Raw genomic sequence first — 270713 nt, 5'->3', positions numbered from 1 at the left:
TGAGACAGGATCTCACCAAGTTGCTTGGGGCCTCAAAAAGTTGCTGAGCTGGCCTCAAACTTGCAATCCTCTGATCTCAGCCTCTTAAGCCACTGGGATTACAGGTATGTGCTACTGGGCCCAGCAGATTAACCACTGTCTTGAATTTGATGTTTTTAATTCCCACATTATCCATATTTAAGGTGATGGACATTATCTTAATCCATCTTCTGTTGCTGTAATTGAATAACTGAGACTGTATAATTTATAAAGGAAAGAGGTTTATTTTGCCTCATGGTTCTTGAAGCTAGGAATTGTAAGAGTATGGTGCTAGCATCTGCTTGGCTTCTGATGAGGGCCTCATGACAGAAAAAGCAGATGTGTGAGGAAAAAAGGAAAGGGGGCAGAACCCCTGAGATTGTGAACCCACTCATGAGAGAAAAGGATGAATCCATTCATGGGGGCTCTGCTCCTATGAGCAGACACTTCCTGCTGAGCCCCACCTCCCAGCACTGCTGCAGTGAGGAATTAAGATTCCAACACATGCATTTGGGGAACATGCTCAAGCCTTAACAGATATTTAGATCCTCTTTAACTTTTTAGTATATAACCAGTGTGCTCTGAACATCCTTGCATGTTTCCCTATTGTGTGTATGAGAATTTCTATGTATAGATATCTAGATGGAAGCTCATTATCAATTTTACTAGAAAATGCCCAATTGGTCTCCAAATTTATACTTTCTATAATGGGGTCCACTGTAGGTTTTGAGTATAAACCTTGCTGCTTATATAAACCTTGCTCAGGTCATTTATTCAAAACTGGCATTTTTTCCCCCTTCTTCCTCATTCCTTCTCCCTATCAATAGGGGAAATTGTCAGGACAAACATTTTCCTGTCCTAGGGTAATCTATCATGTCTTTCAATGCTCCCAAGAATAAAGAAACCAAATATGGGAACTGGAGCAAGGGCTCTCTCAAGGACACCAGCTGGACTTTAATTAATTATGTCTACTGATAATATTTGGATCTCTGCCCCCTATGTTCCTCTTTTAAAAGCCCTGTGTTCCTCTTGGCAGTTAGAATCACAGGCTTTGAGACCTGAGTCTTCCGCACTTCTCTTTCATTTTTTCTCAAAACCTTGTCCTAGTTTTCTAATCAGCACTTGGAACAAGGACCAAGCTTTTAGTATCACTCCTGCAGACTGTGTATGAGAACTCTCCTTTTTGTGTGTCCTCAGTTGGAAACTTTATTTTGCCACTCTGATGGATGTGAAATGGTTTCTTTCTCATTTCTAGTATGCAGTCCTCTTTTTGTATTTTTATTTTTAATTTTTTTTTTAGTTGACATAACACCTTTTTTTATTTATCTGTTTTTATGTGGTGCTGAGGTTTGAACCCAGTGCCTCATCTGTGAGGCAAGCACTCTACCACTCAGCCACAGTCCAGTCTTGCAGTCTTCTTCATCTGTGAATTTTCTCTATTTTTTGCCCATTTATTTATTAAATTATTTGTTTTTCTCATTGATTTATGGATGTTATTTATATATTCAGAATACTAATTCTTTTAAATTTTTGTTCACAGTTATTTTTGAGATGTGTTTTTTGTAGCTACATGTGACAATTTCCTTTCTGTTTTAAATTCTTTGTGTTTTAAGAAAACCCTCTCACCTGAGGTTATGAAGTCTTTTTCTGTATCAAAAAGTTTTAAATTTTATTTTTCATATTCATTTATTTATTAAAAATTTGTTTTAGTTGTAGAGGGACACGATACCTTTATTTAATTAATAAAGGTATCGAACCCAGGGCCTCACACATGCAAGGTGAGCACTCTATCACTAAGCCACTATTTTTCATACTTAATTCTATAGTCTACCTGAAATTTTTTTTTTTTTTTATATTATGGGAGGTAAGATTCCAGTATAATATCTCTATCAATTAGGTTTGCTGGGTAACTGACTATCCAAAACTTAGGGGCTTAAAACAACTACCATTTATATAACTTACATTCCTGTGAGGCTGGGCTCAGCTGACTCACTTCTGGGTTTGTGGGAAGTTGCCTGTAAATCGCTCTGCTACTAGGAACTGATTAACTGGGAGGTTGTCCTCCTGGGCATCTGTCATATCTGCCATGCATCCCTCATCATCCAGCTACCTGGATTTCTTCATATGATGTCAGCAGAATGCAAAAAGGAACAAGCCCCATTGTGCAAGAGTCTGTATGTCATGTGTGGTAGCATCCCATTAGCCATGGAAGGTTTCATGACTGATCTCAGACTCAGAGTTAAGGCATTAAAATTATATGAGAAGGAGCTGGGGTCGTAGCTCAGTGGTAGAGCACTTGCCTAGCACATGTGAGGTACTGGATTCGATCCTCAGCACCACATAAAAATAAATAAAATAAAATAAAGGTATTGTGTCCATCAATAACTAAAGATATATATATATATGGATAAGGAATCATGGAGACTGAGAGGGGATGAATTTTTGGCCATTTTTGTAATAGTCAGTTTATCAGTTATCCAAGCACCTTTTATAATATAGTTCATTCATTTTTTTAAGTATAGTTTATTCTTATTCCAATGAAACATAATGTTATCTAGTTTCTGTAAAAAAAATAAAGAATACATATGTATATATCTATTGATGTACTTTCCATATTTAAAACTATCCTCACCTATCTTGTTTATTTTGAAAATGTCTTGAAGTTGGAAATAGGTAGTTCCTCTGCTTTATTCTTTTGAAAACATCTTGTCTCTTGTATTAGTTTTAAGGAAATAGAAGGGATGGAAATCTATAGATTAAAAGACAAAAGAAATATTAATTTTTTAATGGGCAAGACTATAAAACAATAGTGTCTAGGGATACATATTGGGTGACAAAGATGTCCTTTGTTTTTGGTACCAGGGATTGAACTCAGGAGCACTCGACCACTGAACCACTTCCCCAGCCCTATTTTGTATTTTATTTAGAGACAGGGTCTCATTGAGTTGCGCCTCATTCATGATCCTACTGCCTCAGCCTCCTGAGTCACTGGAATTATAGCATGTGCCACTCTGCCCACGACAAAGATATTTTTTTAAAATAAGGAAGCAATGACCATAAGAGTCAGGGTTATTCTTACTTGGTCACTTCTGGGTAAGGTTGTCAGGTTTAACCGAACAAAATCAGAAAACTAGTATACCCAAATTCCCAGTTAAATTTAAATTTCAAATTAATAGTGATAATTTTTTAGTATGTTCTAACATACTTGTTTGTATGAAATTCAAATTTAATTAGGCCTCCTGTATTACATTTGGCAAAGCATAATTTTGTTCAAGATGGGGGTTTACCTGCCTCAACCCTCCCTGTAGCTAGAGGTGGTCTTGGGTCTCTGCATGGATCAAATCAATTTAAATGAAGGTCACCAGGCAGGGCTTTGTGGAAGGCTGATGGAGCTAGCAGATACCCTTCCACCCTCTGCAAGGCAGGGTAACTGGAGTTATATAGTCATCTTGCTACCACGAGGTGACCCTGAAGATGAAGACACGTGCTAAGGACAATGAGGCGGAAAGAGAGGAGGACTCAGGTCTCACCTGAAGTCCTCGAGCTCCCACCTGTCAGGTTTTGTTATCAGAATTTTATCATTTCTTCTCTTACTATATTCTGGGACACATTAAGTAGCATCAGCATTATTTGTTCCTTTGAGATTAGAAGAATTCCTGTAGAACCTATCTGTTTAGAAGGTGAAGAATGAGAAGGAATATTAGTTTGTTAAGTATTTCTTCTGTGATTCTTGGCTTGGTTTGTTTTTCTCTTTTATCTGAAGTTTTGGTAGAATAATTTTTCTAGGAAATTATGATTTTATTTTATGATATCCTGTTTTTTAAGATTTTAAAAATTTTGTAGATGTAGACGGACAGTATGCATTCGTTTCATTTATTTTTATGCAGTACTAAGGATAGAACCCAGTGCTTCATGTGCTAGGCAAGCCCTCTGCCACTAAACCACAACCAAGCCCCCTGTTTTATTTTATTTGGGAACTGAACCCAAGGTATTCCACTGCTGAGTAGATCTTTTTATTTTGTAATTTAATTTTCAATATTTATTTAAATAATTTTTTAGTTGTAGACGGACACAATATCTTTATTTTTATTTGTTTATTTTTATATGGTGCTGAGGTGTGAACCTAGGGCCTCATGTGTGTGAGCCAAGTGCTCTACCAATGAGCTACAACCTTAGCCCTAATTTTTTATTTTTTAAATTTTGAGTCAGGGTCTCATAAATTTTCTAAGGTTGATCTCAAACTTACAATCTGCTTGCCTCAGTCCCTGAGGAGCTGGGATTACAGATATGCACAATCACACTCAGCTGAATGAAGGAAGCTTGTCATATAAGGATGGATATTATATGTTTCCACATTAGCACCAACCCCCCATCTATTTAGAAATGGAAAACAGAATGGCAATGAGCAAGAACTGTTGGGGAGGGGAAAATGAGGAGTTGTTGGTTCACCGGGTATGAAGCCTTTCCCAATTGCAGATGAGAGTTCTGGAATGGGCCACACACTGTGAGGAGGCTGGGCTGCCTATGACAGACAAGTGGTTGAGTTGGGATGCAGATCTTTGGCTTGGAGGAACATTAGTCAGACCTGGCTTTTAACCAGGTTTACTTGGATAATCTCTTTTGATTAACAAAATTAACTGATTTGAGACTTTTAATTACACATGTGAAATCCCTTCACCTTTACCATACTCATTGGCTAAAAGCAAAGCAGTTTTTACCTATACTCAAGGAAAGGTTGATAGGAGGAGTCCTCACAGGTGTGGCCAGTACACATTGTTTCCTCCTTCTTGTACCGATTATCCCACTATACATACCCTGGAGGTCAGTTACCTGTCCTCTCCTATCATTCTCTCTATAATTCTATATTCACATTCTTGTTGCTCACTTTTCTAATTCCTGAACCCCTTTCATTTTATTTACAGTATAATATGATTCATGTGTGCTGCTTCCATATTTGCCTTATTTTTTTTTTTGTTATCTGAGCTCTGCCAGATGACACTTCATTTCTCCTTCCCCATCTTCTCCCCTCCGTCCCCTGCTCTTTTTCTCCCTCTTGCCATTTGTTACAGTTTGGATGTGAAGTATCCCCCAAAAGCTCACATGTGAGACAATGCAAGAAGGTTCAGAGAAGAAATGATTGGGTTACATGAATCTTAACCCAATCAGTGAAATAATCACCTGATGGGATTAATTGAGTGGTAACTTAAGGCAGGTGGGGTATGGCTGGAGGAGGTGGGCATGGGGGGCGTGACTTTGGGGTATATATTTGTATCTGGCTAGTGGAGATCTCTCTCTCTCTGCTTCCTGATCATCATGTGGGCCGCTTCCCACATTCTTCTGCTATCTTCAGCCTCACCTGGAACCCCAAGGTAAAGTGCTGGACTTCTCTGAACTGAGACCTCTGAAACCGTGAGCCCTCAAATAAACTTTTCCTCTTCTACAGTTATTCTGGTTTGTCTTTTTTTTTTAAGGTTTTTTAATATTTATTTTTTAGTTTTCAGCGGACACAACATCTTTGTTTGTATGTGGTGCTGAGGATCGAACCCTGGCCGCATGCATGCCGCTTGAGCCACATCCCCAGCCCCTCTGGTTGGTCTTTTAGTCACAACAGTGAGAAAGCTGACTGAAACAGAAATTGGTACCAGAGTGGTTCTAGAGTAACAGAACTGTAAGGATGAATTTCCTTAGTTGGTTTTGTGGTTTCTGGAGTTGGCTGTCTAAATTGGTTAGGCCTGAAGTTGCTAAAGTCTCTCCTACTGGTACTAGGGAGACCCCTGATAATCCATGGTATGAACTGTTTAAAGAGATTCATAAAGTAAATGCATTTGATGCTTCCAATTTGCCCACTTGTAAAAAGCAAGGAGTTTAGCAACTCTATAAATGATATATTTGAACAGTTCTGGAAAACTAAGAAATATGATGATGTTGGTTGGTTGCTTCTGGCCTTTACTGGACAAAGTAACAAAGGAGAATGATGAGCTCAGAAATTCAGTTTCTCAACTGCAGATGTGCATAACTGATTTGAAAGCTGCTAAGTGCTCTAAAGATGAATCTTCTTTCTTATAGTTCTAGGGCTGAGGGAGCTGAAAACCAAACATAAACCCTCATCCTGAAATTGGCTGAATTAAGATGAAAGTTTAACTCAGCCTGGAAAGGTGTCTAAGGTTAAAGTGAGGGCACTTCTTGGAGAACAGGATACTGTATATTGGGATGGCCACGAGTATGGGAAGTGCCTGAAGGGGCTGGGGACATTGGAACTCTCATATTCTTTTTTTTTAATTATTTTTTTTAGTTGTAGGTGGACACAATACCTTTATTTATATGTGGTGCTGAGGATTGAACCCAGTGCCTGACCTGTGTGAGGCGTGTGCTATATAGCTGAACCACAACCATCGCCCCAGAACTACCATATTCTGATGAGTTTATTCTGCCAGAAGTTGTCAAGTCCTCACCCTTAACCATGACTGAGGTATCCCTACTCCCACCCTCTGTGGCTTTGGCTTCTTCACCTCCCTTGGAGGGAATAAATCCTGTGTTGCCTATGGAAACAGTAACAACTTTCTGTGATTCAGTTGCTCAGCTGAAAATGTTGATACTCCTCAGGATCCAGCCTTACCACTCACTTTTGCCTCCAGGCTATAACTAGATCCAAATCTAAGCAGGCCCCTAGAGGTGAGGTACAGAGTGTGGCCCACAAGGAGGTACCCTGCTCTCTGAAGGAACTTCTTCAGTTTTCTAATTCATAAAAGCAGAGGTCTGGGGGCTGGGGTTGTGGCTCAGCAGTAGAGTGCTCACCTAGCAGGTGTGAGGCCCTGGGTTCAATCCTCTGCACCATATAAAAAATAAATAAGTAAATAAAGATATTGTGTCAACCACAACTAAAATAAATATATATAAAGCAGAGGTCTGTGGAACATGTGTGGGAATGGAATTTAAGGGTGTGGGATAATGGTGGAAGGAACATAAAATTAAGTCAGGCTGAATTTATTGATATTGGCCTATTAAGCAGAGATTCTAGATTTAATGTAATAGCTCACAGTGTTAAAAAAGTTACCAATAGTTTGTTTGATTGGCTGAAGTATGGATCCAAAGATGGCCTACTATGAATGAGCTGGAATGCCTGACATCTCTTGGTTTATTGTTGATGAAGGAGTTCAGAGGCTCAGAGAGATTGGAATGCTGGAATGAATCTGTCATGTAAGACTTTCTCCTCTATACTGGGAGCATCCAGATGATGTGCCCTTTACCAAAACTATAAGAAACACATTTGAGAGTGGAGCGCCAGCATCCTTGAAGAGCCTTTGTTGTTGCTCTTCTTTGCATGCCAGAAGTTGCTGTGGGAGCTGCAGTCAATTAATTGGGAAACTCAAATACAATGGGAATAATTGGATCTCAGGGAGGAAGGGGCCAAGTGGCAGCCCTCAATCACGAAAGACAGGGTGGCCATAGTTACCATAGTGGACAGCAAAGGGGAAGAAATCAACAAAATGTTCTGGTGTTTCTAGAAGCAAATAGATGGGAAATCCACCAAATTCTTAATTGACTTATAAGCAGAAAAATTCCAAATGTACAAAAGTCTGCCCTGGATCATACAGCAGAGAATCATGGCCCCTCAACCACTTCCCAGATTTGAGTCAACTTACAGATCCCAAACCCCTTGAATGAAGAGGAGGCCAGGTCCCCTTGAGGAAGGACCCTGGTACAGTACCAAAAATCTTTGCTGTTAATCTTTCTCCCATCCTCCCCCAAAGGGACCTAAGGCCTTTTACCAGGGTAACTGTATTGGGGAAAAGGCAATGATCAGACCTTTTGGGGACTATTAGATATAGGCTCTGAATTGACATTGATTCTGGAAGGCCTGAAACATCATTGTGGCCTTCCAGTAAAAGTAGGGACTTATGAAAGTCAGATGATCAATGGAGTTTGGGTCCAGTGGGCCCCCAAACTCATTTTGAGGTTATTTCTCCAATCCTGGAATATATAGTTGGGATAGATTTACTTAGAACTCTGGCAAAACTCCCACATTGGTTCTCTAACTTCTGGAGTGAGGGCTATTATTGTGGGAATGGCTAAATGGAAGCCTCTGGAGTTGCCTATACCTGGGAAAATAGTGAATGAAAAGCAATACCACATTTCTGGAGGGATTTGTAGAGATTAGTGCCACCATCAGGGACTTGAAGGATGCAGGGGTGGTGATTCCCACAGCATCCCTATTTAACTCTCCTATTTGGCCTGTGCAGAATACAGATGGGTCTTGGAGAATGAGGGTTGACTATTGTAAGCTTAATCAGGTGGTGACTCCAATTTGCTGCTGCTGTACCAGGTGTGGTTTCTTTGAGTAGATTAATGCATCTCCTGGTATATGGTATGCAGCTATTGATTTGGCAAATGCTTTTTTCCTCCATTCCTGTACATAAGGACCACCAGAAGCAATTTGCTTTCAGCTGGCAAGGCCAGCAGAATATCTTCACTGTCCTTCCTGAGGGGTATGTCAACTCTCCAGCACTGTGTCACAGCTTAGTTTGCAGAGATCTTGATCACCTTCCTCTTCCTCAATACATTACATTGGTGCATTATATCAATGACATTATGTTGATTGGAACAACTGAGCAAGAAGTAGCAACCACTTTGAAATTGCTAGTGGAGAATTTGTGTATCAGAGGATGGGAAATAAATCCCACTAAAATTCAAGGGCCTTCAACTTCAGTAAAGTTTCCAGGAGTCCAGTGGCATGGGGCCTGCAGAGATATCCCTTTTAAGGTAAAGGATAAGTTGTTTCATCTGGCCCCTCCTACAAATAAGAAAGAAGCACAATACCTGGTGGAACTATTTGGATTTTGGAGGCAGCACATTCCTCACATGAGTGTGTTACTTCGGCCCATCTACCGAATTACTGGAAAGGCTTCTTGTTTTGAGTGGGGTCCAGAACAGGAGAAGGCTCAGCAACAGTTCCAGGCTGCTATGCAGGCAGCTCTGCCACTTGGGCCATATGATCTGGCAGACCCAATGTTACTTGAGTTGTCAGTGGCAGATAGGGCTGCTGTCTGGAGCCTTTGGAAGGCTCCCTTAGGTGAATCACAGAGGAGGCCTTAGGGATTTTGGGAGCAAGGCCCTGCCATCATCTTCAGACATCTACTCTCCCTTTGAGAAACAGCTCTTGGCCTGCTACTGGGTCATAGTGGAAACTGAACACTTGACCATGGGCCACCATGTTACTACATGATCTGAGGTGCCCATCATGAACTAGGTGTTATTGGATGCACCATGTTATAAAGTTGAACGTAGACAGCAGCACTCTATCATCAAGTGGAAGTGGTACACACATGATTGGGTATGGCCAGACCCAAAGGCACAAGTAGGTTGCATGAAGAAGTGGCTCAATTGCCCACAGTTCCTACTCCTGCTGCAGTGCCTTATGTCCCTCAGCATAAATCTGTGGCTTCATGGGGTATACTTCAGCACTACTTCCCCTCTCTGGAACAACCCTGAAGGATGGGGGTGAAGGGAAATCTTCACAATGGGCAGAACTTTGGGTAGCGAATCTGGTTGTGCATTTTAGCTGGAAGGAAAATTGGCCAGATGTGCAACTATATACTGATTCATGGCCCCTAGACAATGGTTTGGCTGGCTAGTCAGGAACCTAGAAAGAATATAATTGGAAAATTGGTGACAAGGACACTTTGGGAAGAGGTATGTGGATTGACCTTTCTGAACAGGCAAAGGATGTGAAGATATCTGTGTCTCATGTAAATGCCCCCCAAAAGGTTTCTCAGCAGAGGAGGACTTTAATATAATCGGGTATATAGGATGACCTGATCTGTAGATAGCAGTCAACCTCTTTCCCTAGCCACCCCTGTCATTGCCAAGTGGGCTCATGAACAAAGTGGTCATGGTGGCGGAGATGGTGGTTACATCTGGGCTCAGCAGCGTGGACTTCCACTCACCAAGACTGATCTGGCTACCGCCACTGCTGAGTGCCCAATTTGCCAGCAGCAGAGAGGGACCCTATTCCCCTGATACGATATCATTCCCCTGGAAGATTTATTGCCTCCAGATTTACTTATTTTTGGTAGGGCTTAAAAATATACATCTTAAGGACTGTGCTTAGGTTATACTCTCCTGCTGAGTATTTAAGACCAAGTTGGTCAAAACTGATCTTGTTCCTATCTACTCTTAAGAGTCAGTTGAGATTCCTCAGACATAACTCTTGGGGACATATGTGAAGCTTCTTGGCTCTTTCAGCTTTCTTTTACCAGTGGTGCCATCTTCCAGGATGGGTCTGGGTCTTGCTGACCATACATAGTTTCTCTTGGAAGCATCAGGGAGGACATTTCCCTCTCCAATGATTCTCTTTGCAGAATGTGCACTGGTTGGCTTCCTGTTCTCTAGGGTCCTCTCAATCTCCCTGATTGGCAGATTGGGTGACTCACCAGAGTTTCAGGGCCCAGAGAGGGGTCCTGTCATTCTCTGGATCCTGGCCAACCTTAGAGGGTAAGGGACAAAATGTTGGCTGCTTTTTCCTTGGTCCTTTTACATCCTTGTCTTTGGTCTCCAAAGTTTTTGGTTTTAAACATCCACAGGCCAGTTTCACCAGCCTTAAAGTGGGAGTAACAGGTTATAACTTCAATATCTATAATTTACAGATTCCCCTTTGATTTAATTGGGGGTAAGTATTAGTACTGGAAGTCAACATTATATACTATCTGTCCTTTAGGTGATGGCTTATTATTTCAAATTAACTCAAGTTGTTTTATTAGAAGCAGTACCCTCTTTATGCAGGAGGTTTATATGGGAGGTGAACAAGGCCATTCTGTATCAAGGTACTTTCTCTTAGCTCTTTGAATATATCATTTTGCTTCTGTTTGTTGTTCAAATCACCTTTTTTTTTTTTTTTAAAGGTAAACTCTTTTCCCTTGAGTTGCTTCAGGGTTTTTTTTCCTTCAGGTGACCCCTGTCCTGCTCTGAATCTCCCTCAGGAGTGCTACCTTGGCATTTCTATTTCTCCTACATTGAAGACTCCAAAGATTTGACCAATAAATTGCCAAAGTTCTTCAACAGGTAGTGGGAGGGCTGGACTAGAAGCCAGGAGACCAGTCTCATTCTCACCATGAACATAGAATTTTCTCATCTGCTTTTATGGCTTTGCATGTCAGGAAGATAAACAGAAATAATGGATGTTGCTCGGCATGGCACATCTGTAATCCCAGCAGCAGCTCCGGGGGCTGAGCAGGAGGATGGTGAGCTCAAAACCAGCCTGGGCAACTTAGTGAGACCCTAAGCAACTCAAAGATATCCTATCTCTAAATTAAATACAAAAAAGGGCTGGGGATGTGGCTCAGTGGTTGAGTGCCCTGAGTTTGGAAGGAAGGAAGGATGGATGTTAATAGTTTACATGGCATGTAAATTGCAATGTAACTTTGATACAAACTTTTGTTCCTATAGATTGCTTAACTTGGCCATATTTCCCTAAGCAGTGCTATATAGGTGATCAGTATCGCTTTTTAAATCCAGTCACATTCTATGGACTGTTACAACTATAAGAAAAGAAGTTGCAATAAATTTAGAAGTTGTGAATAAAAGATGTAATCATTGTGGAATATGGTGAATAATAAAAGTTTTCATGAAACCAAATCTTGGAAAAGCACATGGTTTCTGGTTTTCTTATTGTAAAAGATAGATGAAGTGTTAGGTTTTTTTCCTCCTTTCCTTCTTTTAATTTCTATTTATTGCTTAAGAATCTCTGTGCTCTGTACTGTTGGGTATAACAAAAAGAACAACAAAAAAAATTTTTGCTCTGCTATTGTGATTCTTAAAATACCCACTTGGAATTGCAATACTCAGTTGATCCACAGGGTGGCAGTAGCAAACCTGTGAAATCTTGGCTGACACAGCTGGGGTTCTGTCTGTATAATGTGAAAAAGACCATGACTTTTATCCAATTACCATGAGCAAAAAAACCTTTGGTGAAATACCTTGGAATTTTAAGAAAATGTTTGCAATTTTTGGGATTGAACCTAGGGCCTTGCACATCTAGGCAAGTGCATCCCCAGCCCAGGAAAAATTTTATTTCCTTAAATTATGAAGATAATTTCCCACTTGAGAAGAGGGATATTTAAGTTACTATTTCAAGATCCTTTGATTGTTTATTTAGTTTAAGATAAATTATTTCTAGTTAATGCAGTAGAAATTAGCCTTAAAGGCATAGTACAAAGTTACTTCTGTACATCATTCTCCTTTTTGAAGATAAAAGCTGTATTTTTTTTTTTGTGAAAGCACAATTTATTAGTTCAACCCAGTGGCTTGGTAATTTACTTATGGTTCCTGTGTGCTCAGCCTTGGATTTTGACATCATCATCATCAGTTACCAGTCACCCAAGTCTTCACATTTGACCTTTCCAACTTTGATGTCAAAAGTCTTGCTGGTGGAGGGGTCTGAATAAAGCTGTCCAAGCTGGCCTGTTACAGACAAGCTCATGACCGGCATATTCAGATGGGAAAACCAGAAAACAAGAGGCAGTTATAAAGCTTTCTGGGAAATAAAAGGTCTCTTCTATACATTCAGATTAAGTAAATTAGGTGGTAATGGACATTATTTCCTATATAAAAGAACTTAGATGAGGAAATCACAAAATTTATAATAGTTTTTTTTGTGGGGAGGGGTACCAGGGATTGAACTTAGGGGCACTCAACCCCTGAGCCACATCCCCAGCCCTATCTTATTTAGAGACAAGGTCTCACTGAGTTGCTTAGTGCCTCACTGTTGCTGAGGCTGGCTTTGAACTCAGATCCTTCTGGCTCAGCTTCCCAAGCCTCTGGGAGCTACTGCACCCAATAAGATAGTTTTTAAAGTAAACTGTAGTGTTTTTTTTTTTTTTTTTTTTTTTTTTTTTTTTTTTTTGGCATCGTGCCAGCTACACATAGACTGTGCAGGTTTCTGATGTCTTAGCAGGTCCATCAGGGTTTTTCCAGGATTTGACCTTTCCTGTGCTACCTTTCCTCGTTTCCCTTTCCAACCATGGAACCTTTATTCTACCTGGCAAGTAAAGTGTGACAAGATCTTTTATTACAAAGATTAATAGGTCTATATATAATGTTTTAAATGTATATACCTGCCTCTGAAATTGTCTTATTAAGAATGACTTAATAATTCTTTTATTGCAAAAGGCACCATTGTAACAGTGTGGCTTGGAAGGAAACACAGCTAATTGTCAAGATGAATCATTTAGCAAGGTAGGGAAAAATGTCCCTTACATATGAAAATATCTAGTGATTGACATGTTACCAAATATCTATGAAATAGATTTTTATGTAATTTCAATTTTGATTTCTCTTTTCCTTGATCAAAAGAACCTCCCTGATCAGGATTGGTGTTGGAGAAAAACTTTTCCTTATGAACCAAGTAGCAGAGCTGTATGCTTTGCAAACATCAGTTGCTCACCTAAAGATGCCATTCCAGCATCTTCTCCAACCCTGTCAATCACTTCCATCCACTGGATACTTCCTGTTGGCATGTTGCAAGGACCTTGGCTTTTACTCTGTAGGAAAAGTGGGAGTCATTAGAAGATTATGAGGAGGTACTGTGATTGACCTAGGCTTTCTCTGGCTCTCACTGGCTTTTCTAATGAGACAATCTAGAGGAGGACAAGGGCTATGCAGGGAGGGGTTAGGAAGCCAGTGGGCTGTCCTATTATTTCTCTGTGTTCCATTTGGCATTCACTGTTCACCTAGTTTCCTTGACCCCATCTTCACTGCTGTCCTTGCAGCCTCAGGCCCTCTGCCAGAACCTCCTATTCCAGAAACCTGAATGCCTTCCATTCAGATCTTTGCTCAAACATCACCATCTCATTAAGGCCTTTCCCACTCAGTGTTTAAAATTTTCCCCTTCCATTCTCCCACCCTCCCTACTCCTTCTCTGCCTTTATTTCTGCTTTGTGCTTGTCACCATCTGACATACATATGTTTATCTCATCATGCTTGGTCTCACCCTGGGTAGACTGAGCTCTGTGAGGGAACCTGTTCACTGCTGTATCCCCTCATGCCTACACTTGGGCCTGGCTCAGAGCCAGGTATTGCAGATGTCTGAAACAAATGCCCTCCTGGCCCTGCCACTTCCTGGCAGTGGGTTTCAGGACACCTTTAGCCAAGGATTCCATCTCAGAGAGCAGAGCATGCTCACACAGGACAAGCACATCATCACCTCAATTATGTATCCATACAGGTCCCCCTGCAGTTCAGTCTCCTGTCAAATGCCTTTCAATAAAGGAGACTTTGTACTGCCTTGTCAGGCCAGGCACACCTCTGGTCGCCATTTGCTTTAGGATCCAGGTCCTAACCATCACTAAAGATCAGTCAATATGCTTGATTTCCAAAACCTCTCTGACTCCAGAGCTCCTTGTTCCATGGGAGTCAGATACCCCAGTCCACCTGTGCATACTATTGTGAGCAACCTGTGTCAAGTGTGGGGGTCTTCTCAGCCCCCTCCAATCCTGCCACTTTAAAATTGAGCAGCCCCCACTTTTGTTGCCTGCTGAGCCCTTCAAAGTCTTTGCCCCAGCTCCTTTGTTTTTTTTTTTTTCCCCCTTGGGACATATGATGCCAAATAAAGGGCAAGTCAGCATTTGCAGCTCTAGTTAAAATGTCTCCTGGTTCACGGCTCTTTGGGAAGAGCAAACTGTTGTACCTATTTTTATTGTAATTATTCATTCTCTCCTACCTTATTAAGCTTGCCATCTTTCAAGCCTAAATACCTGGTTAAAATCTGCATAACCTCTTATTATCAACCTACCTTTGTTCCCGCACAGATTGCCACTTACTGCTCTCCTACCAGGCTCCCTTTGTAAATAATATAAATTTCATTTTCTCAAAATAGAAAGAAATGTGATATCTTACTGGTTTGGTAGTTTCCTTATGTTCCTGGATTACAGATTTTTAAATTTCTTTCTTTTGTACTGGGGATTGAATCCAGGGGCACTTTACCACAAAGCTGCATCCCCAGCCCTTTTTAAAAATTTATTTTTCATTTTGAGACAGGGTCTTGCTATGTTGCTGAGTCTCACAAACTTGCTGGCCTTGAATTTATGATCTTTCTGTCTCAGTCTCCCAAGTTGCTCAGATTGCAGGCATGTACCACTGTGCCCAGCTGCTGGATTACAAATTTCTTAAATGTTTTGTGTCCCTAAATGAGTGGTTCAGAACTGTCAGTTGAGAAAGGGGGAATGTCACTCTGAGCCCCAGGAACTCTTGACCTGCCTCCACCCCAGCCTCAGTTTCCATGTCTCCTGGTGGGGCCATTGCCTTCCACTTTAAAAATACTGTCAATATAACTTTGAAGATGAAAGTTCTCTCCAGAGCCACTCCCCAGTCATCATTATGAGAGTAGAGATAGAATAGAAAATAGATTTTTGAGGCATTTTAAATTATTCCTTCCTTGTCTTTAGAGACAAAATTCAGATAACAGAGCTTATCAATTATACTTTTGTTTCTACTAAAAAACACTGCTCAAAGGCTCGTTGTTCTTATCCAAAAACATTGTTGACAGTGTCCCAGATGAATGGCATCAAATGCTGGCATTTGGTGTTTGGATGGTACATTTATTCCCTGGGGAAAGAAGTAACAGTTTGAGATGGGGCAAGGGTGGGAGGGAGAATGCTTCTCATCCTGAGAAGTATTAGATTTTGCAAGAATTCTGATGAGGATCCCTAGTCATATTCTATTGCTGAAAATAATTTGTTTCTGGAACTTTGGACAAAAAAATAAAAAAAATTATGACCTAGGAAGTTTGTTCTCAAATGCAAACACTAGAGTTAGGAGTTGAGATTTGGACAGGGCGTTATTTTTATTTTTATTTTTTAAGGGCAGCAGTATGATTCCTTGATTTGTCTTTGTTACCTTGATGTTTAATTTGGATTCTGGAACAGTTGGTCAGCCCCAGCTCATCTCCACAGGGCAGGTGGTCTGGCCATGGCACACCACCTGGTCAACCTGTGTGCGGAGGGAGGAGCTAGAGCTGGGAGGCCAGGCTGATTTTCAGGATAGAATTAAAAATGCTTAGTACCATACACTATTAGAAGTAAACATTCCTATTCTTGGAGGAGTGGGGAAACACAGAGAAGTGTCATTCACTTCTAGTCTCTTATGGTAGGAACTACAATATGGAATTTACCTCTTAGAACATTCTAGTCTATTTTCTAGAAAATTCTATTTGATCATTGCATTTTTAAAAAGGATTTTATTTCCAAGTGAGTATGTATGATAGCATTTCTTAAGTCAAGGAGGAAAACAAAGCTGTGCTTTGATTAGGAGACTGCTTTTTGCCTTTTGCCTATCCATAACAGAGAGTACAAGTGGCATTTAAGTAGAAGTCTGCTGTTTCTTGGCCTCAAATAAAGAATGTTGTGCTGATTAAAGGGAGCATTTTCCATTGTATTCATTACTAACCAAAGGGAGAATTTTAATCTTTCTGGTTTTTACAGCTAGGAAAACAGAGCTGTATTATTAGGATCATCATGACAATCATAGCAGGTATAGATATTTGACTGATAGTGTGTGTGTGTGTGTGTGTGTGTGTGTGTATACAGAGGGCAGGAGGTGGAGTATGAAATACATCAGAGTTATATCCAATAAACAGAATAATTACTATTGCTTAAAATTTAACTGCACAGCTAGGAAAGTAGTGACACATTACAGCCTTGCTGAACACTGGGTAAGAAAATCATGGCAAACATCAAATCTGTTTTGGAAATGTTCTAAAATGAGATTGTGAACACCGAGCCATTTTAAATGTAGCTTGGTACGTGTTTGGAAAGAAACACCCTCCTCAGGAACATGAAACAAACTCTTTGAGCTACAGTATCATGTGAGTGAGTTTAATTGCCGGGACTAATAAATCACAGCTGCAAACCTTAGATTCTTGGCAGGATTCCTTACTCAGCTGTTTTTCCCTTGCCCCATTACATTCCAGATTTACAGCCTGTATCTTGTCTGGAGCCAGCAGCAAACTTGCTCTTTTCTTCTTGTCTGTTATGTCAATGCCCTGGGAGTCCAGGGGCTTAATATTACATGGCAGCCCTTTATGAGCACCACTCAGTCCTGAGTCCCAACCCTCTAGCTCTCACCACCCACCAGCAGGCCTTGGAGCTCATGAACCAGAACCTTGACATCTATGAAAAGCAAGTGATGACTGCAGCCCAGAAGGCAAGAAACACTCCTGTTATTACCTGGGCTCCTGTCACAGAACAGAACAAAGTGTGCTTTGACCTTGGAGCAGTGGCTGGGTGACCCTACACTTTCTATAACCTCTGTGGAAATCATTTCACTACATAAGCCTGAGTTGATGTAGGTGGCTAGAGTCTTGCTATTTGGAGAATAGTCCGTGGTCCAGTGGCATCAGCAGCACCCAGTTAGAAATGCAGAATTTCAAGCCCCACCAAATCAGAATCTGCATTTTAGCAAGATCCTCAGGCGATGCTTTTGTCCCTCAAATTTGAGAAGCCCTGGGCTCAGTCAGATTCTCCATATGGCTGTGCACAGGAATGCCTGGGCCAGTTAACAAATGTGGGTGCCTGGGCTCCTGAGAATCTGCTATATAATTGGTCTGGATGGGGTATGATCTGGGCATTTTATTTATTTAAAAAAAATTTTCAGTACTTGGGGGATTGAACCTGGGGTGCTTTACCACTGAGCTGTATCCTCAGTCCAACCCCCTACTCCTGCCAATTTTAAAAAATTTTTTGAGACAGGATCTCACTAAGTTGTACAAGCCTTCAACTTATGATCTTTTCACCTCACGAGGAACTGGCATGTACCACCGTGGCACTGGGAAATATTTTTTTTAAGGCTCCCTGGGGATTCTCTTATGCAGAAAAATTTGAAAACTGCTGACTATAATAAACTCCCACACTATGAGGCTTTCACAGCTCACCTGAAATAGTCAAATGTCCAAAGAACTGCCACTTGATGCCTGCAGATTATCTGGGGCTCACTTCATCTCTTATGCCAGACTGAACAGTCAGAGACCTTTGCCCAGACAGAGCTCACTCCAAGACAAAGGGCCGGTCAGTGCCAGCCTTTTTAAAAGCTTCCTGCTTGGCCTCATTCCCCTCCTGCCAGGAAGCCTGAGGATGGAGTAGAGGTGCCCCGTAGGGCAGAGGGGAATGTCAGTGTCAGAAGTGAGCAATTCCCTTCTGGGAAACCCATAACCAGAGGAGATTGGGCTTTAACCCTGGACCAAGTCCTGCTGCTTCAGAAGTCCCTGCTCTGCCTCCAGGGGAAGTAAACTCCTGTGCTATAACACACACAGGATATGTATGTGTATGTACACATAGCTGATATTGGAAGGGAGCTTCTGATGGGTGACACACTGCTTTTTGTCCCAACTGACTCGTTTCTCCTTGAACACCTTCAGGGGCCCAGAACACACTGTTCGTAGGTCCACTCGTCCAGTGGTGGGAACTTCTGGATAGGCCTTCCTTTCCGTGAGTAGCACTGTAATGGCTACCACAGTTCTGTCCTGGAGCTAAGAGAAGAGCCCAAGTCCCTTACCACAGTGCCATCTTTTGAGACTAGCTGCAATGGCCCCCAGAATCTTACCCCCAGGCTGTTATTCCCAGTTCCTTGGGGGCTTCCAACTCCAGCCCTGTGCTCACAGCTGTGTGCTGCTCTCCAGTTGCTGGCTGACAGCACGGGCTGCAGGACACTCTCACCTTCCTCATTCCAGACCTTGTCCCCTGCAAACTTGGCAGTGATTTCTCTGTGGATTCACAGAGCTCTTGCTGTCAACTAAAACTCCTGTGCCCTTCTCTCACACAAGACACATGTGCTGCCATTACTTCCTGTACTTAGGAAGCTGATTGAGCACAAGAGCAAGCCTTCACACTAATGTCATTAAATTCATCATTCCAGCCTGAGGGTGATTTAGGGATCTTTACTTGACCTCCCACATATCAGTTTCCTGCACGTCATTCACACATTTGGTACATACCTCACTTATGTCTCTGCTGAAGTCAGTGTAAAAAAAAAAAAAATCCCAGCCATGCCCACAGATGACCTGCTGCCCCGATCCAGTCAAGGGCAGCATTCCTTGGGTGGAGGTGTTTGCTCCACTGCACTGAGTCTAGCACCTCAGTTTCACCCTCACTTGCTTCTCCATCCTGTTTCCAAGACCGTCCTGGGACATTGAGCAGATGCCACACTGAATCCCAGAGATTGTGAATAGGATTCCCCAGCTTTCCAGTTTTAATGGAAACCTGTGCCATGGTTTTGAGGAGACTGCACAGGCTGCAAGACACCATTGCATTATTAGTGGTCCAGGGGCGGGGATGGAGCTATCAGAGGATCCGTTTGGTGCTCACTGGTCGCTCAGCCGCCCTACATGGCTGCCTGTGTTAAAGCAGCTGCTTAGACAAACTGATGGGGAGCATGTGTCAGAGTTGTCCATCAGATTTGCTTTAAGGGCACAGGTTTCTAAACAAGCCAACTGAAGTGTTGCTCTCTTCACGGAGGCACTCGGGGAAATGGGAGTTTACAGATGATTAGCTGGTCAGGCACTTGGGTTGGTGACCTTCCTTCATTCCTTAGAGGGAATTCTTGATCTCAGCAAAGTCTATCATCAGAAAATGGCTGGTGATGTTCATCAGGAGTGCTGACAGCTTGTCACATCAGACCCAAAGTTCTGCCCAGCTCAGGCTTAGTTCCTAGCCTCATTCCTGGCTGCTGTGTACTCAGGGATTGCAATTTAATTTTTGTATTAATCTAATATGTATATATAAATCCATAAGGAACCATCCAGTGCTCTCAAAATTTTAATTTAAGGAAAATATCTGTTTACACATAAATTTTAAAAAGTTAAAGTATGACTTTTTTTTTTTGGTACAGGGGATTGAACCCAGGGGTGCTCTACCACTGAGCTAAGTTCCTCGTCCTTATTTTTATTTTGAGAAAGGATCTTACTAAGTTGCAGAGGCTGTCCTCAAATATAATCTTCCTGCCTCAGCCTCCTGAGTTGCTGAGATTACAGATGTGTGCCACCATGCCCAGCGAAAGCATGCCTGCAAATATAAATGAACAAAGTATTTATTTAACTCATTAACTAATGAAGTAACCAGTAACATGGCAAAGCTAGTTCGAAGGAGAATATGAGGAATGAAAATGTATCTATCAGCAGCCCATGGAATAGTGAAATGAATCTGCTAATAGATACAAAACTGACTAAAAGCATATAGGACAACACAATTGTAATCTTTGGGATGATCTTTTTAAAAAATATTGTTTTTTTAGTTGTTGATAGACTTTTATTATACTTCTGTATATGGGGTGCTGAGAATCAAACCCAATGCCTCACACTCAGCCAGGCAAGCGCTGTACCACTGAGCCACAGCCTTAGCTGCTGGGATCATCTTTTTTAAAAACTTTTTTTTTTTTTTAGTTGTAGATGAACACAATACCTTTGTTTTATTTATCTTTTTATGTAGTGCCGAGGATAGAACCCAGGGCCTCACACATACTAGGTAAGCACTCTACCACTGAGCCACAACCCCAGTCCCTGGGGTCATTTTTTAACTAATAGTGGTATATTCTCTAGATAAATAAGCCTTAAGTGATCCTGTTGATCAATACTCCAGTATAATTTGGAAAAGCACTCATTCTTCATCTTGCTTTACTTCTAAAATTGCAGTAATTTTTCTTTTTTTTTTAAAGAGAGAGAGAGGGAGAAAGAGGGAGAGAGAGAGAGAGAGAATTTTTTTAATATTTATTTTTTTAGTTATCGGCGGACACAACATCTTTGTTTGTATGTGGTGCTGAGGATGGAACCCGGGCCGCATGCATGCCAGGCGAGCGCGCTACCACTTGAGCCACATCCCCAGCCCGCATTAATTTTTCTTTATACAATCAACTGGTAGGGTATGGCCAGTCTCACTGTGCTGCAGGTCGTATACCTTAGTGTAACCTTTCTGGAAAGTTATTTGACAATGTGTGTTGGTAAGAACTTAAAATTGGGACTGGGGATATAGCTTAGTAGCAGAGGGCTTGCCTTGCATGTGAAAGGCCTTGGGTTTGATCTATAGCACCAAAAAGGAAAAAAAATATAATTTTTCATACTCTTTAACCCAGAAATTTAACTTATAAAACTTCATTCTAAAGAAACATTGAAGGATTTGGGCTGGGGTTGTGGCTCAATGGTAGAGTGCTCACCTCGCATGTGAGAGACCCTGGGTTCGATCCTCAGCACCACATAAAAATAAATAAGCAAAATAAAGGTATTGTGTTCAACTACAACTAAAAAATAAATGTTAAAAAATGCAAAAACTTAAAAAAAGAAACATTCAAGGATTCTAAGACTTGTGTATAAACCTCATTAAGTAAATGTTTTGAGTATGCTGTATGCAGATGGTCACCAGAGTTTTCTTTTTATCATAAAAAGTTGGAAACAATTCAAATATCCAATAACAAAGGAGGAAGTATGGTGTCCTCTTAATGTGGACATTACAAATGGATATGGAGATATGTGTGTGTACACATATACATATGTACACACACACACACACGCTTTTTGTTTAGATAGGGTCTCACTAAGTTGCCCAGGCTGTTCCTGAACTTGTCAGCCTCCTGCCTCAGCCTCCTGAGTCACTGGGATTACAAGTGTGCACCACCGCCCCTGGCTAGGGTTGTAAGTTCTTCATTTTTCTGTTTTCTGAATTCTCTACAGTTAAACTTTGAAGCTTTTATAACCAGGAAACAAAACAGTTTCCAGTGCACTTCAGAAATAAGTGTCTCAAACTTGCTTGCTATGTTAGATTTTCACACCTTCTAGAACCATCAACCTTGTCCACCTTCTGCACAGGGACTGTGTTCTAGGCTTGATGTTTTTATTTTTATTTTTTACTTATTTTTTAGTTATAGTTAGACACAATACCTTTATTTTACTTATTTATTTTTATGTGGTGCTGAGGATTGAACCCAGAGCCTCGAACGTGCTAGGTGAGTGCTCTACTGCTGAGCCCCAGCCCCAGTCCTAGGCTTGATGTTTCAATCCATGTGAATGGAGAGCAACAGCAGAATGAGGCCCTGGTGCTGAGAGCTGAGGGTTGACCCGTTTGTATTTTGTTAGGTTGCTGCAGACATCACAGGGAACTCAGGGTGCCCCCAGGTGTGGGAGAAGGCCTGTAAGGTGCCAGAATCCTAATGTGAGCCTACTAATTCCCAGTTGGGAACTGAGATTTCAAGTGAGTCCTCATTTCCATGTTGAAATCAACACACTTGACTCTTACCCATTGGTCCCAACCTTGGCTGCACATTAGAATCACCTGGGGATCCTTTAAACAAACGCTGTTGCTAGGACCCCATCCATAGTTAACTGAGTCAGACTTTTTAGGGGCAGGCCCCAGGATCACTGGTTTTTCAGAAGTTCCCCAATTGCTTGTAATCCCAGTGACTAGGGAGGCTGAGACAGGAGGATCACTAGTTCAAAGCCAGCCTCAGCAACTTAGCAAGGCCCCATAGTAACTTAGTGAGACCCTGTCTCAAAAAATAACAAGGGCTGGGATGTGGCTCAGTGGTTAAACACTCCTGCGTTTATTCCCTAATACCAAAAACAAAACGAAACAAACCCAGTTCCCTGATTTAGAACAGAATGAAGTTGAGAACTACTGGAGTAAAGAGGCACCTCATCTGTTAATGGGTCCAACGTTTGAGGCCCTTTGTAATCAGCTCCACCTCCTATTTCACCACTGAGAACTCTAGACCCCTTCTAATGGCCTGCCGAGTAAAATTCTGCTCCTTCAGCAGCTTACTCACCCTCCTTCCCTGACACACTCAGGCACAAGTGATGCATGTTCCTGGAGGGCTTTGTCTTTGTGCCTTTAGGGTTGGACTAAGCAAGCCAGCATCCCCAACACTAGGATCCCTGATGAAAGTCCAGCCACCAGCTCTCTATCTCTGGCTCTGGTACAGTTAACGCCTCGGTGGTTGCCCAGGGTGTGAGCTAATGAATGAAGTGGTGCTTCTCAATGTCTGATACCAGACTACACTGTGCTGTTCTGACTTGCAGGGCGTGCAGATCATAGTGTTTCCAGAAGATGACATCCACGGCTTCAACTTCACAAGAACGTCCATTTACCCATTTTTGGACTTCATGCCATCTCCCCCAGCTATTCAAGTGGAACCTGTGCCTGGAGCCCCACTGTTTCAATGACACAGAGGTACGTGAGGACCTTAGTCTTCCTCTTCAGCAGGCTGAGGGCATGGAGAGATGAACCAAGCTAGCACCCGAAAGCCAAGCATGCTAACTGAGATCTAAAGGAGACCCAAGGACCTGAAAAATCAAACCCAAATTCCACGAGCTATATTCAGCTAAAAGACTGTCTGGTGGTATTAGGCATTTTCCATCAATGGATCTTTCCATTTATTATCTACACAAGAAATACATGAACATAAACTTATTAAACAAGCCAAATAGAAGTAAAAAGGTAAAAGTTTTTGTAAGCATATAGAAGTTTTTCTGTAAGATAAAATTCCTAGTAATGATCACAATTGCTAGACTGTGGAATCAACCCAGATGCCCTTCAATAGATGGATAAAAAAAATGTGGCATTTATATACCATGGAGTATTATGCAGCACTAAAAAATGTCAAAATCACGGAATTTGCAGGGAAATGGATGGCACTAGAGCAGATTATGCTTAGTGAAGCTAGCTAATCCCTAAAAAACAAATACCAAATGTCTTCTTTGATATAATGAGAGCAACTAAGAGCAGAACAGTGAGGCTGAGCAGGAAGAAAAGATTAGCATTAAACAGAGACATGAGGTGGGAGGGAAAGGGAGAAAAAAAAGGGAAATCACATGGAAATGGAGGGAGACCCTCATTGTTATACAAAATTATATATAAGAGTTTACGAGGGGAATGGGAAAACAAACATGGAGGGAAATGAATTTCAATAGATGGGGTAGAGAGAGAAGATGGGAGGGAAGGGGAGGGGGGATATTAGAGGATAGTAAAGGTAGCAGAATACAACAGTCACTAATATGGCAGTATGTAAAAATGTGATGTGTAGCAGATGTGATTCTGCAATCTGTATTTGGGGTAAAAATGGGAGTTCATAACCCAATTGATTCTAATCTATGAAACATGATTTGTCATGAGCTTTGTAATGTTGTGAACATACAATAAAAAAAAAAAATAAAAAGAAAAAAATAAAGAAAAAAATTCCTAGTAATGACATTTCTTGAAGGCTGTGCAAATTTTAAATTAAAGAGTACCAAATTGGGCTAGGGCTGTGGATCAGTGGCAGAGCACTTGCCTAGCACGTGTGAGGCACTGGGTTCAATACTCAGCCACATAAAAATAAAAAAAAAGGTATTATATATAAAAAAAAGTACCAAACTTCTCCCTAAAGAGGTTTTTCACTTTCCATCCCCAATAATAGTAAGGCCTGTTTTCCCATCCTTTGGTCAGTGCAAATAGTATGACCTTTAGAATTTTTGCCAATCTAATGAAGGTGAAAAATAATATGTCATTGTTATTTTAATTTGCATTTCCCTATAACTCAAGTGGTTCAGCTTCTTTTCAGCTATTTCTTGGTCGTTTGTTTTGTTCTTCCTGAATCACCTGTTCATCTCCTTTGCATGTTTTCAGTGGTGATTGTTTTCTATTGACTTATGAGAGCTGTTATATATTATGGACCCAATGAAGAATTTTTTATTAAAAATATGAGATAAAAGGCAGAATATTTAAAATCCACATTTATGCCCTTTTCCGCCCACCCTTCCAAGGTCCTCCAGTGCCTGAGTTGCATGGCCATCAGGGGAGAGATGTTCTTAGTGGCCAACCTTGGGACAAAACAGCCATGTCACAGCAATGACCCAGGGTGCCCAAATGATGGGAGATACCAGTTTAACACAAATGTCATTTTCAGCAATAATGGAACCCTTGTTGACTGCTACCGAAAACACAACCTCTACTTCGAGGCAGCTTTTGATATCCCTCTTGACGTGGATCACATCACTTTTGATACTCCCTTTGCTGGCAGGTTTGCATCTTCACCTGCTTTGACATACTGTTCTTCAACCCTGCCATCAGACTGCTGAGAGACCCCCCGAGGTGAAGCACGTGGTGTACTCGAGAGCCTGGATGAACCAGCTCCCGCTCTTGGCGGCCATCGAGATTCAGAAAGCCTTTGCCATTTGGCCTTTGGTGTCAATGTCCTGGCAGCCAACATCCACCACCCATCTCTGGGAATGACAGGGAGTGAGTGGCATATACACCCCTCTGAAGTCCTTTTGGTACCATGACATGGAAAGCCCCAAAGGTCATCTTATCATTGCCCAGGTAGCCAAAAATCCACTGGGTCTTGCTGGTATGGAGAACGCAACAGGTAAAACAGACCCTTCCCACAGCAGGTTTTTAAAAATCGTGTCAGGTGAGACATACTGTGAAAAGGATGCTCAGAAAGTCCACTACAAAGCCGCCAGGTGGAACATGGATGATCCTCCCACCTTTCACTCTCAGATGATGTATGACAACTGTACCCTGGTCCCCGTCTGGGGAAAGGAAGGCTATCTCCAAGTCTGCTCCAACAGCCTCTGCTGCCATTTGCTATATGACAGGCCCACCCTGTCCCAAGAGATGTATGCCCTGGGGGGTCTTTGATGGCTTCCACACTGTGAATGGCACTTACTACATCCAAGTGTGCACCCTGGTCAAGTGTGGGGGTCTTGGCGTCCACACCTGTGGGCAGGAGATCACAGAGGCCATTGGGATATTGGAGTTTCACCTGTGGGGCAACTTCAGCACTTCCTATGTCTTTCCTCTGCTTCTGACTTCAGGGATGACCCTGGAAATCCCCTGACCAGCTTGGCTGGGAGAATGACCACTCTTTCCTGAAGAAGTGAGGACTGTCCTCTGGTCTGGTGACAGTGGTTCTCTATGGGCGGTTGTATGAGAATAACTAGGACAAGTGTGTGATTTGTGAGTGGGCCCTGGCTGTCACATGGCAGCCCCGCCCCTCCACAGGCCAGAGCATGTACACAGGAACACCTCCCCCTGGGGGTTGCCACCCACTTCTGGGGCACCAGATCCCACCTGGGAACTGTGGGAAGAGGTGGGAGAGGCAGGTTCCCTTCTTCCTCCTACATGTCAGTGCTTGAGATGTTTTCTGGTATTTTCTAATTTTTTTTTTTTTAGTTGTAGATGGACACAATACCTTTATTTTATTTGTTTTTCTATTTTTATGTGGTGCCAGAGACTGAACCTAGTGCCTCACACATGCTAGGCAAGTGCTCTACCACTGAGCCACAACCCCAGCCCCTGGTATTTTCTATTAACATTTCTTTTCAAGCCACGTCTTCCTCTAGCTCATCTCTCAGTACACAATTGGTTTTAAGGCCAAAACAAAAAATAAACATCAGTTGATATTTTATTTGATCAAGTGACACACAGATGTGTAAATATTTCACAAGCTTTGAATGGTCTCTAAAGTAAGAAACAAACTCTCAAGAGCAAGAGAGTGCTGCTGTGGGGACCTTTTTTGTTCTGGTCAGCTGAACTCTATCCAGGTGAAATGGCAATGCCAGAGCCATCAGCAACGTCAGAAACACAGAACTGGAAACCGCTTTTAAAAATAGAAAAGTTTTTCTCTCATCTGCTTTTCTGTCAGTAAATGAATGTGTAGGCAGAACTTGGAATAACTGGAGAGAAAGTGCAGCACTCTGGGGTGGGGAATGGAAAATGTTGAAGAGAGGCGCAGTGAGGGGGAGGAATGAGTAACAGTTTTTCTGTACAGCACACAGCGCATCTCATCCAGGGATTCCAGGGGCCTTCATAAATTGCATGTTAGCTTTGGGAAAGCTGTTTAACTGTGCAGGACACAGTGACGTTGGTATAATTCCATTTGTTTGCAGTCCCACAGAGGGTGTCTCCTTTGCAGGGAGGCAAAGCACCCCATAAATTTAAGTGTCAGGAACTGCCCTGGAGGTAAGCCCACTTTGGTCAAGCATTTAGTCATTCAGCAGGTGGTTTTGGAGTGCCCATGAAGCTGCAGAGGGGCTTCACAGGATATTAGTTCTAGATGCAAAATTATATTCAGTATGGTGAAAACATTTTTAGGCCATTGATTTCTACATGATTTGTAAGCAGTGTTTCAAAGGCATTTTTAAAGGATTTTTATTCTGTGCCTCATAACTGTTGCAGATGAAATTTTAAGTGCAGAATGGATGATTAGTCTTATTTGCCTCATAAATGTTGTAGCTATTTAGTTTTATCTCTCTTTTTGTTTGTTTATTAAAACAGTACATGGGAGCTGAGGATGTGGCTCAGTAGTAGAGCGTTTGCCTTGCACTGGGTTCGATTTTCAGCACCACATAAAAACAAAGGTGTCCTTCTACAACTAAAATAAAAAAAAAAAAAGTATATGCTAGATCTGGGTGTGGTGGCACACAGTTGCAATCCCAGCAGCTTGGGAGGTTGAGGCAGAAGGATAACAAGTTCAAAGCCAGCCTCAGCAACTTAGTAAGACCCTGTCTCAAAAAAAAAAAAAAAAAAAGGGCTGTGGATTGGCTCAATTTTTGAGAGCCCCTGGGTTCAATCCTGGTGCAACAACAAAAGAAAAACACAGACTTACATAAAATATGAATTTCTCTCCCCATTCTCTGGCTGTGTAGTCTTCCAAACCCTCATCTGGTTTTTGGATAATTAACAGCATGGATACTATCAGTCTGACAGGGTTTAAATGCATGGCCTCTCTGTTCAGTCTTCACTGGGTAGGCCTTGACAACTTACTTAAACGTCCTCTTTGCTCATGTGCGGAATGCATATGGACTATGCCAACTGGGAAAGAAGCAAAGCCGTCCCCAGCCCCTGCTAACTCACTGCTCCCTTGAAAATGCCGGGAATGAGTCACGTTTTCAGGAAATAAGCAGCATGACTCAGAATTCCTAAGGAAGCCTTGGGATCCCTGTGCCCTGGGAAGTTCCCCTGGAGCAGGAGCAGGAACAGGACCTCTCCCACAGATGACTGTCCCCCTTGCCCTCCCAGTGCAGACTCTGCCAGAAAAAGTGAGCTGGCAGGCCGGATGTGGTAGTCCAAGTCTATTCTGCTTCCCTGCCCCAGACCCTAGGGAGACCCAAATATTTTAAAAATGCATATCAATGCTTTATGTCAAGATGATTCTGTTCAGCCTGAGAAAAGCCACTCCTAAATACAGATTTGGTGGAACTACTTTACTCAATAAGAAACTTGCAAGCATTTGCTGGATCCATATTTCACCCAAAGTTCACACATCTTCTCTGAGCTTTTTTTTCCCCCTTTCTCCTCTCAGGCTCTCTATTCTGAGATGGCCTCACTAAATTGTTGGGGTTCTCACTAAGTTGCTGAGGATGCTCTTGAAATTAAGATCCTCCTGCCTCAGCATCACAAGTCACTGGGATTGCAAGGTGACTGGGTGGTCTCTAAAGTTGTTTTCTCCTGATGATTGATAATGAACTGCTCATGAAACTGAAATAAGGGGGAAATCAAATAATGGTGGTACACAGTGATTTTTATAAGTGAAAGAAGTGGCTGCCATATGGCAGAACAAAGTGCAGGACAGTGGAAAATGAATAAAGTAATTTTCATGGAAAAAATATACTGAAATAATGACTAACGGTTGTGACATGCTTTTGTGAACTGTGAGCCTAAAATTCAGGAAGCAAATGGTAATCTTGACCATAACACAGAGGCAGGAAATGAAGTGTATTTTTGGTTGATCAGACTTGGGGAAGGAGCTTAGTCCGTGTGGTTTCTGATTAGGTGCAGCTGTGCCTGGCTCTCAATTTTTCTCACAAAGGAAGTGAGAGCCACAATGAGCTGCATTATGTTGCACTTAAAATACCTACTCCCTATCAAGTAAAAACTATGTCCTCTCACAGACTGTCCAGTCCCAGCACTGGCCAGCCTCTCTAGAAGGCCAGATTGTACATAGCCCCAGCTGAGGGGAAATGCACCTGGCCATTCCTTACCTACCCTCTGGCCATGGTACCCTGGACTTGAAGCAGGCACCTGATTTCATACCAGCTAACAAGAGGGCCGGCTGGGAGCTTGTGAGGTGAGGGGCAGTGATGAGCTGTAACCCTGATGCCCAGTGAAACTCAGAACTGCTCACATTATCACAAAAGGAACACACAGTTTGTCAACAAAGTTGCTTTACAAATGGCAAGATAGATAGAAATGAAGTTAGAATAGTCTAAATTGTCGTATTGTGCAAAAAGGCCTAGAAGTGGCATGGAGGTGCTTGAGGACTGCTGTGGAGGCTGCTATTCCTGCAGAGGAGGGCCCACTCTCCTTGCTTCAGCCTTATGTCCTTGTCAAGCCTTCTGTTGTCCATTCCCACATAACAAATCACCCCAAGACAAGATGTGGTTTCTAATTTTCACATGAGTCTCAAGTCTGTCACCCTAGGGTTCTAATGTTATCTGAAGATAACCACTCTGCTAAAAGCAAAGATATCACCTTTCTTGCTTATACCCTAGATGATGTGGATGACCAGAATTTTACATTTTCTCTGAGTATGAAATTCATATAAGGGAGCTGGAAGAACTTAAAAGATTTTAAAGTGATTCCTGAAAAATTAAAAAGTGCTAAAGTATGTACAGTGTGATTTTAAGATATAACTGTAGGGGTGTTAATTCTTTGAAAATTGTTGATCCAATTACTGATATCTTTGCAAATTTCAAAAACTCATGTATATATAACTGGAGACTATCACGCTAAGTGAAATAAGCCAATCCCAAAGGCTGATTGTTCTGATATGCGGATACTGACTCACATTAGGTGGTGAGGAGGGAGGAGTAGAGGTTCATCAGATTGGACAGAGGGAAGAGAGAGGAAGAGAAAGGGGACGGGAATGGGAAAGACAGTAGAATGAGCATAACTTTACTATGTTCATATGTGAATATACCACTGGTATAACTCCACATTGTGTACAACCACAAGAATAGGAAGTTATACTTCATGTATGTATGTCAAAATGCATTCTACTGTCATGTATATAACTAAAAAGAACAAATTAAAAAATTATTTTAAACAACAAAAAACAACTCAGGTATACAGGTATGAAAATTAAGCATTAGCTCTGTGTTAAATACTGTGCTACAAATGTGGAGTGTGTATTCACACAAGAAAATACCTTTATAGAGAGCTTGTTACACAGTGTTCATATAAACACAGGGTTTAAATATACACACATATATCCAAAAAGAAATTGGTGAAAGACACTGTGGTAGATTGTATTTTCCCCAAATGTATTTCTAGTATTTCAGTATTTCCAGTCCCATTTACTTTTCTAGAACTTTGCCAGAGTCCTGATTAAGAGGAAGTCTACACTGTTTTCCTGACCCTGGGCAGGGCTTTGCAACTGCCTCACAGACCAGAATACAGCAGAAGTGATGATGTATGACTTCCAAAGCTAGGTCACAAACCATTCAAGTCTGTCCTCTAGGGCTTTTACACATAGAACCTGAACACTATGCTCTGAGGAAATGCAGGCTATGTGTGGGAGCTCCATGGTAAGAAACTATGGCCCCCAACCCTCAGCCCCAGTCAGCTCCTCACTGACAACAGAGCCAACTTGTCAGGCTTTTGTATGAATCCTTGTGAACTTGAGTCCCACAGCCTCAGATGAACTGCCCCGCCTAAGGTGAGGGTCAGGGACAAGCCTTACCCACTTTAAATTGCCCGACTTGCAGATATGTCACTAAATAAAATAAGTGATTATTGTTTTAAACCATTAAATTTTGTAATGGTTATATATCAGTCAATAGTCAGAACTGGTATCAATCAACTATACAGTTTTGGCATGTTTGAAGAACTAAAAAAATTAAAAACATCAAAGGCTAGCAAGACTCCAACTGCAGGGGAGGGAGGCGGCAGTGTCACCCAGGTCCTGCAGGCTGAGGAGGAGTTTGGGTCTATCTGGTGGAGGTGCTTATCAGGAGAATGACATGGTCATTTAAAATGACTCCTCTGGATGCTGTTGGGTTTTCATAAACCCCATCTCCAAGTCTTACCTCGTGACCAGTCAAGACCATTCAATGCACCAAGAGGGAGTGCAATGAATGGCAACTTAAGGGAAAAATAGCACTTGTTAAAATTTATAATAAATAGCAATTCAAGATTAAAAAAAAAAAAGACAGTAGTTCTTTGGAATTAGCCAATTTAAGCTTAATGTTTTTTAATATAGTCCTGTGTCAGTTTTTAAAAAGATGAATAGACACATCAAAACCAAAAGAAGAAACCCTTACATTCATAGATAACAGAAAGGCATTTGTTTTCAGTAAAAATACACATCTTCAAAGAACAGTTGCAATCCGAATCTTTCAGCAACCATCAAAAGAACAAAGAGGGTTGTGTCCTCTGAATTGAATATGCTTTTCATCTAAACTGCTATGCATGGGGAGAGGGTGAACCATGCTGGAAGTTTGACGTATGTAAGGAAAATTATTGGATTGATGAACTGTGAAGACAAAGATATGCTTAAAAGGAGAGCCAATATTTTGGCATTATAAATGAATCTTGAAAGGTGAAGAATTTCATTCCTTTGCAATTAACATACCACAGTATGACTCCTATATCATACCAGCCCCTGAAAAATTTCATTTCAGACCTACTATTCACATAAATACAGGATTTAAACATACACACATGTACCCCAAAATGAATTGGTGAAAGACAATGTGGCATATTGCATTTTCCCCAAATGTCTGAAACAATATTTCTAGTCCCACTTACTCTTCTAGAACTTTACCAGAATGCTTATCGAGAGGTAGGAATGGGTAGTTTATGTTGAACATATAAAACAGACATGGGCCACAAAATTGATTTTTCCTGCCAAGTAACTGTCAATTAACTTTTTGTCACTGTGAGAAAATATCTGAGGTAAACAACTTACAAGGAGGAAATTTTTATTTTAGCTCACGGTTTCAGAGGTTTTTCAGTTCCATGGTCGGCTGGTTCCATTGTTTATGTGTCTGTGTGAGGCAGAACTTCATGGCAGGAAGCACATGGTGGAAATATAACTACTCACCTCATGGTGTTAAGAAGCAGGAAGGGGTGGTGAGGGAGGGAGAAAGACAAAGAAACAGGGACAGAGAGAGGACAAGGTCTCGATATCCCCTTTCAAAGGCATGCACCCAGTGACCTAAATTCTTTCCACTAGGATCCACCTCCCAACAATGGCACAGGCTGGGGACATAGCTTTTGAAGGACATTCCAGATCCAAACTGTAATATTCTACCCCTGGCCCCCAGAGACTTATGTCCATCTTACAATGCAAAATGCATTCAGTCCATCTCCAAGAGTCCCCAACATCTTAACAGATTCAGCCTTGCTCAAAAGTCCAAATCTAGTCTCCTCCCAGATACTATGAGCCCCTGTGAAAACAAAACAAAATAAATTATATACTTCCAACATACAATGGGTGCACAGGATAAACAGTCCTATTTACAAAGGAAGAAAAAGGAAAATAACAAAGAGAAACCTGACCAAAGCAAGAATGAAACCCAGCAGGGCAAACTTAAATTACTGTAGTTCCATGTTTAGCATCTGGGGCACACAGTGGAGGGATGTGGGCCTTTAAGAACTTTGGTAGCTCTGCCCCTATGAACTTTCTGGGTGCAGCCCACAAGGCCACTTGCTTGGGCTGGCTTTGCTTGCTGCCTGTGGCTTCCTTTAGCAGGTGTTCTACATTCCTGGCATCTCTGATATTCTGGAGTCTCCATTGCAGCTTTGTCTTCACTCTCACAGCTTCTTATCATCCTCTCAGGTGCTGCTTGTAGGGACTGCCCCAGTCACACACTGCCTGGCTTTATAAACTTTCCTTTGAAATCTTAGTTTTAGACTCCACTACCCCAGAACTCTTGCATACTCCATGTCTGTAAAATCAGCATAGATGGATGATGCCAAGGTCTGCTGCAGGTGTGAGCACTAGCCAGGCCTACTGGGACCATGGCTGTAGCAGCCTCTGAGTGGATGGCTGAACACCAGAAACAAATTCCAGGGAAGCAGTTCCTGAGGCCTTGTGCAATCAGGGTTCCTCCATGGCTGTCTTCTCAAATGAAAGTCTTGGAGCCTAAGGTGGATGTGGTCTTTATTCCTAAAATACACCCAAGGCATCCTTCCTATTATCCCCAGTGCAGAATACTCTGTGTGTGTGTGTGTGTGTGTGTGTGTGTGTGTATGTGTGTGTACTGGGGATTGAACTCAGGGGCACTCAACCACTGAGCCACATCCCCAGCCCTATTTGTATTTTATGTAGAGACAGGGTCTCACTGAGCTGCTTAGCACCTCGCTGTTGCTGAGGCTTACTTTGAACTTGCAAACCTCCTGCCTCAGCCTACTGAGCTACTGTGATTACAGGTGTGCACCACCATGTCCAGCTTTTCTTTTTAAAAGCACTAATCTCTTCAGCAAATGCACTCTTCTTGGCCACAGTGGACTCCTTTTTTTGGCTGAACTGTGTTTTTAAAATCTTTATACTCTGTTTTTTGCTCCTAATTTTCACTATAAATTTAGCTAAAAGCAAGCTAGAAATAACTCATACCACAGCCCAAATGCTGTGTGGCCTTGAAATTTCCTCTTCCAGGTTAATTAGTCCATGACCTTTCAACTCAGGTTCTCATAAAGTCTCAGGGTCTGGACAAAATGTAGACAAGTTCTATGTCAGCATATTACATGAATGGCCTCTAGCCCAATTCCCAATAGAGCCTTCATTTCCATCTGAAATTTTATCAGTACAGTCTTTACTGTTCACATTCCTATCAGCATCCTGTCTCCTGAGCTCCAACCAGAATCCCCCACTGAGCTCTGCTTACAGAGTTCTAAGCTTTCTGTAGTCGTAGTCTGCTTCTCTGAACATCTACATATCAATTCCAAAGGTTTCTGAACCACACTGTCAGATATAATTAAAGCAGTAGCTCCACTCCTGGTATCCATTTCCTCTGTTAGTCATCTTTCCATTATTGTGCCAAATACCTGAGGTAAGTGGCTTAAAAGGAGGAAAGATTTATTTTGGCTTATGCTTTCAGAGGCTCAGTCCATGGTCAGGTGGCTCTGATGTTTTTGGCTCTGTGGTGAAGCACAGGTGGGGAGCAAGTGGCTGAGCAAAGCTGCTCAATTCAAGGTCAGGAAGCAAAGAAAAGAAAGAGCAGAGGTCCTAATGTACCCATTCAAAGGCACATCCCCAATGATCTAACTTCCCTTCAGTAGGCTCCACCTCCTAACATTTCCATGATCTATCAATAATGTTCCAGGATGGTGACGGAGTCTGACACATGAGACTCTGGGGGACACTACAAATCTAAACTAGAACATTATAAAAAAGTAAATATAGTAAAAGTCTAAAAATTTTAAGAGTGCTGGCTTGGGAGTAGAGACAGGACTTGCTTCCCCTTGAATTTCTCTGTGACCTTGGGCACATACATGCCTTTACCTACCTAGGCCTAAGGTCCTGAAAGAGGAGACTAAACTAGATTATTCCAGTTCAGAGGCCCTCTGATGTTTTCATTCTTTCCCCTTTGCATTTCTTTTTTTTTTTTCTTTCTTTTTTTTTTTTTTTTTTTTGTGAGGGTGGGTACCAGGGATTGAACTCAGGGGCACTGGCCACTGAGCCACATCCCCAGCCCATTTTGTATTTTATTTAGAGGCAGGGTCTCACTAGTTATTTAGGGCCCCACTAAATTGCTGAGGCAATCCCTCTGTCTCAGTCTCCAAAGCCGCTGGGATTATAGGCATGTGCCATTGCCCAGCTTTCTGTATTTTCTGATAGTAAATAAAGGAGGTAAATAGTATCACATTATGACAGAGAGGCTCTTATTATAGAATATTTTATGAAACAAAAACAAAGTTTCAACTTATTATATGAGTCATTTCTCTTCCAGTCTGGAGGCTACCCACTCTTTTCCAATTCATTCATCTGTTTAATATGTTTAGATTTTCATAATCAGTGTTGCGATTATCTATTAAGTGAAGTTATTCCTTTGAAACAATGGCTCTCAAAACCATTTTATTTTGCTCTTAAACTTGGGAAGGGATCAGCTGTACTGCTCATCTATTTCCAGCTGTACTGGCAGGGCTGGAGAACATGCCCAGCATAGTTTTTCCAAGTAATGGGACAGTGGGGGCGCTCCTCTGGGTCTTTCCATGTGCTCTTCCAGCATGCTGATCTCAGTGTGGTCAGACTTCTAACAGCTCATCTCAGGGTTCCCTGAAACAGTGTTACAAAAGACAGAAGAGGAAACCACCAATGCATTAAGTAAGGTTTGGGTCAGAAACAGGCACAGTGCCACTTCTGTTTTATTCTATTGGTTAAAATTGCCACAAAAGATTCCTAGATTCAAGAGGAAGAAACATAGACCCCAATTGTCAGTGGAAAGAATGTAAAAGAGTTTGTGGCTATCTTAAATCTTCCTGAAAGTTGGCTGCTATACTTATAACACATTTTATTTACTGAGAGGTTACTATTCTTGGGCAGAGTATCTCACTTAACCTTTTTAATAACTATATAGTCATTTTTTATTATCCCCATTTTACAGATGAGGAAACTGAGACAGAGAGAGGCTATATTACTGGCCCAAGACTACCCAGCTACATGTAAGCTAGGGTTTGAACTTGGGCAGACTGTACATGAGAAATCAATGAATTAACTAGGCTATTTATTTTCATAAATTCTTACAACAGTTTAGGGAAAAAAGTATTTTGTAAAACAAAAACAAAATTTTAATATATTATATGAGTCATTATTATAGAATCATCAAAGCATATTACGAGCATTATGCAAGGAGGTAGCCTTTCCATATTTTCTCAGGTGGGGATGGTCCCAGCTGCCATTTTGCCATGGTTAAGTCATGCGTCACGCCTAGAGGTTAGTAAAAGACTGCTCAAGTGCATCTGCCACCAGAATCTGTTGGCTTCTCTAGGTATAAATCTTGCAAATGATATAAAAGTCTCCAAGTAGCTGTAAAAAAAAAAAAAAAAAAGAGTACCAGGGCCTAGGATATAATTGGTATGATAAAGAAAACAACTGAAGGGAATATTTTAGAGAGAATACAAGTTACACTGGCACACTCATGGTCACTATCTCCTGTAGAGAGGTGACAGATGGCACAACTAGCAAATCCCTGGTCTGCATGGAACACTTGTGCTGGCTCCTTGGATGGCTATTACCTGGTTAATGAAAGGAGTGTCTCCTTTCAGCACCTGTTACCTGAGCAATGCCATGCTGCTCCCCAGAGATAAACAAGAGTGTGTTTGGGTGCCAAAGTGATCAGCACCAAGATGCTCTTGTCAGGCGCTCAAGTACAGCCTCCGTATACACAGCCCACTTTTTACCTTGCCCACCTGCTAGCAAGCATCACTTTTTAACACGATATTCAGATCACATTTTTTATTTCCTTTTTGTAGTACTCTGAACTGAACCCAGGGGCATAGTACCATTGAGCTACATCCCCAGACCTTTTTATTTTTATTTTGAAACAGGATTTCACCAAGTTGTCCAGGCTGGCCTAGAACTTGTGATCCTCCTACCTCAGCCTCCCAAGTCACTGGGATTACAGGTGAGACACTGTGCCCAGCTCAGATGGCATTTTATGGAAGTCAAGCCACTTTAATTCCCAGTCTCCTAACTGTCCACAGTGCTCTACACTTGTAGAAACTGAGCTCAGTCCTTCCACCTTACAAGTTACCTCGTACCTTTAGCTTTCCCTGACCCAGTTGGGAATACCAACTGCTCTGCAGTCTGTACTCAAGGCATCCTCTAGGATGGCTTATTGAGTCCTTGCTGTGTCTCACTTTTTCCTGAACACTTTTGGCTGTCAACTTATCTAGTCCTCCCTAGGACCATGGAGTACCCCCATCCACATCTGATGGCTTGATAAAGAGCTTAGAGAGGTTAGGGAATTTTCCATTAGTCTTGCCTGCTTCTACAATCCATGAATTTGGTCACACAGCTTTGCTGCCCCCAGCCCCAGCACAAAACATGTACTGTCTCCAAGTCTAGTTCCCCATCAGGCAGTTGAACCCCAACAGGGCTGGGCCTAGTGCCAGGCAAGATTCCCAACACCTAAGGTTGAGGACATCTCCAGGGCTGCATGGTCTAAGAATTCTAATGCAGAGTTAAGTCGATGTGTCTTACACAACTCCTCCTCTAGGAAGCATAACTGACCCAGGTTTCTACTGCTGTAGTTTGAAATCCATCACTGTGCTTACAATGGGACCATGCCACATAGGCTGCTTTTCATCAATGACTGAACAGCAGGGATGTGAAGACAGATTCATTCCTGGGAAAGAAGGCACTCAAGGTCAGTAGCCCCCTTGGCTCAAGAAGTCCCAGGTGCTGTGTTAAACCTTTGGGCTGGGTGTGGTGGCATTTGGTGGCACATGCCTGTAACCCCAGCAGCTCGGGAGGCTGAGGCAGGAGAATCTCAAGTTCAAAGCCAGCTTTGGCAACTTAGCGAGGCCCTAAGCAACCCAGTGAGATCCTGTCTCTAAATAAATATTTAAAAAAAGGACTGGGACCAATATCCCTGATGAACACAGATGCAAAAATTCTCAATAAAATTCTGGCAAATTATATACAAAAACATATTAAAAAGATAGTGCACCATGATCAAGTGTGACTCATCCCAGGGATGTGGGGTTGGTTCAGCATACAGAAATCAATAAATGTAATTCATCATATTAACAGACTTAAAAACAAGAATCATATGATCATCTCAATAGATGCAGAAAAATGCAGAAAAAGCATTTGACAAAACACAGCACACCTTCAACAAAAAAACCAAAACCTGGGAATCAATCTAACAAAAGAGGTGAAGACCTCTATAATGAAACTACAGAATATTAAAGAAAGAAATTGAGGAAAATCTCAGAAGATGGAAAGATATCCCATGACCCTGGATAGGCAGAATTAATATGTCAAATGGCCATACTACCAAAAATGTTATACAGATTTAATGCCACTTCTATTAAAATCCCAATAACATTCTTCATAGAAATAGAAAAAGCAATAATGAAATTTATTTGGAAAAATAAGAGACCCAGAATAGATAAAGCAATCCTTAGCAAGAAAAGTGAAGCGGGAAGCATCCCAATACCAGAACTTAAACTATACTACAGAGCTATAGTAACAAAAATGGCATGATATTGGCACCAAAATAGACTTGTAGACCAATGGTACAGAATAGAGGACACAGAGACTAACCTACATAAATACGGTTATCTCATACTAAGCAAGGGTGCCAAAAACATTCATTGGAAAAAAGCCTACTCAACAAATGGTGCTGGCAAAACTGGAAATCCATATGAAGCAAAATGAAATTAAACCTCTATCTCTCACCCTGCACAAAAATCAATTCAAAGTGAATCAAAGACTTAGGCACTAGAACAGAAATACTGCGCCTAATAGAAGAAAAAATAGGCCCAAATCTTCAATACATCAGCCTAGGATCTGACTTCCTTAAAAAGACCCCTAAAGTGCAATAAGTAAAATCAAGAATCAATAAATGGGATGGATTCAAGTTAAAAAGCTTCTTCTGAGCAAAGGAAACAAAAACGTGAGGAGAGAGCCTACATGCTGGGAGAAAATCTTTACCACTTGTACCTCCAATAAAGCATTAATCTCTAGGATATATAGGCAAGTGCTATACCACTGAGCACTCTATCACGTGTGAGACCCTTGGTTCAATCCTCAGCACCACATAAAAATTAATAAAAAATAAAGGTATTATGTCCAATTACAACTAAAAAAAATATATTTTTAAAAGAACTCAAAAAACTTAACACCACAAAAACAAATAACCCAATCAATAAATGGGCTAAGGAACAGACACTTCACAGAAGAAATACAATTGATCAACAAATATATGAAAAAGTGTTCAACATCTCTAGCAATTAGAGAAATGCAAATCAAAACTACTCTAAGATTTCTTCTCACTCCTGTCAGAATGGCAATCATCAAGAATACAGGCAACAATAAATGTTGGTGAGGATGTGAGGAAAAAGGTACACTCATACATTACTGGTGGGACTGCAAATTGGTGCAACTACTATGGAAAGCAGTATGGAGATTCCTCAGAAAATTGGGAATAGAACCACCATTTGACCCAGCTATCCCACTCCTTAGTTTATACCTAAAGGACTTAAAATCAGCATACTGTAGTGACTCAGCCACATCAATATTTATAGCAGCTCAATTCACAATAGCTAGACTATGAGACCAATGTAGGTGTCCCTCAATAGATGAATGGATAAAGAAAATGTGGTACATATACTCAAAGGAATATTACTTAGCTTTAAAGAAGAGTAAAATTATGGCATTTGCCAGTAAATGGTTGGAATTGGAGAAAATCATGCTAAGCGAAATAAGCCAATCACACAAAACCAAAGGCTGATTGTTTTCTCTAATATGTGAGTGTTAATTCACAATAAGGCGGGCGGGGGGGGGGGGGTAGAGGAGGCTCTAAGGAAGAATAGCATTACCTTAGATTAGGTAGAGGGAAGTGATGAAAGGGAAGGGGAGGGGATGTGAGGATAGGAAAGATAGTAGAATGAAACAGACATTATTACTGTATGTATATATGTGACTACATGAATTATGGGAAGGATAAAGTACAATAATGAACCAACATGATTCTGCAACATGTACACTCAGAAAAATAAGAAATTATATCCCATCTATGTATATCAAAGTGCATAAATGCATTTTACTCTCATATATAACTAATTAAAACAAATAAAAATAATTTTAAAAAAGTAAGTAATGAATGAAGAAAGAAAAAAAAGGGCTGGGGATGTGGCTCAGGGGTTAAGCACCCTGGGTTTAATTCCCAGTAACAACAACAACAACAAAAAAGATCAACCATAGGTCCCTATCACTTTGAGGTTAGACTTGCATTGTGGTTTAACAGCTTCTCAGGCATCACTGCTTCCACAATCCCTATCTCCTTTCACACAGGCATTTCCTCTGTTCAAATTCTTGCAGTTTTAATCCTATCTTGACATTTTTTTTGGAGGACCCAGATTAACGCGATAGGTATTTCAATCTTTGTGTGGTTGTCATTAATGACAGAGACTAGTTCTACTCCCTCGGAGGCCATGCAGATGAGGGAATAGAATTTCACAGCAGCAAAGCCCTTTCTGAGCTGCCCTTCAAGAATGCTTTCCATGTGCCAGGTCCTTTTTATGCAGCCTTTCTTTCATTCTCCATGACCCTGGGATGCATATACGATCACTCTCATTTAACAAATGGGGCATTTGAGGTTGGGGGGCAGTTAAATTACTTGCCCGTAGGTCATTAAGTGGCAGTCAGAAAGTGGCAGAGGTTCAGATTCTAGGCTGTTCATTATCATACTTTATTTTTCCCATAATTCAATGGATTACGTAAGAATAATTATAGCTACCTAGCAGCTCAAGAGGCTGAGACAAAGGACCACAAGTTCAAAGTCAGTCTCAGCAACAGTGAGGTGCCAAAAAACTCAGTGAGACCCTGTCTCTAAATAAAATGCAAAATAGGGCTGGGGATGTGGCTCAGGGTTTGAGTGCCCCCGAGTTCAATCCCTAGTACCAAAAAAAAAAAAAAAAAAAAATTGCTAACAGTTGCTGTGTGCATATTACATGCTGGATACCTCCAATATGTCTTTTCATTGAATTCTTAATCACAACTCGAGAGAGTATTGTAGATTACTATGGTGGAGGAGTATTGTTTCACAGCCAAGAAAACTGTGGTAGAGAGAAATCAAAAGGTTTGTCCAGGTTCACTCAGCTGGGAGGTGAAGGAGTCAGAATTCCTGCTGGGCAGTCTGGCTTCCACTCTTCATAACACTGTCAAAGTCATTTGAAAAGGTGATTGCTGTAGCTGCTGTTTATGTAATTCTGCTTTCGTATGCTGCTACTCAGGAAAGGAAGGACTTTCAACCTGGGAAACTAACCTTTCCCTGATTTCCTAGCCAGATTTGGTTCTAGTCTTGCTTTTGAACACAGGATCTTTTGATTTCCCACAATTTAAACCCATATAACAGCCTATGTATCCAGTATCTCAAAATGGAACAGCAGGAAGTTATTAAGCACCATGCTTATTTACTATTTTGTGTTTATACAAATGTATATTGTGATACTGACATGACCATAGGTATGTTCTGTGTTGACACAAAAAATTATAATAGAGCAAGTAAAAATAATGTACACCACATCCTCACCGACATTTATTATTGCCTGTATTCCTGATGATTGCCATTCTGACAGAGATGAAATCTTAGTTTTGATTTGCATTTCTCTAATTGCTAGAGAAGTTGAACACTTTTTCATATATTTGTTGATCAATTGTATTTCTTCTTCTGTGAAGTGTCTGTTCAGTTCCTTAGCCCATTTATTGATTGGGTTATTTGTTTTTGTGGTGTTAAGTTTTTTGAGCTCTTTATATATCCTAGAGATTAATGCTTTATCAGAGGTGCATGTGGTAAAGATTTTTCTCCCAATCTGTAGGCTCTCTCCTCATGTTATCGATTGTTTCCTTTGCTCAGAAGAAGCTTTTTAATTTGAATCCCATTTATTGATTCTTGCTTTTATTTCTTGTGCTTTAGGAGTCTTGTTAAGGAAGTCAGATTCTAGACCAATGTGTTGAAGATTTGGGCCTATTTTTTCTTCTATTAGGCGCACTCATACATTGCTGGTGGGACTGCAAATTGGTGCAACTACTATGGAAAGCAGTATGGAGATTCCTCAGAAAATTGGGAATGGAACCACCATTTGACCCAGCTATCCCACTCCTTGGTTTACACCCAAAGGACTTAAAATCAGCATACTATAGTGACACCAGCCACATCAATGTTTATAGCTGCTCAATTCACAATAGCCGGACTATGGAACCAACCTAGGTGTTCCTCAATAGATGAATGGATAATATCTTCTTATTTCCTCTCTCTATAATGATTCCCTTTTTATCCACAGGGGATATATTCCAATGTCCCCAATGGGTCTGAAACAGTAGATAATACTGAACCTCATTTTTTCCCCTATATTTACATACCTATAATTAAGTTATAAATCAGATGCAGTAAGAAATTTATAACTAACAAAATAGAACAATTACAACCTACTGAAATAAAAGTTATATGAATGTACTCTCTCAAAATATTGTTAGTCTTAGCATATGATTCCCCCCTTTTCTAATTCTGTTAAAAACTGACCCTTTTGCTCAGAGGAAGCCCACATCTCTTTGGAATATTTGAATTGCTAGCATCGCTGCTCTTGTGCTTTGAGGCCATTATTTAGTAAAATAAAGGTTACTTGAACACAGGTTTGCAGGAACTGATTTGATCACCATGATGGCTCTCAGGTAACAAAAGGTGGGCAGTGCACACTGCATGGAAAGGGTTGGTAAGAGATTTCACCACTACTTAATAGTACAGTTTGAAACTTATGAATTATTTCTGAGATTTTCCATTTAATACATTCGTCCCTCAGTAGAACTGCAAATAAGGAGGACTGCTGTATATCTTCTTTGGTAAAGTGTCTGTTATAGTGTTCAGTTCATTTTCTAAAATGGGTTGAGTTATTGAGTTTTAAGCATTCTTCAATATTTTGGATAACAGTTTTCTACTACGCCTTTTTTTGCAAATATTGTTTCCCAATTCATGACTTATCTTTCATTCTCTTACATTATCTTTTGTAGAGCATAATTTAAAAATCTTAATGCAGTTCAGCTTATCAATTCTTTATGGATTGTGTCTTGTCATAACCAAACCTAGTGTCTTATAGGATTTTTTTGTTATCTTCTGATTTGTAGTTTTGCATTTGCATCTGTGACATATTTTGAATCATGTTTCATGAAGTTTTTCTAGTCATTTTGTTTTGCAGGTAAGTGTTCAGTTGTTCCAGCACCATTTGTTGACATGTCTACCTTTGTTCTACTATATTAAAGAGCTTTACTTCTTTGCTCCAGATTAGTTGGCTATACTGTGGGTCTATTTATGGGTTCTTTGTCCCATTTGTCTTTTTTCCTTTCTTTTTGCTAATACCACACTCTCTGGATTTCTATAGCTTTACAGTATGTTGTGAAGCCAGATAGTGTTAGTTCTCCAACTTTGTTTTCCTTTATGATACTGGCTATTTTGATCTTTTGCCTCTATGCAAACTTTAGAATCACTTTATTAACAAAATAACTTGCTGGAATTTTTTGTTGGGTTGCACTGAATCTATAAGCAAGTTCAAAAAACTGATATCTTCACAATACTGAATATGTGAACATGGACTACTGCTCCACTTGTTTAGTTCTTTGCTTTCTTTCATTGGTTTTGTAATTTACCTCATGTGGTTCTTACACAGGTTAGATTTGTACTTTTCCTTCCCATTTATAGTAGATACAAATGTAAATGATACTGTTTTTAATTTCAGATTCTACTGTTCATTGCTGGTATATGAAATCGAATGACTTGTGGATTAACCTTGCATCCTATAACCCTACTATAAACTCCTGTTGATTCTAGAAGTTTGTCAAGCCTTTCAGATTTTCTACATAGATCAACATGTCGTCTGTAAACAAAGACAGTTTGAATTTTCCCTTCCTAATTTGCATACTTTCTCTTTTCTTTAGTGTCTTTCTTGCATTGTGTACAACTTCCAGGATAGTACTGAAAGGCAGTGTGAGATGGGATGGGACATTCTTGCTTTGTTCTTGGTCTTAGAAAGTTTTGAGGTTCTCACTATTAATAGTAGCAGTAGGAATTTTTTCGGGTGGGGGTACTGCAAATTGAACAGGTACATTGTTAGTCCTTTTGAGACAGCATCTTGCTAAATTTGCTGAGGCTAGGCTTGAACTAGTGATCCTCCTGCCTCAGCCTCCTGAATTGTTGGAATTATAGGCATATGCCACCTCATCTCAGCTAGTACAGTGGTAGGATTTTTATTTGAGTTGAAGAAATTCCCCTATTCTCAGTTAACTGATTTTTTAAAAAAATTATAAAAACAGGTGCTAGATTTTGTCAAATACTTTTCTTGCATTTATTGATACAGTCATGTGACTTTTTTTAGTCTATTAATGGGATGGATTACATCTTTGATATTTAAATATTGAACTAAACTTGCACACTTGAGATAAAATCCATTTGGTTGTGGTGTTTTAGAAAGTATTACTGACAATTTCTCTAATAGATTTGTTTAATTTTTTTTAATGGATTATACCTTTCGAGGAATTGGTTCATTTAATAATTTAGGTTATCAAATTTGTGGGATTAAAAATTGTCACAGAAATCCTTTATTAATGTCCCTGGGCTCTGAGTGGAAGCCCTTTAATTTCTGGTTTAAGTTATATCTTCTTTGTTTTCTTAGGCTGGCTAGAGGATTATTGCTTTCGTCAATCTTTTTTCAAAGTATCTGTGTTATGATTAAATATTGGTTATCCCACAAAAGCTCATTTGTAAGACAATGCAATAAAATTCAGAGAGTAAATGATTAGATAATGAGAGCCATAACCTAATCAATGTACTAATCCCCTGATAGGGAAAAACTGGGTGGTAACTGCAATAGATAGGGTGTGGCTGGAGGAGGTGGATCAGTGAGGGTGTGCCTTTGGGGTTTACATTTTGTACTCCTGAAGGGAGCTCTTTATACTTCCTTACTGTCAGGTCCGGAGCTGCTTTCCTCCTTCACACCCTTCTGCTATGATGCTCTGCCTCACCTAGGGCCCAGAGCAATGGAGCCAACCATCTATAAACTGGATCTTTTAAACTATGAGCCCCAGTAAACCTCTCCTCTTCTATTTGTTTTTGTCAGGTCTTTTGGTCATAATGGTGAAAAACCTGACTAAAACAACCAGTCTTGGGTTTCAGTAACTTTCTATAATGAAATTGTTTTTAATTTCACTTATTTCTACTTTTTTTTTTAATCTTCTGTTTACTTTGGACTTACTTTGTTCTTTTTCTAGGTTCCTAAGTAGATGCTTAGAAAACTTTTTTTTTTTTTTTTGAGAGAGAGAGGGAGGGAGGGGGAGAATTTTTTAATATTTATTTTTTAGTTTTTGGTGGACACAGAATCTTTATTTTATTTTTATGTGGTGCTGAGGATCAAACCCAGCGCCCTGCGCATGCCAGGCGAGCGTGCTACCGCTTGAGCAACATCCCCAGCCCAGGAAACTGATTTTAATCCTCCTTATTTTCTAATATATGCATTCAATGCCATGAACTTCTATTTAAGCACTGCTTTTGCGACATCCCACAAATTATGATGAGTTTTTCATTTAGTTTTTTTGTGATGCTGGGAAGTGAATTCGGAGCCTGTGCATGCTGAATAAGCACTCTACCACTGATATATACCCCCAGCACTCAATTCAATTATTTTAAAATTTAAAGATTTCTTCCTTGACACTTGTTGTATTTAGAAATGCTATTTAATCTTCAATATTTTGAGCTCTTATTCTCATTTAATTCCATCATGGTCTGAGAGCAGGTAGTATATGCTTTCTACCCTTTTAAAATTTGTTAAGGTGTGTTTTATGGCTCAGAATGTATTTTATGGGAGAATGTTACATGTGAGCTTCAGAACAACATATATTTTGCTACTGTGTTTATAGATGTCCATTAAGTACAGTTGGTGATGATGAGTTACTGATTTTTATCTCCATTACTGATAAGAGGGATATGGAAATTATAAAAGTATATTCATATATTTCTCCTTGCAGTTGTATTAGGTTTTGAATCACTTTATTTTTTTTTTAGACAAAGTCTTTAAAAAGTCTGAGGTTCAAGTGATATTCCTGCCTTAGCCTGAGTAGCTGGGATTATAGGCCCATGCTACTGGGCCCAGCACATCACACATTTTAATGCTCTGTTGTTAGATGCATTGGCCAATGAATGAGAATGAGGTACATTTGGGAATCATACTGTGAAAGAGGTCTAACTTTGTTTTGTTCTCATTAGTGGCTGCTATGCTATACCAGGAATGTGGGTTGTTGGTTTTCAAAGTTACTACAGAGCTGGAGAGTAAGAGATGTAATTAGTGCAAATTAAAATGCCACAACCATTTTTATAGATATTTAACAGTTTTTTAAAAAAATATTATTTTAGTTGTCAATGGACACTCTATTTAAATATTTCTTCATAGGAAGTGCTGAGGATTGAACCCAGTTCCTCACACATGATAGGCAAGTACTCTATCACTAAGCTATAAACCCAGTCTCTCAAGTTTTTCTTAAATGAATGCTCTTAAGGTTGCTGACAGCCATTAAGGTGCAAGACTTCTGTGAAAGTAGATTCTGAATATCTATATATTTTAGTTGTAGATGGACATAATACCTTTATTTATCTTTATGTGGTCCTGAGGGTGGAACTCAGGGCCCCACACATGTGAGACGAACACTCTACCACTGAGTCATAACCCTGGCCCAATTCTGAAAATTTTTACCAGTTTATCACTACTTTTGTGGCAAGGCAAAATTTGAGGTTCTTACTCTGTCATTTTCACTGATATCACTGGAAAAACTTCTGACTATTTATAGTATTTTAGAGTCCTGTTCCTCTTAATCACTAAACTGCAGGCAGCTGAGGTCCTTTTTCCTCCATGTCCTTAACACATACACTGGCTACTCAGGTGCAAGGAGGGACAAAGCTCTCCTCCAGAAGCATCCTCTCCTTGACTTCTTTCATTCACATTCTCTTGAATTTCAGCATTCCCCTTTGAGACTTATAACATTAGAAGCACAAGTAACTTTTCTTTCACATATGCCAAGTCCTGCTGTCTCAGTGACAGAAACTGGTGCTTAAACCAATAAACCAGTCCTCGTTTCTAGTCAAAGGACAAATGATTATGGGGTTAACTTATTATATGCACTTGGGTTAACCTCACTCAGAATCCTCAGGTTTGCTTTGGTGAATAAGCTCAGCATCTCATCTGTCCTTTCCTGCTTTTATTAGTCTGTTACTTCAAACACTCTACTTAGCAAAAAATCATTTCATCTTCCATCAGAAATGTGTTTGTGTAATCCTATAATGCATAAACACAAGCCATCGTTTTATCCTCAAGGACCTCTCCCAAACACTAGAACCCAAACAGTTCTCAGTTACTGTCATCTTTCTCTGCCTAACAATCACCTGGAATCATCTTGTCTGTATTCCTGACTGAAATGTAAGTGTCCCAAGGGTAGGGACTTTATCTGGTTCATCGTTAGGTCCCCAGGGTATCTCCAGTATATTTAAACAGTGCCTGCCACAGAGCATGTGCTTAAGAAATGTTTATTGAAGGAATAAACAGGCTTCAAAAATGAAAATTTAATTTAAAGAAAGTTTAGAGAAGGGCAAAGAGAGCCAGGTATGGTGGTGCATGCCTATAATTGTAGCAACTTGGGAGGCTGAGGCAAGAAGAAAGTAAGTCCAAGGCCAGCCTGGGGAACTTAGTAGGACCCTCAGTGAGGTAGTGAGACTCACTAATAAAAAAATAAAAAGAACTGGGGATGTAGCTCAGTGGTAGAGCACACTTGGGTTTAAATTCAGTAAGGGGAAAAAGGGTAAAGAGAGAAAGAATTACTATTTTCTCAAATTAACTTTTTCTGTATTTCAGTTCTCATTAAGATAGTAGACAAAATCAAGAGGGGATAACCACAAGGAAATGATAAATAGCACAAAAGAAGAATGAAGCAGAGGGATGGAAGAAATGATCTAGACAGAACATACAATTTTATATTATCAGCATTTTTTGTTTTGTTTGGTCTTAACAAGTAGTCACTGGCCAAACCTTACCATCTTCCTTTAGAGCAGGATCTGCTTTGGAGGGATGGCCACAGTTAAGACACCAGAGAGGGGACTGATGTTACTTTCTTCTGGAGACTGAAGTGGACAAGAGGTCGGTCCTCTACCTTAGGAAAAGAGCAGATTCAACAACTAACTGATCAGTCAGTCCTGCACTGCCAAGAATGATCTTTCCAACTCAAAATACATATTTGCTATCATGCTTTATATCTGGACCACCCACACTAGAAGAATAGCACAAAAAGGGTAGGAACAGGCACAAAGAAAGACTACCGAGCATGCCCATGAAAAAACTGAAAACAGCAACTGGTTGGCTCAGTTCAGGGGTATGTAAATTGTGGAAACTGAACCCAAACTATCCTCCCCCAAATGGTAAAGAATACTGCCCCACCCCATGGAAACTGGCTTGGCCACATGACTTGCTACGGCCAGCAAAGTCATCAGCAGAGGTGATGCACACAGAAGTACAAACCATGTTGGTGTGTGGTCAAGCTTGCCTTCCTGATTCCTACCATGATCGTGAGAGCTTCTGTATAACTTTTGTACTTCAGCCCAGGTCCAAGGATGTGCACAGATGGAGCAGACTGAAGTCTACCTTCTAACGGGTGGCAAAGCCCCACGGAAGCCCCAGCTTGAAGCAGAGTCACTCAGATAAGCCTATGTCAGCCAACCTGCAAAGGCATGAGTGAGAATGATTATTTTAGGCAATTGAGATGCAGGTGGTTAGACAGCAACTGAAACATAAGTAGGTTCTTTGAGGATGAGCTAAGACTCCTGCTCTACTACTGTATGCTTAGAGCCTTGAACAATTCCTGGTACACAGCAGGTATTCAATAAACATCTGTTGTGGTCAGATTTGTTTCTTCTAAAGATAGTAACACCTCAGAGAATAAAACAGAAAGAACTTATATAATTTAGTAGTTGATTATGTGTCCCAACTTCAAAATGACCAATTTCAACCAGAAAGCCTGTGAGAAGTCGTCAGTAGCTTAAAAACAGACTATGGAAACAACTACTTGGATTTGTCTAGTTTCACAAATTACCAGCCAGGTGATCTTGGGTACAAGTTAACTATTTCTCTTTCTTCATCTGTTATATGGTGTTATTAATAGTACCTACCTCTTAAGACACTTGTGTGGATTAAGAGATAATGTATTTCAAACATTTACAACCTTGCCTGGTACATCATAAATGCTGTATAGGCATTTTCATATTATTACTTGAACAGAGATGATTTTAAGTAATTAGAGTTCTTTTCACCTGCCCCTCCAATCACCTATTTTTATCTATGGGTTCTTACTTCTATTATCTAATCTCTATACATATTTAAAACCAGCTCTTTTGTAAGTTTCATGATTTTTTCTATGCTAAGGAATGCTAGGTACTGGTACGTACTCCCATCACAAACTGAAACTCCACCAACCATTTTAAGAATTTCTGGTTTTGGTTTCTTCACCTAGGATATTGTTTGACCTTCTCAACCTGCTAAAATCTTGTTTGATGTCCAGCCTTTGTGGCCTCTTCCATGATGCCTATTCTGTTCTTCCCTCTCAAAGTGATATTTTTTATCTTTTTATTTTCTAATCTTCCTTAGCAATTCATCTCTATCTCAATCATACTTTCATTACTTTTCTCTTTCCTTGATAAAATTGTAAGCTTCTAAAGGACACCATCACAATTTTTAGACTTTCTGTCCATTCTCACCCCTCAAGTACACAGCAGGTAAGCAACAAATTTCTTTTTAATTAATATATTTGAAAATTTCAGTTAGGTTCATCTAACGTCTTAAATAGCTTTAATGAGAAGCCATTAAATCTTAAAGGAAAAATATAACTTGTCACAGCCAGACATGGTGATGCATGCCTGTAATCCCAGCAACTTGGGAGGCTAAGGCAGGAAGATTACATGTTCAAAGCCAGATTAAGCAATTTAGTGAGGTCCTGTCTCAAAATAAAAAGGGCAGTGGTTAAGTACTTCTGGGTTCAATTCCTGGTACAAAGAACAACAAAAACAAACTTGTCCTAAATGAGCACTAATTACACAGTAAGACAGGGGAAAAGTTGCTCATATGTAAAGAAAAAAGACACTTTTTTTAATTGCATTAAAAAATTTTATTTAAAATATCCAATATAAGCCAAATTAAACCCCAAATTTACAGCTACATTTTTAGGTCTTCTGAACTAAATGGCACTGTTTTGAGTTGAATGTCCTTTTAAAGGAGGTCTTTGCTTTTACCATCATTTCCCCAAGTTGTTTCTGAGTAGAAGCTGGTATTATAATACACATCAGAGATTTCAGATGTCACCTTTCATGCAGAGGTTAAAAAAAGCAAACAGGCTTTTCCATTCTGTATGAGATAAGAAACACAACAGAACAGGGCCTGAATGCTTTTGACACATGAGGTGTAACTATAAAGAAACTTACTGTGGTTCTGTGTCTGCTCATTCAAGTAGCTCATGTCCTTATTCCAAATACTGATGCAGTTCAAATACTATCTCAAACAGTACACTGCAATCCCCCTCATCAAGAGTGTATCAGAGAAAACGGTTGCACAAGTTGGGGGACAGACTGTCACATGTGTGATTAAAAAGCAACAGAAAAGTTGTCCTAGTGGGCAGGCAATCCAAGAATTACTCAAATTTTTCAGTAATGGCATCATTTACATAGAGTGATGCATAGATCCAGTGTTCTAGTATGTGTGAATATAAATGAAAAAGACTCATTACTTTATAGCTACACCTTGGATTTCATTAGATGTGGTAAATCTAAGAGTGTGTCTGATGAGTCCTTCTGGAAATCACTTCAGCAAAGGAGTCAACCTGTGAAAGAGAAGACATGGCAGAGGGAGGGAGACTCATCCTTCCAACATTCTCTCAGAGGACAGACCTGAGCCCAAGGACAGAAGTTACCAGGAGGGAGGCGTCAACTCCATCTAAGGAAGACCTTTCTAACAGTTAGAGCTGCTCAACAACTGAATGGACTGCTTGGTGAGGTAGAGTCACTGGAAGTATTCAAGGTGGAAAGATCACCCTTGTAGAAGGGACTCCTGCATTTGTTAAGAGGTTAGACTGGATGAACCTCAGGTCTCTTTCAATTCTGAGATTCTAGAAAACTCCCTCAGGGAATTCAGAAGAGAATTCCTAAAAGGAAAGAGAAAGCACACATATGTATACTTTTAGAATCCTCTTGAGTTTTCTTATTTTTCAAAAGGTACAATAGAAAATGTAGTCTACTGTCTTTAAAATGCATATTTACCTTCCTACCACTAAAAATTAGGAAGGTTAATTATGATTTCTTTATATTATAAAGAAAAATGGATGATTATAATCTCTGTAAATATTTTAGAAAAAAGGCTTAAAATCTAGTAATCAATGCCCTAGAAACTTTATAGATTTTTTTTTTAGATAATATGCACAGATACAAATACATTATTCATTAAATACAACTCACATCTGTGTTTTATTATACTCTAAAATATACAGGAATCTTGATGTATTGAAAGAGTGCAAGTAAATACAGTATTCAAGCAGTCACTATTTCTATGTACATGCTCATTAATTTTTCAAAAAACCCACAAAATTATCAAATAGATCAAAATACTGTTCTGTGTTTTCACACTTTATATTCAGAAAACCAGCTGATAATTTACAATGTCATAAAGTTTCCAGTTTCACAATACAAAAGGATAAAATAAAATTGGGTATCATTTTGCTGCAATTTATGGACTTTACCCAGACCTCTAAGACCCCCTACATAGGTGAAATCATTTTTACTGGGAAAGTGACAGTTACAGTAAAATCAGAACCACATAAAGTATTAGTCCAAATGTCAGCCTTTTCTCTTTTTTTGTTACTTGAAAGGTAGCCTTCAATTTGGCAGGCAAGTGCTTCTCCCTCCAAAGAGTAACAAGTTACCAACATGCTACTCCATATCTGAACCTTGCCTAATACACAAATGCCTTCCAAGAGACTTGATGATGTTTAATTTATGAATAACAAGGGAATATTTCCTTTTAATTCTGTACTTTTTCAAAATTCAAAGATCAAATAAATGATAACAAAAATCCTCTAACCCATTATGGAGGTACAAAAGTAATGTAAGTGACGAATCAGTGTCATTCAAAGTAGTAAAGTTGACTTTCATTCCCCAGGACCACTTAATTGCAATAGGGTGAAATAATCTACCTTTTGATTCCATGAAGTTTTTATTCTAGGAAATTCCTTACCTTTTTAAACAAAAATAGTTCCATTTTGAACCCAAACCACTGAAATCTGTCCAACAGCCCCAACCCCAATCCATCTCATGTCTATTTCACAAGTATTTTCACCCGTACTGCACCCAGTCAGCTGGTTTTCAATTCTAATATTATAAAAATTGGAATTTTAAAATTTTTATGCAAAAGAAAAAATGCAAAAATACATCTGCTTTCTTTCATGGTTTAATACAGTATTGGAAGGCTTTCAAGATGTTTTCTTTAAAAAAAAATCAACATTTAAAACCAAATTTTGACTTCATTTTCAGAAATATTGAAGTTTGGTTTAGGTAACGTCTCATTTCACTTACTCCAGTTTCCACAAAATGGCATTCTATTAAAAAATCTTTAAGTTATTTGGTCCTTTGGCAATTTGCTGTGCACATAATGCCTACTGTACCAAACTTTTATTGCCTTTAAATTTAGTTGTACTTTTATTGATAATTTTAAATCTAGTGTCCTTATCTCTTCTTTTACAATAGTGTTGCTTGTGTAAGCAGGTTAGGGTGCACAGTGTCCCAAATTATTTCTGGCACTGCAAAGCCAAATTAAAAATTCCACAAAGCAATCTGACATCAATGTGTTTTCCTCTGGTCAAGTCTATTTCAATAATCTAGAAGTTCCTTTTGCAAAACTTGCCTTTAAAATTCTTCTTCCTAATGTCATCGCATTTCTTACATTTGCTCACTGTGCGCTCTTTCCTCTTAGGTTGAATATGAGTAACAAAGTGCTTTTTTCCTGAAAAAGCAGTTTGCAGCTTTAGTGTCAGAACTCCTTCCTTAGATCTTTTGCTTAGCCTCTCAGTAGGTCTCAGAATCAGAGTCATTGAGCTCATCGACGTCGGTGTATAAGTACTCCTGTTCCCCACCAATATTGTTGAAACTGCAGTAGGAGCTAGGTTCATTCCTCATGATAGGCAAGGCTTCAAAGCTCACTGTTTTTGAGGTGTTGGTATAACGGTTAACAGCATTGAACGTCAGGGATGATAAAGGGCTACTAGATGAGATAGGCATCATGGTGGCCAAAATGAGAGCCAGGCAATCAGCCACATCCTTATTGGGAGCACAGGCCAAAGCTGGAGTATAGCCTAGAATTAAAGATAAAATAAAAAAATTAACATTGTGAGACCTACTTCATTAAATATATGAACATGTCTAATGGTCTCCAACTTGGGATAATTTAAATTATTTGGTTTATAATAAATTGTCACCAGAATGATTTGCAACTTTCCAATAAATAGAAAGAAAAGCACCATAAAAATCTAGGGTGGGAGGAGACCTTACAGACTAACAGAAGAAGAAGCTGAGCCAGAGATACAGATTTCCTAAAGATCTCACAATATATCCATATACAACTAAATTCATAGAAAATATTGGGTTAGAATAAGGAAAACAAATAACACAAATAAACAACAACAAAACAAACAACCCCCCAAGATCAAGAAATCTTTCATTAGATGGTGAACAAAGGCATACTATTAATTCAGAGTTATATAAGTAAATCTTTATGTGCTGAGAAATCTAAATGTGTATAGATCCATGAACAAGGCACTAGGCAGGTACTAGAAAAATATATATTAAAAGAATGACACTTGGTTGTCAATTTAACTTTTCTCTTGGGAGTTTTCATCCATTGAAGAAAACAGTAGATAAACTTTAAAAACCTCTAATCCAAGACAAATGAATTTTTTATAACTTTATTTTTTTTAAAGCAGAAGACAACTGACATTAGACACAGGCCCTGTAAGTATTAATACAGCAAAGGCAGGAGGAAAGATCTAGTACCTTTGTTGGTATAAAACTCAGCCTTGAGGATGGAATAAGAGAGAAGATGTTAATAATACACTGTGTGAAGGCCAGATATGGTGGTGGATGCCTGTACTCCCAGCAGCTTGGAAGGTAGAAGCAGGAGGATTGCGAGTTCAAAGCCAGCCTCAGCAATTTAGCGAGGTGCTAAGCAACTCACTGAGACCCTGTCTCTAATAAAAAACAAAACAGGGCTAGGGATGTGGCTCAGTGGTTGAGTGCCCCTGAGTTCAATCCCTGGTACCCTCCCCACCACAAAAAAAGACTATACTATGTGATGGCCAGTTTCAATTATTCCACGTGGAAGTTTTAGTTCACATTTACTGTTTTAACTTATGTGAAGTCAATAGGCATTTAAGCTGCAAATATTTAAAAATTTTAACCTATTATGATTTGTTGCACATCTAAACATTCCCTATTACTACATTTACATTTTAGTATTCATACGCATATGTGCATATTTATTTCAAAAGCCACATTTGTTCTTTAAATAGCAGATTGATTTATCACAAAATAAACTTTTGTATAACTGTAATACAGGTCAAGAAAGAGAACATACGAACAGATGAGAAGTCCCATATACTTACTCCCTAACATTACCCCTTTTTTCTCCCACCATAGTGACCACAATCCTAGCCTTCTATGTTAATCATTTTCTGGTCATAAATACCAGTTTTGACCTTTTTCTTTTTAATGTGTTCTAATTAGTTATACATGACAGCAAAATGCATTTGACACATCATACATAAATGAAGTATAATTTCTCATTTGTCTGATTGTACATGATGTAAAGTTACAGATCAAGTTATCTTATATGCACATAAGGTAATAATGTCCGATTTCATTCTACTATCATTAGTTTTGAGCTTTAAAAAAACTGGATAATACATATTATTTCATTCATGCTATGTTAGCCATGATAAAGAAAACACAATAATATTTTTCCCTTTATGAAATCCCAATTTTTGTCAGGCTGGGGCTGCTAACCTAGCAACCCAGTGAGGCACTGGGTTCGATCCTCAGCACCACATAAAAATAAACAAAATAAAGAGGTATTGTATAAAAAAACTTTTTAAAAAAAATTCCCATTTTTGTCAAAGGAACAACTAATTACTCTGCCAAGACTGGCAGGGATAGCTGAAGGATGTACATGTTTTTAATTAATTAAACCATATTTGCTCAAATGACTAGGAGAAGGATAGTGTTTCTTTGCCCGCACTTCTTTCAAGGGCTCTTCTGAAGAGCTGAAGATGCTGGCTGCTGATGCTCTTGCTGGCAAGCAGACTCATGAGTGTTTTCTAAACAGAATTTGACTAAAAACACACTCCTCTCTTGGTGTAGTCAGCTAAACAGAAATATAAAAGCAGCACACTCTTTGAGGACATTCTGTACAAATGTAACATGTTCTTTCTCCTCCAGAAAAACCACCAAAATGTCACTATCTCCTTCTGAGAGTGAATAACAGGCACAGGATGTACTAGCCCCTTCATCTCATCTCTATTTAGACTTCAGACCCCAATTAATCATCAACTCCAGTGGTTACTTGAACAATTTATAATCACATCACTAGAAATAATTATAAAATGAGACTAGTATTTACCATAACTTGTCAACTCAGGACCACACTTACTATAAAATACTATGAAGTGTGTTACCTTCATGTTTTATTATTCTTTTAATTTCATAAAAAGATAAAATCAGATATACAAAATCTTAAAAACGGTTAACAGATCTACATATCAGCAGGCATCCATGATTGACTCAGTGTCTCATTATGTGGCCAAATATCTTATATATGTTAGCATTAGGCTCCTCATTTTATATTATTTTGGGGGGGTGGTACCAGGGATTGAACTTGGGGGCACCTGACTACTGAACCACTTCCCCAGCTCTATTTTGTATTTTATTTAGAGACAGGTTCTCACTGAGTTGCTTGGCACCTTGCTTTTTTTTTTTTTTTTTTTTTTTTTGCTGAGGCTTGCTTTAAACTTGAGATCCTCTTGCCTCAGCCTCCATAGGTGCTGGGATTATAGGCATGCACATGTGCCATGGCTTAGGCTTCTCATTTTAATCTATATAGTTAGTAGTTGTATCTCCAAAAACTTAATTCCGATAATGCAAGATTCTTTTAAAGCTAGGTGTGTTTGAAGATGACATCCCTGCCTCTATGGATTTCAAGAAGTACATATGCTATTGCCTCAAACTCTATGTCCAACCTAGATCTTGCTTCTGGACTCCAGATCCAAATATCTAATTTCCTTCTTAGGGTTTCCACTGAATTTTTCTTCATTTTCCCCAAATGAACTAAAATCTGTCATCCTATATTCTTTACTCAATTAATGATATGTTTATCCACACAAGCAACACAAGTCGGATGGCCTGTGATTTTTTCACCCTCCAAACCTCTTCTCTCCTTGATCAAGACCCATTGAGCCTATCTTAAGATCTTTTTTTTTTTTTTTTTTTTGGTGGTGGTGGGTGTACTGGGAATTGATCTAAGGGGCACTCAACCACTGAGACACATCCCCAGCCCTATTTTCTATTTTATTTAGATAGGGTCTCACTGAGTTGCTTAGCTTTTGCTGAAGTCTGGCTTTGAACTTGTGATCCTCCTGTCTCAGCCTCTTGAGCTCCTGGGATTACAGGCCTGTGCTATCACACCTGACCTATCATAAGATCATTATAAACTATTTACATCTTTTCATCCCCCATGCCTCTACCTTAATTCTGATTACCATCTACATCTGAACTTTTAACTAATTTCCCCATTCTAGTCTTGTTCCCCCTTCAGACTAACTACTATTTTTCTAATGAACAAATAGATTCCTTATTATTTGATCCAATATTTATACTCACCTCACGTTATATCTCTTACTCTCTCAGCTGAAAAACTGCCCTCCCCACTTTACATTTATGCTTTACATTCTGGCTTAGAAATCACTTTTTTTGGGAAGCCTTTTCTCTGAAGGGTTTGAAGAACCTCTGATGTATTCTCACTGAACTTTAGGTTAACTCCAATTAGAGAACTTCAAGTGCACTGTAACAACCTGTTTATACTTTTGTCATTATAGGAGTAGAATATGTCTCATTCCACACTGCATCCTTAGAACTTTAGCAGTGCTTGGCATAATCATTCATGCAACAAAATATTCACTGAGCTCCCACTATGTCCAGACATTCTTCTAAGCACTTAGTATACATTAGTGAATACAAATGACAAAGATTCCTTGATCTTGTGCAGCTTATATTCATTCTACTCAATAAAATAAATCATACACAATACGTGAGAAAGTAAGCACTAGGGAAATTAAGAGGATAGAATAGAGAAGGTTAACAAGGACCAAGAATATTGTAATAGGAGCATGCAGCAAGTTGTAGTACAAACAGGTAGTTACAAGAGGTTTAATAAAGAAGATGAAATTTGAGCTAAGATTTGAAACAAGTGAAAAATTAAGTCAAAGAATGCCTAGAGGACAGAGTGTTCCAGACAGAGGAAAGAGCCAGAATAAAGATTGTAATGAACACAGAACACTGCAATAGAATCGATGTAACGGAATGATGAGAGAGAAGGAGGAATAGGAAAGTAATGTAGTAAAGGACCACGTAGGTCACTATAAAAACTATAAGTAATTATATGGGTATGTCTCTGTGTCTTCTGTTCCAATGGTCTTCATGTCTGTTTTTATGCCAATACAATGCTGTTTTTGTTACTACAGCTCTGTAGTATAATTTCACTTTTCTCGCTAAGTATTGTTTTGGCTATTCTGGGCCTCTTATTTTTCCAAATGAATTTCATAATTGTTTTTTCTATATCCATGAAGAATGCCATTGAAATTTTAATAGAAATGAAATCTGTACATTTCTTTTGGTAGTATGGCCATTTTGAAATATTAATTCTGCCTATCCAAGCACATGGGAGATCTTTCCATTTTCTAAGGTCTTCTTTAATTTCTTTCTTTAGTGTTCTGTATCTTCATTGTAGAGGTCTTTCCCCTCTTTTGCTAGACTGATTCCCAAGTATTTTATTATTATTTTTTTTGAGGCTATTGTAAATGGGATAGTTTTCCTGATTTCTCTTTCAGTTGATTCATCATTGGTATACAGGAATGCAATTGGTTTATGGGTGTTAATCTTATATCCTACTCCTTTGCTGAATTCATTATCTCATACTAGACAAAGGCACCATAAACATATATTGGAGAAAAGACAGCTTCTTCAACAAATGCAACTGGGAAAACTGGAAATCCCTATGTAGTCGATTGAAACTGAACCTCCTATATCTTACCCTGCACAAAACTCAAAGTGGATCAAGGACCTAGGCATTAGACCAGAGACCCTGCGCCTACTAGAAAGTAGGCCCAATGCTCCTTCATGTTGACTTAGAAACTGACTTCTTCAATAAGACAGACTCCTAAAGCACAAGAAGTAAAATCCAGAATCAATAAATGGGATGGTATTAAATAAAAAAGCTTCTTTACTGCAAAGAAAACAATCAAGAATGCCAACAGAGGGCCTATAGAATGGGAGAAAATCTTTACCCCCTGCACCTCTGATAGAGCATTAATCTCTAAGACATACAAGGAACTCAAAAAACTTAACACCAAAAAAACCAAATAACCCAATGAATGGGCAATGGGATTGAAAAGACATTTCACAGAAGAAATACGAATGGTCAAAAAATGTATGAAAAAATGTTCAACATCTCTAGCAATTAAAGGATTGCAAATCAGAACTACTCTAAGATTTCACCTCGTTCCAGTCAGAATGGCAATCATCAAGAATAAAAGTAACAATAAATGTTGGCAAGGATGTGGGAAGAAAGGTACTCTCATATATTGCCAGTTGGACTGCAAATTGGTGCAACTGCTACGGAAAGCAGTATGGAGATTCCTCGGAAAACTTGGAATGGAACCTCCATTTGATCCAGTTTTCCTACTCCTTGGTCTAAACCAAAGGACTTAAAAATCAGCATACTACAGTGACATACTCACATTCATGTTTACAGCAGCTCAACTCACAATAGCCAAGCTATGGAAACAACCTATGTGTCCTTCAACAGATGATTGAATAAAGAAAATGTGGTATATATACACAATGGAATATTAATCAGCCAAAAAGAAAGATGAAATTATGGTATTTGCTGGTAAATGGATGGAACTGGAGAATATCATGCTAAGTGAAATAAGCCAGTACCAAAAAACCAAAGGCTGAACATTCTCTTTGATAAGTAGATGCTGACCCACAATAAAGGAGGGTAGGGAGGGGAAGAATATAAGTTCATTGGATTAGAAAAAGGGGAATAAAGGGAAGGGGGATGGGAATAGGAAAGACAGTAGAATGAGCCGGACATAGCTTTCCTTTGCTCACATATGAACACATGACCAGTGTAACTCCACATGATGTACAACTACAAGAATTTGATCCTAATTGGAATAGATAATACTCCACATATGTACTACATGTCAAAATACACTGTCACGTGTATCTAAAAAACAACAATAAAAGAACTATGAGTAAACTGACATCCAGAAGAAAAACATGTTATCTTATATATATATATTTTACTGTATAATTTCCCCCCCCCCAGTACTAGGGATTGATTCCAGGGGCATTTTACCACTGAGCTACATCTCTAGTCCTTTTTGTTTTCTATTTTGAGACAGTGTCTTGCTAAGGTGTCAAGGTTGGCCTTGAACTTGTGATCGTCCTGCTTCACTGCTTTAGTCTCCTAAGTTACTGGGATTACAGGTATATGTTACCACACCTGGACCTCGTGTTTTTAAAAAAGGATCCAACAGGGCTGAGGATGTAGCTCAGTGGTAGAGTATGTGTCTAGAATATGTGAGACCATGGTTTAATTCCAAGTACTGAAAAACACACCACACACACACACACACACACACACACCTCAACAACAACCCACCAATGAGGTATAGAGAAAAAAGTAGGTAAATTGTAGATACATTTTAGAGATGGACTCATTAGTACATGCTGATAAAGTGTACACTGGGTATTACAGCAATCAAGGACAACTCTTAAATTTTTGAGAGCAATATTAAGGAGAGGAATCCCCCCCCCCCCCCCCGCCAGGATGACTACCACTGTTTTCATGACCTTATTAATTAATTAATTAATTAATTACTATGTAGTATTGAGAGAAATCCCCCCCTAGGATGACTACGGTTGTTTTCATGATCTATCTATCTATCTATCTATCTATCTATCTATCTATCTATCTATCGTGCTGAGGATTGAACACAGTGCCTCATATGTGTAGGCAAGCGCTCCACCACTAAGCAAGAACCCCAGCCCAGGAGAGGAATTTTCTTCAACCTAGATTAGCATGTCTGTGGGGAAAACAGGCTTTGTGATGTGTGTGTTTGTGTGTGTGAACATTTGACAGTTCAGACCTAGACTTATTAGGTTTGAAATATTTCTTAGACCTATATGTGCTACTGTCCGTTAGGCAGCTGGGTATAGGAAAATAGAGAACATAAAAAGTCTAGGCTGGTAACATAAGTTTTGGAATTCTTAGCATTAAGAATAGTTTTTAGACTGGCTCCTAAAATCCTCCAATATTAAGAAGTTAGGGAGGCTGGGTGCTGTGGTGCATGCCTGTAATCCCAGTGACTTGGGAGGCTGAGGCCTTAAATATTTATGGAGATTTTATCTCAAAATAAAAAAGGACTGGAGATTCAGTGGTAAAAGGCTTCTGGGCTCTGGCTTCAATCCCCCATCAGAGGTAGAGGGGGAGTTAGGAAGAGGGAGAAATTTTGTAAAAGAAATTAGAAGGAGTAAACATTAAAGTAGGAGGAAAACCAAGGGAGTATCAAGCCCCCCAAAGAAAGCAAGTTTACCAAAGGTAAATAAAGAGATAATCAATTTTTTCCAAAAGCTGATCTGTTAAATGTACTGAGACCTAGGAATTGACTTAACATCATGGGGTCGATTAGTGATTTTGATGAAAACAGTTTTGCAGTGTGGTAGAGGCAAAGGCCTGACGGTAGAAAGCCAATTCTTGAGTAGTTCTGCTGCAATGGAAAACAGAAAAAGCAGCAGCTGGCAGCAACAGGATATTAAAAGATTTTTTTCAAAAGATAATAGAACGAGGGGCTGGGTTGTGGTTCAGTGGTACAGCACTTGTCTAGCATGCATGAGGCACTGGGTTTGATCCTCAGCACTGAAAAAAAAAAAAAATCAAGATACTGTGTCCACCTATAACTGAAAAATAAATATAGAACCAATTATATCTAGGAAGAGAATAAAGAATTCTTGAAGAACACAAAAGGGAAGAACTATTGAAGGTGATATTCTCTGGTAGGAAAAGGTACAAGCTCTACTTGTATGAGTTGAAAGAATGGCTTTGCATAATAAGACCCTTAAGTAGGGCCCTGATAAGTATTTCTGGAAAGAACAAAAACAATGGCTACTAAGATGAACAATGTTGGTAAGTATAAATGGTAAATACTAACAGATAATATATTTATAAGATAATATGCAAATTCAGAAGTTCATCTCTTAAACTTTTCCTGTTTCTCTTGCCCTTATTCCTTTGCTATGAAGTACAACTCAATATTAATTTCAGCTTTCTTCTTTGCCCTATTAAAAAAAATAATAGGGCTGGGGATGTGGCTCAAGCGGTAACATGCTTGCCTGGCATGCGCAGGGCGCTGGGTTCGATCCTCAGCACCACATGAAAATAAAACAAAGTTGTAGTATCCACCAAAAAAACCTGAAAAATAAATATTAAAAATAATTTCTCTCTCTTTAAAAAAAATAATAATCCAAGGTTTATTTTACTTCAAATATGTACCATCAAAAGATAAAAGCTTAGTTGGGCATGGTGGTGCACACCTGTGATCCCAGCTACCCACCTACTCAGGAGGCTGAGAGAGGAGGACGGCAAGTTTGAGGCTGGCCTGGTGCCTCAATAAGACCATGTCTCAAAATAAAAAGGGCTAGGACTGAAGCTCAGTGGTAAAACACATGTCTAGAATGTTTAGGGCCCTGGGTTCAATCCCTAGTACTGAAAAAAAAAAAAAAAAAGACGTAAAGTTTTAGCAATATATAGGTTAAAGGAAGAGAATACAGAAATACAGAGCCTACTTACCATTTTCATCTACTGCAAGGACACTTGCTCCTTTCCCCAGAAGTTCTTGAACCACCATTGTTAGCCCATTTCGGGCAGCAACATGCAGAGGTCTGGGGGAAAAATCGTACATGTACATGTATGAGCAGTGCACAAAGACACATGCCTGGTTGTAAAGAGCATTACTGCCAAGTGGTAAAGACCCAGAGATATGAACTTGAGATACCTAGTTCTAACCATAATGAAATGGGGGTGAGGACTGCAGATCTTCTGTACAATGTAGTGTCATATCCCCCCAATGAGTATAAGCTTAGCCACAGGTTTCAATCTTCATTAAACCCTTTTGTTACACTCTAAGACACAATGTTTAAAAGATTTAATCAATGAAAAGGCATTCTAAAGTTGTTCTAAAACATGAGGTTGACAAACATACATAAAAGAAACTGCAATAGCACAGACTTTGAAAACAGCTCACAGACCCTGTGACTAACTTTTGGACCCTCAAGGGATCTGACTGACCTCTGAATCTGAACCAGTGGGTTTGTTCGTATTATTAAGAACTTGATTTTTGAACATGCTTTTATAGTGATATATTTATAATTGAAGGAAAATACACTTTCTTTTTTGGTACCAGAGATTGAACCTAGGAGTGCTTAACCACTGAGCCACATCCCCAGCCCTATTTATATTTTATTTAGAAACAGGTTCCTGCTAAGTTGCTTAGCACTTCACTAAATTCCTGAGGCCGCTTTGAATTTGTGATCATCCTGCCTCAGCCTCCTGAGCTGCTGGGATTACAGGCATGCGCCACCCGACCTGGCTCAACTTGACTACTTCCAAAACCTCTTTAGATTATCATTTATTCCTAGCATTAAATAAGATTTTTACAGGGGAATTCAATAAAATACACAAAATAGTACTACTTTCCTTCAGAAAATTATGCAGGTTAAATAGATTGTGAAAATATACATTATTGCCAATGTTCTAATACAGTTTCAGTTCAATAGCTTTTCTAGTATTAGGCTTTATTTTTTATTTTTATTTTTTTTTGTACTGGGGATTGAACCCAGGGGCACCAAGCCACATCCCCAGCCATTTTTTATATTTTTTGAGAGAAGCCTTCCGAGCCACTGGGATTACAAACATATGTCACCACACCTGGTATGTAATAAGCTTTTCAATTGTGATGATTTCAGGAATAAGTTTTGTAAGTTGTAAAAACTGTTCTTCACTTTTTAACTGCTTCTATGACTTGTGAGACACATTGGCTACATACTTAAAAAATTCATTTGTCATTTTAATAATTATAAAAATAAAAATATTTACACTAGATACTGAAAGTACTCACGTTTGCAAGGCTGCATTGGTTGCGTTGATGAGGTTTCTATCTGTTATCTTTTCCAGTATTAACAAGGCACTAGTTTCATGACCCTAAAATTGTGGCAAGCAACTCTTAAAAACTTGAGTACCATTAAAAATAATTTAAACATCCAACAATTCCTAAACGTAGGTCATACTATGTGTAATACTATACATACGAATTTTCCTGGCTAATCGCTTAAATATTTGCCCAAACATTTGTTAGGAGTGGAAGTAAGGGGAGAGGACAAGAAGAATTAAGAAACTGTGTTAGGTTTGTCTTCCAAAATTTAATTTAATTTGTGTACATACACACGTATGTACACAAATACACACCCGCCTCTTTCCCTCTCCCCCATACTGGGGATTAAGTCCAGGGGTGCTTCCCAGTGAGCTACACCCCTAGCACTTTTTAATTATTTTTAGATAGTGTCTCACTAAGTTGCCTGGATTGGCTTGAAACTTGCAATCCTCCTGCTTTAGCCTCCTAAGTTGCCAGGATACTGGTAGTGTGCCACAATTCCTGGCAAAGCCAATATTTCTTTTCAAGAAATATGATATTGGCCATCATTACAGAGGTTCACTTAAGTGAAGTCGAAAAACTTCTAATGCCACTGTTGATTTATAACAATGAAAATATATCCTTAAAATCTGTACATACCTTGCCGCAAGCCAAATGGAGGGCGGTGTTTTTACTGTTATCTTGTAATGTCAGATCTGCACTAGCACTGCTAACCAGCATTTCTGGGAGGAAAAAGTGCATCAGTTCTTATGTTTATGAATATGTTTCTTAGATTATCAATAACTCACTGTAGAGAGATGAAGACAGAGCAAAAAATATCCCTCACAAAAATCTTAAGTGCAAGAAAAATATTGTAATTCATAACATACGTAAGATAATGTGATATAATTGTATGTAACAATTATATTCTTGGGTAAATCAGACCCTACCAACAGCAATTAACATTTTGAGTGCTTACTAGAATACTATTTTTAAGTGCTGTGGATTTACAGTGATTTATGTACCCCCCCAACAATCCTAAGTGGATATCATTATTTTTCTCATTTTACAGATGAAAAAACTAAGGTACAAGCTCTTTTTTAATTTTGAAATAGGACCTCGGTAAGTTGTTCAAGATGGTCCAGAATCTGATCCTCCTGCCTCAGCCTCCCAAACTGCTGGGATTATAGGCATGTACCATTGTGCCTAGCAGAGCCAGAGTTGTTCTTTTTTCTTTTCTTTTTCTTTTTTTTTTTTTTAAGTACCAGGGATTGAACCCAGGAGTGCTTATTTTGAGACAGGGTCTCAATAAGTTGCTTAGGGCCTCACTAAGTAGCTGAGATTGGCCTTGAACATGCAATCATCCTGCCTTACTCTGCCGGGTCACTGACATTCACTGTTCTTAACTGCTTTGATATGTTGCCTTGATAAACTAACTCTTTATATCAATAAGGGCAAAGTAAAACATTGTTCCCCTAAGTGAAAATGTGGACTGAAGCAGGTAAAGACTTTCATATCTCAGGAATAGTGAGATAATTAGTGGAAAACAGAGTTGGGACCTAAGTTACATAAAAGAATTTTTATATTTTAGAAAACCAGAATTCTTAAAAGGTTTCTTTACCAACTGTATTTGTTTGTCCATTTTCTGCAGCCATCATGAGAGGTGTTTTTCCAGAAGAGTCCACAGAATTGACTTGAGCATTATGGCTGAGCAATAGCTGTAAACACTCTACATGGTCTGTGAAGGCAGCTGCATGCAGAGGAGTTCTGTAACACAGAGAAATTGAAATGCATGACCAAATGTTATACACATTGGAAAAAATTATTCCTTATTCCTTACTTATAACAAGCAATTTTAAGGGTTTATATATTAGGCATTTCCTGGATACAAACAGGATCAATGGAGCTTACTAATTTCTGCCACAGAAATCTGCACTTTCAGTAATGTAAGAGGCTTAAGTAAACTAGAACTAGTCTAAAATAAGCATCAATTATAAAACTACTAAAATAAAATTACATTAGTAAAGAAAACTTCAAAAAGAAATAGATCCTGTCCCTAATACTACTACATATTCAACTGCTGGACTCTTCTTTCAGCTTTCATTGCTGTTCAGAAACTGTTAACCTTGTAAAAACATACTTCTTAAAAGAGGATGAAAATCTTTATATTTTAAAAAAATTAAAAAAGATTGACTAAAACCCAAAAATAATTATAAGAACCCTGGTAATAGTGGGGAAAAAAAGGATTTTATAATAAGTTATACTTGCAAATATGAAATTCAATTTTCAATTAATTATGGCTTTTCTGTAAATTGTTCCACACTTGGTTAGTTGTTAAAATTTTTTCCCTGTAGAGTTTTCCTAAGTGAAAACTACATAGTTGAATTCCTACCTTCCTTTTGAATCTGTGGTGTTCACAATGCTGGCACCTAATGTATCAATTAACATCTCAGCAGCACCTTCGTTGTCATTTATCCTGTGTAAGGTAACAAGGTGATCACTCTCACAGCAATGGTAAATTTTCTAAAACACTCAAAATAAATTTGATTTATTTAGGCTTCACTTACACAGCACAATGCAAAGGACTGAAAGCATTTCCTTCCATTTTCTGGAAAACTTCCTGTTCTAAAAGAAGTTCTACACATGTCTCATGGCCTAAGTAGATAAACAAGAACCAGTTATTAAAATCTAAAAAGTACTGGCAAAAATCTCAAATACAAAGAAGTGTCTAAAAGGAAAAAGTACGAATCCCCGCCTCCATCCCATCTCCCAGTTCTACTCTAGACTGTAACCACTGGTCCCTTAAGAGTTCCAGAAAATCTCTAGGCATGTATGACTACAAGTGTATACACACTTTCTTTTTTATGTAAACTGAGATTTTTTTCCCCTGCAACTTTCTTTTTACTTAATAAACTATATATGTCCTTTTTTAGTATACAGATCTTATTCTTTAAAGTTCAAAGACTTCACAGTATCACTGTGTATCAAACATGATTTGATCTGGGCTGGGGTTGTGGTTCAGTGGTAAAGTACTTGCCTAGCATGTGCGAGGTGCTGGTTTGATCCTCAGGACCACATAAAAATAAATAAATGAAATATTGTGTTCAACTATGACTTAAAAAAAAAAGATTTGATCTAACTATGGATTTTGAGGTGATTGCTAGTCTTTTTTTAAAAAAACAACACTTTGTGATATTATTAACTAGTCTGTAATGATCTATTCTGGTCCCTTTTACAAAGCCAAGGATTAGTAAAACAAATAACCTACCCACCTACTTGTAGTACAGGTTTAGTATCTCTTATCTGAAAAACTGCTTTACATTTCAGTGTTCTTAAGATTTTGGAATACTTTTATGTTTTACTGATTGAGTATCCCTAATCAGAAACTCAAAAATTCAAAATGCTCTGAAACCTGAACTGTAATGTAAGCATTTTGAATTTCAAACTTTTTAAATGAGAGATGCTCAACCTGTAATATTTGTGAAAGGAAATTTTACTTCTTGCTGGGTGTATAGGTGCATGTCTTTATTCCCAGCTACTTGGGAGGCTGAGGCAAGAGGATGACAAGTTCCAGGCCAGTATGAGCAACATAATGAGACCCTATTTTAAAATTAAAAAATGATGATAATAATAATAATGAAAAGGAGTAGAGGTATTAATGGTAGAGTGAGCCTGGGTTCAATCCCTAGTACCCCAAAACAAGACAAAACAAAACAAAAAAACCTGCTGCTTTTATCCTGTTATTCATTTGGGATCTGTTTTAGGAACAAATTTAGATTTCTACAGTCTACTTTCATGGTTTAATAGTTGGCTAGCTAAGCGATGCTGTACTTGGTTAATTACTCTTAATATTCTCAAATAATAGCTCAACTATTTAAAATTATTTTGTAACTGTTAGGAAATCTGTGATTGTGCTCCATCTTTTATCAGATCTTTTCTCTAATTCTGTGGTTTTCAAACAGCACAACTATGCCCTTCAGGAGGTATTTGGCAGTGTCTGAAGATATTTTTGCTTATCACAACTGGGGGTAGGAAGTGTTATGGGCCTTGAATGTGCAGAGGGATGCTACTATAGTATCTTGCAGTGCAGTACAGTACAGTCCCTCACAACAAAGAATTATCTCGCTCAAAATGCTTAGTTTGAGACACTGCTTTTAATTTAATCTCCTTGAATATTAACTCATTACTAAGAAATATCAATGGAAAGATGTTCAATGTTGACTGAAAAGCTTCTCATTATCTTGGCACATGGGTTCTTAAAGTGTGGCCTGGGCAAACATGGGGTGATTTTGAAAAGGTATGAAAACAGATGTAGAGCATGAAAATCCATTTACTCTCTTAAACTAGGCACTAAAGAAATTTGCCAACTCTTCCCACTAAAAAAAGTTTCAAAAACATTCTTCATGAAAATGTTTCTTATGTTAAATTTAATGTATTTATTATTTTAAAAAATAAGCACTGTTAAAACTTCTCAGTTCCAATTTCTAAAACACTATCAATAGTTCTAACTCACAATTATAGATCAAATGGTTTGAGAACTATTTTTTGAGTTAAGCGCAGACTGACAAAAGGGAACTCTGGCTCCTTCGGAAATCATTATTGGGCAATATTCAAACTGAAACAATGACAGAACTAGGCATCCTGATATTTCAGAGGGCAATTCTGAGGAAGCTTACAGCTTCATTAAGTTTTTAAAAGAATAAATGAGATAATCTAAGTACTCTAAGTTCTGTGATTAAAGGATTATATAAACTGAAATTTAGAATTCTAAGCATAGTATGTACAGCCAATTCTGTTTTAAGACTTGGCTATCATTTCATTTTTTAAAAAAATATTTTTTAGTTGTACTTGGGACACAATACCTTTATTTTATTTATTTATTATGTGTTGCTGAGGATCGAACCCAGGGCCTCGCATGTGCTAGGCGAGCACTATACCACTGAGCCACAACCCCAGCCCCATCATTTCATTTTGAGAGAAAGGTTGTTTTCTGTTCTATTGGAGTGATCCCAATTTTGTTTCCAGCCTTACAGTTACTAGTCAAAGTAAAACCATTTTACATATTTGACTTTCAGAATGTTGAATTATAAAGCAGTCTTTTGGCTATAAATATGGTATTAATTTTAGACTGTAAAGTCTTATTACATATAATCAAAACACATTTAATTTCTTCCAACTCAATTCAGAATCACCACAATTTTTCTACAATCTGAAGATCAGACACATCTGTTGATTTTTAAATGGCAACCATGCATGAAGTTTGTGCAAAATTCTATCTCTTATAAAAAAATGTACTTAGGACTTGAAGTTTAGCCATCATAGAACAGAAATAATTTTCTACATATAGACCTGAAAAGAAATATTACGAGAGAATAACTCTCTAAACGACAAAGCAGAACATTTATGACTAAATGTATTACCTGAGAAAAAATAACTTTTGGAAAAAAATCACAGATATCATCGATACATTAAAACAATAACAATAAACCCGGTGCGGTGGCGCCCACTTGTAATCCCAACAGCTTGGGAGACTGAGGCAGGAGGATTGAAAGTTCAAAGCCAGCCTCATCAAAAGCCAGGTGCTAAGCAACTCAGTGAGACCCTGTCTCTAAATAAAATACAAAATAGGGCTGGGGATGTGACTCAGTGGTTGAGTGTCCGAGTTCAATCCCCAGTACAAGAAGAAAAAAAAAGTAAACAAACCAGATTCATAACAGTCTGATCTCATTGACTTTTTTTTTCCAATTTTTAGTTGCTGATGGACCTTTATTTTATTCATTTATTTATATGTGCTGCTGAGAATTGAACCCAGTACCTCACACATGGTAGGCAAGTACTCTACCACTGAGCCACAACCCCAGCTCCTCCTTGACTTTTTACACAAACAAAATTGGTAGATGTTTTCCCACTATATTAGTTATTTTGGGTTTTCCTCATATTCATAAATGTCAAGTCATATTATAAAAACAAATTAAATTTTAATGGCAAACTACACTATCTTCTTTGAGTTAGGACTAATCTTTGGCCATTACAGTATAATCATTAAATATAAACTTCAGTGAGCTGAAAGGGAAAAAGAAAAGTCAAAGCCTATAGTTTTCAAAACTATTTTAGTTAGAGATAAAAGGTAGTAAAAAAGAAAAACAGACCAAGCTAAGTTTTTGGGATTCATAACAGATTTAATTATTTAAGTTTTTTTAATGGTTCTATTCATACTCCGAGTTGAAGGATGACCAACTATAGAATAAGCCCCATCTCCACACCAAAAAGAGAAGAATCTAAAAATTTCTGACAGTGAAAGAATGAAACTTTCAAGTCTAGCACAAGAATTGGTATAAAAATGGAATCTAGGAAATCCTATGAACATTTACTTAAACTGTAATTTTAAAGATTCAGATTTTTCCTTTTACAATAATTCAGTGGCATTGTCATAATGGCTCTCACAGTAAAAACCACAAGGCTGCAGATTACAGGCAGGGAAAACCTCAATTATTTGGTGAACATATTCAGCTGATTTCAGAACAGATGCAATACTTGAATTAGAGCTTTGTGGACATGCTGTCACAACTAACATTAATCTCAATGTTATAAGTGAAATTCCTAACAAGTTTTAAAAACTTCTCTACCTGTGAAGGCTTAAGCCCAAATTTTGATAGGACTGATGATCACACTGTATGTAATAAATCTGAATGTTTTCTAAGATGATCAAATCTATGGTCTATACAAGGAAAAAAAAAATCAATAAACTTCACAATGTAAATTATTTTAGTGAACATTTTTATAAGCTAAACTCCTTTTTGAACAATTTTTTGGTAATGGGTGTTGAACCCAGGATTACTCTGTCACTAAGCTCCATCCCCAGTTCGTTTTTTTAAATTTTGAAAACAGGATCTCCCTAAGTTGCATAGGGCCTTGCTAAATTGCTAAGGCTGACACTGAACTTGTGATCCTTCTGCCTCAGCCTCCTGAGCTGCTTGGAGTATAAGGTATATGTCACTGCACCTGGTTCCAAACTCCATATTTAACATTAATATCTCAAAAATAGCTTTCAATAAAAGAGACGACTGTGACTGAGTGTCTAGAAAGCTAGAAATATTCTGTTCTAATAATGCAGAAAAGTTAACCTATGAAAGTTTCTAACATCTTCTAGAGTTTTATTGCTTTAAAACATTGAGCATTCATGTTAGTGATTATAAGGATTTTATCTTTTGATGTGCTCAGGAAACATACATAGATTTCAATTTGGAATGTGATGCATTTCATTGTTTTCCCCACTTTCCTAATTTTTTACTAATATAAGAACATTTAGAAAGTAAAAGTACATAATAAAAATACAAACATACTATACAAAAGACACAGGAAATATATAAAACCCCTTAAAATGCAAATTATTGAAGGTCTAAGAACAATTTTTTAAAAGCTATCGTTGCTTATCTCAAAGAACTTTGACAACTGCTATCCTGGCTTTTAGTATGATAAAGGATAGGACGTAGCTATATCTGATTGTTCCCAGGCTTCCTACTAAACTTAAATTTTAAGTTTACAAATATATTAATATCAGAATGTATTATAGTTAACTGTCTCTATGCAATAAACAATAGGCACTTAATTCAATTTTTATCTATTACTTAACCATTGTAGCAAGCCCAGTGAAGTGCTGTATATCCATGATTGTCTGCTATGGCTGGATTTGCATCCATAGATGCTGCTGACTGCAAAAGGGCTCCAAGAACACCAATGTGTCCACAGGCAGCTGACAAGTGTATAGGTGTCCGACCCCTGCTATCCCGTAGTAAACACTTAGCACCATGTTGAAGTAATGCATCTACACATTCTTCATGGCCTGTAACTGCCTAAAAGAAAAACAATTTACTTGTAGTCAAATGTATTATGCTGGATGCTATATGGCAACTGTAGTTAATTTAAAAGTTTTGAAGTCCATACTCCTCATATTTTCCTGCTAACTAGGGCCACTTATTATATTCCAAATAATTCAGTATATTTTTATTAGAAGTGGTTTAAAAATTCAGGTAAAGTAGTAATTCTGTTATAAAGTACTAGTAATATGAAAAACAAGAACAGAGGAGATACCTGTAAGTCAATGAAAATAATAATTCCAAGGTGAAAAGATTAAGATAAAAGTCTAAGAAAATAGTCAAGATAATGGAAAAATGCCAAAAACATATTAATTTTATTCAAGGTTTTAGGTATTTAAAATGTTGTTACAACATTATTCTCTAGATTGTTACATATTATAAGTATTCCAAATTAGTATTTAAAAATTTAATTAAGAAACTCCAGCACTTATTGTTTGATAGAAATTTAATAAAGAAAATAAACACACTCTGGTTTAGTTCTAGGTAATATGAGGTCATAAGAGGTTTTTTTTTTTTTTTTGCAAAGAAAACAGATGGCTTACCCCTCTATGCAATGCTGTCCTTCCCCATTTATCTTTGGCATCTACATTTGCTCCTTTGTTCAGCAGTGAGTACACACAGTCTGTATGCCCGTTGAGCACAGACAGCATGAGAGGTGTCCTGAGCAACAACAGAACAGTTTTAGTGCTATCACTTAAGACTGTACTATATTTAAAAACAACAACAACAATAATAATGTGTTGGCCTGTTTTCTAAATATGCCTTGTTGGGTGTAACTATAAGTATACTTACGTTAAAAACTATTATTTGATTTACTCAGTTACATTACTATGACAGACTTACCAAGGTATGTAGAATAACAAACACCTTAAAAGTAATTTAAAAATTATTGAAACTTACTGTCCATTTCCATCTTGGATATCTACTGCATTCTGTGGTTCTGCATTTCCTATTAACAGCCGTAAGCACTCTGAATGACCATTTGTTGCTGTAAAGTGAAATTTAAAAATTTCAGTAAATACATTTAGAATGTAACTTTGGGGGTTGAGTACGTAGCTCAGTGGTAGCATGCCTGCCTAGCATGACTGGGACCCTGGGTTTGATCCCCGCTATTAAAAAAAAAAAAAAAAAGTCTATAATGTAACATTGGGATAATTTCACTGAATTCAATACATAAGAAGGAAAATTACATGTACAAAGTAGGTTTCTACTTGCTCTTGTTATTAAAGCTGAACAGATATGAATTCCTGATCAGAGAAGGCAGGCTGCCTACCAGCACCTATTCTTCAACATGTGCCCTACTAATAGAATGTTCACTGCACTTAGCTCTAAGTAAGAGAAGGTTGAACTGCCTCCAGTCAATGGCCAAAATGAAGTAAATTACATTAGACCAAGTCAATCACAAGAACCCCAATATCCTCTGATAGTGATCAGCTGCAAGATGAGTACTACTTCCCAATTTGACCACTGTGAAGTTGAGAGGTCTAGAAGACTTCTAAGAAACCCTTTTTTAACTCTGGATAATGGAAAGCTCCCTTCTTTCATGATTTAGGATGTGACCCTGTAAAGAAATAGCCAGCATCCTGCAACATAAATACAAAGACAAGAGGAGTAACAGAGAATCTGGTGGCAGTCTAACATCACTGTGGAATCAACCAATTCTGAACTGCATCTGCCTCTGGATTATTTTATGTGAGAGACGACTAAACCCCTGTCACTAGTCACTTTCAGTTGGGTATCCTGTTATTCATAGTTGAAAGAATTCCAAATGCTGTGTACATATACATGTGTGTGTGTATATAAGAAAAACGACACATCTATAAAGAATATTTTTATATATCCAAATGCATAAAACAGGCAAGTAGAAGTAGCTCAAAGAAAACATGCAGCCTTGAAACTAAGTTAAATATGCAAAATTCAAGAATTAGTGGCATTAATCTAATAATATAAAGGCAGCCTAGTTGGATTTCAGTAAAAGATTTCTTCAATTGTATTACTCTTGGCTATTTAAAATAAACACTGCCTTAGAGAGTTGTGAATTCCTTCAGAGTTGTGAATCTGCATCTTCTAATGATACATTCTGGCACCAAATTATCTGAATGACTTACAAATTTTAGCATTTTTTACATTTGAAAATAACAAAATTACAACTTAGAGTAGTTCTTGCATAAAGTAGATGCTCTATAAATTTGCTGTATAATGATAAAAATAACTAAAAATGTTTATCAACTGTTAAATGAAAGCACAAACCAATCTGAAATAGCTCCCATTAGAAGGTAAAAAAAGAAATACTGTACTGTTTTGTGATAAAATATTTCACAAGGTATATTATTACATAAATCCAATTTCTAAGGCACATATTGAGTTTTTTTAAAAAATTAGTCTTGCTGTTGGTTTTCCTCTGAAAATACAATCATTTGACCATTTTAAGTTAAAAAAAATCAAGATGTATATCAGGAATATTATATACCAGAAACTGAAAAAGAACATTGGATGAATAGCACAGAATTTGGCATACCTGCTGCATGTATAGGTGTTCGCTTCAAAATGTAATCTTTTACTAAGATTGAGGCTCCCTGATTAATGAGTACATCCACACACTCAACATGGCCCTTAAATGCTGCAAGATCTAAGGGAGTTCTTCCACTACTATTTCTCACATCAAGATCTAACAAAGACTGTACCAACACTTCCAGTGCTTGATGGTGACCATGATATGCCTAGAAATAAAAAAAAGTAAGTCAATAAAAATACATATTTAAAAAATAATAAAATTCACATATTTAGACTTTCTACATTCTTTTCTTTTTTTCTTTACTGCTTGACTGCCAATGAGCTGTAACCTCAAGACCAAACACTTTAAAAAAATGTAAAGTAAGCAAAGTTGTCTTCACATCATTATTATATTTGAGATATACAGACTTCTATACTGAGAATTCAGAAAATTAACTATACATTTTTTAAAATAATCAACACAGCACACTATAGTGTTGATTAGAAACAGGTATTCTGCAATTAACAAAAATTTAATTAATTAAAGTCTATGGTTCCAAAAAAGTATTCTTAATCAATAGTTCAGTGTTTCACATTAATTCCCTGATAGACTTTTACTAATATTAGAGGGACAGCTATAGTAATGAATTGAATCAATACTTTAGCCTTTTGATTTCTCAAATTTAATTGACCACTCCATCCCATAATGTGCCATAGTTCAAAAATAAACTTTTCTCTTAGCACAAAAATACTTAATCAAGCTCTGCTCAAACATTTGCCTTATGCCAGGCATTGTCCTAGCTATATAAGAGTTATATATGAAGACTGTCAGACTGAAGGTTCCCCACTCCCTTCTTTCCTCAATCCAGTACCAGAGGTTGAACACACTGTACCAATGAGTTACACTTTTAGCCCTTTTTCTTTTAAATTTTGATATAGGGTCTCACTAAGTTGCTGAGGTTGGCCTTGAACTTATAATCCACTTACCTCAGCTTCCAGAGTAGCTGGGCTTGCATGTGACACACTGGCTGAAGTCTCTTCTTTATATAGTATAATAGGGGGCTTTCTTAATAATTCATTTAAAAAGCCAACATGTGTACTCAACACTTACAATGGACTGGATGTTGAACAGGACATTAGACAATAATAAGCTTTAAAAGACTACAAGCTATTTCTTATACAGAATATTAGAAAGTACCAGCAAGAGATGAAGTTGCTCTGGGTCTAAGTGATCTCTTTGATGGTTCTGTGTAGGAAGTTCAATGACATAAGCTTGACTACCTCAAAGATTAAAGTGACTGTACATCACAGAACACTATTGTTCTATTATCACACCAGTTTTTTTCATCAACACCCAATCACTGAAATTACATTACTGAAAGAATGAACTTTGAGGAACACTGCTGAATGTGTAAGAAGAAAGTATAAAAAGAGAAAATAAGAGCTATGAGGCTTTGGTCATAGGGTTGTTGCCCCTCCATCACATCCTCACAAAGGACTGGGAAAAAGAATGTATATATCTGGTACCAACAAAGTTAGGAATCAAGATTAGTTTCTGTAACCTCAGGTTATTGTTTTAACTGTATCAGTAGCTCAAATGGGAGGTTAGCGTGAAAAATAATACAACTAATTTTTGAGGATGTCTTAGGGTTAGACATGAAATGCAAAGGTGGTAGTATAATCACATTTCATTGAGCCTAATTAGTAAATTATAAAACTGCTACTGTTTCAGCTTAAAACACTATCTAGCACATACATGTTCACAGCAGTACTTATTCAGATAGCCAAGAGATGGAAACAACCTAAGTGTACAGTGATATAGGAATGTATAAACAAAATGTATATACATGCAATGGGGTATTGTTTAGTCTTAAATATGTAAAAAATCCTGGCCATTGTTACAACATGAATAAATCTTTTGTTTTTCTTTCTTTTTTAGTTTAGATAGACAATACTTTTATTTTATATGTTGTGCTCAGGATGGAATCCAGTGCCTCCCATGTGTGAAGCAAGTGCTCTACCATTGAGCTACAACCCCAGATCCACAAGATGGATAAATCTTGAGGAGGATGGTATATTAAGTGAAATAAACCAGTTACAAAAAATACTGGATTCAGTATTTTTAGGATTCAACTTATATGGGTTTTCTAGATTAGATTAGTCAAAATCATAGGACAGCTAGAGGGAGGGGGAATAGGGAGCTATTGTTTAATGACTATATACAGTGTTCAGTTTTGCAAGGTAAGAAATTGAGACTGGGAGACTGGATGCATAACAACGCGAAAGTATTTAACTCTCAATGTGAAAATATTTAACACTAAAACTCTAAGACATAACATTGTGCTGGGCATAGTAGTGCATGCCTGCAATTCCAGCAACTGGGGAGGCTGAAGAAGGGAGGAGGATCCCAAGTTCAAAGCTTGCCTTAGCAACTTAGTGAGACACTGCTTCAAAATAAAAATTAAAAAGGGCTGGGGATGTATGTAGCTCAATGGTTCAGCATCCCTGGGTTCAATCCCTAGTACCAAAAAACAAAAAACCAAAAAAACCCCATAAACTTTATATTATTTTTTGTTGTCTTACCACCACAAACAAAACAAAACCCCTGATTAAAAACCAAACAACCCTCGCAAAACAAATGAAAACAATGACAACAACAACAAAAAACCATATATGCGTGCCCACCCACCCCATAAAACCAATTAATAATCAGTCACTGCATGCTTATAATCCCAGAGACTCAAGAAGCTGAAGCAGGAGAATTCCATGTTCAATGTCAGCCTAGGTAAATTAGTGGCAACCTAGAAATACCATGTCTCAAAATAATAAGGGCTTGGAACTCAGTGGTAAATTGCCCATGGGTTTAATCCCCAGTACCAAACCAAACCTAACTACCACCAAAAAACAATAAATGAGACAGGGGTGGAGGGGAGACAAAATGAGAGTGAGGCAGCACCCACTATTTAATGCAGAACATAGCGTTCACCTACAAGCACAAAAAGAGAAACTTGCCAAGTTGGTGGGGCATACAGGGAAGGGCGGAAAAGAAAAATGTGAAATTTCAAAGGAAATAACATCATTAAACTAATAAGAGAATCCTACAAATTTATAAAAGAATTGCCTTGTCATTTCTTGACACCAATGGCTACTTTCTCTACACTGGTTTTACCTTTTCAGGATTATTTATTCTTCACGTTTGGTAGAGGTGATAAGTGTTTCCAAGGACTCAAATGATAAAGAATAAAAAGCTTTAATATGCCTTCTTATTTAAACCATAACAGGAATTACTACTTCCATAATTCTATACAATTTCATATGAATATAAAAATATTTCATATGGATATGAAATATTCATAAATTTATTTCATAGTACATTGGGACAGAAAGCAGAAAATTCAGTGTGTCAGTGTTAGAACATATATAAGAACAAACATTTAGATGAAAACTAACACACATGAAAAGAAACAAATGGGTCACTGAACTTGTAGTGATCCCCATTAAGTCATATATCCTAAAAAAGCATTTTAGTACATTTAACATGAGATGTGTCACAATAGCTAGTGATAGTATCCTTGTCTCCTAATTATCAAAAAGATCCCCCCACCCAACCAACTATAATATACTTAGTTTAAAAAATAAATTCTTTTTTCCCGGGGATGTATCTGGGTGGTAAAACACTTGCCTAGCTTTTATGAGGCCCTGGGTTCAATCCCCAGCACCAGCCAAGAAAAGCAACGATAATACAAAAACCTCAAGAAAAAGCTAGATTGGGCTTTACTTAAAATTTCCTAAGGTACTGTAGCTCGCAAGTTCAAAGCCAGCATTAGCAAAAGCCAGGCGCTAAGCAACTCTGCGAGACCCTGTCTCCAAATAAAATACAAAATAGGGCTCGGAATGTGGTTCAGTGCCCGAGTTCAATACCCAGTATCCCCACCCCACCTCCCACCGGATTTTCCTAAGGAAATTCATTCCCATATTTGATTAAAAATTTTTTTGGTGAAATTCTTCCCTAACTTTCTGTTAGTGACTGATATTGAGAGGAAAATTCAGAGCAATCTTTGAAGTGGAATGGACATTATAGATCATGTTGTCAAATCCTATAGTGTGAATAACTTAAGTATCACTGAACACATAATCAGTTAGAACCCCAAGATCACAAAGTAAGCAAAAAACTGTAGAAATACCATAGAATTTTTGTTTATTTGTGTATATCATCTGCTTAGCAAGTTAGAAGTCCTTCTACCAGGACAGCATTTGAAAGTTTATGTCACAGGCATATTCTTTTTATTTTAGAGTAGTCCCTGGGGAGAAGCCTGGGAGGGGGAGGGGAGAGTGAGAGTGAGAATGAGAGGGATAGGGAGAGGGAGAAAGAAAGAAGCAAGCAGCAAATTAAAAACATTTAAGTAAAGAATTCTCTAGATTAAAAAAGTTCTTAAAGTTTTAACTGCATGAAAACTACTACATGAACCAAAAAGTTTAGGGCACTTGTTGAGTCAACATAAACAGATATTAGATATTTCAGTAAAGCAGCCATCAAATTGGCTGTGAAGGTAGTACTCACAGCCAAGTGTAAAGGGCTTATTGTTGCTCTGTTATCGGAATCACTCAGCATGTCTGTCCCTGAGGTTTCCATTAACTGAAAAAGAAGAGGTGTTTTTAATGTCAGGAATGAAACTATAGCAATTATTGCTCCCACCACCCTGTTCAAATCCACAATTCAGTAAGCTAATAGAATAGGATTATTACAAAAGTATGGTAAGGACCACATACTAAGATCTTTGAGGAAGGCTGTAAAACCAAGACTTTGGGGAAATATTATTTACCTTCCACCAGTAAATATCTCCATTCCCCCATATATATAATTTCTGCCACTATCTTTGTTCTCAGGGATATGTGAATACATCTTCAGCTTCAATTCTAATGAAGGCAAAGAAATACAATATTCAGAATGGTAGGGGAGAATCAACTAATACTTACAACATCTAAAGGAGTTTCACTCGCAATCTGAAATAAAGGTTAAAAAACAAAATATTTAGTTTATGAAATATATTTATATGAAGTCTCTATTTACACAGGGCATTTTAAACTTCTGTTCTAAAACCATATTTTCTTTGAGTCTAAAAGATTAAACCTTTTTAGTAAATAATTATAAATAGATCACAAATCTACATATGTACATCTAAGAATTTAGTCTAAAGATCCATAACCTAAAAAATATGTGGTATTTTTGTTCAGTATTCTAAATGGTTAAAGATATATTAACCTTGATTTTCTTTTATATCCTCTCTCCTTCAATTTTATTGCCTCTTGAAGGAAAGCAAAGTTTAATGTAATCTGAATTATAAGTCTATATAAAGGAACCTTTAACCTGAAGCATCTGTTACACAGGAGTACATTTTAACTTATCCCTTAGCTTTTTTTTTTTTTTTTTTTTTTTTTTTTTGGCAAAGTGGGGTGAGGTGAATGGTACATGTTCCAGGATAAACCACAGTGGAAATGAGAATTTCTTTGGCAGAGGAGAGTCTCCCTTATTAAAGAGGTATTGTGAAAGGAAACAGCCTTTCAGAATTTCCTAAGAATAAGTGGGTAGAGCGCTTTCTCTCACTGGAGCTTTTATTTCTCACATGAGACATGGTTAATGTTTTAGAAGCTTACAGAAAACATTTATAAATGATGCTTACACACATGTGGGGTAATATAAGGTAAGGATGTAAGTAGACTTTTCCAGAGATTTGCTATTTTTTTTTTCGTGTTTGAGATTGAGAATTTGGCTGTATTGACAATCAGTACAGACATTTCACTTGAAACCTAAAAAGCCCAGAGATTTGCTATTTTTGAGTTGGGGTTTTTGCTATGTTGCCCAGGCTGAATCCAAACATCTGGACTCAAGTGCTCCTTCTGCCTCATCTCCCTGAGTAGATGTGAGTATAGGTGTGTGGCACTCTGCCCAAATCCTCACCAGAGACTTAATTTTATCCTTTCACCTTGCTTTTTGAAAAGGAAGAGAATGAGTGATAACTTACTAAGAAGGCAAAGATGAATTTTAAGAGTTACATGGATTCTGAAAATTTTAAAAAACAAAAGAAAGTTTGTTTCTTGAATCATTTATTCTCATTCTCTTTTCTCTTTTCATTATGTAACTAGACCATAAGCTCATATTATTCCTTTAATAACAACTGAGAAATCTTACCAGTTGCAAACATAGACGGTGACCATAAGCAGCTGAATAATGAACTGCATTGTATCCTTGCTTGTCCCGGATCCCTGGATTTGCATCATTTCTTAATAAGTATTCCAGGCACCTATATATAGTAACAACATAATGAAAATTCTAAACCCTGCATAAAAAAAAAAAAAAATCTTTATTTATTTATTTTTATGTGGAGCTGAGGATCAAACCCAGTGCCTCACTCATATGAGGCAAGTGCTCTACCACTGAGCTACAAAAATGACAATTTTTCTAACACTTGATTAATGCAAATATCACAACCATATCTATACTATAAAAATCTGTCATTTGAATGATATTCACGGAAGTATAAAAATACCAATGAAATGTACATACAAGAGTCTCCATCCTTCAATGTGAATAACTCTAAAGTATATCAGAATGATCAGTATGCCTGAAAAATTTTAAAATAGCCACTATTTATGGCACCATTTACTCTACTCTAAACAACAGGACTAAACTCTTAGTAGTGTTAAGCATATGATGATGGCAATATTACCACTCCTCAAGAACACAGAGTAAATATAATGTCTCAGGAAGCTCAAGAAAGGATATTTAAACAAAAACAAACAAACAAAAAACCCCTGTAAGAAACAAAGATTAGAACTCAACGATCTTAAATTAGAAAACCAAGAAGGGTAGAAAGAGAGTAAAAATGGTATGGAGGAAACAAAAAAGGTCTTCATTTTTATTTATAAAAAAAATATTTTAATAGTTCAATGGTAGAGTACTTGTCTAGCATGTATGAGGCACTGGGTTTGATCTTCAGCACTGCATAAAAGAATTAAATAAAATAAAGGTACTGTGTCCACTTACAACTAAAAAAAAAAAACAAAAAAAAACCAAAAAAAAAACTGAAGCGTTCATTTCGGTGCAGTGGTACATGCTTGTAATTCCAGCTATGTAGGAAGCTGAGCAGGAGGATTCCAAATTCTAGGCAAACCCAGGAAACTCAGTGAGATCCTGTTCCAATTAAACATAACAAAAACAAAGGGTTGGGGGTGTAGCTTGGTAGTAGAGCAGCTGCTTAACATCTGTAGAGCCCTGGGTTCAACCCCTAGTTTGAAAAATAAATAATAAATTAAAAAATGACACTGAGGTTATCTAAAAACAAATGGAAAGGAACTCAAGGAGATTCAAGATGGCAGATTAAAGGAAGGCTGAATTTCCACTTGCTCTATGGCTTGGGATTCAAGCAGCAGAAGTACTGCTTCTCAGCAAGGTAGAAAGGGCAGTCAGAGTCTTTTAGAGACTCAAAAGTTTGTGTGCACCGAACAAAGAATAAGAGAGTATATTGGAGCCAAGTTAGCTGCAGGAGCAGCGACACTAATTCATCACAGAAAGGAGACATAACACAGAGATAGAAACAATGGACAAATTAAGCACGAAAAACCTGTACATCAGAAAAGTAGCATAAATTTAGCTGATCTAGAGGCTACGCAGCCAATTGGTGTCTGTGCACACATTTCTCAAGTGGTAAGAAGAGAGTTGAGGTGGGAGCCATCATGAAGTGGCCATGTATGCATGCATGCAGCTGCTGCTCAGAAGCTAGGTAATTACAGCAAACCTCTGTCTCCACAAGCATCTACATTGTGGCCTAGGGTGTACCTAGAACAAGGTGAGTGAAATAGGTATAGAGAAAACTACTCAGGAGGATTAAAGTTAGAAAAATTGGAGGGGAGTACAACTTGCCTTTGAGTCTGGTGGCTCACATGAACAGCTCAAGAAGATTGGGAAACTTAAGAGGTGGGCATGGATACATACATTCAGAGACTAAGCCTGGGAAGGCTGTGTTTATAGGTGGAAAAGTATGTGGAGTATTGGCTCTCCTGCCCTGTGAGTAAAATTCTTGGAAGACTCCTAAAATCTAGACTCCTGACAGATTGGCAACAGGTGGGATGGAGAGATATGTTAATCTAATCGTTCCATAGCAGATGCCACCCAACAAAGTTCCTAAGGTTTGATTAGACCTAAACCCCAGCCACCAGAAATTCCACCTCAGATTTTTGCACAGGTGGCCACTGTGATTGCATCAATCTGGCATATGTGGACGAACCCCCAATCTACAGTATTTCCTACGCCATTCTACTTTATACTGGTGGGAAGGGAACTCAGTTATATCAACCAGTTTCAGTTTTAGGTTACCCCAGTAGGCAACACAAAGAGAGAAAGGGGTTAACAATCCCCACCCCACAAATCCCCTGAGCACATGGCCTAAGAATAGGAAAGAAAGACAGTGGGGCATAGGCAGCTGACCAATGGAGATAATTCATTTTTCATTAAGAATCTTTTTTTTTTTTTTTTTTTTTTTTTTAGGTGGGAGGTGTTCTTGCTGTGCTAATTGGTTTGTGGACATACATACATATTTCTTTCTTTTCTTTTTATAAGTTATTTTTCCTTGCCTTTTGAGGGTTAGAATTTTTTGTTTCACTTGCTGTCTTTTCTTCATTGTTTCTGAACATTCTAAATTTTTTAACCTTCCTATTACATTATTTTCTCTTAAATGATCTATATGTTTACCATCTTTTAGAACTACGTGGTTCATAAAACTCCTGCCCCTTCCATTTATGTTGCTGCAGTTATTAATACTGTGGATGACAGGGTTGACACCTGCAGTTTGTTTCAATGCCAGGTCTAGTTCACAGCTATTTCTTGTTTTTGCTATTGGCAATTATTGACCCTCTATTGCTTTTTTTTTATGGTATTAGTGTTGCATATGTCATAGTAGGCATCAGGTATTTATTTTAATCCTATATATTGTTTTCTTAAGTTTCTGGAAATCTACAAGGACATCGCAAGTTCACTGAATAGAGATTCTGCTGCTGAATAAAACCCAGCCAAAGGATAGCACAATTTGTTTCACACACAAATTAACCATACTCAGAATTTTAATACAAAGACCAGAACAGACAAAACCCCCCAAGCCATTTCCAAGTAGAAATTCCCACTCATGGATGTCTACTCTTACAGCAAAAACAGAATACACACAAAGGCTATGGATACCTCACCTACTAGAGTTCTCAATCTAGATCTCTCTAGGAAACAGTGGCAAGAGAAGGCTGAGCCCTAAAAAAGCCCACACAAAAGAGTAAAAAAGAAATCCACGCCAACAGGTGCATAAAACCATAAAACCCAATATAGAAATACAAGAAATATGAAGAAACAGGTAACTCAACATTTCCTAAAGTTCATAATTTACCAGCAACTGACTCTAAATATATTGAAGTGGAGAGAATATAAGAGAAAGATAGTGGCCGGCCCATGAACACAAAAACAGTATTAAAGAAGAGAAGTAACCAAGATCTGAATGTACAAGAACTCTGGGACAACATTAAGAGACCAAATTTAAGAATTATTGTCATTGAAGAGGCTGTATGATACAGACTAATGGCATGGATCACCTCTTCAGGGAAAAGATAATAGTAAAATTTCTAAAATTTGAGAATGGGATGGACATCCAGAAGCACGACACATTCAGAACCCCAAAGAGACAAGATCAAAAATGAACTTCTCCATATCACATTATAATTAAAATGCCTAACATTAAAAAAGATAGAATTTTTAAAATAGAGAATACCCACTGATCTTTGATTTGACAGAATCCACATTATTGAAAGATAGATAACAAAAATTGAGCTTATAATGAATTTGACAAATGAAGTTCTTGAAGTATCTATAATATTACATAAGAAATATCAACTGAGGGGCAAATAAAATTATCACATGCTTCTGGTAAAAGGGGAACTCAATCTGTAGGTGAAGTCCAGAATATGTAGCACATTTAAAACCAACCAACCAATGACACACACCTAGATAAAACACAATTAGCTTACTTGAGTGAAATGTTTTTCCTTTTAGGAGGAGGAAGAAAGAAAAAGTGGTAAAGAGGCAAGAATTCAAAGGCATATGTAAAAATGGCTTCTCCATTTCAAAATGGTAATAAAAATATTTAAATCATGGCACCAGGGAACCTCTGAGGAAAAGAATACCTTAAACAGAGTAGGCTCATTGCATAGTTTTTAGTAATAAGTACAATTTTCAAGTTGAAGTAAATGTAAAGAATAATTTCATTTTAATAGTGGCTATATTGTTTTTCTTCTTGCCTTCTGGGGCTAGATCTGCTTCAGCATGACAGGGACACTTTTCCACATGGTTTCTAGGGAACCATCCTCTTATTCTTGGAACATCTACAAAGGAATCACCCAGAATTTTGTCTCCACATAAGCAGCATCATAACCCTCTTGTGGCTAAAATGAACTCCCCTTTTTTTTGTAGCTGTATTTGAGGGTTTTCAGTGTAAAAGATTATGATGATTTTGTTTCCTTTATTCAATGGACAGTAGGCATGACTATAATCTTCTATGACTTTATAGCAAACACTTCTGACCCTCTCATATGCTTTTTGTTTCCACTGTTCTATTATTAAACTGTAGTGGCAACAGTCTTCTCTTATTGGCCACTCCAATTCATTTTCTGGGACCCTTGACTATGTAAATACCTTTTTAAAGTTTTTCCAACTACTTTCCACATCATAGGGGAAAACAAAAGACTGCATCTAGTTGGTAATATTGAATTTGATCTTTAGCCTTTTCTTCAGTCCATGATTCAAAATGTTTTGTTTCTATTTTTTTTTTCATGTGGATAAAAACCACAATCCTAATAGCTATGGTTGTTTCTAAAGTTAATCCCAAGGCAAACAAGGTGGCAGCAAATACAACTAATTCGAAGGGAAAAACTGGAAGAGGATCTCTCTGGGCTGCATATCAATTTTTACTGTGTTCCACTCAAAGGACAGCCAATTATAAGTTGAATGTACACAGTCATAACAAAAATGAAAGCAGCATGAATAAAATACAGTGGTGCTCAAAGAAAAAAAAGTATGAACAAAGCATGATTTTGGTAACCACAACAGTTATTGATCCAAGGGTGGTGATGGTCCATTTTCATCAGACATCTGTTACATGTTCTGCAATGATATAAAGAAGGTGCCTTGTATGTTTGGCAAACAAGCTAACCTGAGTTTTCCAGTTTCCACCCCAAAGGAATAAAGCTGCGAGAGACAAACATGGAATTGAGCCAGGTGCTGTGATGCATGCCTGTAACCCCAGTGACTCAGGAGGCTGAGGCAGGAAGACTGCAAATTTGAGGCCAGCCTCAGCAATTCAGCAAGACCCTAAGCAACACAGAGAGACCCTGTCTCAAAAAATAAAAAAGGTTGGGATATAGCTCAGAGGTAAGACACCCCTGTGTTCAATCCCCAGAACTAAAAACATTGCATTGAAGCAATTATAAATTTCAACAGTCCAATTTATCAGCATAAAGAATCAGAAAGATCTCAAGTAAACAATCCAATGCATCTCAAGGCCTTTAAAAATAAGATGAAACCAATTCCAAAATGTATAAGGAAAGCAATAATCAAAATCAATGAACTTAAAAATAAAAATAAAAAAACCCCAAAGCATCAATGAAATAAACAGTTGGTTCTTTGAAAAGATATACCCTTAGCCAAACTAACCCCAAAACAGAGAAGACCCAAATTAACAACATTAGAGATGAAAAAGGAAAAATCACCACAGACATCACAGAAATCCAGAGGATCATTAGGGACTATTTCAAAAACTATACTCCAACATGGCGGCGGGCTCGGAGAGATCAAGTATCTGACCTCTCCAGCTGCGCGGGCATAGGGAGTCGTAAACTGTCTAAATGCTGTTTGCTCAGGATCACTAGGCAATGCTGAGCTGACGTGGATCTGGGGCCAACAGTTTGGGCCTCTCAGAACACACACCGAGCCCGGATCGGCTGCATTCAAGCTACGGTTCGCCTGCTTCTCGTGACTCAGCACTAACGATCCTGCTGAAATAACTAGTCGGCTCTTCTAAACCTGCAGAGGTAAAAGCCAACCGAGCCTTCATAGGCAGTGGCCACAGGATTGAAACGGGGCTTGGGAGAGACAGTCAGGACCCACGCGATTCATTGGTCACCCGGCAAAGGGAACGAACAGTCACTATTTGCATGGGATACCACCATGGCAGAGAACTGACATCACGGGTGGAGGAGATAACTTCATTGAAACCAGCGGCGACAGGTGTGTAATCCCCTAGCCATCCCTCTCCACACAGCAGGGAAACCTGAAGGGCCCCTCCCAGCTCTCCCATGAGTGCGATAGCCAGACCGAGGGAATCAGGAGTGGCGCGGGACTCGGAACTCCCGGCTATCACTCCCACCAGTGCTGACAACTGAGGTCCCTTGCACCAGCTACCGGGGGTGTGGCTACCGGAGGGCAAGCAAATTCGCTGGGGGTTCTCAGCCCCAAGCTCTACAAACTTAGGGTCTGAGGGAGGCAAACAGGGAGAGTGTGCCCAGGCGTTCATGAAAACAGGGCTCCCAGGAGCAGCACAACTGGCGTGTGTGTAGCCAGTATTGTGGTGAGCGTCACAGGTGAGCGGGGCCTGGCTTGAGGAAACACAAGAGAAGGCCCTAGACACTCAGGATTGGAGACCCGCTGAGTCTGGGAGGAAGAGCTGCTGCACAGTGATTGGTTCCCACCTATTAAGAGGAGAAGCTTGGCCCAGTGGGCACAGCTTCACCTACTGGAAGTTAATCGAACTCTATGACTGCATTTATTATTATTATTATTATTTTTAATTTGGGTTTTATTTCTTTCATTTTCATTTTTTTGTTGTTGTTCTTTAACTTTTTTAAAATGTTTTTAATTTTTTATTTTATTATTTTTTTTAAATTTTAATATTCATTTTGTTATTATCATTATTTTTTTTAAAAAAGTTTTTTCTTTATTTATTTTCTATTTTTTTTCTTTTGTCTTTTCATTTCTTTTCAATTTTCTTATTCCCCTTCCTTGAATTCTACCTGCCTACTCTCATTCTCTTTAGTGACTTCTTCCCTTCCCTTCTAATATCTTTCCTCCCAAGCATCAAATAAATTTATAAGAGTAAACAGTAACTCAGCAGTCAAACAGAACAAGAAGTAACATGAGCAGCATAAAAAAGCAAGGAAGAAAAGGAGTACAAACAATGAAGGACAGCCTAAATATTCAGGAGGACCTAGAGTCACCAGAAAAATGGTCATATAAAGAACTCAAGGAATACCTTAGACAGATGGAATGGAACCTTAAAGAGGATACGAAGACAGCAAATTCAAGCAGCGAAAGAACACATTGAAAATGAATTACATAAACAGATAAAAGAAGAAGTTAAGCATCTTTATCAGGAGATAGAGATTATAAAAAATAATCAAACAATAATTCTAGAAATGAAGGAAACGATAAACCAAATTAAAAACTCAATTGAGAGTATCACTAACAGAGTGGAGCAAGCAGAAGCCAGAACGTCAGATAATGAAGACAAAATATATCATCTTGAAAAGAGTCTAGCCAACTCAGAAAGGCTGGTAAAAAATCACGAGAAAAGCATCCAAGAGATATGGGATAACATAAAAAAACCAAACTTACGAGTCATCGGGATAGAGGAAGGTACAGAGATTCAAACCAAGGGAATGAGTAACCTGCTGAATGAAATAATTACAGAAAACTTTCCAGATATAAAAAAGGAAACGGATATACAAATTGTAGATGCATACAGGACACCGAGCACACAAAATCACAGTAGACCAATGCCAAGACACATTGTTATGAAGATAGCCAATATACAGAACAAAAAGAAAATATTAAAAGCTACAAGAGAAAGGAGGCAGATTACATTCAGGGGTAAACCAATAAGGTTAACAACGGATTTTTCATCACAGATGCTGAAAGCGAGAAGATCCTGGAACAACGTATTTCAAACACTGAAAGACAATGGATGCGATATTACCAAAAGCTCTCTATAGGTTTAATGCAATGCCAATCAAAATCCCAAAGGCATTTCTTGTAGAAACAGATAAAGCAATCATGAAATTCATATGGAAAAATAAAAGACCCAGAATAGCAAAAGCAATTCTAAGCAGGAAGTGTGAATCAGGCGGTATAGCGATACCAGATTTCAAACTATATTACAGAGCAATAGTAACAAAAACAGCATGGTACTGGTACCAAAACAGGCAGGTGGACCAATGGTACAGAATAGAGGACACAGAGACTAATCCACAAAGCTACAACTATCTTATATTTGATAAAGGAGCTAAAAGCATGCAATGGAGGAAGGATAGCATCTTCAACAAATGGTGTTGGGAAAACTGGAAATCCATATGCAACAAAATGAAACTGAATCCCCTCCTCTCGCCATGCACAAAAGTTAACTCAAAGTGGATCAAGGAGCTAGATATCAAATCAGAGACTCTGCGTCTGATAGAAGAAAAAGTTGGCTCTGATCTACATCGGGCTCCAAATTCCTTAATAGGACATCCATAGCACAAGAGTTAATATCAAGAATCAACAAATGGGACTTACTTAAACTGAAAAGTTTTTTTCTCAGCAAGAGAAACAATAAGAGAAGTAAATAGGGAGCCAACATCATGGGAACAAATTTTTACTCCTCACACTTCAGATAGAGCCCTAATATCCAGAGTATACAAAGAACTCAAAAAATTAGAGAATAAGACAACAAATAACCCAATCAACAAATGGGCCAAGGACCTGAACAGACATTTCTCAGAGGAGGATATACAATCAATCAACAAGTACATGAAAAAATGCTCACCATCTCTAGCAGTCAGAGAAATGCAAATCAAAACCACCCTAAGATACCATCTCACTCCAGTAAGATTGTCAGCCATTATGAAGTCAAACAACAACAAGTGCTGGCGAGGATGTGGGGAAAGGGGTACTCTTGTACATTGCTGGTGGGACTGCAAATTGGTGCGGCCAATTTGATAAGCATTATGGAGATTCCTGGGAAAGCTGGGAATGGAACCACCATTTGACCCAGCTATTTCCCTTCTCGGACTATTCCCTGAAGACCCTAAAAGAGCGTACTACAGGGATACTGCCACATCGATGTTCATAGCAGCACAATTCACAATTGCTAGACTGTGGAACCAACCCAGATGCCCTTCAATAGATGAATGGATAAAAAAAATGTGGCATTTATACACCATGGAGTATTACGCAGCACTAAAAAATGACAAAATCATGGAATTTGCAGGGAAATGGATGACACTAGAGCAGATTATGCTTAGTGAAGCTAGCCAATCCCTAAAAAACAAATACCAAATGTCTTCTTTGATATAATGAGAGCAACTAAGAATAGAGCAGGGAGGAAGAGCAGGAAGAAAAGATTAACATTAAACAGAGACATGAGGTGGGAGGAAAAGGGAGAGAAAAGGGAAATTGCATGGAAATGGAGGGAGACCCTCATTGTTATACAAAATTACATATAAGAGGTTGTGAGGGGAATGGGAAAATAAACAAGGAGAGAAATGAATTACAGTAGATGGGGTAGAGAGAGAAGATGGGAGGGGAGGGGAGGGAGGACAGTAGAGGATAGGAAAGGTAGCAGAATACAACAGTCACTAATATGGCATTATGTAAAAATGTGGATGTGTAACTGATGTGATTCCGCAATCTGTATTTGGGGTAAAAATGGGAGTTCATAACCCACTTGAATCTAATGTATGAAATATGATATGTCAAGAGCTTTGTAATGTTTTGAACAACCAATAAAAAAAAAGAAAAAAAAACTATACTCCAATGAGATGGAAAACCTAGAAGAAATGAATATATTCTAGACTCACGGTTTGCCAAAACTGAATCAAGGACATAGCAAACCTAAACAGATCAATAACAAGCATGAGAAGACGAAGTAATAAAAGGCCTTCCAATAAAGAAAAGCCCAAGACCAGATAGATTTTTAGCTGAATTCTACTAAAGCTTTAAAGAAGAATTAATGCCAATGCTCCTCAAGTTATTCCATGAAATTAAAATTTGACTTTATGAAGCCAGTATCACACTCATAGCAAAACCAGTTAAAGACACTTCAGGGAAAGAGAACTACAGTCTATTATCCCAGACGCAAAAATTCTTACTAAATATTACCAAATTGTATTTGGCAACATATTAAGAAAACTGCACATAACGGCCAAGTTGGTTTTATCCCAGGGATGAAAGGATAATTTAACATATGCAAATCAATAAATGTAATTTGCTACATAAACAGAATTAAAAACAAAAATCATATTCTTCTCAATAGATGCAGAGAAAGCCTTCAATAAAAGTCAGTACCCATTCATGATAAAACACTGAAGAAACTAAGAACCTGCTTCAACATCATAAAGGATATATACAACAAACCTAAAACCAACATCAGGGGAATGGGGAAAAACAGGAAGCATTTCCTTTAAAATCTAGAATGAGATGACAATGTCCACTCTCATCACTCCCATTTAACATAATAAAAATTCTAGTCAGAGCAATTAGGAAAAAGAAGAAAATAAAAAAGGTAAAAATAAAAAAGGAAGAAATAAAATTCACTGTTTATAGATGGTATGATAATAGATGACCCAAAAATCCTCACTAGAAGACTGAGTTAATAAATTCAGCAAAGTAGCAGGTTACAAAATCAATGTATAAAAAAAAAAATCAATAGCTTTCTTATACACCAATAATCAATTTATTGAGAAGGAAAAAAAATCCCAATCACAATAGCCTAAACAAAACAAAACAAAGCAAACAAAACACCTCTAGGAATAAAACTAACCAAGGAAGTAAAATATCTCTATTATCAGTTAAGAAAGAAAATGAAGAAGACATAAGATGAAAAGACCCCCCCCCCTTTCATGGATAGGCAGAATTAATATTGTTAAAATGGCCATACTACCAAAAACAATATAAAGATTCAATGCACTCCCCATCAAAATACCAATGATATCCTTTACAGAACTAGAAAAAACAGTTCTATTTTCATTTGGAAAAGATGCAGAAAACCAAAACAATTCTAAGCCAAAAAAGCAATGCTCAAGGCACAATAACTGACTTCAAATTCAAATTATACTATAATGCGGTAGTAAAAAAAAAAAACAAAAAACTAAACTTCATGGTACTGGCAATCATCTGATCCTTCATAAAGGTGCCAAAAACATACACTGGTAAAAAGATAACCTTTTTAAAAAAATGGTACAGGAAAGAATGAGACTAAATCCTGATCTCTCACCCTGAACAAAAGTCAACTCAAAATGGACCAAAGACCTAGGAATTAGACTAAAATTTAATGTACTAATAATAAAACATGGGAGGGAATGGAGTTGTGGCGCAGGGGTACAGCACTCGCCTAGCATGTATGAAGCGCTAGGTTCGATCCTCAGCACCACATAAAAATAAATGAATAAAATAAAAGTATTGTGTCCAAATACAACTAAAATATTTAAAAAATGGGAAAAAAGCAGCTCTAAAGCAATGTAAGTGATAATTCAGAAACTCTATCATATATTTGATTGTATAATTATATAAACTCTATAATATATGTGTGACATACGCACACACACTCACACACATTTACACATAAGGGTCATCCTTTCGATTCGAACCCTTATTTCTTTAATGAATTCCGTAAAACTCTTTAGAATTATTTTTGGAATTTTGATTTGATATAAAACCCTCATGTTCATCCATTAAAGTGGAATTTTGATATTTATGTACAGCTAAACTTGTTAGGAATCAAGGATGATGAATAAGGAAGACTGTTAAAATAAGTACCATTATGATTAAAAAAAAAACACACACACAAAAAAAACAGCCCAAATCTGGCTCTAAAGTAACAAGACTGTTATTTTTCAGTTTCATAAAATAGCCCTGAGGGAGTTTCAAGAACAGCAAATGTTTCAGGCCATGTGTAAGTTGTTTGTTTGTAGACAGGAATTCCTATGTGCCCAGTTCGCTCACTGAAATGTAGAAAAGGCTTGCCATTCTGTAGGTTAGTTTCATTACATCCCAGGCACAAACATTTTACCAGAAGGCATTAAAAAACAAAATAAATAAGATCTATATCTCTGTCCATATCTCTTTAATTATGTTTTCCAGATGTGAGGAAATAGTTCTCCCTTAGTGAGACCGGCACAGTCTATCAGTAGAACAAACTATTTTAAGATAACTCACTGATATATGAGTACTGAATAAAAGATTTATGTAAGGAAAGCAAAACAAGTTCTTGTTTACTTTCTAACAGCCAGGCACAGTGGCACAACCCTGTAATCCAAGAGACCTGGGAGGCTGAGGCAGGAGGATGGCAAGTTCAAGGTCAGCCTCATCAACTTAAACCCTGTCTCAAAATAAAAAATAAAGAGAGTTGGGGATGTAGCTCAGCGGCCCTGGGTTCAATTCCCAATATTCAAAACAAATCCCCCCTCCCAAAAGCCCCCCAAAACACAAAGAGGTAGGAGACTATGTTCCAATGCATTATTTACACTTTTCAAAATTTACATCACTAATGGTTTGAAATAATTATTACACATGCAGTAGTTCTTAATGAATCACATTTCTTTAATTTTTAGCATTCACATTATCACAGATGGTAAACTTTATGCTACAAAACAAGAACTAAGTTAATTAATATTAATAAAACACTTTTTACTGATAATGCCTTTAGATTTCACCAAGCAACATGCATTTTCATCACTATTTTATTAGATATGCTGGGTAAGCATTATCTTTAACACGTGAAAAAAATTACTGACATTTAGGAAAGTTAAATGACTTGTCCCAAATTTTTGCTAGAATAAAGTAAAGCAAGGAATAGATAGACCTCTGGTCTTATAATCTTCACCCAGTTTTTTCTTTATATGCTCCTATAAAACTTCAGTGCAGTGGCTAATCAGTAAAAGATAAAGCTAAACTGAGTGGTTTGTAAAATACTGAATTAAAAAGTTACTCGATACTAAAAATCTGGACTTAAATTTTAACATGAAAATGAGTGTGGGAGGTGAGTGACTGTTCTTTTTTTTCAGATTGTAAATTAACACATACTCTTATAAAGCCAACATAATTAAGATATGATGATTCTCTACATTCTTTCTTTCCCCTGAAATGAAAATAAGTATGCAAAATCTGAAAGAATATTATGGCTTAAAAAAAAACAACAACAACTATTCTTGCTGTTATAGTTTTGTTTTTCTTATTTAATATGTTAAACAAATTGAGTATTTTTATCCCAATTAAGCACATAAAATAAATAAGAATGCATTTCAGATTAAACTTCTCCTACTTTCCCCCTGACAACTCATGAACCCCCACAATTTCAAGTTTGTTCAAATTTGAACTGATTTAAAACTTCGTGTCCCATGGCTGGTCAAAGTCCACCCAGATAAAGGGACATAGCATTGTTACTCCAAGAGGACTTCCTTCCTATAATGGTGTGTAACAGTGGCTGTACTTACAAAAACAACTAAACAGTTAATTTAAAATAAAGTTATCCTTCAAAGAAAAATTATAACATCCCAGCTAATATATTAAACCCATTTAAATCTCACATGGCTTATGAGTGTGATCAGGTTATTATCTCCATTTTACAAAGTAGGCATAGAGGTTAAGTAAACTATTCAATGGTCCACACAGTAGGCAGCAGAGCCTGTATCAAACACAGTGCTTTCTTACAAACATATACAAAATGAGTACAACAAGCTTTGCTGATAGAAATCACATAAAAATCAAAAGTATATTTTCTCTATAACATTATAAAAAAAGAAATTAAAGGTTTTGGCAATAAAATTTCACATACTTAGGAATAAATCTAAGAATTATAAAATCTCTACAAGAACAATTACGTGATTCCATTTAAATAAAGTTTTAAAATAGACAAACAATGGTGTTAGACCTCCAAATGTGATTCCATTTCATAAGACTGGCTGTGGTCTGAATGTTTATATTCACCACCCCCTAATTCATATACTGAAATCTCAACCTGTCATGATTTGGGTATATGTCTCCCAAAAGCTCCTGTTAATGCAAGAATATTCAGGTGAAATTATTAGATCACAAGAGCTGTAACCTAGTCAGTCCATCCTAGTTTGATCGGGCTGACTAGATAGTAACTGTTGGCAGGTGGGGTGTGACTGGAGGAAGTGGGTCATGCCCTCCAAAGGCGCATCTTCCCTGTGACCCCTTCCCTTCTCCTTCCCTCTCTGCTTCCTGACCCTCCCAAGAGCTGAGTAGCATTCCTTTGCTAGGTCCTCCCTGGACAAGTGCTGCCTTGCCTTGGGCCCAGAGTAAAACAGTTGGGCATCTATAGACTGAGCCCTCTGAAATTGTGACCCCCAAATAAACTTTTTCTCCTTGTTGTGCATTTTGGACACAGGGATGCAAAAGCTAACTAAATCATACCCCAAAATATTAAGAGATGGGGGATGGGGCCTTTAGGAGGTGATGATGGTGCCCTCATTAATGAGATTAGTGATCTTATTAAACATCTGAGGGCCTGAAAGAGTTCTTTCACTGCCTTCCCTCATGGGAGGTTAAAGCAATATGGTGGTCAGTGAGAAAGTAGGCCCTAGTTAGACACTGAATCTACCAGCACCATGACCTTAGATTTCCCAGGCTCCAGAACTGTGAGAATAAATTTCTGTTGTATATAAGCCACCCACAATTTATGATATTCTGTTACAACATCTGAATGGACTAAGAAAACTGGTACTGAGAAGTACTATAACAAATATCTAAAAATATGGAAGGGGCCATAGAGTTGGATAACAGAAGCTAGAAAGGTAAAGGACTAGGGATATGGCTCAGTGGTTAAGTACCCTGGGTTTAATCACCATACAAAAAAAGAAAAAGCAAAGCACATGCAAGGCCTTTAACACTGATAACATGAAAACATGAAATAATCCACAACATAAATATAAATAGAAGTGTTAATGATGGTTATCTCAGAGTTGGCACAAGGAAGATTCATTCCTCATGTATGGTATAATCAAGAAAAACCATCTCAACCTTTCCCTTGTCTAATACACATTACACATAGGTATGAGGGAACCCTCACCATTCTTTTTCAAGCACAGTTTTACTTCTCTTCAACTGGCAAAGAGAATTGCATTTTTTTGGGGTGGGGGGGTGGGTGGTTACCAGGGATTGAACTTGGAAGCACTTGACCACTGAGCCACATCCCCAGCCCTATTTAGTATTTTATTTAGGGACAGGGTCTCACTTAGTGCTTTGCTGTTGTTGAGGCTGGCTTTGAATTCGCAATCCTCCTGTCAGCCTCCCTAGCTACTGGGATTATAGCATATGCCACCGTACCTGGCTGAATATTTAATGTGCTTACTATGTTTCTAAGAGGAGTCAATTTTTTTTTTTTTTTTGTTGGATTCTAATATGAAGTGGAAATAAGGCACTTCAGAGGATTTGCTAACTCACAATTTTCTACAAAGAACACAAGTATCAGGATAAGGAGGGCAACTAACAGAATAATTAGAATGGATCAGAAATGATTTCATATAGTTTCCAATACTTATTGAAAGTGAGGACAGAGGAACATAAGGTATAAGAGAAGTGTAATTACTATACGTCCCATCTAAATAGTAAAATATCAATGTCAGAGCATCAAAAATTCCAAAGAGCCTGGTGTGGTGAAACATGCCTGTAATCCAAGCAGTTCAGAAGGGTGAGACCCTAAGTAATTTAGTGAGGATCTGTCTCAAAATAAAATATATATATTTAAAAAAGGGCTGGAGATGTGGCTCACTGATTATAAGCAATCCTGGGTTCAATCCCTGATACAAACAACAACAACACTACCAAAAGAACATATAAACAACTTTGCCTGGTGTGACTTAAAGGCAAGAAGTGGGATGCTCACAGGGGATTATTAAAAAATAAGGCGTTGTGGCATATGCCTGTAATCCTAGAGGCTTGGGAAGTTGAGGCAGGAGGATCAAGAGTTCAAATCCAGACTCAGCAAAAATGAGGCACTAAGCAACTCAGTGTGACCCTGTCTCTAAAATAAAAATACAAAATAGGGTTAGGGATGTGGCCCACTGATTGAGTGCCTCTGAGTTCAATCCCTGGTACCTTCTCCCCCAAAAAACAAGGACGGGGGGAAGAAAAAAAAAGATAAAAACCTGAGTTTATACTTTCACAAAGATTCCTAATGAATACATCAATGAATCAATACATGATGACTTTAGACAGGACCTCTGGAATTCTGATACTTTAAAGACATGAATCAGATGCTCCAAGTTTCTTTTATACATACTATTTCATTTAGATTCATTTACAACTCTTAAGTGAGTTCCATTTTAATTTTGTAGAGAAAGAAACCTTTGCTTAGTAATTAATTACCTGGCTTGGGCTCAAACAGGTTCAATACGGATATCACAAGATTTGGATCTTTCCGATTCTGAAAGTTCATAATCTAAACCACAAATCCCAATACTACGCATTGAAATATGCTATTCTTCTGCCATAAGAATTCAGGTTTGCTCTCTGTGCTTCCTTGTTACCATGTCCTGGGCAGCTTTCCTCTGCCATACCCTTCTGCCACAAAGTTCCGCCTCACCTCAGGCCCAGAGCAACAGTCAGCCATCTATGAACTGAGGCCTCTGAAACTGCAGTTGGAAGACCCTTCCACAACTGCCAAAGATTTTAATAGCTAGACTTTGAATTGCTAGGTCCTCAAGATCCACCAAGTTCCCCCAGGGCCAACTTCCAGCTGCTGCCACAGTCATTTTATAATGCAGGACTCGACTTAGATAGCAAACCCTATTCTGTTACTGATGCGTAACAAAACACCTCATTATCTCTCAGAGTCCCTTGGGGTTGGGAGAGAATTCACATTTAATGCAATTGTCTAAGGGCAGGAGGAACAAAAGCACAATCTGTTGGGGGGGGTATGTTTGTCCTTCAGTAGAAATTAGATTATGCTGAGTTATATCTAATAATCAGTCTGTGGGAATGGTAAAAAAACTATAGATGGTGATAAAATCACTATAGATACAAGCTATTTTCAGAACATCTAGACAGGTATGGTAGTACACGCTTATAATCCCAGTGACTTCCAGAGGCTGAGGTTCTAAGAAATTTAGCAAGATTATCTCAAAATAAAAAATAAAAGGACTGGGGATGTGGGTCAGTGGTTAAGCACCCCTGGGGTTCAATCCCTGGTACTAAAAACAAACAAAGCAAGAAATAGCTATAATTCAAACCCTGAAATTACAAAATTAATAAACCAAAGTATTTTCTAATTTAGTCTTTATCACAGATTTTCTTTAAATAGCTATTATCAAAAAACATACTTCAAATACTCCTCCCAAAGTCTATCTCTGTCCAACTTTTCTGCATATATATCAAATAATCTAAAATGACATATTCCTGAAAATAAGAAGTACATTTTACTAATGCTGTGAAGATTAGAATTTTAGCCACAGACCCAATAACAACAAAAAGTTAACTACAGAAATGATTTGAAATTAGTTACAGAATTTATATATAAAATTAACATTTGTCAGGGTTGACTATAGCTCAGTTGATAAAGTATTTGCCTAGCATGCATGAGGTCCTGGGTTTAATCCCTAGTACCTTCAACCAACCAACCAACTAACTAAAAACAAAACACAAAAATAAACATTTATGAATTATATCACCAAATTACGCCTTTTTAAAATTATTTTTTTTAATTGTAGATGGACACAATACCTTTATCTTACTTATTTTTATGTGGTGCTGAGAATAGAACCCAGTGCCTACATGTGCTAGGCACATAATTCAAACCCTGAAATTACAAAATTAATAAACCAAAGTATTTTCTAATTTATAGTCTATCTTCTCTATCGCTGAGCCACAACCCCAGGCCCAAATTATGTTTTTTGAGGATAGAAAGTAAATATTAAAAGCCAAAGAAATAATTCTATGCTAAATGCAACTTCCAGGAAGAATGTTTATAAACATCTTTCCAAAGGAGTCATTAGTTTTCCTAGCATTATTTTTACTCTTCACTGACTTTAGATAGCATGGGGAATACCAAAGACACTGAAGAGCTTTTTTCTGTTTTCAATGAGTTTACTTCTTCCAAGAAGAAAAAAACTATACTAAGGTAATATAAAATGGTCTGATAAACTTCTATAAGCAATATTCAATTATGTATCACTCATTCTTTTGTTCTCATTCATTCTTGGCCAGCATTTACTTACTCTGTCATCTAATTTAACCTTTCAAATGGGAAAAGTATGAAAGTGATATTAAAACTATTGTTTTACTATGACTATTTACTATAAACTACTATAAACTAAAAAGTATGAAAGTGATATTAAAACTATTGTTTTACTATAACTATTTACTATAAACTATTGAGGAGGAAAAGAAGGGACCTTTATTTTTTTTGCCACATTAGTCAATAAGGCAGGTTACTGAGCTGAGTAGGTTAGTAATAACTATGATGTAGGAATAATAATAAAACCAAACTTATTTCTTAAACTAAAGACTCAGGGAAAGGTAATCAACAACAAAAACAATATAAAAAGGAAATATAAATATGCAATAAAAACAGTCTTCCACATGGAAGAAGCCAGTTTACAGAAATAATCATCTTTCACTCTTACCCCATAATACTTACTTGCCATCTGTGTCTGATGTAGCTGCATAATGTAGGGGTGTGCAGCCTCTTTCATCAAGGTCATTCACACTTGCTCCTGATCCCACAAGAGCAAACAGGCACTGGTAATTGCAGTTGGCAGCAGCATAGTGCAGTGGAGACCTGTGTGTCAAGTTAATAAAAGATAAGAGCCAGGGACATACACTAGTAAATAAGAGCATAGTTGACTTTTACTCTACATTTATAAACACTGTATTTATGATGGGCCTTTCAATGACTTGTAATATACACCAAGTCTTTTTAGAGGACATAAAACTAGGAGGAGAAAGCAAAGTGGTAGAGAATGTTTTGGTATAAAAAATATAATCAAAACAGTTATTCAATGGTTCTTAAACAGCTGTAATCCAGTCCCCTGAGTGGATTATAATCTTCTTATTCTGATCAGAAACTGGAAAGCTTTCATTTTAACAAAGCTTCTCCTACCGCTAATAAAAAAATATAGAAGCAGTAGCTTCTACTCAAGTCTCAGTAGAGAAATAAAATATAAGAGAAAAAAATAGAAGCATTATAAAGAATGCTCCATTATATCAACTGCATGATAAGCCTACATAGTAGTAGTATCAGACTTCTCATGCAATAAAGACAATTTTGAAGACTATTCACTACTCAGAAGAATTAGAGTACTGTTTTAATTTCTAAAGACTGAGTATTTGTAGTTGATTTCTTTTTTGGCATCGGGAATTGAACCAAGGGGTGTTTAACCACTGAGTAACATCCCCAGTACTTTTTGTATTTTATTTAGAAACAGGGTCTCACTGAGTTGCTTAGCGCCTTGCTAAATTGCTGAGGCTGCCTTTAAACTTACAATCCTCCTGCCTCAGCCTCCTGAGTGACTGGGATTACAGGCGTATGCCACTAGCTCCCAGCTGTAGTTTATTTCTTTGTGGTTAATAAAGTGAAAGAGAATGTTACTAAATTTATGAGTAAACTATTTTAGGATCACAAAACTGATGATTCACTACCCTCCCCCAAACCAAGAAATACGATTGTAAAGTACAGTTTAGTCTTCACAGTACAATTTTTACCTAGTAAAATATTATTCTGTCTATGGTACATTACATAGATATATATTTAAAAATGCAATTAACCCTCAATTCCTTTAAAGCTTATAAGGTCAGAATTTGCTTCAGAAGTCCCCACTGCTATTTATACTACAGAGTACTTGATATGCAATAAAATTATTTTAGACAGATTAAAGTATAATTATCAAAGCAAATTAACTATAAAATATTGTATTCCAAAGCCAAACAAAATGATTATGATTTTGTGGGTCATTAGTTCCTTCCATTAGTAGACTTATGAGATCAATCTGTTATTCAAAGCCAGTATGGAGGTCAAACAGTTTATTCTTTTCTTCTATTCATTTTTTATTTCCTACCATACATAATTATTTTTACTTTTCTTCTGAAATGTCCAATCACATGCACTGATATTTGCACATTTCCTTCTAACACACACTCTTCCCTGTCATAGACTTTGATAGGCACAGTTCTCAACTGCTGACATGTAATTTTGTTCATAATGCCACTTCTATCTTTCAAACAAATACCACCCATTAATTCTTTCCTGTAGAGTCTTAATACATTCTGTGCTTTGACAGGAATATACAATGGTAGCTTCAAATATCACTACCACAAATGCTAGTTACAGTAAAGCCTGGAGCTGAACAGTGAGAAAACTGGCTGAATGACAACAAAGAAATCTGGTCATTTCATAGCTAACTTTCTGAAGATCATTCTCAGTGGGATATGTGAATGGGTGTATGAGATTTACATACAAGAGAAAGAAAACACACACACACATATTTGAAACCTATTTCCTCTCTCTTTAATAGTGCTTTGTAACCAGAAATAGCAAGTAGGATCTCTCAACAAGGGAATGACTTCTGCCAAGAATTGTTACTGTATCCTAGGTACTATGAATTTCTTGAAGGACCATAGGTACCAAGGAATATCAAAATTTTTATTGCCTTAATTATGGGAGAAGTGGTATCAAAAAGCACTTACTTACAAGGGTAAGGCTGTGGCTAGTCTTCTAGGGCTTTGGGAGGGAACCAAGTGGAAGGAGACTGAATGAGAACTAATATTTAGAAGATATTGACTTCAGATAGGACTCTCAATGAATCATGATCACAAAGCCAAAGATATGGAATCTTTAATTCTGTCTTCTTTTTGGTTTTAACAATTCTGAGACAGGCCCTCGTTAAGTTGCTAAGGCCATCCTTGAACTTGTGATCCTCCTCCTTTAGCTTCCTGAGTCACTGGGATAGCAGGCATGTGCCACTGTGCTCATCTCTGAATTGTTAATTTTTAGAAATCAATTAGAAGGTAAAGCAAATCGTTAAGTAAATAAAATCAATCAGTTTCTACAGAGAAACTATATAACATGACCTACCTCCCAAATTTGTCCTTTTTGTTGAAATCTGCACCAGTATTCAGCAGGAGGTTTAGGCACTCCAAATTCCTATTAGGTAAAAGAAAAAACTTAATTGTCAGAGATTTCGCAGTAAAATTGGTAAGTTTAAATAAGAATTTTTATTCTTATTTATTTATTTTTTTAAGGTGGACACAATGTCTTTATTTTATTTTTATGTGGTGCTGAGAATCGAACCCAGTGCCTCACACATGCTAGGCGAGCGCGCTACCACTCGAGCCACATCCTCAGCCCTAAATAAAAATTTTTAAATGAGGGTAAATATGAAAAAAATAGCATGATTTACATTCTGTGAAGAATAAAACATTAGAATTAATCTTATCTAAAATTTAAGAAATTATGTATATAAATAGTGGTACATTCACAGGAAATAACAAATGACTCATATCATTGTTTAGAAGGAAGAGCACATTTGTAAAAGAGGGCCTAAGGAAATTTTAGGAAACCATACGCTTGTAATTAAATGGTTTAAATTTAAGTGGTTTTCAATACTAAATTTAAATAGATTAAAAAACCAAAAAACTTTAAAACATACCCAAGTCAGTTCTCCATTATCTTCTCCTATACTATTTTTTTCAAATATATATTTTTTCAGTTGTAGATGGACAAAATACCTTTATTTATTTACTTTTATGTGGTGCTGAGGATCAAACTCAGGGCCTCACACATGGTAGGCAAATGCTGTACCCCTGAGCCACAACCCCAGGTCTCTTCTCCTATACTATTAATGCTTACTTAGATGCCTCAATTAAAATAACAGGAGAAAACGTAATACTCATGGGTATTCCTGTAATTTAATTTTTATAATTTTGAACATCAATTTAGTTGAAAAGTGTAACTGCCAAATAATCAGACAAGTCTGTTGGTCCTCTCTCTGAGGGCAAGTTACATGGAAATTAGCTTTTAACCATAACATTCTCTGGAGACCACAAAAGAATAAGGGAGTCAGTCACATTCTCACAATCCACTTATGGATTGTGGTATTCTTGATTTAGAGCACACTTGACCTCTGAAGTCTCTGGAAATTTTTAAGGAATTATCATTGGAAATAAAGTTCTTGCAAAATGTCCTTCTAACAATCACAAATTAAAAGTAGCTTATCACATATCTAAAGAAGCATTAGATTAGCAACATGCTTTCAGAGACTTAAGGGTTTTAGTTGAAGTTTGTCATTCAACAGAACCAATTGCCTTGTTTCCTCATAAGCTATTTTAAAACAGTCCAAAATCTCCAATCTCAAAATTTTCTTTTCCCAGTAGTATCAAGACATAAACACGACCAACATTTTTTCCCTTAAGATATGGTTTAAAAAGTATCTGAAGAGCATTAGTATTATAGAGAACATTCTAAATGGTTTGTTGTTCTCATTTGACTTTAGAAGACATTTTTTACTTGAGGAATCACTTTATTCATTTCTTCTTTTATCCAGGAATTGTTTTCACTTAAAAAAAAAAATATATATATATATATACACACACATACACACACACACACACACACACACACACACACACACTTCCTTTTGTAGGCTTGCTCTCCTTCCCCCAGTTAAAATCTATGACTTAGGTAAGAGAGGATTGGGGGTGGGGGACGAGTGAGCGATTTCTGCTACTTTGGACTTCCTTTGTGTGTGTGTGTGTGTGTGTGTGTGTGTGTGTGTTTTACTGGGGACTGAATCTAGGTGCACTCTACCACTGTTAAATCCTCAGTCCCTTTTCTTTGAGATAGGATCTTGCTAAATTTCCTAGGCTGACCTTTAACTTGAAATCCTTCTGCCTTGGTCTCCAGAGTTGATGGGATTACATTCATGTACCACTGCACTCAGGACTCCCCCCCAAATCATTCCTTTTATGTTTTCTTATTTTTTGGTGACCCAGAAATAAGTAAGAGGAACAAAAACAAGAAAAACTGCCATGACCAGCTTTCTTTGTCATTGTCATTGTGCTGGGGATCAAACCTAGGACCTCACACATTCCAAGAAGCATGTGCTCTACTACTGAGCTATATTATATATACTTCCAGCCTCCCCTCCTATTTTTTTTTTAAAGAAATAAAAATAGTATTTACATACCCTCCAGCTGCAGCTGCATGTAGACAAGTCCTGCCAAAATCATCTGGGGTATCGATTTCAAATCCTGTAAGAATGTATGTCTTATCGATTATATAATATTATAGATGTGTTACTTTAAAGTATTATATCAAGAAATGTCAAGAATCATAACTTTTCCTCGAATCCTAAATAAAAACTATGAGTTCTGAATATGAACAAATGAATGAAAATATTTTTAATAATGTACAATATTACAAAAAAATTTACCAGTATTAGATTGGTGTTTCAAAACAAATATTAGAGTGTTCTTTTTAAAAGGCCATACCAGGCATGGTGTCATGAACTGTTAGTCTCCTAGCTATGTAGGAGACTGAGGCAGGAGGATCACTTTTCAGAAGTTTGAGGTCAGCCTTGGCCATTTAGCATCCTATCTCAAACAAACAACTCAGACTTCTAAAAAGGCCACAGGATACCATGGAATATTATTCAGCAATAAAAAGATACTGATAATGACACAAAGATGACCCTTATGAACACAGTGATTCCATTCTATGAACTATTCAAAATGGGCAAATTTAAAGACATAGAAAGTAGATTAGTGGTTACTTAGGGATAGGGGAGGGCAAAAATGGAGAATAATTGCTAATGTTCCTTTTTTATTTTTAACAAGGGATTGAAGATTTTTAAAAATGGTATATTATGATGGTTATTCAACATACTAAAATATATTGAACTATATTCTTTTTTAAATACTTATTTTTTAGTTGTAGTTGGACACAATACCTTTTATTTTATTTATTTATTTTCATGTGGTGCTGAGGATCGAACTCAGGGCCTCGCACATGCTAGGTAAATGCTCTACCACTGAGCCATAACCCTAGCCCCGAACTATATTCTTTAAAGGGGAAATCATAAGGCTTTTTCAAAGAGCAATAAGTGTTTGTTACCTGTACATTATTACTGCTAAGAGATACATAATAGTATCTAATAATTGAAAGCAGTTAATAAGAATCATAAATTGGTAGTAATAACTTAGAAATCTATCATCTTGGTTTTGTTTTTTCCTTTTTGATACAACTAAAGTTGCCCAAGCTGGCCTTGAACTTGTGATCCTCCTGCCTTAGCCTCCTGAGAAGCTGGTATTACATGTGTAAGACATAGCACCCAGCTTGATCCTGTTTTGTTTCAAACAGACTATTAGAATTTAAACTACTAATTATATACTGCATAAATAATTTCATCAGATCACAGAACATACTTGTTTCTTGAAATGGAAGTCAAGACCAATAAGACATACAAATGAAGATTTTTTGCTTCCAGTTATTAAAGGACAATCCAAGAAGACTGCCATCTAATAAACAAAAGAAATATCTAGAAATATCACATACCCCACTCCAGCTAAAAAAGAAGAGGAAACAATTATAAGAATAAAACATTTTCTCCAGCTGATGAGAAAAATCAAGTTTTAAAATTATACTATGTTTATGTATGAATATACCAAAATGAATTCTGTATATGTACACATCTATATAAAACTATAATACACTAATTGAAGTAAGAATATTAATATTGGTACTGTTACAAGTACTACTACTACTAGAAAGAAGGTCAGTAGAGCAAGAAAATGGGGCAAAGAAGAGGAGCAGCAAAAGGAAGGTACTGGGAACTTCGACTGATCAAATTATGTTATGTGCATGTATGAATATGGAACAATGAATTCCTCTATTATGTATAATTATAATGCACCAAAAAAACTGAACAGTCAAACATCTAAGAGGTATTAATGAGTAATCTATACTTGGATCTATTTATACGTAATTAAAAAAAAAAAAAAAAAGATAAAGACAGCGTCTTAACACTAGGAAGTGAGGGAAAAAAACCCACAGAAAAACAAAAGAATTGGTCTGTGAAGGCTCCATTTACCTGAAGAAAGAAGTTTCCTGCAGCAATCTGAAAAACCACTTAAGGCTGCCAAGTGAAGGGGGAACATTCCATGTATGCCACGCCTAAAGTTAACAGAATAATACATTCATTACAACACAAGAAAAATATAATCATTTAAATGAATTATATACAGACTACTTAAGTAAAAGATACCAGATGAGTCAAACCCCAGACTTTGGAGAATAATATGGTCAGAGTGTGAAAGTAGGTAGAATTTACTACACAGTTATATTTTTCCTAGAGTAGGTTTTTCAACCTCAGCACTACTGTCATTATGAACTTTATCATTGTTGGAGTATACACTTTACGTTCAGAATGTTCACCAGCATTCCTGGGTTATACTTACTAGATGTAACACCTTCCTTCTCAACCAAAAATGTCTCTGGACATTAGCTTAGGGAGCAAAACTAACTCCCATTTGCCCTACCATTTAAAACCATTCCCACAAGGCAAGATGTTCAACAATGTTCATCACACTTATTAAAAGTAAAAAGTAGGAAGCAAATTATGTTTGCAAGTAAGAAGGATAAAGTGTGAAACATTCATATAATAATTAAATCCCACAAAATCAAAGAACTAGAGCTACTGGTAGAGACATCAATCAGTTCCAAATTTATATCTACACAGTAAGTCAATGTGAATTTTTTATAAAGGTTGCAAAAAAGATGTACAGTAGATATGTACAGCATGCCATTTATAAATGTATAGAAGATATAAAATTTCTTAAGGAATAGATAAATGTATACACAGAAAAAATAAACACTAATTTAAGTACAATATTCATTTCTGCAAGGTCCATACAAAAGATCTCATCTTTCAAGTAAAATTTCACAGGAAACCTTATTATGTAAAATAAATAAAAGTGGGAAGCAGGGGACACACTGTAGTAGCAACCAAGGAATCCATGAACTCTGCATAACAATCTGAAAACAATCATCTAGATAGTATTTAGATGAAAACAAAAAGTGTGTACAATTTTGTCAGACTCCCAAGTCCCTGGGATTACAGATGTGTGCCACCACACCTGTTAAATTTTTTCCAAGTCTCTTAAATACTTCCACACCAAAAATAAAGATCTCAAAAATTAAATCTCTGATCAAAATTGCAATTAGTTATGTTTGAAAAAGAAATGTAAAATATATATAAAAAAAATGCTACCTTGACAAGAAAATTATATTTATATATTTACATACCATACTGGCAATAAAAAGGATAAGGAAAAATTCAAGTATAATACTGAGGACAAAAATCTACATTTCCATCTGTTTGTATTTCCCTGTGATAGCTCTCAACACCTCTGTAAGTACTACTTACTTTGCAGTGTCAGCACCACTTGTGATAAGAGTGTTGATCAGCAGCTCATGGCCATAACGTGCTGCTATGTGCAAAGGGGTGTTTCCATTCTTATCTTCACAGTCAATTACAGCTCCTGTAAAAAAAAAAAAAAAAAGGCACATGTCAGACCCTGGACTATATAAAGATCAAGTCCAACTTATTACGTGCAATGTAACGTAAAACACCTCTTAAGCAGAAACTAATGGATACAGCACTTCTAACTAAATTTTATTCATACCATACTTACTGGGTCAGGAAGTTGGGGTTACAGGTTTTATGGCTGAAGCAGTTTTGCAAATTGAGCATAAATTTTTAATATACTTTAAAGCCAAGCATGGTGGTACACATAACTCAGCTATCCAGCTACTTGGGAGGCCAACGCATGAAGATCACAAGTTTGAGGTCAGCCTGGGCAACTTAGTAAAAATCTTTCTCAAAAATCATAAAATAAAATAAAAATAAAATAAAGGGCTAGGTGTAGCCTAGTAGTCGTATACTTGTCTAGCATGTGCAAGATCCTGGATTCAATCTACAGTACTGCTTATTAAAAGAAAAAAAAAAGATTTTAATATACTTAAAATTGACAAAAGACTTCAAGGGTCTAGCAAAATTTAAAAACCATTATTGCTAGAACAAAATCAAGCACACTTCTTTAGAGCATAATTTTTCAGAGCTTCAATATGCACATTCTGCACCATTAAGAAGATTGAATATACTGCTCAAAAAATTATTTGATTATGAATTTGTTCCTAGTTTTTACCTACAAAACTATAGTACCAGCTGAGTGTGTGCACCTGTAATCTTATCAATTTGAGAAGCTCAGGCAGGGGGACTGCAACTTTGAGGCCAGTCTCAGCAATTTAGCCAGACTCTGAGTCAAAAAATTAAAACAAGAGCTGAGGATGTAGCTCTGTGGTAGAATGCCCCTGGGTTCAATACCCAGTACCAAAAATAAAAAAGCAGAAAAACAAACAAAAACACAAGCAAAACCTATAGTACTTATTCTATCTTGAGGACTATTAAACAGCTCCTTCAAACATGGTTTGTGAAATAATGACTTAAACATACCTAAAAGTTTTTTATTTAAAAGTTTAGCTTGCCTAATAATAAAGTCAAACACAAAATGAAAGAAGTTCATAAAAATCAACTAAAATTCTAAAAATTTAAAATATTCAAAAAGCAAAAAAAAATCATGTATGTTAATATATATAATACTTGTAGTGGAAAGGCAGTTTTCTACCAAGCAAAGTTGATTTAAAAAAAAAAATCAAAACTAACTGCTATGGAAAATTTATAAATAGAAAATTAAAATTCTGAAAGATACACATGCATAGCATTTTATACTCTATAACTTGATTTTTTAAGAGATTTGAAGTCAAATATTAAAAATTTATGGATTACAACAATTAATACCACTCATTTTGTGGATGTTTTTACTAAAATAAAGAAATAAAAAACAAACAGAAATACTTTTTACCACTCTGGATAATGGTTTGTGATCTGGAGAATCTACCGTGGAGGGCAGTCATGTGCAGAGGGGTTTTCCCATCCTTACTCTGAAATGATTGAACAAAAAACAATTTTTAAAAATTACTATTATCATATTAAAAAATACTATTAGAATATGTAATGTTTAGTATTATTATGAATATCCTCCATCTTCATCTTCTACAACCATTTCTCAAGCAATAACTTTAGTTGAAGCCTATGGAGAAAAAATAGCTGTTCTCTTCAAAATTATGAACTAATTTTTTAAGCATGAATATCATACTATACAAATGTACAAAAAACTCCATAATCACAGTTTATACAAAACTCTGTATGGTACATAAGATATGATCTTAATATTAATCTTATATTCCATAGTGAGGAAACTGAGGCACATAACCATGAATGACACAATCAAGATGTGCTTCTTAAGTTTAAGACTCAAAATTTCATACAGTTCCAATGCTTTCATTCTATGAAATCCTAAGCCCTATCATTTTTGACACACTGGGGATTGAACCAAGAGATACTCCACCACTTAACAGGCCCTTTTGTTTTTTATTTTAAGGCAAGGTCTTGCTATACTGTCAAGGCTGGCATTGAACTCATGATCCTCCTATGTCAGCCTCCCAAGTCACTAGGAAAACAGATGTGTGCCACCATGTCTAGCTTGAAGGAGGGTCTTGACCAAGGAAAAGTGAATACTGGAATTAAACTTGGATACTATAAATCATTTAAAAAACTATATATAATAATTTGTTTATAATTATTTGTAATCAACATTGTTAATCATTTTCTGAAATCACTTAATACATTAAACTGGTTGTACATTTATATACGTAGAAATTCTAAAGGCATTCTCAATATGAAGAAAAATAATCCCTGATGTAGGTGATAACTTTTCTTCAGAGTTAGGTAATTTCTTTTTTCCCCCTAAAACTTTTAGGTTGGCTGGGTGCAGTGGCATATGCCCGTAATTCTAGCTGCTTGGGAGACTGACGTAGGACAATTACTAGTTTAAAGCCAGCCTTAGCAATTTATCAAGGCACTAAGCAACTTCACAAGACCTGTCTCAAAATAAAAAATAAAGAAGGGCTGAGGATGTGGCTCAGTGGTTAAGCACCACTAGGTTCAATGCCTGGTACCAAAAAAATAAATAAATAACCAAAATCTTTTGATTAATAAAAACACACAAAGAAAAGAAACTGGGTTGTAGTTCTAACTGCTGAGCAATACCCAACATATTGATTGTGTACATACTAAAACTGAAATGTGACAAGTGCCCTAGATTTATACTAACACCATTATAATGGAGACCTCAAGAAAGCCTCATGCCATGTGGATTATTATGAAAGCACATCATAAATACATAAACCTAGGTGTTTTAGTTTATAATTAAAAAAAATTTTTTTAGTTGTTGATGGACCTTTATTTTTATTTATTTATATGTGGTGCTGAGAATCAAACCCAGTGCTTCACAACTGCTAGGCAAGCCACAACCAAGCCCAAGTCCATAATTTTATATAAAATTTTCACACACACAAGCAAGTGATCCAAGTAATCTTAAAAAAATTTTCAATCCTAGAGGAAATCTGAAAAGGGATGAGGGAGAGAGGATACATGCTTGCATTGCTATTTGCCATAAGCAAAAATTTGGACAAGTTTCCTACTTGAGACTTCATTTCCTCAACTGAAAATGAAGACAATAACTAACATCTATACATCATAGATCTGTTGTTCAGAGTAAATATGATACTTTTTGGAAAACTTCATATACCATACATACTATAAATGCTTATTTTAATATAAAATTATCATTTTTACTTCAAGCTTTTTTCTTTTACTTTCGGGTAATAGAGATTGAACCCAGAGGCCTCTACCACTGAGCTACTTCCTCCACATCCCTTTTACATTTTTTTCTTTTGAGATAGGGTGTCACTAAGTTTCCAAGGCTGGCTTTGAATTTGCAATCCTCTTGCTTCATCTGTCTGCATTGCTGGGATTATAGGCATAATCTGCTGTACCCCAATTTACTTGATGTTTTAAAGCATGTCAGTTTTTTTTAAATTTTAATTTTTAAGCTACAGATGGACACAATATCTTTATTTATTTTTATGTGGTGCTGAGCTCACCACTGAGCTCTACCATTGAGCTATAATAGCAGCCCCCCAGTTGTTATTCTTTCAGTCAGGAAAAAACAAAACAAACAAACAAAAACCCCACAACAACCAAAAAACAAAACCATTTTAATAAAATAATTCTAATTCATTATTTGAAAATGTTTCCTATGTTGCCAATTTTATCTACAGCCTTTTTATTTGGGGTGTGTGTATATATGTGAGAAAGAGAGAGAGAGAAGTACTGGGGATTAAACCTAGAGGTACTTTACCACTAAGCCACATGCCTAATCCTCTTACTTTTTATTTTGAGACAGGATCTTAGAAATTACACAGGGCCTTGCTGAGTTGCATAGGATGGTCTTGAACTTGCAATCCTATTGTCTCAGTCTCCCTAGCCACTGAGATTATAGGCATCAGATACTAGCTCTACAGCTTTGGTTCCCACAAAAAACAAAAACAACACCAAACAAAGAAAGACTTCTAATAAAAACTAGGATTCAGGGCTGGAATTGTGGCTCAGCGGTAGAGCGTATACGCCTGGTGCTTGCAAGGCCCTGGGTTCGATTCTCAGCACCACATAAAAATAAATAAATAAAAATAAAAGGATTGTATACAACTAAAAAAATAAATATTTTAAAACAAACCTAGGATTCATAAAATGATGAAATTGGGATGATTTCACTAGTTAACATTTATACACATAGTAATCAGTATATTTCAGGCCAGTTTTAAAACACTTAGATATACATATAAAATCAGTCATTTAATCCTCACAATCCTATTAGAAAGATACCATTGATCCTATTTTATAGAAAAAGTAAACTAGGCCCTGAGGTTAAAGGACTCAACCAAGTCTCTGATCTAGTAAGTGGTAGAGTCTTTATTGTAAGCCTACAGGCACCATTTGAGTAATATTTTTACTTTCTGCATATTGATCATAAAAAGTATTCTAAATATACAAAGGAAGAAGAGCTTTGGATTACCAAATAAGAAGTCTGCCTTAACATGTTAGGAAGGCATATTTATTTCTCTCTGTACTGAAGAAGCAACATGGAGTTTTACTTAACCCCTCAAAGCAAATAAACAGAAAGACCCACAAACATTTTAAGAGTTGATATTGAATATGACCAAAACTCAGTAATAACAAAAAGGCCACACATTTTACAATTTTTAAGTTTAAATATTAAAAGAAGTACTCGATGTATTCCGTTTAGCTGACTCAATTTTATTCTTAAAGAGCAGAGTGGGTGGGGAAAGGAGAGCTTGTAAGTAAAGCAATCAATGCAGAAGGGCTCATGTTAAGCAAATTTATAAAAACCAGACCTATGTTGCCTTTTAAAGTCCACCCATTTACCTCTTCCACTCTGTAGAACAACTGACTTAAAACCTTAGAAACTGAATTTTTATAAATTAAATGATTACAATTTTTAGTGATCTACAACTTAAGGAAAAAACAACAACATGGAGACTAGCGTAGGAGGGACAGAATAAATGGAAAGGCGAAAAAAGAGAACATGAATGTTAGGAAATTAAATTTTAAAATTTATATTTTAAGTTAAAAGTTTAACTTTAAAATTTTAAACTAGGTGCATATCTGTAATCTCAGAAAAGTGGGAGGCTGAGGCAGGAAGATCACATGTTTGAGGCTAGCCTGGGCAACTAAAGGAGAACTTGTCTTAAAATAAAAAAATAAAAGGACTGAGGATGTAGCCTCAGTGGAAGAGTGCTTGCCTAGCAGCCTAGCATTTGTGAGGTCCTGGGTTCAAACCCTAGTGCTTAAAAAAAAAAAACCAAACATGTGGGTATTAAGAACAAGGCCTTTTAGTCAATCAATGATTTAATAAATACTAATTTGACAAATGCAGTTAAATACAGATTTCAGAAATGAATACTTATTTTTCTGGTTGAAAATGAAGAGCTATCAACAATTTCTGTATAATTTCAGAGTCAGAGGGAAATCATCAACATGGTAAATGTGTTTCATTGGAACTTGGCAATAAAATAACTGGACAACTGCACATTAGTAGGATGTCACACATCCTTCAGAGAGATTAAAGCAACTTTTATAAAATCTGTTTCTAAATTCACATCATAGGCTGTTGCATACAGATTTACTTAAACGGTAAATCTTAACCCCTTTGCTAAAAAATTCCCTGTCATGTATGAATTTTCAAATTCATGAAGGACATAACTTCAAATAGGACCACTGTTCTGAGTATTTCATAACTTGGCCTCTTATGGCACTGACACTCAAATTTTAAATTTCAAAAGAAAATAACACTTAATGTAATCACAGATACTAAACTTAACTATGCAGACTGTAATATGAACCCAATAATTCATTATCAAATTATACTAAATATTCATTCAGTGTATAAATCAGGAAGCCTACTCTTTGTTATTTAAAGACAGCACCATGTAATTGAAAAATGTATAATAGCTGGGTATAGTGGAAAAGCCTGCAAACCCAGCAACTCAGGAGACTAAGGCAGGAGGAACACAAGTTCAAGGCTAGCCCTGGCAACTTAGCATGACCCTGTCTCAAAATTAAGGAATTTAAAAAGGCTGAGGATGTAGCTCAGTGGTAAAGCACACCTGGGTTTGATCCCCAATTTATCTTTCTCTTGCACGAACACACTTCCATGTACAAGAATAATACCTAATGATACTGGTAAGCCTTCATTATTTCCATGATACTTAATGTTCAACCTGAAAGATGATTTTAACTATAGCCATTTTAATCATAAACAGGTCCCACAGAGACCAAAAATTTGGTCGTAATCTTTATTTCTAAGGAATGTTAAGATGATGTAGATTTTAAAAAAATTTTTGATATAACCTAATTTTTATTTAAAAAAATATTATTGGATCTTTGGGGGGGAGGGGGGGAGTGTTGAGGGCCACAGCCCAGTCAGGATGATGCATGGCATTTTTGCCAAAAGGGGAGTGGTTGAGAGGTGATGCCAGCGAGCCATTGAGATGATAATGGTTAAGTTAAGCTACGTATTCGGTCATATATAGACCCCTGCTGTCCGCCTCCAGTGCCCACTACTTTGGAGTTCGAGATGGTTGGTTGGTGAAGTTCCGGAGGAGGGATTTCCAGCAGGGGTATTCCTAGAAGGGCCTCCTGGGTGTGTGGGTGGCGTTTGTAGGAGTTCAGGGAATAAAGGAGTTCCTGTTTGAACCTACAAGTGCCTTGTGGTGGCTTGGTTATTTTGTGCCCAGCCAGATTGCGGCAAAAAAGCAATTCTCCTTTTCTAAAGAGCTTAGCTATTTTTCTGGGCCTCAATTATCCAAAAAAAACCCCAAGAATTGTTCAAATTATAATAAGCTGTTCAAACTTACCAAAACATTTTAGAGTAATTAGTTAAACTATTAAAAAAGAGTCACTGATTGGTTTGTTCAAAAACTGAAAGCCTTAAATGTTTATTCCTTTTTTATTCTTTGTTGTTTTGGTATTGGGGACTGAACCTAGGGGCTCTTTATCATTGAGCTACTTTTGAATTTTTTGAGACAGGGTCTATCTAAGTTGTTAAGGCTGGCTTGAACTTGCAATCCTCATCCATCAGCCTTCAGAGTCACTGGGATCACAGCTGTTTACCAACATGCCCAGCTTAGTTTGTTTTTTTAAAAGATAGCTTTAGCTCCAAGCATAATAGAAGTTCTTACTGATACCTCATGCCTCTCCTTCCTTGGGTGTGATATGAATAAATTTTGTCCATTTGCTGGGAACAGACAATGTAAAGCAATGATCTAATTATAGGTGGGCTTGATGATGCTACAGCTGTCTGAGTGGGTCAGTGCCATCATTAAAGGCCTCAATGAAGTTAGGTAAAAAAATGGATTCCCTTCCTACCAGTAGTCTGAAAGACATTTTCCATCATATCTAGTAAAGGATCTAAAATTGCACTTATATAAAACTCCCCATAAACCACATTTTTCTTTTTTGATATAGGGTTTCAATAAACTGCCTAGGTTCGCCTCAAACTTGCAATCCTTCTGCCTCAGCCTCCTCAGTTGCTGGGATTATAGGTAAGCGCCACCACGAATGGGTTTCTGTAAACCATGTTTTAAGCTTAAATATTTTTAATAATCTTAAATGGTTCTGTGGTTTTCTTTTCTTCTTAATACAAAATATAGTTTGCAAGCAACAAGTGAGAGTACCTTAGAAAAATCTAAAACGATTATGTACCATATAATAGTGATGCTCAAAATCTTGGTCGAATGTGCTTTCTCACAGAATTAAATACAGTAAATTAAGAGTTGACTTTCTTTTTTTTTTTTTTTGGTGGTCCTGTACAATCAGAAAAATAAGAAATTATACCCCATTTGATTCAAATGTATGAATTGTCAAGATTATTGTACTGTCATGTGTAATAAAAAAATACAGTAAATTGTATTTTGGCTTTAAAATTTTGACAAATTTATAAAATCCAAATGCTTGTTATTGAATGTGATCATGACCAAAAAGTAAAATACCAACTATTCTTTGTATGTAAAACAGAGATACCGCCACCCAAGACTGTGAAAAATCTCAAAGAATTGTAGTGTAAATTCCCATATATGGACCATCTGAATTTTGCCACTAACATTTACTATGTCTTTTATCACCTTATCAATCCATCCATTTAATTCTTTGATGCTTTTTAAAGTTAATCACAGACATCATTATGTGTCACATCTACACACCTCAATATGCGTATCACTAGTCAACATTTAGGGTTTTTCTTCCTTCTGAGAAAAAATTTCCATACAACAAAAGTGTATCAAATCTTAAATTATCACCTTATGAGTTATGATAAATGCTTATCTATATAATACGAAATCCTGTCAAAATAGAAAACATTACCATTATTTCATAAAGTTTCTTCATGCCCCTTTCCCAGTTGATCCCTATACTCAGAAGCAACAACTGTTCTGATATTTTAACTACAGCTTCTGGAACCCCACAGAAATGGAATTTCCTGTGTTCTAGAACCTTACATAGATGAAAACAGTATATATATTCCTAACCTTAGGCAGCATATATTAAAAATTCATCCATGTTCTTGAGTTTATTAGTAGATAATTTTTATTGCTAAATGGTACTTGCTAGAGATAGTTTTAGTAAATGAAATACCTCAAAGATTCTGATTTTATTTCATACCTTCATATTGACATCAGCCCCATTGCCAACTAAAAGTTCTAAACACAATGCTCCATGTGTTGATGCAGCAGCAAAGTGCAAAGGAGTAAATCCTTTTTCATTCTTTTGATTTACATTAGCACCACAGTCTATAAGTTCATTCACGACAACATCTTGTCCATTATAGCAGGCCACATGAAGAGGTGTATTTCCATAGGCATTTGGTTCATTCATCTATTGGTAGAAAAAAAATGTGCAAATGTTAAAGTAGTCTTGATGACTATCATTATTGTGAACTATTTTAGGAATTTTCGTGTGGTTGTCATCAAATTATTAAAGCAAAAAAAAAAAAAAAAAGGAAAAATACAGATGAGATCTACAGTGCTAAAATTCCTTTAAAATAATGAATATAACAAGTATTTTGGTGTTAAATGGATTCTGTACATTTAGAGATAGGCAATTCACATAGGCAATGTCTATACATATACAATGTCTACATCATGACAAAACCGAATGATTCCAAAAGGAATATTTTTAGGAGAATGAAAACAAGCATAATCTATTTTTAAAAGGCTTCAAAGTTAGGGACTTGATATGAAATTAACTCCAATAATTATGAAAAAATTAACAATCTGAAGTCTGAGGTATATTCAGTTCAGTATCATGTTATTTTCAGCTTTTCATTTTGCAGTGACAAGACTAAGATTACTAACAGAGAGCAGGATTTTTAAAAATAAATGAAATTCTATTCATTTTTGTTATAGACTTGTAAATACATTCCAGTTTCACATGTTGACATTTTTATCAAAAGGCAGAAGAATGCTCAATAATGAAAAATAATCCATCCAACTCAGGTGGCTCCCACCACCAATTCATTTCAAATAAATAAAATAGGGCAATAATTTAACATTTATGTAACTTTTGTGTAGTCAAATTTTACCTTGATTGAAAAAAGATCTAGTCTATCCTTGACTTTAGGGAGATAATCTGTGACATATCCCATACCTTAGATTAGGTTGAAGAAACAGAATAGGTTTGACACTTGATACTAGGGTAGGGGCCGATCATACCAGATTTAAACCAACACTGTGATTCAGGGTGGGGGTTTTGGATCATTATGTATCAGCAAACTTGGAGACTAAAATCAACCACTTAGGCAATAAATTAATCATGCCTATGATGAGGCCCCATTCAAAAACTAGAAATTAGTGTATGCACTGGCATGCATCTGTAATCCTAGCAACTCAGGAGGCTAAGGCAGGAAGATTGCAAGTTTGAGGCCAGCCTTGGCAACTTAGTGAGACCCCATCTCAAAATTAAAGGGGCTGGGGTTGTGGTTCAGTGGTTGAGTGCATGTGTGAGGCACTGGGTTTGATTCTTAGCACCACATATAAATAAATAAAGGTCCATCAACAAATAAATAAAATATTTTTTTAAATTAAAAAGGATGGGCTCAGTGATAAAGCATTCTTTGGTTCAATCCTTAGCATCCAAAATAACCCCAAAACAACAACAAAAACACCAGTGAAAATGAAGCTCAGATGAGCATTCCTAGTTGACAAAACTTTGTGTATATCGTTATAAACCGATGCTGGGAAAGTAATGCATCCTGACTCCATGAGGAGGACAACTTAAGAACACTCCTTAGCTTTGTCCTGTGTGTCTCTCTTCCTCTGGCTATTCTTAATTTGTACTTTCCTACTATAATAAACCATGATTGTGAATGTAATAACTTTCACTGAGTTTTTTTGTGTCATCCTAGTCACTGAATGGTTTCATTTATTTATTTGTTTGTTTATTTTCTGGTACCGGGAATTGAGCCCAGGTGCACTCTACCATTGAGCCTATCCCAGTCCTTTTTATTTTTTATTTTGAGACAATTTCATTAAGTTGCCCAGGCTGGACATGAACTCATGATTTTATTGCCTCTGCCTCCCAAGTTTCAAGGATTACAGGCATGTACCACTATATTCACCTTAAACCTCAATGTTTCTAGAAGCCCCACCACCACTTGTGGTTGGTCAGAAGTGAAGGCAGACTTGTGCAGATAGAGACATCCCTCTAACCATGTAGTTGGCCCCAGTTTGTCATAATTTTGATATTTTCATTTTTGAGATGACTGGTAATAGAAACTAGAGGAATAAAAAAGTAATAAGAGTAGATTTTGCCTCTCAAAACCTTCGAAAAGGAACCAACTTTGCAGAAAGCTTGAATTAGGACTTCTATATCCCAGAATTTTTAGAGATTAGTTTCGTTCATGGTAATTTGTTACAGTATTCCTAAGAAACTAAAAAAAACCATGCAATAAGAGATCATATGTCACTAAAAGATCCCAAATTGGACCATTTATTCTAAAGAACATTCTGCCACCAGAATTTACAAATGTTCGTTTTATTGTCAATAAAATAAGCTTCTAAATTGTGCTAGGATGAATTTAAAAGTGATTAGAAACGATGTTGCCTTTATTTGTGTTAAGGGTCTTTTAAGACACTAAGTTACTCTGTTGAAACAGGGCTATTAAGAACTATTGAGCTGAAATGGAACTTCTCTACTTTGCACTCTCCAAGAGCCCACAAATATGTTTGGTTTTTAAAACCTCTTCTGAATCCCACATTTTCCATACTTACTTGTTTTTAGCAAAGTGTTTCCCTATATTCTAAATTAGCAGTCCATTCAGCTCTATTGCACTGAATGAACTCTGTAATGTCAAACCAGGATATCACTTACTTTTTGTTATTTTATTTTTTTTGTAGCTGAAAACTGCCTCCTTTTAGTAGATCCTTGCCTTCTCTTTCGCTGCTTTGAAAAACAACCATGTTTGTCTTAACCATATAAAAAATAAGAGTAAACATATTCGGACTAAAGAATATGTGTTTAAAGGATCACTTGTGAAAACTACAGGTACTATTAGTTGTCTCAGTTTAGGAATTAAATATACCCAGATATAGCAGTACCCCTTCCTCAAAAAAGAGAATTATATATTAAGCAACACTTAAACTTGGTAAGAAGTCTCTTGTCTTCCTACCTACCTCTTCCTGATATCCTATACCGTGACAGCCATTTAAAAGGGAATATCTGACTAATTAAGTGAATAAGACTAATAATAACCTAGTCACATAATCCAAGTGTGCCTGACCTGCTGGTTTATGCAAAACTGGAGGAAATGGAGCTACAGAGTTTGAAACGTGATGGAAAAGAAAACCTTCTGGAAAATCACCTTTGGAATTTACTTTACCTCAACATATTTTGACATATTACCTTGATTATAAATTAATACACTGTTTAAAGAACTATAATCATTTGGTTAAATGACAAATATTATAAGAAATCTTTTTTGGGGGGGTGGGTACTAGAGAATGAACCCAGAGCTGTTTTATCACTGAACCACATCTCCAGCTCTTTTTAATTTGGAGTCAGGGTATCACTAAATTGCTTAGGGCCTTGCTTAGTTGCTGAGGCTGGCCTTGAAGTTGCAATCCTTCTATCTCAGCTTCCAGAGTCACTGGGATTACAGCTATGAGTCATCAAGCCTGGCTTCTGAAATCCTTTTAAATCTGAAAGTGTTTGCCAGTGTAATAAAATTCATAAAATACTCCATTATTTTATATTGCTCTATATACCTACATCTACTCCAAGATCTAGAAGGTACTTGACTACACTGATCATTCCACTGGAAGATGCTGCATGAAGAGGCGTATAAGACTTCTTATCTTTGCATGTCACTTCAGCTCCATGTGCCACAAGTAATTTCACTACTTCAATATGACCTGGAAATGTGTTGAAGAAAAAATAGAGATGAGCATATATAAAATATTAAATATAATCCTGAATATATTTAAAGAAAGACAAATATGCATATTAGTCACATAATGCATGATAACCAACAATCAATCTCGTTACAATTTGAAAAAGCAGAGAATAAAAGATTTCAGAATCATTTCTATAAATATTGGTAGAGGTAAGATTAAATATGATGCATGTTATTTAATTTGTCCAGTGTCAACACTACAACTGATAAATCTTTTGCCGAGATCTTCTGATCCCCTCCTACCCTCACAGACTGACTTAATGCATTCTTAAGTTAGTTTTAATTTTTAACCTTGTTTATATTTCTCAGCCTTACTGGAATCTTGTTCTTATAAATCTGGGAGTGACTTTGGTTTGTTTCTTTCTAATTTTTCTTTTTCATGTTTGAGATGGGGCATTGCTATGTTACCAAAGCTCAAATGCATGGGCACAAGTGATCCTCCTGACTCTTCAAGGGGACTGCCATAGCACCTGGAAGGCTTGTTTCTCAAGAAATTAGGTTTTCTTTTTGATACTGGTGATTGAACCCAAGGGCGCTTTATCACTGAGCTACATCCCCACTCCTTTTTATTTTGAGACAGGGTCTTCCTAAGCTGCCTAGGCTGGCCTCCTGCCTCAGCCTCTGGAGTTGATGGGATTACAGGTGTGCACCACTGCATCCAGATAAAGCCCTATTTTAAAAGGGGGTTATATATAGGGAAGTGAACCACTAAAAACATTAAGAAAAGGGGTTTCCATAGCCAGTTTGGAGGTGATTCATTTCAAAGAAAAAAGGGGAGAAAAGTTCTAGAGTGAAATAAATTATATTACTTTGCCTGGGTGGCTGTAGCCAAAAAAAAAGTCAATTTATAGAAAGATAAGCTGAGGACCAGAATTTAATTCCCATAGGGTTCTCTACCCTTTCAGTCCCAGTATAAGGGATTGAACCCAGGGGCACTCTACTCCAGATATACACCCATGCCCTTTTTTATTTTGAGTCAGGGCCTTGCTAAATTGCAGAGGCTGACCTTGAACTTGTGATCCGCATATCTCAACTTCCAAAGTTGCTAGGATTACAGGTGTGTTCTACCATATTTGGCTTCTAGAGCTATTTTTTGAGTGGCATCCATGAGACATGTATGGTATATAGATTTCAGAAGAAAATAATAAACACCATCTTTAATTTAATTCCCTTAGGAATTAAGAACATTTTCCACATTTTAATTTTGTTCAGGAATGAACAAGAAAATTAAAACAGACTGTGTTAGAATTTATTTTCAGGGAAAGGAGGAGGAAAAAAATAGTTCATATTCATTTAAATTATGCACTGCTTCAAGAAGAAAAAAAAAAGTTAACAAGTTGCTAATCAAGTAATATTAGCTGGGCAAGATGGAGCATGCCTATAATTCCAGAGCTCAGGAGCCAGGCTGAAGCAAGAGGATCCTAAGTTCAAAGCCAGCCTCAGCAAAAATGAAGTGCTAAGCAACTCAGTGAGACCCTGTCTCAAAAAATAAAAAGGGCTGGGATGTGGCTCAGTGGTCGAGTGCTCCTGAGTTCAATCCCTGATACTCACACCTCCCAAAAAAGAAAAGAAATATTTATTCAATGTCAAAGTCCATAGTAACAGGATTTGAGGCAGAACATGCCTGGATAAGGCTAAAAGTACTGAAAACACTGAAAAGATTGAGGAAGGATGATGGCAGAAGCAAGCATAAATTGAAGAGAGAGAAATGGCAATTTATTTGGGGTCAGGGTTGGGGCTAGAGAATACTGATAGAGACTTCAGTAACAGCATAAGGAGGTGGGACCTAATGGAAAATTTAGGGAACCTCAACCAGTGGATGAAAGGAAGCCTGTGAGAAATAAATCACAAGATTACAAGTAATCCCTAGTATCTACTGTAATTTTTTTGAAGGGTGGAACTGGGGATTGATCCCTGGGATTCTTTACCACTGAGTTACAACCCCAGATATTTTTTGAGACAAGATCTTTTGCTAAAGTGCTTAGGATCTTGAAAATTTGCTGAGGCTGGCCTCATGTTTGCAATCCTCTTGCCTCAGTTTACTGAACTGCTGAGATTACAGGCAATATACCACCACACCAGGCTTCTTACACAAATGTCAATGGATTCTCTGGACATAATCTAGAGGTGACAATGTTTACACTTTAGGCTTGTCTTTAAGATGGGTGACCCATCAACAGTTTCCTGTTTTCGCTATTTAGTTCTTTAATCCCATATGCCTAGAGTAGTTTTAGAAGCTATGTGTCATCTTGTTCAATGCTTGCAAATGAAAGAAGAGTTATGAATCTGAATGCTTATGCTCAAAAATTAAATGGCCAGTGCTATAGTTTCAATGTGTCCCAGCACTAAACTTAATATCTAATGCAACAGTGTTAAGATGTAATTTTGTGTGGGAATGGGTTTGTTATAAACATTGAATTTAACTCCCCCTTCTAACCAGCGTGATGTCTTGTACCATGCTATGATGAGGCACGGCCTACACCAGATGCCTATGCCTTGATCTTGGGCTTCCAGCCTCCAGAACAGTAAGGAAATAAATTTCTGTTCATTACAAATTACCCAGTCTCAGGTATTGTTATGGTAGCACAAAATGGACCAAGACATGTAGTGATTTCCAAGAAACATTGAATTACCTTTTTCAACCATAATAGAAAGGTCTAAAATATGATACTATATCAGTGACCACAAAGCTATGCTAGATCACCTGAGAAACACATAATCAACTATTTATGGAGTTCAATTATAGGAAACTACAAAATTACTCTGGCCTTCCATTTCATAAAAATAGCTGTTAAGACTAATTGTTCAAGAGTAAAAGGCCTGATGCATTTTGTTTAATGTGTAAATTTTTAAATATGCAGTATTAGTTTTAAATCACAGCACTGTTTCTAAACCATCTTGAAAAAATAAACTACAACAGAATATTCAAGAAAGTTTCCAAGACTTAAAGTAGAAAACTGTCAGGTGTGAGGAAGAAACTTTAGTATGCCACAGAAGACTTGCTTCTGAATTTTTTACCTCAAAAAAATTTATCCATTACATATCTAAAGGCACATACTTTTGGTATGAAACACTAAGTGTTCAGCCTCTGGCTATCAAAATATTTTATCTATCTATGTATCTATCTATGTATCTATCTATCTATCTATCTAATTTTGAGACAGGGTATCACTAAGTTTCTTAGTGCCTTGCTAAACTTCAACTTGTGAGTCTCCTGTCTCAGGCTCCAGAGTCACCAGGATTATGGGAGTTTGCTACCATACCTATTCTGGCTATCAAAATAGTGACATGTAACAAAAATGTTGTTGAATCTTCATCTTTAATCATTCTTTGCACCTATACTAAAATTTCAGAATTGCAATTCAGCATGGATTCTTCTGGACCTTAGAAGTATCTGTACTAAAATTTGATAAAGATGATACATAAGATTTGATAGAGAAAGATACACATACATGGAGAGTTACAACTGATTTGCATCCATTTTACAATGTTATACAGGTTTTTAAGGTTAATAACCTTCTACTTAATCTTTAATTTTTAAATGAGAGATAGGAAAAGACAAAACCAAGAATAGAAAAACAATGAGGAAAAGCTACAACTATCACATGATTCTTCCAAATTAGAAGAGACAAAATAGCAAAAGCAGAATTATTAGAATGTGTAAGGCCCTGAGTTCAACTCACAGCACCGGCGGGGAACCTAAAAATGAATTACAACCTTTGGCAGAAAGAGAGGAAGTCCTAAGCTCCATGGATGCACAGGGAGGGACTTCAAAAACAAAATGTCTGTTGAGCACAGTGGCACACACTTGTAATCCCAGCTACTAGGGACGTTGAGGCAGGAGAATCACAAGTTTGAGGCCAGCCTGGACAACGTATAGAGTCCCTGTCTCAAATAAAAAATCAAGGGCTGGGAATGTAGCTCACTATGCACTTGCCTAGTATGTGTGAAGCCCTATGTACAATCCCCAGTACTGCAAAAACAAAACAAAAACCAAATGTCTACACCCATGACTTTTTCCAAGAGGTAAAACCTAGCCTTATAAGACTTCTAAGGTTCATGGTAGGTTATATTTCCTCCATGCTTAGAGATCTGTTTCTATCTGCATGGTCTCAGCACTCACAACAGAGTAGGAATGCTATTTTTATGCATTTCACAATATTCTAAGATAGGCTGAATTGCCTCTTTAGTTTTCCAAAGTATCTCAAGAATCAAATGTTTTGTTAGTGCTTGTATCACTAATTTGCATAAAGTACTGGGTGGTCTATCCCAGGATCATTTTCCTCATGAGGTCTAGTTTTATTTATTTTTATTTGTTCTAATGATTTATAAATGACAGTGTAATGCATTTTGATATGTCATACATAAATGGAGTATCGCTTCTCATTCTTCTGGTTGTACACAATATAGAATTATACAGGCCATGTAATCATATATGCACATAGAATAATAATGTTTGAGTCATTCTACTATCATTTCTATCATGAGGTCTAGTTTTAGAGGGCAATCAAATAAAAAATGAAGATGCACAAGAAACTTAGTGCTTGGCCCAATATAAGATTTCTTAATACATCTTCATAACTTATATATTAGAATGAAAACATAACCACAACTGGCTCATAGTAAACCCCAATCTCAAATTAAAATCAGAGGTCCATAATTGAGATCTTCCTCCCTTTATAAATAATTTCAACTAGCTTTTCTAGCAAAATTTTGCTGTTACCAAGATGGTTCCACCAGAGCAGGAAAATCAGATACGGTGTATCTTTTGTGTTAGAAATGTTAACACAAATAGCAAGAAATAAAATGTACTACTTTCCTAAATATATAATGTGAAAAAGTAAATTCAAAAAGTACATACCCATATATGCTGCCCAATGGATAGCACGCCTATCCTTCTTATCAAAAGCATTAATATTGGCACCTCTGGACAAGAGTAGCTTGACCATCTAGAATAAAATAAACACAGTTTCAATGAAATTCAGAAGTAGAATTGTTCAGCCTTGTGATGAGTACTTATCTTAATTTCTCTGGCACTATATTTCTGGTAGAAAGGGAGCCAGATTGAATATTTAAGGCCATTTAACATAACAGGATAAAGTATGAAAAATGCGTTCACTGTGGGTGTTACTGAAGTCAGGTAGTATCTTTCTAGAAACCATTTATTTCTGTCCTGGTATTTTATGAACAACTAAGTATAAATAAGAAGGTCTAAAGTTAGAATATTTAACAAGAGATTTTATTCCTATTCATAGCCCAACTGTTATTAAAATGCAAAGTGAATACTCTTCCCAGAAATGTCTTAAATTTAACTTAGGTACAAACTTAACATCTACAAAATGATTAAACTTGAAGGTTACTACATAGTCTACTTATCTCACAAAGTACCAAGAATAATAATTATACGTAATCATATTTACAATATTTTCTTTGTTGAAGGGAATTCCAGATTTAAATTAGGACACATTTTGTGACCTTAATTATAATGGAGGCAAGGATTTATGCTGCAAAATCAGAAAAGTATAGTGGAAAGAACACTGCAGCCGACAGCTCCCCAGCTATGGAATCTTGGGAATGATTCTCTACCACTTGGAATTTTTGTGTCTACAAAAATGAAGGACTAGGAGCTGAATACTGTAACATATGCCAGTAGTCCCAGCTATTCAGGAGAGGCACAAGGATCACTTTAAGCCCAGGAGTTGGTAACCAGCCTGGGAAACATAGCAAGATCCTATCTCATTTTTTTTTTTTTTTAAAGGCTGGAAAAGTTCATCTCAAAGGTTCCTCTAACAGTTTGGTTCTTCCCTGTCCCTCATGCACTTATAAACCTCACTCTTTGATAGGACAACTATTGTAAGTGATGTTTGCTGGAAGACAACTAAATACTAATTTGCTTAAATTGATTTCTTCTGATGGTCTGTCACTGAAGAACTCTCTTGACTAAATGCTGAAACTAATTTATAAGAAAGCATGTTTCAAAATTCTTTGCCACTGGGCTGGGGATGTGGCTCAAGCAGTAGCGCGCTCAACTGGCATGTGCGGGGCACTGAGTTTGATCCTCAGCACCACATAAAAATAAAGATGTTGTGTCCACTGAAAACTAAAAAATAAATATTAAAATTTCTCTCTCTCTCTTAAAAAACAAAATCTTTGCCACTATCATTCTGAGTGAACAAAGAAATTGCTGTCTTCCCAGATTCATTTTTTCCACAATAATAGAACATACTTTTCATATTATGTTAGCTAGCAGGCTGTTACTCCAGGTTGACTATAAAATTCATGTGCATAAGCAGCACAAACTAAACAAACTTCCAAATTTGAGAAAGTTTTATCATGGAAAATAAAGTTTGAAGATTTTCTATGGGCAAAATTTGACAAATAAGAGTAAGATATTTTTGTTTCCTTTTACTATGGACTTATAAATGGCTAAAGAAGGGAAATTCAGCCAGGCACAGTAGTGCCTGTCTGTAATCCCAGCTGAGGAGACTGGGAGGCTGAGGCAGGAGAATTCCAAGTTTGAGGTTAGGGCAACTTGCTGAAAACATGTCTCAAAATAAAAGTAAAAAAAAAAAAGGTAGGGGATGGGGTTTGGGGTATAATGCTCCTGGATTCGATTCACAGTATTGTGGAAGGGAAAAAATGTCACCTACCTCACCATGTCCACTGAAAGCTGCATGATGTAATGCAGTTCTTCCGGCTCGATCAGACACATTTACATTACTCAGAAGAGGTACCAAAGCTTCAGCACACTTTACAGCTTTATTAGCAGCAGCGATGTGTAAAGGGGTTTGCCAATTTTTGTCTCGAGCATTAACATCTGCAGAATGCTTCAAAAGTACCTGAACTGCTTCCTAAAACATATGAAGATAAGTTATAAAAGACAAAATAGTTAACAGTTTTAGAAATTGTTTACATATATGTATATGCATGAAGGAAATAAAATTTCCTGAGGAAATAAGAAAATTCTGCTATTATTTAATGTTAAGATGAAATTTATTAAAGAAAAAAATTCAGAATTTACAGCTGAGACATTCTCTTTACATATGTTTCCATTAAAGGACTAACAATCTCTAACAAAATGTATGAAACAAGCCAGGTTGTGGTGGCACACCTTGTAATCACAGCTACTTAGAAGGCTAAGGCAAGAGGATCTCAAGTTTGAGGCCAGCCTGGGCAAATTAGCAAGATCCTACCTCAAAATAAAATAAAAAAGGACCTGGGATGTAGCTCAGTGGTAGAGTGTTGCCTACCACGTGCAAGCCCCTGGTTCAATCCTCAATACCACACTCAAACACACACACAAAATTACAAAATTAAATATTGACAAGTGTTCTTCAAAAACATTCATTTTTTAATATCATGTTTCTGTTAGTAAGACACAACTTATATACTGAACAGTATTAGGAGATTTATTATTTTTCCAGTGAAAACATAAAAATTTGAAGTATAATATTTCTCAAAGTATTACACATGCTACATTTTTAAAAATGAAAAAAAAAAAAAAAACCCCACAAGGTCTAGTTCATTAAATTATTTTTTTCCAAGAAGTACATGGAAAACCCCACACCACCACATTAATAAATTGGGCCTCATGGCAGAATTCCAAGGATTTTAGTATGTAATCAACATTAAGCAATATAATCAGAAATAAACTTTGCAAAAACTTTTTCCTTACAGTGATAATCCTATCTTTGGTAGATAAATACCAAAATATGTATGAAAAAAAATACCAGAACCAAAATAAAATCTTAGTTCTGTTATTTACAAGGTATACTAGTCAATCTTATAAAACTGACTCCTGGTGATTTTATCTATAAAAGTAGGGAGTGATGTGGTGGTATCATAAATCTTCTCAATTTTGCTTTAAGGCATAATAAATTAATGTACATCAAGTTTAAAGTATAAATCGCTATAAGTATACAAAGTATCAAGGAAGACAAAACAAAATACTATTGTCTATCAATCACTAACAGCTTTTTAAGCCCTTAAATTAAAAAGTAATCAAAATCACGAAACAGCACAAGTACCTAATAGGGTTGGCAAAAAACTGAAGAGATGCGTAGTAATTCATGGGCATCCTACCTGCTAAGGAAGCCAATTAGCTAATCAAAAATGGGAGAGGTATGACTCCACAATTCCACTCCACTTATTTGCTCAATTATAAAAGCAAAGAACAACAACAACAAAACCCTCAAAAAACAACAAACAAAAAACCCCACTCCAGATCCATCTAAGAATGCTCACAGCAAGCCATGTATGGTGGTATATGCTATAATCCCAGCAACTTGGGAGGCTGAGGCAGGAAGATCCCAAGCCTGAGACTATCTTACTATTAGATAGTGAGACTCTATCAAAAAACAAAACAAAACAAAACCCAAACAAAAAAACCTCATAACATTTTTTAAGTCAAAAACCAGAAATACAAATGTCTATCAATAGAAAAATGAAAAACAAACTGAAATACATTTGTACAATACAACTCAGCAGATAAAAAGGAATGAAGCAATAATAAATGTAACATTATAGAATCTAAAAATGTTATGTTAAAGAAATTAATACACATTGAATGATTTCGTTTTTATTAAGTTCTATAATACAGAAAATTATTCCATGATGAGAAAAATCAAAACACTGGTTACCTCTGAGGTTGCCCATCCCCACTTCTAAGAAGGATACAGTATGACTTAGGGATAAAATAAACACTTTATTGGGGAAAAAAGGTGATAGGTATGTTAGTGGATATCTTAGAATATAATTAAAAATAAAATGAAGAATTTATTACTTCATATATTGCAGGGCCAACACGCCTAGTAAAGATGCTGGAAATAATACCATTAAAACTTCTGCAGAAATATTTATGCTCTATTAGGAAGAACAGTAAAATCAAAACTATTGTTTCACTGGAAAGCAAGAATAAAACCAGTTTGTGGGGAGCTGGGGTTGTAGCTTAGTGGCAGAGTGCTTGTCAAGCATGTGTGAGGCACTGGGTTTGAGCCTCATCACTGCATATAAACAAATAAACAAACAAATAAAATAAAAAATTCTACAATGTAGTTGTCTGTCTATAACTATGAATTTTTTTTTTAAATCCAGTTTGTGAAAAGTAAGGATATGTAAAGTGGCACCTAATAAAGGCTGTAAATAAAGCAATTAAGACTCATAATCAAAATAGATTAGTGCTTAATTTACTTACTACTCAGAGTAATACTTATTCAAGTAGCAACCTCAGAGAAAACTAAAGAAAATTTCTAAAGGCTGGGACCTTTAAAAAGGTGAAATTTCAGAAATACAAATCAAAGAGCACAATGTCATATCCTACTAAAATTCTAGATCATATTATTAATACATAAGACAATAATGTGGGGATAACAAAGGGCATAAGTGGTTTCACCAACAATAAATATTACCATAACCTCAATTCTAATTTTTCAGTTATTACAGGGTATGTGTAAGAAATGCCTGCTGGTGTGCCTCGATTGGAAAAAAACAAAAAAACGAAATTTAAGTAACATTGTGAAATATAGAGTTATGGTAAAAGGTTATATAATTGTCCTCATTGTAGTAATATCTTTGGAACAATCTAGACTAAGATTCCACAGTAATAACTAGCTTTCTCTTTGGTTCTGTCTGCCTTTTTTTTTTTTTTTTTAAAGCAATTCTTACCATTGAGTTGAAGGTGGCACTGGAAAAAGAAGGGTTAGCAGGTTTACAATAAATACAAAGTCTAGATGAACCAATAACAAACAATATAATTATATAATTTAAACTCAGCTATCTTGACAGAACTCTTGATTGGTCTTGATTAATGTTTGTGATAAATTAACTTCTCTCCTGTGCATCTTAACATGTTGTTAGCTATGCATGTCCTTGTGGAAATTAAGAAAATGATCAATCCAACTGGGCATGGTAGTACATGCCTGTAATCCCAGCAACTTGGGAGGTTGATGCTGAAGTTTGAGACCAGTCTCAGCAACTTAGTGAGCATTGTCTCAAAAAAAAAAAAAAAAAAAAAAAAGGATAGGGACATAGATCAGTGGTATAGCATCCCTGTGTTTAATTCCTACTACCAACCTGAGAAAGAGAGCGAGAAAGAGAGAGAGAGAGAGAGAGAGAGAGAGAGAGAGAAGAAAACAATCACTTCAATTATTTTGTATAGGGTTTTTCTTGTGGTATGTCAAAAACCTAAACTAAAAGCTACTTAAAATTTTGCCTCTGAAAGACCCACCTCTTTTCATATCCCTCTATGTCCATAGCTATATAACCAGTAAGTATATATAACTCACTTTGCTCTTAGGATGTAATCAAAACAATTAAAGGAACACAGTGAAACTGATAATTTTGAGTAGGTTCTGTATCAGTCCTTTTTAAAAATTTTTTTCTGTAGTTATAGATGAACAGAATGCCTCATTTTATTGGTTGTTTTTATGTGGTGCTAAGGCTTGAACCAGTGCCTTACACATGCTAGCCAAGTGCTCCACCACTGAGCTAGAGCCCCACCCTATAGCAGTTCTTTTAATTCTGAGATTTCCTTTTTTTTTTTTTTTTGAATTTTTTAATATTTATTTTTTAGTTCTCGGCGGACACAACATCTTTGTTGGTATGTGGTGCTGAGGATCGAACCCGGGCCGCACGCATGCCAGGCGAGCGCGCTACTGCTTGAGCCACATCCCCAGCCCTGAGATTTCCTTTTTAAAACAAAAATGTTCCACGTTTACAGAAGGTATTTTCTTGTAACAACCACATTTTTATAGCTGTTTCCCATTATCCTGCAAGAGTATTAATCCTACATAGTTCATTCATTTTTAGGCAGAAAAGCAGACTTAAGATCAGGCGAGTATATAGTTTTTTTTAAAAATATTTTTTAGTTATAGACGGAAGAAATATCTTTATTTTGTTTTTTCATTTTTATGTGGTGCTGAGGATCGAACCCAGTGCCTCACATGTGTGAGGCAAGCGCTCTGCCACTGAGCACAACCTCAGCCCGTATGAGTATATAGTTTTAAGAAACCAGGAGTAAAGTCTTTGGGTGGAATCTGCCACAATGCTCAAATGCTAATTTTTTTTTTTTTTTTTAAGAACTTTTGGTCTGTTTTATAACCACTGCAAAAATAGAAAGTGTACCTTCTGATTATTTTATTCTGGTAAACTCCATTACTTTTAATAGTTATGTTCACAAAAGTCATATTGAAAAATGGGTAGATATGGCTAACATTAATAGGTTTTACTAAGAGTAATGTTTATTTTGATTGCTAAAGAAGCATCCTTATGTGGGGCTAACCCAGAAAGACACTAAGTAAACTTTTCACAAAATCTCAAATTCAAAGTTATTTTGGCTAATATGTCTTAGTTTTCATAATAACCCCCAGATCTGTTCATGATTTAGATACGAGATATCCTCCAAAAGCTCATGAGACAATGCAAGAGTTTTCAGAGGCAAAATGATTAGCCCATGAGAGGTATAACCTAATCAGTGGATTAATCCACTAATGTGGATTAACTGGGCAGTAACTATAGGCAGGTAGGGTATGGCTGGATGAAGTAGGTCACTTGGGTGTGTCTTTGGGTTTTATATTTTATCCTTGGTGAGCAGAGCTCTTTCTCTGTTTCCTGGTTCCCATGTCCTGAGCTGTTTTCCTCTGCCACGCCCTTCTGCCATGATGTTATACCTCATCTCAGGCCCAGAGCTATAGAGATGGCCAATCATGGACTAAACCTCTGAAATAGAGAGCCAAAATAAACCTTTCCTCCTCTAAATTGTTGTTGTCAGGTCTTTTAGTCACAGTGAAGAATAGCTAACTAGAACAACATCACACAAAAACTTGAGGTGATATCTGAAGCTACTTCTTCAAATCTAAGTTCCGTAAGTTTATCAGCCACAGCACATCAAAGTCTTAGATTGGAATCAGACTGTGTGCTCAAGTGTGGACCCTTCCTCCTCCTCCTTATCAGGAGGCTTCAGCTAACACACTATATGCCTCTGTCATATGACAGGATTTGTAATCTGTCCCAGTCATTATTTCCCTCTACTTCTCTTTTTGTGCCAGGCTCTTGTACTAGGTTCAATATATGGTTACAAGGAGGAATACAAAGTAGAATAAAGAAGCAGGAATTCTCCCAGTTTTTTCCGAGGCACTAGAGAGAGCTGTCTTTCCTTCTCTAGAACTACTTGGTCCTATGATGGGAGCAGGAGCAGTTGCTTCATTTAGGAGTTCCTTTCTTATCTTTCTCAATTTGAATAACTGAAGAAACACTGAATTAATATCAATTAACACAACCACATACTTTCACATTTTAAAAACTCAAACAAGCCCTGATATCAAACTAGGTAAAAGAGGTGCTTTGGACACAATGTATTTTAGAAAGGCACAGTATACTTTATAAAGTAGTAAAATGACAGACAAAAGGTCCAGGCTTTCGTCTCATCACTACCAGCTGAGTAGTTTCTAGTTGCCTTTAAATGTCTATCCCCATAAAGTTGTTAAGAAAGACAGAAAATACGAAAGTTACAAAAATACTTTGCAAACAATAAACATTCTCTAAAAATATCACTTATTTTGAAGAATATATAATATATAAAGTTACAAGAAGGAACTGTTCCTTCTTTTAAGAAACCTTATACATTTTAAGGTTATGTATTTCAAACTGGTAAAATGGGCAATCAAGTAGTATTAAAACTAATTTCAGTGTTTTAACTAAACAATAGTTCAAATAATCATTACACATTGATGAAATTATGTCTTCATTACAATCAACAGAATCTTTGCAACAGGTTATTGTGAACAAGAAGAAAAAAGATCTGAAGATTAATAGTTAAAATATGGAACAATTCATTTGGTTTGTATAAATTCTCAAGTAAAATGACTAGTCTAGATAGTTAAAAACATTATTTGAATATGGACTCAGGCAGGCCTACTTGATTGTTTTTATATACAGTACATTTACTAAGAGAAATTTCATACCTCACTACAAGATGCAACTGCTCTGTGTAAAGGTGTCAACCATTTGCTGTCTTTGGCATTAACTCTAGCTCCTGCAACAAGAAAAAAATAAATAAATTGAAATATTTTACATAAAATACTTAAAATAAATCTCTTGAAATAAGAGTTATATATGATCCAAACTGGAATAAAAAACAATTGAAAAACTACTTTTTTATACTTTCTAATTTAAATTACCCTTAAATCATAAAACAAAATCATCTCTTAAAAACTGATATAATTATCCAACAAGGTAATAGCTTTTATTAAGAATAAAAAAATCATTTACTTATAAGCTAGATAAGCCACCTTTATACAGAGCATATCCAAGAAAGATCAGATCCCACTTAGAAATATGAGTTAAAAACTGAAATACTCAAATAAATGAACATAATACTACTTGGAGATAAATAGCAGATTATTCCAATTCTTGCTAATGAAAGTATGTCATAAAGTAATAAAATAATACCAAAATACTTCTACAGCTATAACTAAAAATGTCTGGACTAGAAAGGAACTAATCCACATGTCTTTTTGGGTTATACCTTAACTAAGGTTTAAAGGAGGAATTAAAAAAAAAAAATCAAGTATGCACAACTATTTAGAAATCATTAAGTCAATGGACAAAATTTACCCTTAACAGGATACAAACACATTTATTAGACAAAAAGTGTACTACATAATTGTTACCAAAAGTTGGTCCTTGTCCCTGATATCAACTGAACAACGAGGACACGGTTTTGAGAAAAAGAAAAAAGAAATTTTACTGTTTTGCTAGCAAACAAGTAGTATTGGAGATTCCTGTCTCAGAGGCTGCAATTCTCCCTATCTGGGAGAAAAGAGGTTTTTAGAGAAGGGATTCATTCCAGATGTCCTGGCCGGGGAAGATGGGGTTCTACATGTGCTCTGATGGGGGTTGAAATTCACATACTAACTTGGGAGATGGTCATTTCCTGTATCTTCTGGTGGCATCTCCTTCCTGTTATGGGTGTGTACAGATAACTTTAGGCCTAGGATGGAACAAAGGTGATCCTGTGGCCTCTCGCCTTCAGGTTAGGGAGAGGAAGAGGAAGAGGAGGAAAAGAAAACATGTACATTTTAAAATAAGCCTCAGTTGCAGAGTAGCAAGGCTATTTTAAAAGCATGAAGTGGACCACTGTTACATCATGAGGGAAAAAAATCTACCTTTTACATGAAATCCATTCATTTGTACTCAAGCCCCAGTCAAAAAGAAATAGTACACAGGATCACTCTATAAGTAGATAAGAAACAGCTCTGGCTCTTGGAATTGGCAGACAGGTCCTATCCTGTAAATAATCCTATTTACATCCCAAACCCTAACTAAATCCTTACTTCCTGGATGATGAAATAAAGGTACAATGAATAATCCAACATCAGTCGTTATAGCAGAACCAAGGCTAGAATTCATACCTCTAATGCTTACATTACATCTATGTTTTGAGTATGAGGATCTGGGGGATAATCAAGTGCAGTGAATTCCATATTATAGCTCCAACAATTATTAACTATGGATCCCTAACTATAACAGGGATTTAAAAGCTGCTTTTGCTAAGAGTACCGAGTCTTTATTTGGGTCTGCAGAGGCTCAATGGCTTGATATCTCTGACTTCATTTTCTGTCTTTGGATTCCTGCTCAGCTCTGTACATAGGCATGCTAATCATTTAAGCAGTATTCATCCAAAAACTGCTAATACAAGGTTTATTAGCCCCAATTTTATCAAACTTGACCTCTCTCTCTAAAAGAGTAACTAAGGTATTTTCAGGATTTGCAGGGACATTCACCTATCAACTTTTACAACATCCTGTTAAAAGTCTGTAGTCATTGCCCTACACCTTCCAAGGAAACAGCAGAGTCTTGCAGGCAGATCACTGATTGATGAGACTGCCCCCCCCCATCTTAACAGAACTGAATTGCCCCCTTCCAAGATCATAGGTCTGATTAATACCCTGAATAGCAAACAGAGACTGCCCTCTCAATCTACAATTAAAAAAGGACTTCTGGAGATTCACAGAATGAGACCTGAGATAATGATTGATCAGATCACAGTTTAACCAATAATGCTTAATTATGCATATCTCTTACCCCTACCCCAATTCTTCTTCTATTTAAACCTAAAACTCATGTCAATACCCCAAAGACAAATGATATGCTTAATGTCACTTTGTCTTTCCAATATGGCTATCAATAGAGTTCTTTTCACCATACTTTTTCCACTTTGAGTGGTGGACCTGATCTGTTGGTATCTGAAGAGTCAGGACTTTGGCCTAGAGCTGCAGTAAGAACTAGTTGTGTTTCTTCATCTAAAAAACAGATTTTATTATATCTTGCTATAAAGATTAATATGTAATAAAACTAGTACACACAGTATAAACATATTAGAGGCACACTTAAAAGCCTTGAACATGAGAGAAAATAAAATGAGGGTTTAGGAAATATCCACAAATGAAGCAGTGAAAATTCTCAAAGTAGGTAGTAACAGAGACACTAAAAGCATCAAAAGCTGATGAGTGAGCTTTCAAGAATGCTCAGAGGGGCTAAGGTTGTGGCTCAGTGGTAGAGCACTCGCCTAGCATGTGCGGGGCACCTGGGTTCAATCCTCAGCACCACATAAAAAAGAATGCTCAGAATTAGACTTTGGGAAAAGAAAAATCAGCAAAACAAAGACCCAGCCAGAGAAAGAAGTATTAAAATTAAAAATTTTAAATTTTTCTGATTTAAAAATTGAAATCAGAACCACACATATGCTAGTAAGTACTCTACCACTGAGCTACATCTCAGATGGAGAGCAGTATCTTTATGAAATAAATACTTGGGCAACCATCTTACAGAAGATAGTTAAAACACAGATAGCCTGAACACAGTAAGGTCAGCATTTGTTTGGGGTAGGAGGTAGAATAAAAATATTAGAAACATTTGAAATACCCACTGGATGGAAGCCTGGAATCCCAGAGTTAGTGAAAGGGTGATACAGAAACTAAGGTCCTTCATTCTCTTATTCATTTATCTGCGTAGGACTTCAGTGGTTCTTTATACATGCATAGTAGAAGGGCAAGCCCTGACAGTAAGGCCTAAAGGGTATATACACAGACACTCAGAAGAAAATCTAGTCAGTGTGGTGGTGCATACCTGTAATCCTAGCTACTTGGGAAGCTTGAGGAAGGAGGAGATAGTTTGAGGCCAGCCTGGGCAATTTAGTGAGACCTCTCTCAAAATGAAAAATCAAAAGGCCTGGGACCATAGCTCAGTGATACAGCACCCCTGGATTCAATCCCAGTACACAAACATAAATACACACACAAAGTAAAAATCTAAAAAAAAGCTTAAATGCACATTCACATTATGTCCCAATAAAAATAATCAACAGTTTCAGAGAAATTAAGTGTATAGTTTCAACACAAATTTATAACTCAACTTCTCAATTATCAAAGGTACTGTGTTTCAGTATTGCAGTGTTAGTGTTCAAGAAATTCTCACTTTACTTGATACAGTCCCAAACTACAAGAGTAGTGATGCTCACGATTTGGATATGCCAAAAGAAGCCATAATGTGAAAAAGTAAAAGTTATTGACAATAAGGAAATTGAAAAAAAATCATATGCTGAGGTTGTTAAAATCTACAGCTAAAATCCATTGTTGTTAATCTCTTATTGTGCCTAATTTACAAAGTAAACTTCATCACAGGAATATACATCTTGAAAAAAAGCCCATAAACAATACAGTATAACAACTATGTACATAGGTTTTTACATTTTATTAATTATTTAAGTAATCTAGAAATGTTTAAAGTATACAAGAAGATGTACAAATGTTATATTGCAAATATTATGTCATTTTATATAAGTGACTTGAGCATCTTCAGATCTTGATATATAATAGGGGTAGAGGTCTTGAAACTAATCTCCTGTGAGTACAAAGTGATTATACTCACTCAGAGCTTTCTAGGTATGTGAATAAATATGCTATGGAAACAAAGCAGACTAAATCCCTGACTTCTTGCAGTTTACATTCTAGTATGGAGAATAACAAAAAAACAGGTATAATAGTAAAAGGATCTCAGATAACTATAATAGGAAAAAAAAGATAACAAAGTAGAGACTAGACAATGAAGGTGGTGGTAGTGATCAGAGAAGGCCTCATTGATGAGGTGACATTTGAGCAAAGACATGAAAAAGGTGAAGGAGTAAGTCATGTGACTGACTAATTAAAAGTCTGAGGCTGAGGAAACAATGGTGCAAACACCCAAAGGTAGAAGCAGGCCAGAGGGTCAGAGCAGAGCAAGCAAAAAGGAGAGTAACAAAAACTGAAATAAAAAAAAAAATCAGGGGTGGGGAACTGAGGTACATATAAAATGTTCAGGCCAACTGCAAAAACTTACCTTTTTATAAGGAGAAATGTGAATAACTAAATTCATTTAAAACTTTATTTTTCCTTTGAAAAGAAGCTACATGAGCTATTCTACCTTATGAAACTGATAAAATATCATATTAAAATATTTTTCAAAGGCAAGTTAAAAAAGCTTTTTATAAACATATTTCAGTTAATTTTATACATTCTCTCAAATGCGGACATCTGAACACACAAGACTCATCTATCATACTTACAAAGAAAAGGATGTCAATTTTCTACAAAAAACTGAAAATCCTTTTGCAAACATTCACATTTAAAAGGAGAGGATTAAGTTGACCATGAACATGTGGAAAGTTTCTTGTAGGCATAAAAATCTAAAATGACATAGCTCAGTGGCAGAGTGTTTGCTACCAAGTACAAGGCTCTGGGGGTTCAATCCCCAGCACTTAAAAATGGAGGGAAAAAACCCTTTCATGTTGAATCAAATCAAATAATGTCTATGATAAAACAAAAAGTAACAATTAGAATTCTATGTTAAAATAAAGAAATATAGCAATACAATTCTTACCAAAGTCATCAATATTAAAGTAAATGAAAGCCAGGAATGGTGCCATACCCCCATAAAACTAGTGACTTGGGAGGCTAAGGGAGGAGGACAGCAAATTTAAGGCCAGCCTCAGCAAATTCAGCAAGGCCCTAAAAGCAACTTAGTGAGACCTGTCTCAAGTAAAAATAAAAAGGGATGCAGATGTAGGTCAGTTGTAAAGTACCCCCAAGTACCAAAAAAAGTATAAATGAATGAATGAATAAATAAAGTAAATGGAACTCTACTGTTTGTAGCATGACTAATTCTCCATGTAAAAAAATAAACTGTTTCTTGGACAATATTTGTGACAAAACTTTTCATTCACATATAAATCTGTGGCCTATCAATTTACATTATTAGAGAAGATGAACCAGTTAAGAAGAAACAGGATTTATTTTCTTTAATATCCTCAGTTTTTATCTCTGTTAAATTTTAGCTTAAAACCAGCGAGCATCTATAGATGAACAAATATCTTCATGGAAATACATCACAAATGAAATAATTCATAAACTAAAAAATGTAAGTTGAGTCCATACCCACCCATATTGATTCTAATTATTATGAAGTTCATTATAAGCATAGACTTTTAAATTTTATGGGTTTATAATGGCAAAATTCTATGGGAGCTACTATTTAACAGGATCTTTGTGTAAGATTTCTGTTCTTAGGAACTGAGAGAAGTATCAAAGGAGTATCCTAATTAAAAATATCAAAGGAATACTACTACTTCTCCAAATTTACTATGCATATATCTGTGCAATCTGGCAACACCAAAATTCGTTCAACTGCAGGTATTCTTTCCTAACAAATATCTTAAAAATCTAGCTCTAACAAAATTTTTGTCCTATTTTTTAAAAAAATTTGCTTTTAGCAAAAATATTTCTAAGATCTATTTGACTACTTATTTTAGGAGTGTAGGCAGTCTAACCACAATTGGAGCTATTTGAATACAGTTCTAGCATTACTTCGAATTATAAACAATGCAAAGCACTGAGCAAAAATTTTTTAAAAAAGCATAATTTCTTGAAGAACATTATAGACTCTGAAATAGAATTAGATAAAAACTATTCAAAGACAGAAAACCTACTGGCACTGTTTTGAAAAATACATTTATAATCAGACTATATCTTAACCACTTCTACTGCTGCACTTGTTACCAAACTAAGGTAACAATGAGGCCTATTACAGAAACTTTAACATTTATAATGCTTATCCCCTACTCCCATTATCTTAATATATTTTTCATTTTCTCATAGTATTTATTTTTTAATATACTGTGTTTTATTTGTATTTATTATTCATATTCATCTGTTCATCCTTATTAGATCATAAATTTTTGTAAAGGCAGCAATCTTTGTTTCATTCTTTAATGTACTCTTAGCACCCAGAACAGGATCTAAGTAATCAAAATTTTTATAGTAAGAATAAATAAGTTTCAGATATGAAACAAATATGAAGAATAACTATTCTTGAGACACATTATAACAAAAATACACATAATGTATTCTTATTACATAGAGGTGACCATACCAGATAGAATAAGGAGTTCAATGATTTCTGCATCTCCAAGGTAGGCAGCAGCATGTAATGGGGTTCTCTTTTCATTGTCCTGTAATAAAAAAGGAAAGACAGCATATTGGTTTCAAAATGAAGTTTATTTTATACAGCTTAAATGAAAAAAAAAATTATTAATTTTCAACTTATTATTTCAATAACTCTAGCATACAAGTCCCACTGACAAAACATAGGTTATTTCCTTGATAAGAAAAGCCTTAAAATTTTTCTTTTTTGGCCTTGAAACAATAGTCTGGGTTGAGCATATTTATGCTGAAAATCTGATACCCAAAATGTGCACACAAGTACCAAATATTTTTGAGGGTTTTAATGACTCAAATAGAAAATTTCACACCCAGAAACTTTGTTTCATGCACAAAATTATTAAAAATGTTGTATAAACATTATCTTCAGGCTATGTGTTTCAGGTTTATATGAAACAAGTGAATTTCATGTTTAGATGTGGGTCCCATCCCCAAGATATCTTATTATGTATATGTAAACATTACAAAATTGGAAATCTAAAATCCAAATCACACTGGAGCATTTTGGCAAGGAACACTCAATCTGTACAAAGTGTATTAAAGAATAAAAACAAAAATTTAGATGACAAAAAAACTGCTTCTCAGTCTTTCTTATACTGCTATTATACACGGGCAAATTCTTATATACATAATACTTTTTTTCCCTTTCCAATATAATTTCAGTTTTTATATAGTCTAGAGTAGTTGTTGACTTAATAAAACAAATCTTAACAAACTAAGAGACTTGCTTATCAAAATGTTTCAACAGGAATACTCACAGTGGCGCAAAGAAACTGTTTCTAGAGATTTGAAATTATCTTTTACAACAATTTTAAGGTTTTTTTCCTTAATGTTCTTGCCATTTTAACTTTTACAGCCAAAACATGAATGTCATTTTTAAATATAAGAAAACACATTTTTCCAAATCTTCCTCCAGGAAAGAAAATTACATTTAATATGCTTCATGGACCTCCTTCCCCCGAACAACACTGTCTTCCAGTTGGAGAAGCAAGGTCTTAGGACAATATCACACTCAGGGATTTTATAATTAACAGATCCCATCTAAAGCTACAATGGAGTATTGCTGACTTGACTACATTTGAAAACTATTAATTTAGAAATACTTATTTTTTAAGTTCATATCCAATGTTTCTGATGTAGGCTTTTATGACAGACTATTAGTTGTTTTCTGCTTTGTCTCCCCTTTGTCCATAGAACTAATGTTTCAGCTAGTCACTCAGCCACAGAAAACGATACATTCCTACCCTACGGAGTTACTTATTATCAGTATGGAACAATGGTATATGCTTGCAAGTTAATAGGCAAACAACTTCCAGATCATCTTCAACTTACAAGACAACTACCTCAGAGGTGGACTAATATTTTCCCACTTCTTTCAGGCTGGAAAGCAGATGTGAAATTGAGCACGCTTTGGCCATGCAGATGTAGACCAAAATCCTAGCTGACTTCCAAAAAACAAGTTTCTGAATGATCTCATAGAACAAAATTGCCCACCAGTTTGGACCACTAACTTCCAGACTATTAAGAGAAATAAACTTATGCAGTTTACCATTTGGGAATAATTATTATAGCTCAAGATTTGTTTTGAAATAAAAAGTTTATTTTATAATAATTTTCTATTTGGGAAATCACTCAATTATTCTAAGACAGTTGAGCCACTGAGAATAAATTAGGAGTTAAAAAAAAGAATACCAGGCAAAACAGGGGTTAAACATTGACAGGTAATAATAATGATGATATATTATAAGGGAGGTTGGTATACTGCTATTAACATTAAATTGCTTAGTAAGCTAAAAAGAGTTCTTGTCTAACCACAGTTAATTTCAACAAGACCATGTTTTTTATCCTAAGATATGTCTCAAGAAACAGAATACACTGCACAGAAATTATTCAACAAATAATTACTAAAAAAAAGCTAACAGAAATATCTAGCTATCAAAGCTGAGTACTGATTTAGTCATTTTTTAAAAATAGATTCTTGGTCTAGGCTTTTCAATGCTAATCACTAAAACAGCAAACTTCCTCAGTGTTTAAATATGATCCAACCTAGTCAAATTGAGAAATATATCTATCACACAGGGGAAAACATACACATAACACAATGACACATAAAGTGAGTCATTTGTATGTGAGAGATGTCTGGAATTCTGTGATTCATTGCCTCAAATCCTATTAATGTATTTTATAACTCACACGAACATAATTTTTCCTCTTTACAAATAAAATTTAAGAAAAAAGGGGAACTGATTAAAGGCTGGGGTTGCTCAGTGTTACAGCACTTGCCCAGCATATGTGAGACACTGTGTTTGATCCTCAGCACCACATAAAAAAATGAACAAATAAGAGAAAGGTACTGTGTCTATCTCAACTTAAAAAAATTAGGCAATAAAATATTTATTATTCCCATCATCAAAATGTGTTAAGATAAAGTTTAAAAAAAAGATAATCTCTTGATACAAAGTAATTACATGTCAAGAAATTTTTAAAGTAAAAGATTTCTACATGTGCACAGAATCAATGATTAACTATACTGACTCAAACAAAATGCTGGAAACAATATTGATGCTTCTCAAATGGTTACCTAAAATTATGGTACAAGAAGCTCTTAATCTTCATTTAACAGATCCACATGATTAATCAATACTCTTGAATAAAATGATGTTTTTGATACACTAAGTATTTTGATTAGTAGTGTATTATTAACACACACATTTTTGTTGACACAATGGCTGTATGTTTATCAAGGGTAAGATATGTTTGTGACCACTTTTGTTTGTGCTAACTGGATCCATTATCCTAGCAATATGATTTATCTAACAACCTACAAACTGATGATATGAAAATCCTAAAAGAAAAAAAAAGGCTGTTATTTCATTATCCCAGGCTAAATACTATAAATAAACCAAATAAAGACTTGCTACCAAAAAAAGAAAGTGCTATTTACTGCATATGGCTAAAACAAGGAAATACTAATTTGAACAATAAACAGTAAAAGTCTCAAGGGTTTGCCTTAAGTTTGTTTCCTAAGGACCTAATTTCTCACATCACTTAAAGAAACTCAAAAGGCACAAATAATGCATCGTGGGTATGATCTAAGCAAGAAAGAGGACAAAGGACTCCCATCAGTGGACAATACATTATCAATGAAAAAGTCTAGAATCAATAAAAAAAAAAAAATCAAGCCAGACTGGGTGCCACATAACTATAATTTAAGCAACAAGGGAGGACAAGGCAGGAGGATTGCAGGTTCAAAGCCAACTTCAGCAACTCATTGAGGTCCTGTCTAGAAATAATATTAAACAAACAAAAGTCTGGAGACACAGCTCATGGTAAATCATCCCTGGGTTTAATCCCTAGTGTATACACATGGATACATAACAAATACACACAAAAACAAAATCAGCTAGTGCACATACATTGTTACCCTGAAATGCTTAGAGATCGCTTTTAAGATTCCCAAATACCACTTATTAACATTATTAGATAAGAGGACTGTAGATCCACACAATGAAATATTATGCTTCTAATTTAAAATAAGGAACAGACCTCAATATTCCTATTAATGGAACAATCTCTACTGCACAGCGTTAAATGTAGCAGAGCAACTGTATGTGTGTGTGTGTGTATATATATATATATAAAAGTTTTATATATGCTTAAGCTTCAATATATATTAACTATTTCTGAGTAAAAATACTCAAACACAGTGACTGACTTTGAGGAAGTCAGAAAGCTGGTTGAGGAGAATTTCAAGTATGAGAGTCATTTTATACTGTTCAGGTTTCTTAACAATGCACATGCTTCAAAAAAGTAAAAGATAAAGATGGCCCAAAAGTCCGCTCATTAAAACAGATCATAATGAAGAGTAAGATATTCTGAGAGGTGTGACTGAGGCAATAAACTGTAAAGTAGCAGGGAAGTAACAAGATCCCTGTGGAGCATCAAACCCAAGATAGGACCTCAGAAAGAAGAATGAAGTACACTGTCTCTCCCTCCATCTTCTGTTCCAAGACTGGCTAGGAACCAAGACGTCTCCTTACGGGGCATGGTAAGCTGGAGACCCCAAAAGTCCCTACTGCCACTGAAGACTACCCAGGAGACTCTTATGTCCCTGGATAGTTTATAGAGTTGCTGAGAATTCATCCAACTGTATTACCACAGAATACAGCCCATGTATATATCCTCTACAACCATGATACAAGCTGCTATGATCTGGTACCATCATGAAAACAGATCCACCTCTAGAGCACATACCTCCTGCAAGGGGCTCGTTAGCCACAGGATAACCCCATACTAGAGACTGTTATCATTCCACCATGATTACATACATTGGGTTGCAGCACATCAATCCTGGCTGCTCAGATCCTAGGCTCGGTAGAGAAGGTGAGCCCCCAGTTTCCAAACAGGGAGCCAGCAGACTGCACAGAGGAGAAGTCAAAACACAGGGGTGGCTTGTGTGTGCTTATGCTTATGCTTGACCAGACAGCCCACTGCACAGCTAGTTGAACCACAGCACCCATGCACACCCAAACCTAGTCTGATAGTCATCCAGGTGGCAGCGCAGCTCCACCACAAATACACATTTGCAGCCCAGGCCATTAGTGTAACTATAGGCCTCACTGTTAAGAATTATAAGAAACTTCAGAGGCAACAATACTGAGTTCACCCCAAATCAAAGTTTATATACCATACCAGGAAAAAAAAAAACAAAAACCAACCCTATCCTTGTGGAAGAAAAAAAAAAAAAAACCAACAAAATTGGAAAAGGTGATTGTTACACAGATATCAGTGTAGGAATAACAGATAACATGAATAAGAAAGAAACAAGGCACCTTCAAAGATTATTTTTCAGTGTCTAAGCCAAAAAAAGTAAATTTACAAAATGTCAGAAAAAGAATTCAAAACAATCCATGAACGCTTAGTGAGATAAAAGAAAACTGACAAAAAAATTTATCAATGAAATCAGGAAAACAATTCATGACCTGAATGAGAAATTCAACAAAGACTTTATTTTAAAAAGAACCAAAAGAGGCTTGCAGCTGAAAATCTCAATGAATGAAATAAAAATTCACTGGTTGTGGTGGTGCACACCTATAATCCCAGTGGTTCAGAAGGCTGAGGCAGGAGGAGCAGAGTTCAAAGCCAGCTTCAGCAACAGTTAGGCCCTAAGCAACTCAGTGAGACCTTGTCGTTAAATTAAATAAATACAAATAGGGATGGGGATGTGGCTCAGTGGTCCATTGCCCCTGAGTTCAATCCCCAGTGCAAAAAAAAAAAAAAATCAATTAAGAACCAGGTTACATGAAGTTGAAGGAGGAATGTCTGAACTTGAAGGTAGGTCTTTCAAATTAATGAGAGTCAGAGGTTAATAAAGAAGAAGAAAAACAAAGAAAGCCTCTGGGACACAATTAAGGGAATAGATACTTGCATTATGGGAGTTTCCAGAAGGAGGATAAATGGAAAAAGTCACAGAAAACTTATCTAATGAATTAACAGCAGAAAACTTCCCACCAAACTGAAAACTTTTAGACATGAAAGAGAAATAAAGTATTTTTCAGACAAGCAAAAACAGAAAATTAATCATCACTAGATTGGCCTTACAGGAAATGCTTAAGGGAGACTCAAATCTAGAAGTAAAACAATGGTAACTACTGCCAGGAAAACATGTAAAGGGCACCGCGCTCACTGGGCCCTCAAGACACCTGGGCTACCCATGATTCTCAGCTCATGATATGGGTAATTCCTGGCATGTCCGGGTGTATATTTGGTGTAATTTCACATGCCTGCACCATGCTGAGCTTCCTGCATCTGAAATTTCCCCCTTCCTCGACTCAGGAAATAAATTGTATTTAACTTATATTCCTAGCAATAAGGATATGAAACCTCGGGAGCTCTCCACTACAGCACAGCATTTGGTCTTCAGTCAGACCTGTTTCAACACCGAGAAAAACAATGAGAGAAAAAGCACAGGAACGGAGACCCACCTACACTGTTGAGGTGGTCCGCACCTCTGCTTGCTGCTTGAGGGTCACATCGGATTCACACTCTGCACTTCCCCTGAGTCATATCACACTGTACCCCAATGCACGTGGATGAGTACTCCTGCTCCATGGCTTCAGCTTGCTCTGCATTGTGCTCACCTGTAGAAGCCCGGCCATTCTCCTGAGACTGCTGGAGAAACATCACCAAGCAGAATGACCAGCTTCTGTTGGAACCATTGACCACAACTCAGAATGAGCACTTCACATTCCCAAGCAATCTCGTGGTTTTCTCCAGGAGGGTATGTCTCCCGCTATCAGATAACTTCTCAGATCCCTCTAGTTAAGGTCCCAGGAAACCAAAACTCCCATCACCAAACCGCAAGCTCACCACATTCATCTGCTACTTTCCACCTTCTCCCCAGAAAGTACATTTGTGTATCTCTGCTTCTATCAAAGGCAATTGCTTCAGGGAACTGGGACCCATTTGCCCATCTCCAGCGAATAATTTCCAAGAACACACAAACACACTCTCTGTGTTCATTATATAAGCAAAAGGTCTTTAACTCTACCTCGCCTCCCTGGGAACTTCACCACCTTAGTGACTGTGCCTGCACCTCAACATCATCTTGTTTTTATTTTTCTCTCTTCATCCATGGATTCCATAAAAATGTAGGAAGGAAGGAAGGAAGGAAGAGAGAGGGAAGGAAGGAGGGAGAAAGGAAGGAGGGAAGGAAGAAAGGGTAAACATGTAAAACTATGCCTGCAATTCCAGGGACTTGGGAGGCTGAGCAGGAGGATCACAAGTTTAAGGCCTGTTTGGGAAACTTAGCAAGTCTCAGAATAAAAAAGATAAAGGACTGGGGATATAGCTCAGAGGTAAAGTGTTTCTGGGTTCAATCCCCACTATGGGGGACGGGCAAAAAAACTCATGGTCGAATAGATACACAAGTGAGAAAGTAATCAAGCTTTACTGCTACAAATAACCATTAAATCACAAAGACTAATAATGAGAGGAGGAAAAAAACAAAAGGATATTAAAAGATCCAGAAAATTAACAAAATGAGAAGAGTAGGTTATTACCAATCAATAACCTTGAATGTAAATGAATTAAACCCCCCAACTAAAAAACAGATCAGCTAGATTAAAACAAAACAACAGGAAAAAACATTCCCAAGATCCAACTACATGCTACCTACAAGAAACACACCTCATCAGGAAAGACATATACTGACTGACAGTGGAATAACAAAAAAAAAAAAAAAAAAAAAAAAGACAACCCATACTAAAAAGCTCCTGCACAGAAACAAAAGAGACAACCTGTAGAATGGAGAAAATATTTACAAATTATTCATCCAAGAAGAGATAAATATGCAGAATATATAAGAAACTCAAAACAGGAAAAAAGTTTCATTTAAAAATGAGCAAATGATCAGAAGAGACTTTTCCCAAAAGATGATATATAAATGACCAAGGAGTATGTGATTAAATGCTCACTTAATCACCAGAGAAATGCAAGTCAAAACCACAACAAGGCATCATCTCACCCCACTCAAAATGGCCATTATCAAAGATAAAAATTAATTTAAGGGCTGGGATTGTGGCTCATTGGCAGAGTGCTCGCCTAGCATGGGCGGGCAGGACCTGGGTTCGATTCTCAGCACCACATAAAAATGAAGGCATTGTGTTGTGTCCATCTACAAAAAAAAAAAAAAAAAAAAAAAAAAAAAAAAAAAAAAAATCATTCTCTAAAAAAAATAAAAAACCAAACTAATTTAAACTACCATATGATCCAACAATCCTATTACTGGCATATATACAAAGCAAAAAAAATCAGAGTCAAAAAGATATCTGCATTACTATATTTATTGCAGCACTATTCACAATAGCTGAGATCTGAAATCAATACCCAGATGGATAAATAAATTTTAAAAATGGGGTGCATATACACCCAATGGATTATCATTCAGACATAAAAAGAATGAAATCTTGTTATCTGAGAACACATGAATGGAATTGGAGGACTTTATGTTCTGTGAAATAAGCCAAGCACAGAATGACAAATATTTCATGTTCTTACTTATATGTAGAAACTTTTTTAAAAAAAAGTTGATTTTATAGGAAAAAAGTGAACCGACGCTATGAAAAGGGTGGGTGCCTGGCAGGTAGAGAGAGGATGAAATGGAAATGGGTACAGGGTGCAGCCATAGAGAAGGAGTTAATTCTAAGGTTCTTTAGCACAGTTGGGTGATTACAGTTTACAGCAATTAATAGTACATTTCGAAATAGTTAGTAGTGAATGTCCCTAATACAAAGAAATGATAAACGTTTGAGGTGACGGATATGCCGATTACTATGACTGGATCATTACACACTGTATATACATGCATTGAAATACCACACTGAACCCACAAATATGTACATTATGTCACATATTTTTAACATTTATATTTTATTGGTGCATTTTAACACATAATAGTGGGATTCATTATGCCATATGCACACATGCACATAATTTGCTCATCTAAAAAATGTTTTAAATAAAAACAAAATTTTACATAATTTATTTTAATCAACAAAGAATCGTTTTAATAAAAATCCTAAAACAATTTCCTATGTCAGGCATTTCAAAAGTACTTGATGACCATTAAAAAAGTAAAAATTTTCTTAGTTAGATGTAAATACATTTTTCTTACACTAAGTGCCATGAAAAGGTATTTTGCGCATATGATTAGAACCATAAAAATGTGATTTGTGACCATCCCCAAATGAAAGCAAGCAAAAACTACCTTTACCTTTTATAACCGATTATCCTGAAAGAAAACATTAGGTTAAATGACACCAATGATTGCTAACTACTTTGGAACTGGGTCACTGGCATATGCCAGGCTGCCTGCATTACCAAAGAAGTACACAAGTAGATGAAATCATGAGGAAGTTCCTTTGCAGTGATGCAACAGTTCTGTATCTTAAATACACTGGTGGCTAAATAAAACTACATATGAAACAAAATGTCACAGAAACATGCATAAAGACTACTGCCATTACCACATCACACACTGTCTTCTCACAACTAAATTTTCACAAAAATTGCCAGAAGTCAATAAGCTTTGTAGTTTAATAAGTTGCATATGCTCATATTAATCTAGCTTAATGCTTCTAAACATACAAGGGGAACCATTAATCACCTATAAACTATGCATCTGTATATATTCTAAAGACGTTCTTCAGGCTACATGAAAGTAATAATTATATTCTCTGACAATCACAAAATTAAGTTGATAGTAAAGTACAAAAACTCATGTGAAGAGAAAGTATCAAGGAACATTATAAAAATATTTTGAAAAAAATGAAAATGAAGTACAACATATTAAAATATGTAGAATGAATGTGAAGCAGTATTGAGAGGAAAATTATTAACCAATAAAATACTTTAATCAGAAAAGATGGTCTAAAATCAGTAATTTAAGCTTTCATTTAAGAAAACAAACAGTAAAACAACCACCCAGCAGAAAAATGGAAATGATAAAAATCAATGAAGGAGAAAACAGAAAAGCAATAAAGAAATCAATGAATCCAAAAACTAGCTCTTTGAAAAGATCAATAAATTGGTAATCTTGTAGCCAGAATGACCAAAGGGGGAGGGGACCAGTACCAGGAATGAAAAGGGGCACTATCAATAAAAACCTCAGATACACAAAAAGATTATGAGAATATCACAAACAATTCTATGCATATAAATTCAACTATTTGGATGGAAAAGATCAACTCCATATAAGATGCAAAAACTACTCAGGAAAAAAGATAACCCAAATAGTTTTATGATCATCATAGAAACTAAATTCATACAATTTTATTTCAAACAACAACAACCCCCCTGTCTTCAAACCCACATAGTTTCAAGGGTGAATTTTATTAAACATTTAAGGAAGATATAATACCAATTTGTATATCTTTCCCAGAAAGGAGAAGAGAAGGAAACACACACTATGAAGCCAACATTATAATATCAAAACCTAACAGAGGTATTACGAGAAGAGTACCAATATCCCTTATCAATGAAGGCATAAACATTCTCAACTAAATATTAGTGAACTGAATTCAGCAATATATGAAAAGGACATCTCAACCAACTGGGATTTTTTCTGGGATTGAGAGTTTCATTCAACTATAATCAACTAATCTAATTCAATATATTAATAGATTTAAGAATGATACTATCATACTTAATAAAATTACAAACCTATTCTTGATTTTAAAAACTCCTAGCAGATTCAGAAAAGAAGGAAACTTCCTTAATCTGATAAATGGTATTTATAAGAACCTACACATGCTATTTAATGGTGAACAACCAAGTTCATTACTTTGCCAATCAATAATGAGACAAGAATGTCTACTCTCTTCACTGCAAGTCCTAGTCAGTAAAATGAGAATTAAAAGGCATATAAACGGAGAAGGAAGAAATAAAACTTTAGTTGTACATGGCATACTATTTGAGAAATCCCAAAGAACATTACAAAAAGATCCTAGAATTAGTATAGAAAAGTTGTTGAATGCAAAGCCAATGTACACCAATCCCATTTCTACCTACTAACAAGTAGAAATTTAAAAAAAAGAATTTAAATTGTATTATTTACAGTAGCACCAAAAAGTAAAAAGAGTAGAAGGAAAAGAAATGCTTAACCATAAATCTAACCAAAAAACTACAAGATTTATATGCTAAAAACTGAAACATTTGAGAAAGAAAACAAATATAGACCAAGATGCCATGTTCATGGATTGGAATACTCATTATTGTGTAGACATTCTTCAAATTGATGTATTGATTTAGTGCAACTCCAATAAAAATCCGAACCATATTCCTTAGAGATATAAATTCACACAATTTTATGTAAAGAAACCAGAACAAAAACAATTTGGAAAGAATACAACAATGCTGGGAATCTCATGCCATATGATTTCAATAACTACTACGAAACAAATAAGGCAGTATGATATGAGGAAAATGACAGACGCTCCCAGAATAGAGTTGAGAAATAAAACTACACAGTCATGCACTGCATTAACAGTGTTTTGTTCAACAACAGACCATATATATAGACAGCAGTCCCAATAGATGATGCAGCAACCTTAGTTCATGTAACACTCAATGTTTGCACAGTGAAATTGCCTAACCATGCGTTCTTCAGAACATAACCCTGTTGTGAAATGATCTGTGACTATATGATAAATTGATTTTTGATAAAAGTAAATCAATTTAGAAACAATCTTTGCAACAAGTGATCTTGGACAAGGACCTACACAGAAAATACCTCAATCTATACCTAATACCCAACACATATATTAAAAAGGATTACATAAACCTGTCAAATCTAAAAAGATAAAAACTTCTAGATGAAAAAAAACAGGAGAGAATTGTGGGCTGGGCAGAGCTCTTTGATGCAACACCAAAAGCACATTTTATGAAGCTGATGAATTAAACATAATCAAAATGAAACTTTCGCTCCTAGGAAGACACAGTTAAAGAGGATAAAAAGACAAAAGCACATATTGTGAGAAAACATTTGCAAAATCATATCCAACAGAAAAGTTGGACTCAGAATATGTAAGACACTCTCAAAACTAAAAATGAGCCAACAAACCAACAAAATATGAGCAATTAAATTGTATAAGGACAATATGAAATACTGTTGTGCAGAATAATTCAGATTCAAATGAAAACATATTATATGATCTATTTTTTTCAAAATAAGCGAAACGAAATTATATTGCTCAGGGGGTGAATGACTAGGTGGCTAAATTATAAAGAAAACCAACAAAGAGACTATTATAAAAGTCAGATTACTGGTTACACTGGGGATGGAAATTTAAAGTTTTGATTATAAAGTTCTGACCATAAGGGCAATTCTGTGGTGTTAGCGAAATGCTGTTTCTTGTAATGTATAGTGGTTAGTTTTATTAAATTCTATATCCGTCTTACATAGTTTAAGTATGCAATACTTAACTATTTTTAAAAGGTTAAAAGAAGAAGGAAAAGCAGATGTGAGTGATCATCCTTTCAAAAAACATCACGTGCTTAGCTTTTTGAGTTCTTTATATATCCTAGAGATTAGTGCTCTATCTGATGTGAGGGGTAAAAATTTGCTCCCAGGTTGTGGGCTCTCTGTTCATCTCACAGATTGTTTCTTTTGCTGAGAAGAAACTTTTTAGTTTGAGTACATCCCATTTATTGATTGTTGGTTTTAATTCTTGCACCACAGGAGTCTTATTAAGGAAGTTGGGGCCTAATCCTACATGATGAAGATTAGGGCCTACTTTTTCTTCTATTAGAGGTAGAGTCTCTGGTCTAATTCCTAGGTCTTTGATCCATTTTGAGTTAAGTTTTGTGCATGGTGAAAATAAGGGTTTAGTTTCATTTTGATGCATATGGATTGCCAGTTTTCTCAGCACCATTTGTTGAAGATGCTATCTTTTCTCCAGTTGCATGTTTTTGGCACCTTTGTCTAATAAAAGATAACTGTAATTTTGTGGGTTAGTCTCTATGTCCTCTGTTCTGTACCATTGGTCTGTTTTGGTGCCAATACCATGCTGTTTTGTTTCTGTTGCTCTGTAGTATAGTTTAAGGTCTGGTATAGCCATGCCACCTGCTTCACTCTTCCTGCTAAGGATTGCTTTAGCTATTCTGGGTCTCTTATTTTTCCAGATGAATTTCATGATTCCTTTTTCCTATCTCTATGAGGAATGGCATTGGGATTTTGATCAAAATTGCATTAAATCTGTATAGTGCTTTTGGTAGTATGGTCATTTTGATAATATTAATCTGCCTATCCAAGAGCAAGGTAGGTCTTTCCATCTTCTAAGGTCTTCTTTGATTTCTCTCTTTAGGGATCTGTAGTTTTCATTGTATAGATCTTTCACCTCTTTCTTTCAGTTGATTCCCAAGTATCTTTTTTTTTTTTTTTTTTGAGGCTGTTGTGAATGGGGTAGTTTTCCTCATTTCCTTCTCAGAAGCTTTGTCACTGATATACAGAAATGCCTTTGATTTATGGGTGTTGATTTTATATCCTGCTACTCTAATGAATTCATTTACTAGTTCTAGAAGTTTTCTGGTGGAGTTTTTTGGGTCTTCTAGGTATAGAATCATATTGTCAGCAAATAGTGCTAATTTAAGTTCTTCTTTTCCTATACGTATCTCTTCAATTTCTTTTGTCTAATTGCTCTGGCCAGTGTTTCATGTTTCATGAAATATGTTGAATAAAAGTAGTGAAAAAAGCTAAGCACCAAAAAAACAAACAAACAAAAAAAAAAACAAAAAAAAAAAAACCAACAAAAAACAAATAACCCAATCAACAACTGGGCCACGACCTGAACAGACACTTCTCAGAAGAGGATATACAATCAACAAACATGAAAAAATGCTCATCATCTCTAGCAATCAGAGAATTGCAAATCAAAACTACTCTAAGATATCATCTCACTCCAGTCAGAATGGCAACTATTATGAAGACAAACAACAATAAGTGTTGGAGAGGATGTGGGGGAAAAGGTACACTCAGACATTGCTGGTGGGACTGCAAATTGGTACAGCCAACATGGAAAGCAGTATGAAGATTCCTTGGAAATCTGGGAATGGAACCACCATTTGACCCAGCTATCCCTCCTCTCGGACTATACCTAAAGAACTTAAAAACAGAATACTACAGGGACACAGCTACGTCAATGTTTACAGCAGCAAAATTCACAATAGCTAAACTGTGGAGCCAACCTAGATGTCATTCATGGATGAATGGATAAAAAAAAATGTGGCATATATACACAATGGAATTTTACTCAGCATTAAAAGAAAAAAATCATGGCATTTGCAAGTAAATGGATGGCATTGGAGAAGATAACGCTAAGTGAAGTTAACCAATTCCAAAACAAACAAACAAATGCCAAATGTTTTCTCTGATATAAGGAGGCTGACTCATAGTGAGGTAGGGAGGGAGAGCATGGGAGAATCAGATGAATTCTAGATAGGGAAGAGGGGTGGAGGGAATGGGAGGGGGCAAGGAATTAGCAAGGGCGGTGGAATGTGATGGACATCATTATCCAAAGTACATGTATGAAGACTCAAATTGGGTTTCAACATACTTTATATATAAACAGAGATATGCAAAATTATGGTATATATGTGTAATAAGAATTGTAATACAAAAAAAAAACACAACAAAGTACATGTATAAAGGCATAAATTGGGGTGAACATACTCTATATACAAAGATATGAAAAACTGTACTCTATACGTGTATAAGAGTTGTAATGCATTCCACTATTGTGTATTTTAAAAAATAAAATCAATAAAACTAAAAAAAATCACGAAATACACATTAAATCTAAAGGGGAAAATATATCAAAGTATTGACAGAAGAGAGTCACTGAAATGGTTATTTCCAAGTTAAGAACAGAAGCTTCCTTCGTTGGTTTAGGAAAATTGGTTCTTTTGAACTAATGTTCAAAATGAAAATGAAAAAGTCACCTAAAAATTGAAGAAGTTACTCACCCTTTGCACCCATGCTCCTCTCTTCCCCAACCACCAATTTGGTTCTAGAAAGAACTTAAGAATAAAGGCAGAAATTTTATTACCAGAGATCTGTGCAAGGCAATCTTGGGGGTGGAGCGGGGAAAGAAAGTAATCTAGTTTCCATGTAGACAGAATCCAAAAACCTTCACTGTTTATTTTTCAAACCAATGATAAAAACTTGACCTGTATCAATTTGTAACTGATATTTTCTTTTTCATATGCAAAGACTAATGTGTCTTAGAATGATTACTATTTTTTACCTGGTATAAGATAACATGCTTCATATCACTTTGGTGAATTATATTCAAATCATTGATTCTCTATAATAACTACCAAAAAAAAAAAAAGCCAGCGAATTATTAGTTTAAAATGCATGTATAAGTTGCATTACTTATTCAACAATTACAATAAAGACATGAAAAATAGGGCTGAGGTTATGGCTCAGCCGTAGAGCACTTGCCTCACACATGCAAGGCCCTGGGTTTGATTCTCAGCACCACATAAAAATAAATAAATAAAATGAAGTTATTGTGTTCAACTACAAAAAAAAATTAGGAAAAAAAGATATTAAAAACAGCTCCAATTATTCTTGAAACTTAACGAAAATTGAATATTTGTTTACTAATTAATCTACTGTTAAGTTATACATTTCATAACAGATAATCTAAAATTATGTAATTAAAATAAAATACAAAATATTTTCTTTGTGAATACATTATTTGGATGGGACAAGAACTTTTCTTTCTCAATTATGTCTCAAAGTATAAGTACTTCGATTTACACAATTATTAATGTACCAACTATTTAGATTTATTCATATGTGCTACTATTTTAGCAGCATGATCTGAAAAGTGAACCCCATATTATCAGAAACCACATATTTGGCTTATACAGCAGTTCACAATGAATGGCAGTATCTATCATCCATCCCTTTCATCTTCACCCTTGAGTTTTCCATTATTTTTTGTGTTGCTTTTGTGCCATTTTCAGCAATCTTGTAATACTTACTTTTAGGTCTGTAACACAACAGTAAATACTCTAACTTGTAAGGTAAGCTTTAATGCTAAGAATTTTTATTAAAGGCCTTTCCTAGAACCAGCTGCAGTTCTGGATACTGAAGGCAAGATTATTTGAATATGTTCTCCCTAAAATTCAGATGTTGCTAATGAGGTGGTCATAAGAGATAGGACCTCTAAGAGGTTACGCCAAGAGAATCCCTCCCTTAGGACTGGGATTAAAGCCCCTATAACAGAGGCATCACAAAGTGTTTATTTCTCTTGCCTTACCACTTCCTGGAAAGTGTTCCTCTTCCCAGAGGACACAGGTCTCACCTAACAACCAAACCAGTGATTTCTGACTTCCTAACCTTAAGGACTGTGGCAAATAAATTTCTGTTCTTTATAAATTACCCATGCAGTCTCAATTTATTTTTTTTACAGCAGTACAAATGAATGAAGACAATGGAATTCAGTATAACTTGTCCCTTTAACATAGATTTATTCTCACTCACCCCTTCAAAATCACTGCTTCAACAGATCATTAATAAAAAGCTATAAATGATAACAAAGTATTACTTCATAAATACTGCCTGTCTCCATAAGAATTTCCAGGTCACTTGCTTTTGTTTGTTTTAATAAAACTCTCTCTCTCTACATCAAGTTAATTTGTAAGGTATTCCATGCCATTTGGACTTTCAGCTCCTAATTGCACGTGGGCAACCAACACTTTTGATAACATGGGCTTTATTTTTCAGATCATGCTGTCAAAACAGTGTATATATACCAGTATAAACAGATAATAAACACTTTGACTTCTACCAATCAAAACAAAACAAAACAAAAATACCCACTATATACCCAGAAAGCTCCCTTCCACAAACAAAAACACAGACAAGACAGTCAAATACCTTTAGATTATAAACTTGCTAAAGTCAGTCTATTTCATAATTTCTTTTTATTCATTTCTAACACTTTTGAAATGGCTACTTGCTATGATTTAGATATGGTTTGTCTTCCAGAGGTTCTTGTTAAATGTCCCAGTGTGGCAATGTGAGAAATGATGAAATCTTTAAGAGGTGGGGCCTACTTTGGGTTCCTTAGGTTAATGGAAGAATGATCTCAAAAGGGACTATGGGACTCCACTCTCTCTCCTGTGAGACATGATCTGTTTTTCCCACACATGTTCACCATGGCCACACACCATAAGGTGATACAGCCAAGGGCAGGCCCCTCACAAGGGCCTGATGCTCCATGCCATTTGGACTTTCAGCTCCCCAAACTGAGCTAATAAACCTCTTCCATATAAACTTAATCTGTACTTAGGCATTTTGTTATATTAAGAAAAATGTTACGCTAAGTTAGCCAATCCCCCCAAAAAACAAATGCCAAATGTCTTCTCTGATATAAGGGGGGGTGAATCAAAATGGGATAGGGAGGAAGAAGATTATCTCTAAACAGGGAAGAGAGGTGGGAGGGAGAAGGGGAATTGCATGGATGGTGGAAGGAGACCCTCATCATTTATACAAAATACATGTATGAAGATGTAAGGAAAAAAAAGAATAGCGTTACCTTAGACTAGGTAGAGAAGTGATGGGAGGGGAGGGGAGGGGATGAGGGGATAGGAAGGATAGTAGAATGAAACAGACATTATTATTACTGTGTGTATATATGTGACTGCATGACCAATATGATTTTGCAACCTGTACACTCAGAAAAATGAGAAATTATATCCCATCTGATTAAAATGTATGATATGTCATACTGTCATGTGTAACTAATTAAAACAAATATAAAAAAAAGAAAAATGGACTAATCCACTACTATTTACCATATATTGGATATAAATACAGAAAATAATTCAAACAACGTGCCTGTTTCCAGAGACCTAAAGTTACTAAACATGACAGAAGTCAATTAACATAAATGCTTTAAAAGAGAAATTCAAAGTACAATGGGGCTGAGTGCATGCCAGTAATCTCAGAGACCTGGGAAGCAAGAGGATGGCAAGTTCAAAGCTAGTCTTAGCAAGTTAACAAGACCTTGTTTCCAAAACAAACAAACAAAAAGAACAAAAAATAAAAATAAACAGGGCTGAGAATACAGTTTTGTGTTAAAGCACTTAAGGTACAATTTCCAGTACCCTCTCCCCTGACCCAAAAAATACAACGGGCATCTAAAAGACTGATATAGTAATACTGAGGAGACCAAGAAAGGTGTTTCAGAGAGATATACCATGTATTAGTTTTCTATTGCTTCATAACAAATTGTCACAAGCTCAGCTTAAAAGTCATTTTTTTTTTTAGTTTGCAGTTCTCTAGGGCAGATATTCAGAGATTGTGTTGCTGGGTTCTTTGCTCGGGGTCTCAAACTGAAATAAAGGTGTTGATAGGCTTTATTCTCACCTGAAGCAATGACTGAAGAAGGATTTGCCTCTAAGATTCATTCAGGCAATATTCAATTCTTTTTGGTTCTAAAATAACCATTTTCCCACCTGGCTGTCAGTAAGAGGTCACCTTCTACACCAACAGTCCTTGACATGTGGTTCCCTCCAATGTAAAAGACAAACACAAGAGAATATCCCTCACATCAAATACCTCTAGTACTTCTAATCTCTTGGTCCCTTGTTTCTAACTCTACGTTCATATATAAAGAGTTCACATGACTAGGACAGGCCCACCCAAATCTTGCTATTGTAAAACTGGCTATGTCAGGTGACCAATGAACAAAGATTGAAAATGGGGCAAAAGAGTTGGGATAAATATAGGCATAACTGATATTCTGGAACCAATCAAGCATGGAAAAGCACTGGGAAAATTGTAGTATAAATGAGCTTGCCTTCCCAGGACCAAGAAGAGTACCTGATGCATACTGTTAAGGGAATGAAACTAAAGTTAGATCAAATAAACTATCCGGCTCTGAATAAAGAGTTTGTATGCTTAGAGCTACAAGACAAAGTAAATTTCTTAAAACACCAAGCCACTAGATAAAAGTGAGAGGTAACAACTGAGAAGCCAAAAACAATGACAATAAACTAAATTGGACACAAAAGAAAATTGGGTTCTTGAGATCTCTGCTAAATGGAAGGGACAAAAATTAAATAATTACAAGAGTGTTAGTTGTGCCTCATTGTAATGGAGATGATTTAATTACATGAGCTCTAAGATCCCTTTTCAGTGCTAACTATCCTACAAAATGGAAGCCATGTCCTAGGACAAAGTTTTCAAAGGCATTTTGGAAATCTGGTTACTAATTCATATTTTACTCGACATTACTCCATTATTCATATTATTAAAGATAAATACACAGAGCATTGTATACTGAATTCATTTCCATTCTACAAATTTAGAAGAACACAAAATTACATATCAGTAATGGGTCCTATAAGAATAAGAGGAAGCAGGAGTGACATCAGCTCCAGTTTTCTGCTCAGAGAAATCCAAGTACAACCAATCACAATGGATTCAAACCTTGGTGAATATAAAGCCAATAAGCCCAACCAGGAGATAAAAGACTAAAGAAAGGTCTACTATTTGCAGCAAGTAAGGAGCCCACTGGAAGTAATTCTCAAGACAGTATCTCTCTGGACAAAGAAAGCAAAGGACTATTAGGAGAAATTTATACATATTCATAGGTCATGCTTCAGTCTGAGGTGATGCTTCCCATCTTCAAAACAAAACACAACACCCAGAAACAATGGCCTCTGGTTGAATTTAGTATTATGAGAAACAAAGTTTATTCTTGGTCAGCTAAAAAGAGTAAGTCAGAATGACTTAGTGACTTTGGTTCCTTGTAAGTTTCTCTGGAAGGTCTTATCTGAAACAAAAACTTTTGACAGTGTTAAAAATTATCTAAAGGGGCAGCAGCTGTAAGTAAGCAAAGGTGACTGCCCCCAAACCTACCTGTCTCGTTGTTAACACTATTAAAAACTATTCACAGAGAATACCAACTTTGTAAATATCCCAGAACTCAGTAGTGAGGCTAAGACACCTTGTTGGATGGCAAAACTTGAGAAAAGTCACATTAGAAAGAGGGGTCATGCTGGCGCTCACCTGTGATCCCAGTGGCTCGGGAGACTGAGGCAGGAGGATTGTGAGTTCAAAGCCAGCCTCAGCAACTTAGTGAGGCCCTAGCAACTTGGCAAAACCCTGTCTCTAAATAAATATAAAAAACAGCTGGGGATGTGGCTCAGTGGTTGAGCACCCCTGGGATTAATCCCCAGTACAAAAAAAAAAGTAAGAGGAACATTTTCATTTTACCTGTAACATGCCCCCGCCAAGAAGGCAATGCACCACACAGGAGATTCTCCGGGCCCATTGTTTTTCTATAGCTAGAGGTAGACAATTAACTTCTTCAGCATCTTAGGATTCTTGTCAGGAGGTCCACTTCTGTCTCACACCCTGGGGAACCCTTGGGAATATGAGCAGGGCCAGATCCTTCGGGGTCAGTTACAAATAAATAAGTGGACTGGTGAGTTCACAATAATTAGTGTGAGGACCTTTGTGGTAGTTCTGCATTCTGGCCAAAGGAGGTATATCACTATACACTGGCTAACAGCATCACTTTGAGCCAAGATAAACCTTTTTTGCTCATTAGCTGATTTATGTCAGGTATTTGTTACAATTATGGAATGCTAACAAAACTGAAACACTATTCAGCCACTTAAAACAACAACAACAACAACAACAACAAAACTGTTATTTGTGACAATATGGATGATTCTGGAAAACACTATGTTCGGTTAAATAAACCAGGCACAGAAAGGCAAGTCCTTGAACAATACGATCTAAAAAGTTGAATTCGTGTAAGTAGAAAAGTGAGGAAAAGGGTAGATAGGGAATTATTGATTAAAGGATACAAAGTTTCAATTAGAAACTTTGAGTTCTACTGCACAGCAGGGTGACTAGTCAATAATAATTCAGTTTTTGGCTATATTTTCAAAATAGCTTTGCAAATTTCAAATTTTCACCACACACAAAAAAAGATACTTCAGGTGATGAATTTTATCAATTAATCAAGTTAATCCACCTGATTTAAGCATGCCACAATGTAACATTTATCAAAAACCACAATGAACCCCATAAAAGTATACAATTATGATTTGCCAATTAAAACTAGCATTAACAGCCCTTTAAAAGAATAAGAGGAAGTAGAGATGACACCATCTATAACTGAGCTATGAAATATACTTGTTTGGTAAACTACTGTGTAGAATTTCTAGTTGAAAAATAATGCTGGACTATAATATAGAGAAAAATGTTCGTTTCACAAAATGTAAGGTTTAAGTTTGAAAACATTCAGTGGAATATCAGCTGCTTCAATAAATAAAATTATTCTTAATGGCCAAAGTATTTTTTGTTTGTTGTTTTTTAAATTTCCTGCATTGAAGAGACAATCTGGAGAGAACAAAAGGGCTAGAATTCTTAGTTATAAAGAGAAGAAGACTGGTAGAAGGAGAGAATCCCAAAGATTGGTAGAATATCTCCCACTGGTATTTGGCTGAGTACTGAACATTGCACGTGTGCAAGAATACTTCCTGAGGCTAGTGAAAGAACCATCCAAATTATTACAGTAGTGATTTTCAATCTTCTTTCTTTTCCAGTCACCCCTTTTAATTTATTCCTAACTCCTATCTATGAAATTAAAAATGTGCCTTATTTCTAATTTGTACACTTAGGCCCTTTTGAGGGCCACAAACTATTGAAACATGGTAAGATTTTTCAAATATATACACACACATCCTTAACAAAGAATATATTTTTGATCAATTGGGAATGATATAATCTTCAATGTGAATGCATGGATTACAGGGAACCAAGTGCCCTGTTCCACCTAGGTGGGTACTCAGGAAAAATTAATTTTAATAATAGAGAATAACTGGGCTATTTTCAAATAACATAAGACTCATATTAGGATAAAAATCTGAATATGGATAAATCTTATAAATCATGCATAAAGGAAACTATAAAAGATTAGTGAGAGAAATATAAAATGACCTAATTAAATGGACAGATATAACTTTTTCATTGGTCAGAAGAAAACATCATTGGTACAACCCTGTAATCCCAGAACTTGGGAGGCTGAGGAAGGAGGATGGCACATTCAAGGCCAGCCTTAGATATTTAGTGAGATCCTGTCTCAAAATAAAAAAATAAAAAGGGCTTGGGATGTAGCTCAGTGGTAAAGCCCTTGAGGAGACAAAAAACAAACAAACAAAAAAAATAGACACGCAAAACAAAAACAATACTTTATTAAGATGCTATTTCTTGCCAAACTGATGTATAGATACAACCCAATACCAATCTTCCTTCCTTTTCCTTACCCCTCTCTCCCTCCTTCTCACCTGTCTTCTTTTGAGGAAATTGACAAGTTAATTCTAAAATATATATGGAAATTTATAGGGCCTAGACTAGCCAAAAGAATTTTGAAGAATAAAATTGTTGACTTTGAGGCCTATTATAAAGCTATAGAATCACAAGTGTGGCAACAGTATCAAGATATACAAGTACATCAATGGGTATATAATAGTCCAGAAATTAATTCCAACATATGGACATAAGAAATTTAACAAAGATGCAAAGATAATCCAATAAAGAAAATAGTCTTTTCAATAAATGATTTTAACAATTAGACATATCCATATGTTTAAAAGTCAACTCTAACATATAGCATGCATCACACAGAAACATGAAGTCAAAATACATTGTAGATTTAAATGTGGAGCTTAAAGACAGAATAAAACTATGTGACACTGGATAGAGATTTTCAAATACAACACTAAAATCAACATCCATAATGAGTTAATTGATAAATTGATAAAAACTCAGCTCTTCAAAAATATTCTCAAGACAATGAAAACAGAGCCACAGATTGTGGATATATATCCAGAACATATAAAGAATGCAGAAAACTAAAGAGTAAGAAAATAATCCAATGTGGGGGGTGGGGGGAGAACCTGGCAAAAACATTTAAAGAGACATTTCACCAAAGATACATAAACTGATAATATCATGATAAGATGTTCAACATTACTCATTATAAAAATACAAATTAATGACTATGCCAACTATTAGTGAGGATGTGAAAAAATTAATTCTCAATCCTGCTGATCAGAATGTAAAATGGTACAAGCAGTTTGGGAAACAGCTGGGCAATTTCTTAAAAATTAAAAATGTACTTACCATACAGTTCAACCATTCAAACACTAGATATTTACCTGAGACAAAGTAAAGCATATAACTACTTGTATGTATATGTTCATAGTTGCTTTACTTGTAATGGGTGAAAAAGAGAAGGGGAATGGATTTAAATAATTGTGTGTATTATAATGCAATGCTACTCATCAACAGAAAGGAATCAACTATTAATACATGCCACAACATGGGTGAATCTCAAAACAAGTATGCTGAATTAAAAAAGCAAAAGAAATACTGAAGCAATTATAACTGAAATTTCACCAAATGAATGTAAAAACAGAAAATCACATATCCAGGAAAATATCAAACATGCCTATAATCCCAGCTACTCAGGAAGCTGAGGCAGGAATATCACAAGTTCAAGTTAGCCTTGGCAATTTAGCAAGACCCTGTCTCAAAATAAAAATAAAAAGGGCTGTAGATGGTCACTCAGTGGTAGTCCTTGGGTTCAATTCCCAATACCGCAAAACAAAAACAATTTTAGAGAGAAGAAAAATGATCCAGTCAGAAACATAGCTCTACAGGAAGGAGGAAGAAAATAAACTCAAGAAAGCAATAAAGTAAAATAAAACTTTTTATTTTTCTTACTCTTCATTGATCTAACAGATTAATAGTTTGTTCCAAATAACAGCAAAAATTATTTTCTCTTTGTGTGTATACATCTGTTTATATAAACTCATATATAAGTGAAATGAATGATAGCAATGTTACAAAGAAAGAATTAGGGGGCTGGGGTTGTGGCTCAGCAGTAGAGTGCTCGCCTGGCATGTGAGAGGCACTGGTTCAATCCTTAGCATCACATAAAAAATGTATAAATAAAATAAAGGCATAGTGTCCATCTACAACTAAAGAAAAGACTTTAAAAAAAGAAGGAATTAGGATTATTTTGTTATTAGGCACTTAAAACTATCAGTGTAGTGTTCTAGTGTTATTTGAAAATGTACTTTAATTGTTTTAAGTGTATATTGAGAAGAGTAGTAGAGTTTAACCACTAAACAAGTTAAAAAAGAGGTATAACTGATATCCTAGGAAAGAAAATAGAATAAAACAAAACACTCAGTTAAAATCACAAAAGTTAAAAAAAAAAGAAGAAAAAACAAACTAGGATCAAAGAACAAAGGCAACAAATACAAAGCTGGCAAAACCCATAAATATTAATCCATCTATGTTAACAATCACTTTGAGTACCATTGTTCTTAAAAAAACCAATTAAAAGACAAAGACTGTCAGACTGGATCAAAACCCAAATATCTAACTATATGGGATGTAAATTTTAAAAATTCCTTTTAAATAGAAAGTCACAGATAGAACTCCAAAAAGTAAATGGGTGGAGTGAATTCTGGCAATGTGGTGGAGTAGAAAGCACCAACAATTTCTCCCCAAATAAAAAACACATTGGCAGAATTTCTATGATGGAACTATACTGGATTTTAGTCTATAGAAGACATTCAATGTTCACTGGGAAGGATTAAATGGATAATTTGTGATTTATTTTGGTCATGGTTAATTTCAATCCTTATTACAGTAATGACTACCCATCCCCCACATCATGACAGGCAGCTGTGCTCTTCTTGGAAGAGCTTGCACACAGTTTCCTGGAGCTTCTCTGGGCAAAAATGAGCTATCTTCCAAACATGTAGGGATCTGTGCTCTCACTGACAATTCTGTTCACAGAGAAGACAAGGCAGTAGCAACTATGATGGCACATGGCCTCATTAAAATAAGGCCTTCTTACACACTATTGACTTTCAGAGGATTTAAAGGATCCTTTTCTCCCTCCCTCCAGTTTTCTCCACACCCTTTTCAGGAAACTGATAAAGACTACCACAGTCAAAACCCAAATATACTGTTGAAATTAGAAAATAACCATACATATTCAGGGAAAGATGCAGGCTCAGAAAAAGACCTGTGAAGACCTTAAGTTTATACCTGATCCTAAGTTCAATAACAGCCTATAACCAGAAAAAGAAAAAGGAAAGAAAGGGGGCAGGGGCAAGCCAAGAATAGCAAATATAATGAACCCCGAAGAAAGGGGACAACCTGACATCCAGAATTAACACTCTATTAGATTCAAATGTCCAATTCACAGTAGGAATCACACGTCATACAAAGAAATAGGATAGTATGGTACATTTAAAGGAAAGAATGACAAAAAATATCCCAAATCAAAAACTATCCCTGAAAAGATCTGATGGCATATTCACTAGATTTTAAAACACTGTCTTGAAGGTGATCAATTACCTTCGCCAATTCATGTATACAAGGATGCTAAAATTACTTTATAACACACCATGTAGAGAACGTGTAGTCTCTCTGGGAAGTTGATAATATGTTTAATGATTCAAGTATTATAAGATTTTTGCTCACCCACTGAAGCAGAATTTTTGTTCAAATAGTGAAAATATCTCATATTTTCCAATGAGCAAGATTAGTAATAACCCAAATACCCTCTAAAAGGGGACTGGTTAAATAAACTATGGTATAAGCACACAATGAACTAATATGCAACTATAAAAAGTAAGGGAACACTCTAAAGACTACTATGCCCAATTCTCCAAACACATTAGAGATGGAAAAAAAAATCTAGGACATGTATATTATGTGTTAACTAAAAATAAATATATAAATGAATTATAAAAAGTTTCTAACTACTTTGTTTTAGAAGCACCAAAAAAGTGATTTAGTCATCCTGATAGGCGATACACACTCATTATTGGATCTTGGGGGGAAATTTAACACTGGTGAAGAAAATTTTAAAATTTGAAGCTGGACTCCAAAGACACTGGTTAAAGTTGGGAAAGTGTCATTCCCAGGCCTGAGGAAACTACCTGGAATTCTCTCCTAGGTAGAGTTGGGTTCTTCATCCATGCTCCCTACCTATACTCTGTATTCTATACAAGTAGTTGGAAGCTGAGTGGACACATCTGATATAGGACTAAGGGCTCCAATTTCAATTACTATAGCTACAGAATACTATTATACACATATGGTTTCAGGAGACAGTGCACATCATCTCAAGTAATGAGTGAAGAGGCTTTTTAAAGCTCAGAACATCAATAGCTTGGTATACTGACAGGCATGTGGCCTCCAGGAAAGATTTATTGAAGGTTAGAACACTTAATGCTAATTCCCAGAAACAACCAAAAAACACATTGGATGGGGTAGGTGGTATACAGGGAACCTGTGGAAACTTAGAGTTTACTATTTTATATTAACTACCAATTATGTTATTGTAAAAGAAAGCTAATGATATGCTAGACACACACACCACACCCACACACACATTTATTTGATGACAAGTAAAATCAACAACATTTCAAGGATCCCACAGAATACTTTTGAGAAGTTAGGGGACAGTAATAATTTAGAAGGCAACTTGGGAAAAATGAGCAAAAAACCATTTAGAATAAAAAGTGTTTTTAAATTCAGAAGCCAATGAGCAAAATATACAGGCAGCATTTTCAAAAACTAAGGCTGAGACAGGAGGATGGCAAGTTCAAAGCCAGCAACTCAGTGAGACCCTGTCTCAAAATATAAAATCAAAAGGGCTGCGGATGCAGCTCAGTGGTTAAGCGCCCTGCGTTCAATTACTGGGACTAATAAAAAATTAATTTTTTTTTAAAAGCAAGCTATTATATTTGGGTTTGTTTTGTTTTGCAGTACTGGGTCTTACACCTTAAAATAAATAAACTAACAAACTCAAAGGAATATATATTCTTTGTTAAAATTTTGTAGCTTGTTTTTCCTATGGTATTATCAGTTTCTAATAGGCACATAATAAAAAATTTACTGCTTCATACTTAAATCAGCTCTTTTTTGAGTTTAAAAAGGTCAGTCATAATCTAGGTCTTCCTCTGTTTAAACAGTAGAAACCATTTTGGCCAGATTATAATTGCCCCTAGTATAACACTACCTTGAATGCAATTTTTGTTCATCCAAAAAATAAGGCACTAACAGAGGCTTGTGCATTCATTTGTTTGCAATGCTAGATTTTAACTGTACTTGGTAATATGAAAATTAGGATCATACTTGTGTCACTGTCTAAAAGGCAGGCATCCATAGGACATATACGTTAACCTCACTGAGGGAAAAATACCTATTTTGAACCATTCTGTTTCATAGTACTAGCTGGCAAAAATACCTGCTTTATTTCCCCAGTTAGTTAACCCAGACAAAGGTTTAAATTCCTGTTCTATACCTCTTGTTCCTGATGTTTTTAAAACTCTCTTTTAGTTTTGTCACCTACTGATGAAATGGAAATGTCACTCAACTACTTTACAATATTGTTGCATGAGTTAAAAAGTCTCAGGCATATATCTGTGTCAGAAGTAATCTATAATTAAACCAATTTTATCACTATGGATAGAGAAAAACAATTCTACTTATAAAAAAAATTTTCTCAGAAGAATCAAACCTTTCTCCCAAAATGTGGTATTATTAATACTTTAGATTAAATTATTTGGGTTCTACAACATAGCATTAAGTTCTAGTAAATCCTAAGGAAAGGTGTTATTATTATTTTGGCTACATAAAGAAAGAAAAACAAATGAAAGCTTCTAGATAAAGGCAGGCAGTCATAATTTATTTTGACTTTTTAAAAATTGTTCATAATTTTTAATTTTTAAAGCACCCTAAACTTGGGGTAGAGAAAAATCTTAAAAAGATTTATTACATGACCCCACATATCACAACAAAAGAGAGTGCTGGGCTAGGATTGTGGTAGAGCGCTTGCCTAGCATGTGTGAGGCACTGGGTTTGATTCTCAGCACCACATATACATAAATAAAATAAAGGTCCATCAACAACTAAAATAATAATAATAAAAAAGAGACTTCAAGAAATTAAATAGATGTGCTCAAGTTGTACAGTCAATATGTAAGAAGATTCAAACTGTAGTCCAAATATGTTCTTTACACTATAAATGCCACTATGTCTCAAACTCTATATTTCCCTTTTTTGGTTTACCCTGCTTTTTTTTTTTTTTTTTTTCCATATCTAGTAACTTTCAATTTTCAATTATTTTTAGGCAACCAATAATCTATGTTTAATAAGTTACCAATCCAAATCGACTACTTTCCCACATACATTTCCTTTCTTTCTTACTATGAAAATCCCAGTTTACTCCAAATATGGCAATATATTCAATGAAGCATTTGACTAAAAAAAAAAAAAAATGAAAATTAAACAATGACTATTAAATAGTAGATAAATCTGAATTTAAACCCATCCTAAAAACGTTAAAAAAAAAAAAGAAAGAAACTTCAAACAATACACAAAGCTAAGTTTCAAAAAGATGGATGTTATTTTCAAATATGTAATCCATGAAGACAACAGAGTCATCCTCAAGAAGGGCCATCAATGAATAACTAACTGATGTTCAAAATAATGAGTAATATTTTAAAATTTAACATACTTTCATTATAGCAGAAAAACAGTGTAAGCTATAATAAGCTTTGTAATAATGGAGAAATTAGCTACAGTAAATGAGATTATGGCTCAAACTCTCTCAAAGTAAGATTTGTTAGTATTATTAAAGTAAAATAAAAGAACCCCTAAGAGTAACACAGAAGAGAAAGCCTGTTTTCCTCTCTTTCATAAATCTATACTCCAGTCTTAAGAAAAGCAGATTTGCCAGATTAGGTAAAGTGAACAGGTACTTTTAAAATAAATAAATAAATCCTGAATTAGGTGCATAATCCTACAACTAAATACAAACTTGGAGGTAATTCACTTAGAAAGGATTTAAGGAAAAATATAATGATAGCATTCTAGTCAATATTCAATATTAGAAGTAGTTATTTTAGCCAATGATTTCAATCTATTCAGATAATTCAAAATTTTAAAATAAGATAAAACTTTTTATATCTACTTTAAGTGGTCAGTAGTACCGGATGAAACAGAAAGATGAATTCAAGATGAGTTTGCAGGGTATGCTTTCTTAGAACTATAATTATTTCTATATCATCTATTTTGATGTTGCTATAGCAACTTTATGAATCATGAGCATTCACCATTCACCCCTTGATAATTCAGAGGTACATTTGTTTCCAGTAAAAATATATACATTAACAAATTTGATGTATAGTAAATTTACTATATATATTTACTATATACTATTTACTGTGTATACATTTACTAAAAATTAATCAGACAAAAAAACACTGAAGAGTGTTTGTAAAATGCTTACCATGATTTATGGAAAGCAAATCTAATCTCATAATCAAGTCACATATGTTAGAAACTTATTAGTAATGTTTGGTATCTCAAGTTCACAAAAAAGAACCCTCAACTGAAATGTACATGGTAAAGCGCTAGGTTTCTGAAACTTACTTTTAAATGGGTTTCAACAAAAGAAATGTACATACATATACACACATATTTGTATATATATAAAATCTTTGCAAATATGAATGAAAATTTAATGTTGCAAATGTTATTAATGCTGAACTTAAGCAAAGGGTACACAGGTGTTGAGAGTATCTTTTTCAACATTGCTGAGTTTCAAATTAAAAGCAAAAATTTCAAAGTAAAAAGTTGGGAGAACAAAGGACTGTCACTGGTGTCCAGTACTCTTTACTTTTATTGCCCTGAATATAAGCCCAGTGCTTCCCTTTTTTCAGCAAGACCCTCTGTCCTCATTTAAGACCACTGTTAACAGAATTAGATTATATATTTTAAAGAAAAATCACTATTCCAGGAAAGAGTTTTAAAAAGCAAGTTTAAAGGCTAGAATCAGGGAATTAATTGTTTTACCTGAAAGTTAACATCTTCTTTCTTAAATATTAGTGCTCGAACTTCATCTGGATCTCCATTAAAAATAGCTTGCACCAGTGACGGCTAAAATATGAGAGAATAATAAAAACATTAGTCCTACCTCATGAATAATTCTATTTCCATTCCATAAACAACTTCTTTCTTTCTTTCTGGTGCAGTACTAGGAATTGAACCCAGGAGCACTTTACCACTGAGGTACATCCCCAGTCCTTATTTTTATTTGCTTATTTATTTATTCATTTTTTGAGACAAGGTCTTGCTATATTTGAGCCCAGGCCGGCCTCAAACTTGTGATCCTCCTGCCTCAGACTTCTGAATAGCTGTGATTACAGAATGTGCCACCATGTTGAGACACATAACTTCTAATAATAAGTGGCAGACGTTTCGTGAAGTCAAATCATATCAAAGTACAGAATTCATCCTTGGGGGTGGGAGAAGGCTTAATTGTCTAAACAAAAATGTATATGTCAATTCAGTTTGACTAAAATTAAGCAATATAATAAACACAATCAGGTTTATTTCTTATTTGGTGGAAGCTTCTTGTTTATATATGATCAAAAGAAAGACTACCAAATAAAAGTTTAATATCTCAACATCTACTTGTGGATTAAGACTTGTCAAATAGCAATACCCAGCACACACTGAAGCCCATGAAAGCATGTCCCTTTAAAAAGGCCTGTTTAGGGCATAAAAATAATATGCATGGGTTAGCAACACAAGACATAAATCCCAAGAAAGTAAACTTGGCAGCTAATAAAAATAACTGCTACTAAAAGACCAAAAAATATTGTAAACGTGAATAACATGAAAAGACAAACACATGCAGGTCTAAATATAATTTCTTAATCAACAACATAGACTCTCTAAAGTATCATATTATACTAGTCACATAAGAAACCAGTTTGACAACAGAATTAAAAATAAGATGCAGGATAAAGTCTTGGTCTTTTTCATATAAGCTTTACATGTAAATACATAAATATTCTTTATAGAAACAACTATGCATTGGTGTTGCTAGTAGAACTCAACCTTTCTTAAAATACGCAGTTCCTGATTCTTGTCACATCACTTCTAAAAACCACAAAATAAAAACAGAAATGTGGTTGCCAAAACTATTTCTCTATTTTTAAAAAAAGTCTTGAGATTAAGAAATAGTAAAGTCTGAAATGTTATCTAAACACTTGAAAAAGTAAAAATCAGAAATGTTTTTATTTTATACAGAATATTGTATCCTACTGACAAAATGAAACTAGTGGAAACTAAATCAAGTTTATTCTTAAAAATAAAATTTATAATACTTTAAGCTCAGCATAATATAGGAAATATAAACTCTCATATCTTACCAATACATTTCCAGAAGGTAGAGAATGTAGGGATTTATTTTCCTGTGGCAATTTAGAAATGAATTCAGGAGACTCATCTTCTACCTCCTCCAAAACAACAATACACACTCGACTCATTCGCTCTTTTAAAACATTAAATTCCAAGTTTTGTGATAAAAGCCACAGTTGAAAGAGCACAAGCAGTTTTTCCTCCTCTTCTGAACAACACTTACAAACATTCTTTGAACAGCGCAGCTGGTTTTATAAAGTTACTAAGTACTATCACAGAAACTGAAATTTAAAATTATGATATATAACTTGAAACTTACTAAAAATAACAAAATTCTGTTTTCTGTTAGTTACTATAATACTTAAAAAACCTTTTAATCAAAATGTCAATAATTATAACTGAGTCCAGTACAAGCTCATTTTAAAATATTTCCCCCACCAAAATAATAATACTGCTCTCTGAAATTTACTTGTACAAAACAATTATTGTTTTTGGTGACACAACACCACACAATACAGAATGAAGTAAGAAACAACTGCTATGACAGAGATGATCACAGCTATACCCACTCTTGCCTGCAAGGTCATATAGTAACCAGTAGGTTGGCTTGCTTTCAATTAAAAATAAAAAATAAAACCTCACTATTCTGTTTCCACTTCTAATTTGTCTTCGTTTCTTCAGTTTCACTAATTCAATGAAGATCTTATCCAGGAAATTTAAAAAATAAAGATCTAGAGCTCAGCACAAATCCTGAAAATGAAGCTCAGAGGTTAACAATTGTTTCTGTGTTTGGAAAAGGGGGAAAAATACTCTGCATTAATAGCAAAGCTGCAGTACATTTACATGTGATGAGTCAGACCACAAGAGACAATAGGACTCTTGGTACTAGAATACAACTTGATTAATCCAGATTTCCCATATAATAGAAGAAACACAGATAGCTTTATTCCCATCGATAGAATAAGCAAGGCAGAGCTTTCATTCTTTCTCTATCAGGCAGTTGTCCGTGGCTGCTCCAGCAAAAGCGCACAGGCACCAGGCAGAAATGGTGATAGTGGAGAATCCTAATAGAACAAGCAGGCTGTTCGAAGGAATTAGAAGGCATTTGAGCTCAAATTACTGCTTCAGGGTTTTCATTTTAAAACGAGAGAAGAAAAAACCAGTTTATCATTCCTGTGTTTCATTTGATCTCCACATGAATACAGCTTCCGTTTAACAGTCTTCATTCAGAGGGAAAAAAAATAGCAGACTGTGCATCTTCTTTGAGCCAACTACTTTATTCAATCATCTGTCTCTGTGCCAATATAGTTTCCTTCCACAAGAGAAAACCGCCACAGTTATTCTTCTCAGTCGACTTCAGATGCTTTCCTATTTCCTCAGATGATCTTGCAAAATGCCAATGACATCCCCAAATGAATAGTCTGTAGAAAATATCTACAGAATCTCAGGATCAGCCTCTCAGAAGCATTCCAACTGAGCAACAGTCTGAAGAGCAAAGACTGCAGACCCGCAGGATGAAATGCCTAGTAATGCTCACATGTTACACTTACCAAGAGAGCTGAGCTACTGCTCAGGATGTAACTTCCTCTAGCAGGAGAAAAAAATAGTGCCTTTGGACAGCCTTCACAATTAGAAGGTTCATGCCAGTTCTGTGACTAATCCGGATCAAACTGAAAAAATTCTATAACTGAAAAATGAGTGTGCTTTTAACATTTTCCACTAAAAGCCACAAGGAAATCTGGTGTACTGCCTCTGCTGACTAACACTGGTTTTAGCAAGTAAACAATTTCAAACAGTTTAACTGCTTTCGTATGCTACAATATAGCAAATGTTTAACCCTATAATGGTGGCTGCAGTAAGGATGCCTTAGTGAACTCATAAAAGAGATTTAGAGACAAAGGAAAAATACCTTATGAGACTATAAAAACCAAGAACCTAAGGTGTTATTTTTGCAAAGATCTCCCCTGCCCAAGATATATGCTTTTTTTTAAGGATTCAAATTAGTTTACACAAAAGAAATTTGAGATTTTTCTACCAATTTCTAGTTTGTTGAATTTAATCAACTGATTCATATTTTTAAAGGAAAAAAAATACAAACTTTATAGAAGTCCAAATTCAGTGAAGAAATTAAATAATCCGACCTTTCTAACTGGAACTGTAATAAAGCATTAAACGTCTGTTAAATAGCTATAAAACAAATGCCTAAAATTCTTAGTCCTGAATTATCAACATGGTAAAAGGGCACAGGACAATGCAAAGAAAAAGACTCTTCTTCCCTATAAAAATAATATTCTCAAAGCTACAAATAGGTGTTCAAACTATTTGGTGGGGGCGGGGGGCTATATAGTTCAGTGGCAGAACTCCTGCCTAGCTTGTGCAAGGCCTTAGGTTAGATCCCCAGCACTGTAAAAACAAAAAACAAAAAACCCTAACCATTTTGTAGTTGGCTCCCTCCACCATTTCTCTGTTTACCAGATGATGGGAATATTCCCTAATGGAAAATAACACAAAAATACCTTCAACCTGGATTTTTCTTCTATCAGTCAGTATTTTTATTAATAAACTTAACAGTTTTATGTGTCAAGGGCTGTACTTTCTCATTTAATACTCAGAATAACCCCATTATACTCCCATTTAATAGAAGAAAAAAAAAAAAAGACCCAGAAAGTTTCTTACCCAAAGTTATTCAAATTACTAAAATTGTACCTTATCCCAAACATCCATACCCAACCCCCTGAGTTTTACAACCTATAATACAAGCCTATAAAAGTAATCTTGAAAGACAGGTAACCTATAATGGCTGTGAAATTTTTAGGTAACAAAAGAATGTCATCTACTGAAAAAATATTCCCAAATAAGTTATTTTAAATGAGTTACTTCAGAGTTAATCTGATCTCATGTATTTAAGTTAGTTTACTTATCAAACTATGGGAAAAAAAATAAATAAAACATAATATAGGTAGATTAAAAATGCCAAGAACTGAAAAACCATTGAAAGACAGAGTATCAGTCTATAAAATAACCTATAACATTCTTGTGAGTTTGCTAGTTATTTTACCTTTTATTGTTGTATTTTTTAAATGGGTTCTCATTACGTTGCCTAAGCTGACCTAAAACTACTAGATTGGAGTGATCCACCTGCCTCAGTCTCTGAAGTAGCTGGGACAACAGGTGTTTGACACCATATTTGGCTCTAGTAGCTATTTTAAAATATATAAAATGGGGGCTGGAGTTTCGGCTCAGTGGTAGAGCGCTTGCCTAGCATGTGTGAGGCACTGGGTTCAATCCTCAGCACCACTTAAAAATAAACAAAATAAAGGTAAATAAACAAATAAATAAATAAATAAAAATAAATAAATAAAATGGAGCCAGGTTTGATGATGCACACCTGCAATTCCAGCAACTTGGGAGCTGAGGCTGAGAACAGCAAGTTCGAGGCCAGTTTTATCAATTTAATGAGATCTTCAGGAATTTAGCAAGATCTTGTCTCAAAAAAAAAAAAAAGAAGAAGAAGAACTGGGGATATAATTCAGTGGAAAAGCACCCTTGGACTCAATCCCTAGTACCAAAAGTAAATAGGTAACTAAAATACTTTTAAACCAAATTACAGATATACGAATATTTTAACATACTACCTTGGCTGGGTCAAACATATCATCTTAACATTTGAAATATCTAAAAATAAACCACTATAACAGCATTATCCTCTATGTCACCTCAGGGTTTTTTATCCCCCAAATGGAATGTCTTTTTATTTAGATAATTTAAACCTGTTCCATAGTATCTAGAACCTAAGTTCACCTACTCGGACTTAATCAAATACAAACCATTCCTTGCTCTAGATCAACTTCAGTATTTAGATTCTGCCTACCTTAAAAGTTCCTTAAAAGCAGGGTCTTTGTTATATATAATGTTTGTTCCTTCCCACTTTCTTTCACCTGTAAATAATTTCATTGAAATTCATTCTACGATGTTACAAGACTCTAGAGTGGCATTTTTATAAAAAAAAAAAAAAAAGGCAATCCGAAGACATAGGAGGCATTAAAGTGCAAAACCATGAGTTTAATACTTCTAATAAGTGAACTAAAACTCAGAGGTGAAAGGCTAAAAAAATAAAAACATAAAGGGTAATGGCTACAGTTAAGGGATAAGTAGCCAGCCTATCTGAAGTTCAAATTCTGATTCCATCATTTACTAGCTATGTTGTGTCCTAAGGCAAGTTAAAAATCCCTGAGCCCACGTTTCTTCATACTTATAATATAACAACCTCCAGAGATTTTTATGAAGAAAAACACTTTAATAGCATGATGTTTGAGAATGTAAGCTTTGTAGTCAAATTGCCTGGAATTCAAATCCACTTCCCACTAACTAACCTGACCTTGCAACCTTGAGCAAGTTACTTAACCTCTATGTTCATTTCAACACCTAAGTAATATTAACAATATGTCACTGTCATACTGTTGAATATAATAGCTGTGAAATTAAAAACTTTCCTCCATTTTCCAGAAGCCTCAACAGACGGCTAAAAGCTTGTCATAAGACTCCAGTAACCAGGCAAGTGCTTACTTAGTATTGAATACATATTCAAGAAATTAGAAATGAAAGAGATATTTCTGAGGGAAAATTACTGACAAAGATTTTTCAAACTCTAAGTCCACCAATTTCTGTATTCCCTAATGAGTGAAACTGCAAGAGAATGTGATTGTTTTTTCTTTAGGTCAAATTAGATTAGGGTTTTGGGGGGTGGGGGTGGGGGTGAGGGTGGGAAGGGAGACAAGTTCTTTCTATGTTGCCCTGGCTGGCCTCCAACTCCTGAGGTTAAGTGAACCTCCTCCTGCCTCAGCCTCCCAAGTAGCTGGAACTACTGCTATAGACCACTATGCCCAGCCAGATTAAGTTTTTAATAAACAAACAGGTTCAATCCTAACAACTTCATGATCCTTCCATTCTTTATGTAAAATGTATCCTATCAGGAGCTTATTCCTACTATTCACAGAATTATGTAATGTTAAAGTACCTATTTAAACCTTAATTTTACTGATAAAAACACAAGGCTCTGAAAGATTATTATTTTTTAAATATTTATTTTTTTGTTACAGGTGGATACAATATCTTTATTTTTTTATTTTATGTGGTGCTGAGGATCAAATCCAGTGCCTTACAAATGCTAGGCAAGTGGTTTACCTCTGAATAATAACCCCAGCTCTCTGAAAGATTGTTTTTAAAATTTCTTTTTTTCCTTTCTATATCAGGATTAAAGCTAAGGGCAAGTTGTAGCTCAGTGGTAAAGTGCTTGCCTAGCATGTGTGATGCACTTGGTTCGATTCTCAGCACTGTAAATAAATAAAGATAAATAAATAAAATAGAATAAAGGTCCATCAACAACTTAAAAAAAAGATTCAAACTAAAATTCAACTTACCCTTTCATATCTGTAAATTCTATACTGATAATCATGGAATAAACATTGAATATCCCTATCCAAAGAACTCTGAAATCTTAAACACTTCTGTTACCTAACAATTCCTTAAACCATACAGCATAACAGAAGTGTTTAAGATTTCAGAGTTCTTTGGATTTTGTAATATTTGCACAGACTTTACCAAAAGTAAACTGTCAAAATCCAAATTTTGAAATGCTCTGTAATTCAAAACTTCTTGAGTGTCATGAATGACAGTACCAAGGGCCAAATTATTCTCCAAGTATATATAATTGGCTCTCCGTAGCTGTAAGTTCCACATCTACATATTCAACCAACTATAAATTAAAAAGGGAGGGTGGGTGGTGGGTATTGTGTCTGTACTGAACATGTATAGACATTATTCCCTAAATAATACAGCATAACAACTATTTACTTAGTATTTATATTGTATTAGGTATCATAAGCAATCTAGAGATGTTAAAGCACACTTCAAGGATGTGCATAGGTTATTCACAAATACTACACCACTTTATACAAGCTATACTTCCCAAATGGCTAATAAGTAATGTCATTTAAAGATCTTAAGTGATTAGATCTCACTGGTACATTATAATGGTAATAAGTAACAAACTGTTAGCCCTTCCAATACTACCATTATATATTGCATATTGTAAACATATATTAATATTACATGTGTTTTTTGCAATACTGTTATTATGCATCCATTTTTTTGATCATCCATTGAACTATAAAATCCAGTTTTTAAGTGGATATAGAGCCTCCCAGAATAGATTACCTTTCTCAGCCTCCTTTATAGACCCTCCTCAATTTTATTTGAAGTCTAGTACACTAAAATAATCTGAAAATACTTAGCCAAGAATATCTTATTTTAAAAATATTCACCAAAAATACTGTAGCATTGACTCTACAAATATTTAATGTTCGTGTTTCTACTATATACACCACACCAAGCCATTACAAAATATGCATCATCTTCACCTTCAAAAGCCTCTGCCAACTTTAACGGTATACTATAGTAAGAGAAAAACTAACCAATATGAAGTAAATACACAAAATATATTGAAAAACAATCCATATTATTAAATATACACTGTATATGCCACAATTCCACCATCATGAGAAAGAGAACAGCATATGAACTTAATTTTAATTGGCATATAAAGATACTTTCTAGGGGCTGTGGATATAGCTCAGTTGGTAGAGTGCTTGGCTTGCACGCACAAGGCCCTGGGTTCAATCCCCAGCACTACACACACACACACACACACAAAAAAAAAAAAAAAAAAAAAACCCAACAACAACAAAACACTTTCTAACTGTCCATTCTCTAAAAAAGTGAATGCTTTTCTAAAGCTATCCGTAGTAAACTTCACTGTTATTTTTCCTCCTTTAATTTATTGGAAAGATGCTTTCTCACAGGAACCATTTAACATCAAAACTCACTCCTAATTACCACATTTTAAAGAAAATAGTTGAAAATTTAAAACTATGCTTTATAAAGCATGAATGTTTAGCTACCCAAAGCTTACAGCATGTCTAAAAGATATACAATGACAGCCACATTTATAATTTGAATTTTCAGTAACCACATTTTAAAAAACTGGTAAAATTGATTTTAGCAATACTTAATGTAACTCAACATGTTCAAAATATTATTTAAACTTGTAATCAATATAAAAGTTATCAGATATTGTAAGTTTTTTTACAAATCAAAATCATCAGATATTTTGCATGTTTTATAGTCTTTTAAATTTGTTATTTTATACTTATGGCATATCTCAACACTAATACTTAATTTTCACATACGTAACTGATGATCTGTATTTAGATTTTACAAATTTATAGCTGTTGAGGTACATGCATGCCCAAGTTGTTTGAACGTATTTAAAGTTTTCAAAGATTAAGCCAAGTATCATTTTTAGTTTCAATTAATTAAAATTAAATTAAGAGTCAAATTCTACATTAGGTAGCTACTGAATACCATAGGGTATAACACTGTTTTTTTGTTTTGTTTTTTAAGGACAGATGAAAGAAAGAAGAGGACTGACAGGTAAAGGAACAACACAAAGATGTACAGAAAGGACATGCTTTCCATTGGGGGAAAAGTAAGATCAACAGGAAACATCTGGAGATACAACTTCTAGTTGGCCAAAATTAAGATGTAGTTTTACTATTTCATATTCTTAGAGTATATGGTTTTCTTACATTTGACATTTCTTACATTTTTCTTGTTATGAAAATGTATGTATGTCAGTTTTAAGATGAATTACTGATTAGTGACTTTTCCCCCTTTAAAAAAATCTCCTCAGCCCCCAGAGTATCCCAATAGTGTACTGAGATTAATTCATATTGGTGGGGAGATGCTGAGATTTAATTTTTCTATATAATACATAGTATACTGTTGGTTATCTAATTACCAGCCATCAACCCCTTCCTTCTTACAGACTACCCCAAGTCTGTTTGGATATCCATTTCTATATCCCATAAGACTTTGGGAAATCTTGAATAATATAAGCTGATCACAGTAATCCTATTCAACCCAACAGTGACTCATCTGGGAAGAAACATGTGATCTGAGCCAGCTTGGCGCTACATAAGTCAGGGAAAGTCAGCTTGTAGAACTTCTAGGAAATTCTTCCTTGTACCTAAAAAGGGAAACAAAGAAATTCCCCCTTGTCCTGAACAACGGTGTATTCTTGATGGTGCCACTTGGTATGGCAGATATTTTTTGACTGTGAAGAGTTATCCTATCCAGTCTATGTTGTGTCTTATAGAGACAAAAGCTGAAAGAAGCCTAGATTCTGTGTGACAGCACTGAGTAAATGTATCAGTCACTCTAAAGTCACCTTTTAAAAAATCTTGCTGTTTGTGATAAGTCCTTTTATTGTTTTTATAAAGTATTTTCAGTTTAGAAAGTCCTGATATTAAAGAAGAAACATTCTATTACACAGAAAAGTAGACATTCTGTGGAAAGATAAAATGATGAGCCTCACTTGGCGCAGTGGCACATGCCTGCAATCCCAGCGACTCAGGAGTCTAAAGCAGGAAGATCAAAAATTTTAAGCCAGTGGCTGGGGATATAGCTCAGCTGGTAGAGAAAATGCTTGCCTTGCATGCACAAGACCCTGGGTTTAATCCCCAGCACCACCAAAAAAAAGGAAAAAAGAAAAAAAAAAGGAGCTCAAAATCAGCTTCAAGCAACTTAGCAAGGCTCTAAAGCAACTTACTTAGTGAGACCCTGTCTCTAAATAAAATGTAAAAAAGGGCTAGGGATGTGGCTCAGTGGTTATGTGCCCCGAGCCTCAGAATTTTAACATCAGAATTATACTAAGTCAAAAGTTTTATAGGTATCCTTGCAATACTGAATACAGACAAAAGTCCAAAAATTTCTACAACAATTGATAGGAACTTTAATAACCCCATCAGTCAGGAATGGACTATCAATCTGACAGGAACTTCTTTTTTCCTTTTAAGACATTCAAAACTGACTACATATAAAGTAATTGACAGAGCTAGGGATGTAGGGATTTTGCCTAGCCTATGCAAGGACCTGGGTTTGATTCCCAGCACCACAAAAATAACAAAAGGAATTAACAGAGCTTAACTATGAATTGACATTTAGATACAAGCATGATTTTTAATGTATTTATTAGGGTCATAAAAACATATTTTAAAAAAGAAACTCCAGGGGCTGGGGATGTGGCTCAAGAGGTAGCGCGCTCGCCTGGCATGCGTGCGGCCCGGGTTCGATCCTCGGCACCACATACAAAGAAAGATGTTGTGTCCGCCGAAAAAAACTAAAAAATAAATATTTAAAAAAAAAAGAAACTCCACACCTGAGGCACATTAGAACCATATTTTCTTTCTTTCAACAACAGAAGTTGCTATATAAAATTACAGCACTCTTTGATAAAAGGAACTAAAGAATATAAATAATGTTCTAAACAGTCTGAGTCATTACTTGAATTTTAAAATAGTATGTTCAGTATTTGTCTCCACCCTTCTAAGGTTCAGAAAGACATGAATCATAAGTATTTCCCAAATGATAGTTACTTTGGAACGGAAATGATATATGCACTCCCAATTTGTACATAAAAATAACCAGTGTACACTTCAGCTACTGATCTTTTTGCACTCAGGAGAACTTCTTGGATGTCTCATATAATTATTGCTTATAAAGGTAAACACTGGGTAACCATAGCAACTTATTTTTAAATTAAAGATTTTCTCCCTTCAGCTTTTATAGTGCAGTAACTTGATACTAAATTTACCCCAGGGTCACCACATTATAGAAACCAGAAAGAACTGTAAAAAAATCTTATCTCTTTTTTTTTTTAAGAAGGGCAAAAATTCTGCCTCTTTAAAATAATTTTACACCCTATATTATTTGTAATATTGGGGCTAAGTTTTCTCTAATATAGGTGGCAAATGAGCTTCAGGGTCTTATACATCATAGGCAAGCACTCTACCACTGAACTACACCCACCCCCCAAGCCCTTAAAAACCAAATTTTAAATTTTATTTATCCTAGATTTGATAAAACACAAGTCAAATGCTAAAGGTGCTGCTAATCACATAAACCTTAGCTAAACATTATTCTTACTTTAAAAGAGATCAAAGAAAACCTCTAATTCAAACTGGCCTTCAATCCAGTCTGATTTGATGAGTGACTGTGTTTAAACTACCTCTTAAGGTAATAAAATTATGAAAAAAAAAATCATTTTAAAAAACATTAATTTATAGTACTATATACTTGTTAAAATATTTCTCCTTTTTCCTTCACTTTTTGGCATATTAGCTATATTCCAGAAAACTTAACTTGTGCTGTTTGACTTGTTAAATTTTTTGTTTTTATTCTTTTGAAAGAATTACCTTTTAAAGACCTAAATCTACAAACAGTCACCTAAATATTCAATAAGACCTTATTTAAGTTCTTGTACATAACTCTTAAATCTATGCTTTCCTAGAAAGCCCATTCCACATTTGGTTTAACTGAAACTTACTATTTTCCTAAGCACATACTTTTCTAGCATTAGCTGTTCTTTATATCTTGGGAATGCCTATGTGTATATGTTGGGAGGAAGGAAAGGAGAAGAATGAGTATTCCCCTAGCCCTCCATTTTAATTTTAAAATGCTACCTGTCTATCTGCCTGTAAAAACACTGCTTCTTTTTAAGTATATGCCACCTGATTAGGTAACCCTTTTTTCATTTCTTACTCCCCAGTTCACCTGGATCATAGCTGTCTGTCATCTAGGTGATCTCATTTCCTCATAGATAACATTTTGAACATCATACTATTTAACAACGTCCACCCCAGTGATCATCTGTACTTGGTCGTAACAAACAGCATGCCATATATCAGAAAAACAAAACTTTAGCATTTTCTTCCAATGGCTTAATTTCTCCACCATTATGAACTAATCACAACACACTAACACTGGAAGATACTCTGAAGACTCTGCAGATTTTTAAGAGGGGAAAAATCACTTATTCATACTTCATCTTAAAACAGACTAAAGGAAATCATTTTATAAATGCCACTTACATAATAAGTAAAATGTCAAATATAAGAAAACAGTATACTTTAGAGCATGAAATAGTAAAATTACACCTTAATTTGACTTACTAAAATGAAAATTTTATCTTCAAATGTTTCTTATTATTCTTATTTTTCTCCTCTATGAAAAGCAAGACTAATTACTAGACATTGGCCAGACCCCATCTAGAGTGATGAATGAGACTAGAAGATATTCAAGGAAGGCAGCCAGAATGACAGTGAAATCTAGAAACCATATATTTCATAAGAGCCAATAAAGTTAAACAAGTTTTGCTGGGAAAGGAGTCAGTGAAATATGTCAGCTTTGAAATATATTACGTATTGTCACAATAAAGAGATACCAGATTCCACAGTTCTAAAGAGAAGACTAGGATCCACAAATAACAAACAGGAAGATAAAAATCTGGTTCAATGTAAGACACTACTTTGACCTAACGTTTTTTAAAATCTGAAGATAGAAAAGGATTGAGTACTCACATGGGGAAGGTATATCCCAGATAAACCATAGCTACCATGGTTGGAGGCACTTGTAACAACATGCCTGCAAAGTAGCTTTGTTTTGGTGGTGGGGAGGGTCGGGGTAGTTTTTAATCCTACTTTCATGGATCAAAAATCTGAGCTAAACAGATTAAATACTGAAATCACAAAGCTAAGAAGTAGGGAAAACGAATCCAGGTTTACCAGTCTCTACACATCACACAACTAAGAGAAGTTACATAAGTCACTGTTAAAGAAGCAGAGTTTTTAAATTGGTGAGAAGCAAGTATCACCTATTTGAAGACCCATTCAAAGTTAAGGTACCAGAAACAAACAAACAAAAAAAGTATTACTCCCTTCCATTTGTATTAATACTTTCTAGTTTAAAACTGCTTTCACATCTATTCTCATTTAAGCTAAGTTTAGATATCATTAATTCTTGGCATTCTAAACTTCAGAGAGAAAAAGGACAGCAAGTTCCTTCTGTTTTACCTCCAAACATGCCTGTATTTTCAATTTTCCCCCTATGCTCTTTCATTTATTCAACAGTCATTTATTAAAATAATTCTTGGACAAGCCAAGTACCAAACCCCAATAATGATTTGATAGGGAGACTCAAATCTGCAAATGGTCTCCCCATTTGCAGGGAAAAAAAGAAAGTTCATTTTTAAAAGGATTCAATTTCTTGGGCTCGAAAGGGTAGAGTGCTTCCCTAGCATGGATGAGGCCCTGAGTTCAATCCCCAGCACCACATACAAAAAAAAGTTTCCAACTTCTTATAGATCTTACTTTGTTAATTTTGATTTCTTTCCAAATAACTTGGATTTTAAAAATCAGCCCTCAGGGCTGGGGATGTGGCTCAAGCAGTAACACGCTGGCCTGGCATGCAACGGGGCGCTAGGTTCGATCCTCAGCACCACATAAAATAAAGATGTGTGTCCACCGAAAACTAAAAAGTAAATATTTAAAAATTCTCTCTCTTAAAAAAAAAAAAAAAAAAGTCAGCCCTCAATGCTGTCTCTGTTCTTTTCTCTTGGCTTACAGAAAAAATTTCTGCCTCCTTATCAAGCTATCACTACATTTTTAATAATATCATTCCATTATAACCTGGTTTCCTACAAACTAATCAAGTAAAATTACTCTAAGGTTACCAATGATAATCTACTGCAAAATTATTATTATTCAACTATTCTACACTACTGAATATCAATGACCTTTATTAATAAATTCTCTTCCTGCTGCTTTTTCTTTTTTTCACCTATTTTTCTAAGCCTTCTTTTTTGGATCCATTCACTTGGTTTTTCTTTTATCACCCATTTTTTAAAATACTAGTTCTTAATGTGCTATATATACACATGGAATATTACTCAGCCATAAATAAGAATGGAATTATGGCATTTGCTGGCAAATGGGTGGAGAATATTATCCTAAGCCAGTCCCCCAAAAACAAAGGCCAAATGTTCTCTGATATGTGGATGCTAATCCACAATAAGGGAGGGTAAGAAAGTGTAAGAAGTTCACTGGATTAGACAAAGGGGAATGAAGGGAAGGTGAATAGGAGGAACAGGAAAGATAGTAGAATAAATTGGACATAACTTTCCTATGCTCATATATGAATACATGAACTTACTCCAAATGATGTGCAGCCATAAGAATGGGATACAAATTGGAATGGGTTACACTTCACGTATGTATAATACGTCAAAATACACCCTACTATCATGTATATCTGAAAACAACAAAAATAAATAAACAAACAAAAATACCAGTTATTTTCAGAAAGCTGCTTTTCTTTCTTTTCATCTACAATCTTCTTCTAGAAAATCTCATGCCAAAATTCAGCTTATCATCTCTATTTCACTCCCTTCAAAGTGTTCTTTTTCTGAATTTCCACGTTGATTAATAGTAATGGCATTATCATATACACAATAATCCAACACACAGTATACTTCCTTTAATTTATCTCCTATTTCCAATCACTAAGTTTTAAGCATTTAACTTATTATCTTCCTAAACTCTCTTTACTCACAGTGATCTACTTCACACCCACTTTGGTTCTTTTGAGCTATCATAACTACCTTTTAACTGGCTCCCCAACTCTTGACTGTCCTATTTCTATCCATCCTTGTGGAATTCCTTCCTTTAAGGAGTGCCTCTGGTCTGCAGACACACAAGAAACCCAGGCCTGGTGAGAATACTACCTAACCTCATCCACATGTCATGTCTACTTTAGGAATGAGCCCATGACTGAAAACAGACAAGGTTTTCCTTAGGACTTCACTTTCCTGCCAAGGCTGTCATGAAAAATACTCTTTTCTCTTGGTATTGTGGGTAACAAAAATGTAAGTTAAATTGCCCATAGAAGTAGAGAGGGGAATACCGATCATCAAGTCCTGGATCTACCTCTGCCTGCCTATCTCTACTGCCTGACCAATAAATAAATTCCTTTTACATTTAAGCCAGTTTGAATTAGATTCCTGTTATTTTTAGCCAGGGTGCTGATTAACAATACTCTGTATCACAAGTTACTTTTCTAAAATAGAGATTACATTATTTCTCTGCCTTTATTTAGCCAATTAAAGTGCAGTATCCTAATGACTTCCACCACTACCATACCTGTAAGTGTCACATACAGCAATGTGCTTGTTGCAATTCAAATATAACACACCATTCTCTGCAACTGTGCAATTGTTCTCTCTGCTCTCCTTCTACCTCCTTACCTACAAAAGATACGGTATTTGAATAAAATAAATTGGAAAGGGGTTTTGAATGCCACAGTAAAGCATACATTTTCACTCCATACCCTTCAAAATAAAGGGTATGTCATTAAAAGATTTTAAGTCAAAAAATGACATAATCAAACTTGTACAGTGAAGAAATTACTGTGGAAACAGTATCGTGACATAAAATAAGGTGACGCTAACAGCAAAGAAGGCTTTACGTAAGCTATTCCAAAAATTCTTACAAAAGGCCCATGAAAGATAATGAAAGGAGTAAACTGGGACTTTTCTAGGGGGAAATAAACTGTGGACAACTATAAATAGCATCAATAAATCTGTCAGACATTAAGCTAGTGGTTATATTTTAATCTTATCTTTTTAACTTTTTTATATGTATTTTTAGTTGTAGATGCACAATACCTTTTATTTATTTATTTGCGTATTTTTATGTGATGCGGAGGATTAAACCCAGTGCTTCACAAGTGCTCCACCACTAAGCTACAACCTCAGCCCACTTATCTTTAATTTTTGCAAAAAAAAAAAAAGATATAAGAAAAAAAATTTCTTATTAAAATATACAAATCAAGATTTATTTTTTAAAATATTTTTTAGTTGTCAATGGATCTTCTATTTTACTTATTTATTTATATGCTGTGCTGAAGATCGAACCCAAGATCTCTCACATACCAGACAAATGCTCTCTGCCACTGAGCCACATCCCCAGCCCATAAATCAAGATTTAAATGACAACCTAAATGTTGACCAATAAAATAATGATTTAAAATATAATATATACTCTTACAATGGAATCACATATTATATTTAGAAATAAAACAAAAAAAATTTTTTTGCAGTGCTGGCAACTGAACCTCAGGGTCTTATGTGCTAGGCAAGCACTCTACCACTGAACTACACACCCTCAGCCCCTAGAAACCACTTTTTAAAAAGGTTTCTAAAAACATGGGATCATACTTCTGTATACAAAATAATCTTAATTATGTTAAATAATTAAAGATGTTTTCTGGTTTGTTTGTTGTTGTTGGTACCAGAAATTGAACCCAGGGGCTCTCAACCACTGAGCCACAACCCCAGACCTTTTTATTTTTTGAGAAAGGGTCTCACTAGGGCTGGGGATATAGCTCTGTTGGTAGAGTGCTTGCCTCACATGCACAAGGCCCTGAGTTCAATCCCCAGCACCCTCCACCCAAAGTAATGAAGAAAGGATCTCACTAAGTTGCTCAGGGCCTTGCTAAGTTGCTGAGACTGGCTTCAACGCTTTTGATCCTCCTGTATCGGCCTCCTGAACCACCTGATTTTACAGGTGTGTGCCACCGCACTGCAAAGTTTTTTTTAAAAGCAACAATAGATCAATTTATTCTATCATTCATATGTCCACATATTGAGTTTTTTTCCTAAGAAATTTTAGTTCTTAATCATGATTCTTATTTGCTAAACTTAATCACTTATGGGCCAGAAAAATACAGCCTAGAAGGGTTAAATGACAAAAGTGCCTACTATCAAAACTTTCTTAAAAATTAGTTATACATGATTGCATAATGCATTTCATTTCACTGTACACAAATGGAGCACAACTTTTCATTTCTATGGTTTTACAGGATGCAGAGTCGCACCATTTGTCCGTCTCATTCTACCATCTCTACCAAAACTTAAAACACTGCCTATATTAAGAATTACTGCTATGAAGCAAACTGATAAAGCCAAAGTTATTTAACCCAGAGCTCCTGTGAACCTTAAAGGCAAACCAAGGCTGTTGGGCCTTTAAGCTTTCTCAAGCCAGACACAATAGCACATGACTACAATCCCAACGACTTGGAATACTGAGGCAGGAGGATCTCAAGTTCTAGGTCAGCCTCAGTAACTTAGGAAGACCAGTCTCAAAAAAGAAAAGGGTTGGGGATATAATTCAGCAGTAGAACACCCCTGGGTTCCATACCTAGTACTGCAAGCAAAAAAATAAAATAAAATAAAACCATTCCTGAAAAGCTATCAAATATAGCTAGTGAAGAACAGACTATAAGAAGGGTAACTTAAGATGCTTGTTTTCATAACTTTGTTTCTTCCCTGAATTGAAAATCTCCATAGTCTTGTTACAACCTCAAATGAATTCTACACACATCTAAGTATTCAACTCATTCAAACAGAATGATTGGCAAAAAGTCATTTGGTAGCTTAAAATGCAGAATTTGAATATAATATCTGTGAAAAACAAGGCTTCAATGAAGGAGTTTGAATGGCTACTGGTTAGGAGAAAAAGACAAATGATCAATCATCAAGGACAGTTTTCAAAACCAAAGCTAATTGTGTTTTTTAGCATCACAAATTTTTAAAATGGTGGTCTTATTATATGACATTTAGTATTACCTATTTAACTCACGATAGGGTGCTTGTTTCACATGTGAACACCCTGAGTTAGACACCAAGCACAAAAAAATATAATACTGCCTAAAAAATTGAAACATCTAAAATATTTAAAGGAGAGATCAAGGATTATATTAAAAAATAGTCAGATATAGCTCTTAGTCACTTCATATACAAGTGTTTTTTTAAAAGTACATACATTTAACTTGCATATTATAACATGTGCTGATTATTTTACTAGTTAAATTTGCATATCTGCATATAACCACAATCTTAATTGCATGATGAATTTCTGAAATTTGTTTTAAAATCATAAGTATTCAATCATACTAAGTGTACAGATTAACAGGCTTCACTGTGACATTTCCATATATGCACACATGCTGTCGTTTTATCCACCCTCCCCACTACCTTCTCTTGGTCGTCCTTTCGTTCCCTTTAAGAAAGTTTAGTTTACAAAAACCAATGCAAAAGCACCATCAAGTGGTAAAAGACGGTAACTGCGATGTGTATACACAGATGACAGAAAAAGCAATTACATCTCAGGACTCTAAATGGTCTTCAACGTACATTATCAGTAAAGGAAAAATGGGCTATATGAAATTGATGGTGCTTTCTATTTGTTACTATTTTTCCAATCAAATATCATCCCTACTATTGAAAGTTTTACAGGCTGCTTGGTTTTCTGTCTTGTCCACCCATGACTCAAATGCCAGTTTTAGGATAGGGCCATTACAAGATTCATCCAAAGCCTTTATTAAGACAGAGGCTGTAAAACGGTTTCTATAGAAAATAAAGTGTGCTAGGAGAGAAATTTTCAATAGATTTATAGTAACCCAACAGCCACCCTAGATAATAAAAATGAGTTTTATCCTATGAACTTTAAAAAAAAAAAAAAACTAAACCAAACCAAACAAACAAATGTGGTCATGTGGTAGTTAATCTAAGCCTTTTTGAACAAAGGTCAGGAAGATTCAGTTATACAGACATTAGAATTTTTAATACAAATCTTGAATATGATCATAATTACTACAATTTAATGTTCCTAATAATCTCATACTCTCCTACAATAGATGGATAAAATCTCTCCATCTTCAACATAAAAGCTTTCTAATCACCTCTTCTTAAAAACAAAAAGTTTAATACAACAAAGAATAAATTATAACAAAAACCAGTAAAGGTGATTTTCAAAAAAAAAAAATTTGCTTTAAGTCTATTTAATATCAAATGGTATTACTGTTTGGCAATTATAAGATTCTTAAATTTAAAGGACTACAGCTTTGTAATGATGTGAGAAACCAATTACTGGGCCAAAATTCCTTCTTTCATATTCTATAAATCTTTGAATATGTTTCAATTTCAAATGACAAGCTTAACAAATGATACCCAAGCTATCAAACAAACATATGATGTCTTTACTAGTGCCCTCAGACTAACATCTCTAGAGTTTAAAACTACTTTCATAAAAATACACGGGTCATTCAGATCATCAAGGTCCTCCAATGATTACTAAATGACTGATAAAGTGTGTGCACCACGGAACATTTAACATGCGAGAGAATGAGCTTTAACCTCATTGGATAACAGGATGAAAACATTTAGCAACTTATTAGTTTTTCAGGACAAAATAAAACTAATCAACTAGTCATAATACCATTCATTATTTTCAGCTATTTAACATTTTATTCTCCAAGCCACAACAAAGAAATATCAGCTTTATAAACCTCCTCCACTGAAAATAGAATTTGAATTTAAAAGTTGCTATGTATCAGTAAGTCTTGTACTACCACTGGGCCCACTATTACACATAAAATAAAATGTCTTCAACAAAGGATTTTGCCTGATACTAAGTATTTATTCACATATAGTTAGGTATGAGTTTACCTTGTGAGGAGGCATAAATAGCAACATACTAATGAAATACAAAGATCTGCCTGTATTACTTCAGAGACTACTAGAAAATAACCTACCATAAAAGGAATTCCCATACTATTTTCCTCTGGTAGAAGCAGTAGTTGTATTGTTTCAATTCCAATCACAGGCCTGTGGCAGAAAACAGATATCAAAAGCAAGAATATGCTGATGCTAGAAATGAAGGGCTATGTTACAAATAACTACTTATCTTTTAAAAACCCTGAATTTTTACATAATACTTAAAATTTACTTTGTATTTTACTAATTCAGAAATTTAGCTTTATCCTTTTATCAAGAAAGAAAATTACTATTCTGTGTAAGACTTAAAAAAAAAAAAAAAAAGCTTTCTCTAAAACAATCTTTATTGGATTCCCAGAAGAGACTATAAAGGTGAATTTCTTAAAATTCTTAACAAATTGTCCTCAAAATTCTTAAAAACACATACACACAAAAACCTATTTAAATGTATTCAATAATATATGCAACTACTTACTAATTAACAACTGTATATTTATCCATGGGATGTCAACCTAAGAAACTGCCTATGAAGTATAATAAAATATTCAATTTTTAAAGTTCTCAAAATGTAAAACATTCATTTTAGAAATACATAAATTTAATAAATCACAATATCATCTCCCACAGATAAACACTGGTAGTTTCTATGTATATTCTTTTTAAAAATTCTGGGATAATTTATTATTTAGTAACGGGCTTTTCCCCAGCTGTCTTCACTCAACAATGTGAATTTTACTCATGTCCTTAAATATTCCTTTATAACACTCTGAATGACTACATAAAGTACTATTAAAAAATAATAGCTTACTGGACTAGGGTTATAGCTCAGTGGTAGAGTACTTGCCTGGCATGCGTGAAGCCCTGGGTTCAGTGCCAGCACCACGTAAAAATAAACAAATAAAAATAAAGATATTATTGTCCATCTACAACTGAAATTTATATATATAAAAGTAATAGCTTACTAAAACATGGTGGCACATGCCTGTAAGCCCAGCAACTATGGAGGCTGAGACAGGAGAATCACAAGTTTGAGGCCAGCCTTGGCAACTTAGTGAGACTCTGTCTCAAAAAAAAAAAAAAAAAAAAAAAAAAAGGCTGGGCATATAGCTCAGTGGTAAAGCACCCCTGAGTTTAATCACTACCACCCCCCTAAAAAAAGTAATAGCTTATTGTAAATAACCAATTTATTTCCTAAGATTAAATATTTGGGTTGCTTAAAAAAAAAAAAAAAAACATATGAGGGCTTACCTAACATGTATGAGGCACTGGGTTTGATCCTCAGCACCACATAAAAATAAAGGTATTGTGTCTAAGTACAACTAAAAAATATTTAAACAAATATATAATGAATAATTTTTCTAAGAATAACATATTTTATACAATAACTATCCCAGAATAAAAGTAAATTTCATACCAGCTAATTTTAGTGAAGCTTGTTTTCTTTTTACTGGGGATTGAACTCAGGGGCACTCAGCCACTGACCCACATCCCCAGCCTTATTTTGTATCTTATTTAGAGACAGGGTCTCACTGAGTTGCTTAGTGCCTTACTTTTGCTGAGACTGGCTTTGAACTCAGGATCCTCCTGCCTCCACTGAGATTACAGGCATGCACCACCATGCCAGACTGAAGCTTATTTTCAAATAAATAAAATGAGGCCTTAAATAATTATGAAGCCTTAATTTTCAGGTGCAATGACCTGAAAAGAACAAATGTCAGAATTAAATTCTCTATTTAAAAATAAACAAAAAAGAGGCTTCCAATCACAGTTACTAGTCCGGAAGAACCATGAGTTTTTAATCATCTTCATCATAGTAATTATCTGTTAATGCCCTCCCATATTTTTCCAAAATAAGTAGAAACCATTCTATTCACTCTGGAGAAAGAAGGTTAGCTTTAGTTCTAAACATACTAAAATATGTTATTTCTCTTTTGTCAAAATTATTTATGAGCAAATTAAGTTTATGGAAAAAAAATCACATGAATATTATTTTTAGTATATGCTCTACAGTATGTGATACACCAGGTAATATAATTATTGCCATTTGGTGGTGGCAAATATAAAATAAATTTCCTCTCTATTTATTGCATTATTAGCAACACAAAGGCAAAATATTGCCGGAGTTCCATATTTTATACAAGAATTTCAAATGCAAAAGGGGGTTTTATAGGTTTTCACAATTACATTTTAATCTTATATTAACAGTTAAGCTGAAATCCCATGGGCAAATTTCTGATCAGCCTTCTTGTACAATAGCATTTACCAAATAAAATTTAATTACCTCAAATATTATGGGACTCTTGACATTTATCAAACAGCATGTAAATTCAATGACTTTTTCCTCTGTACTAAACTTTTTGTAAAAATTCTTTTGTAAAAATTACATTTTTCTCCCTTTAACCAAAGGCAGCTAGCTAGCTTAGCATCCTACTGTCACAAATACTTATTCAACAACTGTTTGTTAATAACTACTTTTTTGCTAAGTGCAAGGATTATAACATTGAACTGGAGAAATTTCTTCTGGCTTCATGAAGCTTACACAAAATCTTCACGTCTTTGGTCCTGATTTGAAATATGGGGTAGTAAAACACCAGCCCTCCATCTATAATTTACAATGAAAAAAATACCAAGCACACATGAAAAAAATTAGATTAAGGAAATACAAGAGTTTTTTTTCCCCCTATTATGACTTCCTTAATAGTTTTCTGTTGAAATACTGAATTATTTCAGAAGAAAAAATATTTGGTGCCCTTCAACTAAAATATTTAAGTTAAAAAAGTATGCAGATAATCTTCTCACACAAAATTATCACAAAGCAAAGTATGCCTCACTTCTCAGTAATTTATAATTACTGCCAAAGAAAATGTCAAGAGGCTAGGATCACAAATGAATTCAAACCGAGATTAAAGTTGTACATAATAGATTTATCACAGAATTAAACATATCCTAAAAAAAGCCCAGACTTTCTCAGAGTGAGCATTCAAAGCAAGGAGGGGTTGTATCTCATTCACATCAGTATACACAGCTCTATGATTTTGCTTAAACATGTGACAAGTGACAAACATTTTCTCATGAATGAACACTTCACATACTAATGATTCTACCTTCTTGGAAGAAGTACTTTTTTTTTTTTTTTTTTGGTTTTGTTTTTTTTTGTCCCAACTAGAAACAAGATTCTTTTAGGTTATAAACTAATATCATCAGTTTCACACAGTCCAAACTAATACAAAATATTTATAACATAAATTCCCAGAAAGTAGGTACCACTACTTACTCCCATTAAAAGCCCATCCAATCTACTCAGGAAGATGTAAATGTAAAAGGTAAAACTACAAAGCAGTGTAACCTTCATAGAAGTCCTATGTATACATGTCTGTAAGAAGGAGAAATACATACATGCATACAACTATATTAGAAATCAAATTGGTAAGCAACTGAAAAAAATTCCTTTCAACAGAATTCCTTTGCCAAGTGATCACTAAACTGAGATTTACATACTTAAAAAATATAATAAAAGTACCAGGAAAGGGCTGGGGATGTGGCTCAAGTGGTAGCGCGCTCGCCTGGGATGCGTGTGGCCCGGGTTCGATCCTCAGCACCACATACCAACAAAGATGTTGTGTCCGCCGAGAACTAAAAAATAAATATTAAAAATTCTCTCTCTCTCACTCTCTCTTTAAAAAAAAAAAAAAAAAAAACCGACTTAAAAAGTACCAGGAAAGTACTGACTGATTTCAACCTAAGATGGGAAACATGGCAGGGATGTTCTTCTCTCTTATGGCTCATAGAAGATCTAGAACTGTAATACAGCTATAATAAGAAATGAAAGACCAATAATTTAGAAAGTAAAGTATAAAACTGTAAACAACATGAGAGTCTCTGTAGAAAATTCCATGGAATCTACATAAAAGTTCCTACAGGTAAATACATAAATTTAGCAAACTTATAGGTTATAATTTTTATTTCTACATACTATTAATGAACTAGAAATAAAAATTTAAAGTATCACTTGTAATAATGATACTATTCACAATAACACCAAAAAAAAAAAACAAAAACAAAACAACAAAAGACCCAACCTGGAAATACTATGGTATTTACCAAAATGTGTTCAAAATCTTTATGTTAAAAACTACAAAATAGAGGGCTGGGGATGTGGCTCAAGAGGTAGCGAGCTCGCCTGGCATGCGTGCGGCCCGGGTTCAATCCTCAGCACCATGTACAAACAAAGATGTTGTGTCTGCCAAATACTAAAAAATAAATATTAAAATTCTCTCTCTCCCTCTCTCTAAAAAAAAAAAAAAAACTACAAAATAGAGACTGGGGGGTATAACTTAGTGAAACAGCACCTTTTGCTTAGCATGCTTGAGGTCCTGGGTTTAACCCCACCAATGAAAAGAAAAAAAAAAAAAACAATAACAAACACCAAAAACTAAAATATTGGTGAAAGAGATCACAGAAAATGTGTTTATAAGAAATATGATACTCATGAATGGGAGGACTCAATATTCTTAAAATGTCAATTTTTTCCTCATTTAATCCATACATGAAATGCAATCCCACTCAAAATCCCAGTGGGCTTCTTGGGAAAGAAATCATTAAAAGTTATTCAAAAATTCACACTGGGGCTGGGGATATAACTCAGCTGATAGAGTGCCTGCCTCACATGCACAATGCCTTGGGTTCAATCCCAGGCACCACCAAAAACAAAACAAAACAAAACACTGAATGGAAAAGGACCTCAAAGAGCCCAAAACAAATTAAAAAAAAAAAAAAAAGTTTGGGATGGGGGTGCTGGGGTTGTGGCTCAGTGGTACAGAGCTTGCCTAGCATGTGTGAATTGAAAGTTCCTAGCACCACACATAAATGAATGAATAAAATAAAGATCCATCAACATCTTAAAAAATAAATAAATAAGCTAGGCACATAGTGGCACTGTAAGTCTAGTGACTCAGGAGGCTGATACAGAAGGACCACAAGTTCAAGACCAGCCTCAGCTATTTAAAAAGACCCTATCTGAATATAAAAAGGACTGGGGAGGCTAGGCATGGTGGTACACACATGAAATCCCAGTGACCTAAGAAGCTGAAGCAAAAGGATTGCAAGTTTGAGGTCGACCTGGGCAACATAGCAATACCCTGTATCTAAACAACAACAACAACAACAAAAACCAGCTGGGGTTTAAGTTCGATGGTAGAACAACCCTGGATTCAATCCCCAGTAGTGCAAAAATGAAAAAAGATAAATAAAGCTGGAGGATTCACATTACCAGAAAGATATAGCAATCAAGACACTGTGATACTCGAGGACAGATAGATCTATAGAACCATACAAATGCAACCAATAGATTTTTGACAAAAAGTACAATAATTTTTAAAAAATGAATACTTTTTCCAACAAATGAACAACACATTTAGAAAATAAGAATAACAGAGATGTTTGCTTACATAGTTGTATAAATTCTAGGTATCAACAAATTATACTTAGTTGGGTATATTAAGGGGAATCACATAACTCAGGGATAATGTGGACGGAAGTGAAGGAGAACAATTTTATATTCATAACCTTCCTATTCCTTTGTAATTATATAATTGTGAAAATTGACTCTTTTAGGGGACGGGGTACTGGGGATTGAACCCAGGCGCACTTAACCATTGAGCTACGTCCCCATCCCTTTTTACTTTTTATTTTGAGACAGGGTATTACTAAATTGTTGAGGCTGGCCTCGAACTTGGGATCCTCCCGTTTCAACCTCCCAAGTTGCTAGGATTACAGGTACATGCCACCTTGTCCAGCTAAAATTTAATCTTAAAAGTTATACAGATGAGACAGATGCATATCAATAGTAAGATTACTTAGAACACTGTTTCACATGCATAAGGCATAAAGCCCTGGGTTTGATTCTCAGCATGCATGCACACATCCTCCATCCCTCAAGAAAACTTTTGAGTAGATCTATGCTAACAAACCTTTGAAAGGTATGTGACACAAGGAAAATAAAAATGCAAACTGGATTAGCTTTAAAATACTCCCCAAATGTTGATAATTGCTGAAGCTGGGTAATCAATTCATAGGAACTCATTAGTGTTTTTTCTGTATAACCAAATGTTTAAGAATTATATTAAAAGGCCAGATGTGGTGGTGCATGCCTGTAGTTACAGTTACATGGGAAGCTGAGGCAGGAAGACCACTTCAGTGAAGGAATTCAAGGCCAGTCTAGGCAACATAGTGAGACCCTGAATGAGAGAGAGAGAGAGAGAGAGAGAGACAGACACACACACACACACACACACACACACACACACACACACAGAGAGAGAGAGAGGGGGGGGAAAGGGAGGAGAGAAAGAATTATATTAAAAATTAAAGTAAGAAAGTCAGTTATTTATGATAAAATACAATTATTCTACTTACAGATAACGCTATTTTATAAAGAGGATCCCCTCCCCTGACAAAAAGAAATGTTAAAGCACTTAGGTCCAAAATTTATTCACTATATTTTATAGCATTGCATGTATCAGCCAATTTAAATAATCTAAGAGATGTGATAAATCTAAATCAGGATTTCTCAGTATTACACTATCCATATTTTAGGACATACTTTGTCATGGAGTTTTGTCCCACACATTGTAGGGTATTTAGCAGAATCTATGGATACTACCTACAAGGTATAACTCATTCCAATATGGTAGCCAGAAATGTCTCTAGATACTGACAAAAAGGCTACCAGTGAACAATACTGCCCTCTGTTGAGAAACACTAAACTAAATTAATGATTTCTTAGAATAATAAGTCATACTATAAAAAGCAAAAAGAAAAAAAAAAGGAAAAAAAGCAATAGTTATGTTCCTCAAAATTTCAAATATACAATCTGTACACGTGGAAAAATGACAAGTCATATCCTATTTGAATCAAATGTATGTCAAGATGATTGTATTGTCTTGAACAACTAATAAAAAAATAAATAAAATTTAAAAAAAAAGAACCTAAGCAACTTAGCAAGACCCTGTCTCAAAATAAAAATATTAAAAAAGACCAAAAAAAAATCTCAACTATAACTTGAATAAAACGACATCAGACTAGCTAGCAACAGACAAGGTATTTTCTCTATCTTAATATCAGTACAAAACTCAAATTGTTTAAGATTTACCTTTTTAAAAAGTGTAAATATATACATTACTTTTAAACACAATATACTAAGCAAAGTAAGCTTTTAATGACTCAAGAAAATGAACAATACATCCATTTACATTCAGTTCACTCTAAAAAAGTGGGAGTGACATCACAAAATATGGCAGAGTAGGGACTCTAGGACTCCATCCCTCCAAGGCAAGGAATAAATTGGCAAAAACTATCAGAATCAACATTTTCACATATTAGAGTCTAATCAAAAAATAACAGAACGCCTAGTGAAAAAAGAAACTGCTGCAAGTTCTGTGGCATTTTATTTACCTACTTACTACTCCAAAATTTTTCTAAATGGCTGCAGCCATGATAATAGCATCTCACATTGGTGCAGTTGTTGGTTCCAGAGATACCAACGTGGACCTTATGCTCAAAGATCTGTGGTTGTTTTTTGAACTATATAGGGAACTGGCTCAAGGACTTATAGTTCCATAAGCCTTGGATATTCTTAAAACTGAAGCAGCTTCCCGAATGGTATTTATTCAAAGTATTAAAGGGAAATGTTTAGCTATGGCCACATGTGGTAAGATATAACATTTGGAAACAGATCTAAAACCTGGAAAGGAAGGGGATAGGATAGAGAAAAGGAAGGAGAAAAATACTTAAGGGAATAAAGGCTCTGGAAACACTCTATATATATCAAAATCTAGAAGGCGCAAACATGCCTAGGGCTAGACACGTGCCCAGAAAATATCCAAAAAGACCCCCCAATTTTTATTTATTTATTTTTAACTTCTGGGGAACTTTCAATTCTGTATAAGGCAGAGCTAGAAGTTGTTTGGCTGAGCACTGAATGCCCTAACACAAAGACCAGGGGAGGCTTTGGTTGTTTTTTGACTCAGGTGTTTAAGAAAAATTCTGTCAAAACTGTCAACTCAGAGAAGGGAACAGAGAATTCAGTTATTACATTCAATAAAGAATATAGACTGCCAAAACCAAAAAAAGTTTAGGAGTCATTAAAAAACCCTTAAGCAATAATAATAATCCCTGGGGAAGGGGGGAATAATTGGATTTCCAGCTATATTATAATATTCAAAATGTCCTAGTTTCCAACAGGAAAATTTAAGGCATGCAATAAACACAAACGTAGATCCTGCTCAAAGGTGTGTGTGTGTGGGGGGGTGTGTGATTAATAGAAACTGTCCCTGAGGAAGGCAATAAATACTGGATGTATTAGACAAAGACTTTAAATCAACTGTCTTAAATATGCTCAAAGAACTAAAGGAAATGCTGGACAAAGAACTAAAATGAACCAGAAAAATGTCTCTCCAAATATAGAATATCAATAAACAGAAATTATAAAAAAGGAGCCAAATAAAAATTCTGGAGCTAAAAAGTATAATTAGAGTGAGAATAAAAAAGCCAGTTATTTGAAAAGATCAACAAAACTGACAAAACCTTTTGCTAGACTAACCAAGAAAAAGGGGAAGAGATTCAAATTACCAAAATTAGAAACAAAAGTGGGCATAATCATTACTATCCATCTTAAGGGAAAAAAAGTTACTACCGTTAGGGTAGTACTATATATCCATCTACATGAAGTGGACAAACTTCTAGAAACACATAAGCTACTAAACCTGACACTGAATAGAAAACCTGAACAGACCCACAACAACAACAAGAGATCAAGTAAGTAATCAAAAGCCTCCCTATAAAGAACAGTCTAGGACCAGAGGGCTTCACTGATGATGTCTACTAAAAATTTACCAAAAATTAACCTCAAGTCTTCTGAAAATAAAAGAATGACTTTCTTCAATGAACAGAGCTGGAACAAATGGACAGCCACGTCCTTTGAGGCCAGCATTATTATCCTGATACCACTGCTAGAAAAAAAACATTATTAAAAAAAAAAAAAAAAACACTGACCAAAATCCTTTATGAATAGATATAAAAACATCTGCAAAATGCTAGCAAATCAAATTCAGCAGCATAAAAAAGAGAATTATAAACCATGACCAAATGGAATTTATCACAAGAATGCAAGGTGGTTCAACACTGCATTTAAAAAATAAAAAAAAAAATCAATACTATATCATATTCATAGAATGGAATGAAAAAGCACACAATAATTCCAATAATGTAGAGAAAAAGCTTCTGACAAAATACGATGTCATAATAAAACACTCAACAAACTTAAAGTAGAAAGAAACTTCCTTACCACAATAAAGAACATTTATAAACAAACAAAAAAAAAAGACCTACAGCTAATACCACACCTAAAGGTAGGAAACTCAATGACTTTTTCCCACCAAAGATCAGTTACAAGATAAGGATGTACACTTTTACCACTTCTATGTAACACTGTGCTATAAATTCTAGCCAGTTAACTATGTAAGAAAATGAAATAAAATCCATTCAAATTGGAAAGGAAGCAGTAAAACTACAAAACAAAACAAAAAAAAGTCCTCTAGTTGCAAGTATGACCTTACATATAATCTTAGAATAAAAAACCATCAGAACTAATGAATGAATTTAGCAAATTTGTAGTCTATATGGTCAATTCACAAAATCTATTCCTTCCATACACCACCAATGAACAATCCTAAATTAAGAAATTAATTCCAATTAAAATGGAGAAAATACACCATCTGTTGTTAGCTAGTCTAATGTCATTTTATTAATACAGCAGAGTTAACTCACTCGTAAAAAGCTATTCCTGAAAAAGAGAGCAGGATGCAAAATGGGCTAGTGTCCACAACAATAGTGACACAGTACTGGTGAGAACATCAAGTGATACAACCTCTGTGGAGGGCAACAGCAACTACTAACAAAATCATATACACCCCAATGAAAAAAATCTCTAAGATTTATCAACTGGGGGTTAAGAAAGACAAAAATCAAGTAAGCCATCCTGTGTGTTAAAAGGGTGAGAAAAGAAAGAAGAAATTTGCTTCACTGGAAATCTGCATCACCAATACCCCTTCTACGGTCTGCAAAAAGGCAGATACCCGGAACCACATTTCCCAGAATCTCTTTTCTTGAATGATTCAAGGATAGTCAATAAGGGACACTCATGCAAGAGAAAATGAAAGTAGATTATTACTGTCTGATGATAACTGTAAGTAAATGCATATGAAGAGAACTGGCATTAGGTTTGTTAAATGAGAATCATTTGCTTTTTCCATACTCAATAACGTACAATGTCAATTTTCTAAATTAAATCTATAATCTCAATGGAATACCAACCAGTTAGGCTCAAAAGGAGTTCTCAAAGCACTGTGATTTTTTTTCTTCTAATTTTATATATAAAAGCACAGGGTAAAGAGTCAGTTTGGGAGAACACAAAAATATATATAGGAAGGAAATTCCAGGTTAGTCAAAAAAAAAAAAAAACAAAAAAAAACAACCCCAATTAGGAAAAGGAACTGCAAATTTTTTAGAAGGAAAAAAATGGAATATTTTAAAGACCTTAACAGGTTTATTACATGAGAAGTTTGGGAGGGACCACAAAAGATTGATAAATATAATTACATTAAGATCAAAACGTTCTAAAAGAAACCTCTAACAAAATAAAAAGTCTAGCCATACATGAAGATGTATAGCAAAACCAACAAGATTCATAGTAGACAGATAGATACAGATATATGCTTATGACTGCATTGTAAAGAAAAAAAATGAGCAACAGGCAAAAAATCAAACTGGTCAAAATATATGAAAATACATCAAACCTCAATAGGATTACAGGAAAAGGGAATTATACTAAGATACCACTTCACATACACCACATGGCAAATGTAAAGTAAAAATTCACAGCAAGTTTGAGAGCAAAGAGGAATTAATATAATTGCTTCTAGCCAATATAACTGATAAAACCACCTTGAAGAAAATCATAATTTCATAGTAAAGGTGAACATGTATATTCCCTATGAACAAGAAACTAATTCATTTATCAATCTTAGAAATGTTGTACACAAAAAGATATACAAGAATTTCTACCAGAGCACTATTTTTTACTTTTTTTTTTTTTTTTTTTTTTTTTTTTGGTGGTGCTAGGGATTGAACCCAGGGCCTTGTGTATGAGAGGCAAGCACTCTACCAACTCAGCTATATCCCCAGCCCCAGAGCACTATTTTTTAATAGCTCAAAACTGGACATTACCTAACTACAGTGTTTTAGAGGAATAAACTATGGTTTACGTGTATGAATACATAGCAATTTTATTATCTTAACATGGATGAATTTTAAAAGCAGTGTTGCTTGCAAGAGATACACAAACTATACCATTTATTTAAAATTTTAGAAAACAAAAATGATAGCACACATTGCTTATTACATTGTTTATGAATATGTAAATACAGCATGAATGAAAAAGCTTCAATGATATAAGACACTTTAAGGAGGCTATCTAGAAGAAAAATGGGAATATGGCTCTAGTGATATATATATAAATAAAGCAAATATGTTAAAGTATTGACATCTTTAACATCTATAAACATCACCTGTTTATTCCAGGTGACACTTAGGTTTTATTGAATTGTATTTTATTTATGTATCTGAACATTTTAATTTAAAACATTTTTCAAGAACATTCTGATTAGCTTGAGTATAGAAGATTGAACTGAAATGCAATAAGACTGGAGAAAAGCAGACGGCTCAGAGAACCAACTTCAGCATTAATTGAAGTATAAAATGAAAGCAGCATGAATGGCTATCAAAGTGGGAAGGAGATCAATATTACATATACATATGAATTAAGACTAGAAAGTTCCTCAGTTACGTGAGCATGGTATATCTGGATCATTTTCTGTCTTTAAAATCTTATAGTCAACATTTTTCAAAAGAAAATATACAAATGGCCACTGGGTATATGAAAAAAATGCTAAAAAACACTAACTATCAGGGAAAGGAAAATAAAACCCATAAACTATCACTTTACACCTGTCTTTATGGCTACTGCCAAAAGACAAAGAAAGGTAATGTTGGTAAGGATGTGGACAAAGGGGAATCCTTATAGACTGTTGGTTGGAACATGAGTGAGTATAGCCATTAGGGAAAACAATACAGAGGTTCCTCAAAAAATTAAAAATCAGGGCTGGGGCTATAGCTCAGCGGTAGAGTGCTTGCCTAGCACATGTGAGGCCCTGGGTTCGATCCTCAGCACCACATATAAATGAATAAATAGAATAAAGGTATTTAAATTTTTTTTTAATTAAAAAATAGAACTGTTATATGATCCAGCAATTCTACTATAGTGTACATATACAAAAGAACTGGAATCAATATGTCAAAGAAAGATCTGCAGCCTCATATTCACTGTAGCATTATTTACAAAGCCAAAATGTGGAATTGACTTAGGTGCCTGTGAACAAATGGATGATTAAAAATTATAGTATAAGATGAGTGCCCCTATCTTAAATACTTGGGACTGGAAGTGTTTTTGGATTTTAGATTTTTTTTTGGATTTTGGAATATCTGCATATATATATACATAATGAGATTCTTGGGGATGAGACCAGATTCTAAACACAAAATACATGTATGTTTCACATAAATGGGAAATGGGGTGCAAAGGGAAAGGAGGGCTGAGATATTGGTCAAAGGACACAAAATTTCAGTTAGGAAGTATAATTTCAAGAGATCTACTACACTGTGTTTACTACAGTTACCGATATATTATATCTGAAAACTGCTAAGAGTAGCTTTTAAGTGTTCTCATAACATACACACACCCCAAAGTATGAAAGGCATTATGTATGTTAACTAGTTCAATCTAGACAGTCAATAATGTATACATATTTTTAAAAATCATTTTGTATATCATCAGTATGTACAACATCTATTTGTCCATTAATAAATAAAAAAATCTACATTACATTGTTGAAATACTCTGCAGATACACTAAAGTAAAAAAAAAAAAAAAAAAAAAAAGGTCAAAAAGTCCCCAATATTGGTTTGATTTTTGTTTTCTCAAAACATTCAGGTTCAATTATATCAACTTAAGAGTTAAGTGAAATTAGGAAGCCATTCTACAAAAACATTTAGTAAAAAATCAAAGCCTAACGAACCTCTATCCAGAAACTCTGCAATACTAATTATTAAACCTGATTCACAGCATTATCATGTCTGTATTACTAATACAATGGACCAAAGGGCATCTCCTTGTCAGCCTTGCACCAAAACTTGTCACTTTCACTGTCTGTGTTATCATATGAAAGCTGGAAGCTCACAAGGTCTAAAATTAATCTCTATAATCATCACCTGAAAATAACTCTATAGATACTACAGCACCTCAAAATTTGGTCTCAATAGAGAACTGAGATAGATTACAGGTAAAAAATATTGCAAATTCCAAAAACATATGCAGAATATTAGATAATAAATCAACTCGTTTTAATAAACAACAATATTCTTCTGTATTTCAGAACTTTAAAATTTCAGGGAAACCAATGTGATGCTTAATTATGTCTTGGAAGAAGTAGTCTATGACACAGCTAAACTAGAATAAATTCTTCCATACACTGAACTGAAATCACTTCCTGTGGTTTTCATCCATTAGTTTCTAGTTTTATATACGATAAAAGTCCATTCTGCTTCCCTATGAAAGACCTCGAAGTATCTGAAACAGCCATGATGCCTGTACTTCCATTCCTTTGCCTAGGCTAATATTCCCAGCTTTATGTTCCTAATTGTCCTAATCATACAATAGAACATGATTTCAATCATATCTCCTCTCTACCCTAAGTGTGATAATTCAGAGGTCAAAATAGAGGCATCCTTGTCACTTTCCTGACACCAACCTCTACATTTCTTTTTACCATATGCTACTGGTAACAAGATGTGATCTCATCCCCAACAATATGCTACTGGAATTAGTTTGGGGATAGGAGGACAGGATCTTACCGTTTCCCTCTTCAATTTCCCCTTGTCAAATTTCCATGAAAACTTGGTTTATTAAAATTAATTCTCTTCATTCCTTAATCTGCCATCCAAAGTCTTCAGTATCTTAGTCAATACTGCTGTTCACCTGTATTTCTAGTTTTCTTCCTTCCAAGAGTATTGAAGAAATACAGTTCCTTACCCATCCAACACTAAGGCTGGGTGTGGCCACATAATTTGATTTGATCAGTTAAATGTGAGTTGAAGTGATCAGGCCTTTTTTTTTATTATTGTTAGTTGTTCAAAACATTACATAGTTCTTGATATATCATATTTCACACTTTGATTCAAGTGGGTTATGAACTCCCATTTTTACCCCGTATACAGATTGCAGAATCACATCAGTTACACTTCCATTGATTTACATATTGCCATACTAGTGGTGATCAGGCCTTTGAGAGTGGGATATTCCATTTTTCAGGGTCCCTTTCTCCTGCTACAATGTTCCAGAAGATAAAAACTCCAGTCTCAGTTTGTGTATGAATACAACAAAAAGCAGAACACCTTGTCAACCTGACTGTGAACTGTAAGGAAACCATTTTTGTTTTTAAGCCACTGAGATTTGTTATTTACTACAGCAAAATCTAGCCCATCCTGGCTAACATGCTATCCTTCCCATATCTGCCATGTGCAAATCTGATGAACATTCCTTAAACCTAATGCAATCCATGAGTGTGGCACACACGTACATACATGCGACACACACACACGCTCAGAGGTTAGGCTGTTTTGATTTGTTCTTAATGAATTCAAGTTAGGTTTTTTTTTAATTTCTTTTTTTAGTTGTAGATGGACAAAATGCCTTTATTTCACTTATTTATTTTTATGTGGTGCTGAGGATTGAATCTACTGACTCACATGTGCTAGGCAAGTACTCTACCACTAAGCCACAATCCCAGCCCCTCAAGTTAATGTTTAATGATCAGAACTTCACCTTTCTTGGAAACAATTTATTCTAGAGTCTCACCTTAAGTCACATAAAGCTTCATAATCTACTTTCTTCCCTTTCTGAAAAACAGAATAATCCTTCCCTTCTGTACTGTTCAGCACCTGTTTCCCTAACTCAACAGTGTCCACAAACTTTAAAAGTGATTTAAAAACTTCAAGTTCTTACAACCATAGGATATATAATTCTTTTTTTTTTAATTGATTGTTCAAAACATTGCAGAGCTCATGATATATCATCTTTCATACATTAGACTCAATTGGGTTTTGAACTCCCATTTTTACCCCAAATACAGATTGCAGAATCACATCTGTTACATACTCACATTATTACATAATGGCATATTAGTGACTGTTGTATTCTGCTACCTTTCCTATCCCCTACTATCCCCCCTCCCCTCCCCTCCCATCTTCCCTCTCTACCTCCTCTGCTGTTGTTCAATTCTCTCCCCTTTTTCCCCCCTCCCCCTTGCCCCTCATAACCTCTTATAATTTTGTGTATCATTGAAGGTCTCCTACCATTTCCATATGCTTTCCCTTCTCTCTCCCTTTCTCTCCACCCATTCGTCTTTGTTTACTGTTAGTCTTTTCCTCATGCTCTTCCTTCCTGTTCTGTTCTTAGTTGCTCTCTTTATATCAAAGAAGACATTTGGCATTTGTTTTTTAGGGCTTGGCTAGCTTCACTTAGCATAATCTGCTCTAATGCCATCCATTTCCCTGCAAACAGACACTTCTCAGAGGAGGACATACAATCAATCAACAAGTACATGAAAAAATGCTCACCATCTCTAGCAATCAGAGAAATGCAAATCAAAACCACCCTAAGATACCATCTCACTCCAGTAAGATTGGCAGCCATTATGAAGTCAAACAACAATAAGTGTTGGCGGGGATGTGGGGAAAAGGGTACACTTGTACACTGCTGGTGGGACTGCAAAATGGTGAGGCCAATTTGGAAAGCAGTATGGAGATTCCTGGGAAAGCTGGGAATGGATCCACCATTTAACCCAGCTATCACCCTTCTCGGACTATTCCCTGAGGACCTTAAAAGAGCGCACTATAGGGATACGGCCACATCAATGATTATAGCGGCACAATTCAAAATAGCTAGACTGTGGAACCAACCTAGATGCCCTTCAATAGATGAATGGATAAAAAAAATGTGGCATCTATACACAATGGAGTATTATGCAGCACTAAGGATATATAATTCTTTAAAATCAAGAACAAACAGTTGCTGGGACTGGGGTTGTGGCTCAGTGGTAGAGCGCTTGCCCAGTACGTGTAAGGCACTGGGTTCGATCTTTAGCACCACATAAAAAAGAAATAAAATGAAGGTATCGTGTCCATCTACAACTAAAAATGTATTAAAAAAAAAAAAGAACACTTGCTAAATTTAATCACCCCTCTAGATTTCATTTTCCTCATTCTGTTACCTCTCACTAGTCTGCTTTAACCCAGAGGCAGACCTTATATGAACATAGTTAGAGAGAAATCCTTTATTTCAGAGGTAATATACATGTTACAGTCAGTGGGCTAGTCTCTCTGTTCTCTGCTATGCACTCACTGCTGAAAATAATCTACTCCAAAAACATTTACCAAGTACTTACTATCTATTAGGCAACTGCTTGGTCTAGGACATAATCTACCCTCAAGAACCTTAACAATTAAAAATGCCAAGTAAATACCAGAGAGAGGATAAAAGGGACAACAATAGAGGTTATGACTGTCCTATTAAGTTTAAATAATATAATGCCGAAGAACATAAACCCTAAAATCAGACAGTCCTGGATTTAGGTCCTGGTCTCAATTTCCTCATCTGAAAAATCACATTAAATAAAAAAAGGGCAAAGGATTATTAAAGCACTAATCAGTCAACAAAACTAATGGACTTAGCTATTTTAATGCTATTATCCTGAAAGAAGTGTCCAATAATTCAAACAATTTAAGTATGACCAATCAAATTTTTATTTTATAAATATTATGTTTTAAATTCAACAGCAAGAACAAATTAGTTCTGACAGTTCATAATCAGGTTGACAAAGGGTGGACCTAAAATGCAGAAATTCACTTTTAAAAGACTGTTTTACTAATCAATGGCTCAGGGAAGCAGAAAGGATGAGAGATGGAAGGATGTCTAATATAGTAAGACAGGATCAACAGAACGTAATGGTCAACAATATGGGAGAATAAGGGAAAAAGAAGAGTTAAAAGAATGACTTCTAGCTTTACAACTTATGGAACTGGGCAAATGAGAGGACAACTAATTCAAGGTGAAAAAAACAAGGGCCACGCAGTTTTCAGAAAGAAGCAAAAAATGGGCTGGGTTGTGGCTCAGTGGTAGAGCACTCGCCTAGCACGCATGAGGTACTGGGTTTGGTCCTCAGCACCACATCAAAATAAAGATATTGTATCCACCTAAACTAAGATAAATCAATAAATAATTTTTTTAAAAAAGAAGCAAAAAACTCAATTTGGGGCATGTAAAATTTGAATACTATATGGAACATAAGAGATGTCTCTAGAAAACAGGAATATCCATGATCTTAGTGTAAGAATTAAGTTAAATTAAGATTTAAAATAAAAAACATAAATTGTAAAATGAGAGGACTAAAATTAGAAATCAAATACAAACAAAATATACTTAATAGGTATTTTGAATATGATAAAGGTTATTTTGAATGGCAGAAATATTCTGCATACATAAATGAATCATAATAAGTAAGGCAGTGCTTAAAAATTCTCATCCTCCAAGTACACCACAAAGAATAAGTTTCTTTTGTCTTTTTGATACTGGGGATTAAACCCAGGGGTGCTTAACCAGTCAGCCACATCCCCAGCTTCTTTTACTTTTTTCAGACAGGATCTTACCAAGTTGCTTAGGGCCTTGCTAAGTGCTGTGGCTAGCTTTGAACCTGTGATCCTTCTACCTCAGCCTCCAGAGCCTCTGGGATTATAGGTGTGTGCCACTGCACCTGGCAAGAATAAGTTTCTTAAAATTCTTCTGTGTGGTTTGCAAAAAACTTCTCAACCTTGATAATTTAAAGGGGGAAATCCACAGGTAAAAAGCCTGGAATCTGTTAATACACACCCAGTATAATTCAAGATTCAATAAAATAAGAAAAAAATTACCAAAAAATGTTTAGTCTTTGGTTCTGACTAAAAACTGCAGAAATTTATGTAAGTTATACCTCCTCAGGCCTCAGTTTTCTTATCAAAGATTTGAAATTGGTGATTAAAATTTATTTCCATTGTATCATCTACCTTTAATGACTATACATTTTATGTAGTTATGTCAATTTCAGTATCCTTATCTCTTAAACAAATATCTTAACCCCAAAACCAAATACTACAATTACCTTCAAAAGCAAACAGGAAACAGAAATATCAAAGGCATGCAGTATCAAGGACTAGAACTGTATCTGTGCTTAGGTTTTTATCTGAGAAAGCAAAAAACAAAACCCAAATAAACGGTGTTGTAAATCTAGAAACTAAGCATTAAGTTCTCATTGCAACTTGACCATCTTTAGCACTTTGTAAATAAAAACTCCACAGATTTCCAGATAACGTGAAAAAAATTCAATACATATTTTTCATGGTAAATTTTTGATAAACAATTTCAAAGTTAATAACCATCTAACAGCACCTCCTATTTAATTTCTTATTTAGTTAACACTAACAGATGGGGCAGGGCAGGGGGAGGGGTCTAAATTAGGAAGTAAAAATTATTTCTTTTGCAGACATAATGAAGGAGGGAAGATAATATTGACAAGGATAAAAGAAACTAAAACAGTGTACGAATAAAATGGCATGGCCATTCATGCACACCTTGCAGTAAGGTGGCTCCTCAAAATATTAAACACAGAATTACTATAGGATCCAGACAATTCCACTCTGAATACACACCTGTTATAGTCTGGGTTTGAATTAAGTGTCCCCCAAAGGATTAAAGGCTTGGTCCCTAGGGTGGAACTGCTGAGAGATGGGGCCTTACTGGGAGGTCCTTAAATGACTGGGGATGTAACATTGGAAGGAAGTTCTTGTGGAACTCCCTGGTGGGATAATAAATATTTTTTGTTTGATTAATTTTAGGAAGAGCTATTTTGGCTTGGTTTTGTTTTTGTGGTACTGGGGATTGAACCCAGGAGTGCTCTAGCACTGAGCTATACCCCCAGCTCCCTCTTTAAAAAATTTTTAATTTTTTTAATTTTGAGATTGGATCTCCTTAAATTGCTGAGGCTGATCTCAAACTTGTGATTCTTCTGACTCAGCTTCCCAAATCACTGGGATTACAAGTGTGTCACCACTCCCAGCAAGTATTTTTTAAACCTAAGGTAAAATAATATTCTAATAGGTTTCATCTCTCTGTGTGTGTCTGTGTCTGTCTGTCTGTCTCTATCTCTCTCTCACCCCCCCCAAAAAAATCCCAAGACATGTGCCCCTAAAAAATCTCATGTCATTGTTCAGATAGGATAAGAATGTAATCATAAATCATTTTATCTCAAAGAAAGTAGAGAGCAAAAGAAAGAAAAATTAATGTGGAATTTAAAAAAATACATCTACTCAAATGTTTCAAAAAGTATACCGGCGATTAGAAAAAAAAATTAGGCATATTCTTAAAGCAAGAACTTACCTGAATTTAACTAGTAAAAAATATTCAAGTACAAATATCAATGTTAATTATTAATAATTTGTGCTAGCACTTGAAAAAACAATGTAATTAACTGAAAATTTTTAAATGTTTTAAAAAAACAAAATGTGAACAAAAATTTTTAAAATTGTCTTTTTCTACTATTCTAGTTCTTAACCTCCATGAACTTTCCATAGATTACAGTATTACATATGAAAACTATATTTACAGAATCAGTTTATCAAAATATTAATATCTTGGTAGAATCATTGTCATTCTTTAAGTTTTTAACCCAACTGTTGACCAATTCTCCCTATTTTCTCTGGATCTTCCAACAACTTTGTGCTGCAACATACTTATTCAATGACTTCACAGATGATTCTCAAAAATCTATCTAAACACATACCAAACTTAACCTTTGGAAAGTGTAATAAGGCCAGTGATTCTGACTAATTTTATACAGATAAAGAATTATCTGTGGAAAGTCTCTTTTCCTCCAACTCATTTCCAGTAACATTCTCCTAAATGTTGCCTGAAAATTATTCTACAACACCTACCAATAATTCATTTTATTTTCAGGGTTTTTAGAAACAGAAAAGACTACTAGTTCTTTTTCTTTAAGATTAGACTAAAGTTGTAATGTACCAATAATTAAAACACTCCAATGTGTCACCTTTTATTTAACATGAAATCTCTTACCTTCAAGAAGTTGTTAAATATTATCTTGTTTCTCCAAGACTGCCATAAGATAATGCTTTCTCCCATAATCATTTGCCTATTTTGACCACTGTGAATGCAGGGTATGAAAAACAGACTACCAGGCAGTTTTGTGCCACTGCCTTGATCTCTATCAAGATATTCACAGTAAACACCACTACTTTTATACCATTAGTGTAATGTAAAAGGCTCATATTGCATTGTTGTTATTATGAGTACAGTTTTTACCTTAGAGAATAATGGACCAGGGTCCATGGACCACACTTTGAAAAACAATGGTTTACATATACAAACAAGTCTCTAAGAAATAAAAATTGGGTATAAACTACTGGTCCTAAATTCTATAACACCTTAAACTTACTTCTAATTACTCAGATAGCTATTTGTTTCCAAAGGGGAGGGGGTGGGAATCCATTGAAATCCAAAGTGTAAAGAATTAACCAGTGCCAAAGACCTGGCCCTTGTTACTACCTCTGGGAGGTAACACTTAAGCCCTTAGAAAATTCTATTTGATAAGAAGCGTCTTTGCTTACCTGGCCATGTTGATCTACATGCCAGAGTGTCTAATAGTATGAGTTATGGTGGGATGTTTAGGCCATGGCTTATCAGCCTGATCTTGGGAGGGTATGGAGATTAGTCATGTGGTGGCTGGCTATACCTGTGTGACTGATCCCCCAATAAAAACTCTAAACACCAAAGCTCAGGTAAATGTCCCCTGTTGGCAGAACTCCATGTGTTATCATACATTTACTGCTAGGAAAAGTATGCATGATCCACAGGACTTCACTGGAAGAGGACAACGGGAATTTTGTGTCTGGAACTGTTCTGGACCCCTGCCCTATGCACTTTAGTCACTGCTGGTTTAATGTGTACCATTTTAATGTAATAAGCCACACCATGAATTGAACTGTTTTGCTGAGTTCTATAAGTCCTTCTGGCAAATTACTGAATGGTCCTGAGGACCCTCCCAAACTGTACAGAGTTAGTCACAATCAAACTCCTCAGTACATAAAAGCCAATCCACCACCTACAAGTTTCTCTACATAAAACATTCAGTTTTGTCCAAGGTTAAAAACTGGTGTGTGGGTGTAAGTCCACGAGCACATGCATAGAGTATTTATGGATTCAGACTGGACTGCCAAATTCTGTATTAACTAGTAGCCCTTTCTCTAAAGCAGCTCGTTTTAGATCAGGGTTTCTCAATCTTGGCAATACTGACATTTCAGACTAGATGATTCTCTGCTGTGGGGGACTGCCCTGGTCACAGCAAGATTTGAGCAGTATCCCTGGCTTCTATTCCAAAAGAGACCAGTAACATCTTTCCCTTCTTTCTCCCCAGCTGTAACAAGTGAAAATGTTTCCAGACACTGCCAAAAACACCTGAAGAGCAACCCTCCAACATTGGGAACTGATATTTTTGAGGAAAATCATCTAGGAAGTCTGACTTTGCCTTTTTATTTTAACAACAAAAGAACAAACTCATTTTTAGCTCCATCTTCTCAACTTTCCTAAATTTAATTATTTGATGAAAAGTGATTATTCATTTGGAGTCCTATCTACCAACAATATTTGGATAACAGTGTTGAACTAAACTCTTACTTCTAGGGAACTCATCAGGTTACCATTTCAAGAGTAGAGAAAATCTCTAACAATTACTTTTCAGTAAGGACACAATATGTATCTTCTGCATCTTATATATATCACTGTAAGCCACAGAGTGAAGACAATTTCTTAACCTTCAGAATATTAACAAAGTGCTAACAAAATAACTAAAGGTACTTTTAAAAAAATACAGATGCTATGACCCATCTCAGACATATCTAATCAGTATTTATTATTCAGCAATTATTTGACTGTCTGCTATATGCAAAGCATTGTTACAGGTGATAGGAATGCCTCTAAGAGCTCACACACCAGCAGAGGGAGACAGATCATAGCATATACACAAATAAACATGACCACTTCAGACAGTGCTGTCTGGAAATAAAACAGAATTATGGGACCAATATCCCTACATCTCAACATTACCAATAAAGATATCTTCAAAGATTTGAATTTGAGTTGGGCATGGTATCACATGCCTATAAATCTCAGCAACTCAAGATGCTGAGGAAAGAGAATCAAAAATTCAAAGTCAGCCTTGGCAACTTAGTGAGACCTTGCCTCAAAATCAAACAAACAAAACAACAACAAAAACTGGAGATGTGGCTCAGTGGTTAAGAGCCCCTGGGCTCAATTCCCAGTACCACAAATACATAAATAAATAAACAAACAAATAAATATATGTATGTATGTATGTAAGAACTGTGATAGGTGAAAATGTTATTTTGAATTTTCTACTTAGAAAGCCCATGACAGAATTATGTACCTAAATTCAAAATTCCTTGTGTTTGACACTGGGCAAAAATGTGACCCCAGGGGTTGGGGCTCAGTGGTGAAGTGTTTGTCTAGCATGCCTGAAGCACTGAGTTCGATCCTCATTACCACATAAAAATAAAATAAAGATATTATGTCCACCTTTAAAAAAAAAAAGTGACCTCCAATTCTTTGGTAAATATTAGGCTCAAGACTAAATCAGTAATTTCCTATCAGTTTCAAATCTAACTTCTAGCATTTCAATGAAAACACTGTGCTAAACTCTTGAAAACTGGAGCACTTAAATGACTTCATAAATAAGGATAAAAACAGCTCCTGCATTCAAAAGGGCAACTGTAGAATAATGAGTGTAGTCCCCAAACAAGGTCTTCTGCAGTAGTCACTCAAAGGGGGGAAAAAACCTACTGACAAGAACTCTGTGTAACAAAATCTGCCAAGACTGGAGGAAGGGACTATTTTTTCTCTTTCATTTTACATTCTAAAGAACTGGCAGTAAAAATCAAGAATCAATAAGTTTTTTGTTCTTCAATTTTTCCTTAGAAGCAAAAATAAAGCCTTTTATATATCCTATGATTAAAATAATAATTATGTGTGGGAACCAAGTGAGTAAGAAAAGAATTAAACACTTTCTTATTATGTTAAAATTACTAAAAGGTACTGATACATGCCTAGCATTCCTTTAAGAGAGATTGAGCATGCCAGAGGATGTTTTTCTAATCTTTCAATACAACCCATTTCATATACACAAACAGTAAGCAATCTGTTCATCCTATTACAGCATTTCCCAGACTGTTATTTCACAAATCTTTCAGAGGGCTACCATGATTCCCACTCTACAAACTATACAGCATTCTCCACAAACCTGTGAATATTTTAGGTCTGCAAGAAAATAGCTACTTGGATATAAACAGCTTTTGATTGCTTAAAAGAATAAAGAAGTGACAGAGAAAAAAGGCAGATTCATCTTCTTGGAGGCTTGATTTTTTGCCGTCCGTTTCTAAATAAGCCTTCAGGATCTAATCTTTGCAAAGTCCTTTCAAAGGCTCAAATTTGATAACAGAATTCTGTATAAAACCTTCCTTGATGTAAGAACTGTATAAAACCTTCCAGTTCTTGCTGTTGTTCCCACAGCTGTAAGAATAAAGGTGAAATTCTACAGCTTCGAACTTAAGATAGTTCAGGAATTGGTTCCTACATACTTTCTCCTAGACTCACCTTATGCCATACTTCTCAATCCTTACTCAATTAATATCATGTATAAGATCATAAGATATACATGATCCCAAACAGAGAAGATAGGCGAGAACTGGCTAATCTAACATGCATTCTTCAGAGAATAAAGATGAAAGTTAACTACTAAAGGAAATTCTTTTGGATGAAAGAATGACACAGACAGTAAACCACATTCCACATGAAGGAAAAAAAGCAATGGAAAAGGTAATTACAGGGAAAAAGTAATTTAAAAGGTAATTACATTAAAAAAATCAAAATTATATCATTTGGTTTATCATATAAAGATATAATATATATGACAATCATAGCACAAAAAAGGAAGGAGGGAATGGAGCTACATTAAAGAAATTACACCGGATGATAACCTGAATCCACAAGAAGAAATGGTAAACTATCCAACTTAATAAGAATATAAATTTTGTTCTCCTATTCTTTAAAATGACAAATATTGTACAAAGCAATAATTAAAACTGTACAATGAGTTTCGTACATAAACATAATATATACAATAATAGCTGGAGCATTATTAATAATAATCTCAAGTAGATAGTAATAAATCCATATAGCAAAAATTAAGAAAAATGTAGTTTTCTATAAATCAAGAGAAATTAAAATGATAAAACAGAAAATATAAAAGTTAATAGAAGAGAGAAACAAAAAAGATAGGAGATATATAGGGAAAAAAACAAGCACAAACATAAATCCAATCATTTCAAAAGTAATACTAAATATAAAAGAATTAAACACTCCATTAAAAAACACATTGTTGGACTGCATTTTAAAAAGCTATATACTACAAAGAGACACTTCAGATTCAAATACACAAAAAGGTCAAAAGGATGGAAAAGATGTATCATGTAAACAACAACCATAAAAGATGGACTGTTATACTAATATCTGAAAAAACAGACTTTAAGTAAAAAAAAGTTACTAAAAACAGAGGTACATTTTACAATATTAAAGTATCAATTCAACAGGAAGATATAACAAAAATAATAAAGTTACTTAATAATCCCAAAATAGAAAAAACAAAAACACAACATAATTAAGGGTGAAACTGACAATTCATAATAATAGGTAGACTTCAATATCTCATCCTCAATAATGTATAAACAAGTAAACAGGAAATTGGCAAGGATACTGAAGACTTGAACAAAAACACTATTGACCAATCTGACCTGACACCTACAAAAGATTCTATCCAAGAACAGAATACACATTATTTTTAAGTACACAGGGAATATTCTCCAGGATAGACCATACATTACAGCCATGAAACAAGTCTCAAATTTAAAAGAAGTGAAGTGATACAATAATGTTCTTCAATCACAATACAAGTACATTAGAAATAACAACAAAACGTAATTTGAAAAATTCACAAATGTTTAAGAAATTAAAATAATTCTAAATATGGGACAAAGATGACAATCACAAAGGAATGTATTTTTAGCTGAATGAAAATGAAAACAAAACATACAAAAAGTTATATAGGATAGAGTTAACAATGTTTTGAGGGAAAGTTTGAGCTCTACACACCAATATTAAAAATGAAAATCTCAAATAAGTTTCTAACTTAAGATATTAGAAAAAGTGCAAACGAAACCCAAGGCAAGCAGAAGAAGTAATAAATAGTAGCAGAGGAATCAAAAGCTGAATCTTTAAAAAGTCCTAAAAATTGACAAAGTTTTAGATCAGCTGACTATGAAAAAATAAATAAAGATACAAATCACCAAATTCAGGAATGAAAGAGGGAATTACATAAAAAAAAAATTACAGAAAAATTAAGAGGATTATAAGGAAACAGATGCACAACTTTATGCCAACCAATATAAACAGATAAAAATGAGCAAATTCCTAGAAAGACAAATTACTGAAACTGACTCTAGACAAAAAAAAAAAAAAAAAAAAAAAAAAAAAAAAAAAAAAAAAAATCTGGACAGATCTACTATATATATCAGTAAAGGAACTGAATTAATAATTAAAATCTCAGAAAATGACTGGCCCACACAGTTTCATTGGTAAATTTCACAAAACACTTAAAGAAATAAAAATCCTTCACAAACTCATGTAGATATTTAAACAGGAGAGCATACTTCCCAAATTCATATTGTGAGGCCAGCAATATGCTTCTGGCAATACCAAAGCAAGACAAAGATATCTCAAGAACAGAGATATTAAAAACTTCAACAAAATAATAGCAAACCAAATCCAGCAACATTAAATAGAGCATATACAGTTTAGTCTTAAAACATTTGAAACAAAAATTTGCCATATGGCCCAGCAATGTTACTCCTAGAAATCATGCCAAGATAAATGAAAAATTTTGTCTTCACAAAGATTTACATGTGACTATTCACAGCATCATTATTCATAATTACCAAAAATGGGAAATAATTCAAAATTTCCTTCAACTGGGAAATGGGTAACATGCAGTATATCCGTACAATGAAATACTATTCAGCAATGAAGAACTAATGAAGTTTACAACATGAATTAAATCCAAATCATTTATACAAAATGAAAAAAAAGACAAAATAATCACATATCTTATGATTCCATTTATATGAAATGTTCAGAAAAACACTTGATAGATTCCTAATCAGTAGTTGCCTGAGGCTTGAAGTGGGATCAGGAGTAACTGATTATAAAATGGGTACAAGGAATTTTTTGGAGTGATGAAAATGTTCTAAAATTGGATAATAGTGATGAGTTTACTACTCTCACCACTCTTCAAATGTGCTAAAATTAACAAATAAATTATACAAAAATAAACTATTGGTCTTATCAACCATGAGCTCCCTTAACCCAACTTGAAAAGTTGATAAGCTATTCAGGATCTTAAGTTATAGACAAAACAATAGAAAACAACTGTAATTGAAAAGTACTAAGTTGGGCAAACGAGATAATTTTTAGACATGGAGATTAGGTGCCAAGGAAGTTGAAGCCAATAAAAACTATATAAACTCAGCACATTTTAGAATCAATGTGGTTCAAAGAGAAAGCTGTCTGGGTCAGATTTGCTCAATCTGAATTATCAGAATCTTAATAGATGGTGTTCATCTAGACACCAATAGGTAACAATATGCAGGGTCAGAGAGGACAGTGCAAAGGAATAAATAAAAACAAGAGAAAAATAATACCTCTAAGTTTCAGTTCAGGACAGATTTAGGAGTATAGCAAAAGCATAGCTTGCAAAAGAAAAATGCATGTTAATTCTTTTGAGCCAGAAAGAAGAAAAAAGAAGGCTGGTGGTGTAGAGGGTGTGCTTCGCGTTCACAAGGCACTAAATTCAATATGCAGCAACAACAACAACAAAGCAGAAAACAAAGTTCACAGAGAAGTAAATGATTTGCAAGAAAGAAGATCAATAAGAAAGTTTACATAAATAGCAGACTCTTTTTGCTTAGTAAATTAGAGAGCGGGAACTGAAAGAATGGGCAAGTTGCCAGTAGCACAAGATGGAAATAAAAGGAAGATGACTGAAGGTGTGTATTAAGTTTGTGCCAAAAGGACTAAAGGGAGAGAGGCGGCAGTGAGAAAGCAGAAATAAAAGCTAAAGGTAGGGTGACAGTTGAAGGAAAGGGGAATGAGTATTGAAGAAAGCAAAATAAAAAACAAAGCTACAGAATAATCAATATAAAGGGCTGCAAAAGTATGAGTTGGGATATCCCAAAATTGGCTCGATGGAAATGAGAATAAAGCAGGAGTTGGATAACCATGTCTATCATACCAGGCTACCTACCCTCTTGAGTCTGGACTTGGGGCAAAGAAGTGTCAGTTAACATCTGGTAATCAAAGTAGACATGTCACCCACATAAAGTCTTAACACACAAATAAGAGCTATCCACATTTTAAAAAACATTACTATAAACAAATCAGGAGGTCAAGTTTTCTAAAAAGTGAGTATGTGGCCAACTTGAACCTAACAGACTATATGCAATAGGTTCCAAAACAGCAAGGCTCAGGTTCATTGTGGCTGAAGTGGGAGAACAGGCAATGAAAGAAGCTGTGGTTAAGGAAAAGAAATTCCAATTTTGAAACTATGGCTCCATGGAGCTAAAGGAATAAGAAAAGGAGATTAAGAGTTCATATAACTTAGAATCTGGAAGACTCAGAAAAGAGAATATTGTTAGTAATGACGACAAAAAAAAAACTGATTAGAGACATTTTTCCATGTTTTTTAATTGGTACATTATAATTGTGCATAATGGTTCAATTCATAGTTACATATTTGTATATGCACAAAATAAGGCAATATAATTTGGCCAATATAATTTCCCAGTATTTCCCCATTTCCCTCTCCTTGGTTCCTTTTCATCTACTCTACTGATCTCCCTTAGATTTTCATGAGATCCCCATACCTTTTTTCCCCTTTTGCTTCTACAAAGGAGAGAAAACCTACAATCCTTGACCTTCTACAGTACATATATCCTGTATTTCATTTGACCCTTTTGACAAGCTCCTCAATTTGGAAACAGTCCAACCAGGTTTCTCTCATTGTCCTTGCTATAGCATCAAATGAGAATATCTGAAAGGTTACAGCTCCCTGGCATTATTTACTGAAGTCTCTTAATTCTAGACATCTCTATTTGAATCATTCAAGCTCTCACAGACCTGTTAGAACCTTCCTATACCTTGGCTTAGGTTACTTATCAGACCTACTTGACAATACTACACTTGCTCTTCTGGTCTATTCACTCAGTTTAAATTTCACTGTTTACCCTAGTGTTGCAGTTTGTTTATACATCCCCTAATTCAGCTATTTGTTAACACCCAAGTCAAACTAACTCCAGGAACACACCTATCTCTCAAATGTGGTTGTCCACTGCCCAGCTGTTAACATTTCTCATCTCACTCTTGGCACATTCAGTCTAATACTCCGGAGCTACACACTGCCTAGTATAAAACCTATCCAAAAAAAAGTGGGGAAATACCTCACCATTCCAAAAGCTATTCAATATAGAAATTTACCTAACCACCTCCACACACACACTGATTAAGAACTTAATACCAAAGATAATAAGTAGGACCTTCCTAACTTTTACTATATCTAATCTAAAATTTCCCTGAAATGTAACTGGAGAAAAGGAAATGCAATAAGATACTTCTTTAAAAACAAAAAGAACAACACTTTAGTTAATTGCAAGAAAATTTTAATAATATAACTTGCATCAGGACTAAGATTTGCAGTGTTTTTTTTTTTGTTAGAGATTAAAAAAAAGCACATGCTCAATCAAAATATTCCCATGTAATAAAAGTTATCAAAAAAAATGCACTTGTAGATCTAAAAGGACATTTTATTTAGCCTATGTATGGCTCCAGTCCACTAAAGACAAGAGAAAAATACTACAAGAACATTAGTAAGTAAAATCCCATTTTGATAAACAAGTAAGCCTCCTAACTTCACCCTTGGGTTCAATTAACCACTTCTACCTTAATGTCCCCAAAGCACAGGTAAAATAATTCCCTTATCTAATTCCCTCTTATTCCATACTAAGAGGTAGAGACCTTGTTTTAAACATAGATGTATCTCCAGTATCAAGGTTCAATAGGTAGTAAACATATAAATATCTTTATCTAATAAAATAATCAGAATGATAATTATAACCATTTCTATTAAACAGTACAAACTAAACAAGGTCTAAAGTCAACAGCTCAAGACTTCCTATATATCGAGTTTAAAAACAAAATTAGAACAAAAGGTAACCAAGGGCAATGGTTCCCTAATTCTGATCCTTGAACAATAATCTAAGGAAATGTACTTATTAAAATAAAAGTGGATATTATAATAAATAAATCCCCAAACTATGATATAACACAACAGTATGTTTCATGCTTACACAAAGTCCAAATATCCTTGTTAATGATCACCTAAAGACCTGAGGAGGCTGGAGATAACCCAGGCTAACAGAAGTTTAGTGCTCTTAACTCATCATTTCCAAAGTTTATCTAGCAATAGGTGGGGGAGAGAGAATTTACTCAAGGTAGGTTTGTATTTGCCAGGGTTAAAGTGACACTCAACACTTTTGCTTAACTGTCTATTACCAGATCTCAAACATATGGCCACCTCCAAATCCAAAAAGGGGTAGTAAATGTAAGTTAGTTTAGGGCACAGAAGAAAAAAGTTGGCAAAGAGCAAAACTAAGTTTCATCACAGATTTTTTTTTTTAAGTTGTTGATGGACCTTTATTTTATTCACTTATTTTATATGCAGTGCTGACAATAGAACAAACCCAGTGCCTCACATAATGCTAGGTAAGTGCTCTACCACTGAGCCATAACCCCAGCACTCCGCCCCCCCCCCCACCACAATCTCTGTTTTTGTCTTTGTAGTGCTGGGAATTAGAACCCAGGGCTTTGTGAATACAAGGCAAGCACTCTCCCTACCATCTGAGCTATATCCCCAGCCCAGAAGATTTTAAAATACTAAGTCTAGAACATTATCCAGGATGATTCTCATTCAGCAGGTCTAACTGGACCCCAAGAATCTATAAGCTTGCCATGTGAGTCTGATGTGTGCCCAAATTAGGAAATAGTGGCTTAGGAAGTAAAGAGCATGCAGCAAATAGGAAAAACATTTTCACAGAAAAGCTTAAAACAATGTACTGAGATAAAAGGAAAACTAAAAGTGGTGAAAATTTAATTAAACCTTCAAGCTTAAAAGAATACAGGTACAACTTGAGAAATTCTTTTCCCCTTTGGCCTGTGACATCAGTCTCTCAAGGCTTTCTTCTTAACTCTAGTAGCACTTCATATATTTTCATCTATTCATTCCATATTGTCTATTATATCCTCCTTGGCCATGAGTTCTTCCCATTCTCTCAGTGACCTCTTTCACTTCAATCACCACCTAAAATACTCTTATCTGAGTCCAGTTTCACATTTAACTGCCCACCATAATAATATTTCTCCATTTAGATGTTCTCCAAGGACTTCAATATTTCCAAAATCAAATTAATCTCCCTTCAAACCAACTCCTCCTCTAGCAATGCCCTATCCACTCAGGTCCCCTATTCAAAACCTTAGTTGTCACTGAAGACTCATTCTTCTTCAGTCCCTATAATCCAGTCAGCAAGTCCTATCAATTTTACTTCCAAAATATTTCTAGAATCCATCCCCACTGCCAGTGTCTTAGATCAAACCTCTTTTCAAATGGATTTAACTTCCCACCAGTTCTCCTGCTTCCAGTTTCACTCTCAACATACTGATTCATATTCTACATTATCTCTTTTCCAGAATTCATTCAAAATACAAATCTTATACTGATTTCCTACTTTAAATCTTTCAGTGGCTCAATACTGCTTTCAGAATAAAGATCTATCTCTTTAGAGCTCAGGATTTTCATGATTTGGCCTCTATCTCCAATATGGTAATTTCTTGACACACCAAGTGCCCTGTACTGCAACCCCAGGTATTCTCTGACAATTCTTCAAACACATTTTTAGGTCCTTTGGAGTCTGGCATAGCACCTGATACACAATAAAATCAGAATCAAATAAATGCCTAAACAGTCATGTTAAATTTGGGGTGGTAGCATACATACAGCTAACTGAAATTATCAAATAAGCAAATGTCAAAGAAACTTGAACCTAATTAAAAACATAACATTTGGGACTTGCCATTGAAGAAATAATATTTAGAAGTTTTCAGAATGGGAAAGTTCTGTGAGTAATGTGATCTTGGTTGAAACCAAGATACTGTTCCTTCCTAAGCTTTCATTTTATTCAAAAAACTACAATGCCCAACATGGGAACTTGATTTAATATCCATGTTTAAGAATTTCCCAATCAACAGCCAGACATGGTGGCACATGCCTGTAATCCCAGCAGCTTGGGAGGCTGAGATAGGAGAACTGAGTTCAAAACCAGCCTCAGCAAAAAGCCAAGATGCTAAGCAACTCCGTGAGACCCGTCTCTAAATAAAATACAAAATAGGGCTGGGAATGTGACTTAGTGGTCGAGGATCCCTAAGTTCAATCCCTGATACCCGTCTCCCCGCAAAAAAAGAATTACCAATCAACAAACCAGGAATAGAAGGAAATTTATTCGACCTAATAAAAGTCATTTACAGAAAACTCATTGGTAGCATCATACTTAGAGAAGACAGACAGAAGATCATGATCAACACAAGGGTGTCCAACTCTCCACCATTTCTAACATTATTCTGGAGGTTCTAGTTTGGGCAAGTAAGCCAGAAGAAATAAAAAACACAGAGATCAAAAAGAAAGAAGTAAAATTATCTCTCTAATTACAGATAACATACTCTCTATATAGAAAAGTCTCATGTATCCTCTAAAAAACCATTTCTACTAACAAATGAGCTCAACAAAGTTGCAAGATATAAGAGCAATATGTAAAGGAACTGTATTTCTATACATTGCAATAAATATTTGAAAATTTTAAAAATTAATTTCTGATAAGCATAAAAAAATCCTCGCAACTGATTTAACAAACAGTTCAAAACTTATAACCTAGAAACTACAAGATCATTAAAAAAATTTAAAGAATCTTATGGAAAGCATCCCATGTTCACGGACTAAAAGACATAGTAAGAAGACAACATATTTCCCAAAGTGATGTACAGATTAAACACAATACCTGTCAAAATTCCAACTGTCTTTCTGGCAGAAACTGACAAGCAGATGTTAAACTTAATATGGGAATATTAATTAAGTGATCTATAAAAGTCAAAATCTTAAAAAACAAAATTTCCTCTTTTTAAATAATTTATTTATTTTAATAAGGCATATATGACAGCAGAATGCTTTTTGATTCATTGTACACAATTGAAGATTTCCTTTTTTAAAGTATTTTAATTGTCCTGCGCTGCATGTTTTAATATTATCTACGGCCCTAAATTCTTAAGTGTAGGAAAGATGCCTTTAAGTTTATAATAAATTCAGATGAATAAACCCTTGCCAACTAAAAATTTGAACTTAAATTTATTAGGCAAAACTAGCCTTTTCACTAAAGTCTGCTTTGATGGTCTGTAGCAACTATGTTAAACAAGCCTATTGGCACAATTTTTTTCAAAATCTCAAATGATCATCGGCATCTTTTTGCAGTGAAGTATTTTAATTAAGGTACATACACTGTTTTTTTTTAAGACATAATGCTAAAACATAATACACACTTAACAGACTAAGTGTAAACATACATTTCATGTACACTGAGAAACCAAAAAATCCATGCGATTTGCTTTATTGAGCTATTGATTTTACTGGAGTGATCTGGAACACCAAATCCACAGTATCACTTAAGGCACACCTGTATAACTAAATACTAATTGTGAAGGATGGGAGTGGAAATTTCACTTTCATTATTTCAACTATAGTTATACGTCATATCCCAATAACAGTTTAAAGTTTTACTGGTTTAAGTTAAGTGGAGATTTCATTATTTTGGCTTTAAATGAGTAGTATGATTGATTTGATTTGACCTATTGGAGACATTACCTAGATCAAGACTTAATTCTGAACTAATTTCTCCAGGCACAGAGCATTTTCCAGGAGCATCTCATCCCACCCAGCACTGACTGAATATAAACTTTAGATAAGATTAGAAAAACAAGACATGACAAAATGCTGGAAAACTTTGTGCAACCCAAATCTAATAACTTGGATTATTTACTATTTTTTAATCACCATAACCAATGTTTAAGTATATTTTCAAAGTTTAATTTATCCTAGTGAGACTATGAGACAGTACACTCTAATTTATACAGATCTGTAAGCCATCAATACAGCTATAAGGAATCTTTCCAAGATATTCATTCCCCCTGCTCAGTATTTAATGTGCTCAGTTTGTACTAAAATATTTTGTGTTTTAAACCACAGAATCATTTACCTCACTGATCTTGGGGGTCCCTGTTGTCCATCTTTTGTAATCTACCCTCTTAAAACCTGTAGTGGTTATTTAAATTTTTCAGTGTCGTGAAACCCTTTGAGGACCCAATAAAACCCATAAACCCTATTCAGAAAAGTGCACTATATGCACATTATTGCTAAAACCCCTATGGGCTCCTATTTAAGAAGGCCCAGCTATTACTTCTCATCATCAAATTCTAGCCTCATAGTCAAAGTACTTCATAATGTACTTAGTACTGAGATAATGTAACTCCCATCCATTCAATTACACTAGTCAGGACTATATCCTCATTACCCAAAAAACAGGTTACCACCCTCTTTTCTGGCTTAACTTCACAGTTCCCTCTGGTTGCTTTCAAGTACAACTGTTTGCTTTCAATATTGTCAAATCCTTCTGGTGAACCTAAAATCTCTCTCCTTTGCCACAAGATTTCTCTCCCTACTACTGATACTTTCTGAATTCTAAAACATGTAATCCCCATCAGTTATGGAGCCCACCAGGTTATAATCTGTATTATATAAACAAGATATCCAAAAAGTGAGAAAACAGGAGGGATGTTATGGTTTAGATATGAGGTATCCCCCAAAAGCTCATGTGTAAGACAATGTAAGAAAGTTTAGAGGTGAAATGATTGGGTTATGAGAGCCTTAACATAATCAGTGTGTTAATCCACTAATTGGGTGGTCACTGTAGGCAGGTAGGATGTGGCTGAAGGAGGTGGGTCACTGGGGGTGTGCTTTTTGTTTTATATTTTGTTCCGGTTGCACAGGTCTTTCTCTGCTTCCTAGTGCCACTTCCTGAACTGCTTTCCTCTACCTCTACCTGATAGAGGAAGGCAGTTCAGGAAGTGGCACTAGGAAGAACACCATGATGTTCTGCCTTATCTCAGACCCTGAGGAATGAAGTCAGCCATCTATGAATTGAGACCCCTGAAACCATGAGCTCCAAATAAACTTTTCCTCTTCTAAAATTGTTCTTGTCAGGGGCTGGGGATGTGGCTCAAGCAGTAGCGCGCTCGCCTGGCGTGCGTGCGGCCCGGGTTCGATCCTCAGCACCACACACCAACAAAGATGTTGTGTCCACCGAGAATTAAAAAATAAATATTAAAAAATTCTCTCTCTCTCTCTCTCCTCTCTCACTCTCTCTTAAAAAAAAATTGTTCTTGTCAATCTTTTGGTCACAGCAGCAAAAAAGCAGACTAAAACAAGGTACTTACTTTTGAATTGTTTGTTCATCAACACTTTCAAATAACAGGCTCCATGTTTTCCTTCAACTCGACAAACCTTTTCATCTGAAATATCTCTTACACCCTATATTTATGTATGTCTTTCTCCTCTTTTAGCCATAAGACCCCCTACAGGCAGAGACGGTAGCTGCTTTTTCTTTAGACCCTGCACAGTCTCTAGCACAAAGCAGGGAGACACTTGATAAATAGGTGGGCACCAGTGTTCTTCAAGCATTTCATGCATTCTATAAATCTAGTAAGATTTCTCAAGTTTTTTCTTCTTTCTCTCTGCCACCTTACTGAAAGGTCAAACAAGTCCCCACTCTTAGCAAGTACCGGATCATGTGAGAACTTTTTATTATCCAAAATGATGCTTAAATTACTATTTTCATTCATTCAACATTTACTCACTGATATATGTCAACCCTGTTCAAAACAAAAACACCATCAACATATAAAGAATCCTCACATAATAACCAAATCTAGAAGGGAACACACAAAGATGGCTCCTATACACACCATACACACACAAAATCAAATGAAAGACAAATATTGCATATTCTCACTTACATGAAAGCTTAAAAAGCTGATTTGATTAGAGAGAACAGTAATTACTAGAGACTGGAAAGCAAGGGAGGTGATAAGGGATGGTTAACAGGTACAGGAGTGCAGTTCGATAGGAGAAATGACTCCTAAAGCTCCATAACAGTATGCTAAGATTGACAATAATAAATCATATATTTCTATAGCAAAATGAAATATACAACTCTATATTTCTACAACCAATAAGAGAGAGGATTCTGAATGTTCCCAACACAAGGAAATGACAAATATTTAAGGTGAATGAATGCTACACAACCACCTTGACATAATCATTATACATTGTACTATATACCGAAATGTCACACTGTATCTCCATAAACATGTACTTTATGCAGCAATCAAAAAAATTTTAATGGGGAAAAACAAGACTTCAAGAAATCTACTTACTATATACAAATGGGCAAAAGAAAAGAATCCAAAAAAAAAAAAAAAAGCTATAGGGGCTGGGGATGTGGCTCAAGCGGTAATGCGCTCGCCTGGCATGCGCGGGGCGCTGGGTTCGATCCTCAGCACCACATAAAATAAGATAAAGATGTTGTGTCCACCGAAAACTGAAAAATAAATATTAAAAAATATTCTCTCTCTCCCCCCTTAAAAAAAAAAAAAGCGGGCTGGGGATGTGGCTCAAGCGGTAGCGCGCTCGCCTGACAGGCTTGCGGCCCGGGTTCGATCCTCAGCACCACATACAAAGATGTTGTGTCCGCCGAAAACTAAAAAAAATAAATAAATATTAAAAAAAAGCTATAATCCTTTAGTACTACTACAAACAAAGTTTAACTCCAGATTTAAAACAAACTGTGAAAACAGAAATAAATACTAAGATTACACATATATGCTGTAAGTAAAAAGACATATACATGAATTTTTTTAAAAGAACTCTTCAAATATGATACAAAAGTTTATGAATGGGGCTAGGGGTGTAGCTCAGTGGTAGAACACTTGCTTAGCATGCACAAAGTCCTGGGTTCAATCACAGGCATTACAAAGAAGGAAAAAAAAATTATGATCATTTTGCCATTTTATACTTTTTGGGGGGGGTTCCAGGGATTGAACTCAGGGGCACTCAACCACGGAGCCACATCCCCAGCCCTATTTTGTATTTTATTTAGAGACAGGGTTTCACTGAGTTGTTTAGTGCCTCGCCCTTGCTGAGGCTGGCTTTGAACTCCTGATCCTCCTGCATCAGCCTCTGGAGCTGCTACTGGGATTACAGTTGTGTGCCACCTTGACTGACTAGTTATTTTTAGAAACAGGTTCTTGCTAAGTTGCTTAGGGCCTCGCTAAATTGCTAAAACTGATTTTGAACTTGTGAAACTCCTTCTTCAGCCCTCTGAACCACTGGGATTACAGGAGGGCACCACCATGCTTGGCTTCCTATTTTAAACTGTTTTTAACTTTTTTTTTTTTTTGGGTGCTGGGATTGAACCCAATGTCTCATACATCCTAGGCAAGTACTCTACCACTGAGCTACATTCCCCAGCCCTGAAAACTGTTTTTAATAGGAATCTTATTTTGCAGTTTGTTTTCTCCAACTGATCTAAATTAGCAGTTACAAACTAGTTCTTACTGGCCCCTTTTTAGAATCACAGAATTGACTGCCATTGGTGGTTATCAACTTGCCAACATTTACAGATTTTGCATAACAATTTGGATTACTGGCTTCTTAAAAAATTTGCATTCTAAAACTACTATTACACCTGCAGAGCAACAAAGGCCTGGAGCAGAGCAGCAACTAACATACTTGATCCCCATGGCCATCATCTCTACCATTCATCATTTTCTTCTAAATACTAAATAAAGCCAAATGTTAGCTGTCATTTAGTTTCCCAGTTTGGGAGTTTGTGATCCCTAATCTAAACAAAAACCTTCTACTGTTCTTATTACTGCTGAAAATTTCAATGTAATCATGTATGAATATTTTTTACTAATTGAAAAAATAAAAATTATGACAGTGATACCTAATGAAACAACACCCTACATTTGAATCTTAATTCATGTTGTATAAACCAAAGTGAAATAATTCAGGGGAAAAAAATCATGTGCCTAACTCCTACAGACAGAAAACAAATTATTTTCATTTTATTTACAAATAAAAATTATTTCCATCTACAGGTAAACAGAAAGTAGGACAGTAATTACTTCTTATACCCATTATGTGTCAGCATAAAATGAGAGAATACTGTTTTAATTCAAATTGAATGGACAGGAGAACTCCTTTATTTACTCAATTGTTTCATATTTAAGAATTAAGTCTTCCTTGCACAAAGAAAACTCTTCCCCACTTGCAGCTTCTATGTATTAAACAATGTTTTACAAGCCAAAAGAAAACAAAATACAAGGTGAATAATAAAACAGACCTAGAAAAGCAGATTCTACTACTTCCTATCTCAAGTGTATATAAGGCTTTTGAGATAGAAGCTGTATCAAGTACCTTCCACGTTTAAAATTCTGTGTACTTATCCAGATCTTCTCCTCCTTTCCTCCAAATAAAGTAATTCATCTAGCTGAACTGCTTTTCCTGCAGATGGGAAAAGTTAAGAGTATTTGCATTCCATTTCATTTTTATTCTCACTTCTAACAGTTAATAAAATATCAACATATAAGATATTGCTAGAAACAGCTATTCCCTTTAAACCAGGCAAAACAAACTCATTTCTCAAAATCTTTCAAAAGAGAAACCAGATAGGATAGAGATAAACCTCTCTATTTTCTCCCGGTCATCCCATTTAATTAACTTGTTCAAGTATTCTCAAATTTACAGATTATATTTTAAAGAACAGTATCACCACTGTAAGTGGACATCATGTAAAACTGGAATAGTATCACAACTGCTCTATAATTGTAATTTCTAAATACTCAAGTGCAAAGATGCAACTTCATTTCCAACTGAAATCCTGTTTCTGCTTAAATCTTATGGCAAATAAGAGGATGTTCTCCTAAAAGTCCACTGCATTCCTAGTGCACACAATAATCTACAGCACTCTTTCAAAAGCAAAGGACTAGAAATAGAAATGAAAGCACAAAATCCCACTAAATTGATAAAAGTTAGTAGAAAACCTAGACTTTGAGTTTCATTCTGTTAAGAGTATAATGTGCACTGACTGTAGGGGAATTAGATAAGGTTTATACTTTAACTGTGCTTTACCTGTTATTAACAGGTAAATAATAAAACTTTGTGAAACACCCTAAGTGTTCTTTACCTGTCCTGTTCAATACAATAACCAATAGCTAGTATGGTTGAGCTTTTGAGATATGAATAGCATAACTATGGAACTCAGTTTATTTTAGTTAAATTTAAGTTGCCACATGTTGTTAGTGGTTAACATACTGGACAGTGACTTTTAATATCTAACTTGAAACACAAAAGTATAAATTTTAAACAGTTTCTCAAAACATCTTGCCCTGATGTTATTAACACCAGCTAAAGCTCTCCTGATACAAAATGATACATAGGGCCAATCATTACTCTAAAGATAAAATCACTTTGGAAGTGAGAAGTCATGGTATTAACTGTATTCATAATTTAAGGTATGCTATTTGCTAAGAGACCCCATTGTTTCTGTAAAAAGGGGTACTCACTTTCAGAACAGTTTCCCAACGTATGCAAGTTACTTTCCCTTCAAATCTGTTCAATATCTTCTGTTCAGAAAACAAATAGCAAAAATAAGTTTTCAGCATTATTAAGTTCCCGCGACTCAGTAAATTTCACGTGTTAATTTTCCATTTCCTTAAAAGACAGATACAAATATCAGAAAACGTCCGCATCTCTTCCCAGGTTTTTAGGTGTACTAATCTTTCAGGTATAGTTGCGATTTTATTCCTAGACACAAAGTACTTTTCAGTCCCCAAGTGTCTCTGGCACTTCGGGTATTAAATCAGCTCTTCCTAAGTCAAGAAAAGTAACCAAGATGGTGCACAAAATGTTAAAAGAAAACAAAGTCTGGGGACTTACACACCAACTAGTCCCTAGCTGAATCAACCAGTTTTTATTTTTTTTCTTTCCCGGAGAGAGTAAATGTCTCCAACTATACCACGAAGCAAACAAGAGAGCAAGGTCGTGACCCCAGGTCACGGCCGCCAGCACAGCTACAGCCTGGCAGGGGAAAGCCACCTGTTAGGCCCGAGCCTCACCTGGCAGGCAAGAGGAGGCGCCTACCCGGCAGCGCGCCCGACGCGAGGGCGGCGAGCGCGGAACCCGCCCCTCTCTCGCGGCGGTGAGACCCTGGGCGGCACGTGGGCTTACCCGGGCCCGAGCTACCCTGACAAGCCAGTCGCTCGCGGACCCAGCCCGCAGCCTCGCGCCTGTCCCCGGCCCAGGACCCGGCTTCCCTCGCAGCAACACTGCCGAGCGGGCGCCCTGGCGGCCCACACCTCTGGCCCGCCTCTTTCCCTTCCTCCCCAAGCGGCGCGATCCCGCCCTGCCGCCCCTCACCTACCTGGTCGCGGAGTTTGAGAAACGCCATGGCGGTCGCCTCCGCGCCCACTCCAGCCCACTGCTCCCGCCCCAGTAGCTTCGGCCGCGGCCCGATGCCAGCGGGTCGGCGACCGGTTGCGCTGAAGAGACCGCGGGCAGGGGGCGGCACCGCCTCCCCGGACACCCGCCGCCGCCGAGAGGTGAGGAGCTTGGCCGTCCCGCCTCCTCCTCAGAGCACTCCCCGCCCTCTTCCTTCCTTTCTTTCTCTCTCCTTGGGCTGCCTCCACACGCAGTCCCCGCCACTGCCGCCACCGCCTCCTCACGCCCCCTTCCCGAAATACCCTGGCAGCCCCCGCCGCCGCGCCGCTCCAGCCCGCGGCAGCGGTGGCATCCAAACTCCACTCCACAATATCACCACCACCGCCCGCCGCGATTGGCGGCCACGCGGGGGAGAGGCCAGAGTAAACCGTGCGCCCATTGGCCACGCCGCCGCGCTCCCTCTGCCCCCCCCTTCCCCAGTCCTCGCCTCCTGCGAAGGGAGGGGGTGAAGAGGAGGAAGCAGCGAGGGGTGGGCGCCGAGCTGCGGTTCTTGGGGCGGGGGAGTCGGGAGGAGAGCGGGGCCGGGGGAGGGGCGGCCAGGTGTCCCGGCGTCTGGGCGCGCGCCCCAGGCAGGGTGGGCGGAGCCCGTGGCTGGAGGTGGGGGAAACTAAAAAGCGGGGTAACAACCTAGGATTTGCACGTGGAACCTGAGTGGAGACGCTTCCCTAGACCTGGGGAGGATTGAGGATCCTGGTGAGGGGCCGGAAACCGTGTGAGAGATGGGCACCTGGGGGGAGCTGCGAGGGGAGAGGGGTGAGCCGGGCTCGCATGTAGAAGGACAGTGAGAATGCGCCTTTTGAGTTTGTGGAAGATGAAGGAGCCAAGGGAGTGGGGGGAGAGGTGGCCACAGGGTGGCTGCTACCCTCTCAGCGGCGGTGGACGGAGCGAGTGAGGGGAGGGGGTTAGCACGCTAAACGGAAGGGCGTCGTCTTTAAAGCCGAACAGGTTGTGGACGCCGGAACCCTTTTTCTGCCCGCAGACCCAATATCCAAAGCAATGCTGCTTGCGATTCTCCTCCTCAAAGCTTCCCTGCCAGTCTTGCATATTTTTTCCTTTCTTCTTTCACATCAAAACGGTTTTGCCTCCTACTCGAGAGAAATCAATTTAAAGGGTGGTGGTGGGGGGGAGATGGGCAGGATTTCCAATAAATAGCATCCTTGGATGGAGAAGAGGAATGACTCTCTTACCCTGCCACACACCCCCACGCCACCCCACAGCTCTGAAACGGCTTTTCTTTCTTAGGCAGCCACACAGTTGCCATTCCAGGCTTGTGTGGGAGAAGATTGTTGTGCGCCTGTGTCTCTCCGCCTGAGCGGCTCCAGCCCCTAGTTTAAAAAGGTACAGATGGTTAGAACACAAAAGTGTGACGTCAGGCTTGGTTTCTAAAACTCCCCTTTTTCCCTACATTACTTGTGTCTCTTGGGACAGACTTTATTTAGAGGATCGATTTGAGCCTAATGGCAATCTAGAGAAATGAGGACCTATACCAGGACTGTCAGTTTATTGTAATGATGCACTTAAAAATAAACTTTAGCCCCATAAAAATTGAAAATATTAGAGTACACGATTAAAAGCACCAATGATTAGTAGTACAATCCTTTCATTATTCTTTGATATATCCATGTCATGACTCTGTTGAAACAATTTTTCTAAAATTACATTCTTCATCATAGATATTTCCTAAATAAAATGGAGGAATTCTCTTAACTGCAATGTTACCATTATGATGAGGCTAAAAAGAAAGTCAAATGGCTCTTGCTTTGCTTTCTCTTAAATACCTAACTCCTTTATCCTTTACTTTGCCAATTCTGGCAGATAAAATACTATTTGTCACCCAACCTCTACTTATCAATTCAGTGAAGGTGAATGAATTATTGTTGTGAAAGCATTTGTGTTCTCCAAAACAAAAGTATTGTAAAAATATTACTAGAGTAGTTTGTGATTACAAGTCACTTTTGTAAATAATTACCCATGTGCTGTATCCAATAGAATTCTACCTTAGAAGGTATAAGAATTCACCCACAATTATACATATGCTTAGACACTGGATGTTGAGCCAGGAATTAATACATACATAAACACACCCCCAACTCCAGTATTCTCTGGGTTAAAGTTCCAGAATTTAAAAGTGCAACAGGAGCTTGATTAGGAGCATGGCAAAGATTGACTTTTAGGAACACAAGTGTTTCTGAGAGTATAAATTATAGACTGAATATACATTTTAATAGGTTTTGTGATTGAGCTAATGAAACTTTTCAGTACTCTTCTGAAAATTTCTAATTAACAGTAATTAATGAAAATGTGCACTATCTCTGCATCATAGTAGTTATGAGCTGTCCTGACAGAGGATGAGGATGCTTTAGATCTAACTGGGTTTTCACCCTTCTTCACCTTGAACATTGTTTAACTTCTCTCTGTTTCAGTGTCACCATTTGTCAAGAATTAAGCTTATTACCTGGCCTACTCATCTCACACAATCAAGATAATGATATGTAAGACTGGTAACACTGAGGGACTATTCAAATTTCATATTAGTATTGCAGCAACTATATTTCCATGGCTGGTAGGAGGGTAAGAACTACTCTGGAAAATAGAAATAGAAAACCTATATAATTTATCAATAAAATGAAATAAGATTCATGTTCAAATTCTGGTAATTTTTTATTATTAGATTATTCCTGCTTATTATAACATATCTAAGTATTAAAGGAATCTACATTACTGCAAAGTGCAACATGGAAGTCAATGGTGCTAGGTATTTAAATGATATCACTAATTTTTTTTTCTCCTTTATCTCTCCCTTTTTTCTACATGTCACTTTTATTCTCCTATACTAAAAAACAGCAACTCTGCTCATACATTAAAGAGTCTGAAGTCATAAAAGAGCCAGTATTCCTATCAAGTCTCAACAAGTAGCTGATTGGTTGATCTAGATCCGTATGCCAGTTCCTCAGCCAATCATTACTGCCAGATCTTGGAAGTAATGGTAGCCTTCTTTCAGAATTCATAACTGAAATGAATGACAAATACAGATGTGACCACCAGGGAAATTTCTGTGAGATAAGCAACCACACCAAATTTTATTTACTGCACTAACAGATGTTAGACACTTAATCTGTACCTTGTATGCTATACCTCATGTAAATTTGTCATTAATCTCTCTATGTTGGGAAAATGGGGTCCAAAGAATTTAAGTGAGCCCAGGATTATCCAGCTAATAAATGGCAGGACCTTGATGTATGAGGTACTTGACAGTCAAAAGAACAACTTATATGATAAAAGACAGAACAACTGTTGAGGGGTTTTGAGCCAGATAATCCCTTTCTTATAAAAATGATTTTTATGAAGAGCCTAAAATACAAAAAAAAAATTCATACAGTTGACTGCCAAAGCAGCAAGGCTGAGTTCAGAGATCTTAGAGGACATCATTAGAAGACACAGCATATATCTAAAGAGTTTATGGAGGAGAGAATATAGTGAATGAAGGAGAGGCAATATCCACATAGATAATTCTGTAAATTTTTCAGACTTGAAAAATATGAGTTATCAGATAAAAGGTAGAAACTAAGTCTCAATAGGAATAAATTTTTAAAAAGCACTGCAGATAGTAGTGAAGTTAGAACATGTCAAATACACTAAGAAAATATTAAAGGTTACCACTAAGAAAAGTCAGATTCCCCTAAAAAGAATGACAGTCATCTGGTCAGCAGATTTATCAGCAACATTTGATGACAAAAGGTGATGGAAAATATCCCTGAAGTATTGAGAGACTTACCTGAGAAACTAGAGTTCTATAACTAGCTAAACAGTCTTTCATGGGAAAAGACAAATTAAGCATGTTTTCATAATTTAGACTCAAAAATGCTCATCAAAGAAAGTCTTAAAGAATATACTCCAACAGAGAAAAGCTAAGTCTAGAAGAAAGAAGTAAGTTGGGAAAAGGATAAACAGATGATTTAGGAAATATCTTGGTCAATGTAAATCAGTAGTATTTAAGTGATAGCATTTTGGAATTTTAAAACTAGGTGAAATTAAAATATGAGCCTTTGAAATATAGTAGATTTGGTAAGAGGCAGTTCAGAATTAAAGTATTTTAAACTTTTATTCAGATGAAGTGAAGTATTCTGACTTTAGATTTTTGACAAGACATTATATTGGTTAAGAATCCATGCAGGAATTTCTTTAAATGATAACAGCTTGCAGAATCATTGGGAAAACTAAAAAAAAAAAAAAAAAAAAAAAAAAAAACAGCTTAGGCTAAGCTTGAAAAAGTGCCACAAACTGTGTAAGAACTGGTCTGATAAACTGCTGCTGTACCCACCAAGCACCAAATGTCAGGGGTTCTGCTTTTCTTCATTTGCTCTTAACGTCAGCATCAGGATCACATTTCAGTGGGTACTTCTAGTTAGAAGAGCCTGAATCACAGGCCTACATCCTAGCTGCAAGAGAAGCAGGAAATTTCACTTCTGACTTCTGTACCAAGGAGGTAGGATCTATAATTAGTGAATCATCCTATGATAGAAAGGCTATTTAAAAGATTAGAGAGCCTTGAATACGACAATTTTCTAATGTGTATGTAAAACATTTAAAGATACAGAAATAAGAGTAAAATGTGTAACTTCCAAACCTATAAAAGGGGAAAAAAAAAACTAGAGAAAACTTAGTAAATGGATTAGTAGGCAAGAAAAAAAAGGCAGTTAATTTATCACAGTAAATGTAAATGGATTAGAACTGTATTAAAAAAAAAAAAAAAAAACAAGAAACACACTAGGCTTGGTTACACAAGCCTGTAATCCCCAGTAGCTTGGGAGGCTGAGGCAGGAATATCGCAATTTCAAAGCCAGTTCAGCAATGGAGCTGTGTTAAGCAACTCAGTGAGACCCTCTCTCCAAATAAAAATACAAAATAGGGCTGGGGATGTGGCTCATCGGTTGAGTACCCTTGAGTTCAATCCCTAGTACAAATAAAAAAAGAAAATTCAAATTAGATTTTTTTTTAAATAGCTATGTGCTCTTTGCAAGATATATGATTAAAACATTTTAAGAGTTTGGGGAAAGAATTTTGAAAAGAGCTGTGTATCAATAAAATATTAATCAAAATATTGCTTATCTAATATAAAATGTAAGGCAAGAAGGATTGATGGGAATAAATATGTCATAATCATAAAAGGAACTATCTACTAAGAAGACATAGTCACAAACTTGTGTACAATTAACCACATAAAACAAAATTTCATGGAACTATTTAAGGAAGTTAGCAAAGGCACCTTCAAACATTAATGCACGAGCCTGAAAAGGATTGAATACCACAAAATCAATAAGGTTGACATCATGTGATATTATATGCACACACATACATAATCTATACTAAAAAAGTATACAACACATCACTGTCCCAAGACGCAAGGTCCAGTCATTTTATAGGTGAATCCAAACAAAGAAAATGCTTTCCCTATTTTGTTTTACAAAGTAAGGGGCTAAAACCAAGTATAATCACACCAAGAATCCTGACACAGAAGGTGCTTCTCAGACATTTTCTTCCAACTTAACCCTCTGATATCCAATTTGTTTACAAGTACTGTTATATAAAAAATAGGGCCATTCATTTATTCAATAACTTCTGAGAGGATCACTGTAAGTATCACTTTTGTTAGTGATGGCACTTCTTTGGTTGGAAAATGCATATGACAGAATGTATAAGATGAATATATGCATAGGTATATACATAATATATAAACTCTGTAAACAAAGGCACAAATTTATGAATTGTAAACACTTTTTAAAAGCCTAGTAGAAAGTATATCACAATATTAAATTATATTTGAATGATAGAAGTATGAGTCATTTAGTTTTTCTGAACTTGTACATATTTAGTGAGTTTTCACTTGAATAGTTTTCAAATATATTGGCATTTACATAAACTTAAATTGTGATTCCATTACTTCATTGGAATAAAAAGTACACATATAGAAGACAACTATTCAAATGGCAAAAGAGACCTGGGCATGGTGACACACCTGTAATTCCAGCAACTTGGGAGGCTGAGGAAGGGGGATTGCAAGATCAAGGCCAGTTTCAGCAACTTAGCAAGACCCTGTCTCAAAATAATGTCTCAGTGATAAAGGGGATGTATTTCAATGCTAAAGTGTCCTGGATTAAATCTCCTGTACCAAAAAATAAAATGGCAAAAGAGGAGCTAAGAGTTTTTCTAGCTCAGTGGTAGAGTGCTGCTTAGCATGTATGAGGTCATAGGTTCAATCACCAGAATCCCTACCAAGGAAAGGTAAAAGTAAGTCTAATTATGACAGTAACTATAAATATAAATAGACTAAGCACCTCCATTTAAAGGTAGATTTACTAGACTGAATAAACAGTGAAATCCTACTCCATGTCACCTACAAGAGACCTACCTAAGACTGAAGTAGATTGGAAAAAAAAAAAAAAAAAAAAAAAACAGTGTATGGTGAGTAGATAAGTAACCAAAAGAGATCTGCAGTGGTTATAGTAATGTCAGACAAAATAAGGAATTACTACTGGAAGCATTTTGATAAGGGTTAATACATCTAGAAAATATAACCATTATAAAAGTTGTATAAGAATTGACCTCCAGGGGCTGGGGTCGTAGCTCAGTGGTTGAGTGCTTGACTTGAATGTGTGAGGCACTGGGTTCAATCCTCAGCACCGTGTAAAATAAATAAATAAAGATATTGTGTCCATCTACAACTAAAAAAAAAAGAATGTACCTCCAAAATATGTAGAGCAAAAGCTGGCAGAAATGAAAGGAAAAATACATAATTCATCAATAATAATTTTGTAAGGAAATAATCCATTTATGATAGCATCAAAAAACAGGAAGAAATTTAACCAAGTGAGTAAAAGACTTGGACACTGAAAACTCTAAAATATCAATGAGAGAGATTAAGGACACAAACAAATGAAAAGATGTCCAGTGCTTGTGGATTGGAAAAATTAATATTGTCAAAAATGTCCATACTGGACCGAGGTTGTGGCTCTGGTAGAGGACTTGCCTCACATGTGTTCGGGTCTCAGCACCACATATAAACAAATATATAAAGGTCCATTAACGACTACAAAAAATATTTTTTTAAAAAATGTCCTTACTACTCCTAGCAATATACACATTCAATACAATCCCTATGGAAATCCCAATGGGGGGACTGGGCTGTATAGTTCAGTAGCTGAGTGCTTTCCTAGCATGTGTGAGTCACTGGGTTCAATCCTTAGTACTGCATAAAAATAAAATAAAGGCATGCTATCCATCTACAACTTTAAAAAAAATTAAATCCCAATGGCATATCACATTTTTTTAAAAAATTCTAAAATATCATAGAACCACACTAAATAGCCATAGCAATTCTGAAAGAGAAAAACAAAGTTGGAGGCATCATACTTAACTGACTTAAAAGTATGTTACAAAGCTGTTATAATCAAAACACTGGGGTAATGGAAGAAAGACAACAGACCAGTGGAACAAAATAGCTGAAAAATGGGGCTGGGAATATAGCTCAGTTGGTAGAGTGCTTGCCTTGTATGCACAAGGCCCTGGGTTCAATCCCCACCACTGCCCCCCTCCAAAAAAAAAAAAAAAAAAAAAAAGCTGAAAAATAAATCTGAGCATACATGGTCAACTAATATTTGAAAAGGGCACCAAAAAGGTACAATTGGAAAAGACTGTGTCTTTAATAAATGACACAGGGAAACCTATTTCCAAATGCAAAATAAAATTGGAACCTCAACATTGTACACAAAAATCAGCTCAGGATGGATAAAAGACCTGAGCATAAGACCAGCAAGAAAATATATATTCTGATTTTTATTTTGCTTGGTACCAAGGATTGAACCCAGGGTTGCTTAACCACCAAGCCATACCCCCGGCCATTTTTATATTTTATTTTGAGACAGTTGCTTGGGACATTGCTAAATTGCTGAGGGTGGCTTTGAACTTGCACTGTTCCTGTCTCAGCCTCCCGAGTTGCTGGAATTATAGGTATGCTTAACTCTGTGCACACACCTCCCAATTTTATTTAAAATATTTTGCTATGTTTTATTTTTAAATGGGCAAAATGCCAGAGTAGATACTTCTCCAAAGACATAAATATGGCCAACAGGTTTATGAAAGGCTGCTAAAAATCACTATCAGGGAAATGCAAATCAAATACAATAAGATTCCGCCTTACCCCCATGAGGATAGCTATTATAAAAATAGCCGGAAGATAGATGGAGTTGGTGAGGATGTGGAGAAAAGGAAACCCTTATACACTATGAAAATGTAGATTGGTGGAGCCATTGTGGAAAACGTTATGGAAGTTCCTAAAGTAATTAAAAATTAGAACTACCCATATGATTCAGTGATCCCTCTTCTGGACATATACCCAAAGGGAATAAAAGTCACCACCTGGTAAAGATAACTGCATTCTTATGTTCATTAAAGCATTATTCAAAATAGCCAAGAAATGAAAATCTAAGTATCAATCAGTGGATAAATAAATAAACTGGAAATAATATGACAGCACACACACATACACATGAATATTATTCTGTCTTTTAAAAAGAGGAGATCTTGACATTTGCCATGGATGAACTTGAAAGACATTATACTAAGGAAAAGGGGCCAAAGAAACAAAATTACATGATCTCACTTATATAGAGAATTAAGGGGGGAAAAGGCCAAATATATGTGTTGCCGAAAGCTTGGTCCTTGTCCCTGATGCCAATCCAATAATGAGGACACACTTTTCAGAAAAAAGAAAAAGAAGGTTTATTGTTTTGCTAGCAAAGGAAAAACAGAGACTCCTGTCCCAGAGGCCGTGATTCTGCCCATCAGCAGGAACAGGGGGCTTTTAAAGAGGTGATTCAATTCAAAGGTTACATTCCACAAGCTCTCTGTTGGAGTTGTAATTCACTTGAAATCTTGAAGATAGTTATCTCCAAGATCTTCTGGTACCTTCCCCAAAGTCTCAATTACTTCGTACCTAAGGTGGATATGTACTCAAAGACAGATTAACTGTCTAGGATAGGAAGAAAGGTAATCCTGTTCTCCCCCTCCCCTGAGATTAAGGAGGAGCAGAGATTGGGGAGGAGCTGGAGGAGAGGTAGAGAAAGAAACATGTCCATTTTGAAAACAAACTGCAGCTGGGCACTGTGGTGCACGCCTGTAATCCCAGCAGATCAGGAGGCTGAGGCAGGAGAATTGTGAGTTCAAAGCCAGCCTTAGTAATTTAGTGAGGCTTTAAGCAATTTAGAGAGACCCTGTCTCTAAATAAAATATAAAAAGGGCTGGGGGTGTGGCTCAGTGGTTTAGTGTCCCAGGTTCAATTCCGGGTACCAAAGCATAAAGTGGACCACTGCTATCCATGGAGATAGAGAATAAAACAGTGGTTACCTGAGGCTGGAACAGGGGAGAAACTGTGAGATCTAAGTCAAAGGATACAAAGTAGCAGATATGTAGAATGAAAATGTCTAGAGTTTCAATGTGAAACATCAGGATAATTTTGGAGGGATGGGGATACTGGGGGATTGAACCTAGGCACTTAACCACTGAGCCACACCTCCAGCCCCCAACCTTTTTAAAAAAAACTTTGAGACAGTATCTCACTAAATTGCTTATGGCCTCCATACCTTGCTTGGGCTGACTTTGAACTTCTCCTTCTTCAGCCTCCCAAGTTACTGGGATTACAGATGTGCGCTACTACACCTAACCAAGGACTATTACTAAGAAAAGTGCAAAGGGTTGGGGTTGTGGTTTGGTGGTATTATGCTTGCCTAGCATGTGAGAGGCACTGGGTTCGAGTCTCAGCACTATATATAAATAAAAAAGTAAAATAAAGGTATATCGACAACTAAGAAAAAAATATTATATATATATAAATATATAAATAAAAGTGCATTATATTCAGGATTCTGGCTTAATAAGTGGATTGTAGCTGTTCTTCCCACAAGAGGGGAAGGTAATTGTATGAGATGATAGGTAAGTTAATTTGCTCCTCTATATTTTACTATATAGTTGTATCTCATAACATCAAGTTGTATACTTTAAATATGCAAAATAAGATTTTTTTTTTGGTACCAGGGTTTGAACTTAGGGGCACTTGACTACTGAGCCACATTTCCAGCCCTATTTTGTATTTTATTTAGAGACAAGGTCTCACTGATTGCGTGGCACCTCTCCGTTGCTAAGGATGGCTTTGAACTTGTGATTCTCTGATCTCAGCCTCCCAAGCCGCTAGGATTACAGGCATGCGCCACCGTGCCCAGCCAATAAGACTTATTTTTTAAGGAAGAGATTTCAGTACTCCACTCTCAATAATTAATAGAACAATGGAAGACTTTGATAACAGACAACTCTCTTGACTTAATTGATATTTATAGAACACACAACTTTAGACTTTAGAGTACAGCTTCTTTTCATGTATATGTGAAACATTCTCCAGAATAGACCATAAGCTAGATTCCAAGATAAGTCTCAAAAATAAAAAATATTAAAATTATATAAATCATATTTTCTGATTACAATGAAATTGATAGATCTATAAGAAAGAAATCTGAGAAAACACCAAATATTTGGAAATTTTAAAACACACATCCAAATAGCCCATGAGTTGAAGTAAATTAAATTGGACTGAATGAAAATAAAAATACAACATCAAAATTTATGGTATACAACCAAAACAGTGCTTAGAGAGAAATGTATAACTTTAGATGCTTATATGAGAAAAACAGGTCTTAAATCAAGAACTTAAACTTCCACCTTAAGAAACTAGAAGACAGGGTTAGAGTTGTGGCTCAGTGGTAGTGTGCTCCCTTAGCTTGCATGAGGCACTGGGTTCGATCCTCAGCACCACATAAAAATAAAGACAATAAAGTCCATCAGCAACTAAAAAAAATATTAAAAAAGAGAGAGAGATGAATAAATTTGGATTCTATTTTTTAAAAAAAAGAAAGAAACCAGAAGACAAAGAGCCAGTTCAACCTAAAGCAAGCAAAGGGTATGAAGTAGTGAATTTTTTTATATACCTTTATTTTATTTACTTATTTTTATGTGGTTCTGAGGCTCAAACCCAGGACTTCACACATGCTAAGTGAGCACTCTACCATTGAGCTACAACCCCAGCCTTGAAGTAATTAATTTTGTAGCAGGAGAACAGAGAAAAAAATTTAAACCTCAACAGTTGGTTCTTTGAAAAGCTTAATAAAATTGACAAGACCAAGAAAACAAGAGAAATGACACATTACCAAAATCAGGAATGAAAGAGGGATATTGCTAACCAACTCTACAAAAATTTAAGAAAATATTAATAACTTAATGCCCACAAATTAAACAACTTGGATGAAATGGACAAATTTCTAGAATTACACAGATTACCAAAATTGACTCCAAACAAACAAACAAAAAACTATAAAAGGAAAGATATTGCTTTAGTGATTTAAATAATTGTCACTGCCACCGTCTGGCTGGGCACAAATCACGAGCCACTGAAGCAGGAACAAACTTTATTTCCGAACTCCCGCGAACGCCACACACACGGCCTTCTCCCAGGACACACCATCCCCCACTGGAAATCCCTCCTCCGGCACTTCCCCAACCAATGTGAACTCCCCAGGAATCCTGGAGAGAACTCCAAAGTAGCAGGCTGAGGCCTACAGCAGGGGTCTAATATACAATTGGATACACAGCTTAACATAACCATCATCATCTCAATGGCTTGCTGGCCGTCACCTCTCAACCACTCTGTTCTGGCAAAAATGCCATGCGTCATCCCGACTCGGCTGTGGCCCTCAACATCTCCCCCGTTCTGTTTAATTAAACAACAAGCAATGTGGCTTAGGAACCGTGCCTGTTAGGTTGTCCAATACTACATATGGTTCTTACCCGTCATCAGATGAGCTGACCTCAAGGCGTCAGCCTCCTGTCTTAGGTTGGTACCATTGCAATTGGATCTTACTCGTCACTGACTACCGGTCCAGCATACAGCTATACTTGTGGATAGGCCTTTGCACCAGTGGGGGGGTGAGGTTCTTTGCCTCACCTCTGTTGGCCCCCAAATTTTAGCTGAATGACCATCACAAGCAGAAGGGAAGAGGATACAGAAATGCCACGACACCAAGCCAATTGACGGCTCCTTTGGAAAAATTGTACCACCAGTGACACCATCAGCAAAGATACTCCAGCACTACCACAATTCGCTGCACCAACAGATACTTCACAATGCATACAAGTGATACATAGTCCAGGAAAGTTCTGCAAGCAGTTCAAAGCAGAGGAATCTATTAATATGTTCATTTCCTTCCAAAGTAAATTGACTCCTTGATTGAGCATCACTTGTTGAGTTACATTATTCATTGATGCATCAGTTTATATAGTTTGTTGTGATAGCTATCACAGAAGCTGTAGTTTGGTTTTATCTTTGTCTTCACCGGCACTGGGATGAAGATAGGAATTCTGGCAATGATGGCTAAAAAAAAAAATTATGTAACATTGCACAGGCACTAAAAGAAAGCAATTTTCTAAACAATTTAATATCCTGAATAGAATTAGATGTAATGAAAAGGAAAGGTGAAAGCAAACAAACAGATCTGTTAACCTCCTTATTTGTTCACATATTAAAACAATCCTCAACAGCTGTTTTCCCAATTTAAATTAAACCATTTAAATCACGTGACTAATAAAAATATTTGGATCCATTTTTTCATGAGCACTCCTCATATATATATGGACATACGCATATACAGACATACAACACAAAACACAAGTGTGCACACATAACATACAACACATAAGACAATAGTAAAGGCCTTGTAGCTTTACACAGGTGAAATCTCCATTGCAATGTTTAAAAACTCCATAGTCAAATAAGAAAACTGATCAGAAAAACATTAACCTAGGTCTGTATGAGCTCAAAAAATAAAATAGAACTTTATGATGTGGGAAAGGGCAATAATAAAATAGATATTGAAAAAGACATCCTGGTTACCACCTGGGTTTGACTCTTTTTTGGATATCCCATCCTTTTTCCTGTAACTTGCATAATGGGTCTGAAGGTATTCCCACAAGCAAGCCCCAAGGTTTTTTACATTTGAAATAGGCTTTAATTGACATGGAACCTTTTTAATGGTGTTCATTATTCATTAGCCTCCAGGTGTGGGAGAACCACTGTTGCAGATGTAAGAATAGCCAAACTGGAGCTCTGGATATCAGCTGTTATGGATTTGAGTCAAATCATCTTCTTTTTGGTCTGTAGAAATCACTTTGGTTAGTCTCTCTGGAATCCAAATAGGCTGCTGTTCTCCCTGTGGAAACACACAAACAGAACCCCGACTCCAGACAATCACTGGGTCAGGACCTATGCATTGTCCTGTTAGAATATCCTTCCAAAGTACCTTAGGCTTATGTACATTTTTTGGACACATATGCCTTTCCACAGCACTAAGCCCTGATGAATCCAAATTTTAAAAGTTTAGAGTTAGTAAGTACATTTTAATAGTTTGATGAGCTCTTTCAACTATGCCTTGTCCCTGTGTATTGTATGGGATTCCTGTTATATGAGTAATGCCAAATAATGAGCAAAATTGTTTAAAAGAGGTAGAAGTATAACCAGGACCATTATCTGTTTTTAACTGTTTGGAATGCCCACAGTGGCAAAATTTTGTAAGCAATGAGCTATAATATCTCTAGGTTTTTCTCCAGCATGAAGGGAGCCCATCAAAAATCCAGAAGAAGTATCAACTGTAACATGCAAATATTTTAATTTTCCAAATCCTGGCAAGTGTGTGACGTCCATCTGCCAAATATGGTTAGGTAGGTATCAGTCCTCTAGGATTGACTCCAAGATTAACTTGTGGTAAAAAGGTCACACAATTTTGACATTGTTTTATTATTTGTCTAGCTTGTTCCTTAGTTATTTTAAAACGCTTTTGTAAAGTATTAGCATTGACATGGAACCTTTTATGAAAATTTATAGCTTCTTCTATTGTAAAAGAAAATATGTATGTCATGTGTAGTTTTATCTGCTAAATCACTGCCCAAACTAAGGGCTCCAGGCAATCCTGTATGTGCCCTGATATGTCCTATAAAGAATGGTTCTTTTCTGTCCCAGATTAGACTTTGTATAGTGGAAAACAAAGAGAAAACAGTAGAGGAAGGGGAAATCCTACCAGCATCTTCAAGGGATACTATAGCATTAACTATATACTGACTATCAGAAAATAAATTAAATACAGAATCTTTAAACATCACAAGAGCTTGTAATACTGCATTAAGTTCTACCTTTTGAGCTGATTGTTTGGGTACTAAAAATGGGAAAGTTTGATCAGGGGTAACTACTTCTGCTGCACCATTATTTGACCCATCAGTGAATATATTTTGAGCATTCATGATAGGTGTTTTTCTTGTCATTTTTGGAAAAACTACAGGATGCGAAGACCAAAAAGACAACAAAGAGATTAGATGGTAAGTGATTATCAAATGAAACATTAGATTTACACATGATTATTGCCCAAGTATTTAACTCATTAGCTAACTCATTAATTTGATCCATAGTATATGGAGTAATAATTTTATTGTGAGAAATTCCAAACACTCCCTTTGCTGCTTTTATTCCTTTGAGTATTAATTGTCCTACAGCCTCAGGATACCTAGTAAGAATAGTGTTAGGAGAATAAGATAAATGTATCCACAATAATGGACCTTCTTGCCAAAATACTCCTGTAGGAATATTTTTTGTTGGTATTACAATAAATAATAAAGGCAAACTCATATCAATTCTATCCAAATGCATATTTTCCATATATGTTTCAATAATTTTTAATGCCTTTCTTGCTTTAGGAGTTAACATGTGGGGTGAATTTGGATCTGATGGACCTTTTAGGATATCAAATAAAGTTCCCAACTCTCCTGTTGGTATGCCTAGATAAGGCCTTATCCAATTTATGTCTCCTAATAACTTTTGAAAGTCGTTAAGTGATTTGAGTTGATCTACTTGTATTTGAATTTTTGGTGGACGGACCATGGTTGAGGCTAATAGAACTCCTAAATAATTAATTGGAAAATTTAATTGTACTTTATCTATTGCTATCTCTAGATTATAATTTTTTAATAAGTTTGTAAGTGTGGCATAACATTCTAGCAATGTGTTTTTATCTTTGTGTGCTAACAATACGTCATCAATATAGTGAAATATTTGTAGTTCAGGATTTTGATTTATAAGTGACTGGATTGCTTTCTTAACATAAAATTAACACATAGTTGGGCTGTTAGCCATCCCTTGAGGGAGTACTTTCCATTCATATCTCTGATCAGGACCTTCATGATTTAGTGCAGGGATAGTAAATTCAAAACCTGGACTATCCTCAGGATGAATTGGAATTGAAAAAAAAAAAACAATCTTTAATATCTATAGCTAAAACATACCAGGTTTTTGGCAAAGCAGACAATTGGGGAATCCCTGATTGAGCAGGTCCCATAATAACCATCTCATTATTAATGGCTCTTAAATCTTGCAATAATCTTCATTTACCAGATTTCTTTTTGATGACAAAAATGGGAGTATTATGGGGAGATACAGAAGGTTGTATATGTCCTTCTGCTAATTGTTGTTTGACCAGGTCATGGGCTACTTGTATCTTTTCTTTAGTCAGGGGTCACTGAGGAACCCATGCTGGTCTTTCTGATTTCCAAGTAATTTTTATTGTCTCAGTGACCCCTTCTGAAAACCCAATCCATGTCTATTTATTCCTTGATCTATTTGAATTGGTGCTGCTATACCTTGTTCTTATTCTCCTAATCTTTTTTCTTTCCTAAAACCTTGTCTAGCCCTAATAGTGGGTGCATTTGGATTGATGTTATTTGTTAATGTCAAACCTAATTGATCTAGGACATCTCGTCCCCATAAATTTATAGGAAGATGATCCAATACATATGGCTGTATAGTTCCTTCACATCCTTCAGGATCCTTCCAATCTAATACCATTGCACTTCTACGGGGATTAGTCGCCACTCCTAGGCCTTGAAGCATTTGAGTGGCTTGTTGTAACAGCCAATGTTTTGGCCATTCTTGACGAGATATGATGCTAAGGTCTGCACGTGTATCCAGTAGCCCATTAAATTCATGTCCTTGAATATTTAGTTTTAGCATGGGGCGAGAATCTAAATTTAAAGACAGCATAGCCCAATCTACACCTGTGGAGCCTAATCCCCTGGAACCTCTTTCTATAGTACGGCTGTAAAATTTATCATGCAGGCTGGGTATTATTAATAACTGTGCTATTCTATCTCCTGGTGAAATTACTGATATACCTCTTGGAAAACTAGCAATAATTTTTATTTCACCTTAATAATCAGGATCAATTACCCCAGGACTTATATCATAAGTCCTTTTAGAGTGGAAGAACTGCGTCCCAATAATAAGCCTACTGTTCCTTTGGGAAGAGGTCCTTTTACTCCTGTGGGAATGATTTGAACTCCCATCTCTGGAGTTAGTACTGCTCTGGTGGAGGCGCAGATGTCCAACCCTGCGCTCCCTCTGGTTTGTCTGATGAGGAATCTAATGGACAATGTGTCCTGGGCACTACCCTGATGGTGTTGCTGGGTTCCTCCATTTCCCCGTATATTTGTGGTTGTGGGCCCCGGAGCATTGGGCCCCCCTGTCCGTTTTTTGGCAATGGAGCCCGATGATTTTCTCCAGGATATCATGGGTAAACACCTGATCCTTGCCTGTTTTTTGATAACGGAGTACCCTCTATGGTGGCTTGAGAAAGGTATTCATTAGCCCAATGTCTCCCTTTACGGCATCGTGGGCAAATACTCAGTATTCTACTCCTTTGATACCTAGCTTTGTTAAACCCTCCTCCTATGGGGCAACTCCTTTTAAATTTTCCTGTTTGTTCACAATTGTAGCATGTTTTCGGCCTGGCATCTAATGTCTGTTGTACTGCAGCTGCCAGGACTTGCCCTTGTTCATTAATGTCTCTACATAATTTAATATATGTGTTTAAATCTCCATGTTTCCATGGTCTAATGGCCTCCTTGCACCATCTGTTTGCTTGCTCAAAGGCTAGCTGTTTAATTAATGGCATTGCTTGCTCTGTATCCCCAAAAACTCTGGTAGCTGTTTGAATAAGCCTATCTACAAATTCAGTGTAAGGTTCATTAGCTCCTTGTATTACCTTAGATAATTGACCTTGTAAATCTCCATGTCCTTGTAAAGTCTTCCATGCCCTAGCTGCATCTGCAGCAATTTGTGAGTATATAGCAGGATCATATGCAATTTGTTGCAGCTGACCCTCATAAGGTCCTTTTCCTAACAACATATCTAGATTTCTCTGAGGATAACCAGCTGCTGCATTTCGCCTAGCCGTCTCCATGCAAAATTCCTCATTGGCAACCTTCCATAACAGGTATTGTCCTCCATTTATCACAGCTTTACACATACTAGTCCAATCTGCTGGCGTCATGTTCAAGTTGTAATGGATTCGACCAAGCTTATAGTGAAGGGTGCTTGAGGACCATAGGTTGTTACAGCCTCTTTTAGCTGCTTCACTGTTTTGAAATCTAAAACGTGGAGAATTCACTGCCCTCCTGTCTGTTCAAATACAGGGAATGCTAATCTTTGAGGTCCTGTCTCAGGATCCCATCTATCAACTACAGGGGTTGAGGGCCCCATAGGCGGAGCTGTTGGTTGGACACTTACGCCCTCTGGTGATAGAAAGGTGTTAGTAGCAGCCTCCTATTGTAACTTTTCCCCTGATGGCTTTTTCTGCTCTAAACTTTCTTCCCCTTTCTGACTGTCTCGAGAGACCTCCTCTTTTTCCTGATCTAATATGTCTTCCACCATAATCTCAACTGAAAGGTTTGGACTAGGCAAACAAAATCGTATCATCATCCACAATGGCAATGTGCCAACTGGCAGAGTTCCTGGGTTTTTCTTTTCCATGTCCCTTAAATCTTCACCATGATGGTCCCATTGTGATATATTCAACAACTCCTCCTTAAAAAGCCATAGGCTACATTTTTGTATTGTATCAACGTATGCCCTGACTCTTTTTGGTTTTACTGGGGTGCCTCCTGCCTCTAACAATTTACTTAACATTCTTTTGGTTTGTTTTTTGCTAATTTCTGACCCCATATTTCTGCTACAAGGATAACGCAACTCAAACAGATATCTCAAAACAAAACCAAAGCAAAACGAAATGCAAACAGAACAAAAAATCGTTGTATCAATTTTCCTATTTTTTTGAAATGAATATTCGTGCTCTATCTCTATCTCTTCCTCAGGGCCGAACAACTTCCAACCTTGAGCCAACCATTTTTTCCCAGTTTGCCTGAGATAGTGCTAGGGATAGGCAGCTTGAAACAAAAACAAAACAAATCAAAACAAGGACACATTGTTTTTTGATATGGTCACCCATTCTCTCGCCTTCCCTCAGGGGTGAGCAATTTTACTTACCTCCGAGCTTCAGGCGTTCCCCGCATGGGCCACCAAATGCCGCATTCTGGCTGGGCACAAATCACGAGCCACTGAAACAGGAACAAACTTTATTTCCGAACTCCCGCGAATGCCACACACACGGCCTTCTCCCAGCACACACCACCCCCAATGGGAAATCCCTCCTCTGGCACTTTCTCAACCAAGGTGAACTCCCCAGGAATCCCCGCAAGAACTCCAAAGTAGCAGGCTGAGGCAGGGGTCTAATATACAATTGAATACACAGCTTAACATAACCATCATCATCTCAATGGCTTGCTGGCATCACCTCTCAACCACTCTGTTTTAGCAAAAATGCCATGCGTCATCCTGACTCCGCTGTGGCCCTCAACAGTCACAAAAAACCCAAGACCAAATGGTTTTACTGGAAAATTCTACAAAATATTTTTTCAAGATAAAAATAAGTCTTTCACAGACTCTTTCAGAAAACAGGAAGTTCCTAACTTATTTTATGGGCTCAATATTACCTTGAAGGGCTGGGGTTGTGACTCAGTGGTAGAGCGCTTGCCTAGCATGTGCAAGGACCTGTGTTCAATCTTCAGCACCACATAAAAATAAATAAATAAAATAAACGTATTGTGTCCAACTACAACTAAAAATTGAAAAATAAAAAAAAAAATATTACCTTGATAGCAAAGCCAGAAAGGTAACCACATAAAAACTAGATTCATGGGCTGGGATTGTGGCTCAAGTGGTAGAACACTTGCATAGCATATGTGAGGCACTGGGTTTGATTCTCAGCACCACATATAAATAAATAAAATAAAGGTCCATCAACAGCTAAAAAAAAATTAAAACTAGATTCATGAGAAGAGATGCAAAAAGCCTCAACAAAATATTACCAAATTGCATTCAGCAACAGAAAGAAAATTAAATTATATTACCAAATGGGATTTATCACAGGAATATAAGGTGACTTTGACATCTGAAAATCAATTGATGTATTAAAGTAGAATAAGGGTCAAAACATAAACACACAGTCTTCTTAATTGAGTAGAACAGCGAAAGAAACTGGAAGAGAAAACAGAAGCCAAGAGAGAGTGCATCTCAAGATAGAGGGTATGTTCAACTGGGCAAGTTCTGCTAATTCCAGCAAAAAGAGAACTGAGAACTGATCATTGGATTAGGTCATGTGGAGATTGCTGACAACTGTAGACCGGGTTTGGGGAAAATAGTATAAGTAAAAATCTAATTTAAACAAGTTGGGGAGAGATTTGAAGTAAGGAAATGGGAAAAAGGAAAACAGACAACTCTTCCAAGCTGTCTTGTTTTAAAGGACAGCAGAGAAATGGGTCAGGAGATGGAAAGAGATGAGAAGTCTAAGGAAAGTTGGTTTTGTCTTTTGAGTAAGAGATACTATATCATATGTGCCTTTTATTATTTTATTATTTATTCATTTGTAGTATTGGGGACTAAATCCAGGCATCCTCTACCATTGAGCCACACTCCCAGTCCTTTTTAATTTTTATTTTGAGGCAGTCTCACTTAAGTTGTCCAGGCTGGCCTCAAACTTCAGATCCTCCTGCCTTGGCCTCCGAAGGTGCTGGAATGTCCCATCATGCCCAGCTGATAAATATTTTATTTACATATGACTAACTAAACAGTGAGAGAAATAATTATCATCTTACCCTCAAGGGTTATATTTGCTAACTAGAAGATAATACATATATACCCATCAAAAACTAAATGATAATGCAAATGTTGCAACATGGTGGGGCTGGAGCTATGGCTCAGCGATAGTGCACTTGCCTGTCATGTGTGAGGTACTGGGTTCAATTCTCAGCACCACATAGAAATAAATAAAATAAAGGTCTATCAACAACTAAAAATATATATATTAAAAAAATGTACCAGCATGGTAAGGAAGAAAGAACACCTGCCTAAAGGTCAGAAGAACTAAGTTGTGGTTATAGTTACGGTTTTGCCAATAACAAGCTGTAAGTTTGTATAAATCATTTAATCTCATCAAGTCTCAGTTTCCACATTAGAAATAGATTAGATGATTCTCTCTTCAAATCCTAACATTCCACAATTCTATGATATAAAATGATACCTATTTCACAAGGAAGTTAGGAAGGATACACATAATTATTCAAATTTCCCAGAAAAAAGAAACTAAACCATGATTTATCCATCATTAGAATGTGAAGTTGGGTTATTGTTTTTAGATTGTATACAGTGCAGTGTATGTACTCTAATCTGCATTTGCTTCCATTCACTTTTACGAAGTTGTATTTGTTCATTATCTCTATTTGGGTCTAACCAGGTTATTATTTCTTGTTTCAAAGGAACAAAGAAGATACCATAAGAATCCCTAACTGGAATACTGATGTTGAAAACAGCCTTGAAATAATACATTTGTGTGTGTGTGTGTGTGTGTGTGTGTGTGTGTGTGTGTGTACTGGGGGATTTGAACCCAGGGCCTCATGCATGCCAAGCAAGAAAGAATACATTTTTACAGGAAGCAAAGATGTATGTTGCCCTCCAGGAAATGTAAGGTGCTCAGATGTAATTAGGCTGACCTGTATTTTCTTGGTAAACCCTTAACATTAGAATAATGTCAGGGTCAGATTGGAGAGCAAGATTTGGAAGGCTATTATTCAGATGAAGGAAACATTAACAGTTTTTCCTCTGTAAAGGTAATGCCAAGCGTACATCTATAATACATGTAACCATATTGAATCATACATTGAACAAATCTCAGTAAGACCCAACCATATGCTGAACACCATTATGAAGGCTGAGAGTATTGTGGAGAAAGTCTGTCTTTCTTTGCTAATGAACACTGAATGGGAAAGATAGACATAAACAATAAAATGAATAAATAAGATATTTTTCAGCATACAAAAGCTATGAAGAACAGAACAGAGTAAAACATATCTTTTACTAGGTTTTGTGGTCCCCCATTTAGAATATAAATACCACAAGAGCTAGAATCTTGTCTATTTGTCAGTGTACCTACTTTGCTTGGTTATTGAATTTGACTGTGTGATTGTTTATGTAGGATTATTATGAAAGGTATCTGTAAGGTGCCATCTAAGCTCAGAATTAAAAAATAAATAAAATAAAAAAGGAGGAGTTTCATCCAGGCATGGTGGTATACACCTGTAATCACAGCTACTCAAGAGGCTAAGGCAGGAAGATCTCAAGTTCAAGGCCGGCCTGGGCAACTTAATTAGACTCTGCCTCAAAATAAAATTTAAATGGGAGTGAGGGTTGGGGATGTAGATCAGTAGTAGAGTACTTATATCTGTGAAGCCCTGGGTTCAATCTTCAATATGGGGGCTAAGTTTGGGTAGTGGGTAGTTCTAGCCAAAGATCCAGAGACAGAGAATTCTGGGGGAAGAACAATGTTAAATTCCCAAGGAAGCAACAAGTTTGGCATGTTTGAGAAACATAATGAAAGCCAGTGTGGCTGGAGAGCTATAAAGGAAAGAAAGTGAGGTTGGAACAAGAGGCAAGGGATAGAATAATGGCTTAGCCAAGGTATGACATTGGAGAGTTTAATCTGGGATGTTATATGACCAAATTTTTATTTTTAAAAGTTGATTCCATCGGGAGACTAAGGCAGGAGGATCGTGAGTTCAAAGCCAGCCTGGGCAATTTAGCAAGGCCCTAAGTCACTCAGTGAGACCCTGTGTCTAAATAAAATATGAAAAAGGGCTCGGATGTGACTCAGTGGTTAAGCGCCCCTGGGTTCAAACCCTGGTACAAAAAAAAAAAAAAGTCAATTCCAGAATTTATGTGGGGAATAGACTGAGGGAAGTATGAGAGGAAGCAAGAGATCAGTCAAGAGGAGAAAAGTGATGGTGGGGCCTAGTGCAAGAGAAGAAGTATTGAGAAGTAGCTGAATTTGAGTTGTATTCTGAAGATAGAATAACATGACTAGCTGATTGGAGGTGGATGTAAAGAAAAGAAGAGAGACAAGGAAGATTCCAATGGTAAGCCCTGAGTAACTTGGTGGTTTTGGTGCTACTGACAGAAACTGGGAAAGGAGCAGAGTTTTTCCAGGCAAAAATTAACAATGTGTTTTTGGCCCTCTGAAACTTACAGTGCCTATTAGACCTCCAAGTGGATATGTAGATTAAATAGTTGACATAGGAACATGACAAGATGTCAGATCTGAAGCTATCTTTTTTATGAGTCATTACATTTATATTCTATATAAAGCTACAAGGCTGAGATCACCAAGGGAGGGTATGCAGATATGAGCTACAAGGACTCCTTGAATATCTGTCACAGGACTTCAGTTTTTGTCTTTGGATTATATAATATTTTATACAGAAACGCATTACATTACAGGTAAATTAGTTTTAAAACAGCACTTCCTTTACCTCTCTCTCGGCAAGTAGTAGGATGCCATCTTGGAAGGAAGCCATCTTGGTTAGAAGCACTAATCACAGGCAGCCCCTAGGACTTGCCAATCTGTCATCACGATCATGGGGAGAGGCTCCAGTCCCTACCATGCCTCTCTCTCCCATCATAGGTCTTCCTGACTCCTCCAAGCCACTGTGGGGCCCTCTTTCTCCAAACATCTGTATCCCTCAGCAGACATTTATCCCTATGTTGTAGCTACTTAAGCAGAGCAAATGCTCTACTCTATGTTTCCCTTTCCTTATACAAAATTGTTTTTGTTTTTCTATTCTCTCTATTTGGATCTATCTAGGTTGTGATTGCTTAGCATCCCTACTTTTAACAACATTGTAACTTTCTGGAGGGCAGGATATTCTTATATATCTTTCTATCCCTTATCAGGTTCTGAACTTCTCCATTTGGAATGTAAGTACCACAAGGGCTGGTTGTCTACTTATCACTACACTGTTTGTTTGGTTTTTTAAAAATTGTTTGTATGCTTTTTAGTTGTCAGTGGACTTAATTTTATTTATTTCTATGCAGTGCTGAGAATTGAACTCAGTGCCTCACACATGCTAGGCAAGCGCTCTTCCACTGAGCCACACAACCCCAGCCCCCTATTACTCTACTCTTTGAGCCTGAAACAGTGTTCTCGAATAGGCACAAACAGAATGAATGAATACAATATCTATTGATAGATTATAAATCTAGATAGGTGATCAGGTGTCCTGCCTCAATGCAAGACTTTCTCCCTTTTTCCTGGTAAGTATAACCTCCACTTTTGATCCCTATGAGCTTGACTACTACAGACACTAATACTGCCATATGGAGAAGTGTTTTACTTCTTACTACCTTTATGGACCTTCCACAGGTTCTGTTGATACTGGAATAGATGAAAATAGGGCATATATTTATGGTCTGTGTAGTTGTCTGTAAAAACAGCCATCAACAATTTATTTCATCTCTCTATGGACATGTTGCTCCTTCCAAAAGAGGTGAAATCTATTTTCCCTCCCCTTGAATCAAGATGACCTTGTGACTGTCTTTTACTAATAGAATGCAGAAGAAATAATGTTTTGTGACTTTGGGGCCTGGGACTGAAGAGATCTTGGAACTTTCATTTTTGCTCTCTTGCAATTTAAGTATCATGTTTATCGAGAAGCCTAGACTTTTATATGAGTGAAACTGCATGGAAAAAAAAGACTAGCTGATGCTCAGCCACTACAGCACTGCAAGTGAGGTGTGAAATGTAAATAAAACAGTCCTGGGTCTCTAGCCCTAGTCAGGCTGTCCCAGCCAACCATATGAAGCAAGGATGAGCCAACTCTGTAGGTTTTCACTCAAAGTGTGTAAATCTGAAAAAATAATATTTGTTTTATTTTATTAAACTACAACTTTTGGGGGTGATTTTTTACATAGCAGTAGGCAACTGAAGTAGGGTCTGTTTTAGCATCCCTTTTATAACAAATCTTTCAGGAACACATTGCATTTAAAAACAGCTTCTGTAAGATGGAGCAGAATTTAAAAAGCAATTATCCTTTGTTCTGGTTATCTCTCTTCTAGGAATCTAGAAAGATAACCTGGTAAAATTACAAAAAGATACATTGACTGTTCCTTGCAGTATCATTTGCAATAGCCACAAACTTTAAATAGCTCAGATATTTATCAGTAGAGGACTGGTTGAATAAATTGTGAAGCATTCATGTGATAAAATAATGTGCAGCCATAAAAAACAGACAAGGAATACCTTTATAAACTGTCATGGAGTGCCGGGCATGTTGGCACATGCCTGTAATCCTAGTGGCTTGGGAGGCTGAGGCAGGCGAATTGCAAGCTCAAAGCCATCCTCAGAAAACTTAACAAGGCCATAAGCAACTTAGTGAGACCCTGTTTCAAAATAAAATATTAAAGGGTTGGGAATGTGGCTCAGTGGTTAAACATCCATGGGCTCCATCACTGGTACCAAAACAAACAAACAAATTGCCGTAGAGTAATCACCAGGATATACAGTTGAATGAAGGGGAAAAAAAGGCAGAGAAAAGCACATTTAGTATGGTATATGATTGTTTCTTTCTTTCTTTAATTTTTTTTAAAGGATGTTTTTTTTTAAGTTGTTAATGGACCTTTATTTTATTTATTTATATGTAGTGCTAAGATTTGAACCAGGGCTTCACACGTGCCAGGCAAGCGCTCTACTGCTGAGCCTCAACCCCAGCCACTGGTTGTTTATTTTTTTTTTAAGAAAGGACAAATTATAAAAAATGTAAAAGTAATTATTACCTATGAGTGAGGGATGGAATAGGATAAATGATAACATAGGACTATAATGCACAAACCTTAGACTATGCAAAACTGTATTTTAAAAACCCAGTTTTTTTTCTGCAAATAAAACTTAAATAAAATGAAAATAGAGTGGGAATATAATGATATAAAAAGGGACTTAAGTCCATATGTGGTGCCTCAGGAGGCTGAGGCAGGGAGATTGTAAGTTCAAAGCCAGCCTCTGTATCTTAGGGAGGCCCTAAGCAACTTAGTGAGACCCTGACTCTTAATTAAGAAAAGAAAAGGGACTTAGGGACATATCAACCAGTTGTAATTTATGACTTTATTTGTATTTTTTTAATTAAATAAAAACATTTGAGGGTACAGTGGGGGAAGTTTAAACACTTGTCAAGTATTTGATGATATAAGGAAATTATTTTTTATAATAATGATAGTATAGTTATGCTTTTAATAGAATCTTAACATATTAGGGATACACATTGAAGTTTTTATGGATGAAATTATATGCTGTGGGAGGTGGTATCACTGAATGATTGGCATTCTCCTTCCAGTGATTGAAAGAGGCTCTGTCGGTCACTTTTGTAGTGACCTGGATATTGATTGTCCTGATCCTTGAAGTAGCATGATGTGTCTTCAGATGTAGGCATGCCTTCCTGCAGCCCCATGGGTCAAATTACTCTCACCTGTCCCTTTGTGATATTACCCTTTTGCCCTGTTTGAGTTAGAATGTTCCATGGAAACACCCTTTGTGTGTCCCCTTCTCTTACTCTGCCTTTGAGTATAGCCTTCCTAGATGTCATTCAGCCTGCTGACAGCAGACATCACGAAGCTAGACTCAGCCCTCTGAAACCTGACCCCTTGCCTCATTTGAATGGCTTTTTCTCAATAAAAGGGTTTAGCACATACTTGCTCACTCTCTTTCTGTGGACCCTTAAGGTCAGAGGAGCCATCACAGGACCCCCAAAGAAAAAGGTATCTCTGTCTTTGTGTGGTTATTTTCCACAGCCCAGTTCTCCTACAGTGACCTTGAGTGTTTTTGTTTCGAGGAATGCAACAATATTCCATTGAGAGTTGCTTCACAGTAATTAATTGGGGCCAGGAGCAGTGGTACACACCTGCAATCTCAGTGACATAAGAGGCTTAGGCAGTATGATCACAAGTTTGAAGCCAGTCCTGGACATTTAATGCAACTCTGTCTCAAAAAAATAAAAATGGCTAGGTTAGCTCAATGGTAGAGCACCCTGGATTCAATCCCTAGTACTGCAATAATAATTTTAATAATTATAACAATTATTAGATGGGTTAGTGAAATTATGGATAAAATAAGATTCGCCATGAGTTAGCAATTAATGAATCTGAATGATTGGTTCACGAAAGTTCATTCTGTTGTCCCCTTTAGTTTTGTTTATATTTGAAATCTTTCAAATTAAAAAGTTTTTAAAAAGAGGGAGGTCTGGGAGTGGGTGGCACATGCCTGTAATCCCAGCAGCATGGGAGGTTGAGGCAGGAGGATCACAAGTTCAAAGCCATCCTCAGCAATTTAGCAAAGCCCTAAGCAATTAAGAGAGACCCTGTCTCAAAAAATAAAAGAGACTGAAGATGTGGCTCAGTGATCAAGCACCTCTGGGTTCAATCTCTGGTACCAAAAAAAAAAAAAAAGGAGGGTCTCTGAGACTCAACATTTTAAGGGCTCTGAATCCATTTTTCATCATAGTATCATCCCTTGATCTTGATCCATTGTTCCAGATACAATGTCTGCATCAGTTGGAGATTGTATCAGTAAAATCATGATGAGTCTATAGAACTGTTTGTGATTGATGCCATGTAAGTGATATTAAAGTTATAATGAGTTCTAAGAGGATCAACTGTTTTTGTTGTTTTGCTTTATTTTTGTTTTTAAAATAATTTCCAATGTCTTTATTTTCTTGCACCTTAGTAAAAGTTTTAGCTAACGTGTGCATAGTCCCCTTATCCTCTTCCAAACATGTATAATTCTGTCATTCAATCAACACTCCCTTTGAGTGACTATGAGACCTCCTAGTGTTAAGGAGAGGCTGATGCTACCAAAAGGGTCACCAGCTCAGCCACACTCCGTTGTCAATTTGCATGTTTACAGTGCCATTGCTATGCTTTGGATATGGCTTGAGTGTTTCCTCCAAAGGTTGATGTGCTGAAAGCTTGGTTCTCTACTGCATGCAGCTGGTTTTCTTTCTGTTTTTCTGCCATTTATGACACAGCTGGGCAGGGCATGGGGTGGGGAGTTCACCAAGACTCTGGTGCCATGCACTTGGACCTCCAGAACTATGAATTAAATGAACCTGTTTTCTTTATAGAGAACCCGGACTCAATATTGTATTATTGCAACACAAAACAAACTAATAACCAAGGAGTAGTCAAGGGATATAATTCAGGACATTGAAAGGATAGAGGAAGGGCTTGGTTGTTTTGTCCTTTGGAAAGAGGTGGAAAGAATAACAGAATCAGGGTTGACTTTTTTGGAGGAAAGATGTAACCTGATGCCTTTTTGTTTGTAAAATTCTTTCATTTTTCCAATACCTGTCCTCTCCTCTCTGCACCAAAATGAATAACATATATCAGCATTTTTCAGAGTGTGGTCTGTGGATCAGCAGTATCACCATCCCCTGGGAAGTGGTTCATACACATGCTTGAGCTCCACCCCAGACCTACTGAACCTGCAACTCTGGAGGTGGACCACAGGCCTATGTTTTAATAAGCCTTCCAGGTGGCATTGATGCTTGCTCTAGTTTAAGAACCTCTGGTTTAGAGAAAATTAGTCAGGATTCTATAAGTGCAATTTAAAGAAGGAGAAAGAAGCCTAGTCTCTTATTCAAGTTTTTAAAAAATGCTGATTACAGGGGAAATTTTGAGAGACTATAAGGTAAAAAATAGTTAAGCTTTACTGAGGTCTTGAGAGAGCAGTGGTTGTGGAGAAACCCATTCTCCACAAAGAGAACCACAAACACCGGCCTGGGTAGCTGCTGTCTGCCACCCAGGAGTGACTGCAGGTCAGAGAGATCTAAACTTATGGGGATCAGGCCTGTAGGATCTTTCTCTGAGATACCAATCTTAAGCCAGGGAGAACTGAGGCCAAAAAGTAAGTATAAAAGTAGTTACATTTTTAAAAGAGTCGTTATATGAATGAGGGTACATAGGACAATATATTTGTTGATAATAAAACTGATAAAATTATTATAAAAACATGTCTATTTATTTTCACTTAGTTTTTTAAGTGACTACATGGAATAAAATAGCCTATATAGCTCTCTGTTTCTGATTTGCATTTTATTTCTACTCATACTTGTATTAATACCAAATGATACCGAGGCAGTGAGTATCCAGAATCACAAACCACCATTTCTTATTCCCATGTCATTTACGTTTATATATTTTTTCAAGAAATATTTTTAGTTGTAGATAGACACAATACCTTTATTTTGTTTCTTTTTTATGTGGTGCTGGGGATCTAACCCAGTGCCTCATGCATGCTAGGCAAGTGCTCTACCACAGAGCCACAGTCCCAGCCCTATGTTTATATTTTGGAGATAGCTTAATAATACAAACCATAAAAAATCATGCAGAACATGTTTTATATCTGTGTCCTCCCAAAGTGGTTTATCAAATTCTAGAAAAATAGATTTGTTGCCAGGCACAGTGTTATACAGCTATAATTCCAGCTACTTGTGAGCCTGAGGCAAAGGAACACAAGTTCAAAGCCAGCCTGGCAATGTAATAATACCCTGTCTCAAAATTAAAAATAAAAAGGGCTAGAGATGTAGCTTAGTGGTAACACATCCCTGGGTTCACTCCCTAGTACAGAAAGAAAAAATAATAATAAAGAAAATTCAGATTCTCACTGTATAACAAGTACATATTTTTAGTTTTATTTCCAATTTAGATAAACAAACTGGCCTTCTGATTTATGAATCATAGTCTTGTGAATTTGGTTGGCATATGTCCATCACTGAGGTATCAAATGCCTTTAATATACCGGCAAACTTTGTATCTCACCCAACAACTGAGAGATGCACTGCAGTCCAGGCTGCAGAGCTCACACTCTTCAACATTGTCAGTCAGTCAATTTCAATACTTTTTTTTTCCTGTTGAGCCTAGAGATAGCCTCAAAGTCCTTTTTAACACAATGCTCTGGAAGCTGCTGCCATGTGACCGATGAGACCCTCTGGTTTTGCTGGCCTATGTAGTGACCTAACAAAATCAATCTTCCTCAATGTCCAGCCTCACCTCACTCTCATCTTTTCTTTTTCCCCAAATGATAAATAGGTTCTGATGTTAATCCAGAAGGTTTGTGTACACAATGGGGACCTGAGAAAGAAAAATAACATTTTAGGAAGTTAAGTCTCAATAGGATGACATTTTTCTACTTTTCCAAGCTCAAAGGTCCCATGGAGGTCCCTTTAAATTCTAATACTATATGTGATTTAGAACTCACCAGGAAGTTTCAGAATAGGATTTACTACAAAAATAATAACACTAATTCCCATATTCAGATTATTTCAGCTGTATATAACAGAAAGTACTCCCAAATTGGTGGTTTAAATACAGTAGTTTTTTTTTCTTTCATGTGACAGAACTTAAGAGGAAGGTAAGGTTAGACTTGTATAGAGATTATCAGACTTGTATAGAGATTACCATTTTAGTTTGTAGCTTCTATTTGTAGGTCACTTCATGGGCTAAGTTAGCTTCCAAAACACATTTGCATCAGGAAGAAAGAAGGAAGGACAGATTTATCCAGTTGTCTGTTCTCTATTTAAGAAATTGTGGTAGGTAGCATAGTGACTACCCAATAATGTCCATTAGAATGAATATTTTACCTTATCAAAAATGACTTCACAGATTTGATTAAGTTAGAGATGTGAGATAGGGAGATTATCCTGCATTATCTGGGTAGGCCCAATATAATCAAAAGGTCTTTATAAAAGGGAAGCATGCGTCAAAGAAGATGTAAAAACAGAAGCAGAAGTTGTAGTGCCCTCTAGGAGCTGGATAAGACAAGGAAACAAATTCTTCCTTGGAGACTTGAAAGAACACAGCCCTGACAACCCATTTTAGACTTCTGTGATGGTTAATTTTAGTTATCAACTCAACTGGGTTCTTTACTAGTATGTGGATATCTAAAAAGGTGGTATAGTATTTATTTCTGGGTGTGTCTGTAAAGGTGTTTCCAGAAGAGATTGAGAGTTAAATGAGTGAACTGGGTAAAGAACATTTACCCTCAATCAATGTGGGTGGGCATCATTCAATATTTTGAAGACCCAAATAGAACAAAAAGGCAGAGGAAAGATGAAGTTATATTCTGGAGATGGAATATCCATCTTTTCCCACTGTGGGAATCAGAACTCCAGTTTCTCTACACCAGCACTTGCACAGTGGCCCACCAATTTCTTAGGCCTTTGGCTTCATACTAAGAGTTGCATCATCTCCTCCTCTGGTTCTCAGGACTTCAGGTATGGACTGAGCTATACTATCGGCTTCCCTGTTTCTCCATTTATAAATGAATATTCTGGAACTTCTTAGCTTTCATAGTTGGTGTGAGCCAATTTCCATAATAAATCTTCTCTCTCTCTCTCTCTCTACCTACCTATCTGTTCATCTATCATCTTATTGCTCTATTTCTCTGTGAAACCATCACTGATTGAGGTTTTGGTGCCAGGAGTGGGGTATTGCTATACAAATATCTGAAAATATAGAAGTGACTTTGGAACTGGGTAATTGGCAGAGCTAGAAGAAATCTGAAGTGCTTGCTAGAAAAAGCAAGTGGAAATACATAATCTGTTGAGGGTAGATAAGATAGAATAGGTGATGGATTAAATTAGGGCTTTTTTTTCACATGTAAAGACCACTCCATGAACATAATCAGATACAGTCCAAACATTCACCCCAAGCCTTTGTCCTGGAGTGGCTGGAAAATTTAAGTGAGGACAGACCTGAATGGTGTTACAGAAAAGTTCAAACTCAAAAACTAAAAGGGCACAGCCAATTAGAAGGTCATGGGCCAAACCAATAGCCTCAATACTTTTCCAATACCTGTTTAGCATAGATTTTAACCAATATCCTTGGTATTTTTCTAAGACCTGACTACCCAGTAGCTATGTAAGTCACTAGCCTAGTACATTTAAGTGGCAACCCCTATCAGGGCCCCTCTCACCCTGCAGGAACTCTGCCCTTTTCTTCTCACTTGAATAAATCCTACCCTTTTATGCTCACTCTTCCTTGACTGTGGATTTCAAAATTTCTAATTTTGTGAGACAAGAACCCAGAAAGGAGACACTGGTGGGAAGCTGGGGTCTGCTACAACATTACAGCAGCAGAAGCTGAAAATCCAGTTTCAAGGGTTCAGAAGAAGAGGAGAGCTGTAGAGAAAGTGGTCATGATCAGAATGTTGGTAGGAAAGTAAAAGTCACATAATGAGATCTCAGAAATGAAAGAAAAGTTATTGGAAACTGGAGGAAAGGTGATCCTTCTTATGCAGTGGCAAAGAGCTTGGCTGAATTATTTCCATGTCCTAGTGTTTTATGGAAGGTTACACTTCTGAGCAATTAAATAGAATATTTGGTAGAAGAAATAGCTCAGCAAATATAGCATAGCTTCTCATAACTGCTTAAAATAAAATGCAAATAGAAATGATTTAGAGATGGAATTTACTATTAAAAGGAAAGCAAATTTTAAAGATTTGGGAAAATTTCATTCTATAAAATAATCATAAAAGGTGTTCAGGAGAGAACATCAAGGGTGTGGCCACTCAAACACTTGATAAGGAAATTAGTATGATAGAAGGATGTTATTTATTAAAACAATGGAAAAATGACCATGGAGGCATTTTGGAGATCTTTGGGACTGCCTCATCATAAGAGGCCTAGCTAGATTGTCAGAGCCTTAAGGGAAGAACAGTTTCAAAGATCTGCTGTTCACATTCCAATACAGTCCTCAATCCCAACTGTGGCAGCTCAAGTGAGCCTAGGTATGGTTTGGACCACTCTTCCAGAGGGCTCAAGCAGGGAAACTTTGGTGGTATCCACTTGGTGCTACTTCTACAGGCATACCAAGTGCAAGAGCTGTGGGGGTATGGCTGCCCTGACAGATTTCAAAGTATATCTAGAGAGCCTTATGGCCCAGGTAGAGGAACTGCCACAGGGGTGGGACCACTGCATAGAACCCCGACTAGGGCACTGCCTGATGGAGCTGTGGAAGTGGAACCACACCCAAGACCTGAGAACTGTAACTCCCTCAGCACAACTCCAGCCTGGGAGAGCCTGACTTCAACCCATGAAATATCTCTCTTGACAGCCATTGAGGGGAAGCCAGCTGGAGCCTTGGGGCCCAACCCTCTTCCCCACCATGTCTAAAAGGTAGGACATCAAGACAAATAAAATTATTCTTAAACCTTAAGACTTAATGTTTGCTCTAAACACTTAATGTTTTGGATTTACATAGGACCAGTTACCCCTTTCTTCCTAATTCTTTCTTCCTTTTGGAATGGGAGTGTTTATGATAATGCCAAAGTGGTGTATTTTGAATTACAGAACTTGTTTGATTTCACAGGCTCACAGCTAGATGAGAATTTGCATCAGGATAAATCATACCTCGATTTTACCTATATCTGGTTTAGATTTTTAGGTAAGATTCTAAACGGTAGACTTCTGAGTTATAACTTTGGGGACTATTGGAATGGAATAAATGTCTTTTGCATCTGAGAAGGACATGAATTTGAGGGAGCCAGGGGTAAATGCCATGATTTGAATGTTTGAATCCTCCAAAATTTATATTTTAAAATTTAATCTCCGTGGTAATGGCATTAAGGAGTGAAGTCTTTGGGAGGTAATTATGCCATATGGGCTCTTCCCTCATGACAGAGAATAGTGCCCTTATAAAAGAGCCTCATGGGAGCTCATTCACCCTTTCCATCTTATGAGGACACAGCAAGAAGTTACCATCTTTGATGAATGGAACCTCATCAGATTCTGCCACATTGGACTTTCCAGCCTCTAGAATTGTAAACCAAAAACTTCTGTTGTTTATAACAGTCTAAGGTATTTTGTTATAATAACCCAAACAGACTAAGATAACTTCTGATCTCTGGAACTACAAAGTAATAAATTTATGTTGTATTAAGTCGTAAATTCATTACAGCAGCAATATTCATTACAGCAGCAATAGAAAACAGGTAACTGAAGTTTTTAACAGAGATCCCTCTCAAAAATTCCAATTGCAAATTAGCTAGAATTCATCTCATTGGTTAAAAGTAAGTCGTATGACCACAGATGACTGCGAAGAAACCTGGGCACATTGAAAACTCCAATGATCTGAAACTAAGTTAATGAGAAAGAAGGGAATAATGGATGGTGAGTGGACAACTAAATGCCACTGTCAGTTAATAGGAGCCCAGTACTTTGCTGAGCATTTTTCATGTATTGTATTATTTACTGTTCACAACTCTAGGAGGATAGATACTTTCTTCATTTAACAGTTCCTTGGAGCAGATAAGTAACTAACTCACTAGATAATTTTCTGTTGGAGGACAATGATTGTATCCTGTTGTATTCTTCAAGACTAGCAACTAGTTGATACTAGGGATATAAGGAATGTTAATTAGATTAATGAAATCCTAAAAGCAAATATTTCATACCAGATCTGACTCCAGGGCCCAAGCTCCTGAGTAGTCTATGTGTGTATGTGCGTGTGTGCACATGGGTATGTACTTCTACAGTGGGAATGCTGACACTGCTGCCATTTTTAAAAAATCAAAGAATGCAACCAGAAGGCGAAATTATCAACATAAATCAGTGGTTGTGACAAAAAAGGATGATGTCCATGAGGAAGTGACACTGACAAAAACTTCACATCAAAGGAACTCTCAAGGATATTTCAGGATATTGAATGTGCAAAGGATAAAATGTTGGAAGCTGTTCCAAACTTAGAAAGGGTATGACAAAGTGCCAAAACAGAAAGGATGCTCTGAAGGTAAGTGCTGTTCAAAGTACTCTTGATAAGATTTGAACAGATAAATAAAACATTTTATCAATGTTGTCAATATTTTAAATCCCAGTTTATAACATACATATTAAAAAATTCCCTATACATTTACAACTGATGATAAAAGAGTTTTTAATGTTTTGGCAAATTTTTTTTATGGAGCACTGATACTTTCTCCTACTAAGATTGCCTTGCACAGTTTCAGTTTGTGTGGTCATTTTTATGATTAGACCACACCAAGTGGGGACTACCTGGTTGTAGGTAAAACAAGAAGAAATTCAAAACAATGTAACTGTACTAGTGTTTTAGCAACATAAGTATATTTTAAAGTATATTTGGAGTTTGAAAAAATGGCAAAAGAACTGTAATATTGTAGACACATCTGCCAATGCAAAGCAGTAACTCACATGCTATTACAATGGTGTGTGATAGATGTGAGGCAGAGATTATCTGGGTATTCATTTGCCTGGAAATGGAAGAACAGGCGTGAATCACTATAATCTTTTATCAGAAAATATGGCAGCCAATATCAAACTATCTTAAACATTTAATTCCTTGAGGCATGAGTCTGCACCAATTAGAAGGTCATTTGAGTACAGACACCTCAGGACTCCAGCTCCTCTCTCTGAGCATTTCTCTTGACTCTGCCTTCTACTTGCATATTGGCTCTATTTCCTGCTGGCAGCAAATCGTGACAGCTGTACCAGGCATTACATCCAAATGCAGATAGGGGCTGGCTCTTCCAGAGCCTCTTCAGGAGTAAGGGAAGCTTCCCTTCCCATCCTATTGGCTAAATACTGTAGCAATCAGTATGCATTATTGATACAAAAGGCATAATACAAAATTAGGGTCATACATGATGGCTGGGAGAGGAGAGTTTCTGAACTCTATCGTGGATGAGAGGAGTTAACCCTAAAAGATTTTAGCCTGAAACACCTAGGTGTGTAGTTCCTCGAGTTTGGGCTAGAAAGCTACTGGGAGTCTCTCCTTTTCCATCTATGTGACTATATCTATCCAGAGATATAATGCCTTTCTCTTTCCAAATCTTGCCTCAGTTCCTCTCATGAATAGTTACCTGGAATGGTACAGAGACTATGATTGTGGAAGCATGGTTCCTAGACTTAGGAGGGAAGGATAATGGGAAGGATGATGGCAGCAGACAGCACATCCACCACTAAACCAGCCCCAACAAGGGGAAAATCTGCCAGGATAGGTTGGATCCATCAGGATTTACCCTTGATCCTGAACATGGGGTATGGTCAGTCTCACCTCTGTCACATAGGGAATGGTTGAGACCCACCTACTTTTCTCCCAAATCAGGTCCTGACTAGCAAGGAAAACCAGTAGTGCTATATACATTATATAAAAAAAAGTTATGTAGCACAGCATAATCATAATTTTCTTTGCAAATAGACATATTTGTTACTAAAGCAGCTAGCTATATGTTTTAAAGAAATATGCTGTATAACATATTATAACATTCACCATACATACCTGTTATTACCCAAAAGGTACAATCTCCTACAAGCAGTTCAAATTTCAGGCTAAATCATAAAATCATAGCCAGCTGATTGTTAATTTATAGGGTTACTATTCAGTTAAAAGTTAAAGCTTCTTTAGAAAATTCCTCCATTAACTCTTCTCCAGATAACAGACCAGATTTATTGGCCTGCTGCTTCAATATATGCCTTAACAGCTCCCCAGCACATCCTCGAATTAATGAACTTATTTGCATGGCTGGAGTTTACAAGATTGGCCATCCTCTCTCTTGCTGCTGATCTTCCTGATTTTCATTTGGTCCTCACAGTGCATCCCACTTAATTTCATTCCAGTTTCCTGAGATACTGCAGGATTAGTTTTCCCTTAGGAAAAGGAAAGCTGAGGGCTATGAATCTGTTTGGGGGCCTGAGGAAAGAATGCAAATGTCAAGGATGCTAATTTCTGATTTTCCACCATGACTGTGTAATGAAAATCTTTTTTATAAGAAAGACTCAAGAACAAGCCTTTTTGGAGGTTATCAGGAAAGTTATGTATGTGCAGGTGCCAGGGAGTGGCTTCTGTTCTAGAAGGGCCCCACAGCTCAGCATTTCCTCCCACATGCCTCCTCGAATATGCAAAAGGCATATATATTTATAACTCTGCAGTAAAAAAAAAAAGTGAACTTCATTAGCAGAGATAACTGTCATAATCCAAGCAGTTGCACTCTATAGAGCAACCAGAGACTACATACATCCAGATTATGTACATTCAGTCAAATCATATGAAAATGTAGGGGAATTGTGAAACACTAACTGGGGATGAATGAGGAAGACAGAAGGACTAAAGTTGACCTTGCTCATGGGGAATCCGGGGCATAGAGAACATGTCTGAATGTTTCTTCCAGGGAGTTATAAAGTTCTTGAGGGCAATAACTTCATCATGCATTTTCACATCCACACATCCTAGCAGTTGCCCTCAATAAATGTTTGTTGAATGAAGAAGTGAATGAAATGTTGACCTTGGCAATGATGCGCAGCAACTCCCGAATTGGTCTATGTGTATGCATATCTTCTCCCTGCCTATTTAAACATTTATTCTAAATCAGTGGAGCCACAGCTGTACAATCAAAAAGCCACACTCGAAATCATTATTAAGCCAAGTGGAGCTCCAAGCCAGTAGTTCTCAGCCTTGGCTGGCACAATAGAATCACTTAGGGAACATTTGAAAATCCCAGTGCTCAGGCTTTACCTCAGACCAGTTAGAATCTCAGGAGTTGAGCCAAGGTATCAGAATTCCAAGATTAAGAACCACTGCTCTAAGCTAACATGGAAACCGCCTGGTTAATTAAGAGATCTAGAAGAAAGCCTTGAGTCCAAAAATTGCCAGCGCCACTTTCACTGAGGTCCAAAGTACAGATAGTCAGAAAAGAAATAATTCTGATGAGACTTAGGAATGTGTTTTTGTACTCATCTGAAATTTGAGCAGGGGAGGGTGTGTCACATGTCTTGGGAATGCATACACTTCAAACAATAAAAGGGATGCCACGCTGTGAAAAGAGATGGGAAGCTTTGAATATCTCTAACCTGCCTTAGTTGATGTCCCCCCTTCCCAGCCTTCAAAGCTATGGGAACACATGGACCCTGGGTTCTCTGTGCCCAACAGCCTCATTCCAGAGCTATGTTCTTTCCCTTAACCTGGTACCATTTGGGTAAAAGATGGGACAGAAGAAGGTAACGGTTGTTTTGGTTTGTAGGCATCTTGGGCAGTGAGGGTGGGGGGAGTGACTGAGCTGGAACTGGGGGAAGGAGAGCTATGACTCAGGGGAAATTCTAAGTCACTACAAGCTGCAGCAAGTGTGTGTCAGTGGGAAGTGAGAAAGACAAACAGAGAGCTGAAAACCAAGCCAGGAACCTGCCTAGTGGATAATCAAAACTCGACTATAAATAACTATTGGAACAACGAATGTGTTTAGAGAAGTTATTTTCTAAAGCAGTGTATAAGACAAAATGAGTGCTTTCCTTGAGCAAATCCTCAAGCTATTCTAGAAGTCCAAGTAAAAATACAGGAGCACCTGTTTGGTGGCAGTGTCTTTACATAAATGCTTTTTCCAGATAACTGGAAGCTAACCTTGCTGGTGCCAAAACTTCCAACATTTTAGTTGCATCAGGGACACCTTTCTAAAACAAATTATATTCTCCCTAGAGATGATGGACAGGGTGCCTTGTCATTTATTGGTTTTTGGTGGTCCAAGATTCAGTAGTAGAATCCGAATTTTCTTTCTTTCTTTCCTCCTCCTCCTCCTCCTCCTCCTTCTTCTTCTTCTTCTTCTTCTTATTTATTTATTTTTTATTGTGGTGCTGGGGATTGAACCCAGGGCCTTGTGCATGCAAGGCAGCACTCTACCAACTGAGCTATATCCCCAGCTAGAATCTGAATTTTCTTCTCAAGCACCCTTCTCATACATCCTCAGTTTGGTCTCCAGGCCTAAAGCAGAGACCTAAGTTTAAGGCCATGATGGTGTTTTGTTTTGCCTGGCTATAGGTCATTGGCTCTAATGGTGCCTGGACTTTGTGACAACTATTTCCCTTATTTTGAGTCCCTTCTGGTCCCAGGCACTCATATATGTTTTGGATAGATGTAACTACTGCACATCTAACCTTTATAAAGTTACTGAAGTGAATTTACTATTATGTTTTAGTGTTCTTAAGATTCACTTTGTGGGGCTGGGATTGTGGCTCAGTGGTAAAGGGCTCGCCTCGCACGCACGAGGCCCTGGGTTCGATCCTCAGCACCATGTAAAAATAAATAAGTGAAATAAAGGTATTGTGTCCAACTATAACTAAATTTTTTTTAAAGATTCACTTTCTTTTTTGAATATTTTCAAAAGACTCACAGAACCATCTCATGTTCTATGACCGAAGAATATACTAAGGAGAAACACACACACACACACACACACACACACACACACACAAAATTGCTAATCTAAAATAGTCTCTACCTCGTTTCAGTCTCATTTCTCACAATCCTGATCTGCCTGGGTATCCTGGACATCACAGTATCAGAATATCCATCATGTCATAATTAAAGTAAAATAAGGCACCATACTATGTCTTCAGCAATTAGCTTTTTGGAGACTTGTGTCATTCATTATAAACCTATAAGAAAAAAAAACTGTACATTGTGGCAAATTTTGCACAAGACTCTGTGTACCTGACTCTGTAGTGAATACCTACCCCTCCCCACAGATGATGGTTTGGAATTGTGGGTGAAATTAAGCCCAATGATGGATCAAATTCCTGTAGTTGGTTCATTGCTGAACTAGTGGAAGGAGCAGAGATGCTGTCAGAAGCTACCAAATCAAGATGTGACAAGGGTAGAGAAGCAGCCAAATGACTCCCAGCTGCAGAGCCGTAATTGTGGGGAAGACAGTCCTGTAAGCCTCACTAGGTCCTGTTTTAAGGGCATCATTATTATAACCCAGAATGACAAGTGAGGTTCACAGTTATAACCCTGTGTCATTAAGAGCAGTCTACAATTAAGGCTACATGGCTTTTTTCCAAGGCAGGGAAGTGTGTAATACATTTTAGAAAGCTTTATGTCAAAGAATGGTTAGGTATGGACATTTAAAATGACAAATTGGAATTATCTGAAGAAAATACTTATGTGGACTTCTTTAATTCCAATTAATAGGATAGAAATTTGAAAAGGGAGAGGAGACTAAACTTATAGTTCTGCTGTGTTATTAATTAGCTATGGGATCTAGGACCTTGGTTTCTTCTCTTTAAACCCAAAAGGTCTAGATTTGCATTCTATAATATGGTGCCAGTTGTTACATATTATTTAAATTGAAAATAATTTAAAATAAATAAAATTTAAAATTCTTTTCCTCAGGTACATGTCAAGGGCTCTATAGCTCATATGGTAAGTACCTACCACATTGGAAAGTACAGATAAAATTATTTCCATTATCACAAAAATTCCATTGATCTATAGTGATCTAGACCCTGATAGTTGTATCTTTAATGCCACCACCTGCAGATTGGTAATAATAATGAAAAACATCTCTGGGTTGTCTGCTCTGGCTGTGAACCACCCCTGCCCTTTTTGAGAATTGCTCTCCAATTCACAATGGTGAACTCTAGGTAGCCATATTGAGTGCTGGACATTTGCTTTTATTTATTTATTTATTTTATTTTATTTTTTTAGTTGTAGATGGACCTTTATTTATATATATCTGTGTGTGGTGCTGAGGATCAAACCCAGTGCCTCACACGTGCAAGGCAAGCACTCCACCACTGAGCTACAACCCCAGCCTGTAGACACTTCCTTTTAAATTAGAACAAATTGGGCAGGAGTGGTTACCTGATGCAAGCACAATCAATTATAGTCAATCTTCCTCAGGAATTTGGGGCTGAGATTCAGAAACAGACTTTGGAGAAGAGTGTAACTGGAATACATTAATGAATGCTAAGCAGGGTTGTAGACATTAAGCAAGTTGGAGATACAAAGAAAGCCATACCACAGACTGAAAAAGTAAAGTAAGCAGGCAGACATATGCAGAGACAGGGGCAGAGTCCTGATGACTTTCTGGTTTCTCATTTTCAAAGCCTAGCTACATTCTTATGTTGAACTTTTTTTGGGTCATTCTTGTATATTTGTATAAAATTCCTTATTTGCTCAAGCTGGCTCAGTCTGGTTTCTGTTACTTGTAGCTGAAGAGGCCTTTCTAAATCAGTAGTGGTTTCCTAGAGTTGAGAACTCTGAAGCTTTATTCAGACTCAGAGGAAGAATATAATGATTGATGATGTCTGTCATGAGCACAGGATGGGGAGCTGAAGCATCTGTGCTGGATATTTGCCATTCCTGATTAGTCAGTTTCTGAAGTGATCTTCACTCTCAAGTTCCTTTTGTTTCTCTGATGAATTCTTAGATTTTTTCCCCCTGATAATCCAGGATGTATATCATGTTATTCAGTCCCTAATGTTTACTATTAACTGCTTCCATTGATGAAATAAAGTATAATGATACTTTAAAACCTTAGAAAAATAGATGATAAATTGGAGCCATTAAGAATCAAAGTCTTCAAATCCAACACATTTTCAGGAAAATGTGATTTGCCAGCCAAATTCCCTAAAGCTAGTGTTCTATAGGTTTTTTTTTTAATGATCATTAGGCTAAAAATAAATTTAAATAATGACAAATTTATCAAGGCAGTTGAGTACAGATGATCTAAAATAACTTCTTTTTACCTAAATAAATTTGAAGAATATTTTAATAACTATAATTTTAATTTAACTATAATTATAATTATTACAGTGTGTTGTGTTTGACCCAATGAGCTTTTACCATATTATAGATATGATAGAATACTTGAAAACTGAGGTAGGAAATTTTTAAAAAGTTATCAGCGTGGGGCCAGAGGTGACTATAAGAATGCTGAGGTAGAGCAAGTCTACATAATTAGGCAGGAAAAGCCCACAATGGAACATTGTGGTCAGGACACAGGTAAGTATGTATTTGACAATACATACATACACGGAGATAAGGCAGGTCAGAAAGCAAGGTAGTGCAGCAAAGCTATTCAGGATAAGCAAGGAAACACCTTATGGCTTGCTTGCTTAAGATAGTCTGGTAGTACATGGAAGAGTTAGGAGACCATGAAGCTTCCCATTAAACATCCTCCCTCCTTAACTATTGTGGTGGACAGACCCTAGTGTGATCCCATTTTTGTGACTCATGTAATTCCTTTCCCTTATATGTGGGTGGGACCAAGGACTTGCTTGTTACAAATAGACTGTGGCAAAGGTAATGGGATAATCACCCCCAGGGTTCATAAAAGAGACTTTCTTTCCATTGCTGCCTTGAAGAGGTAACCTGCCAAGGCCTGGGAGGACTTAACATTTCCTGACAGAAGCCTCAACTGCCATCCAGCAACAAAACAAGACCTCAGTCCTATAACTCCAAAGAGGTGAATTCTCCCAACAACTTGAAGAAGCTTGGAAGCAGATCTTTTCTCGGTTAAAATTCTGTTGAAACCACAGCCTCATCTAATACCTGGATGGTAGCCTTGTGAGACCTTGAGCAGAGGACATATAGCTTTTATGAGTCCACAAAAGTTTAACAGCAAGTATTCATTTGGGGTATCTTGCAGAAGCAGAGGGGCCACGAACAAAAGAAGGATACCATGCAATAGGTACCTGAAGCAATGGTCAATAGAATATATAGTATGAATAAATGGGCTCCTTGGTATGCTAAAGTGAAGCTTTTATTAAAGATGGTGTTAGTTCAAGAGCATGAGTTGTTGAGTTCATCAGGTTTTTAAAAGGCAGGTCAAAATCATCAGTGATATATACAGAAATTTGTTGTCAGGACGCTTAATGTCTCAGTTGATCTACTGCTTTATAGTAAACAACACCATAACTTAGTGGCTCAAAGCAATAGCTATTTTGTTTCTTTGTTTATGATTCTATAGTTTGAACTCAGTGGGGAGGTTCCCGTATGCTCCATATGGTGTCAAGTGAGGTGACTTGACTGGAGTTGACAGATCCTTTTTTTTTTTTCTGTTCTGGGAATTGAATTCAGGGACACTTTGTCACTGAGATATATCTACAGCCTTTTTATTTTGAGACAGGGTCTCACTAAGTTGCTGTGGGCCTTGCTAAATTGCTGAGGTTGTCCTCCAACTTCCTCTTTTCCATCAGCCTCCCAAATCACTGGGATTATAGGTGTGCCCAGCCTAATGGATCCATTTCTAAGACAGCCTCAGGCACATCCCTGACAGTCACATGCCTGGTGACTTATTGGGAGTCAATGGCCAGGAACATTTATTCCAAATTTTTACATGGTGGCTAGCTTAATGCCAAAGTGGATGCAGCCAAGACATCTTAAGGCTTAGGCCCAGTGACTCACCATCACTTCAATTGGTTGAAGCAGGTCACATGACCAGCTCAGATTCATGGGAAACAGACTACAAGGTTGCACATATTGGGATCCATTGTTGACTGTGGGACCACTAAATTAACAGCCTACCACACCTGATAATGCTGAAAAAAATGATTTTGTTTATTCAGTCTAACCACAAACTAAGAGAATGACTAAAATATTAAATTTAGATAGTCAGTGTTAGTTCTTGCTGGCTTTAGTAGTTAAGGAATCTCAAGCTCCCTAACATGCTAACTGGAGTGAAGGATCCAGAAAGGCATGTGTCAAATACTTGTGAAATAAATAGAAGCTTTCTTTCCCTTTCCATCTGCCTGTGCAGGCTGAGGTTCTTAGCCAGAGTTGTCAATAGAAATCTAATAGGAACCACATATGTAGTTTCAAATTTTCTTGTAGCCAC

At 36.4% G+C, this 270713-nt stretch overlaps 1 protein-coding gene, 1 long non-coding RNA gene and 2 pseudogenes across 14 annotated transcripts; 2 read left to right on the top strand and 2 right to left on the bottom strand.

The window, feature by feature from the left end:
* Positions 1-19075: 19075 nt before the first annotated feature.
* On the top strand, positions 19076-25963 carry LOC308643721 (biotinidase-like; annotated as a pseudogene). The gene is made up of 3 exons (XR_014024403.1): positions 19076-19223; positions 23063-23213; positions 24785-25963. The product of XR_014024403.1 is annotated as a biotinidase-like (transcript).
* Positions 25964-49860: 23897 nt separating this feature from the next.
* ANKRD28 (ankyrin repeat domain 28) lies at positions 49861-228038 on the bottom strand. 10 transcript variants are annotated; one of them, XM_081283820.1, is made up of 30 exons: positions 227672-227738; positions 226815-226874; positions 187618-187690; positions 167719-167802; positions 138166-138244; positions 131664-131734; positions 125355-125555; positions 123566-123653; positions 118521-118663; positions 114918-115130; positions 107641-107719; positions 106143-106257; positions 104808-104890; positions 102906-102969; positions 100796-100864; positions 98363-98503; positions 79837-79948; positions 78624-78650; positions 78208-78282; positions 73672-73873; positions 72054-72141; positions 71696-71813; positions 70910-71129; positions 65844-65931; positions 65669-65752; positions 64898-65043; positions 63937-64019; positions 63265-63347; positions 61938-62029; positions 51903-53109 (listed from the first exon to the last, which is right to left on the bottom strand). In XM_081283820.1, exons 3-30 carry the CDS (start codon positions 187633-187635, stop codon positions 52823-52825), a joined length of 3153 nt encoding a protein of 1050 aa, XP_081139946.1. In that variant the 5' UTR covers positions 187636-187690; positions 226815-226874; positions 227672-227738; the 3' UTR covers positions 51903-52822. The 10 variants fall into 10 exon arrangements, 9 of the variants coding, with proteins under 9 accessions (XP_081139946.1, XP_081139948.1, XP_081139943.1 ...); XR_014020791.1 differs by lacking the exons at positions 187618-187690; positions 226815-226874; positions 227672-227738 and adding exons at positions 49861-50910; positions 169083-170625 and having other exon boundaries at positions 52662-53109; XM_081283822.1 differs by lacking the exon at positions 226815-226874 and having other exon boundaries at positions 227672-228038.
* On the bottom strand, positions 84106-98353 carry LOC308645184 (palmitoyltransferase ZDHHC6-like; annotated as a pseudogene). The gene is made up of 3 exons: positions 98349-98353; positions 89565-89598; positions 84106-84884 (listed from the first exon to the last, which is right to left on the bottom strand). The product of its transcript is annotated as a palmitoyltransferase ZDHHC6-like (transcript).
* LOC308643724 lies at positions 227717-230373 on the top strand. 2 transcript variants are annotated; one of them, XR_014020792.1, is made up of 3 exons: positions 227717-227849; positions 228991-229086; positions 230172-230373. It is a non-coding gene; the product is annotated as an uncharacterized lncRNA (long non-coding RNA). The 2 variants fall into 2 exon arrangements; XR_014020793.1 differs by lacking the exon at positions 227717-227849 and adding an exon at positions 228264-228441.
* Positions 230374-270713: the final 40340 nt, after the last annotated feature.

The sequence above is a fragment of the Spermophilus citellus genome, assembly GCF_964194105.1.
Source record: "Spermophilus citellus genome assembly, chromosome: 3".
NCBI classification, from domain to species: Eukaryota; Metazoa; Chordata; class Mammalia; order Rodentia; family Sciuridae; genus Spermophilus; species Spermophilus citellus.
The sequence above is the reverse complement of the archived record's forward strand: the minus strand, read 5'-3'. Positions and strand labels throughout refer to the sequence as shown.

Excerpts from the sequence above, each read along its gene's own strand:
- ANKRD28 (XM_081283814.1), bottom strand. The coding sequence starts at position 169,199 with ATGAGTCGAGTGTGTATTGTTGTTTTGGAGGAGGTAGAAGATGAGTCT. Across the intron at positions 118,664-123,565 it reads CCATTGGGCAGCATATATGG|GTCATATTGAAGTAGTGAAA; the intron begins GTATGTACTTTT and ends ACACATTTCCAG. Across the intron at positions 79,949-98,362 it reads ACATCAGACACAGATGGCAA|GTGCCTGGAATACTTATTAA; the intron begins GTAAGTATTATG and ends TACTATATATAG.